Below are 260,301 nucleotides of genomic sequence, written 5' to 3'. Positions count from 1 at the left end.
TCTCTCACACTTGAAGATGCAGACCCTACAAGAAGCACTCAGCAGTACCTTCAGGATCAGTCCCTTCCTGCCTGACGCCAGTGGAAGTTTCACCCTTGATTTCAAAAGGCTCCTGATTAGGCCTGAGGACTGTGGTCCTTTCTTTCCTTCATCCCTTTGCACAGTTAATGCGCTTATACTTACGTAAGGTGTGCCGAGCCTGTGCGAGGGGGGATTCATGCCACACGTGACAGGAGCTTTGTCCCAAAGTGCTGACGCCCTAAGTTTAGATTTGGCTCAGTGAGGGCAAGTAATAAAGAAAATATATAATGGCAGTGAGATCAAGGGTTACTCGGGTTTAGTAGTTGAATGTCCTGATGGCCACGCTGATTGGAGTGACTCACCAGCTGCAAGCTGGAAGGAAGAAGTGGGGCATCAGAAGGATGTGGCTGCATGGAGACCTGGTGAGCAGAGATTAGGAGGACAGTTGATGCCCAGAGAATAGCTTGTCCACTAATTTCATTGTTTTAAGCATTTAAGGCAGACAGGGCTAATCACTAACAAAGATGCCCAAGGGAGCAATGTTGTATCAGTTATCTTCCTGAGAGCTTGACTGTTTTGGTTCTATTTATTCTAGACAAAAGAGCTTATTTGTGATGTTTCATCTTTAGTCTGAATGTCTCTAATTTGGACATCCATTTAATTTGGAAGGTTTCCACCCGACACCAGTGAGACTGATTAAAGTCATGACTTATAACCAAACGTCTTTCTCGCTCCATGTTGCTGACCGCAGCTTTGGTTATGAATTGTGAAAGAATGTTAAAATCCAGTGTATTTTTCTCTTTGTGGGCTCTGTTTATTTTTATTTTTAACATTTTGATTGGGCAATGAAAAATGTCAGTGATGCCAGTTGCAAGTCTTTAGGTACAAATTTGCCTTTCAGCCATTGCATGGGAGTGATTATTTGCTTTTAAAAACTGACATCTGGGGATTTTTAGTTCCTTAAGTCTCTGGAAAAATATGGCATTGCACAAAAGCCTGCAGTTTGAAAGGTAGAAGCAGGGCCAATAAGGGGACAGCAACATTTTTTTTATGTCTCTAACTTCCAGAGAGCAGTAGCAACAAGCTGAGCAGAGGTTGAAGGAAGCAGCATTATTACTGCTATTCCCCCTTGAATTCCTTTCATCAGTCCGGTGACTACATGTGTCCTGATGATACATTTCTGGGTCACATGTCCCCAAAAGATGGTCTATATGGAGACGCATAGCATGGAAAGTATGCTAACTAGAGGCTAGTTATGTTGACAGGTTCCACAAGTGACGTAAATTTCTATATTCCTCACACGGACTTTATTAATAGCACAGGACTGAGTCAGGGAGAGCCAGTTATTATTCTTTATGTAAATAAATCAACAGAAATAAACACTCTCTTGTTCCTTATCGCATTAAACCTGCAAATAGCTTATTACCTTACAAGGCAGCTTAGGCAAGCACACCAGACCACAGGGAAACGCAGAGCAAGTGCAAGTCAGCACTGAGATTTCCCCAAGCCAGGCTGCGTGGCCATAGGAGAGAAGCAAAGGCACAAGGCTGCAGCTCGCAGAGTCCAGAACTGGAGAAAGGAGACCCAGATAATTATTTCAAAAGTCAGTCTCAAGCGTAACCAAACTGAATTCTTGTTTTGTTTTTGGTCCAGTGGAAACTTTGCAATGGAAAAGTTAGATAGATTTTTTTTCCTTGGCTCTGTCATCAGAGATGTCGTTGTTTTTCCCAGTCAACTTTCTCCAGTTTCTCCTAGTCAACTTTTCTCAGTGGGATCTGAATTACCTTTTCTGCAGGATACTGCTCCAGTTAGGAGGTCAGAGGGAGAAAATTCTGTAAGCATAGGGTGTTCGTACTCAGATTCTTTTCAGGCTCATCAGCCACTTCCATGAGGGAGTAATTCTTTCTAGTAGTAGTAGCAAAATGTTGCCCTGGTGTATGAGTTAAATATAGCTGGAGGCACAAAGCAAAGAGTTAGAGATTGCATATCCAGTTCTCTGTGTTCCCACTAACAGGAAAAACAGAAATGCATCTAGAGAGGCTCAATCCAAGTATTAGTGTCTCCTTCCAAACACTGAATAAAAACACCTGGATGGAAAGGGCTTTTATTAGTTGGGGCTCATCTGTATTAATCACAACCAATTCATTTTACCTTCAGCAATGTGGAGAAGTATGGAAAGGCCGTTGCAGTTTGACAGAGAATGAAGGTGTTGCTCACCTGTGATGAGTATGAACTAAACTCAGAATATCCAAATATTCAGAGCCTGGGCCATGCTCTGAGCTCATCTTTGATAAATTTAAAAAGGGGATGCATTTTTACAGGTTCACTCTAAGAAAGAAATATTTATCATGTGTAAAATTCAGAACATTCCTCTGTGCTCTTCCATTCATATGATGGAAATAAATTAGAAAAATGGTGTTTATGTATTAAGCAGGATATGGCAACAGGACTATTACATTTATATCTGCTCTGTCAGCAAGGAATTCATCATAAATGCACCAGGCCAATGTGGTTTTCAACCGTGCTTATGAGGATGATTTACCTCCTGTGCAATCAAAATAAAGACACATTAGTGGCTAGGAATATTTACAAAGTCTTCCAAGCTGACAAGTTTTAGCTGTAAGGGGGGAATGAATTTTAAATTCTACTCATTTCTTTTCCTCTATGTCTCAGTTAAACACTTCACATTAAATTCCTGAAAATTTTCCTGCTGTTGTTACTTGTAATGGTCCAGAAATGTCAGGGTATCCTTGAAGTGGAGCACTCTTCTCCAAGGCACTTTACATGGCTTAATTAGTGCAGCTATTTCTTTCCCCATGCCTCCTCTGAGGGATTTCTTTATGCCAGATGCTTCCTAGGTATTGAGAATCAGAGCCAGAGGTCAACTGATGAGCTGCTGATTGCTCAGGCTGAATGTGATTTAATGCAACAGTTTGTATGAGCAGTTTGCAAAACCCCTCTGGGTAGTGTACGTGCAGGGGTGTTCTTGCATGCATGCATCCAAGTCTCTGTTCAGTGTCACAGATGTGCATTAAAGGACTTGGCGTGGCTGAAGGTCGTCATCACAAGACCTCTGCAGCTATCTTTATAACATTTTCTTCACTCTGCTGTAGCAGGCAAGAAGCTTTAAAACTGATAAAAATTAGCTTTTTTTCTTTTTTCCTTTTTCCTAAGCAGCAATGAAGGATGTCCCTAGTGTTTTCAACCAGCTTTATCGTCTTGAATCCCAAACCTCGGCTGTATAATTGTTATAGTTGGGCAGTGTAGCAAATGTTAATCATTTTAAGGCCTGGAGCCAGTTCATGTCTCAAAGTCACTGGTTGAATGTTTTTTTGTCCTAAGCAGAAGTAGTTCTGATTCTGGCTAGTGATATGTCATTAATGCGAATCCTCTAAAATGTTTACCCATTAAAAGTGAGACTTAACCCTGAGATACCAGAAATCATTCAAACTAGCCTAAAAATAAAAATTCAGTTCAGAATATGGTGATGTCTCTTACCAAATCTCTTCTGAACATAGCCATTATGTGAATGTCAGCTGCAGGATGGCATTTCGTACTGGGATTTTCCACTTGGCCTTTATTCCTTACCAGTCTGATAATGGGATGAAAAGTGGACTTGAGGAATGCGGTTCAAAGGATTTGCACTATTGATCTCATGTCCCAAGCCTGGCTATGTAATGCATAGGAAGGACTTTTGAAGATACCGTAAAATGGAGACAGCCTGTGCAGGCCATGAAACAAGATACAGAGCTTAAATATGGGTCAACTGAGGAGGAGGAGGCAGGCAAAAGGCAGTTAAGAGGTGGAATACAGTCAAAGGATGCTGTAAGAAACAATGACAGTCCTGACAACGCTGCTATGGGCTTTCTTCCTCTGTCTGCCTGTGGTGGTCTTGCCAAGTTAAATTTTTTAATGGGCTTATTTCTGTCCCTGACAAGATGGGGATACATTTTTAAAGTCTGGATAACAATTCTGAACTCTAAAGGAGTAAGAAATCACTCAAGTAAAAAATAAAATAAAATAAAATAAAATAAAATAAAATAAAATAAAATAAAATAAAATAAAATAAAATAAAATAAAATAAAATAAAATAAAAAGCAATGGTAAAAAAAATCTGTCTACATTGCTGCATCTTATTTTATGAGAAAGGATGGGAAGATGTAGATAGTATCTGAGTGCTACTGCAGTAGTGTACACTGAAATTCAGGCTCACGTAGTTGAACAGAAATTGGTCCATGTTTATTGCTGGGTTTGGTGCAGACACTGAAATACAGAAGCTCTGTGAAGAACAGACACGTCTTGGGTGCTGTTAGTTGGTGTATTTTACACTGCACGTAACAATGCAGTAAAACATTGTTACTGGCAAACATCATATTCAAAAAATATCCCCTTTCAAAGAAATTTAATCTTTCTTACATGGGTGCTATAGACTCCCCCTTTTTACCAAAGGAAACCTGATAGCCATGCGTTTCAATTTAGATTCAAGATATCACACAGTCTCTCCATCTGCCTGCATTGTCTGTTCACAGCAGCTTTCCCTTTATCAGATCCCACATATACATGCTGTAGGACCCCAAAAGTTGCAGTGCTTTTGAATCCTTTTTTATTTAGTCTGCTTCCTATCTGTGTTCTACACGTGTTCCTACTGAGCTGCCTCAAACAGCTCATGGCACTTCTCAGCTGCTGTGCATTTAGGGATTTCAAAGTCCTTCCTGGCCCTAGTGAAGGTGAGAGACGTTTTGTGGCTTCGTCATCAGGTCAAACTCTGGAAGAAAAAGCAGGGAAGAACTTGTTCCACTGCCTTCATTGTATATATTGACAAATTGAGGTTTACACATGGCAACGTTTTGACCCAGTAATAAGGAAGTAACCTAGAAAATACCCAGGAAATTCTCCACGTGCAATAAAATAATAAAGTTCAAGTCTGAGTCTTCATCCCATGAGCTGTCTGCAGGACCTCCCTACGCTTCTTGGGTGTACGCAGAGCTGGATTTGTCACATAGTGCTATTTGCAAAGATCGATTTTTAAAACAGCCCTTTGGGTGAGTTTATGAGGAAAGGCAATTGCTCCTGTGCCGGGAGTTTTGTTTCGGACAGGCTCTGGGCTGCTGTCTGACGTGGCACGTGGCGTTACGTGCAGCGCGGGTGAAGGTGGGTGCGGCTGCGGCCTGCGCTGCCTGGGCCCTGCCGCGGCTTGTCGGGAGGCTTGTTGCCATTCCTACCCGCTTCTCTCTGTGGTCTCCTTCTGACACAACACCAGCTGTAAGCCGTGGTTCTGTTATGTAATTCATTTAGGAGCGAAAACTCGCTCGTAAAGTTTATGGTCCCGCTCTCCCTGAGACAACCCAAGTGATGCGGCCGGATGGCGGGGAGAAGGGAAATTTCCCCAGGCAAAGGGAATACTTATCTGCCAGGGCCTGCTATTGAAAAACGGATCTCTGCTCACATAAGCAGGAAAAAGACATTGAGGCTTATTTGTATTTCTGCCCCTGAGCACAAAGGGGCTAGAAAGCAGGCGTCTCCCACCGATTGTGTGTTCCTCCTGTTTGGAGATGTAATCGGAGTCCACACACTGGGCCACAGCCTTTCCTCAGCTCCAGGGGTTGGGGCTGGGAAGAGTGTGCAGGGGCAGAGGACTGGCCCCGGCACAGCATCTCTCCCCCATCTGACATGCAGCTCGGTGCTAGCAGCAATGTTCCTGGGGGGGGGAAGAAAACAGATTCACCCTGTTCACTCAATCCCAACTCACCAACGAGAGAAACAGGCTCTCTGTAAACAGTACAAATGAAACGGATGTTTCGCTCTGCTACTGATAAGTTTATCAGCAAAGCCAACGTGCACTTCAGACCCCTAGGAATATATAGAAGTTGAGGGTCCTCAGCTAACCCCCAGCTTGCCACACCCTGGGTGTCAGTGTTTGTGCTTTGGGACATGCCAGTCATTGCTCCAGTCACGGTGACACCAAGGCTGGGACGTTGGCACTGTGACCACAAGGCACAATCTTACCTGGGCTGGAGCTGTTGTTAAGTGCTATCACAGTGTATGGAAAGGGACTGCAAAGGTGCTAGGGAAGATGAGAACAGTTGCTTGTGGGGAGCATCTTGGCAAGGCCGTGCTGGATTTGGGGTGTGATGTGAGGCAGTGGCCTCTCCAGCTGGTATTGTCCGTGAATAGACCATTGTCCTTTGCAAGGAAGGAAAGAAAACCCTGCCTCGTCTGCAGGGGCACGGAGCCAGTATTGCCTCACCCAGGGCTCAGCCTCCAGCTTGGAGGTCTCACAGCTCCCAAATGCCTCACCCACGTTGCCTCAAACTCCTGCTCTAGCATCCTGTTACACACAGGGCGTTTTGACCAGCTGGATTTTGTTCCCTGCAAGTGAGTGGCTGGGAAGTAGGTGTGTTCCACGGAGCTTATAATAGAAAGCTTGCTTTGACCTCCATGATAGAGAGATTAGCACCATTCCAGAATGATATAGTACATGTTTTTTTAAGGGTCCAAAGGTAATTCCTGTTTACAGAACTACTATCTGCAGAGCTGAAAGAGCCTCGTAGCATTCACGCTAGGGCAGCGGCTGTCAGGTCGCGGAGATTCCTTCCCCATTGCTTCTTTTTCAGGTGGACTCTTGCCCTGCTGAGGGAGAACTTGAAATGCCCTATGGTTGGCTGACCTGGGCTGTTGTGGTTGTGCAAAATCACACTGCTCGTCTCTGCGATGAGAGAATGAGGAAATTCTTACACCTACTCCTGCTCTCCACCACGTGCCATCTCCTCTAGTTTATGAGGATGCCAGTCTTACCAAAGGTCATTTTAAAACCCCAGCAGAGCTTCTCTGAGGTGATTTTTTACATCTTGGAAATTTTGAAGTTTCTTTTAGAAACTCTTTGGCTGAGATCCGCATGAAGTTTGCTAATCCTTATGGAAAAAAAAATGTCATTGACAGTGAAGTTCTGTTTTCAAAAATCTCTGAGTTCCTCTGGTTATTCAGCTCTGCAGATGCAGTCTCAAATGCTTTGATCCACAGTGGTCCAGCTTGCTACTCCTGGTTGTATTCTCATGCCCAGCACTGTTGCCATTATCAGTGTGCAGACACCAAGAACTGGGCCTGTGGTTCTGCTCCCACCAAGCCTGCTTTTTCAAGAAGTATAAAAGACCAAAAGCACACTGAACAAGGACCACGTCCATCTGCTAATCAGCCTTTGCATTTTTAGTCTTTCTGGAAACCAGAAAGTAAATGATCCACCTTTCTGTGTAGATATATTCTTGCATCTATGAGGAGTTTCATGTAAGTCAGTCATCTGAGCCTTGGTGAGCCAGTGGAAAGTCAGAAGTGGCATCAGCCTGGAGTTCCCTGTCCAGCATATTTACTGGTGCGGTCCTGGAGAGAAAACACGCAAAGGTCATAAACCCAGTGAAGTAAATTCATCATTTCACTGATGGTTGGATTTACCCGACTCTGGTGTATTATTACTTGCCTTCCACATGTTCCTCTGAATTTTATTCACCACTTCTTGACCGATACCCTGTTGAAAATGTTTGTTTTTCATCCCTCACAACGGATGAAAATTTAAGGTGAATTTTGGAAAAGTAGCCTTTAATAAACTTTTGTGTTTTCTTTAACAATTACATAGTCTGGCACTCACTGGCCCATGGTTGCCCCTCTATGTTGGCACATATTTAGCTCATTATTAGCTATTACCTTCTAGAAAGATAGTTGCATTCATACATGAGAAGGTATATGAACATAGAAATCCAGCACCTAGTATATTAACAGCAGATAATAATTCTAAGTAATTCTTAATAATTCCTAACTAGTTTCCTTCAGCTCTCCCTGAAGGAAAGAGAAGGACACACTTAGCATACACAAAGCTGTTTTATTTACTCCAGAAAGATCGTGAGATCATGCTGCTAGTTGATGAGGCACCTTCCTTCCCCTCTCTACTTCTTGTTTTCTCTGTGTCTAGGCCCTCTGGTCTCGGAAATGATTTACATGTCCTCTGCAAACTACAACTAACCTTTTCTCTCTGTCATGCTCTTTTTTTGCACAATCCTTCTGCTGCGCTTCATCCCGTTGACTTCAGCACTCTCCCACCAACGCACAAAACTGATGATGGTGCAGATCACCGCTGCTTTTGTTGGTACCTACAATAATACCATACAGCTGCTGCCTGCTGTCCTGGGATTTTCCAAGGGCTCCTGCGGCTGAGCAGGTTGCAGACTGATTGAGACATGTTTGGTGGTTCAGCCAGGTTTGCCACAAGGGGGGGTGAAGAACAGAAACCAGCTGTGGAAATTTACTGACTCTCTGGAGATCTCATGACTTCTTGCTAAATCTGAAAATTCCCAGTAAAACAAGAACAATTTTGTTTCTAAACCTCCTGTGCTGCCTTTCATCATTCTGTGATTACCTGCACATTGCACGGTCAGTGCCATTTTTTGTCAGTTACAGAAAACAGTCCATCATTTGCTGACAGGGCAGCAGGTAAGGAATTCATTGGTAAAGACACTAGTTGCTGGTACAAAGAACTTCCACACAGATGGTGAATTAAATATATATATATTCAACAAATTAGCAAACAGTGTGCCAACTTTTCTGAATATATATGCACATTAGGAGTATGAGTGGGAGCAAATAAGGTTGTGAGGAATCTTTCTGCAGCTTCTGTTTTCAAACAGTGATCTTGCAAAGAAGTCTTTTTCTTGCCTCTTTTTTAAAGGTAAATATGTGCGAATCTCTTTAAATCATCTGAAGTGGATCATGGTTATGACTAAGAGATAAGGAGGGATTTGTCTGTCTGACAAACTTCCCCTCTGTTTTCAGAGTAGACTGGTATTTTCAGAAGCAGCGAAATACCGCTCAGTGCAAAAAGCAGGGCATATTGTAAATTGGAGATCTGCCAGCTCATGGGCTGAGCAAAAACTGTTGAAATGCAAGATGCTTCAAGGCTCTGCTCTGTTTCCTGCACTAGAAAAGCCCCTGGTGATGTCTCTAAGTAAAGCTTTCAGTCTCCAGTCCACAGGAGATCAATGTAATGCCTACTATAAAGTCAATAGGAATTTTCCATTAGTACAGTCAATTGTTCTTAGTCATCTTTATACTAGACCATATCATCTGCTCATCAGAATTAATCGTGTTTATTTAAAAAATTGAGGGAGGGAGAGTGGAAGAAACCAGGAGCATTAAAACCAGAGAAAAATGCCTTGAGTCTGGCTTATGCCTCTAGGCAGGGCATAAAATGAATCTGAAATAATGTGATTTCTAAACAAGCCATGGCTAGAAGTAGAAACAGCAACAGTGACAAGAGATGACCAACACAGTCACTGGCACCACTGGAGCTGACAGCCAGCAGAGCCTGCAAAGCTCATTCTGGGCATGGTGCAAGGCCCTGATACCACCAATAATGCTGCACAGTCCTGCTTTTCTGTAATGTTATTGATAAGGCTTTGTAAAGAAAAGCAACTTGCTCACACAGCCGTACTGAAGACATGCAGACCAGGAGATTTGCCTACTTAGGACTCTTTTAGACTTGGGGATGAAAGGGGAAAGCAGCTGTATGTATTCCATGGGACACCCACTGTAGCAAGACCCTTTTTCTCAGCCTTTATTAAAATACCAACGTATTGGAATACCAAGTCAAATACTAAAAAAACTGTAGCAATTTAAGGTGGGAGCAGGACATTTTCAGGTAGATAATTAGCTAATTAGATAATGATGATCTCTTGCTATGCATAGCCAAAAACTTTGTACAGTACAGCATTTAGGTCAAGATACAATGTATTGAAAACTGACATACTGAAATTTCTCTGGATCTGTCTAGGAAAGGGTAAAGACGATGATCCCAAAGACTCCAAGAAAAATTATTTTAAAAAATTAAGATTAGAAAATGAAACCCATAGAGAATAGCAGACACACTGAAGGCAGCAAGACTGCAGCCCTGTACGTCATATAAAATGAATGCAATTCACCATGCTGAATTGTTCATGCTCAGACCATATATGTTCAGTTCTTGACAAAGTAATCTCTTTGCAAAGCTACATAATGCAGCAGAGTCAGCTATGAATGACTTATAAACAAAGAAGCTATTCAGCTGTCAAAGCAATTTTCAGTTATATTAAAACAGAATAGGATGGGATGGATTCTGCAGAGCTCTCTGCTGCGTGCTGTCCCGTGAAGGCAGCGGCATCGCATGTGTGTAAACCACGCGGGGAGAGGGAGTGCGTGCGTGCATGGGCGGCCGCCCACGCAAACACATGCACACACACGTGCGCGGGATAATCGCCTGTTGCCTTTCTGAGCTCACGTTATACATTGCAAAATGCTTATTTAAATTGCATTTTCACTCTGCACTTAGGGATGTCACTGAGTTCTGGCCATGGCGATGACGTGCTCGGTTTCCATAGAAACCAATGTACTTTGGAGGGGGAAAAGCAGAAGGAGACTGAGAAAAGCAGAAAAATTGAGCAGAAAAATTGAGCAGAATAAGGGAAGTGTGTGGTGTGAACAGATCGTTTGGGTACTGGGGCTGCTAACAAAGTGACTTACCTTGTCAGCAGGGAGACACCTTATTCGTGGGTATGTCACTTCAGAATATTCACAGCAGTTCAAATTTATGCCAATTAAATGAACACACCATCCTATTGCTCCATATATACTAACCACCATTAGGTGGACTGAATCTGGATTAGAGAGGCCAGGCTTCCAGCGTGATTTCTGCTGACACACAACTTTTGCTGTTTGCTCTGTCTCTGGTGTCATTAGCAGGTGTTTCCTATCTTCATCCCCAGACTGGGGAAGGAGGCAGGGCCTGGGAAACTACAGATTTCAACTAAGGTTCAATGAAATACCTGTCAAGTCTCCCATAAAAAAGCTGTGTATGATCTGTACCTCCCAAGGGGTAGGCGGGGCAGGGAGAGGCATGCTGGAGCTATTTTATGATTTTTTCCTTCTCAAAACAGCCAACTTGCCATTGAATCATTTAATCACTAATTAAAAATCCTGGATAAAACAAGCTGTCTACAGCTTTCTGGCAAACATCCCACTGACTTTGGTAGGGCCAAGATTTTACCCTTTCCTTGACTGCAGAGCTTGTTTGTTGTCACTTCTTTTTCTTTAGCTGTTCTATGTGTTTTATGCCAGATTTTTTTCTTTTAGCTACTTAATTTATTTTTCTCAAATGTTATCTCATTTTAGCTCCAGAACATAGGCCTTTAACATGATCACCTCTACAGGTAGTCCATGACCAGGCTAGCTGTGTTTTGCCCACATCCTTTCAGCTGTGGTCTAGGGGAGGACAAGGAGTATATGCAAGGGCAGTAGGAATTCCAGCAGCTAAAGATTTCACCAAGCACCTCAGTGGTCAGGCACCTAGATTTGCAGGTCCTTGTTGCCAGAGCTGTGTGCTGCTCCTGGGAGTCCTTCAGCTGGTATCTGACCTGCTGGAAAAATGATGGACTGCTGCAGCCTGGAGCACCCAGCCATTTCATCTACCAGGGCTGAGTGCTGGGAGTAGAAACAGTCTTATATATAAGAATGCTGTTGGTTACCAAGTGAAATTCCTATTATGTCTGTGAATATACTTTGGTTCATACTTCTCCTGTCTCACCTTTTTGTATTTACCAGTCACATATTCTGTAATTTTGCTTTCAGAGCTTGCATTAGAAGAGACCTATTCCATTTCTGCCTGGGGCTGAATAACTCTAAGATGCACCCATGCTGTCACCCCCGCTGGCTGCTTGCTTTAAGGTAGGGATGTGCCAACAAACCCTGCTTCCAGGAGGCTTTCTGGCAGACTGCAGTTGAGTTTCTGCCGTGTTCTTCATGAGAAGCTACTGTTGGTCACACAGGGCTCATGTACAAGGGACTTGAGCCAACTCAAGTTGCCAGGACCTACTACTGCATTCTTCAAAGCTTAGGGCACCAGAGTACAAAAAGACAGCCAACACCCTAATCCCTTACCAACACATTGGGTGACAAAACCCACAGCAGTTACCTGTTATGTTGACGCGATTCAAGCCCATACTCGTCAATTTATCTTTATTCACCCAAATCCATATCTAACCCCCAGTGCTGACAGGTAAGAGTCTTGTTTGATGGCTCAACAACAAATTATACAAGTAAAACAAAATTAAGTGAAGGGAGATATCACTTGGTGATTAGCTCTTACCTTGCTTGTTTTCCTTAGCTCTAAACTTTGAATTTTACAAGTTATATGTTAAATGCTCTGATTTACTTTCTGGTACACAGACAGAAAGAAGCAGATTGTAATCCACGTGCTTTGTAGGTAATATAGAATTTTTTCCTCTGGGGAATCCATCAGTGTGGATGCTTACTATGTATTTATGAGACCCTTTGCAGATCTTTAGGGTAGGTTCTCACAGGTTCATTGTCTTGGACTTCTTATTGTTAACATTTATTCTTCTTTTAAAATGTCAAGCTCTCATAACTATGCAGAGGGCTTAGTTCAAACTTCAGGCCAACTCTCATACCACTTTATTTGCAATTGGGCTTCATGCAGGACCCAGCAAGAATTCATTCAGCCCTTTCTATAGTGTTGGTTGCAATGCTGTGGAGGTGAAGGTGAACAGGGAAAATTGCTTTTGGCTTGAATGTTCTGTATTAGTTAGTCAGTGTTGTGTTTTGCTTGTTCCAGAGGCTGGTTATTATCTTTGATAGTATGTCACTCTGTGCAGCAATGCTGAGCACAAGAGAGAGCATCTCTTACATGTGCTACCACTGATTCACTGCATGTATTTCCTATGAGAATACCTCAGTCACGTCAAAACTGCTCATTTCTAGATAGCAACCAATATGTAAACACTAGATATCATGTGACAAGTTTGAAGGCCAGATCAAGAAGGTAATGTTCAAGGGTGATGTCTGCACAAAAAAATAAACTTCTGGAAGACATTGTAACTTCATGCATGAATGAGGAGGATTTGCATGACTGTAAGCTCAGGACTGTTTTTTTCCTGTTATTCAAGTACTGGGATGAACAAGCAAGGTTAAAAACAAAGCAAGCAAGCAAACAAACAACCAAAAAAATAATAATGTCTAATAATAAGTCTGTGCAACCCAAGTGTACTGCTTATCATCGTGTTATACCAAAACAAAATTTGTAATGTACTTTGCCTTGAACAATGGGATTTTCCAGAGTTGTCAGTGTAGTGTTGGTTTTCATCCTCTCTAGTATTGCTGTTCCTGACTTACCTTCCCAGCCTCTGGAATTTTCATCCTAATTTTCCTCTTTTGCTTTTAATGAAGTAGCAAACTTAGCTTTATTATCTCAGAGAATTCTCCCACACAAGAGGATTTAAAATTCCTAAATGAAAGTCAGCAGGATAGGATGATAGTTGGTCTAATTTCCTCAGAAATTTTATACCTGACGTATTTATAATAATAAGGCTTTGTTGCTGGAACCTTTGAATACCAAGAGTCTGAAAGAGGTATCTGAACCAGCAGGTTCTGAGAATATTTCCTAGATAGAAACCCAGGAGGAAGAAGAGGAGTAGGGGAACAAAAGCCATGTAATCGTATAACTGAGCATGTAATTTTCAGCAAAAGAATTTCTTTTTGAGCTTAGTATTTTTTCTTTTGATAAATTCTTCCTGTAGAAAGTGAAGTTTTTCAGTCTCTGTACTGTTCCAAAATTTAGGCTTTTAGTTTTCTTGATGTGGTTATTTTTTTTGACATCACTTAGTGGTGATGAGTTTGTGTTCACATCGTGTGATTGGATGGCTTGGTCATGCTTAATGACTTCAGCCTTATAAGCTACATTTGACTCAGAAAAGTATCATTTGCTTGTTGGAAGGAGAGCCTGCCTCATTAATCAGTCAGTGAAATTTACTTCTCATCAAAAGGTTTTGTCATGGTAGGATTCAACAAGACTTAAATGGTACATGATACTTCTTCATGTTTGCTTTACAGGGCTGAATCCCGCACATAGCATGGCTTTTTGGAGTATGACAGCCATGAGCAAATTTTCAGTCACACAGTGATTCTCAAAAATAACTGAAATTGGATGTGAGGGAAGATCTGTCTGATGATGATCCAACATAGTCATAAATATTTTCTCATTTTCTCTTTAGTGTTTGTCAGCCCTTCATACTTTCACTCTATTCTCTTTTATATCTTCTTGGCTTTGTGTTTTGGTTATGCCTGTTCTGGTTCTCAAAACTAATTTTAGAATTTATGGGAGATGGTCTTGAGTATTGATGAATCCATGTAAAATAATGCAGACATATAAAGTGTTAGCTTTTTTTGCAGGGGTTGTTTTCTCTCACTGAGTAAGAGAGAAGATCTGGATAGATTGGAGGTACGCTTTATGATCAGTCAATCTGTATAGTTGAGCCAAGCTACCTTATAGAATGATTCATGCTGTGATGTGCCACTTGAAACTTGGCCTGAGTTCTTGCTAGATGATGGTTGCCTTTACATTATGATGGTGAGATGTTTCCCTACTCCTAAAACAATCTGGGGTATATTCATTGATTGCTTTTTTTTGTTGTTGATAAGTTAGAGTTTTCTACCAGGTAGCTCCTTCTTCAAAATCTTTGTGCCATCTCCCACAGTATTACCTCACAAGTATCTGGCAGTTAGATTAAAATCAGATTGCAGTATAGTTTGTTTTGTATGAACATTTGTAAGTCAGCTGTTTACAGGAGTTTCCCCGAGCATACAAAACCTGTGAGTTACATATCATTTGTCATCAGGAGTTTGTTGTTGTTAAAGAATTGCCAGACAGAGCCTTGTTCTCTTTCCATAATACTAAAATTAATCTTGGTTATAATGGAATCCTGGTACAAAATGCATCCTTTTGCATTGGCAAATCAAGTGCTTGGCATCAGCAATATTTACATTTACATTGTTTTTGAACTGCAGTGTGTGCTGGAAGGTAGGGTGAAATATTTCCTAGATGGCCAGATTATTTCTAAGAAAAGATGTATCCTGGAGCAGAAATTTAGAAACCTTCTGTTTCAGAGGAGGCTTCATGGTCAACACAATTACAGTGGGGTTTTACTAGATGTCCATGGCCCCTCTTGCATTGCCTTCACATGGGTTATACCTTGATTTCAGAGCTTTCCAAACTTCTATTGTACAAGCAGCTGCATGAGCTACCTTTCTTTGTGCTCCTGCTTTGACTTGTTAATATTCATCCAAGTTCTTAAGGGATTTGTTCTCTGTGCAAAAGAAAAAGTGACAGAAGTCTCTTCTGGTTATGTCATTGCACACTGATGCTCACGATCTTATCTCAAATTGCTAAATAAATATAAATAATATTTATATATCATATTTCTTCATAAGTATATGTTGTTTTCACTCTTCCTGCATTCCTGGGGTTTGAGCAAGGGGAGATCAGAAAACACTGAGAGAATGTTAGGATACATGGAAAAACTTGCAGAGACCTTGATTCCAGGAAGGAGATACACACATACTGATAAACAATTCCTTATCTAAGAAATACTCCAGAAAGTGTTTCTTAAATAAGAGTGCTTCTCTGAAACTGAGCATTTGGTTGTGTGGTGGTTTTTCAGTATTTCAACACCCTGCTGATAGTGTTGTGAAATTCTTGCTGGGCCTTAGCCAATTAACTGAATAAACTTTTACTTGCTTAATGATTTTATAACTCTTTTATAGGAGATAAGCTTGCCATTTTTTCATTTGATTTCTCTCCTGCATTTTGTGTAAGAATACTATCTAATCTCACAGAAATTACAAGTCTTTGAGACTTAAATTCTTGCAAAGTTATTAAATACATCAATCAGAACACGTTTGGACACTTAACAAAGTTCTCATGATGTTTTTCTGTGATATTTTTAGTATTATTACAGATAACTACTGTTGTATTATTAAATACATTGAATTCTCTTATATGCTGTAGTGTAATTTTCCACTTCACTTCCCCTATATTTACACATACTCATACACCTTCCAATTAAGGTTGTCTTTCATTGCTCTGCAGTGTCACACTGTAGAGAAGAACTGAGATCTTCCAAATCTGAATCCCATAAACTGTCTGCAGAACAATCCTTCTTTCTAACGGCCATCCAGCCCCTAGAATTCAGTGCAAAGGTTATGATCAGAAGTATGATAATATCACCAAAGACATCAAATTAATGAGTAGGTCTTTGTAGTTACAAAAGGATTGAATGGGAACAAAAATATTCCCTACAAACTGCAGATTTTATCATTCTATTATTGTTGGTAGTATATTTCATATTTTCAAGCATTCAAGTAATGTATACAAAATTAGAAGCATGAGAAAAGGTATAGAAATCATATCTGGAGGCTACCTTAGCGGAGAGAGAATAGGAGAATTCTCATTCAGTACAGATAAAATAAATTTCTGTCCACGGGGCATAGACATTGAGAGGAAAATAACTTATATGAAACCAAGGGCTGTAACAGCCTAATTTTGTTCTCTGGACCCAGGTAAATTTCATCCTAACACAATAAATAAATACATAATATAAAGTGCTGTGCCATTTCCTGATTCATTATCTTGTTAGACTCCAAATAAACATATATCATGCTGGAATTGCAATAACACAGACTTAGTACATATAGAGGGAATTGCATCCAGCTACTAAATATGAAGAAAATGTACCAAAAGCAAATGATTTAGAGGAGAATGAAACTCCCCTTTAGACTCAGTGATGATTCTGTTATGTTCTCCCAGGGAAGATAGCCCTTCTCTTCTGCAAACATTTTTTACAATATTTTCTTTCTTAAGCCAAAAAATTAAAAAAAAAATCTACTTGTGTATATAAACAAATTTATGATATTTTACTACACACTATCATCATTCTATAAGCTGAAAAGCAACAAATCAGAATGTTCAGCAAAATAATTTAGATCACTATGCCATAATATATAATCACATTAGCTACATATGTATGGGTAATAGTATAAAGCTGTTTTCTCTGTTCTTTGTATTCTGCATCACCTGAAAATTTTTCTTGATGCTCAGAAGCTGCCCGGAGCCCATATATGTCAAGTGTTGTAGGAATGGGAGAAGGAATAACAGTAGCAACAAATGATGTAATTATTGATACAATTATCATTGCTGTTATTATTATGAATGTTTGCTGTAACACCTACTGGCTGGTGATTTTTGGACACTTCAGTGCTTTCCCTTCACTCCAGAGAGTCCATAATCCAAGGACAGAAGTTGGGGAAGAAAACATCAATAAGCAATTTATGGAAAACTTACCCCCAAAGCAGCAAGGTCCCTTATAGCAATGGAAGCACGCCCTTAGCAGGGTTTATATGGAGGCGACTTAGAAGATGAGCCATGGGTGACTGGACAGGGTTTAGGGTTTGGACCATGGTGTGGTGGCCTTGCAGCACAGGTGGAGAAGGTTGTGGGCACCAGTGAAACACAAGTCTGGAGGCAGGCGGCTTGAAGCACCTTAGGGCACGACCGTGCCAGCACGGAGCACGTGAGGGCATGGAGAAAGCACCAGGGCTTTGAGGGTGGTGCTGGAAGCCAGAATTTGCTCCATGAAGATTGGGAGGCTGGTTGAGGAATTAAAAAATTTAGCATGGGAAGTTCTTTGTGAGCCTTTGTCAGTAGAGAAATGCTCTGAGGAGACAGTAGGAGGACAACATTGGTGTAAATCCATGTGGTTGTATAGATTTCAGTGCTGCCCAGCTGAGAATTTGGCTAGCAGCTTATAAATCCCCTGCGTTTCACATATTTGAGTACAAACCAACTTTTCTTTCAGACTATAGTGTAATCGTGAGTCATTAGCCTCTGCTTGATGACAATCCAGCTACTTTGTCAAAGCACTGAAATAAAACTGTGCATCTCAGGTGACTTAGCTGTGCAACATGGAAAAACAAATACCCTCTGTGTCATGGACAGTGCCTTGTACATCCATGGGGAGATGTTTGGTGCCACAGCCTGAGCTTCTCCCCAGAAAGGGCAGATCCGTAAAACAGCTTCTCACCTTCAGCTTCAATTCCATTTAAGTCCCCCAGATAGATTCAGGGTGATTTTCACACATGATGGCCACATCTAGAAAGAATGACTGTGACATCCGTGTTGAATTACGGGAGGGCTCACACACTAAAGATGAAGACAAGAAATAAATGGCCAATACCTCTTTAAGAATCCACAAGAGCAAAGCAATAAAAAAAAGAAATACAATAACTCCGATAATAAAAACATTATCTTATAGATTTCATACAAACTTTGCCTTAGGGAGGCCACCTGGTTTGTGCTTTACTGACACAGCTGTTCGGACTTTTTTCCTTTGCTACATAAAAACTAGAGGAATATGAACAGCTGTTGGGTTAATTTTTTTTAATGCCTTCAGTAAGTAAAAATAAGGGCAAGTGACATGAATAAGTGATGTGAGATTGCCCCCAAAGATGCTTTAAAAACTTTCCAGAATATTTCCTGAACCTCATCCACAGTGAATAAAGTTCTGTTGTCCAGAAGGAGCTGAGCCAGAAGGGACATTTCCACTCGTGGCTGACCAGGTGTAGCATTACCTGTCCCGCATCTCTTCATGTAGCAAAGACTCACTTAGACTGGGGCAAATTGGCAAACTTAGTTACACTGAAATCAGCCCAAGGTAACCCCACTGACTTCACTGGAGTCGCTTAGAATTTCTATAAAACTGAAAGACAAAAACTAATTTTGCTTAAAACCATCCATAATTTGTTCAGTTTCCCATCCAGGGGAATTATTCCTCATTTTGAAGGGAGACAGTGAACAGAATTGGTCAGGATGCCTGGACAGACATCATTTCCCAAAGAAAAATGACATTTTTGCTATTTCCAAAATCACAGTGTTGCGGGGGAGAAGAGCTGGTGCCGATTAGTGCTGCCCCTCCTGACACAGAGCACACTAATAATGTCCCAGCAGGTCAAAAATGGGTCCGGTTTAAGTGGGTGATGGAATGAAGTAAGTGGGAGTCGCTTTGCTTTTTGTTGCCCAGTGCTTCACACACCTCTAGCGGCAACCCTCTTTGTTGCCAAGACAACCCTGAAGAAATACGAAATCCAGAACAATACCCTGTGCACGAGAAGCCTCGTATTCTTTAGTGCACACATTCGTTTTGAATGTCAAGAGAAACACTGCCCTCCAGATCATCCCAGGTAAGTCCAGGTAAAGGTATAGGTGATGTCTGTGAGATGATAATGACTTGCATTTATAGATTGTCTTTTGTCCTAACGGCTCCCAAAGCTTGAGGGGACGGCACTGAGAGCCTGATCGATGTTATTTCTGCAGTGCAGCGTTACCTGCAGCTGCCCAGGCAGTACCAGGAGGGTTCCTGAGGGCTGCTGTGAAAATAAGCCAGGGCTGGGGCACTGACTGCTCTCCCCAGCCTGTGCTGCATGTGGAGGTGTCTGCAGTGAGCACTGAACACCAGGCTGTGATGATCTGCCTTTGCAGTGGTTTCTAAAGGTTTCTCAGGCAGCTGAATGCAAGTTAGTGCAGCCATAAAGGTCTTTTCATTACTAATAGGGACTGGACCGAGCTGTGCTTGGTCTCCAGGTCAAAGGAAATATACGCGTGACTTAAGCCTCTTTACTTAAGGTCTTGGCTCAGTGCTGGACAGTGGAAGGTCTAGAGCTTTGGTGTGTTTTTCTTAATGCTTATTTATTTAACCCCAATGAATGTAAATTGGATAAAGGTCCAAGAGGTCACAATAAACACCTCCATAGACTCTTAGGGTATCCTCTTGCAAAGACTAACATCAGAAATTTTTCTAAGAGATATGCTATGTACAGTTTGCAAATATAAGCCTCACCTTTCCAAATTATCTCCAGATCATCTTTGAGCCTCCCATTTTATTCTGGAACACTGTTTTTTCCACATTTGAAGTTCATTTTGACCTCCTCACTAGGAATGGCTGTGCTAGGAGGAAGTAATCTCCAGTCAGTCAAAGCTCTTTGATAAATAGAGCAGCAGCAGTTGGAGCAGGGAGCACTGGATTCTGCATAGACGGAGACTTGGGGTTTTTAAGTTGAGACTGGCACTAGCTTAGTCCTATAGGCTGAGGTCCAAAACTGTGCCATACATGAACCGTAGCACAGTAAGTCAGTGTATCACTTCCAGAGCACGCTCCTGATCCAGGCTAAACCTCAGATGTAAATTAGCATTTTAGGAGGAGAGGATCAAACTACCCAATTCTGAAATGGGAGTGTTGCATCCTTGACCGTCACGGTGAAGAGCTCCAAAGCAGAGCTGGTTCTGCTTTGCTGAGTCCATCAGCATGCCCAGAGCTTCAGCCTTCCTTTATGTCACAGTCTCTCCCTGGCTGTGGGAGGAGTCCTGAAAATGAGATGTGGGGCTGTACTTCAAGCAACAGCCCTGGAAGCAATAGTTCTGCTCTTGTCTGTCTGCGTGAAGTACAAACTCTACAACATACTGAGACCCATCTCACCCTTATCCTACTGGAAGCCACATCCTGTTGGTTTCGGGTGAGGCATCCCTGAGCTCAGGCCACTGCCTGCTCCTGTTTTAACACCTTATAAACAAATTGAAAACTTGCAGCTCAGGAACAAAGGAGGCATGTGAAAGAACTGCAGTTTCACGAACAGTTCAGTGGGAGTTGGAGCTATTATAGAACATCCCGTTCCAAAAGGAAACAAATGACAGTCTGACGCTGCCGGGGAATAGTGACGTATGTGGCTGTGGTGTGAGTCAGTCCGTGCGAGATTCAGATACGGACCTAGGGGGAAAACATTTGTGGCAGCAGGACCAATCACATGCTCATAGATGGAATTACCTCAGCTCATTTTTCATTTGGGTATTAATATATTTGCTGCACTTCTTGAGCAAAAGGCAAATAGCAGCCCAGACAAAAAGGCACGTGTAGGGGCCGTTCTATCTGTCTCTTCTTGCAGCCTCCTGCTTCCCACCCACACTCCTGCACAGACAGAGATAATGTATCATGAGCCTTTTGGTGTATCACTGTTTTGTTCAGTAAAATGGAATGTGTTGTTGTTGTTGTTGTTGTTATTTGTGTTCTCTGGAATCCCAGAGCATTCCCATTGCAAAGGCACAGGCCCATGAATGGAACAACTAAGTGAATTAGTGGGGAAACATTTTGTTTATCTCTAAGTGGTGTCTTGCTTTTTAATAACTTACAGCTCAGTTGAATGCTTGTGTTCATTTAAAAATGAAAACTGAAGCCTAAGGATCCTTTTAAGGCCCTAAAGGAGTCTGTAGAGCTAATTCTCTGGTATGTGGGGGATGTGTAACGATGCATAAATTGTGAAATGAATTGGCTGTTTACTGGAAAGTTACAGTGATCTCGTGGATAATGTCAGTCTGAGATAAGAACCCCTCAAGAAACCTTGAGGACAAGGAGGCTTTAGTAGTAATACTACCTTGAGGTGTTCCCATCCCCGACTTTTTTCCCATCATTTTGCTCCAGCACAGCCTTCTTCCAGTTATGCTCAAATACCTCTTCGTGTGACTCTCCAGCAAACCATATCAGGAACTGATGGGAATTAAAAACCATGACAAAACACTCTGTAAAATAGGAAGGATCTTGTTTTCTTTCTCTCTCTCTCTCTCTTTTTCCCCAAACAATTCATTTCATTTAGCTCAGTTCCTTGATCAGCATGGCCCCAAGGAACAACTGCACAGGCCAACTGCTGAAAGGCCCAAATGTTTTGTGGCAGAGAGAGGGGAAATGCTGGCTGGGGCTGATGGTGGGAACTCCGTGACAGTGCTGCCACCAAAATCTGCAAATCGGTAAACCGTAGCGGGTGAAACGTTACTTCATTCAGCAGCAAAACAGAACAGCTGCTGTGTGTTTCCAGAAAGAACAAATAAGGGGGATGTTGTTTGGCCACAGACTGTGTCTTTGCCATGGTTGGAGGACACAGTGGGGGAAGGATTTGGGTTCAGGCAAGTGAAGTCTTGTGGGCAAAAAAGGCCTCAGAAAGCCATAGCAGCCATCAGGTATTTCCCAGCTCTGATGCTGGAATCTCAAAAACATATTTTACTTTTTCATGGAGGTTCAGTCAAATCTAAAGCAGAACTGCAGGTTGGAGGTGTGTTCTAACCCACAAACAGGACCAAAAAATGGGCCTGGATCAGTGTTTCAGAACAAAAGCAGAAGTCTCAAAGGAACTGAGAAGTTTGGTTTGTGCCTCTCTATCTGTAATTGCCTCATTTCTTTACTTATGTTTTAAAGCAATGTTAGACTGAGGGAGCTCACCCAGCACACTTCATCACCAGACATGGAGAAGGCTTTGCTGGTGTAGCACGAAGCAAGTCTATGGGTATGCAAATCACCACTGATGTCCGGCAGCACTAGCAGAAGCAAATGGGTAAAAAAATGCCTCATTACAAATTTTGCCTGTAGCAAAGATCTGTCAAAGCGGGGTGGCTGCTTCTGCAGCTGAGGCCTGAAGCCTGTGCAGCTCATATCTCCCCGAAACGGCAAGCCCAGAGCCGGCACAGGCTCCCCAGCTCATCATTATCTGCAGCATCCTTCCTTCCCCCTCCTCTGCCCTGGCATGGGCACCCTCCCCTCTTATCACTGAGGTGGCAATATTTTGTTTGCACAGCTGACAGCTCTCGAACTGCCTCTACGTGACCGTCAAGGTCACAAAGTCATTTGATCCCTTGACCGAAATACCTGTAGTGGCCTCTGGTCCGAGCTACACGATGCACTGCTGCCGGCGTAGCTTGCGAGACGCTGAAGGGACAGCTTTCTGGCGGCACTACAAAGCAGCTTTCCTGGAAAAGGCAACGGTTTGCCAGTATTGCAGACTGGTAATTTCATGCCCATAAAGAGCTCTTATTGTAGTCTTGAAATCCAGCCGCACCCTCTCTGTCCTGGCCTCAGGTGTCGTGCCAGCCCCATGGCAGGACGAGGTATCAGCAGCGTGTGCCGGCGCCGCGGGCCGCCTGCCTCAGGCAGCGAGCAAGGCCCTCGCGTGCCACAGCCCTGGGGAGGCCAGGAGAGGGGCTGCCCGCTAGCAGGTGTGAAAAACAGCCCCGCTGCTCCTCCTGCAGCTCGCTTTCCATCAACTCCTCGCCCTCCCTGCCGAGCGATCCCAGCCCTCGTACCCGGCACAAAGCTCCAAACAACCCCCGGCGTGCTGGGCCCCACCGAGGGGCTGATGTCACCGTCCCGCAGCCCGCTGGCATGAGTCATGCCGGGCTGCCGCCAGGCACAGGGAACACAGAGGGCTCTTCATGGGACCCGAGAAGGGCAGGAGCCGCGTGGGAGGGCGTTGCTGCAGGAGGGGATGAGGCCAAGGTGCCGCAATGACCCTGGGTGCTGGGGAAGGGGGTGGGGTGGGGGGGCCACACCTCGGCCTCCAGCACCCAGGGTTGGAAGGAGGTCACCTCCTGTTTGGATTTCTTCCCTTGGGTTGTTTTGGACAATTCTGCACTTGTTTCAAGAAAGGATCGGGGTGGGGTAGGAATGGTTTTATTTTAGAGGAATTCCTGTGACTTGAGCTGCCTGAATTAGTCAGGAGCAGGGGAGGGTGGTACGTGTCCAGAAACAGTGCACAGGCAGGGAGCCCAGGCTCCCTGACAGCACGAACAGCCGTGGCTGAGGCACGTCCCAGCATTTAGGCACCTTCCTGGGGTGTCCCGCTGCCCCTGGCCTGCGGATGGCTGTTCTGTGTCAGCGAAGCGTTGCAGCATTGACGGGCACCAGGGCAGCGTTTTTAGCAAGGGCAAGGTGACGCAAATTACACGAGTGAGCGCGAGTAGAGTCGAAGCTGCTGTCACCAGAGAAGGGAGGCATCTCCCAGTGCCTGCCAGCAGTGCTAAGATGGAGGGGCTGGGGGATGCTCGGGGTCTGTGTGCGGCACTGATACTGCCTTGCTGGGAGGGGGCTCTCGGCACCACTTCTCTGTTTGCAAAGTCCAGTTCCTAAAAGCAATGGCACCTGTGACATGCTGACATGAATAGTAGTTTCTGAGCATTTCCAAAAACCTCTGAGCTTGCCTAAGAAAAAAGCATCAAGTACTGATGATGACAGAGTGTATTATATCTAATTATATGAACCCTGGAATCGGCTATTTCCCCTTTCTTCCATCATTCTGATATAATTGGAAGCAGGAAGACACTCACAAAAGAAAGACTGTTTCTGTGAGCCAATCCAACCCATTTTTGCAGATTTTTGCTGAAGGTTCAGAACCAGCAAATTGAAATAATCCTACAGACTTTGGCTTGCTTACATAAAGTCCTAACCGGCCACTGCAACTGATTTTTCTAAATGGTTCTTTTATGTCCTCAAGGAAACAAACAAAACCTCCAGATTTAAATATCACTGAACTGTGGGACTTTGGAAATCCAGATTCAGCTGTGGATCAGCTGTGGAGCATGAAGTTAAGATTTTATGTGAGCGCACATGCTGGGAATCGGGATGAATAGCAAACATGCAAATGCAGTATTTAATTAGGAGTCACATGGAATCAAAACAGACAGCTAGTTACATTAATAGAGAAGCAGACAGAAGCACTGAGCATGTTTTCCTATAGATGTGAGGTCACACTTGAATAAGTTGATATGGTTGTCAGGATTTTATGAAAATGCTCACAAATTGCCAAGTTTCGTGAATTTTCTCATGCTCAGGGATCCATGCTGTGTTTACTATTTGCTATTCACTACTGTCACTCTCTGCTAATACAGGCAGGAAAACAACGTCAGGTGACTGGTGCGATCGAACACCTCATGAATAGCCAGTGCTGAATAGTGGGAGCAAAGGGACGCTGAAAGCCTTAGAGTTAGAAAGTGATGGGCCATGATTTTTTGCGGATAACAACTGAAGTTTGAAAAATACCAGCTTCGGTATTTGAATGATTTGCTAACTAAGATAGGGATGTGTGCTAAATTTGCAATTAATATTATTTTAAAGAATAGATCAAACAGCTCTAGCAGATTTCCTCTAACTGACAAGTTCCATTAAACAAGAAAGCTCATTCTTAGTAGGAGATTTTAATATAACACTGAGAACAGAGAACAAAACAATGAATGGAAACATATCAGCAGTCAATTTCCTGCGTATTCAAGCCTGCATTATACTTTGTTCTTTGCTACAGCCACAGCTCTGTAATTATCAAGCGTATTCATGGGACTTTTTCCTATTGACACTCAGCATGAGTGTGGCTGGAAAGAGATTAAGCTTTTGTGGCAGCCATTTGAATTTGTCTAACTAAAAACAACCTGCAAGGCTGTAGGGAACCGTGTGTCTCGGAGGATTTGTGATGGTCTGCAGAACCTATGGGTCACAGGTTCAAACCATGCACGTTGGTAGCGCCGGGCTTGTAGCTCCATAACGACTGCTCATCTGCTGGCTGCGGGTGGTGCTTGCTGCCAGACCTGGCACAGTCCCGAAGCTAGCACTGATGATGGAGCAGATGCTTGAGGTTGTTTCTCTGCTGTATGACAGATGGACTTGTTGGGAATGGACGGGATCGCTGGGCAAACCACTGCCCACCACCTTTTCCTTGGAAAAGGAGCTTTGTTGTGCCGGGACATCATCTAGCAGTTCCCATAGACAAAAGAGCTGCTTCTCAACTAATACAGCAAGGTGACAGCAGGCCAGGTTATCCCTTACCCATACAGTCAGTGGAGGTTTTTTTGCTATTAACCATTGGCTTCGTGTTTTTCATGTGCCCGGTGGCTGGGAATCCCCTGCAGCAGGGGAAATGAGCTTTCTGAGAACTGGCCTCTGGACAGCTTTCCATGCAGGCTTGCCTCTCCTCACACACAGTGCAGAGGGAAGGCAATGGGGAGTTGGGAGCAGGGCCTGGGGGCTGCTGGTTATGGCTGCGAGGAAGGCTTAGGGGTGGGCACAGAGTGATCCTGCAGGGCTGCAGGAGAGCGAGCTGGCAGCTGGGAGCACCTCCAGCCTGAGGATGTCCAGAAGGTTCACATTTACTCAGGTAAACAGATTTCATGTGTGCTAACACGGCATTTTGTTTCCATAGCTGGACAGTGCTGTGCCCATGGACGGTTCTGTGCCCATGCACAACTCCACCATTTGGGCAGGAGGCATTTCTGCCAGGCATTTCTGCATCTCTTTGCCATGCAGTGCAAGTATGGGTGGAAATTCAGCTGCTCAGCATGCAGCGCCTGTTCATTCCTCAGAATTGAGCGCACACCATGTCTTTTTACACAGTTCTCTGTTTCTGTGTAAACAACCATTTTAGCCAAAGATGGAAAACCAAAATCCTGTTTACTTAGGCTCTCTCACAGTCCCAAAGAGCAGGAGCGTTAGTGTTGGTGTACTGGCCCCGCTCCAACTCAGGTAATTGCTGTGCATTCTGCCCTACTTACACACCCCCTGTAGTTTCAATTAGAGCAATTGTTTTCATTTTTCTTTCCTGCCCTGTCAAGTATTAATACAGTTGCTGTTAAGCTGCTCGTGTGGTCCCTTGCTTAGGTGTTGTGTTTCCATGGTAAAGGCAGGCATCCTTGTATGCATACCTGGACCGACCCCTCACTGGCAGAGCCTAATGTAATGCTGTAATGGAGCTGTGCTGGTCTGCACTACGTGAAGGTATGGCCTTGCTACCTAGAGACCACATTCTTCTTTCTATGTAAATGCTCTATAAGAACATGTATGATTTATTTATTTTTCTACTCACTCGTCAGCTAGGTTTGCAAATAACCTGAGGTTCGTGGAGTTACTTACACTTACGGTCACGGTGGTAGTGTGTAGAGAATACAGCATGAAACTCGTGTATGTGCTGCTCTCCAGCTGTTCAAGAAATGGATCTATAGGGATATCTGAGCTCTTTCACTTTTGGATGTAGTCTGGTAGAGCTCACAATGTGTGATGCTTTATGTTGTGAATTGCTGGAAAACGTGTTCTCTGGAAAAAAAAAATCCAAGTTTACTAAGAGAATGAAGCACATGGAAGGATGCCTGAAAGCTATGCAGCTACAGGAGATTACATGCTTGTAGCCTAAGCCTCCTGGTATATTGAGTATTAATGTTAAAAGTTGGGGCCTGCAGCACTCACCATGCTGTTTAGCTTATTGAGAGAGTTTTCCTTTCATCTGGTAAAGAACTTGGCTTGAAATGGCATGGATTTGGGTTGGTGAGCTACGTGACACACCGTGGAGTGAGTTCTGCTGTCCGATTCTCCGGTCTGTCATGTGGCCCATCAGATGGGCATCACCATCACATGCACATGCTGAAGGGATTGGTGTTTGGGTGTGTGGAGCCACGTAGCTCATGGCTCAGGCTACTCAGATGCATGAGGTGATGGTAGCTCAGTTCTCAGCAGCAAAAAGAAGCTGGGACCAGATTTTTTGGGGGGAATATCTGGCTAATTCACACACAATGCCTACCCATATGTGTCTGGCACTGTATAAGACACTGTGATGTACTACAGGGCCTCCTTCTGTCCCACATAAGCTCCATCCTCCTGTAGGTCTTGCACTTTACCTGCCATCCACATGCAGGTGTCTCAGGTGGCCACAGTTATTTAAAATATCTCTAGATGTCTGTATATAGACACAACAAGCCCACTCACTGGTGAAGTGATTCAGCTGAACAAATACTGGTAAAGTTTGCCTTTAAAATAAGATGTTGGTAAACTGAAAGATCCTTTGTAAAATGAGTCGTGTTTTCATTCCAAAGTAAAGCTAAGGCTGCACCCCCAGCACTGACAGGAGATGGGCTGGCACCTTTGCTCACAGCTGAGCCTTCTCCTGGCTGGGGAAACCTTTGAATGGGATGGATGGATGCCTGTGTCTGCCAGATGTGGGTCAGCATGTCGTGCAGGTGGCATCATGCTGTAGGCAACACTGAGGCAGATGTGTTTTAGGTTGTTGTACATCCTGCCCTGGATGCTGTTCTCAAAGTGGTACAAGCTACAGTAATGCAATTCCCACCGACCCTCTTAATTAAGGTGGTGAGCCATCTGGTCCAGCATGACCTGGTGGGTGTATGGAAGTGATACATGCTTGTATCCTGTATACCTCCTGGACCCATGGCAAGTGCAGATCAGCTGAGCTCAGGGGTCAGAAACCAACCTGTGCCTCATTTCAGCTGAACTCCAAATTGTCTTGGTTTCAGATAAGCCATCCGGACTTCACCTGTTCTCTCACAATACTGTTTTTTCTTAATAATGCCTTTTTATCCATACGGGGAAACGTTTTGTCTCTTTAACACCTTCCCCAGGTTTGTTTCTGAATTTCTAGAGTGAAGGTGGCACTGTAGGTTCAGAACAGCAGGCAGCCTGACCACGGAGCTGACTGCCGCCCTCCCTTATGCACTAGCTGTTTGCAGAGTCAGTGCAATTCTTTATATACAATTTTACCCCCCTTTATGCTAATCGAAAGGGCTCAGTTGTTTTTCCAAAGCAGTCTGTGTCAGCTGTCACACGCACGCACATGCACGCACACACAAAAGCCCCAGCTTTTATACCCCCAGCCATGAGTGGCAGGTCACAGGTTCCCTGCAGAAGTGACGGGGAAGGTAAACAGCTCCGAGCACGCCGTGTTTACCATTGCCATTCCACAGCACAGCAAAAGCCGTCCCCAGCCTTCCCTGCTCTCATGCAGCAAATCACACACTGCTTTGTAAATAGCAGTTAATAAAAACAAACCAAATGATCATTCCTTACCGGGCTTATATTACAGCCCGCCCAGGGCCTTTCCCTTGCTTGAAAGGCCTGTAGGAATTCACCCACTGTGAGCTAAATCAGGGGTGGTTTTAACTCTTGGGCTCAGTTTGAAAACAGATCAACTCTGAAGGAATACACCTTTAGCACTGTGCTAAAAGAAAAGTTCTGGGGAGACCAACGCACAAAACACCGGAAGGTTTTATTTGTGCTCTTCCGTATGAAGGCAGTTATTATCCTACCAATTGTTTGTGTAGCCACTGTTTACACAAGCAAAAGATGGCACACAGGAGCATGCACCAGCAGTCTGTGTCTTCTGCTGCAGCCCTGCAGTGCTGAAAGCAAGGCTGAGGAGTCCGGGCCCTGCCTGGGTGCCCAGCACTGGCTCATTCTGTGCTCAGAAGGGGTGAGAGGAGCCACCTGCAGTGGAGAAGAGCACTGGGGACATGCCGCATTGAAATGGCTGCCCCTGTGGCATCAGGGACCAGGTGAGGACCACCTTCCACATGGCATTGCCATTTCACCAGCCGTGCTCGGAGGAGGGCCGTGTTTTGCTGCCTGACACGGGAGGCAGCTGCAGGCTCGCAGTGGTTTCTTCAGGCCACAGCACGGGAGCAGTAAGAGCAGCAGCGCCCATCGCTGCCTGACGCGCTCGTCTCATGTTTGCAAAGGGTGTAATTGCTGTATCCCGCCCAGCTTTTGTGCAGGCTGTAGAGGAGAGCAAGCAGATGGAAATCGGGCTTAAGCTACCCTCACCTCCTTGAAATCACTCTACAGAGAATTATTTACCAGGTAGTGGTAACGTGCTCAGGACCATAACGAATTAAAAGATTGCTGACAGAGCCCTGACCCCAGCCGTGCACAGAGGGAAAAGGGACGGTTCTGAAATCCATCTGATGGCTAACCAGTTGCCAAGGTAGAGGTATTAACAGAACGGATGAGACCGTCCCTTCTTAACTCAAATCCTGCCGGCCACATTTCACACCATCTGGAGTTTGTGCAGAGCCTGGTTTGGGAAGCCAGCCAATAAAGAATTACAATAATCTAATCTTGCCACGATAAAAGTGTGAATAACCATTTCAGAGTCTGCCTGGAAAATTACCACAACCTGTCAATGCGCCTTAGGTGGTGGCAAGAGAGGATCTGATGACACACTGAAAAGCGCTTCTTAGAAGATAAACAGGAGTTGGCTCGTACCAGCCCCTGAACTGAAAACAGGCAGGTTTTCATCAGCCCAAACAAAAGGCAGAAGGAGAACATAATTGCTGGGCTTGGGAGAGGTAACAGCCCCCATCTATGCTGAGCCCCACAGACACCGAGGCACTCAGCACTTTTGGGGAGGGCCAGCTGTGTTTTTGCACCAATTGCTCTAGAGCCGCGGGACCAGTTAAGCCTCTGCAGCAGTCTCTGCTGGAAACCTTTGGTTTCACACTTTTAATTGCTCCTCAGATGGGATGAGTGTTGGTCTGGCCAATGTTTTCCAGCCTCGTGGTGTTCCTAGTGGCAGATTTTTTCTCCTGCCATGAAAAAGGATTGCCACATCGTTTTCCCCATATTGTTTGCATTTGGTGAGATGGATGATTTCACTGTGATAGCCACTAAAATTTTATATGACATCTTTGGGGGCTCATTGGCACCTGGGAGGTGAGACATTTGTTTTAGTGTTTTTTGTGGGTTGAATTAAATTTGATTCTTAGCATCACCCTAGAAAGAATCCCACAACTCACTAATGTGAGCATGTGCTTTGCCACCTCTGAATCTCTCCTCATGTCTCCTCTGTCAGTCTGGCTGCTACAAAAAGTCAAGGATAACTGCGGAAACCTGTCTCAAACTGCCTGAATAAGAAATCTGCACTTCACAATGCTTACAGAAAAATTGTACCTCTCTTTCCAAGGGATCTTTCCCAGAATAGACACCATTTGAGGCAAAAAGGAGCGACTCTCACTGACACACAGGAGCCTTTATGCTGCCCTGCAGCACAGAAGAACGATGTTCTGAGGCCCTTTTACACCAACCTACAGGTCAAAAAGTGGTCAGCAACCTGCCCAAACATCCAGTTATCAAAAGCTCCGTTACTAAGAAAGTGTTTCATTTTCTTTGTAATTCCCCAGCAGCCCACAGCTGCTGCTGGATGCTTACTGTAAAAGGGTCCCAAAGCAGGGCTCACCGTTGCTCTCTGTTTAGGTTAAGGGTTTTTCCCTGTTGTTACTGGCATTGAGCTGCATGGATTTTTCCAAGGCAGGTTGCTCTGCACACATGGAGAAATGATGCAAGCTGTGGATTGATGGAGAGACTTAGACCCTCTAAGCGCAGGAAAGGGACCATTTGGGGGTAAATCACTCAGTTTCAGCCCATGTAACCAGAGGCCTGGTTTTTGCTTTCTGCCTGGATTTGGTGTTTCAGCTGCCTGGAAGCTGTGGGGTGAGGTACAAGGACACTGATAGGAGTAAATTACTGACCTTAGTGATTTAAGAATTATTCTGCACCTCTCCCATTTTTACTTCCATTCCCATGGCCTATCAGAGCCGTCTTTTAGGTAGTAAGTTTGCTAGGGCAGGGACTCAACCTTTACAAACCTCACTGTCTGGTTCAAACCAGAACTAACTCCACTTTTTCTAGTTCAGATCAGTGGAATTACATCCCTAAATCACAGGGAATAGGGATGAGAATAGCCCCATAGCATGCACTCTCTGCAGTACCTCGCACAAAAGCAAGAGTTATAAAATAATTCAGCGTCTCATGGTGTTTATCATCGTCATGTACTGAAGGGCTGATCGTTTAAATCCATTTTAAAACATGGCCTTCAGAGGACACAGCCCCAGAATTACTGGCCAAGGCTCTTAAAAAATGTCATCATTTGATACCCAAAAGCCCAGAGGCAAACAGCTTGGCTCCTTTACGTAAGAGTGTGCAGGAGCAAGCACCATCATTTAAATCGCCCATCTTGGATTGCTCAGTGCATCAGAAAAGGGCAGTTTACGTGCATTGCCTGGAGATAGAAGATGAGCCCTGATGTGCCATTCACAGCCATTGGTCTGGCCTTTCTGGACCCAGCTGTAGGCAAGAGCTGGGGTGAAACATGTCGTGGGAAGGCAGATAACACAAACATGAAAGCAGCACAAAATACGAGAGCCTATAAATAGCAGGAAATAAAGAACAATACTGTGATAAAATCCATAAGACAATAAAGACCAATGTGGCAGAGACTGTTTCCCCCCCACCCTTCTCCAGAGTTTCTCTTATTTCCCAAAGCTGCAGCGATCATCTGGCTGCTGTGTGATGAAGTCCTGTCGGCTAAGCACCATCTCAAGGGCTTGAAGCCTTACACAAAATATTTCAAAATGCTGTTTCTTTCTCTTTCTTGATGTCCTGCCATGGCTATTGTGGTATTTTAAACCATTCCCAACTCACCAGCTCGTCAGAGCAAGGAGAAAAGAGGGAAGAGGAAGGGAGAAAAAAAGTCTTATGGAGATTTAGAGTCATTAACAGCCTTTATAGGGTTTCAGACATTTTTGTGGTAATTCTTTGGAAAGGACATGTCCACGATGAGCTGGGGTTTATTTTGCCACTGGCACAAGAAGTGAGACTGTTTCCAAGAAAATGTTTGCTGTTTACCAAGAAGAGGGCAAACCTAACTAGAAAATGGCAATGGATGTGAACTAGGAACCTGGTTTAAAGTTAGGGTAATTACCAGCTCCTAACCTGGTCCCTTTGAACTGGATTGAGAACCAAACAAGTCTCTGGCATCTCCTCTGTGGAGGTAATCTATGGCTGCGCAGTGGTCACTGCAAAGCTCCCTCCCTTCTCTGGCAGCAGCAACTGAGGGCGGTTAATTATCCTGAGAGATATCCATCACAGAGGAACATGTCCTGTCAGGAGGTAACTGCTCTGTGGGCCTAAAATGTCATGAGAACAGCTCACAATTACACATCTTGCTGTTGTGGAGTGTAAACAGCTCTGGGGATGAGATTTTGGTGTGTATTTCTGCAGGACGCTCCAATTTCTGTATTAAATCTTCCAACGGTGTAGCACTACCTTATGTGGAGGGAACTAGGGTGATTCATGGCAGTGGAGTATTGAGGCTTTGTAGTAGGAAACAAGAGGATTATATCGGCCTCTGTTCATCTCAGAGCTGGGACTGGAGCTCTGGAGTTACTGGACAGGCCTCTAAATTGCTTTTGTTAGCTTAAAAGAAGGAGTTGGACTGAGGAAAACCTCCAAGAATATCCGCTTTAATGGCAAATCCCCTCATTTTTTTCCATGACTGGTTATAAGATGCCTGCCTGCTAATGAACACGGCTTTTTGTGCTCAAATAATGGAGTTGCTCCCTCCTGGCCAACCCAATCCTCTTACGGGATCCCACGAGGGAGACGCAAGGACAAGGTCAGGGGTGATGCAAGAAAGACATGCATTATGGAGGCGACTGCTTTGGTTCACAGGGATCAGAAATGACAGCAAGGCCTGAGCAAGTCTATCTGAAAGGTTGACTGGCCATCACCAGGGCTTCATTGCGAGATATGGCTAACAAATGGGGGATCCGTGTCCTTCCATAGCTGGGGGCTGGATTCCTGCAGCCCTGCTGGCACTGGAGGACAGGCAGGAAGGTGTCCATGGGAGTGTGTCCTGTGTTATGCTCTTCAGCTTTGTGTCCCCTCGTGCTCCATCATGTTGTTTTCAACTGTTTTGTAGAGGCAGACAGCCTTGGAAGATCTCCTTTCAATCCCATGGGCTGCTTCTTCCTCCTGAGGCAGTACTTTGATCCTAACTAATATTTACAGTTTTCTCCTGTAGGGTAGTGGGGCAGATATTTCTGTTCCACTTCTTGTTTTTGGGCAGATAAAATTTTGAGCAGGGAAATAAAGCCAATCATCTAATTCATATCTTCTGACTCTGACTCAGTGCTTTAACTCATGACAACCCTCTCTCCAGGACTACTGCAATGTTTGTAAGGGGTCCTGGTGTCTAGACATTTGACTTCATCTGATTTATGAAATTTTGCTTGTTCTGACTTTCCTGATGATTAGCCCATAAAGCAGCTTGAGTGCTTTTCTGTATCCCACACTTCTTTCTGCCTCTTTTTTTTTTTTTTTTTTTTTAATGTTTCCAGAAGGACTTGTTCCTTAGAACAGATGAACCACATACTGAGAAAATGAACAGGCCAGATTGTCTAGTGCTGAGCACCCACCATTGAGGACAGATTTTCCGGAGAGCTCAGTTTCCAAGAGGCATCTAAATAAGTGACAGATAGTAAAAAGTGGAAATGTGCCCACTTATTTTGGTGCTCAACTAGTGCTAGAGCTGCTTCAAAAAACTTGCTCTCCTATGGCTGTTCCCCTTTCTCTTACTCTACTTGACCTCCAAATCTCCTTCTTATGTACCCTGTTTATGTCCTCCTTCCATGCTTACCCTCCTGGCATACTCCATTCCAGAGGTCTGGGCTGTCCTCCTGTTTGTTGCCATGTCCTTCTGCCATCATCAAAAGGTCAGTGTGTTCATACACTCACATTTCCTCCAAGGGGCCCATCAGGGCTAATGCCCCCAAATGCAGAACATATGTGCAACATAAATTAATTGTTAAGACCAATGCTGATTGAAGTTTGGTAATTCAGCCTGCAGGATATAGCATATGTTTGAAGTGTATTGTCCAAGTTTAGATTTTGAACTCCCAAGGGCAGGGACCACTCCTTCTTCTATGTTTACATAGCACCAATAAGACCAACAGTGCTTGTGTCTGAAATACATTAACCTTAGCCAATACATTGTTAAGTTTAATAATGACTAGTTAACATTAAAGCACAATGGATAAAATATATAGACAAAGACATATTTTGGCAGAGATTTTGTCCTGTTTTTGATGCCAGATTCCTACCCAAGTAAATTGTTGCTGGTCATCTGAATCATGGACATTGTCTTGGAAAATTCACCCTTCATATTGCGCCATCCTGGTTTTCCCTTGCTCATCAATTGACAGTAAGCCATGGACCAGTATTCAGGATAACTTAGCCAAAGTCCACCAAAGTGAGAAGTCTGGAATAAGAAGGCACCTAAATGAGATGCCAGGCACTAAGCTCTGGGAATCACAGAGCCAGGGTGTAAATGGGCAAAGGAAAATAAAGATTTTTAATATAGGAACTTAATGTAATTTCTTATTTTTTATCTCATTAATTTGTAGTCCTCAAAAACCACACTCAAAGGTTACTGTGTGCAGGCCCTCCAGCGGGAGGATAAGAGAACTATAGGAATAAATCCAGAGCCTATCTGAGCTGACAGGCTGTTTTTCAGCACGAGTTATGCAACATGTTAGTACCTCTAGGTATAGGACCAGTGGGATTTAAACTTGTACAGCAGATGGTCCGTGCATCATTGCTGGAATGCGCCTGCTGACCCTAGGGCAGAGCCTGAATGGACTTCAAAAGAGAGACTGAGCATGCTTCAAAGTGTTATTGTTTAAATGTTCCACTAAATGGGGACTCCGGAACAACATATCTAGCAGAGGTCAGTCTGAAAAATGTCAACACACATAATGAGAAAACAGCATGTTTTGTGAGAAAGAATATTTCATAGGAGTATTCTGACTATTTTGAGTTGTAAAAACACTTTTATCATGTGTGTCAGCAGGTTGTCATAATCTAAGTGTCTTTCCTCGTGAGCTGGAAGCTGCATTTGCTTTTGTTGGAAAGAGCAGGGCTAGTACACGAAGGTTGTAAAGCGCATTGGAAAGTGGGGTTTGTCAACAGGCAGGTACGCTGGGAGAACCATAAGCAGAAATTATGGCACAGGTGTGTTGCAATTCAGCATTGACTTAGCCTTGACAGCCTCCCACCCACTCATTCCCAAGGTGAAGTTTGTAAGGACCCAGTGTTTGGTTTAAGAGCATGATCCTGTATTTTATAATTGTGTACTGTACTCTGTTCTGTTCCTTCCAAAGCCTGTAATGCCCGCTCATAGCATATTCTTTCACTGCTGTAATCCACAAGTTTTGGCTTCTCTTAGCTCTATTCAGCGGGAATTTCAGTAGGAAAAGGATTGGGCTCGTGCTCAAATCAATAGGACTAATACCATGACGGAAGATTTCTCACATGAGGCAAGCTTAACAAGATCAAGCCTTCAGTGAGAAACTCAAGATTTTGCCTTTGATTTCCTCATTTGGCTGGACTGCATTTTGGGCATTGTAAATAGCAATGGTCCAGTAGCTTTTGTTTGACAAAAGGCTTCTGTGTTGGCCACTTGCAATTCAACATGGGTGGCTGAAAAATAATTTCCTTTGCTGGAAGCTAACAGCAACAACCTGAACTTTCACAGCACCTTGTCCTGCTGGGGCATGTCTCTATCTTGATGGAGACATGTTACAATAACACGCAGATTAAAAGCTAACCCTCCCTGCAGACGTAATACTCGTCCAGTGCCAGGAAGAGCAAACAAGACCCATGTTAAGTAAAGGGAATACTTGTTTGTTTCACATATCGATATTCAATGAGATCAGCTGACTTGGAGGCTGAGGTGAAAAGAATGCCACCAAGCAAGGTAAAAAACTAAACGGCTCTGGAAACATAAGAAAGCGAGGTGTCCTTAAATCAAGAAGATAACTTGGGTCTGTTTGTAGAGTCTCTGTATCATGGTAACGTGTTGTAACTGACACAAAATGTGAATAGCAATCACTTTAAGTGGGTCAAAAATAGCATCCACACCCTCCCTGGAGCCCTGGTTGTTACGCTCAGTATCACTAGTCAGCTGTTAGCTGTGGGCCAGATTAAGAAAACCTGCAGAAACGTACCTAACCAAGTATGAATTCAGCAAAGCATTCAGGCTTATGCTTATCTTCAGTGTATGCTTAGCCTTAGCTAGTATAGAAACTCTTTGTTAAGTAAGACTTTTAGACCTGCAAATAACTGGTAAAAAAAAAAAAAAAATCATTCAGAGTTTCACCTTCTTTATTCTGTTTGCTGAGCACTACAAATAGCTGATACCAACGTGTAAATTGTTGCAAATATTCAGTAGTCGAAATTCAAAGTGTGTCAGTAAGTTAAAGGTAACCTGTTATCTCAGTGTTCCCAAAGCAGGGGAGTTGCACCACATTTCTGATTAACATAATTGATTTTAGGAATCCTGGTTCCCTGGAAATATTGTCTAGATCACTCCAAAGCAGATGCATTCTGCAAACTGTCCAAACTTTAGCTTGTTAAACTGTTCATGGAGAATAAAAAGCATGAGTCAAGACGAAGTGAATTTGTTTAAAAATCTGGACAAAACTTTGCACAACAGGGAAATAAACTCAAGTAAACCAAAGGAAAAGATATTACATCCATTACTCAGTTCGCATTTTTTACTCGAGTATAATAGGACTATAAACATTTTCTGTCAACAGCTTACAAAGAAACTTGTTCTAAAAGTGATGCATGGTGAGAACTTGCATCTAAATTGGGTACATCTAAATTAGACTCTGAATACAGAACATTCCCAAAGGTGGCTTTTGGTTAGAGCTAGTCAAATAACACAGAAAAGAATTCACGAGTATTGAAAGAAAAAACACCCCCAAACCTCATAGGAGTCCTCCCCGCTTATGTTCATTGTGCAGGAGCATTTGGGGGACAGCAGGTTTATTTGGGAGGCTACGGGCAAGTGGCCCCCAGTTCTTACAGAAAACACTTGGTATTCTCCTGTTGGCGTAAAAAATGTGGCCAAGTGCTTTGCTGAACAAGGAAGGACTTATAAATGCACTGGGTGAGGCCTACAACATTGCAGTTCTCGGCTTCAGTAGGTGGCAGAGATTCTTTAAATTCTCTTGCTCATTTACATTAAACAAACAAACAGAATTCCCAAACCACAAAGCCCACAAATTATGTATGTAGCTAGTCTATGTAATCACAAGTTCCCTTTATGGTTACTTTTATCTTCCCCCTCTCTCAAGCTTTCCTCTGCCTGTATTGCTGCTGGTCTTTATGAAGCCCCACATTCTACAAACATTTATGCGCATGATTTACTTTATGCTTTTAAGCAGTTGCAGAGAGTTCAATAGGTGTTAAATAGATAATGAACTAGAACACAATAGAAGTGCATATCTGCACAGATCAGACTGAACCAAGTGAAGTTACAGCTGTACTGAAAGTTCAGCAGATGGGTAAGAGTTTGCAGGGCCTTAGCTCATATGATCTACCACAACTGGCATTGGTGCCTGTGCAGCAACTGGCACAACAGAGCTCCACATCTGACTGGGATCCCTGGATCCCCATCTTCTGTAAGTAATGAACCACTATAAGGGATACGATTAGGCACCAAACATTCCCAAAGTTCAGGAAGACTTTAGCACAAGGTTTTGTGAATACATGTGCTGACGTTTGCATCTGTAGATTGTTCATTCAAACCCTGCCTGTTTTGGGAATGCTAAAAGATTCCCACCACCCATCAGCTGCTACCTGACTTCTTTAAAATAAACTTGTCTTAATGGACATGTGTCTGGATCACCAAAGAGACTATCAAATTTGGCACCGTGCTGCAGTGGGGAAGCCAAGTGCGGGTGGTAGCAATTGCTCTACATTCTTACTCAGATACCCTATCATCAGGTCAAGGTTGTGGCATGGTGATGTAAGGCAATGAGTCCCCCCGTCCGCACGTGGCCCATCCAGTGGCTAAATCATTGTTATTCCAGACATCTGTTGCACACCCAACCTCATTATATGGGGATACACTTAATATCTAATAAAGAAAAGGTGAGTGACTGTAAGCATGTTGTCAAGGCTTTAGCGGATATTCCGCAGCTACAGCAGCAAGCCAGGCTGAGAGGCACAGCCAGCAGCTGGCAAGGCATGTTTTATGTAGCCTTGTGAACACGGACTATGCAAATGTATTCAAAGGATGTTCCAGAGGCAAATTGGTTGCAGCTAAATTTGCCCTCATGCTCTTGAGTCTGCTTATTAAAGCCCTTAGCTTGAAAATTAGCTGGAACTGATTAGTTGAGTTGGAGCTGGCTTAAGCATCTTTGCATATTAAGAAAACCACAACTCGATTTAAATGTGCATACGTCTATGTGGCATGGAAATTCATCTCTCAGTGCCTCTTCCTGCAACTCCAAAAATGAGGGTTTCACAGTGCTTAATCAGTAGAGAGCTCCTGTAGGGGGCTGTGGAACTGAATTTTTGAGCTAAGGAAGGGTGAAAAAATGCATCTTTCATCATTGTTTTTGATTTTTATACCTGCATTTAATTTTTCCTGCAGAGGCATTCCCTGGCAGTGACCTCACACCTTCCCTCACCTGTTACATATTCCATTACCAAAGGTGAATAATCATGACAAATATGAAGAATGAGAGAACTATGTGCTTGCTTATTCAGATAATGAGTGTAAAGGATGAAATCACCTCAGTCCTGAATTAAAAACAACCACTTCAGGATCCTGTTATGGTGGCAAAAGATACTGGAAGAAGGAGGGGTGTGTCGTGTCAGTGGCAGCGATACTTTTGCTTCCTCAGACTTTTTCCCCTTATAAGGGCACCTGGTGAAACCTTTCTTTCCCTTGAGTATTGACTTTACACTCTAGGAAAGAAAACTGTGCCTTGAGCAGTGGTTTAAGCCAGTTTGTCCCAGACAACTGGTGGAGCGGGCCTGCTCCGCCACAGGGCCTGTTCGCTGACTGACCGCACATTTGCCTCATTTGCGGCCTGCCTCTGTCACCCCACGCCAGACATCAGCTTGGATCAGGCTTGCCCTTATGGCAGCTACACTGCCTCTGACCCCTGCATGGGTGTACAAAGGTGGGAAAAGGGTGGGCCGTTTCCTGCTCTTAAACAACTGTGCACTGTGAGCTCAGGGACAATTGAGCCTCTGGTGTTTATACTGTCTTTGTCTGGACAGACTGTAGGGACACAGTCCCAGTGAAGTCACTAGGAGATTTTCTTGCTGATTTTCATGGTACTGGCATTTTCACCCTTGATGTGTATTTTAGGCATCCTCTTCTTGAAGCAGTATCTCAAGCGTCTTAAAACTGTATTGTGGTTATATTTGGCTTTTTTTTTTTTTTCCTGAGGAAACATAAATTGGACAGTCTTTTAAAATGTCCTCTTGGTGCCCTACATAATGGAAAATATCACCTCTCTGTAACACATTAAGTGATCCCTTTCCATAGTCCACTCAAGTATCCTCAAAGAATTTGATACCAAGGATGTCCCAAGGCATTAGCCTCCCTTGCAGGCTTCCAGGATCTGAGCTCTCAGCTCCATGAAAAGCTCAAAATATTGCTGAGACAGTCAGAGATGGTCAGTATCTTGCACTTCAACCCAGCCATGTTTTGCACACACCAGCTATAATATAACCAATTTGTGCCAAATCATAGAATTTCTCTTTTTCACTCTCCAGCTTTTCTAATTGTGTTACAATAATTGATCGCCAGCTGTGATGAAACACAGGAAGCTTCTTATTAAGTAACTTTTCAATAATCCTAAAGAAACAATTTTCTCCCACTGGCAGGGCACAGTTTGTGTGTCTTCAGACACATCTTCATAAATAACACAAGACATTGAAAATGCCTTTCCAGGCCTGTAGTCTAGAATACAGCTCATACTATAGTTGCACTGATATTCTGTCAACATGCTAACTGTTTATAGATTCCTCTTTGCCTTATTGCTGATTGTGTCTTAGATCTGCTAACATAGGAGAAGGTCCTGTAGAGGTGAGACCATCTTGTACTCAAGAGATACTAAGGGATTGACCTATCTGGATATCTTGCTTGACTTTGCATTTAATTTGTACATCATCCTGAGTCTGCTTGCAATTCTTCAGCCTGAAAAACATCCAGGAAAAGTGCTTAGGAAAAACTGCAGATTTAAAATAAAAACAAAAATAAGCCCTACCAAACAAACAAAAGCCTGTATTTGTCCGTAGAGCTTAGTGACTAAAAGATGATGGTGCAGAAGGTTCCTGGGTTTATCCATCCTCAAACATCCTTTTCTTCCTCAGTGGCAATTATACTCCTGAGAAAGAATCAGAACTGGTCAGATCTAGCCCTGGCATCTTTCAGTAGATAATTCCTAAAATAAAGAGGCTTTTCCAAGCCTGGTGGTTTCAGATGTTATGATCAATGTTTATTCATTTGTCCTCTCTTTCCATGGAACTGGCAATAGCTGCTATTTCTGTATCCAATACCGCTGTTATGTCTGTTGCTCTAATCTAGCTACTTATATGGTCTCCACCATCGTAATGTTTGAGCACATCCCAAGAAATAAAAAAAGAAAAGAAGAAAAATCCTAGAACAATAACAAACTCTCTTTCTTCCTTCGTAGCCTGATTTTAAGTCATGAGTCTTCATACTTGCATGTGTGTGAGGAACTCACTGGGTAAAAGCTGAGTTGAAAAAATGGGTTCTACCTTCAGCTGTGAAAATAGTGTGGGAACGGCTGGCTCAGTAGTGTTTTCCATGATTCCTGGAATCTGGCAAGCCATAAAAGTTATGAGGGGCAGAGGGTAGAACTGGATTTTTTCTTTTGACAGGGAAAACTATTATTTCTGCCTGGAGACAAGTTGCCCTGACCGGCTCCTGGTGGAGGTGTTCCTTCTGTTTATTCTGACCACATTTGGATCAAGATCAGAGTTTCTGTGTGTCTCTTCTCCATGTTTGCTCGAGGATTGTTGTCTACTATTCCTGTGGCACTGAAATTACCCAAGATGAAATTTTCCTCAACTTCAGTCTGTTTTAGATAGCTTACTCTCTAGAAAGTTGTGACTAGCTTTTAATGGCTTGTTGGGAGCCCGGTCTTATCTGCTCACCTATTACCCAGTTTCAGTGCTCTGGACTTGCAGATTATGGCAAGGAGAGGCTGCTGAGCCTTCAGGTCCATCAGCTTTGGGCCTGATCTGTGGGGAGGAAAGCAAATCCTTGTTCATTAGATGGGCTAGGTCTGTGGTGAAGATTTAAGAGTGATAAATCCTACCTGAATAAAAACAAGCTAAAGCTCTCGCCATGTGCTTTGAATCCAAGAGCAGCAAATGGAAGAATTACCAATGTATAAAAATACAAGTAAACACATGCCAACATTAATTGGAGGAACATGTCCTTCTCCCTGACCTTAGCCCATGTGACTGTACCTCTGCTGTAAGGGACACGAACACTTGCTTTCCCCTCTGCAAGGAGTAGACAGAAACCTCATTTCCAGCCGTGGCATTATACTGCACGTGAGGAACTGATTGAGTACATTCTTGACACACCTTTTTTAAACCTGGATCAATGAAAAGAAGTATAATTATGTCTCATATTTGGTCTGGAAACTAAGCAATTTGCGTACTTGCAGGAATGAGGTACAGTCGTCTCCAAAGCTTTTGTTGGCAAAGGGACAGGCAGCTGTCAGCGCTTCAGTCTAGAAGTAGATGCAGCTCATTAGGACAGTTGGATATCATCAGATTAGCTGGGCTTGGAGATAGGGTGAGACAGGAAAACTCATGACAAGAACTGGCACCTCAAACCCTCTCCCTCCAGAAATACTACCTCAAAACCAAGGAATGTTGTGGTCGATTGTAGCCAATATCAATAGAGTATATCCTAATTTATGGGCAGACTTGCCAAGTATTTCAGCATGGGTTTCAGTGCCCCTCGTACACATAAAAGTTATGGCATCGGTTCTGGATTAGTTACTGGGACTCTGGTAATGATGTTCCTGGCATAGCACTCCTTGCAAACACATACTTTGGAGGAGTTCCCACACATTTTTTTATTGTCCACTAGAGCTGTGGTAGCAAGCTGTGTGAAATCTATCCAGAAAACTGGAAAGAAATCAAAACTAAAGGGGGAAAAAAAATCAAACCCAGGCAAAGATGGCAAAGCCTTGCTGGTGTAGACCTAAAACAAGGTCAGAAATCAAAAGGATATAGGCTGACAGTATAAAAGTCACAAAGGAGGGAGTTTTAGACTTTCGTTTCATGCCCTTAGACTTCTTGAAGTATTATGTTCAGTTCTGGTACCAGAAATGCTTGCTGACTGGAAACAATTCAAAGGTGAATGGCAACAAAAGCAACAAAAACAACAAAAGAATACCTGAGTTGCAGCAGGGACCAATTTTGAAGAAAAATTAAATTGGTTTGGCTCATTGACAGACAAAGGTAGCCAAGGTCCCTGACAGTACTCCATGTGTATTTGAAAAATATAAACAGCATCAGGCAGATGAAGTGTTTGTCAGCGTGCATTGCCACGGTTTGGTTTTGTGTTCAAAACCTCTTTGTTCTAAGCACACTTCTCTTTTCAGAGCTTGCACTTCACTTTTGCAACCCAAGCAGCAGGAATAGCTTGTGTTTCTGCAGGATTTTTCATCACATGACCCCCAAATGATTAACAAAGTTTAATTAACTGAGCCTCAATTAATATATATATATGTACATACATATATATATATATATATATACTGAAGTATGTAATGCATGTATTCCAAAATGCAGTAAGCTGTAGGGTTAAGTAAAAGAGGACCTGGATTCTCCCTCCACTGGGTGGGATTCTTCTCTCTTTACATTACCACAGAGTTGCAGAGGATGTGGTATCCACGCTCAGTTTATTTTGGGGGACGCTGCGAGCAAAGGAAAGAAAGGTTCCCCAGACATCAAGAGTGCATGGCAACAAGCAGCACTGCAACTAGAAATCTTATCAAACTGGAACACAGGGAGGAATAAAAAAGACAGAATTGCAATTTCTTTTCCTGAAGGGTATTTGGCTTGATTGTCCTAACTGCTGACTTCGTTCTTAACCATTGTGGGGATGTGCAGACAGGAGTTTGATGTTGTTTCTCAGCTGAGCAGCACCTCTGCTTACTCAGTACTGATTTAAGGTTGCTATCGCAACATTAAAACCACTTCCTGTAAAGTCTAGATGTGCTTTGTAGGCCTCCCAGGCCTACATAGTTAGCAGAAGTTATGAAACTTCATGGAGGAAATACAATGTGAAGTACTAAGTGGTGTGGAAATTGTAAATGGGGATGTAACTTCAAAACTTCATAGTTAATACTAAGGGAAAATAGGAGGGTGATGGTTTTAGATTTTAAAAATCTCTTTATTTTTGAGACGGCTTTTATTTTGTTAATAGTCACTGCTGAAAGAGGAGAATGCTGGATAACGAAAAGAAACAATTTTGTTTAAATTTGAACAACTCTGTTAAAAAAAATATTTTTGTGGATGAACCTGTGTGACATTGTTTTAAGCATTATACTTGTACTCACCATTCACTTAGGTTTCATTTGGCTGTCCCTGACAAAATCTCGGATGCCAGAACACATACAAAACCTGCTGGGTGATTTGCAAAATCTTCTGGTATTGGAGGTTTTTCTAGTGATGAAATATTTTATTAATTATTTCTATTTTATCTGAATACTGAGTATTGTCACATGAATCCTGACAGTTTTGCAGCAAGGAAGATCTATACTCCTTAAATTATAATTCCTGGGGTAAAGCTAAAATGCATTGTAAAAAATAGCATTCGTTATTATTCAGACAATTCTCAGTTTCAAACATAACTTCCATGAGAGTTTAGTTGAGAATAGATGAGTAATTCATATCTGGGCTATTTACTAATAAAATCCCCAACCATTTCTGTAAAGTCTGATTTACTACTCAATTGTATTGGTGTGGTCCTGGGAAGGCGAGTTCAAGATTTGACTAATACTTCCTACTGAATTCTGTGAATCAGGGGTTGCTTGAGTAGTATTCCTGCTGAAAAACATTTGTGGTGCTTTTGATGTAGAGCTTTTGCTTCATTGCCTGATCAGTGTCCTTGGCTGTAAAAAATAATACAGCAATTTCTCCTGGTTTCTCATCATATTCTCAGAACAATTCAGATTTTAGTATTTGCCAAGAGAATCATGAAAACCTGGGCCAGGATTTTGTGGTCATGCTTCTGCAAGCAGTGGTAACGAAATTATTCCTGGAGTATTGCATCTAGTTAAGCCATCACCTTGCTAGAAAGTATCAGCAAACTGAAAGAGAAAACATCAGATAGCTTCAGACTCAACCATGATGAAAGATTAGAAGTCTTCTGGCTTTTGAACCAAAAGACAATTGGTTGTTTGTGTGAAGGGTTTTTTTGGTGGTTGTTTTTTGTTTGTTTGTTTTGTTTTGTTTTTTGACATCAGCATAAGCACTAAGGTCAGCATGGACTTTTGTACAGAAACATGTGAAAGATCTCATTCACTTTATAGCCATAGCTGAGTCAGGGGAAGTAGTTACACTACATTTATCCCAAAATCGGGATATAGCATGGCCAAAAAAGGTGTATTTTGTAGCTGGATTTCAGTCAGGTCTGGGTCCCACACAAGCCAGTACCTTAAACCACTTCTTGACACCAACTTTCCCTTGGCACACTTTTTTGTGCAGCACACCGAAGTGGGGCAGCTGTCTTTTCCTGGTGCAACAACAGTTGCATGAAGATGTTGGGCTAATAGTGTGACATTGGTGAAAAGAAATTGTGCTTCTGACTATTAAAACGGAAATTTCAGCAGTGTGACCTATAGGCTGGGATGCAGGTACTCACAACAGCCCCGCTGCTAACAGCTGGGCTACCTTTAAAACTAGATTGTGCAAAATTAGAGCACATGCAGTATGCAGGAGCCCAGCACAGGTAGGGAAACAGCTGACCTGCCAGAGGGTGGAGGTCTGCAGAGAGCTCCACTGGTCCTGTGCTTCTCTTCCATCTCTGATTTCTGCCCTGCCGAAAGTTGGAGTGCGTTGCTGTCCTGTCATGTGATTTGTTTTATAACCCAAAGGGGACAGCTGAGTTCCTTCTACAGCAACAATATTTTTTGTGATGCCAATGCCATGACCTTTATTCATGAAAAACAAAGTACAAATGGGGAAAGCAGGGTGGAGCTCCATCAGAAATGTGATGTAAACAGCTACAAAGATGTGGCTGTGCTCCTCCAAAGCCATTTCCCACCAGGTAAGAATCTGAGCAACAAGGATTGCAAACACAGCAGAGATCCTATCTGACATTTTGTTAAGCTAATTGCCTACACCTAAAAGCAAGGTCTAATAAAAATTGCCAAACTGAACTCTCGGTCTGATTAGACAACAACAACAACAATAGCTTCCAGAGGATTTAATGGAGACAAATTCCCATTCCAGGTACGTGCTGACGTTTGAAAAATGCCAGCCTCTTTTCTAGCATTCAGGAAAGTAACAGGAACAATTCAGCAGGAGAAGAGCTCCCGTTTTGTTGTGGAAACACATTCCCCGCAGTACCCTTGAAATTTCATCCTGAGGCAAGTTTGAAATAATTCATGCTTTTGCTCTTGCAAAAATATCTTCATGTTTGGAGCAAACAGCTGTGGTGCTGGTGGAGAACGGCAGAAATATGACCAGGATTCAAACCTGCATCTTACTGGGAGAAATGGGAGCTTTGTCTCCCAGCCGGGAAGTGAAATTCAGGCAGCAAAATTTGCAAAGCTGCCAGAGCTGTGGGTTGGTGTGAATTCACCTTGCTGAGTTCTCGCTGAACTTAAGCCAGGTGGAGTGGGTGTGTGGCAGCGTCCGCTGCTCCGGCTGGAGGTGGTGTCTGTCCCCTGAGCGTCAGCCTGCCAGCAGACGTCCCTCCATAAACGCCATCCCCCCTGCATGGCTTGGCAGGACCGCCGGGGGAATTGGATGGAAAACCTCCCAGGGACCCACCACACCCTGTGCTGTGTGGCTCCGCTCTGTGATTTATGGGGCTCTGTCATCAGGCAATCCCAGGGCCTCGCTGCTCCGGATGACGCCCGGTCACGCTACAACCCACCCCAGGCCGTGCAGCTCCCCTGCCAGCTCCGCCGTGAGCAGAGGGAGTCCCCAATCCGCCTCAGCTGCTCCTCTGGGATGTGCTCCCCGAGGAAATGTGGGAGCCCAGGGGCAAGTTTCACACTTGCATCCATGAATTTAAGCAGCCCAACAGGCAAACGCATGGGGGTAAAAGTAAGAAAACGTTCGGTCTTTGGCTGACACAGAAGGTAAGGGAAAATTGCTCCATGCTACAGGCATCCTGTGACCGACTGAGCACAAAATATTAACTGTTTGTGGCCCATTTAGCAATCACCAAGTGATAAGATTGGGCTTTGATGCAAATTAGAGCTGCCTAGCATTGGCCAAAGAGGTGCAAATCCATGTTTCTAGTGCATCGTGCTGAGCCCACTTCCCCCCATCCCTACATCCTCCATGTACAAGCACCAGGATGGCTGTGGCATGGGGGAACAGGCAGCAGCCACGCTCTGCCACACTGCAGTGTGGGGCTGGTGGTGCCTGTTGGGCTGCAGCCAGCTCACGCTTTGCTTTCTGGTGTCATGGGACCAGTGCGTGGGCACCCGGCAGGGAAAACGCACCTGGCAGAGCGCACGGTGCTCGTGAGCTGTCAGGCTGCGAGCATCCCGGTGGGATCTCCCGTGTGGGTGGATCCCAGTGAGGCAAACCCCCCGATGTCACTTGTGTGCTGTGTTTGATGTAACAGCTGCGGAGCTAAGTGGGGCGAAAGGGCTGGGGTGCACCCCACAAACCTGAGCCCAAGGTAGCGGAGCCCTGCATCGCACCTGGAGACAGAGGGATGCCTCACAAGCTCGTTTGGTGTATGGCTTCATGCTAATGCAGCCCTGTGATTATGTGCTACTCCGTGTAGATGGGAATTTTGAAGGAACTGTTAGCACATTTTATGAACTGCATCTGAGGTGAAGATCAGACTCTTTTTTTAAGGCACAGTAAGCATCTCACAACTTGCAGAAAGCATAGTGCTTCTAAAACCAGAAAGGAGCCCAATGTAAAAAAGGAGGCTGCTCCCAAATCATGGTTTGTGTCCCTCAGTCCTGTCAGCTGTCCTCATTTCTGGCTGGGTTATACAGAGGAAAGACTTGGTGGGGATATGTGGGGCCTCCAAGGTGAAGGCTGGAACTACAAGGTGTGTATCCATGCATTGGCCAGGCAGGGTGTGAGGCTGATGCTGCTGGTTATTTGGGGAGGATTTTTCTCCCATAGCATTTGTGTTGACTTGCTCTGAGACATATGGCTTGCAGGGGAGCTGCCCCTCACCAGCAGCCCCTTCTCCCTAAGGCTCCACAGCAAAAGCTTGGCAAAGGTCAGAGAACAAGTCCTGCTCACTCCAGTTTCTCTTTCTCCTAACCGGGTCAACCTTTCAGAAGGTGGGAAGGAAATGTCTCATAAATACCATTGTCAAGGCCACTTCTAGACAACACGACACACCATTAGCATATAGGGACATGCAAGAAAACTCCCGAAAATTCTGCCTTTCCTAATAACACTGTGCTGTGAGTCACGCTGGCATTGAGCCAGGGCAGGAGCAATCTGCCCAGGAAGCAGCCAGGGAAAGTTTCCGAAGCCTGAGTCTGCCCAGGTTGGGAGCTAGAGTCAGGTATCCTGAATGAGAAGCGCAGGGACGTCACGGTGAATATTGCTGAATTTATTTTAGGCAGTGGAGATTCTGGCTGAAAGATCACTTGAGAGCATGCCAAAGGCCCAGAAAAGGTAACTGCTTAGGAAGGCTCAAGGTCACCCAAGCCTGTGAGCCACTGGCCCCTCTGCAGTGACACTGCTGCCCTCCGCAGCGGCGTGCTGCCGTGGCAGTGAAAGCCAAGGCATCCTCCTTGGAGCACGCGAGCAATGCTTGAAGTGTCTGTGCCCAGGCTGGGCCAAAGGACGGCGGGCACGAGCGTGCCAGGAGCTGTCTGACACCATAAGTGGGTAGTACAGTGGATGCTGCTGCCTCGCTCTGCTGGTTAAAGGCAGAGCTCCCTAAGCCGGCTCTGCCCCAGCCACCAGATGCAAGCAATTTGTTTTGCATTTGGACTGGTAGTCTGGAAAACCAAAGTGCTGTGTTTTTAAGTTTATATTACATGTTTGCTTTCCAGTTCTGTTAATTAAAATCATGTAACTGAATGAGCAGTTGCTGGATAGCTCGCAGGGTTTATTTTAAATTTTCTCTCTATTTTTTTTCTGTTGATGCTCCAGCATTTGATGCTCTTTCTCTCTCTGCTTGCAGTACATTAATTCACCTAGCTAGAAACTCTATCTGTCTCAACTGGTAAAAGTGTGCATTTGGGAATGGTTTTGTTTCTTACAGTATTTTCTGTTAGTGTTTGCCTACAGCAGCCAATGTAATTTGTTAGAATAAAGTAGGTACTTTAAAATCATTTTTTATACACTCTTTCATAAGTGTTTCACCATCACTTTGAGAGGGAAGGGAGCAGAGGGACCCATAAGCAAAAAAAAAAGAAATACCAGCTTGTATGAGTATACTCCAGTGATCCCACTTCCTCCTCTTTGCTGAGTTTAATCCATCAGCTCGTCTGATCAGTCACGTAAGCAGAGGACTCGGCTGCATCAGCGAGCTCACCACCAGGAATTTCAGGGCTACCTTCCACTGTGATGCCCGCTGTCACCCAGGATGTGGCCAGGCCAACCCTGCCCAGCATGGTGAGGGGCTCCAAGTGGGAATGGAAGTGGTTTTGCAAGGCAGCCTCAGACCCCGCTGACCTTTTACTGCTTTCAGTGTGTCTGCCACAACTTCTTCCCCATCTCCTAGCCTGTGACCTCCAGCTTTTGTATCACCTCCGCAGTGTCACCATCCCAGCTCTGCAGGATCAGTCCTGCACACGAGGCCAAGGAAATCTCTGTGCAGGCAGAATATTTAGCCGGAGCACGACGGGCATGTTATTAGCAGGGAAAGAGGCATGTTCAAAATGTGCTGGGGCATTTGAATGGACGGGGAGCTGAGCACACAGTCGCCGCACCGCTGAGGAAGTGGGGAGGGAAGGCAGCCCAGCACAGCCCTGCTGCACCAGGCAGGCACTCCAGGCCAAGGGGGCCGAGCAGGAGGAGGAAAAGGGAGGCAGCAGAGCCCAAAATGTTGATCAGCTCAATCACTGCAGCCTTGTTCTGTTACAAGGCAAACAGCAGCACCTCTGAGCACACCTTGTGCTGCTGGTGTAGCACTAATAGAGGACTTTCTCCACTGGGGGAATGCTGCTTAAAGTGCCCAGACTCAAGGCTTCGCTCTCAGGACTAAAAACTTGAAGTGTGGACATGTGCAAGGACGTGCCAATGTAAGCATGATTTACTTTGGTCTGCAGACAAAGCTCCGAGGAGCTCAGTGAAGCACCTGCATGCTTCTGTCATGCAAGAGTGAGTATCACCTTAACTCAGCAGTGCCTTTCTATGCAAATCGCTGCCCGTTCTGCATTGTGTGAAGTACTGACTCCAGAATTAGATCCAACAAGATGACATTTTTTTTTTGCAGCAAGTACAAGCTTTAGCCTTTTCAGGGCTTGTATCTTGGTTATTAATAGTATTGTTTGCCTTCTTTTGGAAAATTGAATTCATGTGATAAAGAGGAACTTTATATATCAAATTCTGATGCACAACTTCTGGTATGAGTGCTCTTGTAAAATACAGAAGTGGAAAATGTAGGTTCTCTGGTAGAAGATTTTTCTTTTCTTTTCTTTTCTTTTCTTTTCTTTTCTTTTCTTTTCTTTTCTTTTCTTTTCTTTTCTTTTCTTTTCTTTTCTTTTCTTTTCTTTTCTTTTCTTTTCTTTCTTCTCTACTCTACTCTACTCTACTCTACTCTTCTTTTTTTTGCACATTTTATATGATTAAGCCAGCAGAGAACAATGCCAATATTAAAAAAAATCCATTATCTGTTGATCTTGTCCCATTAAATTAAGTGGCAAATTTAGGTAGGCATTGCAAGGTTTGATAAGAGCTGTTATGCAGCAGTTAGTTCAGAAAAGAAAAAAAAAAAAAAAAAAAAAAAAAGGTAAAAAGATATAAGCAGTACATCTACTAGTATGCATCTAGTACTAGGCAAGTAGATTAAAAAAGAAGAATTTCCTGGGAAGTGCAATAACAGGATTTGCTTATGCTGCATTAAATGAAAAGATGGGCAAAAAATTGGATTTTTGGAAAGCACAAGTGCTACAGTGTTTTTCTCAGGGAACAGTCATCTACTGGAAAAGAATGGACAAACAGGACAAACAAATCTTTTGTGTCCTTAGTTGTGATCCTGTTTAAAAGTTACAAGACCTCAATTTTTAGCATATGGAATGCAGTTGTGAAAGAAAATGGGTTTCCTGAATTTTCGGTGATTGACTAAAATCCACACACGTACTGGTTATTTTAATTTAAGGAAAAAGGATTTTGTTTCTTTATCCTGTTACATAACACTGGATCTATTCTCCCTTGAATACACAAGTATGTTTATCATTAATCTTAAAGGGAAACAGTCATCCTTCAAAATCCTTTCTGAATTTTTATCTGTTTTTTTAAAGTTAGATCCCAAATGACTGGTTATGAATTAAAGATGAAAGCACATTGTTTATTTGTTTTAATTAGATTACTTTAACCTCATTTTATGCATAGCTCTTTGACTGTCTTTCCCCAATGACAACAGCAAAGAAAAAAATTGTTTTTGGCATGACTTAAAAAATACAAAACATACGGTTCATGATGCATCCAGCAGGAGACAGAGTATCTGTTATTGCTTCTTAGCTCATTTTTATGAAACTGGCTGGCTTTCGGTTTGGACACATTCTTTAATAATACCTATAGTTTTTATTCCATACTGTGTTCCTCTAAGGGATTTGAAATTGCTCAGGAGCTCTTGAAAATCCTAGTGTAAACCTTTGGTTACATGAGAGCTTTTTATTTCCAGGTAGCTGACTGTCAGTTAACCTGAGACACTCAACTTCTTCCACAAACACATGTGAGTGCTTCAGTCCAGGCTGTTTCATTCCTCTGGGTCTGCCCCTCACTGGAGGAATCAGCTCCTGTAAAGCAACAGGCATTTCTAAACTATCCCACTGCTCGGAAGGGGCCCACTCTAGCCTTTGAGACGTGCAAAATGCCTCAAATTAATATGTAATTATCTTGATGTAGGGAAACGATCAGCGGAAGCAATCCCATAATGGCTGGGCAGTTTGTAATATAAACAAAATAGGCCACTAGCAGTAGTATTAAAATCACATTTTAAATAGAATTTAAAGCCAATGGGGCTACTTTTCAAGAATTCCTGTGGTTTTTAGCTGTCTTTGGGTTTGACTGATAAACTGGGTGGATTGATTCCATCACCAGCAGGTTCACGTGATGGGAAGTATACCAAAATCGCAGGTCATGTTTTGATTTCTGTTTGGTATTTTATTTGTATATGATTTAAATGGATAAACTAACAAAAAATTAACTGTCCAGGCCATAATTTCATCTAAAATAAACACAGACTAAAACTACAGCAACTTAGTGGATTGCACGGATTAGTGAAATATCCTGGTACGTAATAGCAATAGCAACAGTTCTGTCCCCTGATTTAGTAATGCTTAAAATCTGCAATCCAGAGTCACTGCATGATGTTTAAATCCTTCATAAAATCTGCCTCCTTTTTTCAGGCTCATGGTCCTTTCCCACACAGGGGAACCCCAAAGGCTGCCCCTGTCTAGCTTTATATAGGAAATCTGTGTTTGGAGACGTGTTACTGCAGTCAGCTTATTCAGAGCATCTTTTTGCTATTCTCACCTACGCCCTTCTTTACAGATAGTGCTCTGCACTTGCCCCTTAAATTTCTGCTGGACTTTGCATCTGGAATAAAATTTGATTTTTTATTTTAATATTTATATGCAAAATCTTCCCAATCCCTGCAAAACTGGCTCCTTGTTCTTGCCTTGCTGTGGTCCTGAGTATATTTCCTTTAACAGGCACAGGTTGAGAAGAAACAAGTTTTTGTCCTGAAAAAGCAAGAAATATTAAACCCACTTTGATTTGAAAATGAAGGAGAGTTTGCTGATGAGCATATTTTAGATCCTGGTGGAGCATATTTTAGATGCTGGTGTGATATTCCTCCCTCCAGCTGCCTCACCTGACAGAAATCTGCTCCACCTCTGCTGCAGACTTGTGTTAATACGCATCCATCTGCGAAATTAGGCACTCACATCACTGCCCCTTGAGACCTCCTTTGCAGGGTGCAGATACAGCAAATCTCTTCTGACTTCCGTGCCTTCTCGGTAGATTTCCACACGTTATAGCCAAGCTGGGGATTTGGCCCAGTGTCTTTTTTAAAACCTGTGACCCAGACGTGGAGATTAAAGACGAGTTATGTTATTGGATTAAACAGATACAAGAGGCACTCACGGTATCAGCATCCAACACCTTAAAACTCCAGAAAGCAGATCAGCGTGTGAATGGGGAATATGGGCTCCAGAAAGAGGCAAAACACAAAGGAAGACTAACCTGTGCCTTGGCTAAATGTGCAAAAACCTGCAGCTCTGGCTGATGTGCAAAGCAGTCATGGGAACATTATATTGTGGCTTTCTACTGTATCTTAATACTGGGTACGTTTTGGATCTGCTATACGAGTCATATGAACTACACCTACCTGTAACCACAGCGATTTTGGCCTGTCTTACTTAAGTTTGGGTTAATGCTCTCATGGTGGGTTTTTAAGGGGTTAGGCTTGATTCCGCTATTAATGGCACCACCGCACATCAAAATCAATGGAACTGCAGAACTAAAATTAGTAACAGATTAAAGCCAGACCTACAGTAAAAGGATAACAATTTAAGGCACCACTTATATTCTTAATATTATACACATGCTTCTGCTTTGTAATTTGGGCTCTAACTTGTGATTTTGGTTACATAAGAGCCGGAGGAGCCAGAAGCACTTGAGCTGCTGTACACCGCTGCAGCTGAAGGCAGTGTGCCCCCAAATATTCATCAGGCACATTTTCAGAAGTCGTGCTGTCTCATAATGAAACAGCAGGCAGCGATGCACATATTTATAGCACAAAAGGACTAATTATTATTATTATTCCACTTAGTTCCAGGTACTGTTTACATGCTTCTGATTTCAAAACAGCATTGGCTGTGGTTTTCTTCCCCCAAACACTTTTTTTTTTTTTTTCAAACGCAGAGAGCAACCATGTGCTGTGTGTGGCTGACTTTTCTTTTACAGAGCACGGAACAACAGAACAAGAGAGGGCCAGAGACAGAAAATACAGGCTTTGATTCCTCTAGAGAACTTGAGCAAAATGTTCCGCTGCTGTCAGTGGTACAGCTGTGCTGGCAGGATCCTCAGCAACATGTAGCTCCAGCCACTACTTTTCATTTCACTGGTGTGACTGCCGGTTCCTGGTCAGCCTCGAGGCATCCTCACCGCAACTCAACAAGTGTCTGCGCCGGTGAGAAATGTTTTGCCTTGCTCCCTGGTGCGGCCACAGCCGCCTGTGTTTGTGGTCCCTCGTGCAGCCTCACAAAATGCTAGCTGCCTTCAGCAAACGATGCCTAGGAATCCAGAGCTGCAATACACCAGAAACCTGAATCAGAAGGCGTAGGTGGCAGCATGCGCTACATCGTGTAATTAGTTTAAACCAGTCTGTTTAGAGGAGATAGCTCTTCGATTAGCTGCACATATCAGATACCTGTATCTCTTTTTTTCAGATTAGGGACCTTTTGCAAATCAACTTGGATACTGCACCGGAGTCAGGCAAAATGAGTGGCATGCCTGTGGCACACGGTACCTAGCGTCCTGCACTGCTAGCAATGAGCACTCAGAGGGAATGCAGTTCTCTGTGTTTTTGCATGAGCCAGCCAAGGAAAGAAGCCTTTTCTAGAGACCTCCCTGGAGGCTGCCCTGATGGAATTTGGCCCCTCAGCAGCCTGTGTGTAGGTGGTGGGTTTCACAGCCGCGTCGCTCTGTGACTGCCAGCCTAGTGTGCGGTGTGGGCAGGTGGGGTCTGGTGGCAGGGAAAGCCTTGGGGAGCTGGGATGCGGGAAGTATGGGCTCCTCTGTGAGCAATCCCTGCGGGTCCCAGTGCACACGGTGAGCACCCGGGGACTTCTGCAAAATGCTGACGCCCTCGGATCTCCTTTTTCCAGCTGCTCTGCCCCTGTAACTAACCGGTATTTCACGGTACAGCGTATCTCCCCAAGTCTCCTGCAGGGGCTGAAGGAAAATGCCTAGCGAGCCCACACACTGCTGAATCCTTGTATGAACAGAACTGCGGGAGATGAGGGTAGGGGACACACACCCCAGTCGTGTCCCCGTTCGCCGGCAGGAGCAAGGCACCGGCTTTCGGTGCAGCGAAAGCCAAGGCAGGACAAACCGCAGCCCTGCTCGCCCCCAGGCTCACTCCGTTGTGCTGCCGGGAGCCGGGCTGCCGGGGGCTGCGTTTTTTGGGAGGCGACGGCAGCCGAGAGCCGGGAGCCAGGCACCTGCCGGGCCCCGCCGCTTGCCGCCGCCTCCAGCCCCACCGAGAACCCCCAAACCTGCCGGAGCGGCACCGGGACCGGCGGCCGAGCTCCCCCGCGCTTCATCCCGGAGTATGTGATGTCCAAACCAGCAGCCGGGGAGCCGGGCGAAGGGCCGGCCAGCCCCGGTGACACCTCGGGCGGATGCTTTGTCTGCGAGAAGGGCGCTCTTTGTGCGGCAGCGAGCAGCCCAGCCGGGGGGAGCGGGGCGCGGGGCTGCGGGCGGCTCCCCCAGCCCGAGGCCGGCTCCGGGCGGCCCGGGGAGAAGCGGGGGGACTCCCAGCCGACCCCCCCCCGTCTCGCTGCCCCGCTCCCCCAGCCTCCAAACCCCTCCCCGCGGCCGGTTGCCAGCCCGAGCTCCGCCGCCTGCTCTGCTGCATGGCCCCTCCTTCCCCCACACCCCTTCCTTTAGGCTCCCCCCTCCCCAGCAAAGAAGAGGCCGTGCCGGTGTTTTTCCACTCAGCAGGATGGGTGATGCTCAAAGCTCCCTCATTAGACAACAGACACGAGAGGTCAGGAAGAAAGCGCTTATAAATCACCGGCGCCCCCCGCCCGGCGCTGCTAGTCGCGCCGCACCGTTCCGCCGCACGGCCGCAGGGGCGCAGCGGCGCGCAGGCTCCGCGCCCAGCGGACCGCAGGTACCGGCGCCTCCCGGGCGGGAGGGAGGGCGGTGGGGCCGGAGCCGAGCCGAGGGAACAAAGGGGAGCCGAGCCGAGCCGAGCCGTGCCGAGCCGTGCCGTGCCGAGCCGGGCAGCGCCCAGCCTTTGTCCGCGCCTCCCCTGCCTCCCCGGGCGCGCGTTCCCTTCCCCCTCCATTTATTATTTGCTCCTTTCCAGCTGTCTCCTCACCCGGCTTTTTTTTTTTTTTTTTTTTCCTCTCTTTTTTTTTTCTTTTTTTTTTTTTTTTTCTCTTCCCCTCTCCCCCCTCCTCCTTACGTTAACTTTTTTTCCGAGATAACAGTTCTCAGCCTGCAATTAACCACTTGCTGGCGGCCCTCCAGAACATCCGCGGAGCACGCTCCTCTCATCTCTGCTCTCCTCCCCACTCCCCGGCTATTTTTTGCCCGTTTGCGCTCTCCTTCCCTCCCCCTCCCACCGTATTTTTTCTGGCTGCCTTGCGCTAACCTCGAGTGAAGAGGTTGGTACGGGCACAGCTCCATCTGATGCTCATGGGCCTACCTGGTGGGTAATACAGCTGCTGTGCTTCCTTTGCTTATTTATATATTTTTTTTCGTTGATCCTTGGTGAAGCTGAAATCAAAGTTGTGATGGGCTTTAGGGAAGGGACTGCCTGGGGCGCGTTGGGGAGCTCAGCATGATGCAAAGGGGCAAGAGTGCTGGGGGGACCGGGGTCCACATCTCACCCGCTGGCTTTAAGGTCGTGAATGCCCATCTCCATCTGAGCCTGTACCAGGCAGCGTGTGGGAGGACGTGCAGGGTTTCCATATAAGAACATGGGAGAATTTATTTCACACAGGCGAAGAAATGTGCAGAGTGTGTATTTGTGAAACAGAAGGCGAGCTGTGTTTTCCTCAGGCAGCTCCGATAGTGGCAAAACTTTGTATTTATAAGTTGAAGAAGCTGATTTATACGGTTTAATAAGAGCTATGTTTAAAGGAAATCATTGATGAAAAAGTAGTGGGAGAAGATCCAGGGAAACACGAAGAAACACAACCTCACACATATTCCAGCATGGTTTGTACCAAGGTGTAAAGATGGAGTTTTTGCTTAGTTCCCATTTTTCTAACCGTATTGGGAAAGGCATTAAGAAAATGTTCTGAGAGGAGCTAGTTACGTTGATAGTGCTATTTTGGTAACTGCAATATTTTTTCACTTGCATGTCAAAATGTCTCGAGTTTTGGACGTGCAAAAAAGCAAGGCAGCCCCGTCCATGAGACATGTCAGTGTAATTCAGTGCTTGGATGACAGTTGCTACCGGTTTAGATTTTATGGGTTCAGGAGTAAAACGGTTCATTAAAACCTGCTGCTGTGGAATTTGGAGAGGAGAGGCTTTGGCAAAAAAAAACTGGATGTTTTGGATGGCCGGGTGTTTACTTCTAGGTTTGGATTTGGGTGAGCTGACTGCTTTTTGGCATTGTCTACCCTTGCATGAGTATTACGGAGAGATTGCCCTGAAGGCTGTCCCAGAAGTACGCTGCTGGGATTGTCCAGAGGGTGTTTTTTTTAAGAAAAATGTGTAAGCAGCTGAGCAGCCAGCAACAGGACGGTGTCACTCACCCAGAGCAAGGAGTAAAATTGAGGCTGAAGCACGAGCGTGGCGGGAGGTTGTTTTAGTTGCCCTGGTTAGACCGACACTGGAAACTTTATTTTCGGCACTTTCAGAGATAGCATCTTTGTATTTCCTCTTCAACTGTCTCTTCCTTTTCTCTGCTTTGCATTCGTGTTGTTGGTTTGTTTTTTTTTTTCTCTTCATTTGCGTGCATCTCACCTTCTCTTTTCCTTCCCCTTCTCACCTTTCCCATGCTTTGCGATGCTTTGAGACAGCACCCGCTGGAGGGCGACAGACACCTTTCCTCCCGGTGGGGTCCCCGTGTTGCCCCGCGTGTGGGCAGGGACCCAAGCCCACAGCCCGAGAGACGAAAGGCCGCTTCTCGCTGTCATTTATTAACCTGCATTTTTTTTATTGTGCGGTCCCAGGGTTATTTTCTATCACACCTTGCAAAAAGCAGGAGATTGCAGATGGCACTGTGATATTTGGAGGTACTGGGAAGGTGGTTGCGTGCTTGGGGGTGCTAGATCAATATCCTGGGTCTCATTGTTTGTTTGGGGAGTTTGGGCTAGAGTCCAGTATAAATTTGGAATAATTCAAATGCTACTGATTTTAATTTCATTTTACTTTTCTGTAATTAAGAGCAAAATGTTGTTGGTAGTCACCAAGATGTAGCTCTGGAGGGGTTTGCCTTGATGTTTCTTACATGGCAGAAGTGAAATGATTGGGCAGTGGCAGGAGGCTTCAGTGCATTTGAAATCTTGTGTGAAAAGAGGTACAACAATGCTGGGGAAGATAGGAAGGCACTTTTAGTCGGTGTGTTCTTTCTGCACGGTGCTTCTGAAAGCCCCTGTGCCTGAGCATAGCTCTATTTGTAAAACCTCAGGGATGAACTTGTCTTTCAGCTTATCATTGCAAATATTTCAGTGAGTTTTCCCTTAAATCAATACTCTGCATAGCCAAGACTGAGCAACATCTTGGTGGCTTCCAGCCAAGTCCTGTTGGCTGGCTGTTTCCAAAGAGACTCTCAGGCACAAGCCTTTCAGTTGGTCTCCAGGGCAGTGATGCTCCCAGGATTTTCCTCAATGCACCTCAAGACTCACCAGCAAACCCCTGTTATTTTAATTTTGTCCTTTCTAGCTTTAACCAGTGCCCCAGGGTTTGGATACAAACTGCCAGTTCCACCAGTAAGGGGAGTCTCTCTACACTGGTGCCTTACCCAGGCATTTAATCACGCTGGCAAATGACTGAAAAGATTATGCTAATTTGTTTCTTTTAAATTTAACCGTATTACAACACATAAAAATGGATGGGAAGCCATGGTAGTTAAAGCCTTTTGCAAGTAATGCTTGTTTGATTGGTCATACTAATAAATTGTAGATCGTTTAAGTGCAGCTTTGAATAGATTAACTACTAGGATTAGTGCCTTTAACTTCTCATCACTAACTTCACTTATGTGAAAGGGGGACTGCTTGCAGGACTGGGTCCCTGGCATTTGGAGGAAAAGCATGAGGATGAAAATTCAGTAATTTAACAATTGTTGAATTTCTCCCATAAATGCATACTTACTTGAATCCTCAGCTGTTGTAGTGCCATGGATTTAATTGATTTGTGCTAGCCGAGTATCATCCCAAGGCATGTAAACTCTAGGCAATACTCTTTAAATTACTTACAGAGTAGCTAATATTGATATAAGATAATGTAGTAGGAATTAAATGAGACTGCTGTTGTGCATTATCCTTCCCCTTGTCTGCCACAGCCAGCCATTGGAAGGGCTGCTACCATGCTGCCGGTCTGTGATTCTGAAACTGCAGTGGAGTCAGCATCTGCTGCATTTCTTTCAGTCTCTTTTTTTGGTGTGTCTACATTCACACAAACAAAAAGCAGATTGGTACCAGCCCTAAACCCTGCCCCAAGAGCATCCACAAATCCCTCCAGCTCAGCTGGTGGATGGGGAGTGTGAATCAAGTCCATGTTCTTGCCAGCCAGCTGTGGGTGGGCAGCAGCAGGCGGATGGCATGAGGCTGCACAAGGGTGGTTGGTAAAACCCATGTGCTGCTGGGCAGGCTCGTTCATTTTAGCAGTTACTGGATTTCCTGTTGTGGTTCTTTGTTGCCCAGAATGGTCACAGCCTCAGAGAACGCCTTCACTGCCATGGCTGCAGGACTTGGGTTTGAATGCAGCTGGTGCTAGAGTGCTGGCATGGAAAAATGATTACGCAGTGCCAAAGTACAGCAGAAACACTCTGCTTTAGGGTGTTGGGGTAGGTAGGCTGCCCACAGGTTGGAGGGCAACCCATACGTAGAGCTACAGGGCTATCAGCGAGCTGGAATGCAGTTAAAAGTTCTTCCTTTTTCTTCAGGTCACGTGGCATTTGCATTTTATTTCACTGCTGCAGTTTCCTTACTCTTGAAACATATAGGCTTTTTTTTTTCTGTTTTCACTGAATGAGATAAGAAATAATCTTGTTTGCCTTTGTAGTGCCTTCTGTGTCTTGATGTTCTTCAAAACTATAAGCTCACACAGATGAAATTCAGAAAACACTATGCATGATAATGTTAAAACATGCCTGACTTTTTGTGGACCCATTTTTTTTCTTTAAAATATTTTTTTTGCCTTTTCTTTTTCTTTTTTTTTTCCAAACAGGAAGAGAATATCCACTCAGGAGAGACTCTTCTTCATGTAAGTGTTATTTATGCTTGTTTATGAAATTACAAAAGGGTTATAAAGATGATTAAAACGTTCCAATACTGAACATTTGCCATCTGTTCGTAGAAACCAAGTATAGAGCATGTAAAAATAGGCTGTAGTTATACAGTAATAATGCTCAGCAACTGTTATCTTAAATCTATCTATCTGTGCAGTTCTTCTGTGCATAACACTGCAGAATTTAGAAACCATTGCAAAGCACTTTGCAGACATTTAAGCAGCATGCCTGTAAAGTTGGTGTGTAAATCCTGGAGGGACAGTATTAAAGTGGTTTGCCCACAGCAGAGGGGAACCACGGGTGAGGGCTCGTTTTAGCATCCCAGAGTCCCTGGTCCCCAAACCCCGTGACAAGAACCAGCTTCTCCACCTTGGATTGTACAAAATCCAAGTTCTGTCTGTAGAGCCATTTGTTCGTGTGCACGTGTGCTAGAGCGTGCATGTATATGTGTGGGTAAGAGAGAGCGTGTGTACGCCCATTTGGCCTCAAATAACAGCGAGGTATTTCAGGCCTTTTCTACAACCTGTGGTGATACCCTTTAAAATTAGACTCAATGCCTCTCTCCGTTGGTGAATACTGTTGCAAATGTATTGTGAAAGCATTTGGCTCCAGGCTGAACGCTTGGTCTGCATGAGCCCAGTACAGTATTCCTCATGGGACAAAGAAAGCTGCACGTTGTAAAAATCCAACAGTTTTTCTCCACATCACCTACTGACATGGTTTGCTTGCAGATCTCTGATTTGAAAACTGAGTAGGAGAGTAAGCTCTGCTCTGATTAGGAAATAAATCTGATTAAATGTTTTAAGGGGCTGCATAGATGAAGATTCTCGTTGCCTTAATGCAAACTTAGCTTAGCAAGGAAAATGACTGCATTGTTCCCAATGCAGGGCCCGCTTTGCATAACTCCGAAGCATGTACTGTGTCAAGTGGCATGGCAAGCCCACGAGCGCTCACGTCAGGCTGATTTCCCATAAATCAACATTTTTTTGGAAAAATAACATATATCTCTGAATTGCAGCACTCCATTATGCTTGCGTAGCAACTGCTGGTTAATGAGTAGCAAAACGCCGTGTGGTAACAAATGTTTTTTTGCTATTGTTGAGCTGGAATGTTAGTTCAGCTTCTAGATAAAAGTGGCTTGCGCAAGGCGCCCTGGTAAACCATGATTTCTGTGGCTTGTATGGTAGTTCTGTAGGCAACCGTGGTCTGCTGTTCCCCTGCCCTGTGCTTCCCTTCATTTTCCATGTCAGCCGGGAGGTGGGGTTAGGTAAAGGCAGGGAATTGGCGGCCCTTTGAACCCAGCCAAGCACGAGCGTGAGGCCAGTTGCCAGTCAAGCATCTGCGGCAAACACTCTTTATTCCCGTTGTGTTTCTAGCAGAAACATTGTAAGACACTTCATTTAATAGCTTTAAACTGCAAGTGTTCTTTGGCTGGTTTTATGGATGTCATAGAGCAAGCTCTCTGAAGAACAGACAGTAGTAAGAGAAAGAAACCCCTACAAAGGATTAAAGAGTCATCCTTTCCTCTAGCTGGAATCCTAGCTGAGACTAGATCAGGAGTCCGTAGCCTTGAGAAGGTACATCACCATTATTAAAAGGCAACAGAGAGGGAAAAATTCGAGAAGGCTTTTGATTATTGCAGTTTTCATGATGAGTATTTCATTCCAGTATGGGAAATTCAAAATGTGCTTCCCAGAGATTTTAAATGGGAAACAGTGAGGGGGGAAAAATCACCTTTAAAAGAAGAAGCTCCCAAATAGAGAAGAACCCAAACAGATGAACCCTACAGAAGTGACTGTATGGTGTCTGGAAACCACAGAATAAGCGTGCAGCCCAGTGCAGCACAGGTCTGAAGAGTTTTCTCTGGAGATTTCACTATCACAAGCAAATAATCAGGAGCCTCCTAAGTCTGATATATGTGCTCCAAAACGAATGAATAATGAAAGGTTTGTGGTTCGTAGGCCATTTGCGGTGCAGCCTTCCATCACCTGCTGTGGCTTTTCAACAGCTAACGGCGAGCTTTAAGCATCAGAGCCTCCCTCTTCTGGTTCTGTGCATGAAATATGACAACTTTGACTCGATAACTCTACTTGTGCCTGTCTATGCATTGGCTCCCTTTGGCTTCTTCAACTGTGTGGGTTTCCAAGAGTTAAGCTTCAGGGACGGGGCTAGCGAGGCTGTTGCAAGGCAGCAGGATCCTGAGGCATCAGGACAGGCACCCTGGCCTCTGCCCGCTGAGGTGGCGAATGCTCAGTGGGGATTAACCCCTCGGGCCTGCACATTGGACCGGGCACCGTGACAGGAGGTGGCCGCTGTGAGAAAGGACTCTTTGTGACAATAACCAGCCTTATGTAGTTGTAATGATAAGAAAGGGACCATCTTATTGTAGTCACTTTGCGACAAATACTACCACAATTCATTACTTTCCATCAGTGCCTCATCCTATGGAGGAATCACCACTGCCCATCTACATTGAGGAGGGGACAGAAGTCCCGATTGGTGAGTGCAGTTGGGATGGGTTATTTTTAAGGGGGGGTATATCGTACTTGGGTTTTATATTCCTCACATGTGTATACCCGTTTGTCAATGAACATTCTAAGGCTTGTTGCAAATGTTTGGTTTTTTTTGTTTGTTTATTTGCTTTTTTTTTTTTAATTTTAATTTCTTAATACAAGTGTATTTTAGAGTTCTTGAGAATTGATATATGCTGCTAGTGTTGGTTTCCAGCTAATCATGAAGCAAAGTATGTAATTTATGCAGCAACTTCCGTGCAGGATCTCTTACCAAAGGGCCATGAGTATCAGAAGAGGTAGTTCCCGGTTCAGCCTTTGACCTCGGTGTTGAGATACTCAGAATATTCTGCCAGTTGGGTCAGCAGTTTTTGCCCTGCTGACACTGTCCTGCCCAGCAGCATGACGCTGCATACACGGCTGAATGGCCAGGAGAGAGTTACAGAGGTTTGCTGTTACCTGTGCTGCCCATCCCCAGTTCTGAGCTCTGCTGCAGGTCTGTTGTCACTGCATGGATCTATAGACTCGCTTTTGTTCTTGTTTTATTTTGTGGTGTTGGTGTTTTGTTTTTGTTTTCTTTTAAATAGATAAGCAGTCTTTCAGATTACCCATAAAGAAAGAGACTAACAGATCAGTAAGTGTATCTGTGGTGATCTCTTTGGACTATAGAAGGCTGTGACTGCATCATTTCCAGAGCCACTTATTCAGCCAGTTCTTGGATGCATTCAGTAAGTGTGCCTTGGCTACCACCTGCAGAGTCTGCACAGTTGAGCAGATGTGTCTCTTCAAATAACTTTTTCTTGCTATACATCTTGAATTTTTCCACCCCTGCATTTATGCAATACTCCTTGTCCTACTATCTTTTGAGCTAGATTAATTACCTGCCTCTACACATACTACCTTAAAGGTATTTATAGCTGGATCTCAGCCCAGGAGTTTTCTTATTTATAGACTATATTAATTTATTTCTCTTACTCTCTCCTTAGATTATTTTTATTGTCCTTATTTGTATTTCCTTTATTTTTCTATCTTCTTAGTAATCTCTGGAGACCTGAACAGCTCACACGGTGGTTGTTTTGACATAGCATTATGCTTTAGATTTCCATATCATCCCTTCATATGTACACATCCAAAAATATCTTAGCTTTTGACCCTTTCCTGCATCACTCAGAAGCATCACACATAGAAACTGAATTATGTGGCTAGTCTTACCTGCAGTCACCTTTAGGTCTTTCTTTGGTTCACAGCTTTGCAGCCAGCTGTTATCAGGCAACGTCACTGCTCTCCTGAGATGTAGGGCTTTATACTTCTTAGCAGTAAATCCCCATCCCATTGCATGCCACTTACTGATATTATGTAGGACTGATTTAAGATAGTACGCCTACATGATTTTAATGCCCTGGATTTTTTTCATTTACAGAGAAGTTGTTGCTGTTTTATCATATATAGAGCTAAGAAGTACTTAAAATTTTGTATTTTGATACCTATTACATTTGTTTTCTATATATTACTCCAAACACCTTTCCCAGTTCCATCATTCTTATTTGCATACTTTCCCCTAGTTTTCTTTCCTCTATTTATAATTGTAATGTTAAAACTGACAGGCTTAGCTCTCTCTTTTTCTTCATGTTTTGCCTTTTCTTGTTATGTAGTTAGTATATTGTTGCTGTATTCCTTCTATGCATGGTACAATCTGGTCTATCCCACATTACAGATAATGTGTTCCTTACCTCCTCTAAGTGTTCCTTACCTCCTCTAAGGCTGTAGTCACATGAACATCTGTCCCCCTTGTAGAACCATTAGAGCTAAATTCTGTCCTGGACCCTGGTATTTTCATCTTGTCTCTTCCTGCACTGAGGAAACCTTGACTGCTGAGATGGTGGTATCTACACAAAGAAAAAAACTATACAGTCAATAACAAAAGCAACCAACCAAAATAAATAAATAAATAAATAAATAAAAATAAACCACCATATAACAAAAAAAAAAAAAAGGAAAAAAAATAAAAAAGAAAAAACAGCCGTGATAGTTTTAGAATATATTTTTTTAGTGCTGACATGAAGGAGGTTGGATCAGGCTCTGAGATTCAGCAGTAGCTGTGAAATGCCCAGATTGGGTTGGGAAGGGCATCATGTTCATTTATTTTAAATAAACTTCTTGACTGTCAACACAGCAAGTTGTAGTTGAGGGAGGACGAGTGGAAAAAGTAAACGATACGGAGATGAGAGGAAACCACAAGCTCTAAGTTTGGTATTTGAATGCCCAAAATGGGTCAGGGCTTTTATAACAGTTGGGTGCAGTTATCAATCATCAAGCTGGGAGGTCAGCTGCAAAACTCTGGTCTGCGCCAGAGTCTCAGTTCTGGTCCTACTTTCCATTCAGCTTACCAGAGTGATCCAGAGTGAGGTTATCTGCACCTGCACAGAGCAGAATAGGATCTAAAAGAAATCCTTTCTGAATGTAGGCTGGAGAAACATTAAAATGTTTCCTCATCTAAAACACATTTTGAATGTGTTCTGGATGGTATATGGAGTGCACACGATTCTGTCCCAAGCCTGACTGATAGCAGTAGATCGCTTTGTAGCTTCTGTATCTATGAAAAAAATAGAGAAATCAGTAGGTTCTTTCAGAGTCTAAATTTAACAACCCTAATTATTTCAAGCAATTTAAAAAGGAACATAAATCTCACTTGTTTATTACAGCTGCTTCATGAAAACAGCAGATACAAATAATAGCCTATAATGAAAATCTTGCTAACACTGTCATGAATTAACCAACAAAAGAACTGCTGTATGGGATCTGGCCAAAGGCAGCATTTCCTTCTCTGGAGGAAGGGAATTTGCGTCGAGGAGAAGGTGGTTATTACCTAAATGCTGTTTTTATCTCCTTGGGTGAAATGAAGACATTGACATTTCTGCCTAGATGAATAAGACTTTTGATTGGAAAATAGTCTGAGCTCTACATACTTTCTATGTGCTTTAGCACTTCCTCAAGTACATTCCTAGAGGAAGGTAGGTAAGCTAGATGCAAACAAACATGCAAATAAAAATATTTATGAAGAGAGAGAGAATATTTTCTGAGCAGTAGCAAGGAATATACGGAATAACAATAAAAGGGTGCAGTTCAGTTGCTGGCAGACTGCTCAGACACCGTTTCAGCTGTCTTCCCCACAATTAAGCAGTTCAGGAGGTTCAAGGTGAAGAAATAGGCAGAGCAAGCCACTGTTCACCATCACCAGTCATGCTAAGGTCATGGCTGTATTCCCCAGTCATTGTTTGGAACCTCTTGAGTTAAGCACTGAAGAAAACACCCCAGGCCAGACGGTCCAAAATTACATTTTATAAAACAAAAAAAGCAGGAACACAATATTTGTACTGGCAATCATTGTATTTTGGGCCGTACAGAACATCACTGAGGGAATAATTGCCTCCTCGGGGATCAGGGAGCAATAGAGCTGTAGGTTGAGATGTTTGTTTATGTTATTCCTTCCAAGTCACATTTTGAGATGTTAATGTTGTTTAATACCGCCTGTCAAATTAGCTGCAAAGACATACAAATTCAGGATCTAATTCCCCACTGATTTACTCCAGCGCAGCTTTGTTGAGTCCAGCGGCATTGCTATTGCTGTATCCTTGTGTAAACAGGGTCAGAGCCAGACACCTTGTTCAGGGATCGGTCCTGCTGACCTTGAAGCCTGTGGCACTGCTGCTGTAGATCTGAGGCCCTGCGTAGGCAAAATCCCAGTGGCCTGCTGCTGGTCTTACTGCTCCACTCTTGCTAATGAATAGCACTGCCTTAGTGGACTGTACAAGTGTATACAAGTGTTACACAGAACTTGTCTATATAGGATTGTTTCCTCCATTAAATTTTCTCAGTGTGAAGGAAAACTCCATTAGCACTCTGAAGCCATATTCTTTCTGTGGTAATCACAGGTTGTGCTGTAGCCCAGGCTCATTTGAGTGGCCTTGATAAGGGAAGAAGAATTTTCTTGCACGCAGTTTTCTTCTGCTGCTGCACAGACCCTGCTTTTAAGCATCTCTGATGGCTCATTAATGGTAAAAACTTTCTTGGATTTCCAGTCTACTCCTGCTTTGGGGCAGACTCACTGAAAGACAGATGCTTTGTTAGTTTTGTTTCCTCCCTTAGTAAGAAACTTGGAGCTGCCTTTTAAGCGGAGTAAGCATAGGAAACACAGCTTTCTCAGGCAGGGAGAGCATTCAACACCTTAAAGAGAACTGCCTTTGTGTCCATCTAGGAGGTTGCCTTCCCATGTTAGGGAAGAGAACCATTTCTGTCATACATACTTCTGGGTTTGCTCTTTCATGGGGTGCTGGCAAATGGAAAGCTTGATTTTTGCCAGGTGCTGAGTGCCTTCTGCAAGGTATTGAGTGCCCTCCTATCCTTTGCAGCCAAAAAGGAATTGATTGCTCTTGGCATCAGGCAAATTTGGACCCAGAAGACCACAGGTAGTATTTACCAGTTATTTATGTGCATTTGCATGCCAGAGGTTGTCTGAATTGATTTTCCTAGAATAAAAGAGACTTCAGGATTAATGGTACTTGGCCTGCTGCTAAAATCATTATTTTATATTTTGAAAATAATAATAATACAATAATAAGCATGACTTTTATTGCATTGCCATAGGGAAATTACCCTCTTCCCCCACACCCACCTCCCAAATCCCCAAATTAACTACAGCCCAAGTAACTAGTAGCTCTTTAGAGCCATTGCAAATGTGTGAGTGATATACCCTGAATGAGCACCACACGCCAGTGGCACAGTGAGTCACAGGACACATTGTGGAAAGCAATAATTGCTTGGCATGCATTGTAACATTCATTAGTTTTTTTGTTTGGTTTTCTTTAATGAATATGTTTTTACTCTGACAATAAAATCAGTGTTGTCTGATATGCTGACACCAGAGTTTGTTGCTTATTTTTTACTTAACCAGGAGCCTACCTACTTGTCACTCACTGCACACACCTTCTGAATCTGTTTCTTTCCAGCTACTTGTATTGTATATATGCAGTATCAGAATAAGAAGACTGAGCTTTCCATTCAGTATTGTCTTTTCACTTTGCGTTAATCCTCTTCTCCCCTTAAATCCACATCTTCTTTCTTTGTCTGATAGGGTAATTCAGACTGGTTATAAGGGGAAAAAAGTTCACCCTGAGAGGAGTGAAGCACTGGGACGGGTTGCTCAGAGACTGTACAGTCTCCACTCTTGGAGATTTCAGAGCTTGACCATCAGCAAACCAGTCTGATTTTGATGTTGGCCCTGCTTTGAGCAAGAGGCTGCACTACAGAAGTCCCTTCAACCTAAATTATTTTATGGTTCTGTTTAATGCCCAGTTCCTGTTCTGATTCAGCAAAGGCAATGTGGTATCATTAACTCCTTGCTCCCTGTTGGAGTCCACTGTCATTCATCTCAGCATAGAACAGGAGTGACCTCATGAAGGTCAATGAAGTTACAGAAGTTTTACTCATGGAGGATCAAAATCAAATTGTAAATGGTAACCTCAGATGAGAGGAGTACGTGAAATTTGTGTATCTCTGCATTTAGTTGGAATTTTTATCACCACCTTCAGGAATTGCACTTGAGATCTCTTTAAATCTTCATTAGGTGCCAATTGAAGTTACCAGTTAAAGAGTTTCATACATAATTATATCAGGATGATAGATATTTAAAAAGTAGAGATCATCTTTTTTTCCCTTTCCGCTACAAATCTCTTTCTATAGCAGCGCAGCTTCAAGCAGTCTTGAAGAGAGCTCTGGGGTATTTAGGATTTAGCGAGTCACCAACTGGCCTCGCTGTGCCGTTACGTGCTGCTCTCCTCGTGTGGCTGAAGCCACGTGAGGGACTTAATGCTGCACAAAGCATCTGCTTCTCAGCTGAACACCTTCCTAGCCCTGCAGCTGTCTGCCAAAGAGCTGGGGATGTGCAGAGGGGCGTCTGTGAGCTCTACAGGACAGCAAATTCTCATGTGCTGGTCCATATGCAAGCAAAAAAAATCCTTTTGTCAGAATAACTTTATTTTAATGGTGCTTAAAGAAAGCAAAAGCATGCTGAGATTCACCATATCCGTTCTAGGGAATTTTCAACACTGATCTGCTTCCTACATAAAAAATGTAAGAGACCTCCAATTGCTAGGAAGAAGAAATACGGCAATAGTTTTATGGGGTTGCTCTTTCCATATAATTTACCCAGACAATTTGAATTTCTCTGTATCTTTATAATCAATAAGTATGTTGCTTATGCAAACAACTTATTTCCCCTCAGGCTTTGTCAAAAATGAAGCTGACAAATAAGGTTACCTTAGTGGATGGAAAAAAAGTGAATACAGGCAATCAAAAGAATTTTTTGTCCCTTGTTATGCAAGGCAGGATTTGAAAAGCAAGATTTAACAGGACAGACTTGCTTTCATATACTTTTTCTAGTGACTGCTGCCTTCCCTCCTTTGTGACTACATCAATTCTCTCTCCCTGTACCAATCCTCCTTTAAATGATGTAGCAGGTTGCTCCTTCAAATGTGAAAAAGGTGTTGTGTCATGTAGAGGGACTATAGTAGCATAAGATACTGTTAATTACTCAGTGGGGTTCAGGATTTTTTACTCTTCCACTCTTCCTACAGTAAATACAAACTAGAGATTGCAAGTCCGACTCAATAGACAGGATGATACTCACATGAGGAATATAAAGTGATACATGTGAGTGAATCACTTGCATTTCTGCTTCTACAAAACTATCAGAATTTCACATAGCTCTTACCTGGTAACAAAAATCTAGACAGGTAAACTGAAGGAAGTTCTCTTGCTTTCTGTCATCAGCTTACATATGGAGTGTTTTTATGGCTCTCTCAGCTGTTCGTCACGTACCCATCATTTATGCTGGAACTGCAAACAGTTTTCCACCTGTCTATTTATAGCTCTTTTGCACATGAAAAAAAAAAAAAAAAAGTAATGAAAAACAATTGTAGTCGTGTTGAAAACAGCTTTGGATATTAAAGGTTAACGTGCCACATTCATATCTAGTTGTAAGCATTTTCACTTACATGAAATTGCACTAAGAAAGTATTCATCCTCGATGGTTCGGCTTTATGAACTGTGTCTGAACTGGTAAACAGGAGTAGGGTAAGTTTACAGTAGTCAGGTTAGGACTATAAAAGCAACCTGCAATGAAAGCCATCAGCTGGTATTTGTTTGAAAAGATAAGAGAGAGAGAAAACCGCTCATGATGTTCATATAATGTCATGCTATATTTGGGAATGCTTACCTGCAAAAGCCAGCAGAAAAGCAAGTGCCTGTAGCCCACGGGAGTGACACTGGTGTGAAGGTAGGACTGCAGATATTCATTTTATAGTAGAGTCAGCCTCGCTCTTATGAAATTCCCTGCACGGGCAGCAATGCCAGTGTGAATTCAGTGGGGCTTTTGTCCAAGTAGTGTGTGGGATCAGGATGTTGTTTGTGCTTGGTGTGGGCTCGGCACTTTGCAGCCCATGGTATGCAGAAGTGGTTTATATGTTCCTTTCCTTAGAGAAGTGGAGTATTTGTTCTGGTGCTGTCTGGTTTTCATATCTCTTGACATAAAAACGATCGCAGCTCTCTGTACTGATGTCAAAGGGCATCTGTGGCTAGGCAGAGCTGAAAGTACACCTCAGATTAGAATTCGTTCCGAATCGTGGGATGTTTCCAAGTATATTGGTTCAGTGATCAATACAAAAGTCTTACTTCAAACTGGGACCATCAAAATAGATGGGAAATGATCAAGAATTTGTGATTTTTCATGAAATTATGCCCATGGAGAGGCCTGTAGAAGCTATTGATCTCCCTCCTGATGTGCCCTCCGTGAGCACAGCCGTGGTGTGGGGGCTGCCAGCTGCCTTCAGGAGACAGAGCTATGGCTGGAGCCTGTGCCAAGGCTGTTCTGGGATTCCACAAAAAAAATGCCAGCATCCAGCCTTGCAAGCAAGCACCTGGCACCAGCTGCACAAAAACAAATAAACACCACAATGTCTACACAGCTTTTTTTTTTTTTTTTTTTGTGAAAGTCACCAGTTCACGGACCTGTTTTGCAAATTTATGTTCACTCTCTGAGCTCGTTCATCAGCTTTGTCACTTCTGCTTTTAGCATATCCTCTACAGAAATCCCCCCCCTCTCTGTTAGGTCTGCTGTATCAGTAGTTTCAGATTCGTTTCCTGTGTGAAACTTCATGTGCTTAAAGTTTCTGTTCCATTTTTTTTTTCCTTGAAGAGAAGAAAAACAACAACAATGAATTAAACCTTGGTGTGCTTAGGAAATCTTTCACAGCTGATGTCTGTGTGCAGCGGTGCTCAGGTTGGGCACCACATCCACCTGAGTACCACAGCTCCCCCTCAGCCTGCGTCAAAGTCTTCAGCCTTTTTTTGTCACTGTCTCATATTTTTGCTGATAATTGCTGCCAGCACCGAAATCAAGACCGAAATCAAAAGTAGCTCACTCTTATCATAAAGTTTTAGAGCTCATGGCTCTGTCCTCAGGGCTTTGTAACCTTGTCAGGCTTTATAGGCCTGTGGTGGGCCTAGCACCGTGGATCGCATGCGGGTAATGGCTTTGTTCCTGCTACAAGCTGGCCCGCCATTTTCCACCCACAGCGCTGTGTTGCACACAGCTCTTCCTTTCTTTAATGTGCTCTGTCAAAAATCTGAAAAAGCAGGTATTGTGCAGACGGGTACAGGAGCAAAGAAGAAGGAGGATTATTCTCCCCCACCGATGGTACTGGCACCTAGATTTGTGAGAACAAGGTGCTGTATGACCTGTTTTAACAGCTGCCGCAGGTGGGATAGAGTTCTGCCCTTGGTTTTTGTTTAAATTGAGATGAATGGACAGAAACAATAAAAAGTAGCTCTGTCTTTTTATTAATGTGTCCTATGTAGATATGGCAATAGCCTGGTTACAAAGCAGATCAAAGCCTTTAGTGGGTATGGAAAACTTGGCTTGTTTTTCCAAAAGCATGTACTCCTGTATATATGTCTGTTTTCTTCCTATTTAGAAAGTATACTGGAAAAGCGCAGCAATCTTCAGAAAATTGCTTAAGAAAAATTACTGAGCACTAGCATTGGTATACCCAGTAAATTTAGGACTAAATGTAGTAATTAAAAAAAAAAAAAAAAAAAAAAAAAAGAACAGGTGAGGCTGGAATGATTTATTCCCAAGGGGAAAAAAAAAAAAGAAAAAAACACTTCAAAACAATGAATTCATACAATTAATATCTCATTTGCTTTACTGAATGGCTACTTTATTGTTTCTCTACCATGCACTGAGGCATGGCTCTGTTACGATAGCACAGAGAAGGCTCTCAGACATTAACATGCACTGTAAGTGTCTTGCAGATGTGTCACATAGAATCAATACATTATTAACCACATGCAAAAAATTCAATAGGCGCAGCACACAACACTGACTATTCAAGTTCATAAGCTTTGTGAGCGTTAAGATTTTTGTCTTTTTTTTTTTTTTTTTTTTATAGGAGGATGAGAGATGTCTTTTCATAGTTTCTGATGTGGTTCATTAGGGGCAGTAGAACTGGTTTAATCGACACTGAGACTTGAGAATTGCAGTCCACTGAGCAGCAGACCTTTAGAATAAAAAATAAGATACAAGAATGCTTGTTCCTTTAGTCAAAAGTTAGGTAACTGCAAGATGCAAGCTGGTTGAAAAGGTGAGGATGTGCACAGCTCACTGAGTCACCTTTGACAATGCCCTCACTTGGAAATCCATCACTTTGCCCCACCACTTGAATACACTCCTGCATTTTGTTAAGAGCCCTTTCTTAAAGATGAAGGCTTCGAGAGGTGGTATCATGCAGTGAATTAATGTTTTTTCACTTTGACAACAGGAGAGCTGGTAAAGCAGAGAGAGTACGCAGGGAAAGCAGCAGGGAGCTGGTGCTTCATTGCAGCCTATTGACAGTCAGGAGGCTGTTAGCTGGCACCCAGAGGCATTAAATTAGGTCAGCAGTTGGCTTCATGTGAACAAAACCAAGTGGTAACTGGATGTTCTCCCACACATAATTACCAGTACGGTGTACCAGGGATGAGCACTCCATTCATTCTTTCTCCCTCCACCAACCCTTTCTCTGTGGTCCTTTTTGCAAGAGTTGCCCTTGGGCTTTTGTCTGTGAGGGGAGGACAGAGCAGGAGGACAGCAGCTTTCTGGTGCAGGACACTTGTTTTCTCACTAGGATACAGGAGACACTGTGCCCACTGAAAAATTTTGGTAGGGTGCAACTCTGACCAGCGTGATCCAGTTTGCCTCGCTGCATCCCTTGCTCTTCTTTGCTGACCTCTGCGGAGGCCAGGGCTGACCTGGGACCTCTCCCTGGAGAATCAGGCTCTGTTTTCCATCACTCTGGGGCTGGGAAGCATCACCTCCACCTCAGCCCTACTGTTTAGGAACAGGATCTTGTTCCCACTGAAGTGTGACTACAGTGGATCATCATTCTCCTTTCCACCCCACACAACAGGAGGGGAGTTTTTAATTTCCTCCCATTGGGCACATCTCCTGGGCTGGCTGTAACTGTTTTATTTTTTCAGATGAACAAGTATAACAAAATGAGCATCTAGAGTATTACATGACTGCAAATTTTCTGCTGCTGAAATCTGAGCAAAGATTCAGGATTTCATAACAGTTCAGAGCTGTAACATGGTACCTACTTGAGGCATGTGAAGAACCTGAGTGGAAACACCACAGAGAAAAAAAAATATGTGGGAAAAAAAGATACCTTTTGTCCAGACCACAACTGATGAAAAAGAAATTGCATTAAGCCCTGGGCTTTCCTTTCAGAATAGACTGTAGCTTTATGAAGGAGTGCATTTTCCTGCGAGAACGTTTTCTGCAGCAGATTTTCCAGTCAATCTTAGAAGGCTAAAAAATGGTGAGAAGGGAGATGGCAGAAGTTGGAGGGAAAACTGAGAAAGAAGAAAGGACAAAGAAAGAAGAAAGGACTGAGAAGAAGAATGGATAGATATTTAAATAAATACACACAGGGAAAAACAGAGGGATCCATTAAAGACAAAGAGAATATGGTTAGATGGAGTTCAGGCATTGTTAAGAAGAGAGTTAGAATATGCCATAAAAGCAGGGATATTGTTTTTCAGAAGACTTAGATATTTTGTTCGATGAAGCAGAAGGAACTGAGATACGAGTTAAGGACAATTAAGGAAGTCAGGTGCTCTTTGGATACTGGTGTGGCCTCAAGGGCTGCCAAACATAAGGGGTTTTTCTTCTGCAGATCAGAAAGACTTGCACTAAAGGCATAAGTTTGATCAAGGGGCTGTTTATTTTAATCATGTATTGATTGGCTTAACCACACTGCTCCTTGAGGGAGGGAAAGCTGTCAACATAAAGAATTACAGCTTTCAAAGTTCCAAGTAATCCTAGGAAATGAGCCAAATATAATAAATGCAGTTTTATTTGGGACCCGATCCTACTACTGTTGAAATCAATACCAGCTTTTCCATAGCTTTCAGTGAGAGTTGGGGCTGCTTTTTCGAAAAACAATTCCTCTGATCCAGCGATCAGTGTAGCTGATTTTGAAATAGTCATGAATATGAATATGAAACTCAAAGAAAATAAAAGAAAAAAGGCACCAACCAACAGATCTAGAAAATCTCTGTTTTAAAGGGAGGTTGATTTTGTTTTGCAAGATATGAAAGAAAAAAATGGCAGAAAAATAAAAGAAATTATAATTTTTAAAGAGGTAGCGAGCTTAAGCAGGGTTAGAAAAATTAATTACAATGTGATAAACAGATGTCCTTCAAAAGCCATTGCGATTTTGTGCCAAGGAGAAACCACTGAGGAGCTCAAGATACAGAGTCTTCTGCACAGGCTGAACTTAGTAGAAAAGGATCCTTGAAAGCAAAAGCAGTGTGTGTGCACATCATGGTACAAGAATAGTCCAGAAAATCAGCAGTACAGATGTGCAGTCATTCCTCAGGCAGAATTCCCATGAAGGCCGGAGACACTCTGAGTATGTACTTTGCTTTTAGTTTTGTAATGGAGGAAGAAGGTATACAATAAACATTCGGTTACGATTCTAGTCACAAATTCAGTATATCCAATCCCTATTCAAAGTTTACATGTAGTGACCAAAAAAGAAGTAGCTCATTTTCTGTGGTTTATGATCTTCAGATATGAGACAGGACATGCATTTTAGCATGCACAAATATTTACATATGTCTAACTGTGTGTACAGGCAGACCTTGATTTCTGTGTATCCATCAGGGTTTGGAAAACCACTTTTTTAAGACTTGATTTTTAAAGATTATTGAGTGAGGTAACATTGAGTGAGGTAACATCTGCGATGAGTTTGTCCCTGGGGCTCCTCCTGGAAGGTGTTACCCTACGTTGGTCTCCTGTCTCTGGCTATACGAAGCCTGGAGTGGATCATAACTGTAATTCCAGAGCAGAAATTGAACAGTGTATTTTCAGATGTGTAATCCATGGGTTGTCTATCAAAAAAAAGTCAGCGGTTCAGCAGTAATGTGAGTTATGTCAGTCTGCACAAATGTCCGCACTGGTGGCCTTCCTCCATCTGCATCTCATCATCTCAGGCCTCTGCCCAGTGCCTCCCCTTTCCCCTACCCCTCAGTTTTTGCATGTTATGAAGGATTACATTTCAATGCCAATGTTTTTTAAAGGGTATGGGTTATCTGAGGTGCAGGCTGTACGTGCAAAGATATGATAGTTGTGTCACAGGAGATGACCCAAGCCGGGTTAGCTGCGAAACCTCTCTGCTTATGGCTAATCTTTTGGTATTTTCAGCTCACCACCAGGGAATGTCATGGAGGGCAGCAGTTTGGGTTGTCACAGGGGGTGCTCTGCGTGAGGAAATTCGTGTGCCAGGCACACAGGACAGACACGTGGTTCTCCTGCAGAAGGAGAGGAGCCCTTGTACCACAAGCAGGTGCTTGAGGCATGCAATGCGACCACGCTGGCTCCCTTGTTGTATTTTTCCACATTTTAGCAGCATCAGTTTGACAATCCATAACTTCATCCTCAGTTAAATAGGGTTTGTACCAGGGTAAATGAGAGCAGATTCTGGGCCTGGCTCAATCCGGACCCTTTCTCCCCTTGCTTTTGGGTCAGGCTGAAGCTGTTCAGCTGCACTCAGCCTAGTAGCGTGCAGCAAAGGGCAGGGTTGACTGCTGCTTTTTATTTATCCATATTAAGTTCATCAGATGAAGCCAGAGCTTCCTGGGGCCATCCGAAGCTTCCTGGAGCGGGTACTCTCCCAGGCAGCCGTGTCTCCTGGAGGCAGCCGTGTGTCTCCGGGAGGCAGACATGCGCCCCAGACTTGAATCGCTCCTTTTGGACTATGTGGTTGTAAGAGCATTTTCTTACAATATATTTCCTTGGGGGAATCAGATGGACTTAGATCTCGGATACCATCCCCACTAAGTGATACAGTAAAAATAACCTATTATTCTCTGGTTCTGACCTGGGCGGTGACAACATATTGTTTCAGCATCTCTGTCAGACTATTTCCCTTAAGAGCCATTTTAACCTCACCCAGTGGGACATAACTAAAGGAAATGAAACTCCAACCCCATTAAGGAAAAAAGACAATGCCTTTCACTAAACAAACTTGATTTTCTTGGCTTTTCTTTGCCAAGGAGAATCGCCCGTACCCCCCACCCTTGCAGCCTTTGTAGACAGTTCCTGTAATTGGGAATGTCTGGGTGGACACCAATGGTTGGCAGCAAAGGGGGATAAATCCGACATCCCTTGAACGTGACATGGGCTGGGACTGCAGTCCCAGGTGGCCGCTTAGCGTCAATTCCTATGGTACTGGTCGACGGTACGTGCCTGCCAGCCACAGCTGCTGGCCCTCGAAACACAATCAGGGGTTTAGCAAGACTAGATCAGAGATACACAGCAAAGCTGGGCTGTTGCTAATTTTGTGCAGGTGTTAGATCGCTACTGTACTGTGGCCCACTATCTAGAGCTGGTGACTTGCAACAAAATCATAGTGGTCCGTCTCCTGGCACTCATCGGGTGAAGCACCGACCCCAAAAGCAAGCGTGGGCTTGAGGATGTGCCATTTGCATGCTAAGAGAGGGATCACTTTCTGTCTTTGCATGCCAGCTAAGGTTGGAACAAAATTTACACGCAGTAATTAGGTTTTCAAGCATATCCATTAATTTGGGGTGTCTTAAGACAAATTAGAAATCCCTTTTTAAAATGCAGTCCCACGCAGTTACAAAGTAGGTGTCTGGGGAGGCACCATCTCACACGTGGTGTGCAGGTAATTAGGACAAACCACGGGGTGATCGGCTTGTCCCAGGGAGAATTAGGGTACACAGAATGTGAAAAACTGCACATTCTGGGTAGCACTGAGTAACACCTGGGTCAAAGTCAATCTGCAGTGGAAAAGATTAGAGCCAGCAAAAAATAAATGAACAACTCTGTATTGCAGGATAAAAGTAGACTGCAAATATTGCAGTCCTGGAGCAGGTTTTCATCTTGGAGGCAGCTAATGTCTGTAGTTCCCCTTGTTGTTTTTTTTTGACGTACAGGTTCTCCACATACCCAGTGCTCTGTTTTGGGGTATTTCCAGTAGCAGTCCCCATGGGGAGCAGTTAAGCTCCTCTTTCAAACCTTAATCCTGCAGGGTTCTATAAATGTATGTATCTCTGCGCCCTGATAAGCAAGTTTATGGCTGTCCCAGCAGTTCACCAAATAAATGAAAAACCAGACAGTACCCTAAGCAGTAGATGTGAGTCGTGCCCTCTTTTGCACCCTTCCTTCCCCTGCTGATGAGCGTTTCAGTAACCCTTGTGAAGAACAACTTCCATGAGAGACCGTCCGAATGCCCTCCATTCCTGAGCCCAGAATAGCCTGTTGCCTGATGGTTATGACATTCTCCTGCAAGATGAAAGATAAGGATTTGAGCAGCACAAATAGCAAAAGAAAGTGAAATCAGGCCTTCCCCATGCCAGGTTGACATTGCGTTGGGAGCAGGATGTCAGTCACCTTGTAGGCACCTCTATAAAGAGAAGTACTTACACTTTTTTTTTTTACTTTTTTTTTTTTTTTTTTTTTTTTTTCTCCCACAATCAATGGCTGTGGGAGAAAATGGATGGATGATACAGGGTGGTACCTGTCTGGGGCATGTAGTGAGATGCCAGTGTCCCAGGGAGGATAAAACTGTTGTGAATCCCTCCCAGAGGCACCTGCTATATCTCCATGCACAATACTAGGAGCACAAGTTAGCAGTTGTGGGTTAATTCCCCAAAGCAGGTAGGTACCTAAAGGCTCTCACAGAGCTGCCCTTACCGCTTTCATTCAGTCACTGCACTAGTTGGTTTCATACCGTGTCTCTTAACAGCAGGCAGTAGGAGATCTTTCAGAGGAATAAATGTCCTGCCCCACACCCCTACAGTGGGTGATGGGGACCCACCACCCTCAGATTAATTTTCTCCTTCTGTGAGCTCTCTCTGCTGTTGACTGGGAGGTATTGCAGTTGCCTGTAACACCTCTGTGCAGCCAGCAGTAGCCCTTTTTTTTTTTTTTTTAAAAAAAAAAAAAAAAAGTAGAAAGTCCTAATGATTAGCACCGGGAAGATTAAAGTTCCTTTTTAGATCATGGCCTGATAGCAATTGCTGTCACAGTAACTCCTTTGCAAAGACGACGAGTATATCAGGAGGGAGAATATTAAGCTTCTGTGGTTTGCCAAAATGTTAGCCTTCTGAATCTTTCCATGGTGGATGGAAAGATTTACGGGTACAGTGATGCATATCTATCTCAGAATCATGTTTGGATTAAAAACTTCCTGCAGAGCTAATGTCAACTCAGGTTTCAGGTCACTGCTACAAGCTAAATCAGGTTAGAGATCAAAACCAGCAAGGAGGTAGGAGGCTTGCAGCTATCAACTGGGATAATCTGAGGCATGATTTTTTATGACTGCACCCATAATGACATGTACAAGCTGGGAATGGCTGTGGTCTGGAATAAACTTGTTGGTTTGCCTGGATCTGGTGAAAATTTCACATGCGTTTCAGCATCAAAATACCATGCAAAAATAACCGGTCAGATCCAGCTAAAGTCACTTGAGTTATATGGGGAATTAATTAGCTTTATATGTCTGAATTCTGCTTTAACATAAAGATTACTCACTGTTCCTAAATTGTTTTCATTAAGCAATCCACATAAAAAGACACTTGTTAGATGTAATAATCCTAGCTGTTATTATTTTACACAGTCTATGTTTTTTGTACATTATATATATAAATTATAAAGCAAGTTATGGTTTAATATGGTTTGGGTTTTGCATCAGGTGACTTAAGCCACTGGATTTTTAATTAACTAAGGAGCAATCGTTCATGGCAAACTGTTCAATTGCATAGGTGCAATAATTGAATCTAAAGGTTTATTTTTGTCCATTTATTGATGTCAAGGGAAAACAATACGGTTATGAAAATGGAATAAACTGAAAAGATTCCTTCAGCTGCTGCAGGTTGATTAGGACAAATGACTTTCCATTCCAGTTTTTATGAATGTACAGTTTTCTGAAAGGTTTATAATACCACAGGGAAAGGAAATCGCAGGCAATATATGATGCAGGATGGCTCATAGTTGTTGGGAAATAGACGAAAATGGTTTTATCTGAAAATGTGCGATGTACTGTTCTGCTGTATTTCACTTCAACTCTTGAGAAGGAATCAGACGCAGTGATTTGTACCTTGTTATGGGCATGGAAACAGCCTGAGACATTTACCTGTGTTGCAGATAGAATCTGTAATAGAGTCAGGGCTCAGTAAGCCCTCTCACCGACGCAGCGTGCAGTCTCACTCACCTTTTGCCTGTGGCCAGCAGGTAGGCAGCAGCACCAAGTCCTTGCTGTCCCCTGCATTGCACTGACATCGAGGTGACCACAGAGTCCCGTGGTGGTTTGTCCACCCTGGTCAGCGAAGGCAGCAGATGTATTTTCATATCTCAGTTTGATAAACAGCACTGTCTTTTATGGAACTGAGTTTTGTTAAATGGTTCATGCAGTGTTAGAGAGCTTTACCAGTAAAGACTGTTTAATAAACCCACCTTTTTTTCTTTTTTCTATTTTTTTTTTATATTTTTATGCAGAAAGCAGAAATATGGCAACAAAGGAAAAGCTTCAGTGTTTGAAAGATTTCCACAAGGACATCCTCAAACCTTCCCCTGGCAAGAGCCCGGGGACACGGCCTGAGGACGAGGCAGAAGGAAAGCCGCCCCAGCGGGAGAAGTGGGCGAGCAAGATTGACTTTCTGCTGTCCGTGGCTGGTGGATTTATTGGTTTAGGCAATGTCTGGCGGTTCCCGTATCTCTGCTACAAAAATGGCGGAGGTGAGTCTTTATTTCTTTCTCATGAATCAGTCTCTCTGCCTTGTACTTACTGTTTCCAGTGCCTTCCTTCTGTTTTTTAAAAAAGAAATGAAAAACCTGTTTTCTGCATTTTTCACCAGTATTTGGGAGAGATTATTTTATTACTTAATAGCTTCTGTTAAAACTTAGCTATGGAAAAACAACAACAGCAATTTAAAATTTTATACTACTGAATCTTTTATGTTCTTTTATTCTGGTCTAATTGAGTCTGAGTTTTAACCAAAAGATATGCTGTTATTATAGACCAGTAGCCTAAGTCATGCACTGCAAAACCGGAGTAACTCGAAGTAAGGGAGTTACTCTAAGTTAATAATAAGACAAAACATCAAACAATGGTTTCTGTTAGATTTCAAAATAAAAGCATTCTCAGTCACGTGAAATTATTGTGTGCCTAACCCAATTGTTATTGCAGATTTTCATCTTAAAAAGGTAAGACAATGCCCTTTCATTTGTGTATATCCACTTCACTTACAGTGTTTGAATATGAGAAAAAGTACCTCCAAATTAAGATTATTAAATACTGATATTAAAGTAGCATATATGTTTCTTTGTTTCAGTATGTCTGATAACAAGTTTTTAAAACTATCCTGTGTAGAGCCACTCACTTCATCTCAATTTTCTACTATTATGTTCTCTCAACAGGTGCATTTCTTATACCTTATTTCATTTTCCTGTTTGGGGGAGGTCTTCCCGTGTTTTTCCTGGAGGTGGTGCTAGGACAGTATACCTCTGAAGGTGGAATTACATGCTGGGAAAAGATCTGCCCTATTTTCACTGGTTAGTACCTTTCGTTGTCCCTTACTGCTTAAAGACACCTCTGTAAACCTGATAACAGCAGTGCAATGTCCCTTATATCTATTCATTCAGCTATTTGCTGTAGTAATTGAAAGTATGATATTGTTTCCTGGAAAGGTAGAAGTCAGAGAGTCTGAAGGACAAAGTGAGGTATTGATTTTGATGCTATCATCTTGTTAACTGGCAGAGCTGTCAATAAGCAAGAAAGAAATTGCATTTTATGCCTTAAAAAGGCAACTGCACGTTTGGTTCATAGGTACTGGAGAATCTGTTGTTTTGGAAGGCTAGAGCCTTTTACATGCCTTTTTCAGAAACCGTCTTCAAAATATTATTCTGGTCAGGAAATCAAAATACTTCTGCCATATGAAAGTTTATCACTGACGTCATCCGTTTATGACTGATATAACCAAAACCTGCACAGTATTTTGTGTAGAATTCAGGAACGGGACTTTCCTCATAACTGAGTTGGTCCTGGCAAATGGTTGTGTTTGTCTCCTGTTATTCAAGGGCCTTTGCCAGCAGAAAAATTACACAAAACTCACAGCAGTTATGTGTATGCCACTCTGAAAGTTAACCAGAATGAAACATCACAGACAGGTTAGCAACATTACTGAGGATGCTGCCTTGTGTTTAGATTACCCTCAACAGCCTGATAATACAGACAAAACTATAAGGAATATTTGCATTAAATAGTGGAGCACTCTTCTTTTACAAATCCCATTTGGAAAGGGTGAGGATTTCTTACTGAAATGTCTCTAGCTCTGCCACTGTGGCTGTTACAGATTTCTCTCTCCCCTTACATCACCCCAGGCAGCAGGAGGGGTTTTCTCCAGGGTTCACACTCCCACCTAATACTCAGAACGCTACTGAACTTGATGTAATTATGCTGCTTTAGTTCCATTTTCTTCCTCCTCCTCCCACTTTCGTGAAACCTTTTCTTTGGAGGAGGAGGAAAGAATGTTCCTTGTTTAAATAGCAATCTCCCAGGCATCCGTAAAGAGAAATTGTCACTCTAATAATGTGACTAACTGTATACCCTGAATGAAATGCAGCTGCATAGAATAAATACCACTTGCTCTGGTTGTTTTCACCTGTCATAAAGTTAATCGCTGGTGGTAATGACTCCTGTTACAGTAAGGTTTCAAACTGTAAAATATGAGGCAAGTGCTAGGGTAGCCATCAGAATGATGTTAAAGGGAACCTCATGGGCTTTTCATCCCCTTCAGAGTCTGGTCAATGTTTTTAAAGGAAAACTTTTTTTTTCCCCCCTGTTATTCCTAAATAGCAAACTACATAAACATTTTGGACATTAACATTTTATATACTAAAAGATTTTCAGAAAATGAGACTTTCCAGAGTCCTTTCATTTTGTATTTACAAAAATAGTGACTGTTTCTGACTTAGCTCCATGTGGCATGGATCTGCCAGTGGGGCATAACTGCCTAGGCAGGAGAGATACAGTTGTGGTATTTAATTAAAGCCTCCACCAGAACAGCATTCCACCACCTCCCTAAATTGTATAGGACTCAGACTTATCTGCCCGTAACCCTGCTTTTAAAAACAAACAGGGGACATTTTTTATCGTCAAATATTGATAGCAGAGTTAAACATTGATCTAATTAACCATAACAGCTAAAAATATCATGCTTCCTTTGCACAAGTGAAATTGGGGCAGAAACAGCAGCTTTTATGTTGATAGCTCTGGAATTTTCCTTTTTAACACATTCAAGAGTTGTCCTTTTTTTCACGTACACAGAGCCGAACCTGTCGATAAGCATGAGTGGTGCAGCCAAGCTGCCTCCAGGGAAGCTGCGTGGGGGGACAGTGCGTCGAGAGTGGGGTTGCCCAAGCAGGTACCCAAGGTGTGAGATGGTGTAGCTCCCAAATAAGCAAAGTGTGATGCCTTGACTTCCTTCTAATAAAGCCTGAAATACCGTTGGTAGTGTAATGTTGGGCAGCCCTCCCCTTCAGTCCCAGCAAGCTGAAGCCTGAAGCTCAAAGTTGAGCGCCAGTACTAGTCAAAGGCAGTGGCAGGGCTGTGCTTATGGGTGATGGAATTGAGTTCAGTATCCAACAGATATGTGGTAGAGTGGGATACAAGTCCACAACATGGCAGGAAACAGCAATGGCACCAGATACTTGAAATCACAAGGCATCCTAAGAAGGAGTGGCTGTCACGTCTGTGCATATTTCTTTTTTCTTCCCCTCTCCAGGAATTGGTTATGCTTCCATAGTGATTGTGTCCCTTCTGAACGTGTACTACATTGTGATCCTGGCCTGGGGACTCTACTACCTGTTCCAGTCGTTCCAGAGTGTCCTGCCATGGGCACACTGCCACCAGAAGTGGAACACGCCAACCTGCGTGGAAGACACTCTCAGGAAGAACAAAACACTCTGGATATCACTGAATGCCACTAACTTCACTTCTCCTGTCACGGAGTTCTGGGAGTAAGTACCCCCATCTTCACGGCACCTTTGGGGTGCTTTGGTGGCATGCTGAAGGTCATGCCTGAGATTTTGCAGAAGTCCCATGAGGAATGTTAGATAGGAGATGAAAATTGCTCCAGGTGTCAATTGTTTCACCACCCTTTGCTATCAGTTCTTGCCCATCCTGAGACAGGCATGTAAGTCTGGGAGCAGTGGAGGAAGTCATTAGATGTATAACTGCATTCAGCCTAGAGAGTACAGGGAAACCTAAAAACCCTATGCAGTTTCTGGTTTGGAGGAAATCTTGTTCCTTTTTTAGTAGGGATTTACAATAGAAACAGTGACAAATCACCACTTCTGTGGCTGCCTCTTCCCCAGCTGTTGTCATTTGCAATGCACTTTGTGAAGCTGTTAACATCTCTCTTATCAGTTTGACAAAGATGCAAGGCATTGACCTCATCAATAAAACTGACAGAGGTGTTGAACATTGTCGTGTATTGTAGGTTTCTCAGGTCATCTTTGTTACATCATTTTTCTCTGCAGTCTCAGAGGATATTCTGTTTTACTAGATTGTCTGGATTTTGTCAGGGTTAAGCTTCTTATTTCCGTTTATTTTTCAAGTTTAGAATTATATTGCATAACCTATTTCTGAACAGGCATAACCTCGAATCTCTGTGTGTTTATGTAGTTGTCAAAACATAGCAGGAGAGTAAGGCACCTATAGGAGAACTTAAATCCAAAGGATCTGCATATAGCTTAGGAAGAAAATCTTTTTTATTTCTTGGCTTGAAGCAATGGTCAATTAAGTGTAGAATAAGTTTCTAACCAACCTGACTTTCAATATGTTTAAAGTCCAGTCTGGTTCCCTGATCAACTTGTACCTACTTCTCTATTTTTAAAAAGCAACTTCAGCCAATAGTCCCAGCAGGAATTATGTTCATGCCAAAGATATTTGGCATGTGTTAGGTTTAGAAAAAGTTATTATGAACTGGGCTAAAATTTGTATCACAAGAGCCAAAATACAATGTGCAGAAAGATCTTGGATGAGCTGTTTGTGGAAATGCACTGGTGACCAGTGTGAGTGACGGGGTGCAGGTTGTAAGAGCAGTTGTTTTCACCATGCCACGAGCACTGTGTTTCCATGCTGAGCGACTGATAATTTCCCAGGTGATTTCCTCCCTTGTTAAGTATGGTGTGAGTTGGAAAATATTGGGGTATTTTGGGGAACTTGAAGGCAATTTATAGTAGAGGAGGAAGCAGTTCTCACTCCTTTGGACTCTCCCACAACGACTTTGAGACTGGGGGCCTGAATCCAAATGAGAGCTGCTTTGGTAGGGTGTTTAAAGGTCTGGGTAACCACACAGCAGATACATGATGGAGGGCCTTGTGCCAGGGCAGCCTGTTTGTGGGTTGGGGAGCACATTTGGTGTGGAGTTTTTAGTTAAGTTTCTTCTAACTAAATCAAGTTGCTGTCCTCAAAACTCCTCTGCAAGCTGAACCAAATCCTCCTGTAGGCACAGCCTTATGTGTAGAGTCAGACTGGAGGTGCCTGAGGCTGAAGGAGAAATCCTTGGTCCTCACAACACTTTCCCCTTCCCTTCATCTTCCATAAATTCGTGTCCCCTCACTGTTTCTTTAGTACAGTCAGAGCAAAGGTTGCTCAGCCATTAGCACTCATGGAGGCAGCTCTCCTTGCACTTTGCAGCCACTTTAACTTTTGTCCTCAAATAGCAGTTTTAAACATCGTGAACTTAACTCTTCCCTGGATTCGTGCCAGGGAGGAGTTTGGCTCCATACTACTACTAATACAGACATACTGTCCATAGCTCACTGTTTCATCACGACTGAGCTGTCCTTAACAGACCAAGCTGCCATCAGGACTCATGCCACTTAGAGAAGTATTAAAAATAGCTGTTCTCTCTGCATAAACAACCATTGGTGTCTTAACGTAGGGACAGAGATCATGCAGCAGCGCTGTAATTAAAGTAACGTAGATTTTACATGGCACAAGCAGTTTTTCCCCAGCCATGCTGCTCTTCTTGATGGTCCTGAAATTAAAAATAATCTCAAGAACTTTATGAGTACTTTGCTGTCATAGACAATGCCAGCTGCCAGCCAGCCAGCTACCCGCATCGAAAGGACAGGTCAATAAATAGCCTTTAACTGAAGATATCCATCTGCTTTGTGGCACAATTAATTCCAATTTAATTCAGGGGGTTGAGTATTTGGTTTCTGAAACCCAATGCCATTTTTATTGTGGGAGATTTATGGAGTATCCTCATCACAACTGCTTTGTAAGGCTAACTCTGCAGAGATATAATTGACCACATTGATGCATTAAAACTCTTCGTGTTGAAAAACACGTGTCCTTCTCAGCCTGGCTGGACATATAGTACAGCCTGACATTTCAGTTCATTTGAATTAATGTTCTGTGCAAATCACATGCTTGCCTGAGCAGCAATAAAAGGGGGTTAAGCAAATCTGGCTTTGTATCAGGGACTTACCTCTTGGTATCACATGCTTCAGGTCTTATTTCTGAAGACTTCATTTTAAAGCCCCAAACCTTAAAGGCTTACACACGTATTAATACATAAAGGATAAGTGTTATGGGGTAATTATGGTTGAACAAAACCTCTGATTGTCTGGTGCTGGCCAAGTGTTTATAAATATTGGGTAATCAGCAGACTTTATTCGTCCAAATCCCAAGAAAGACCATCACATGCTAATGGCATGTAATCCTGAAGGGAGCAACACAAAAACTAAACAAAATCTAGGGCAGCTGTCTCTGCCTTTGGGGCAAATTGAGAATTTTAAAAACCGTTTGATATTCTCCCTGCTTCAGCATTAGTTATTCTTGTCTGTCCAGCGTGAAAGGGTGCTTTGCTTTTCCTGGTATGAAAAGTCCTGTCTGCATTCACATAATTAATGAGCTGGAATATCCTTCAAGGATTGCATAACTCTCCTCATTTTATTTTTGTTTATGTTCTAGAGCCAGTTACAGCTCCTATTACATTTCCATATTGCACATCACTAAAACATACTAGTGTATGAACAAGGTTCGAGAATTCATGGCTGCAACGAACTTGGCCCCAGCCTGTTGCCCCATTGATTATACATGACTGACAGTGACAGCATCATAACTATAAATTATAATTGGCAACAACTTCATGCATAAATGGCGTGAAGTTAGTTGAGCGAGCGTGGCTAAATCTGAGCAGCAGTAGGCTGGGTAACAAAATTGAAGAGCTATCAGCACAGCCCAGCTTCTGCTCCTTCCCAAACTTGAATTTTCAGGGTATCACAAATCCAGATTGAACACTTCTACTGCAAAAATATGTCAGTTTAAATTTCATGAAAAAAAAAAATAATTATTCAGGCCCCACTGGTAGTTCTGAACAGATTTCTTAAGGTATTTGGCCTCTGTAAGACAAGATAACCCAAGACAGAGAAAGCCAGCATGCCATTTAGTGCTGCCACGCCACAGAGAAGCACCGTAACTGGCTCTCAGTAACCCACTGGGCTGCCCGCTGGACAGGACTGCTGGCCATACTCTAGGTGAGATGACCTTTTGTTTTTAGTTCCCTAATAAAAAGCAACAAAATCTTATCTGAATGCATTTGTAGATATCCTTATTCCAAAATGTATTTGCAGTTAATTATTCATTGCTTCCTGAGAGCTAGCTCTATAGGCTTCTTTTTACATTTGAATTTGCCTCATAGATTGGAAAATGGCCATTTATTTTTTAAAAAGCCACAGAAGGTTACAGCTGAAGTTTGTCTTACAAGTGTATTTTCTTCTTTTGTATACGCACAGCAGGTTTTTCCCTGATTTCCTTAGGCTCAGGTGAACCAGGACTGCAACTTTATGCCAAATATTCATTACTGAGGGGTTTTTCGTAACTGTTGAATAGCTCTGCTGATTAGGGCAGACTTACCCTGTCTGGTGCCATTAGTCCTTTTCCATAACAAAGTGCACACACGTTCAGAGAGAATAAAGCATTTGATGTGAGAACACATTCACACAGGTAATCTGAGTGAATTTGGCAAACACAGACACAAAAACAGATGGATGAAGGTTTGAGTCCTATTAAACTGGTCAGTTCAGGTTTTTTTCCAAAAACTAATTGCAAATTTTCCAACAGTGATTCCATTCACTATTATTTCCTTGGTAGCTGAAAAAAAAAAAAAAAAAAAAGAAAAAAAAAAACACTTTAATTAATTCAGGGGAAAAACAAACCACAGTGTTTTGTCTAATGCTGGATGCACATATGGAGCTGTGCAGACCACGCTTGTGAGCCTCATCTTGGTACAGTACTGCAGACTGCTGTGTCTTTGGTGAAGGAGAATTGCAGATTTTAATAGTTGTCTGAAAACAATATTTACTTAACAACGTTAGGTAGCAAGTTAATGTATCTAGTCGTGGGCCAAGGAATTTCTGTCATGATTGAGGTCAAGATTCTCCTTGACTGCAAAAACCTTGCAGAAAGACTTCAGATTTGAGTAGGTTTATTTTCAGAGGACTAAGTTTGCTCTTTCATATAAACAAATAAAATAAGTAGCAGGTATGACGAGATCTGTCTGGTGTGTGAGGACAGTTTATGTTGCAGGAAAGTTAAAAAAAAACAAAACAGTTTTAAATCAGACTTTAATGATGACCCATGGCAATGACCAAAAGAGAGAAGCCTTAACAAATTTTCTTCTCAGGAACACATAGCATTTAGATGCTCTCTTGAGACCCGTCTTACGAAAGGAATCACTTTGTATTTATTAACCTAAGTGACAGAATAATTTACCAAATTCCTTGTGCTGGCTTAACAAGACCCTAGTGGCGAGGGTGCTGAACGTGGATGGGCAACGGTTGTGTGCAGGGCCACGGGGAGGTGACAGGGTAACTGCTCCAGCTCCATGCTGCAAAGCTGCTCAGCTTCCCCGTGCTGCTGCTTCTCTGCCCTCTTCGTGGCAGTCACAGTAATGAACTGAAAAGAAGAAGAAACCTGGACACAGACTAATCACACATCTGTGGTGGAGCTGGGGTTCATGGCAATGCCGGGGCAAGTTTATCTCACATCTTTAAAGGGATCAATGCAAAAGCAGCAGCGCTTTGAGTGTTCAGAGGACTGGGATCTACCCACGTGTCTGCTGCCCCTTAGGGTACCGTCGCATACTCTCAGACATCACAGTGAGGCTCAGCATTAACTCTGCTCATGCATCTCTCTCTTGTTTTGTTTTCTTTTGTATACTCAGGCGCAATGTACTGAGCTTGTCCTCAGGAATTGAAGATATTGGTATTATCAAGTGGGATCTAGCACTGTGTCTCCTCCTCGTCTGGGTGATATGCTTCTTCTGCATTTGGAAAGGAGTCAAATCCACTGGGAAAGTAAGTGCTTTTTACCTTTTTTTTTGATCAGTCTAGTTAGCAGATGTCAGGAATACTAAGAATTGCTGTTCTTAAAGATATTCTTAATTTTCTTCCAAAAAATGTGCATTTTTGCTCTGATCATCTCCCTTTGGAAAGTCATTGCCAGTGCCCAAAATGCTTGTGAGTCAAGTAGCCCTTACTGGAATGGCATCAAGAAGCAGATCCTAGCATGTATTGAGTACCACTTTGCCTCTCTGAGGACGAGCATCCCACTGGTGCATGTAATGATCTTGGAAGGGCTTAGGCTAACAAAGTGTAGTGCTCTACACTCTCTGCTCGTGCTCTCACACCAGCCAAGTTCATTCTCAGCGTAACGGGGTGGATGTTAACATAGCTGTGGTAGGGATGTTTAAGTCAGTGGAAGATGCTGGATGCATAGCATTTTTGAAATGCCACTCACTTACTGAAGAGTTCTGCGCAGACTTAGAAGACTAAACTTAGGTACTTGTTTAGAAACTCTGTCCTTAACAGAGATCCTGGATTATTTTTTTTTTTGATTTAGGTTTACCATGTGCTATTTAGAGTCATATTTTTCTCCAAAGGATAACAGTGAAATCATTCCTGAACCTCATCTTACACCACCGCAAGAAACAAATTATAGCACATCTTGGCAAGTCACTAAACAATTTCAAGCATGATGTTATCCCCTTGCATGCAGTAATGCTTTTAAACCTAGCTTCATGAGAAAAGGCTTTTGAAGCCATTGCATATGTGTCCCTCTTAACTTTCAAACCTGTTGGTTGGGGCAGTGTTTCAGGTAAATCTAACAGAGATAGACAGGCCTCAAGATAGGAAGTTCCGCAGTTTCTGGTCGGCTAAGTAGAAGGGAGAAACTTCGTTAGTGTCCCAGCTGAGAGAAAGCCAGAGTGTGAACTCATCTTTTACTAGACCCCAGAGAAGTCAGGAGGAGAGACCAAATGTGAACGCCTCAGTTGGAGAAAAAGCACCATTTAGCGGTTTTACCTTGTTATATGCTGCAGAATCAACCAGGAGACAAAACTCTTCAGGAAACCAGTCCTCATTAGTTCCACTGTTGACTAAACTACTTGTTTTACTGTCGTTCCTATCTTGCTTTCTGTGATTTTATCATGAAGCCTCGTTAAAATCATGCTGGTGCCTTATTCTGGATTCCCGCCAGTTCTGCCCTAAAGAAAAGCTCCCACACCTCTAAAGTATACGTTGACAAAAATGTTTGCTTCTCTGTTCCCACTGATTGATGTGACCCGATGAGGTGGTGGTGTAAGTTGCGTAGGAAAGGTGAACACAATAAATCTCCCGCCAAAGCAGAGTGGAAGCACACATTGCTGCAGTAGCTTTGTGAGCCTGGTTTCTGTTCAGTAAAGGTTAAGGTGCCTCTGACAGATTTTCTAAGTTCCTCATGACACATTTTTTTCAGGTTGCGGTGAATGTAACAGGTTGAAAACAGGTCTGTTAAAAGCAGTTAAAGTCTTTTTGTAAGGCAAGGCGGGCAGTAGGAATTCACTGCCTCCTTTCCACGGGGTCTGAGCTCATAGGGTGTGGAGCCAAAGCCCAGGAAAACCATTGGAAAATCTCTGGTTGACTCCATTAGCTTTGGGGTCAAACAAAAGTAAACTGTAAACTCTAATGGAGGGCTTGAATTATTTGAGAAGTCTAGTTTACTTTAGTAGATCATTGTTTATAGCACTTCCCTGCTTTCGAGTGTGTTAATGGCTTTTTGGAGAGCAGGAAAAAAAAAAAAAAGACAGTTTTTAAATCTCGTAGTAGCATGTTGGACAAATAAACACAGAATCATGAAGAAAAATAATAGTTGTGCTTATGCTTTGAATAATTTGCTTGATCTCAAAAAATTCCTCCGGTGTTACACAAGAATCCTTACCTGGAGGGCAAAGGCCAGTTTGTAAATGCTGCGTACTCTTGTGAATACGTATGGGCATATTTTTCTTGTAAGAAACTCTGATTTATCATAGGCCTGGGTTATATTAAGAAATTAGAAGGCACAGAATACCCCCTTTTATTCATCAGCTTTTGGTGAAACTGGGCTGATGTGTAATGCGTATTATTTGTGAGTGGAAAATATAGAAAGATTTCAAAGGGACGATTAAAAAGGGCCTATATAAAAAGGTTACCTTTCATTTTACAGAATCAGTCTGGCTCCATGAATTATTATGGCAATGCAGGCTTTGAGTTCTCCTGGTTACTCTCAGAGGACACACTTAAAAAGAAAAATGGTGCATCCCGGGAGCTTTGCTGTAGCTAAACAAATTCTGGAAAACAAAAATACATTTTAACTCAAGGCAGCAAACTGTAATTACCTGGGGTGATCATCTGACTCCATAAAAAAAGTCCTTTCTTGGACTGTAGTGGATCCTGACTGTAACACAGCAGTTATATAAAAAATGAGAGAAGCACTGATGAGCAAAGAAAACAAGATGTTAGAGGTCAAAAAGTGTGAGTCTAAAGATAGAACTGTCCAAATGCAAACTAAATCAGCCCTCATGCTAGAGATTAAAGCAAAGAGCTCTTTCATCAAATGAATGAGAAGATAACAAGAAGAAAAGAAGCAGACTGTTATTCAAAGAAAGAGGGAATAGAGGTTAAAGATAATGAAGACATATTCTCAAAACTGGATGAATAGATCCTTAGTTTACAATAATGATGTTGCTGAATAGGCAACAAGAGCAAGAATAAAGTTATGGGACTGGAAATTACCACTGTTGAGGCTGATGCCAACCTGAAGTGCTTAATGTGCTCAAGCTGATGGGAAGGGAGATGCGGGAGCATGGACCAAATTACCTTCATCTCTGAATGAAGTCCCTCATGAAATTGCCTGTAGGGGTGGTAGCAAGGGAGTTAGATGCAGAGTGCCACAGCTGAATTAAAACAGAAGTAGTCCCCACATTGATGACCCCTCCCCATGCAGCAGAATTTCTGGCTGTCCCAGGGTGGGTGCTGGGAAAGTCCCAGCACTGTTTGCAGATAGGCTTACAAACTACTTTGCAGTTTTGAGGTTCAAATAAAGAATGAGGTGATGCTTCAGACACCTTCAGCCAGGGAATCTCTTCAGCTTCACAGGCAAGGTGCACTTGCAGTGTGAGGAGAACAAATAGGGTAAAGACAGAATTTCTAGTGAACGTTGTGAGATATAAAATCCCAGAGGGGGGTCAGGATGAATGAACAAACCTGCATTTTCCCCATGCCTAAAGCAATACACTGCTTTGGCTCAGTAGGAACCAAGGGAAAAACTGCAGGTGGGAGAAGCCATTAAATTCAGCATAGCTCCCAAGGCACAGAAAGTCAGGTCAGGTCCCTTTTAGGAATGAGTGGGCTTTGAATTACTGTCACTGGATCTCTTTTGATTCTGGAGGTGTAGCACTGACTGCCACAGACTAAACGTACAATTTCTTTGTGTTGCCAGGTAGTGTACATCACTGCCACATTCCCATTCGTCATGCTCCTTGTTCTGCTCATCCGTGGTGTGACCCTGCCTGGAGCTGCAGAAGGCATCAAGTTTTATCTTTATCCTGATATGTCACGGTTAGCTGACCCACAGGTACGGAACCAGGAGTGGGGAGCGGGATGATTTCCTGTACAAAGGGGGATGGTGGAGGGTGATGGTGGTGATGTAATGGCAACAGATTTTTTCCACGGTCTTTAGAGGTCCAAATATAGCATGAATATTAATGCTGGGTTATATTTTCCAGAGATCTGCTTGAGAAGGTCACTGTTATATGTGTTAATGCATCTTTTCACGTGTATGTATGTGTGTGTATGCGTGTGTATTTTTTTTTGTGTCAAAGGATTCTGAGGCTGTAGACTCTATCCTGTTATACAATCTCAGCTTTCTTGTTGGTAAGGTAAGGGAGATGCATTTTTTTAATGAGGATAGTCTTTAGTTTCAAAGGAAAGAAACGTGAGCTTCACAGATGGAACAACAAACAACAACTGTGAGTACCAGTGTCACCTAGTTCCCACTCCTCAGTAGAAGGAGATTGGGAAAGAAGTGAATGAAATAATAGAAAAATTACAACCCATGCTAAGGTGGAAACAAATGCTTTTGGAGGGGCAGGAAATAGAGTTTGCTTAGCCTTGGGTAGCGGGAGATGGGCTTACTCTTTCTTTATAGGCTATGATTAGGTAAAGATTCCTGTCCATGTTCACAGAGTGCAAATATGGGACATTTCAGCTGCCTAGCATTGCTTTAGCCAATAATGCTATGTGAGAAATGCAAAGCAACCAACCAACCAAAAAAAAAAAAAAAAAAACAACCAGGGATCCTTGAAAATAATGAAATAATGATCACAGTGAGACAGAATATCTTTTTTTTTTTTTTTTTTTGCAATTTCTTACTACTGAGTATTTGCTTAAAATAAAACTTCATTGGTATCTAAATAACTGAAGTAGGAAAAGTATAATTGAAAGAAACATTGTGGAAGCCTTGTTTATTCTCATCTTGCCCTCTATACATGATACCCTCTTTATAGGAAACATTATATTTTATGAATGCATCATATTTTATGGGACTCTATCACTTTTACGATCTACTATTAGCCCTAAGCCCAGAGTATTAGCTGATAGTATAAAGGAGATTTGTGTGAGCTGGCAGGCCCCCTCCGACAGTCTAGCAAAAGCATCGTCTCCAAGGAGATACCAGTCAGGAAGGTGCTGGAAAGTGATGGTGGGAGGGAGGAGGGTCTACAGTCTTGATTCTTGGTTATTCAGATTCCTTGGTGGTTTCTAATGATGTTAACAAGCTTGCATTAGCAGAAAGAAGTGAACAGGTGGAATTTAGTGGATGCATTTTGCTTTCTTTTCTATGTTTTTACTAAGCTAGAAGTTCATAGTGTAATGTTATTTCATTCTGTATATGTTTTTTTTAAATATAATCAGGAGAAAGAATCATGAGACCAAGGTCAGATACACATCTTATAAAGTGCATTGTATTCTGCTTGTTTTCCCCACACCCCTGTGGCTCTTTATCTTGCATTTAAACAGTTACAAAAACAACCAGAAAGTTAAGAAAATAAACAAACTAAGTAAAAGAAAGTGTTTCTTAGGCTGTTCACATCCTCAGTTTAGTGACTGTTAGCTGATTCCAACTGAAATGAGTAAAAACAGAAATGAACAATTTTATAAATACTTCTGCATTTCCTATTGCACTGAAGCAGTTATTGTTGCGCCAACAGGAAGGATCATCTGAGTGACTAAGAGACTAGAAATACTAAGCATCTCTGGGGAGGGAATACAGGAACTGTTGAAGAATTGATGTTCTCGTGGGCTCTTGATGCTAACAATTCTCTTTTCCCTTCGAAAGCCATATTTGCAAATGTGATGTTCTCTTTCCCTTCCCTCCCTGATCCTGTAGCTATCACCCTCAATGGAAGCAATTGTTTTGTTGATATTGCATAGTTTGAACTCTGTGTTTGTCTTGAGTGCTGGAGTGCAACGATGCTGATAGTAACAGTCTTTCTGTCTTTCCCTTTAGGTCTGGATAGATGCAGGGACACAAATCTTCTTCTCATATGCAATCTGCTTAGGAGCAATGACTTCCCTGGGGAGCTACAACAAATACAAATACAACTGCTATAGGCAAGTTTCCATCCAAGGGGGTTTAGTGTTTTAGCTAAATGATGTAAATAAAGTAGGGACAATGGGTTAATTTTTTTTTAATTAACTTGCTCCATGACATATGTGTGACTTAGGGACTGTTTGCTGCTGGGATGCCTGAACAGTGGTACCAGTTTTGTGTCTGGCTTCGCAATTTTTTCCGTCCTGGGCTTCATGGCACAAGAGCAAGGGGTGAACATTGCTGATGTGGCAGAGTCAGGTACGATGGTATTGGTGGCAGTGGTGGTGGGCACTGCCGCCTAGCGTGTGAGCAAAGTTCTGCAGACTCAATCAGCTAACATCTAAGCAATAAAAACAGAACAAGATTTCCCATAATCTCCAGAAAAATAAGCACATTGTTGATTTGGGCTTTCATCTAGAGCAGTGATGGTTAGCGGGGTTGTATTACTTACTCTCTCTTGATTAACAGGGCAGTGAATACATTTCATAGCGTGCTAATCCATTTGGGTTGAGATCAGAGTTATGATAACCGCACCATTATCTAGGGTCCATTATCTATGACTTGAAAATTTATTCCGCCCTTCTTCTCACACTACCTTTATTTTCATTCAATGCAAATAGCCAGTATTTATGTATTTTTTTATAGCTTAGTTTTGCTTGCTCACAGCAGAGCGCTGCAGTGGGAATATTATTTTGGCCTTTTGAAGGGACATGCATGCATATATTCCTAAATCTCACTGAAAGGTGGAGGAGCTGGAGAACTCCTGGCCTCTGTGGACCATTTCATCCACAGTAACTCTAGCTGTTGCAGTCCTGCACTTGTCCTCTGTAGCTTCAGGATGAGGTTTTTATAATTGTGAGAAGTCCATTTTGAAACTGGATATACACTTTTATTTTTCCCTTATTTCAGAAGTGTTCTTCCCATTAATGTTCAGCTATGCACATGCAGCTGAAAAAGGCTAAATCCCCATAGTATGTGAATGCATCTCAGACAGAATAGATATTTTTCTTTTGTGGATGTCTCGTCCATGAGGGCAAGTGTAGCAATGTATTTTCACATAGAACAGGCAGGTTAGATGGGAATTACCACTCAAAAAAAATTAATCAGGCCTCAAAAGCTGTTAGGCAGTCTTAAGGCTAATGAGATTCAAATAATAATCATGTCATTTGAATGCACTTTTGGCATTTCTTTCTGATTTTTTGAACAATTTTAATTCACCTGCATATTATTTCAAAGCTTTTCTCTGGGAACTTGCTCTTAAAAAGGAAAAGTCTATATATAACTTCTAATCATATGAGTCTTTAAGAAAAATATCTCACTTCACAAAGGCTAATGAAAAACCAATGACATTGGTGGCACCGCTGGATTCTTGGGTGGCTGCAATTGGCATACCTCTCACAAGTGCAATTAGTTAACGCTCTTGGCCACAATGCCTATTTTGATCAGACGTTGATTGCTTTGTTTGAAAACAGGATGCAAGGAATAATCTCATTGAATGAATCATAAATAGCTCCATTTTTTCATATCTAGGTGGATCAATTCCAACAGTAGCATTTTTAAGTATTTACACATTGTGTTGTTTTTTTTTTCTGGTCAATATTTATTCTAATTTTGATTAATTACGTCTCTGATAAACAGTCAACTATGTTCCTGTTGCCTGGCATTTTTAAGAATTAAACAATTTTATAGTAACACTGCATTATTAAGTAGTGTTTAAATGCAAATTAACTAATGATTTAGTGTTTACATAGCATTTTTTCATTAACAGCTGAAAAAGTATTTTTCAAAGGAGGTTGATATCATAATCCCAGTTTCATAGCTGGGACAACGAGGGCACTGATTAGCTTCCATACTTAGCTTTCAGTTTCTTGCATATTTTGTTGTCAATTCCTTCAGATTTTCTAGTTTATTTCAGTTAAGCCCTATTGCTAGTGGCCAGACTTTGCAACCATCTCAGCAGTTCAGTGGGTTGCCCATCATCATTGGCTGGTCTTTGGCTAAATTTTTAGATATTTTTTTAGATTTTTACTTGACAGTAAGCATTACCCAAATTATCCAAACCACTTCCCATGGCCTTCCTCACTGCCTCCCTCAGCAGAGGTCAAGTGCAGAGCCACTGCAGACCACTTGGTCCTGCTGGGACAGGCATCTGAGGAAACCATGTGGGGCCGTGGAGAAAACTCTCAGTGCTGCCCAATCCAGCAGCAGGAGCTGATCGAGCAGGTGTTTGAGCCTCTTTTTTTGGCCTTTTCTTTCTGTTTTCTCATGACGCAAAGTCAAAACCACTCCCCTGGTTCAGAATAAAGGCAAGCAAAAGCACTGCTGCTTGGCCATAGGACTGAGGAGAGGACATTGTCCCCAGGACCAGTGCCTACTGCTTCCCTTTGTCTCTGCCCAGAGAATTAAATCCCCCCTGATCTATGCGTGACACCAGTTATTCCCTTGTGTGCCCTCCTGCAAGCCAGGGGAACATCAATAAATTTGCTAGAAGAATCTCATGGCCACATTTTTTTTAACCTGTGCCAAATTCAGCCTTCTAATAATGTTCCTGGGCCACCCTCCAGTCAGCAAGGGGTAGCTCCTGCTGGCTTCCACTGGCTTTACTAGGCTTACACAAGAGTTAAATTAGATCCCATTTGAATTTCAAGTGAAATCAGATTTCTAATAAATAGCACTTGATTTTTTTCCAAAATAATTTTAAAGGGAGAAAGCAAAGCAGTGTAGGCACAAAAAAAGTCCTAGTGAGTCCAATTTAATCTGCACTGAATTTCTGTTTGACTGGAAGAAATACTTTACCACATGAACAGTGTTAAAACAGCAGAAGATCTGCCTTTTTAAAAATCCCATTCGCAACAACTTTAGATTAAGCAGGCCTGCCTACAGTGCCTTGGCCTTCCTCATACCCTGGCAAGCTTCTGCCTCTGCAGTTTTCAGCTCCTGGGGTGCATCCCCTGCCGTGCCTAGGCAGCAAGTGGGATGGGATTGTGGCAGTCCTAATTGGCTTTTATCAGCAGCCACAAGCGTTCACTTTTGAAAAACATCCTTCAGAGCCACATAGTTTCAAATTAAATATGATTTTAAATTATTTCTGTTCATTCAAGGGGATGTCAGGAACATTTGCTTTCACATAGACTTTTTTCTTTTTATATTTCAACATTTAGTTTCAAAGGAAAGTCAAAGCTAGAACAGGGATTAGGAAGGACACTTGTTACTTGACAGTAGCACAGTGCAAGGACACTTTCAGTGGCCAAAGCATAGAGAATTGCAGCAAGTTTTGAGGAGGGCAGTTTTACATCTGTCTCATCAATTGCACAGATGGCAAGTGCCATCTGGTAGCAGTTCTCCCTGAGGGAGGACCTACTGTACCCACTGAATCAGGGGGAAAAAGCAAACCCCTCACAAATTTGAGACAATCACCAATTTTTGGTATCTTCTGTCATATAAAATCTTAGTTGTGTTTCATTTTAAATAAAATTAGTTGCTCGATTGTTGGCTAATTTGTATTTATTTCTATTCAAATATTTTCAGTGACTTAAAGATTTCTTTAGTTTGAAAAAAAAATCATCTTTTTTTTACTTCTTTCTCTTGCTTCTTTTTCCATATTTCTTGTTGGAAAGGAAAAGTGGGAGGTAGGAAGAGCAGCATTAGAGATTTTTCTGTACAGATCAGAGATGAGATTCTTGGCCCCGCACTGCAGCACTTAAAATAATTCCTCTTCCAATTGAAAATTACTTGAATCCACTTCAAAATCCTGGAAAATGCCGATCCTCAAGGCTCCTTAAAGCAAACAAACAGCTGAGCCAGGCATTCCCGGGTTTAATCTGAATTTAAATCTGCCCTCAAATTCACAAAATTTCTATGGCCACTTTGAGAGCCTGCCGTAAATGCCAGCTTGCCCGTGTTCCTGTCTCCCACTTGGAGAGGGCTCCTTCTCTCTCGCTAGAAGCTCTCAGAAGCGATAGCTGATAGCACTTGGCTCCAGGCACAGCACCTTTGCAGGTCAGCGTGCGAGAGCTCTGCACGTATGCTCGGTGTGTGGGTATGAGTGAGAAGCCATCCGGCCCACAGCGCAGACAGGACCCAGTCTAGCCATGAGCACTCACCCAAAACCTTTTGTTTCCAGAGCAGAAAAGCCAGGCTACAGGTCCCAGCCCACTGGTGGTCCCAGACTGCTGCAGTTGTGGCTGATGTTGGCCACGCTCAGTGTCACTGCGGCAGGTTTAACTAGGCTGGCCGGATAGGGGCATACGATGTGCCAGTGTGGGGAAGAGATTTCACACAGAGAGATTTTACACACCAGCAATTAATTCCTAACAGCAGGAGGCTTTTTTTTTTTTTTAATTATTATTTATTTATTTATTTATTTAATTCAGGGACCACAGCTGATATAACTAGGACTAGCCTTTAGGGCAGCAGTGAGGGTTTGCAGAAGGAAAGGAGCCATCTCCAGGAGTGCAAACATCTCTCTAAAAAAGCCTTGCTGGGTTTGGAGTTTGCACCCAGAGAGAGGCAGTGGTTGCTTTAGTGAAGATCCCAGGGAACTTTTGGAGCAGAGTCCCTTCCTTGCATGCAAAAGGGTTTCATCATCATCATCTTCATTGTGACTGCGTGGGCTAGCAGTGGGATTCTGCCATTCCCCTGGGTCACCCCTTCTCCCCCTACCCCAAAACCATCCTGTATCACATGGGCAGGTGTAGGACCACCTCCATTACTGGCATGTTTGAGACAGATGTTAAAACTGGTGATCAGTTAGCAATGGCCTCGGGGGTTTGCCTGTGGTTTCTGCTGTAGTCATGCGTGCTTCGTTTTCAGATAAAAGAGCCAAACTGTTTCACTTCTGGTATTTCCAGCCGCGTTTGGATTTATCTGAACGGAACCAGGCATTCCTGCATTTGAGGGTGGCTACCTTTACCAAAGAGCTGGTATTTACTATTTCTCTTCCCTTCCCCTCCCCCTTTCCTATTTTCTCTTTCTCTAGGTCCAGGCCTGGCCTTCATTGCTTACCCCAAAGCTGTGTCCATGATGCCGCTGCCCACCTTTTGGGCAATCCTTTTTTTTATTATGCTTCTGTTGCTTGGACTGGATAGCCAGGTTAGTCCGATGGGTAAGAGATGCGGGGCTGGTGGTCTTGGTGCTTGACTGGGCAAATCTGGTTAGGGAGACATGAATCCTAGAAGTGAATACCTCTAACACTCATAAGAGGAATTCATCTGTGTTGCACTTTGATGTGGGGGCTGCATTTCGTGAATGTGTGACTTGACTGATAATCAGCATGATGTTGCTGACCAAGTCTTTGTCATCAGGAGCTAATGGAGTCCAAGGGACTAGAGCAGTTCTCCCTAACCTAAATACCAGTCTCAGTCTGGCCCTCAAATAACACCATTTCAGTTATGGTGCAGTACTTTCCTACTTTGGAGAAAGCCCTGTGCTCAGAGGTGCCAAGGAGCTTGGGATCCTGCTGACTTCCACGTCATCAGTGGGCATTTGGTGCCTCTGAATGGGACAGAAACCATCTCAGAAAGTTTCCACCTGTACTAATTACATAGCACCCACTGCTATTAATTAGTGAATGTGAAAAAATAAGAAAGTTTAGTTCAAGAAGTTATGTGCTTTTTCCCACTGGTTGCTTATAGGAATGTTGGACTAAATTTCACAGAAGAACCTGTAAATCATTTCTAGAAAGGCCACTTACAAGGAAATGCATGTGGCAAAGGATTATGCAGTAACTACACATTCAAAACTGCTGAAGTTTTCAGGGCAACAGGCAGCTTTCTGCACTCAAATGGAAAATAGCTTTGATTATAAACACCCACTTGCTAAAGGTGAAGTTTTTATTTACCCTAAATCCTTTCTTGATCGAAGAGAAATATATAAATGGATTTTTACTCAGTTGTTGTTTCTTACATTTTTGATACTCCATTTGCCCTAAATTGCTTTTTATGTCTTATCTTTGAACTCTGTTGAGCAACTTTCAATCATTCCAAAGTGAATTTAAAAGTTCCCAGTGCTGTGGTTCAACAAGTCTGTGCTTATGCAAATTGGAAGCTGTCTAGTAATTTTAAAAAGCTCAGTGCGTAGAATGATTAAAACTAACCAGAGTACTTAATTTCTCTCCTCCACCCCCCCCCTGTTCTTTTTGGAGTGCAGTTGAGCAGGTTTCTGGAATGCCAGAGAAGGTTAAGATCAAATCAGCCCAAAGGGTTGCATTTAAAAGGAAAACCAGTTTTCAGAAGTCACAATAACAAGACACAAGGCAACAAAGTTTGCTGGAGTTATTTGCTGGACAGTCTGTATCTCCAAAAAGGTGTTTCAGCCTGTGGTCAAAGAGGGTAGAGTTGTTAAAGGGCACTTCTGGGCACTGTAAAAGCAATATAGATACAGGGCAAGAAAAAGTTCTTGAAATAATGCTATTTCATATACTTCCCATGTTAAAAGGTTGTAAGACAGTGGATCCAGTTAGAGTGAAGATCATTTCTACAGAGGCAGCCTAGGTTCTCCATGGTATCCTCATGTCTTCAGTAAACTTAATGCTTTTGTACCTTGCCAGATGGAAAGTGGAGAATAGCTGAATGATATTTTCTTCAGGTTTGATTGCTGGGAGTTCAGCAGACTTTTCTCAGTGGGTTTTCAGTAAACTTTGAACTTTTTTTTCAAATTTGGTTAGTTCAGGTTGTACACCTTACATGAAGTTTTCAAATGGTAAGTTAGCACAAATACAATTATCATGAAGCTAGTTAAAGTAAAATTTTAGTTAACCTATTAAGGGCTTCATTTTTGTTATACCAATGCAAATAGTTTACCAAGGCTTTGTATGGGAACTGTATCAAGAGATCCCTTATTGTTGACGAAGTACCCCAGAGCCTCAGCCAGAGAAACTCCGCTCACCGATTCAGAACAGACAAGTTCAGTCAAGAAGGGCTGCTATTTCACATCAAAGTCTGCTTTCCCTCAGCTGCATTTTCTCTAGCTAACCCAAGAATAGAATTATATCCAATTGTGGAATTAACCTAAATAGTACCTGCGAGGTTTTCTGGCACATCAAAAAAAGACTGAGAGGTACTCTTCTCGCTTGTGCAGCTTAGGCTTTTTGAGTGTTTTCTCTCTGCCTCTTTTCTAGCATACATCAAGTATTCATCTGGAACAGCTACAACATAAAAGCCACATAAGTGCCTTCCTGTCATCAAATTAAGTTCCTTTATCCTTGTGGCTTGCATTTACAAAGCCCTTTTAGTAGTTTGCAAGGATGCTAGGAAATGAACATCAATTCTGAAAGCTTATTCAAAACTGAAAACTACCCCCAGACTTTAACCTTTGGGTTAAAAGGAATAGCTTCTGATTCATTTATTCAGAGCAGCATTTTGCTTCAGAGTACAGTTACAAATGCTGTGCAGCATTTGTTTAATTGCGAGCTAACATAAAATGCTTGGCAGATAATTTTCAATTCATATTTCTTTATTGTTTTCCTCTTTAGTTTGTTGAAGTTGAAGGACAGATCACGTCATTAGTTGATCTGCACCCATCCTTCCTAAGGAAGGGTTACCGACGGGAAATCTTCATCGCTATAGTATGTTTCCTTAGCTATCTTCTGGGACTAACTATGGTGACTGAGGTAAGTAACAGCAATGCTGGAAATTGCCTCCTTTTTTAGCCATTTTTTAGACCTGTTTTAGTTATGAATCAGACTACACAAAATTACCCACTCAGAGGAACTGTGCTCTTCAGATCTACAGAGCATCTTTCATCCCTAGATCTGACAGCATTTTGAAAGGGAGCTACATATCCTCCCCTTTTCAGTCTGAGGAACAGAGAAATGAATTCTCATTAATTTCATTCTGATCTAAGTACTAATCAACATGAGTATGAATATTAACAACTGGCTCTGAATGATGAAACACATATAGGGAACATTCAGTAAAGCAGATTAAGAATCCATCCAGTACAGATTTTGTCTTAGCAACACAGATTTGAATCGAGTAAATATCCCTAGATTTATTCTGGTATAAATCAGACAGGAATGTGTTCTAGAAGCTGCACTGTTATGTTATTTTCAAAATAAAATTAAAGCAACATGTTAAAAACAACTGGAAGAGGATGACTGTAAGTATTGATATAGCACCTTTAACAAAGGTGCCTAACAAACTTATTTTTTCAAGTAAAAATGCCGGTATGCACATTCAATGAAGTGAGAGCAAATTGCCTAGCAGTATAGTGTAATTAAATAGAATTAGAAATATCCCAATGAAATAAGTTCTTCTACTCAGTTCGTAAATGAGGACCCTCCTGATAAGGTGACTGACATTTTTAGTATTTTGGAACTGCTACTGTTAAAAGGCCTGCTGTTTCTTTACATCATTTGTTTCTATAAATGTCTGTCCTAAAATACTTTTAAGAAGGAAAGACTTAAGTGTCTCAGTAGATTATACTAAATGGCTTAATTCTGTTTAATCATCATCTTGTTTAGAATGTTTCCTATAGTAAACAAGCATATTCCCTGGGGAAGGTAATGCCAGGTATTTACTTTACCTACATGCTTGATATTTCTGCTTGTTAGGCAGCATTCACTAAGGTATGCTGGTAGATTTTACTGAGAGCTGGGCCTGAAGCATTCAGGTCTTTTTCCCAATGGATCCTAATAAATTGTGTCTCTTTTACAGGGTGGCATGTATGTTTTTCAACTCTTTGACTACTATGCAGCTAGTGGTGTATGCCTTTTGTGGGTTGCATTCTTTGAATGTATTGCTGTAGCCTGGGTTTATGGTAAGTGAGAACCCTTTCATCTGATACTTTTGGATGAGTTAGTGACAATTTTGCTAGCCAAACGTTTAATCATCAGCCATCCCTGAATCATCTTCCCAGCAGCAGAGACATGCCATTAATTTGCACTGACCACTTGGAGACAAAATTGCATCTGGGACGAAGCCAGCCTCCAGTGTTTTTCCACACAAAAATGAGTGTTTTTCTATTGCTAATTAATAAAAGCACAATTAAGCATTTACATGTGTTAAGTTTAGAGATGAGAGTTGAAAGTCTGGCCAGCCATGAAAATTTGTGCTTGTCTCGGAGAATTTCCTTTCAAAGCTGCCATGTCTGCAAGGGCCAAGCCAACCAAATAGAAAATACAAAAAGAAAGCTGACAGTAGAGTGTATTCTGTCCTGTTGTTTTTAGGTGCTACTGAGTACCAAAGTTTGACAGTAGTTTCCATTGCTGCCTGAGATGGTAGCTTAGAAATGATCAGAAAATGTTTGCTGTTTATCACTGGTCATTTCCCTGACTCTTCCTGTACTCCATCTTCTTAAAAAAGCAAAACCAAACCAAGCCTTCATTTTACATCAGTCAAATTTCTGTAGAAGCAGGATGTCCATTTGCTATTTTGTCCCTCATGTCATGATCCCTCTGGCAAGTTCAGTGAGACTTTGGGGAGAGAAATGTGTGCATGACAGGGGCAGGAGGGATTAGCATTGTGCTCCTGCATCTAAATAATGAGCTTGTGAAAGCACAGGCTCCCCCAGCCTTTGAGCTTCTGAAGGAAAAAATCTTGAATTTCACATCCATGACAATTTGGGCGATACATCTGCCCTTTAAATACTCCTTGGGGTGCCTAGGAAGGCAGCTGTAATTCTGCAGTTCTTATGTGGCTTTTATAAGCTCGACTGATAACTATGCTCACTATCTCTTACAGGCGCTGATAATATTTATGATGCCATTGAGGATATGATTGGATACAGACCTGGTCCCTGGATGAAGTGGAGCTGGATTGTGATCACACCAGTTCTTTGTGTGGTGAGTTTTTGAAACAGGCTGTTTCAAGTCTTCCATGTGGCAGCTTTGAGCCTCTTCTTAATGCTTCCCTTTAAGTGAAGGCTGTTCCATTCAGAGACCAATTTGCAAAGAGCTGCTGGAGGCTTGATATATTCTCAGATGTTAGCTGTTAATGTGACAGCTGTCTGCTGTGCTCACACAAATTGTAGTTATCTACATTTGAGTGGATTTTTCTTAAGATTGACAAAGTATTACATTTGTGACACACAAAACTCACTCCAAAGAGCAGTCTTATTTAAGTAATAGAACCACTAGGCCATTTTAACAAAAAGTCCTGAGGCAGGACTGCCAGTCTGAGGCAAACACTCGCTGTGGAGTATTTCCTGTGCTGGGAAGGACATCTCAGTAATCTCCTTGCAATGTACAGCGTTTGAGCTCTGAAAAAGAACACGCAATGCACTGCAGCTGTTCAGCACCATCATTTAACACCCTATTGTCAAGCAACAGTTTACTTACCTGCAGATGTAGATGCTTTTTTAATAATTTAAATTGAAGAATAATGCCCCTATTGGTTAAAATACATATTGTATCTGTCAGCTCTGTCTTTTGCTGCCTGTCTTCCTTAGGGCCAGTGGTAGCATCAGAGCCATGTTGCTTTGAACGTTTTTCGAGCCTCACTTGATTTTCTTTTCTCATCCACAGGGGTGCTTTATCTTTTCTTTGGCCAAGTACAAGCCACTGACCTACAACAAGGTCTACACATACCCTGACTGGGCAATCGGCCTGGGCTGGGTTCTTGCCCTCTCCTCCATGATCTGCATCCCTATGGTGATGGTCATCCGCATCATACAGTCAGATGGGTCGCTCATTGAGGTAAGAGAAACCAGCAGCCCCTCCTTAAACGCCAGAGGAAGCCTTGCATGTGGGAGAGTGAATTCAGGGCTGAGTCACATTTGGGAGGGCTGGGCAGGCTCTTTGCATTTGATTTCTCCAAGCAATTTCAGAAGATTTAACATAAACTGGGAAAAGAGAAGTAACATGAAGTAGCCCTCACCTCTCCTTACTGCAAGAGGTAGGGCTGCTTGTAGAGAAAACAGACCACGACATTCTGTCCTTCCTCACCAGTTGGATAAGTCAGACTATAACGTAACCAAACATACAGCCTCTGTGCACAGCTGTCTGTGTAGTGGAGAACGGGAGCTTCAGCTTGCTCTGTTTTACGCAAAATAAGCACAGAGCTTGGAGAAATGCCACCTTGTTCAGGTAGGGCAAAGTTGGATGCCTCCCCTGCAGTGCATGCAAATAAGACTGTTAAACATCACCTGTCCCTTTGGCAAAAGGTAGGAACAGAGCAAACGCAGCCTTCTGGCCTCAGACAAACACCAGGTGATTTTACTTGCCTCCTACTTCTGCAGTTTCCAGCTTGGTGAATTGTTGTCTCCATGTGCAGACAAGCACTCAGTCTGAGGTGCTTCCAAGAGCCAGGTCTCTCTTCTCCAGCCCACGGGGAAAAGGAAGCACCATCCCCATAATCACTGAGAAAACAGAGAGCGAGAGACTTGGATCCAACCCAGATGCCTAGGAGCTCACTGAATTTTAGGGAAATTTGGATCCACCTGTGGATTGTGTGGCTCTCAGGCATGGCCTTTGCTTTAGGGCACTGAATTAAAGTCAAACTCTCCTGACAGCATGCTTCACATTTAAACTTATTATTATTATTCCTAATGAGTCAAAGTGAAACACTGAATCTAGATTTTCCTGAGCTTTGGAAAACTTGGGTTCAGATTCAGACTTGTCTGTGCAGATTTTCTTGGGTTCAGCTTTACAGGCAATCTTCCTTTCATATTTCAGCACTGGTTCTCCTGGTTTGTTCTTCCAATGGAAAGTTTTTAGAGACTGTGCAAGCATGAAACTTAGCACTTCTCTTCTAAGTTTTTCAGATTAGTTTTGTTTTTGCTTAATGAGACGGTCTTAAATGCTGCCCCGGGTATTCTTTGAGGAGAAAGTGGGACACTTTGGGTTAGAAAAAAAGAGAGAATAGAGTAAGAAAAGAACATTTCCCAGGGCACAAAAACTTGAATTTGTTTTCCTCCAAGTGCTAATGGTCTTTTTCAGCCGTGCCCAGAGCATTTTCATGAGTGTTTATTTTCCTGCCTACATTGTCACCATCTGTTGAAAGACAAGTCTAAAAGTAGCCAAAACACTTCTCAAAGGCCATGTTAGGAAAGGGAAGAGAGTAAACACTGGTCAGATGCCATTTAGTTCTTTCTTTGTGAACCAAGATGTAAGAACAAAGTTGCCACTTATAATGAGCGGCTGGCCTAAAAGGCAGTTTTTTTCTAAATGAGGAAGGAGAACAGACAAAACTTGAGCAGCAGCTGCAGCACTGAAAGCCCGAAATGCTAGATGATGCCGTGAATGCCCCCTGTCTGACATGCCAAAACTCAAACGTGGTGCTACACAGCCCCGTTCTCCTTGCTCTTGCAGAGCCACGTGGCATCTGCACATCTCCAGCGGCCACCAGCCCCATCCTTCAATTGCCACATCCTCCGTTCTGCACAGGAGTCTTTGGGCACTGCTCGGTCTTTCAACCTTTGCTTTTTCCCCTTTCTTTCAGAGGATAAAAGCAGTGGCTGCCCCCAAGGAAGTGAATCGGTGGTCCAAAGAAACAGAGAGTGGCACCCCCTTCTGCCCCAATGGAACTTCGAATGGCGGATTGATCAAGCCAACTCATATCATTGTGGAAACCATGATGTGAGCTCTCTCTGTGAGAGGATAAACCTGCTTTAACTGCCGTTTACTAACCATAGATTCTCATAGGACCAGGTTTACAGAGCTTTATATTTGCACTAGGATTTATTTTTATTTCTCACAGAGAAAGTTATTTTTTGTGTGTGTTTTTTTTTTAATATTTTGTAAGGTAATCACAGCAGATGTCTCTCTGTAGAGGGAGAGCTTTCATATCAGACTAGACATATTACAGGAATTTACTATTATTGTTTTTTTTAAATATATATATCTTTATCTCTAAATATTATACATCTTACCACTTGAATTGATTGTCTTGCCAGCAATATATTCAAGTCTCAGAAAGCAATTTTAGGTGCTGGTATGGTTGGGAGCAGGGTAACCTACAGAACACACAAAAGGCGCTCTGTTGAGAGAAAAAAAAAAAAAAAAAAGACACTGTTTCAAGAGAATTTTCAAAGGTGTAGTATTTCCACCCTCTGGTTCAATTGTGGTAAACGACAGGCTTCAGGGTCACATGAGGAAAAGGGTACAGTTATGTTTAGCACAGTCCCTGAACAAAGATACAGCCAGGCAGCTGGAGCAGAGAGTTTGAGAGGGAGGCAGAGAAGCTGGGTGTGAAAAGCCTCGCAGCCGTTCCTCCAAGCACGGCGCTGGGACCCTGTCACACAAGCAAGAGGAGGACTTCAGGAAGGTGTTTGCAGGACTTGTCATGGTTCACTTCTTTTTTAGTGTTGGATTTGTTTGTTTTTTTTAAACTTAGGTGAAATGCCTGCTGTTTGTGCATGAGCGAGCAGGTTGAATACTTGCTCCTTTTTTTTCCAGCAAAGCAGATTTTAGCTGAGGTGTCGCTGGTGTAAACTTGAATTCTGCAGCCTGCCCCTGAGCAGCACGGGCGAGTGCCGAGGCACTGAGCAGAGAAAAGCAGCACCTGTGGTTTTGGTGCTTCAGACGTTTGCTTGCCCATTTGTTTGCGTGTTAACTATTGGACTTTGGTTTGGGGCAGAAAAATAAAATAAAAAAATCCCTTGTGGACTCTGACTGTCCAAAGGTGGACGCAAACCAGGTCATCCCCAACACAAGGAACAAAACCGCTCACCTACACCTGGTGTAAGCAGTATTTATAACAGACACGTTGTTAATAATAATAGTAATGAAGATAATAATATTGCTCAGCAAACAGGTGCTTTTCATCCACATATCTCAAAAATGCTTTGCCAAGTTTGGTTAACCAGAATTCACTTTTTATTTATTTTGGGGAGTTGGTTACTGGTGGGTGAACAGACAGAAGGACTGAGTCCCTTGTCCCACGTTACTAAAAAGCAACAGTGGACCTAGGTTACCCAGTCTCCTTGCCCATCATTAGGTTAGGCCATAAGGGTTGCAAACATATTTATGAGGCCTATGAATCTGTCTGCTGAATAATCTGCTTATGGGATATTGAGCTAAAGCAAAGGAAACATATAATACTGAAATGTTTTGTATTTATTTGGTCTGAAGGAACTGCAAACCATTCCAGGTTAGAGTAGGGAATAAAGAGAAACCACTACGAGGAGTGCAGGAATGGGGCTGCAGCCGGGTTGCTGGGTACAGCTTCATGTGGGCCAGGTGGATGTTTCCATGGAGAATCGCTCCATGAAGACTGGAGCATTTTGTCCAAAATGTGGACAAAAGGGTTTTTTTGTTCTTTTTTTTTTTTAAACTTGAGCAGGTTGTGCTGGGAACAGGTTCTCTGGCAAAAGAGTTCTTTTCTTATTATGATGCCACAGTTAAGCTATCCGAAGGTATCTAGAGGAAATGCTTGATGAAAGCAGAGCTTGTATATGCTTATTTTGCTGTCAGCTTAATCTGTCAGGGCAGATTTTGGCATTTAAACAGGAACATATCCAGTTCTTAACATTCCTACACAGTAGTTTTGTTTAACTTTTTCATGTCCCGTGGACTAACTGGCCACAGCAGCACAAACACTTGTTGATTAACACGTTGGCATTACTATAAAAAGAGTGATTGAAAATTAAGAGATGGACCAAAAAAAAAAAAAAATCTTTTTAGTTCGAATTTGTATGTATTTTTACATCACATGGCTGAGTTGCAGCAACAAAACTGGCCATGTCTTTTTTTTTTTGTTTGTTTTCTTTTTCTGGTTGCTGTATTATGAGAGTTATAAATGAACCTTTTCCACAGCTGGAGATGGCAGACATCTAATTTCACCTGCCGGGCCAGTGGCAATTGCCAACTTAAGGCCTTGAGAAAATCCCTGGAGGAATTTTGTGAGCCAGGGGGATTCTGGCTGGAATTTGCCATCAAACGTGCACAAAATAAATAAACATGCACACAGCTGATTTTTTTTAAGCCTTTAACAATCAAAAGCAAGGAGATGGAATCAAAGATAACTCTCTTACTGGGTTTCAACTTGGACCCTTATTTTTGAGTTACAGTTAGTGTCTGCAACAAACAGGCATTCTTGCCTGGGTTAAGATGGGAGCAGCAGGTTGGGGGGGTCTAAATTAATGGTTGCTGTGAGTGCAGATGAAACACTGATGCTTAATTTATATTTTATTTTCTTGATATGTTGTCATAAGACTGTATTTGAGATTTGTTTGCACATCAGTTTCATAACAGAGCTGAGACAAGCTTTAGTTAGGGAAAAAAAAAATGGTTTGGCTACATCAGAACTGTGTGTGGTGAGTCAGCTGGGTGCTTAGCCAACTCCCGCCTTGTGGAGAGCATCTTTGCATTAAAAACCAGAGGGCTAATACTACACCTTTAAAAGTACAACTACCAGAGAACCAGAACCCAGCCCCATTTCGATACAAACTGTGCCATTCAAATCAGTCGCTTCCATGTACCAAGTGACAATGTCTTGCACGTACGCAACAACCTCATCGAAGCGTTCTTGATGTAAACTTCTCTGGCCCTGCTGTGCTCTTCAGCATGACTGCAAGGGAGGGCTGGGGCTCACAAAGAGCCAAGAAATGTTTCTGGAAAATAGTGCCCTTCACCCCTTTTCTTTCCCCTCCAAAAAGAATGATTTTTGTTTTATCTGGGGTTTGAGTTCCAATGAGCACATTTGCATTTTAAAGTGTTTTTTCCTAACATTTTTATCAGATTTCTGAACTTTTCTTGTTGATAAATTTGCATTTCAACATGATCTTCTGCCAAAATTATTAAAAAACAATTTTTAAGAAAGTCTGTGTTTCCTACCTATTTATGATTGCAAATACAACTGATTTCTTTTTCCTAATTTACTTGTTAAACATTTGTGACTTATTTTACCTGTTTTATGTAAATGAGGAACTCTATATTAAAATATCATGACTAGTCAGAGATGAACTGGTTTGGATCTGGGGAAAAATTAGGGCAGTTTTTGGCATGAAATCTTTAGGACCAGATAGCTGAGTTGGAGATCACAGGAAAACAAAACAAAAGCACACCTTTTCCTATTTCATGCACTTTTGTATTAGTCGGTTCTTCTGGGACTGGAAACAGCAGATTTTCAGCAGTATTTATTTCCAGCTGAGCTGAAATCAAGAGAAGTTCAAAAGGCAAAGGGGAAAATTAACCCCACACGATTCTCTGGCCTGTTTCATATCTTCCTCAGTTTTCCAAACTTTGTCACCTGTGACTAGTTATGATCTCACTGAATGGGCATCTATTGTAAGGGACTTTACCAGTAGTCTGTATTTTGGTATTTAAACAGTATGATTTCATAAACAGAACTGGTTTTTATGGATGTTGTTGTTATTGTTCTCATTTTCCTTTTCATCTGTAGCTTTCCTTTTCATCTGGTCCAAACAGATCCACCCACTTAGCAAAGCCCTCTTTAAAGTGTGAGATAGTAGGTCCACAATGGATTTGTTCTTGTGTTGTATCAGAAAATATCAAAGCGTCGCAGCTGTGTTTACCATCTGAAACAATGCTGGTGTTCAGCCTTCAGCAGCAGCATAGCTCGGGAGTGGAGGGAGGTAGGAATGGTCTGCTGAAATAGGTCCCGGAGCAGCAGGACTGATTTTCACTGCTCTTCCTGGGGAGAGGAGGAAAGAGAAAAAGAAGGTGCAGCCTTAGGGTTGCTGTAACGCACACACACACACAAAAAAAAAAACACATCAGCAGAACCTTTTGTGCCACTGTCAGGATAGCAATTTCTGCAGCTATTTTTACTCTACTGTGCATCCTGCCTTCTCAACTGCAGATAGTCCTGGTTCCTCTTCCCTGCCTCGGCGTTAGAACAGTTTGAGTAGATCTGAAGACACCTGGACATTTCCATTCATTAGGCCTTTTACAAGTCTCCTCCCAGGCTGCTTTCATTTGCTAAGGAGACTCAGTTTTGGTGAGGTTGTGCTTGTCACACTTGGGTTCAAAGCTCCCACTTCGCATCAATGGCAAAACTCCATTGGTGGGAGAACAATTTGAATGTTTTGAATACCTGTTTATTAGCTTCCACTTCTTGTGGTCACTGCAGGATCACGTGTGGAGGCATAGTGTATATAAAATGTTAAATAAGCTGTGTATTGAATGGAGTGGACAAGTTAGCTAAGCAGCTCGAGTATACTTGGAAGAAAGATGACCCTGACATCATTTCCAGATGATTCAATGCAAGTTGCTCATTTTCAGTAAAATGAAAAATAAATCTGTGCTTACGCAGACTAGTAGATGAAATCTTCCATCCTTATAAGCACGCACACAGGTGGGGGCATTGCTTTCATTCCTAGGCTGCAAACTATGCACGTAAGTCCTTCAGAGCTGCTGCGACTAAGCACTGAGAAGGTTTAGGCACCACTTTCCTAGGAAGAGCCGACCTGCCAGGGCACCCGAATGGAATCCACTGAATTGGGGTACAAAATCCTGGACCATGGGCCCTCTGAGGAAGCCTTGAGGGCTGGGCTCCAAATCTCTCCTGGCTCCTTGTTAGCACCGCATGGCTCCTCCTGCAGGAGGTCTGGTGTGCTGTTGCCTCAGGCAGCTGCCTTGGACTTGTTTCCTCCAAAATCATCATCCAAAGCTTTGTGGTTAGAATTAACGTGTAGTTGTGTATTTGTATAGTTGCATGAGCAAAGGTCAGGAACTGTCAGACGCTAGTAGCTCCTTTTATTTCTTGTAATCAAAGATAAGCTTAAGAAAGAAAGTATTCAGTCAATTGTGACCCCTGACACCTAAGAAACCAATAACCTAGTGCAAAAGAAGCCCCTCTGCCCCCAAGCTCCATACTTTGGTCACAAAACAAACAAACAAATAAAACAAAAACAAACAGACAAACAAAAAAACTATTGGTATCAACAGTTAATTTGCGCTTACTGAAAAATTTGCTCAAGAAATCCTTCCAGAATAAGCAGCACTAGCCCCAGCTGGAAAACTGCCAGTTCAAACCCTGCCCTTCCACCAGAGCAGGGCTCTTTTCTACCACCTTCCCCCACATCTCCCTCCTCCCATTCCCCCCCCCCCCAAAAAAAAAAAAAAGTTCATTTTTTGTACAATGATTCTCTGATTTAAAAAAAAATAATAATCTGAATTCAAAAAATAAGCAGAAAAAGTCATTTTTGTGTGCTTTTTCCAAAAAAAAAAAAAAAAAAAAAAGAGGGAAGAATTTTGCAGGTTGACAACATTGATAACAAACCATTCCCCCCATCCCCGACAAAGGTGGAAAAGTTTGATTGCAGGATTCACGACTGGAAAAGAGCCTGGCCCTGCTGGTAGTGCTGGGCTATTGAATGACAGCCCAGACACGTCCTTTTTTGTATTGCGGCTTTGCCCTAATTTGAAATAAACTGTAAAACTGTCAGGATATAATTGCTACACACTTTACGCAGTTCTGGGCTTTAGGAGCAAAGCAAATTAAAAACAGTCTAAAAAGGGGTGAGTTTCTGGAGGCTTCCTCCCTGTGTATCAGCTCTGTGCTGCACAGTGGGACGGTGCCGCTTGCTTTCCCATGTGCAGCACAGGGGAGACATTGGCAGCCTTATGCTAAGGAGCTCTCAGTGGCCAGAGTTGAGAAATCAGAGAAAAAAAAAAAAAAAGAAAGAAAAAAAAAAAAAAGAAAAAAAGCAGGGGGAAATATGTATAAAAAGTGAAACTTGATTGTGCTAAGGAGCTGTGCATGTGTCCTTTGTGTGCGTGCATATACAGGGGAAGGCTTCGGGCCTGTAGCATAGTACGTGTTAGCATGATACATACTGGTTCTAAACCTCTTGCATCTGCTTCTGCAGTTGAGATGTTAAAAAGGTTTTATTTCTTTTTTCAATATTTAAAGGAAAAATAAAATTTAAAAAAAAAAAAAAAAGAGAACAGTGGCAAAATCATGTTGAGAGGCTAACAAACCACCTGAGGGGGCACACTGATTTAGTTTGTCATCTGCTCCTGTCCTGGAAGCCAGCGACGGTCTCTCAGCATTGCAGCATCCCAGTACTGTTCCGAAGTGCTCGTTGTTCAATAGGATGTTGTTTTTCTCCAGTGTAATGTTGTGATTGTTACCTGATAACGTTGCCAGGGACTTCACATTGTGAGAGGTGGTCCATCTTGTTTGATGTATTTGGCTAAAAAACAGTGGTGTTTTTTTTATTATTTAAATTCCTAGCAACTGTGACTACAGTAACGTGATGAGTAGCACATAAAGTGAGGAGGAGTCTTTGATGCTGTCCTCCTCAAAAATGTCATCTGAACTTTTTTTAAAAAAATGAAAAATATTTTTAAAACATTTTAAAACATTTTTTTTGTGTTTCAAGACAGAATATTTGTATTAGAAAAAATATCCTGGAGTGTAATTAAATCCTAAAAAAAAACTATCCTTTGTGTATATGGTAAATGTTTGTATTTTGCAGTTTCTGTTTTGCTTTTTAGATAAATGAAATGTATATGGATATTTTTAAGTCATCTTTGCTTTTTTAGATGAGTTTGTAATCACCTTATAACAGAAAATAAAACTTTCCTTTATAAACCAGCCACACTCTCAGGTGTTTTCAATAATTGAATATCTCACCTCATCCTTTAAACCTATTTACTTTTTGTATGCTTGTTTTATTTTGTTTTGGTGTTGTCACAAATATTCCACACATAGCTATGAGGAGGGGAAAAAAATGTGGGTGTGTTTTATGTACATAGATATGAATATATATATATATACATGCACACACCCACCCCTGGACCAACTTCCTAAACTGACGTCATGGCCCATTTTCTCCTCATTCCCCATAGGCGTACTTCAGTCTGGGTTCAAACTTGCACATTTGGCTAGCTAAACCCACCCCCATAGAGGCTGGCTGTTTATTCAGTGTTACTTTTGTCACGCAGCCATGTATCTGGCTGACCATGCCAAAGGGTCCATGCTGTTCCCAGACCACTTTGTTTCACTGTTGCCCACTCCATCTCCTTGTGTCTTCACCAGCATTTTGGTTTCCCAAGCCCAATGTGCCCACAGGGTGTGTGCTGGCTCTCACAAAGCAGTGAGAAGGTAGGGAAATCATGCCTGTTCGCTTCCTTATTTTTTTATTTTTATTTCCTCCAGTTTTCTTCCTTTATTTTGCTGGTCACAAACCACCCCTGCAGCTACCAGGGCACAAGGAGATGACTGCAGCTCTGCTGCTAATGCTGGGGAGCGCCGGCCTTCGGGCAATAGGCTGAGCAGCCTTACCTCAGCCTGTCCCGGGGCATTGCCTGCTGGGCATGTGTCAAGGCACTGCTGCAAGATATTTGGGGGTTCAAATGCAGCAGAAAAGCCCAATGGGAAGCATTTTTTTTTTTAAAGGCATCTATTTATTTATTTATTTGTTTGTTTTCCTGGTGTATGGGACTTGTCATTCAAAGGGCTCTGACAGCTTGTTCAGTCAGGCAGCTGAAAGTTAAACCAGACAGGCCTTTCTCTAAGTCACAGTAAGGAAAAAAAAAAAAAAAAAAATCACTTGGGTACTGTTTTTGAAACATAAAACTGCTCAGCATTTGTTCACCAAGCCCTAACCACTGCTCCACTGAGGCTGCAGCCACCCCGTGCCCCTCATGGGGCAGTGCCAGGCGCTTGTCATGGGCTGAGGGCTGGACCCTGGCCAGCAGAACCCCCCCCAAACCAGGTTTCCCTGGTGTATTTTGAAGCAGAAAGCTTTTTTGGTTGTTTTGAGGGGGACTGTTTATTTGTCTTAGGTTTTGGCTTGGGTTGTTTATTTTGGCTGGGTGAGATCTGAGGACTTGGCCTGGGCCTTCTCCTCCCACCAGCGAAGCCAGCAATGCCTGGGCCGAGCAGCCCGATACCAGCACAGACAGCAACTTCAACACGTCTCAGCTATAAAATATAAAATAAAATAAAACCAATAAAGCCATGCAGCATCGCACACAACTGCTGAAGGGCTTCGTGTACCCGCCACGGGCAGTTGCGACCTGCCCAGGCCTGTGGCAGTTCCCTCGTCCAAGGCCTGCAGGCCGTGGGTGATGGTGGCTGGCAGCAGACACTGTGTGGGCAGCACCGTGCTGACCTTTGGCCTGCTGGAGGCGGTGGCCGGGCGCTGCAGCCCCGCAGGTCACGTTGCACAGGCGCTCGTTCAACCCAACATCACCCCGGCGCCTGGCTTGGCACCGAGCGGCTTTGGCAAGGCCCCGGTGCCAAACATGTGAAGGGCCCTGCTCGGCAGCCCGCGCCCCAGGAGGGCAGCCAGAGATGACCGATAAGGCTTGTTTACGTGGCAATGATTCCCCAGCTCTAACCAGGAGTGTTTCCATGCTCGACCTCCAAAAATTCCTGCGCTACCCACTTGGCGATGAAAGGTTGCAAAACCCAGTGCACCCTTTCCTTGCCAGTGAGCAGCAGTTCCTGATGGCTTTATGTGGGAAGCACCAGAGCCTGCACTGACAACTCTGGACACGTAGCAGTGTCCTTAATCCCCTTGTAAGAGCAAAGGGAAGAAAACCTTACTGTAAGGACACAAGCAATCACATTCTGCCTTTGTGGCAGTCTTCTCTCAGGACGCCAGGTTCCAGAGGCTGGATAATTTGGCTACCACAGTGCAGCACCCCACAGCACCCCGCTGTGCCTGCGGGATCCAAGCACCCACCAGGCCACCTGCCAGCACTGCAGCCTCCAGTAATTTCTCAAACCAACCCCAGGGGTTACCGTAGCTTTGCCAATGCTGCCATAGGCAGTAGGTGCATTGCTGCACCAGTATCTTGCCTTGATGTAGCCAAGGTTTAGCCCAAGGAGGTTTCCAGCGTGGCCAAGTGAAGCTGCAGTCACAGAACCATGCGCGTGGACATCTCCAGCTCTGAATGCAGAGACAAACAGAATGTTGTTCCCTGTGTCCACAGGGAATGAAGTGACTGGTCCCAAGTCCTGCTGCTGAATGGGGGTGAGTGGCAACCCCAAGCCTACACCAGGAGCCCTACAAGCAGTGCCCACCCCTTGCCCTTCCAGGTGTCTCCTAACATGGGGTCTTTGGCAAGTTAAAACAGGGCTGGAGGCAGAGTATTGTCCTGCTTCTGTCCTCTAGCAGAGACAAGAAACAAAAGTAATGCATTTCAGTTGCTTTTATTTAATTAAAAAAAAAAAAAAGTCAAAGTCATTGCAATCCCATTTAAATACAGAGATTTACAAATACGTCCAAAACAGGACTAAAATATTCTTTGAAATGCTGTATTTTTAAATATTGTGCTTTCATAGATACATAAGAAAATTAGCATATAAAAATACTTTACAAGGAATACACTCTAATATATGGATAAAAATACACATTTAAGTAATGCATTTCATCTTCATATCATTCAAAATGCATAGGAAGGGATACAAGGACCAAGTTTTTCTTCCTTTTTTAAAGCCTTTAATAAAAGTCTTCATTAAAAACCTATGAGAAGCCCCAGCGAGCTTCCACTGTTCAGAATATTGCATATAAAAACACTTTCGGCTGCACTGTCAATGCTCCACAGTATCAATTATGGCACATTATCTAGTTGTGGCAGCAATGGTATGGGATATTGCATACTTGAAGAGAAAATGGCTACAACGACAAGTAGCTGGATGGGGCTGGACACGTCTCAAAGAAACACCCCAATACATCGGGCTATCGCGCAGGGACGGAGCGGGGATGGATGCGGGGGTGAGTCCTGGCTCAGCAAAACAAGGAACATGCCGCGTACACCCCGACGGCACCCCGAACACAGCACCAGCACGAAGGTGGTGATGAAGGAACAAAAAGTGTGAGCAGGGAACAGGGGCAGTGGTCACTGGGGCTGTGGGTCCCCAACCACGCGAGCTCCTCATCTCTGCCATGCCTGAGCCTTCCCAAGGAGTGTGATGCCAGGATCACACCCGCGCCGGGACATTAACATCATCATAAAGTGCTAGTACATGAAACACAGAGCGTCTGCCACGGGAGGAGCTCGTGGGGCCGGGAGGGGAGGAAGAAGAGCCCACGGCCGCATTTTGACTCCGTTCTGGCAGGCAGATGAAGAAGCCGATGCAAATATCTCAGCTGCCTCCTCCCCACGGGCTGGGGGCACTCGGCAGGGAGGGACAACCCGCGGGGCACCATGCTTGTGAAGCCACGGAGAAGCCAGCGACAGGCAAAGGGGGCAGACCAAGGGCAAGCAGCCGAACCCACATGGGCACACACACTGCCAGCACAGGTGGGGACACGGATGCACAATCTCCATCTAACAAAGAGCTTCTCATGCCACTGCCTGGCAGAAGACAACAAGGTTTTATTAATTCAGCACATCAGGGGCAGCCCTGGGGTGATTGCTTTTCTGCTATTTACTTGGGGGCACAGTTTGCAAGCAACAGGTCTCCGTAACGCCCATCTGAACAAGGTGGCCAGGGATTTGGGTAGGTATTCAGGGCCTCCAGCCTTGGCACAGCGCTGTGCTCTGTATAACTACTGCAGCACAGGTAACTGCACTGCTCATGGGAAGCGATGGTGAGAGGAGTTGCCTCATTGCAGGGCAGAGGGTGGTGGGGTGAGGGTGGGAGAGGATGGAAGGGGCTAGCAGGAGGCAGCTGCAAATCCTGATTTCTGAACAAGAACCGCACCTGGCCACCAGCAAGCACGTTTTGAAATGTCTTTTAAACAGGGCCCTCCACGGCCCCGCACCAAAGTGAAAGGGGCTGCGGAAATCGATTTATCAGGAGTGTTTAAAGGGTGGAGCTGGGTACAACAGAAAAGGAAAGGCGTTTCAGTCTCGCTGTATGTGATTAACAGAACAAACAAGAAAAATAATAGCACCATGTGTGTTTGTAGGATGGCCAAGGCCTTCAGGGCGACAGCCTGGGCACAGGGGATGCCCTGCCGTGGGGGATGGCGAGGGATGCTCCTTCCTCCCTGCGCTGCCCACGGCCCGAGATGCGCGTCCAGATCCGGCCTTCCCAGCAATTTTTGGCGGTCTACAGGCGACAGCTCACCGAAGACCCACCTCCCCACTTGCAGGTTATGGTACACACAGCGTTTACAAATACCAGTGCAAAAAAAGAGGAAAAACACCCCAAATACCACAACGGCTTGGCAGAGGCCCCCAGCGCCGGCCGCTCAGAGTGTCTGGACGCTCGCCTTGAGCTCGGCGCCGCGGGCTGCCTGTGCCGGCAGCTCTCCATTCCCCTCCAGGGGAGCGTTGGCAGCCAGCGCCAAGGGGTTTCGGCTGATCACCAGGTCCAGCTTGTCTCCAGCCTCTGAGATCAGGGGGACGGCCAGACAGCAGTCAAAGTCTCTCGTTCGGGTGCGGTTTACCTGCCGGGATGGATTTAGGATGTGCCATGGGGAGGAACAACAGAAACACCGTGTTTGTTAGTTAGAAAACGCAAGGCTGGTGTTAAACCCACACCTGTGAACCACACAACGCCCGGGGGGACTCTGAGTGAGGGGTCACAGCAGAGCTGAGCACGGGCCTCCCATCAAGCTGGGCACGTCCTTGCTTAGCTGAGAAATAACTCAGTACCTGGTAGAGGAAGGGGGAAAAAGTCTGGAACAGGAATAAATCCTGAGCCCTGGAGTCTAGGACAGTGTTGTGACTATTAAACTCTACAGGGCTCAAAATCAATTCTCCAATTCAAGTTGGCGAGAGAAATGTTGCAACTTTCCACATTTTTTTTGCCATCGTGGCTTTTACTGGATTTAAATCTGTGATGTGTGGTATTCAGTGCCTAGAAAACAAACACAACACAGACTCCGAGGCTTCAGTCAACCATTTTTCAGCTCAGCCAGCAGCAAATCAGGACTATACTGAACAGTTCCTGCTTCTCCTCTCCCCGTTTACACCCTTCATTTTGGAGGAGTCTGAATGCATTTCACATGGGTTCAGAAGAAGGCTGCCGAGACTGCAAATCCTCTCTGCAGGATTCAGCAGTGAAAGCACTGTTCCTTTTGCCTCTTGCAGATCTTCAAGCACATTTCTAGGCTGGGTCACCTGCAAGAGCCACCCCAGCTGTCCTGCCTACAGCTACTGGAGCGCCTGGGCTTGGTGCCACAACAGCCCCAGGATGGAGGGGGCTGGCAAATGGCACGGGGAGGGGAGGCAGGGAAGGGAGAAAGGAATTTCCCACCCACCTTTGGAGTGAACATAACCCCTGAGGCCAGGCATTGCTTCTCTCTCTGGATAAGGGCTGGATGAGGCCACGCAACCTTTGCATCCAAAACCCTTTCCCAGGATTAATGCGTGCCCACGGAGCTGGGCTCTGTGACGGCAGCAGTGTCCCCTGCCCTATCTGGCATCCACGCAGCTGAACCCAACACCGCTCCTTACGGAGAAGTAAGTGACTAGCAACAGTTTCCAGATCGTGCAGGGACAAGGAGAGAGAAGCCATGAGTTTGCTCTGCCTTTGCTCCATGCTGGCCAGGCGGCTCCAGAGCAAAAATGAAGTTAGTGCAATGCCACGCTCTGGCTAATCCATCCGGCCGAGAGGCAGAGGGTCCTTAGCAGGGAACTGGGTGCTTTGCTGGCCTTCAGAGCTGGAGCTTGCTTGCAGACATCTTCATGCCCATCACCAGCAGCACTGAGGAGCATCCTCAGCAATGCATCTCTGCCACAGGTGTCAACACGACAGCAAATCTTCTCACAGGTGGAAGCCATGCGGCACGGCGTATCAAAGGGGGGGTCTCAAAAAGTCTCCACTCCGCTCTGTTTAGGATTTCGGGCACACCTCCCGGAGCACTTGGCACTCGCAAAGAGCGACACATCCAACATTCAACAGCAAGGCAGCCTAGAGCCTAATTAGCTTCTTGTTCATTCTTGCACCATCTTTTATTTGAAGCCGAGAAGGAATAATTGTATAGCAGCCAACTGGCTGGAGACCATAACAAGCTTAAACAAGGTTCCCCACAGCCCTGCCAGTTCTCCAGTTACCTGCTGTACATAATATATTGGCTCTGACTCTACTGCTAACAGCCCCCGCCTAGAAATTAGTAAAACTAAACATCTTTCTGAGTGTTTCCAAATATGGTCACAATATCTGCATTTCCAAATGGTGGCAACTTTTCCAGCAGGGTTGCACTTTCTCAGTTGCTATCTGAGTTGCCCCAAAACAAAACTTGTGATTTTTCGTCCATATAAAGGTCCTTTCCAAGCTTCAAAACTCACCGTGCTCTTCTTGTCCCTCTGGTAGGCAGATATGCCCAAGTTATGTTAATTACAGACTGTGCTTTTGACCAGAGTTTTTATTCTCTTTCTGCATCGGTTGTTTCAGATCAAATATCTTTTGAAGAAAAATATCCGTGAAAAACAATTTGCTTGAAGGATGGTTTGTTCCTAGAAGGCTGTTAGTTGTCAAAGGCATGCACCGAACTTCATGAACACTGCTCAATTCCACAAGGGGAGATTCACTAGAACACATGTTGGTCAACACAGTCTAGTTCATCCAAAAATCACCCTCTTACACGACAGGAAAAGGACCAAGGGTGAGGAGGGAAAGCAACACAGCTTTTTGGCTGTTTTGGTCGTGAGCTGCCCGAGCTCAAAATGGCCATTGCTGGGACAGGCTCTGTATGGAGGTGCTCCCTGGGATGGGTGTACTCTCGGGGAGCCAGCTTTGCTACCTCGTGGTTTGTTATTGTAAAACACAGGTCTCAGTGAGAGCGTGGTGGTAGGTGCTCACCTAAGTTGGCTAACTATTACCTTTCATTAAAGTTAGTGCTGCCATGGGTGGGTCTCACTTCTCTCTTCCTCTCAGCCACTCATTCACTCCGTCCCAGCCTCCAGAACTGCATTTTGCATTTATTACCTGAAGCACTCTGTCATATGGCTTGAGGCCACACTGATCTGCTGGCCCATCCGGACGGACCATATTTACATAGACACCTTTTTCTAACAGGCCGTCCGACACACTGAATCCGAAGTCTTCGCTCTCTGCGTCTTTGTGGAGTGTCATCTGGAGGGACAGAAGCAGAAAGCACACGTTTTAATGCTGCAGAGGCCAGAGGAGATGTACAGGGTTGGCAGGACAGCAAGAGCACAGGTAACTTGTGTGGGCCTCCAGCAATTCTGCTGCGGGTCTCCTGGGTGGATTTTAAGAAATCAGCTAATGCAGATTGAAGGACAGCTGATTCCCCCCACCATAACTCCCTTTGCTTCCCAAAGCTGGGAACTCATTAGGCTCTGGCTCCATCACCGTGCTATGGGCTGGGGAAGCCTCACAGCTGTGCAGTCCTTGGGAAGGACGGAGCCCAGGCTGATGCACAGGAGCAGCCCACCTGGCCTCCAACTCATCTCCAAGCACAGCCAGCTCCAGATGCTCCAGCAGAAAGAACAGCCACCCCCTGTCACACCTAATTACACAGCTCTCCTCCTTCAGGAATGAAGAAGTTTTATTTAAAGGTGCATTTGCCATGCCCTGAAGGACAAGAGCAGATCAAACGTGAAACAGTTGTTTTTCCTAGCTGCCCTAAGTGCAGGTTTTGCTCTAAAGTCACACTAGGAAAGAAAAAGGCAATCAGATTTTTTGAAACCTCTCCAGATCCCTTCCCTACTTGCGTTCTGCACCAACAGTTTCTACAGTTAATTAATTACTCCTTCTAATTGCCATTGCCTTGCACCACACTTAAACCTGAACTTGACTGAATTCAAACAAGTATCTCATCACTAAAGTCCTACCATTTGCACCACTTTTAGAAAGGCTGGGGGTGAAGAGGAGGGGGAGGGAAAATACATTATTTCTTAGGAAAAGTGGCCTGCGGAGTGGTGCGTGCTACTGGAAAAGTGTCAGCTGGTCTCCATGGGGCCGTACATGGAGCTCTCTCACCTCTATCTGTAGCACCAATTAATGAACCACAGAAAACAGGGACCTGGAAACCTCATAAAATAAAGGCAAACAGCAAAGCACGGGTTTGAACCCCACCAAAGCATGGCAGCTAAGTCCCATTACGCTCCTGAAGAGGCCCCTTCCTCTTAATCTGACTCTCTGAAAACCTTTCTTGCACACCTTGGTCGGGGACAGCTTTGGCAAGGAACATTTACCAACAGTCCCTTTGAACAAAGGATGTTTCCTACAGGGTTGCAAAACACCCAGCAGCTTTTACCATCGAGGGGGGCCAGAGCCAGACCAACCCCTGGCTACACAGACCTTGTGAAACTCGAGGGGGGTAGGGGACATGATTTCCTGCATCTCCTTCTCCATCTTCTTCATGTCCAGGTTCCTCTCGTTCTTCTTGGCAGGGGAGCTGCTGCCCTCGGTCTGTCCGTCATCACAGCCGGTGTTGGCTTTCCTCAACGGGCTGAGTCCCGACGGGTTGACAGAGTCCAGGAGCAGCTTGCTGCCCTCCAGGCCCAGGTTGTGTACGCTCCCCGTCATGATGGACGCCTGCAGGGAAAAGGCACAAAGTCACTCAGCTGAGCTGGCAGCGGGAAGGGATGGACTGTGTGGCAACAGAAATAGCAGAAAGGACTACAGGGGGGCACTCTGGTTCTCGTTAATCAGAAAGGTAAGGACCAAGAAGCTCTTTCATTTGGCTGTAAGAGCCGTTTCCAGATGGAAGGAAGCATCTGTAGAGCATCTCCTATCCAGCCCCCCATGGCAGGGCATCAGAACTAGGTGGTCTTTAAGGTCCCTTCCAACCTGAGCCATTATATGGTCTTTTTGATGTCCCCTTGTATACAAACAGGACCAGGCAGACCTCATCTGGGGATCTTTTGCGATTTGAGATGGATGAACATCCTGATCTTGGGGCTCCCAGAGGGACTGGTGTCAGCCTGGATCTCCAAGCCTATGTCTGAGTGCTGCAGCTCCCCATCAGCATCGCCCCGTGCTGGCGAGGCCCCAGGAAGGCAGAGCTTTGGGCTCCGCAGAGCCCAATTCAGCAGAGAAATGAGGATTTTATCTGTCAGTAAATGGGAGCCTTCACTGAGTAAAACTGAGTTAAAAATATGAAATTAAGTAGTATTTAAGCCTGGTCATCCTTGATAACATCCATTAAATGATGCCCCTAAGTAGATTCTACTCCATTTGGCAATGCTTTTCACTAATGAGATTGCATTGATCAAAGCTAACGAAGGAGTCAAGAATCCAGACTGGAACCTCAGCTGGCTCCAGGTCCCAGAGCCCACTTACACGGCATAATGAAAGCCCTCATCGTTTCAAAGTTCAGGCTCTAAGGGCCTGCAGCCCCATTAAATGTCAAAAGGTAAAAGAAAGAGAAGGAAAGGTAGGGAGCAGATAGCAAAATTCAGCAGCGCTAAGTATGGCAAGTCAAAGAGCAATTGCTCCTGTGCACAGGGGAAATACCATCCAACTAAACCTCTAATCACGGCCCGCTGGCTCTTTGCTCCAAGCTGGAACACAGGCAAATAAAGCAGATTCAGGTGGCAGTAATGAAAATGCCAGCACTACCCTTTTAGCTTATGAATTTCCCAGCACTTGCCAGGTCCTCCTGAAAAAAAATGACTTAATCACCTTGAGTTTGGACAAAACTCAAATACCTGCTACCCACTGGAAGGATGCTGAGTTACCACATAGTTGGATTAACAAACGCTGCGTTGTGCAGCCAGCCAGGGTACATTCGTTCATTGACCTCAGCCAGCCCCAGCTCCCCAGGACAGCGTCCCACACCGACACCGGCACTGCAGGGCCAGGGAGCAGAGCAGAAGGATTCCCACTCTCACTGCTGACTTGGGTCAGGACTTCTTTTACCCAAGACCCTCAGGGTCCCAACCTAACACGGGATGTCTCTAGCAATTCAGCTACACAATCCCATTCTCACTGCAACCATCACCAGCAGGAAAGTTGGTTTGGGCAATTTTGGTAAGAGTCCCACTCTGCAGCAAAATGGCAGCAGCTCAGCACTTGGCAGAGGCAAAACAAATCCCAAATCTACCTTCCCTAACATTTGGGCATCCCTGTCATCCACCCCAAGTGTTCAAAAGGCATCAGGCAGGTATCTCATGAGTGCCAGGCAACTGAATTTTAGCTATCCTGGGCCTTCTTGCATGACTCTTGTTCTTCAAATGTAGAACATGAAGGATCAGATTTACAGAGAGACCTGACATCAAATCACAGAGCTCGGGAGCTGGGGCTTGGAATCCTGCAATACAGCAAGAGCCCAGAGAACACCACACCTCCCACACCACGCCTCGTGGAGGACAGTCAAACGGACAGAGGAGAACAGGTTACTGCTACGATGGATTCAGTAAAAGATGAGCTGAAAGCCATCAGACTTCTGCTACAAACACCGCACTTCTCTTTGTCCCCAGAACTTTCCAAAACACTCTAAAAATGTGCTAAAGACTCCAAATCCCCAGAGCTGTTCATCTTTGTAAAATTTCTTTGCGTTTTTCAAAGCACTGCTATAATTGCCAAAGCTCCAAACAGCATGACTCAAAAGCCCACACATCCCTGCACCACGAATCTCTGGAAAAGGCATGGGCAGAAAGATTATTTTCTCTATCCTGGCATTTCACAGTAGCCAAACAAATCCCTTTTTTTCACATTAAGATCAGCCATTACACAGAAGGGAAACATCTCTGCATCATTTCAGAGCAGTACTTTTCCTTAAGCAGCCACCAGTGGTTCAGAGAGGCTGATAGCAGCTGCCTCAGCTCATTTCTAAATACATCCAGGTCCAGGACATAATTGATCAAGGGAAGAAGTTACAGTTTGTGTGTTTTGTTTTTTTTTTTTCAGGTTTTGTCTTTTTGTGTATTTAAGTCAGCCTTCTTAAACAGTTAAGACTACCAATAATATCACTTCATGCTTCAGCACAACGTATGTCACTGAGATTCCTCCCCCTCTTAAAATTGCTAATGATGAAGCAGGAAAGAAGAATTGGCAAGTCCCTCATCACTTGTATTTTCACAGAGAGACCAAATCAGGACTTTCTTTTTCCACCTCCAAATATTCAGAAGCTGCCTTTTCTCTCTGAAACCTGAGCAATATGCAATTGTGCATAAAAAAGCAGACTGCAGAGACAAAAGAGACCTACCCCATAGGATTCGGGGTTGTACCCCTCTGTAATGGGCATCCTCTGCTGGCTGAAGCAAGTACACAGACCACAGATGCCCAGAGAGCATCTCCAACCCCAAATCTGTGTTATGACACTGGAGCAGCCAACGCAGTCCAGCATCTGGCATCTCTCCAGGCACCTCATCAGACCTTGCATGGGGACGCCGTTCCTGCATGACATGCCAGAGCAGCACCCACCAGTTTCCAGTCTCCTCCCTGCCTTAGGGAACTACGTTGGCCACCGACCACATTTTAGGGCTGATGGAGGACACAGCCTAGTGAGCATTCCCCAGTCTGCTGTACCCAGAAAGCTGAGGGAGAGAGGAGCTCCCTGGGTCCTGCTCCTCCATGCAGGCTGTGGTAGGAGCCAGGGGGCCCGTGGCTGGGTCCTGCTGGGCAGGTTTAGTGCCCGCTGCTCTGCAGTCTCAGGGGAGGTTTTTATTTGCATCCCACAGCTCAGAAATGCAGGCTCCCCGTCCTATAACCGGACACAATAACATGACCTACAAAGCATTTTGGATAAAGAAAAGAGAAAGTGGCTTGTGAAGAGAGGAAACACCTTTATTTCTGCAGGAAGCAATCACTTTCTCAGATTTTTCCAGAGGAAGGCTGGCTGAAAAGCTTCCAATTACCCATTTTACTGAAACAGTTTCCGGCAGAGCAACAGCTGAATGCAAGACGCATGTTGAGCCTGTCTGTACTTGAAGTAAGCCAAGGCTCCAGTCCCAATGGGCTTTTGGGGGCTCATTTTGCTTGGCCTCTGAGTGCGTTTGACAGACACTATCTCCCCAAGTTGAAGGCTTACTGTTTGATAAGGAAGGTTTGCCAACAGTCACGTGCAGATTGTTGGCCAGCAACAGTTTGCAAAAAGAGCGTGGAGTTACTGGTGGGTAATTCCTCAGCTCAGGGGAAAAGTGCACGCAAGTAACTGCCTAATGAGATGTAGTTATCCATTAGCACAGGCCCTGAAATGGATTAAACTTGAACCCTTCCTCACACCACTAGCAGCACAGGGATGCTATGGGCGAGTAACATGTGGGGGAAACAGCTCAGCATTTAAGTCAAGAGCAAAACAGATCAGCAGAAAATTCAGGAAGTGATTTACCTCAATCTCCCTCAAAAGTTCAGACTGGCCGCATGTTTCCAAATCCTCCAAAGCTTCTCCAAAAACACGCCAAAAACTATCCTCGTGAGTGGTCTCAAGGCCATTTTGGCGGTTGGGGTATCTGTTGTAACGTAGGAACCAAACATTGTCAGCACTCTTCTGCAGCGCGATGAAAGCCGCAAGGCTACAGCAAGCGTCTCACCAGTAAAAGCAGAGACTTGAAGAGTCTTCATATACAAAAGCAAACAATATGAACTTTTCAGACAAGAGTCCGAATACGAGACCTCCATGCATTTACTAACGGGGCAAGCGTCCTTCAAAGGAAGAATTAAGTTGGTGTAGTAATGTCAAAGTTCAAAGGGTAAATTAAAAAGTGCCTGTAGGAAGATTGTAGGTTTAGGAAGACGTTTTGGTGAAATAGAGAAGTGAAAGAAAAAAGGATGCGTTATGGGTAAACCAGGAGCCTCAGAGACTGTTAGTACAAAGGCTGATGGGATAGAGCTCAGATCTGAGACACAGAACACCTGAGAAGAGAGAGAAAAACACAGAGGGTAACAGACATGGTGAGAAAATGATAAATACATTAGGTATCTATGAGAGTAATAATGCAAAGGTGTATATAAAAATGATTGCCCTCGGCTGGACAAGTAAACACATACTACAGCAAGCAATATCAACAGTGTCAGAGTATAACCCATCCAAACCGAGGTTCATTTGCTTGGGGATGGCCAAGGAGGTGAGCTCTTACATTCAGGAGGTCTCTGTGCTACACAAGTCATTGAACCCACAGCTGTGGACAGACTGTTACCAGCTCTGTCTACAGCAGAGAACGAGGCAGTGATAACCTCTCAGGCTGGTGCAAACACGTGTTAATGTGCGCACCGCGCGTGTCCCGCTGGGGAGTCAGCGATTTCCCACCCAGTGGTTTCGGTGTCTCTTATCTCTGACCACAAAGTCAGGTTCAATTCTTGGACTTCTAAAGCAAACAGCAATTAAACATGCTGAAGTCCTTCAAACAAACTAGAGAAGGAGGTGACACTCTTGTCCAGCCACTGCTTACTGAACACCAGGCACTGGGAAACCTGGATCATCAGCGTGCAGTGTAATGGGAGCCTCTTAAAGGAAACTCTGTGGTGTTAAATCAAAATCACAATAAATTCACTAATGTATCATAGGGAGATACCCCAGGGAGACAGTGACATTAGAACAGCCTTAATGCATCTTTCATGCATCTTATGCAGAGCTGCACGGACAAGGCTCCACCTCTGCAGCATCTGGCAGCTCCCTGCATGGCACAGCGGGCATCAGAGCTAACAGGAGGGGACACTTACCCACCAGGGCCACTTAGTAAAGTCAAAACATTTTACTTGAGTACAAGTCAAAGTGAGCTTAGCTTCAATTAGACATGTAATAACTCCTTGGGATAGTAACAGAACTCTTTTTCCAGATCTGTATTAATAGCAAAGTCTTCGGCAATGCTTTTCATCCAGTGGTTTCAATGGGATTTTATAGCAGGCAGAACCTCAAACACACATACTTTTGTTCCTTGTGGGATCATGGCCTGCCTGCAGAGTGGTATCTGACACGGCTTATTTTATTTTAAATTAACCCCCTACCTTTCATCAGAATCAGCTTGTAAAGCAGCAGCCTTTAACACCAGGCAGAGAGGTCAAAAAAACACCCAGCAAGACTTTACAAAAACAAACCCAAATTTCCCCCCACAAGGAATTTTCAATTCTTTCCCCTTACTCATTTCCTTCCTCTGCTCCCAGGTTTCCTAAGAGGCAAATGTCCCTTCCAGTTACAAGTTTCTTGCCTCTCAGCTCAGCAATACAACAAACACGCCCAGGACTCGGATGAATCAGGACAGGTTCTCACACCACCAGGTCAGCAAGATTTTCCAGGCTAAAGGCAACTGGGGTTAGAGACATTTTGTTTTTCTCCCTAATAATAAGGGCTCAGCAGCATGAACCGTTTCACTTGCACTTTGATATCAGGGCTCGGAGCCCTCATTAGGGACACGCAGGGCTTCGAGGGCTCAGATTTGCTAACTTCAGCTGCCAGCGGCCTCGCTGGGAAGGCCGAGAGATCAACGACCTCTGTGAGCCGGCTCTCGCTGAGAGGCAAAACAAGAACAAAGTCTCAGCCGCTGCCAGCCTTCCTGCCAGTTTGATCATCTTTAAATAGGTGGAAATGGCCATGAGATGTTCTAAGGGTTTTGTTTTGACAAACAAAAATTAAGGAAAAATAATTAATAACGAAAAAAAGAACCGACAGTAACAACACGAGACACACGACTATGGGGACTCTGGAGGATGTCGAGGGGAGGGTTAGTTACGAAGCAACGAGGCTTGGCTACCGTGTGTGAGTCAGTGGCCAGGGCAGATCCAGCAGAGTTTTCACCCAAAGAGAGGGGCAGCTGCAGCCTCTTCTGTGTGCTTGGGTGGCCCTGCAGGATTTCTGTGGCTGAGGTGGGGGATTAGCTAGATCGTGCTCACTTGGCATGGTTTTGTTTGTGTGTTGGAAGGGCCGAGGTGTGATGGAAAGAGAGCTCCAGCCACACCTTTGGGAGATTTTAACTGGAACATGCAACCTCATACCAGTCCTACAAGAGTTTTGGTTGGTCTTTTTGGCTTTGTGAAGGTATTGTGAAGATGCATCCTCACTCATCGTGTCTGGCCAACACAACGGAGGACAGCCCTGGCCATGACTACTTATTACACCTGAACTATGAAAGTACTGCAGCCTTTACAAGGCAGGAGTAGAAGACATGGTAAGAACCTGTGGTCCATGCAGCTGAGACTGCCCTAACTCCAGATATAAATGGCACCTGGCCATGGCAGATGTGCTGCAGAGCTATGCCCAGGGCAAGCTGGCAACGTGGAGGTGGTTTGACAGAGCAGATCAGCACCCCAGCACCCCGCCCCACAGCTGCCTGACGCCAAGATGGGGGCATCACTGGCCCTCCCCACCTCTGGCTGATCCAATCCATCACATTCAGTGTCCTTGCACCCTCATGTTTGCCCCCCTGCCTCCTCCCTCCCCTCCGCACCTGCTGGGCTTGTCCCAGTCGTCTTCACTGAAGCTTCCATCCATGTAGGGGTAGTTTTTCCTGGGGTCCCCAGGAGGGGTGCTGCTCTTTTGCCTGCTGTGTCTCCATTCGTGTGGATGAAGGGCAATGCCCGCAGCCTGAGGTATGTACGTACCTAGGGAAGGCAAGCAGCAGGGGAAAAAGAGGTTAAAACCTGGTGAGAAAACTGAGGCGGATAAATCACACTGAGCCAGGACAGTTTCCTTCCCCAAAACCCAAACCTGAGGCCATCTGGATTACACTCGGCTTCTAGTTCAGTCTTTCACAAGGGGACATTCTTCCCATCTCTTCTTGCTTTAACCAAACCAACTTCTCATGATCAAATGGACCATTAATATGAAACCAGACAAGTTTCACTAAGTTTGCCCCCAAGGACTTTCCCATACTGCAAATCCCAGATGCAAATCCAACACTTGTCACAAGACCTCCAAGTCTCACGAGGAGCTGCCTGGACAGAAACCTTCCAAAACAGAGCATTCCTCAGCAACGTCAGTGCCATCTGCAATGGAAATAAATCTCCCGAGTCCCCTGCCTACCTCCTCCTGCCCATTCAACATTTCAGAGAAATCCCCACAGCCCTTCCAAGAAACATCATGCACTTCCATCACACGCTGTGCCAAACGAACAGGAAGAGGTAACGGAGAAACACATAATTAAGAGAGACTTGACCTCCCAAACAGCTAGGAGCACTGGAAATACCCGAAGACATTGCCAACAGTTTCTTTGAAAATGCCAAGGCCTGTTATTTCACTTAGCTGAGTGTTTCCTCTGTGTGTTTTTAAAGGTTAGACTGCTCTGGAGAGAGCCCCAGAAAAGGGCCTGCCAACATTTTACAGCAGTCAGGAGCAGTTGCTGTTTGCCAGACAGGAGAACAAGGTCCCTGGGTGCAGGTCCCTGCAGTCGGCAGGCAGGAGGCTGGGGCTGGGCGCAGGGGGCCAGGGACCGCAGGGACATGTGTGTGGAGCTGTCACTTGGGTGCCACCGCTTCCAGTGCCTCCTTCCTGAGAGAAGGGCTGGATCCCTGGGATTCAGAGCCACCTGGTGGCATGTTCCCACCAGGCCCAGCACAGCTGAACACTTCCCTGATTGGTTTCCTAAAGCTGTGGATGAAATTAAAACCCATGAGGCTGCAGAGACTGATCTGGGGGGTTCCATTCAGAAAGTAAAGTCCAATCTCCAGACGCAGTGCTGCCATGCAGCAAAGTGCAGTTACCAGGAGATATCAGACAGCCCCTGAAGCAAAGCTGATGGCTATGGATATGGGGTAACAGCATCAGCCCCACTCCTGGGAACTCTGTGTTCACTCACTCACTCTCAGTTTACAGGTAAAAGCAATTGCTTTGCTAAATCCAGTGTCCGACTTGGGTTAGCATCCAATTAGATGGAGAAGGATGGCAGCATTAGGCAGGCCAGGGGATTCCTTGTTAACAGAGTTTCCTGTCACAAATGCACTGCCAAATTAAGACTTCAGACCAAGGAGGATGCAGGCATGATGGAGGTGAGACGTTGGCACCATGCTGTCCTTTTCTAAGTTAGACTGCACAGGCAGACACCTTGCTCAGTACACTGGAAGCACTTTGCAAGACTGTTCCTGGAGCACTCCTCCTTGTTTTCACATAATATTCAGGACAGCAGTCTTTTCACCAATTTCCTTTTGTGGAGTTGATTCAGGGTTTTGTTTTGTTTCAACATGGGCTAATAGTAGCTTACATCACTAAATCTGAACTGGAATAACTATTTTCCAGTGCTTTCCTCCAAGAGAAAATCTATTCCCACGACTACAGCATCCTCCATCCCAATTCCATATGTCCGCCAGAAACCACAGCTGAATAAACCTGGCCTCCAAGACACATGTTCATCTGATCACTCACTAGAGAATTAGAGATCCTTTCTTGCAGTATTACCTTAATTATTTTGTTAAGTGAGTGCTTCTAGTCACAAGACGTTCTTGTGGATTTTAAAACATCCTGAAGAGGATTAATACATTCTACATGGCCTCTCTGGAGAATTAAATGTTAGATATGGGCCAAATATTTTGTAAGACATATGGACAGCGAATACTTCCCTGGATTACGTGAATTATGAAGTGTTATAATGGTTTTGAAAATGCTGTGAACAGTACAATGTCATATAAGCCAGAAGAAACATGCCAATAAAAACCTAAAATATATATATATAACTCAGAGCACCACAGGAACACATTTTAAAATACATTTTGTTCCTTGCTGAAAGCGAGAAGCTGTGCAAGTGCAGTCAGACCACGGTCTTTGGCTCACATTCAGTCTCTAGACAGGCTTGGATGATCAGTCTGTCTTCGCCTTGGGCCAGAGACCCATGAGAAAAGACACCCTGTCTTACCTTGGCTTCCATACCCAGCATCAATGCCGGAGCCATCCCACGACTCCATAGCACTGTCCACACTAGGAATTGTGGTTGAGTATATCTCAGAGAGCTTGCTAGTTTTTTGGGAGTCCGTCAGTTCATCTTCAGGGTCACTCACTTCGTTTATACTCCCAGACTTCTTGGGATAGGGTTCTGAAATCAGAATAAGCTGCTTTAGTAGGCACAAAGAACAAGCCTCAGGGAAAGGCTTAAGTAGACGTGGGAGCAAGCCCAGGTAGTGTACATGTCTTAAGAACCCTTAAGAACCTCTTCAGCTCTTCAAAAGTAACTGGGAAAGGCTTATGCATCACAGTTAAAAGCTATACTCTTATACGAAGCTGAAGGAAAAAAAAACAAAAAGAAAAAAACTCAGAGTTTTTAGCTCCTTCTATTCCACGGAGCCTCAGTTTTTCTAAGTTTCAGCAAGATTCCCATGACAACACAACCGTGTCCCAAACTACCGCAGCTGAATTTGTAACGCTCTGTCAAAACTGTACAACCTCGGATCAATTCAGGGCTGATCACCACCACCACCCCCAAGAGTCTCCCATGCAGTCTCAAGACAATGGTGGAACTCCTGGATATGATATTTTGAGGCTGAATTTCCCCTGATTAGTGAATGGAAAATTGAAAGCTGAATGCAGATGATGAAAGTCAGGCCTTCCCATTCATTATTTTAGCAATAATAGGCCTTTATTATCATTACACAAATTCCCTTTCAGGCAAAAGCTATACAAGGAATGGTTTCTCAGCACAAGCATTCTTGTACTGAATATTTTAAAGTCCTCATTGATTAGATATCCTGTTAGCCATCCACACCCTGGATCTCCAGCTTGCAGAGCATTAGCTGGGATAAAGAAGCCCTTTGAAAGTCTGCATTTTGTCAATGAGGACAGATTATCTTACCAAACAAAGGCCACTGTTCTAAAAGTCCCAATTTTCCAACCATTCAGAAGATTGCTCATCACGATTAACTCAAGATTACCTTGAAATTTCAATTACACCTGCTTCATTCTCAGAATGATTAACAAGTCTCCAACTGGCACTTGCACGTCAATTATTTCAGCAAGTGGCTGTGACAGTGCTAAGTGTCAGCAGGGGAAAAAAGAGTATTTCAGAGCAAGGATCAAGACATCTGCCTTCAGAAAATGAGTCTGAGGTTTCTTGAAGACGGATCAGTTCCCAAATTCTCCTTCTAATTTGGTAGGTTGCTTCTTCCTGCCTAGGCTTCCTCTATAGCTGCATTGCCATACGTTTACCAACCTGCTTTGAGATCTACAGAAAAGTTATGATTAAGAGTGATACTATTTTTCCAGAAGCAATACAGACATCCCATGGGCCACTAGCATCTCCCCCACCCCAAACCAGGCTCCCCAACTCACTTTCCGTCTGTTTCTTGATCTTCAGAGTTACTGTCTCCCCCGCCATCTGCAGCAGGTGGATGGCTTCGCTCAGCGGTTTGCCCTTGAGGCTCACGTTATTAATTGCTAATATTCGGTCACCGACATGGATGGCTCCAGTTCTGGAGAGAAAGGGTGCTGTTAGAAAGTTCAGAGAGGCAACCTAACTCAGGCCATTATGTTGCTGCTTGAAGCAATAGCAAATTAACTCAGCACTTCAAACATGTCTCGGTCTCCCCCTGGCATGCTGTACACTCCTGATCATCCCCTGTGTATGTACATACATATATGCACATGAACATATGCACACCTTGGGTCCCTGGCCCCTCAGTAGCTGAGATTTCAGGCCAATTTACATTTGAAACTCTTCAAAGCCATGAGAATTTATACAGTAAAAGCACAAGCACTTCCCGTGGGAGATACCTACAGGTCATCACACGTGGAACTGATGGACAGAATTATGAGACAAAGCTAAACAAAACCCCAGCCCAACACAGACTGTGCATGCAAACATGAGCTGAGCCGGCTGTAAATCAGCTTACGATATCTTTTAAGTCTCCCCCCATGCCGCTAGAACACTGTGCCACATCCCAGCACTGAGTTTTGCTCTCAGATAAATAAATCCTTAGGTTCAGCAACAGCCAGGAATGAACTAACAAGTCACAGCAGTTCTCCTCCTCCTCCATCCTTCTCCCAGCGTCTGCCCACAAACATGGGCTCAATTTACCTCTCCCATGTTTGCTGCTCTGCTCGGAAAGAGCAGGCAGGGCAGGACATGCTCATTGCCAGATCTGGCAGCCAACACAGGACCTTTCACTCGCTGCTGGCTGGGCTGTGCTCACCACACACACACACTCCAGCTCCCCAGTGCCAGCACACGAGAGCAGCAATCCTCTGCTCCAGCACTGCTACGAGGTTTAGCTAACAGGGACCTCACATGATCAAGCCAAGAGAAGATGCAAATCTGCATGGTCATATCTTTTTGCCCATGGCAACGTGCCTCTCCCGAAGGTTGTATCTAGTCCAAACTGGACTGCTGCTCCTGCAGAAACAGGATTTGATATACTATCACAGGCAAAACAGCTACTTGTCTTTCCCCCAGATGTGGAACTATAGCAGGAATGCTGCTGCGAAACATCTACTGTATGTAAATCTAACCAGGAAACGTAGCCAAAGAGCAGACAGAACTGATCAGCCTGCTGCTGCTGCTAAGATATTTGGACAGGTTGTCACAATGGTCCTGACCAGCCACTAGATGTCCGTCTTGTCCCATCCAAATCAGCCCTAAAAAGCCCTCAGGGAAAATTTGAGTATTCAAATAAATTATAGATCGCACTGCAACCAGAATACATCTTAAAAGTTTCATCTACATAGTCAGAAAAAATCAAGCTTAACTGCTGACACTTTAAATGTGATCCTTTGCTGGCTGCAGTGGCTTAGATTTGAGGTTCTCCTGCTGCAGCACTGAGGCAGGAGCTGATCTTTCATGGGGATGCATCTCTCCCCCACCGTGCCAGCCCAACCGACCACCTCAGAACAACACAACTGCTCTGCAGAAACTGTGAGACTCCCTCAGCAGGGAAAAGAGAAGCAGTTGAAGGTAAGTACTGTTCAGCCAGGTGTTCTTCTGGGGAGAGAAAGTAAATCAAAGTGCAGTCCCCTGAGCTGCCCACCTCCAGGCACTCCTCTGGGCACAAGCACGCCGAAGCCAAACAGGAGGGACAGAGAAAGCTGTTTCTAGCAGACGACCCCTGTGCCTCTCCATCATCACTCAAACATCCTTAGGAGCTGCACGCCCCATGCCTCTTCTTGCCCGACTGACACCAGAGAAGCAGAATTGAACAACAGTACGTTTGAAGGATTAAATGGGGCTGCAACCGCTCTCCAGAAAGTGCTAGAGGAGAGGTGACTGCATGCACGTGGCAGGGATTTGCCTGGGGCACGGGCAGTTCCAGCATCCCTTTTTCCCCTTGTAAACATGGGCTGGTGCTGAGCGCTCCTGGACGAAACCTTCTTGCAGCCACCCACATCTATTTGACCAGGTGGCAGTAGAGGAGACTGTTAAGCCCTTAAAAGCACTTCAAAACGTCAGCGATTGCTGAAAATTGCTCCCAGAGAACCATTAAACCTCGAGCAGAATTGAACAGTATTAGCCCTTTCCCCAGGAAGGAGGAAAACAAGTCCCACGGTCAAGGGTAGAGCCACAGGCACTGAAGGAGAGGAAACAGAGACTATGTGGGAGCGAGCCATCACTCGCCACTAACCCAATATCCTGAGCTGCCTCTGTATAGTCCTATAGGACGGGACACGTACAAGGGGAAAAATGCTCAAGGTCAAGATAAAACCCAAGTCATCTGCATCTGAGGCTTTTCAGCTTAGATAGCCTGTCACCCGCTGTGACAGACGTGTGACAGCTCCTAGAGGACACCCTGCCTTCCCCAGCACTGAGCAAACCGCCGGAGCTGCAGTGCAGACCTTCATCTGTGCCTCTCCAGGTGCAGCTGGTGTGTGCCCCTTATCAGATGCCAGGACCCAGCCCTCCCCACGCTGCCACTGCTGAAACGTGTGCTTTGCTCCAGGAAAAGCCAGGCGCAGCTTTGGGTTTAACTCCTGACCTTCAGAAACCCATCGCGCCCTTCAGAGCACGGGTAGAAGGGTGCCTGTGGCACAGAGATGGGTAGTGTTGACAGGGAAGGGACTAACTATTATAAAACTAAGAACACCCCTCTTCCCTTGACAAGGTCAAGCCACTCCTTTCTGCTACTCCCAGGAGAAAAATGTGCACCATCTCAGCAGAAAAATATGCACGTTCCTGCAGGCAGGCTTCATCCCAGTGCTCCTCACCCTCCCTGCAAGAAGCCAAGGTTACCTGGAGACATCCCCATGCTGCTTTGTCCCCGCACTGCTCCCCCGTGCAGGCACTGTTATTCCTTAGCCTGCTACAGTGAACGTGCTGAATGGCTCTGTTGCTCTTCTCAAAAGGCTTTTCATTCCTTGCTACGTGCCAGTTCCTGATCAAAATTCAATAGCACCGCAGCACTTGCCTGCACTACTTTTCTCCGCAGAGCAGTCACTGATGTGCATCCAAGTTCGAAGGAGGAACAGCCACAGCACTGCAAAGGGAACTGAGAGCAGCAAGGGTACAAAGCCACCTACTGATGCCTTATATCATCTGGGTTTCTTGTCCTGAACCTCTCTCACGCTGGGCTGCAGGTACAGTGCAGGACTGCTATGCAGAAAAGCCTCAGATACCCCAGGGCTGGTATTTTCTAGTGAAAAAAGACTGAATCCTACAGAGTTGGGCAGTGACACAAAAATCCCTGAAGAACCACTAATGATTGAGCTCATCCCTCTTCTTTACTTCTTACTCGGTTTTCTGTACCAAAGGAAAGCAGTGGAACTGTGCAGCACTGCACTTGCTAAGAGCTCGAGGAACCCGAGGCAGAAAGAGGCACTGAGCTGTGTTACCGTTCAGCTCACAGGGAGCTTGGCCTTGAACCAGAAAGAAGCAAAAGGGCAGATCTGAAGTCAAACTTTGCCAAGGTCTAGCACTTCACACCTATTTGTTCCGAGGATTTTTGCTGCCTGTTAGGCAGCACGGGGTAAAGCAGCCCCATGAGAAGCATGAGTCAGGGCTGCTGAAGTGATCTATTTACACGTCACAGCTACCGTACAGACAGAATAATTAAGATACAGTGCATGACTCAGTTCCACCTTATATTCTCAGCAGTGTCCTGATCCTTTAAATCCCACGCATGCACATACATTCAGACTCAGGCACACACACACAGCCAGCCTCCCCGGCTGCTGAAGGTAAATCTGCACCTACATTTATGCAGTATAAATGTCTGCTGCTCTCAGGCACACCAGCCCTGCACTGAGATACCTCCGTGTGTAACAGAACAAGCAACCAGCAAAGACACGTCGGAAGATCCCCAAAATCTGTGGTTTCAGTAGGACCCAGTGCTGCCATGGCCATAAACAGTGGTTTAGCAGCAGGTGAACCCTGGCCAGAAGGATACGGTGCTTTCCTGGGCAGGCTGGGCATTCCCCACGCAAAATGTAGCATGGGAAATCAGATTAGGAAGCACCTCAGTGGAAGAGAGGCAGATAAACACATTTTCCCAGCTGCTGCATTCAACCAACGCACTGGATCTGACTCTGCCAGAAATGCCCTGCTTTGAGCCTCTCTCACTGCCCTAACAGCACGGTCCTGACCAGCCCACATGTCCTGAACGTGGGTCTGAAAAGCCAGGCCAGCAGGGCTGCTCCTGCTTCACAGTGCGCGGTACCTCCATCGCACCTTTCCTTTTTAGCAGACTAAATGGCTGAAACACCTCAGAAGAGTTGCAGAGAAGGCTTTGTAAGCTTCAAGACCCTTTCCCACATCAGTTCAACCCCTCTGTTCCCAAACCTCACCTTTCTGCCAGCCCTCTTTTTGTCAAGCCTGAAATGACGATGGGATCGAACGGTTCCTCTGTCCCAGAGATGGTTATTCCCAAGGGCCCGCCGTATCGCTTCAGTTCCACCGTGTAGATAATAGCACCGGTCGTCTCCTGCTCATCTGGAAGAGAAAACAGGAACGCTGAGGTTTTTTCATTTGCCATAAGAAAGAGGTCATAAGAAAGACTTGCAGCACTTAGAAGCAAAAGCCTTCAGCCTTCAGCCTTCAGCTATGCTCATACAGAGCAGGGTTTTAACCTTCCAGACTCCATTTAAGGGCAGAATAACAAAAATAAACTATAATCAATTGGAAAGTGGTGACCAGACAGGCAGAAGCCCTTATCTTTGTTGGTTTGCACTACCTATTGGGAAATGTCATTAAAGTGGACAGGCACCAGTTTGCATCAGGATTTCTGTACCAGAGTTATCTTCATCCTTTCTAATCTTCAATTTGACCAGGTCTTCACATTGCCTCAAAATCTGCACAGCATCCTCCATTGAGCAATTGTCGAGTCGGATGTTATCAATGGCTAACAGCTTGTCTCCCGGCTCCAAGGTGCCAGTTCTACGGGGAAAGAAGAAGAAAACTAAAGTACATTTGTATTTGCCTTTCAAATCCAGTAATGCATTCAGTTCTGCAGTGGTGATGACAATATTAGCTTTTTCTTCCCCTTGATCTTTTCTGGGAAACAAGCGTGAACAGAGGCTGGGGCAATTATAACTTACAGAGAGGAAGTTTGTGTAAACGTGCATCAACCAGAACAAGGCAGGAAGATTACTTTGCTGCTCTCACCTACTTAGATATACAGCCTGGGTAACCTACGGCACTCAAAACTGCTTGATGTTTAACTGACAAATATTCCACCTTTTCTTAGAAACCAGCCCTCCAGCAGCACTAAATCCTCCTGAACGCCTTGCTATGAGGCGTTGGGATCAGAGGTGCAGTCAGTGAAGGCTGAGTTATTTGCACAGTTCTCCACCAGCACCCACAATTCAATCACTCCACTCACCTGGGCAGGAGCTGAGACATAGCAAACTACCTGATGAGCCATTGCACCTTATGGGATAGAGATGTATATGTACGGTGCCCTTTAGCACATGGTCTTAGATGCCAAACATTCATCTGCAGGGTCTGCAGACCTCTGAATCTGCCTTGGCCATCTTCTCCATTAGCTCAACTCTATTTGCTTCGGTAAAGACTGTTTTTATTCCAAACCCTACAGTGGTCTAAGAAAACCTCTCAGGCTGACATCTGCTTGAATGCTGGCAAAATCCAGACGCAAGTGCTACTGCTGGGGCATCTTTCTGCCTCTCCTTACTGGAGTGGGTGTTTTGCCTTGGGTTTAGCAGGCAGGAATTTCTGTACTCACCTATGTGCTACACTCCCCTTCTTGATGTCAGAGATGATCAAAGGCTCCCCAGGCTTTCTGCTCGCAGCTGTAAAAGAGACAAATGGGTACAACGCTCAGTCTGCTACCCAGGAGGGGAGTGGTTAATGGGGAAAAGGAGCTCGGAGGAAAGGGGATTTATATTCCTTTGACAAAACGGTGCTTCATACTTGAACTCTGGAAGCCACAACTGGGAAGGAAAAAAAAAAAAAAAAAGAAAAAAGAAAAAAAGAAGCAGCAAATCCCTGCAAATGTTTGTTGGTTGTCCTTTAAGGGGAGGCTGCGAGGTGTCCAGCAGCAGGAGGTGAGACTGCCCAGCACTGCTGACATCCCCTGGCTGTGGCAGGCATTAGCACTGCTGCCTGGCGAGCACCTAGCTCAGAGCTGTGGCTAATATAAGCCCTTCTCTGGTTTTGAAGTAGAGTGGCCCGGGAATTTTCCAGGTGGAAAATAACCGTGGAAAAATTAGGAAAAACAAAACGAAACAAAACAAACGTTTTCCAGTTGTTTCAGCTCCCCAGATAAATTTGGCATACAACTGGGTAACTCAGGGCTGCTCTCAGCTCTGGAGCTCGTGGTGTCCAATCTTTCCCTCCCTCCCCAGCCTGAGAACTTTTTCAGCCCATGCGAGATGTGAGGATGCATCTCTGGGAGCATTTGCATTTTCAAATTTGCTTGCAAGACCTGCTGCTGTCTTGAGAAACCCAAGAGAGATTTCTGACTTGACTCCCTCCTGACCTCCCTGCCATCCGCATGACGAAGAGACACCGAGAGCATCCCCTCCACCCCGCATCACCCCTCCTGCCTCGCTATGGGAATGGCATCATCTCATTTAAAGCTGACGGAGCTGCGGTGCCAAAACTGCGTGGGAAGAAAGAAACCTGCAGCATCTGAATGTATTGGGTGCAGGACAGAGATTACAGCTCCTGAAAGGTGCCTGGCATCAAAAAACAGAGATCTACCTGCCTGAGCAGGAGCCAGAGAGTGCCCCACGAAGTCAGACATAAAGGAACAAGCCCTTTCTCTTACCAACATCTCTGCTCTAGCTTTTTTTGTTGTTTACATTCATTTATGAGATTTAAAAACATACGTGCTTTGACCATCACCTTTAAGGATATCCTCTCGCAGATATAACCAAAACTGCACCGAACAGCACGAAAAGCCAGCCAATTTCAGCTGCAACACGGCTGAGTATAGAAGTCGGGTCAGACAGCGAAGAGCAGACCGTGATGGATTTTATAATAGTCACAGCAATGTGACTGCTGGATGATACAGGGCCTGGAAGAATTATTTTCCCCATGTCTTACCGGAGCGTGGTGCCGGGCAGGCTTCATCTAGAAACTCACGCTCAGCTTGTGGCTGGGGGTCAAAGAGAAGCAGGGGGGCTGTGGAGGTACACCGAGGTTGCCTGTACTCAACCTGTCTGTGGCACAGAGCAGTTACACTGAAGGCAGAGTGAGAGGTGGGAGGGAAGCACAGGGTGCAGACAGAGGCTGATGTGGCAAAAATCAATGCAGAAACACCCGCGCTGACTGAGAAGGGCACACAGCATGGACTAACAGCCCAGGGGATGGAGATGTACGGCCCCCTTATCGCTGCTGCTGTTCTCTCTCTGAACACAGGACGTGTCTTTGCAGCCCAGAGGTGCACACGGTGCTGGTCCAAGTGGCAGCGATGGGAGACCCCGAGAGCTCACCCCTCCACCCTGCCCCAAAGGTGCCGAGCCCTGGCACGCAGCGCCGCGTGCTTAATCGCTGCCTAGCCTGGTTCTGTCAAAGAGATCCAGGTTAGCACAAATGCTTTTCACCGTGAGGCTTGTTTATTAGGTTCAAAGCAGAGGCGGCATGACAGAAGGGGGTTAGGGAGAGAGCCGCAGTCCTGGTGGAGGGCTGGGGGCAGCCACCTCTAAACCCGACCCAGGCACTGCTGGGGTGATGTGTCCAGAGACTGCCAAGACTCACAAGAGCAAAGAGAGGGGGAAGAAGAACAAGGATAGAAAGCAACATGCCTTAAGCTTTGCAACATGCTTTTATCTCAGCACCTGCCTTACAGACCCTGCGACACCCTGGTCCTGGCAAGACCCCGTCCTTCTGCAGCCCTGCAGTAGGTGTCAGCACTGAAGGCAGCACAGCTCTTCCCCTATCCAAAGGGAATGCTTTGTCCATTAGGAAACAAAACAAGTTTTAAGGAAAAATTGTTGTGGGTTTTGGGTTGGTTGGCCTTTTTTTTGTTGTTTTGTTTTTTTTTTGAAGTCATATTTTCCAGACAGATTTTCTCGAGACCTCAGTTAAATGGAAGAGAAGAAGAATGGCATATCCTTGTCCTTACCATCAGAGCATCCAAACTGTGCTTTAATATGTGGCAGCCCTCTCTTTTAAATAACCACTTAGTATGAAATTGAAAGGCTGTATAAAACAGTCATTATTAGTCAGTACCTACAAGGCTGAAGGGTAAGTTAAAGAGTGAATGAATAATCATTCTCTCAAGAGGCGTAAGATACAAAGTTAAGATAATGAAATTTCAAAGCACTGAGCATCACTTGCTGTTCAATTTAAAAACCAGTAGTTACTAACTCCAGTCATTCGCCTTTGGCATCCCACTGCCCTTCCTCATGCCCCAGTGCCCAGCTGGGATTTCTGCTTTCCACCCCTCAGCTGGGAGCAGGCTGGCTCCAGCCACGCTGGGATGCACATTTCCAACAACCCCGGGCTCCTGGAGCAGGGCGACGACCTGCCTGTGCAGCAGCTGCCCTCTCTACATGGGAGAAAGCTGCAATTTCACTGAAGCTGTGACTCACTCTAGGAGCAGAGGCTTTGGGTTTGTAGATTCCTGGTGAGATTCTGGATAAACCCTTTCCAATTCACTTGCAATTAAAAAATAAATAAAAAATCAAAACAAACAAACAAAAACCCCCACAACTTTAAAGTATATTATTACTCAGAGTTGTGGTGTTTGGAGTTAGGACACGTGCACAGGTGAATAAAGCCTCTTTATCCATTCATTTCTGCTGTCCAGGTGGTTATTTCTCTTCAAAGAGCATTGCCTTGGTAATTCTGTTTGCTGGAGGAAGACACGGTTTGGACGTCCAGCCTTGCCTCCAGGTCTTGCTTTCCCATCCGTAAAGCAGAGACAGCAGCACAGGCAGCCGAGGGAAGAGATGGATTGAGAGAGGCAGGAGCTGGAGTACAGAAAGTCACACCTCCTCCTGCAGCCACTCTGGTTGTAGCCTCCATCTGCCTTGTGGTGGAAGCAAGCTCTTTTTCAGATGGATTTGTCTTTTTGGTGGGTTTACCAGTACAGAAGGTAGTTTCAATCTGCTCCAGTGACCCAGAGAAAGCTCCATAAATAAACAGTTGGTGAATGCAGAAGCGTAGGGTGGGGGAGAAACTCACCATGAAAACACTGCCTGGCGGTGGTGACAGGGCAGTGATAAAAAGGTGAATTGATCAATACTGTTATTTACTTTTTATAAATTGCTTTCAGTCTCTCGCCACCTCTGCTGGGATTCTGGCTCACTCGGCATTTACTCTCTGATGGATGACAAGGCCAGAAACACATGTCCTTTCTGTGGTTTTAATAGAATGCATAGTGACTCGCATCGGTAAATTATTCCCCTCCAAGGAGCGCAAGCACATATCTCACACGCATCAGCGCCTCAAACGGTTATGAATGCCCTTCGTTATCGATCATGCTGAAGCAGCACTCTGCCAATGTGTAATTAAAGAACTTGTAATAATGCCATACAAACACATTTAAGAAAGCAAATGCTTATAAAGGGTGGAAAAACAAACAAAATCAGAAACCCAATAATCTCAGGATAGCTACGGAATGAGAAGAGGAATAAAAGCAAATCAGAATCGATCACAAGGAGCAGCAGTGAAAATCCAGTCCCCAGAACCCAACTTTTCCCTTTTCCCGTCATTAGTTTTAGCAGCAGGTGCATAAATTATCAGCATCTCCAGCAGGATATTTACACCACCGCAGATCTATTTCCTTTCAAAATCTCCGGGTAGCAAAGCCTGGGCAGAACATCTCACTTCAGTAACTGCATCACAGTGAATCAGCTGCAAATCTCTTCAGGTTGCTGTGTTAGCGTGGGGTAAGACAGGAGACTCCAGGGATACGCTGCCACTCACAGACGCGCTCTGCCAGGCTGGTGGCAGGTCCTGGGTTAATCCAGCACCAGCAAAGCCGGGTTGGGTCAGCTCACAGATCCATCTTGTCACTAGGACAGTGATTACCCTGCTTAAGAGACTTAATCGAAGTTATCTATCCATCCAAATTCTGGCTTTATCACCCCCAAGCAGATATAGTACCTGCTCCTTATCTACAGCACTTCACTGCAAGGGCACAGGAATTGATTTGTTAAGTTATAGAAAGGTAATTTGATAAACATGCTATATAAAGCATTAATGCATAGCTAAAATGAACGGTAATTTCAATATCTAAGCAGCAACAACAGCCCTGCACCCTGCAGTGAATTTCACAAGTAGCCCTTGAAAAGGATATTTGAGACAAACAAAAAAAAGGAAAACAGAAAAGCAATCTTTTCAACCATCATTCTCGAGAGGCTAATGGCAAATGAGCATCTTATTTTAAGAGGTCAGGTATTGAGCATACAAGAAAACATGACTTTTAGCTTCTCGCTGTCGGAGATTTTAATTTGTAGGAGGTTTACAGAAAAATCTACAAAGGCGTAACTGCATCATTAGAACTGAATGCAACCAGGAAGATCAGAGCACTTATGCCATGTGTTCTGCTAATGGAGACAAGCGGCTCAGGCTAACAAGAGCCAAATCTTCACATCATTGTGTCAAAAATCTCACTTTGCACTTCTTTGCATCCCCAGCACTCAGAGCACCTCCGAGGTCTCTGCAAACAACTGAGCTTCGCCACCCACACGTCCCTTTGAGCCGTGCGGAGGCAGAAAGGAGCGTGCACTTTGCTTTTCAATAAGAGCAGCAGTTTTAAAAACAAACGCAGCCGTCTCCCTGTGACAGACACCAAGGCACTGGAGTTTGGAGAAAATGAGACTGATTTTGCTGGTTTCTTGTCCCTTCACCCCTGCACGAAACACAAGGAAGCGGTGCAAACAAGGCAGCTTTGCTGCTTTGCTTTGCTCATTTTCATTTAGCAAAGGTAGGAGGCCGAAGTAAGGTTTAAGGGCATCAAGGTGGCATTGAAATACAAAGCAGAGTCAGTAAGAGATTCATCCCTTGGATTTCCTATTCATCCCCACCAGGGGCTCACTCAGCCCCAACCCTTCTCTTCCTAGCAAATGGAGACACCCTGAAGAAGACAAGAGGCCTCAGCAAGCACCTACCCCTAACCAGGAGCAAGCACAAAACCTTTCAGCATGTTCATACCAAAAACAGCAGTTCCTGCCCTCTTCATACAGAAACCTCTCGGGTTTCCATCCTTTTTATGAGGTTTTCCAACAGATTTATGATTCCTCGGGCAGCCGGCTCCATTATATGAATTCTTTCACTCCATCCATCAAGACTCCTGCTCACCCCCACCTTTATTTAGCCCATCTCCCGATTAGCTCTGAGAGTCACAGCACAGTAAGAACTTGACCGCTTTTATTCCTGTAGCACTTCTCCGATCAGGTTGTAACACTTTTTGCCCATGTAAGAAGGCAGCCTCAAACCTTCCTAGACAGAGGAACGGTCTACAGATGAGCCCATGGAAGCCAAGACGTAAAACTCAGTGAAAGCAACTCATCTTTCATCTACAGTGTGCCGCAAAGTTTTAGAACAAACCCAAGTCTGAAGCCATGACAGCAAAGGTCTTGTACTGATTCCCCCAGGTTGTCATCTATTTAATCTGGCCCAGTTTCTGCTACTTTCAACAGTAGCTATATGCCTTTCCTTGTCAGAAGGAAGCTATAAAGCTTGGATCTATACAAGCATTCAAATCAGGACTGGGAGGAACTGAGCAAAACAGAGAAGGGTTATTTTTACTTCTTATTTCTTGCTGCTTGCATCACACTCCTGCATGCACATCATGTCTCTGCAGGAGGTACTTACCATATGTCTGCTTGCTTTGGTTTAAATGTTTGAAACTGGTGTATTTATCTGCCTGGTCAGACACAGAGTGACAAAACGATGATATAATTCGCTAAGGGTCTTGTGGAAATAGGCTTATGTGGGCTAATATATGAAAACAGAATTAGGATGCAACTAGCATTTCATCCTTGCCACCACATTTTCTGGATCTCTATCTTTTGCTCTGTTTGTGAATACAATTTGTGTTTTGACTCAGCGAAGGACTGAGATATATCTTAAGTTTATGCATACGCGTTTCTTAACCAATGGCCTCTAAACACGGGCAACAATCAAAAAGATCAAATGTATTATATTATTAAAAAACTGCTTTGCAATTGACAATGGGCATCTAACTATTTAAAATCCAGGGTTCAGTTTCTTTTTATTTAGCAATGATATCCAAAAAGTGTGTGAAATCAATTTTTTAAACACATTTCAAACGAAAACATTTCCAACATTAAAATATGTTTGAAGTGTAAATGCCCATCCAAAGCAGATCCCATTGCAGTGAGACTCCGCAAATAAAAACTAATATTCTTGCTGGCAACCTCCGGGTTCATCTTGCTCTCCAGCCCCAGATCAAATCTAAGCTTTGAAGCTTAAAAGGAGTGAAATCCTGGCCACGCTCAAGCCAGCAGTTTGCTCCCAGATCCATCACCCCGGGTTTCTACCTGAGACTGCAATGCTAACGCAGCAGGCGAGGGACCCAGCGTGAGCTGTGCCTCCCTGGGCTGCTGCCCCATGCCCCTGCTCTCCCACCAGTGAACGGCATTACAGACACCCCACTGCTTTTGGAAGGCACTTTGATGTCTTCAAACGGTAATTGCTAGCAGTCCAAATGTTAGATGTTGTACTGCTGTTTCTCAGCTCATGGCACAAACAAGGGAAACTGGGAAGAGGGAGAAGAAATAACATGGGGTGCAAAGTCATGACCCTGTGGATGTTCAAGTCTCTCCTAAGACACACACCCCTTAGACCAAAGCACCTCGAATTAACTCACAAACTAATGCTGTAAACACCAAGAAGTAATTGCAAATAGTTTATCTATTTCAATGAAGCCTACTTTGAAAGTGTTCTTAGTGACTCCATCCCCCAGACACAGCTGAGTCCACGCTCCTGACAGCTGAGACAAAAGATCCCCTTGCTGCAGTTTCACAAGCTGCTTTGTTTCATCTGAGATGTGGTGGCTGCCTCCGGGCATGGCCAGCCTGAGATGATTCAACTCAGACCAGTTCGCACTTGTATAAAGGAAAAGTTCACTGGTGCAAGGCGTAAGACCACCCCAATATGCCAAAATTTTGGGATGGATCTGCCTGTATCATCTCCTCACAGTGTTCCCTCCAAAGAGGCCCAAAGGTCTTCAAATGCAAAATAAGGTCCAGAACAGAGATGAAGATAATTAATCAAGAGTGAGCAGAAGACAGAGAAGAAAGAAAAAGGTTGATGTCTCGTTTTCTTGGTAGCCACCAAGTCCTGGCAGGCAGGTCTCCCCTCCACAGCTGGGGTTAGTCAATGCAACCACTCCCTGTGTTGCAACAAACCTGTCCCTAAAGTGACCCCCTGTTCTTCTGAGTCCCATCAGCCTCTTCCTCCTCCTCCTCCTCCTTCCTCTCCTGGCAGTTTCCCCTCTCTACCCTCTGGCTGCAAATTCACCTTGCACTTTTTTTCCTCCCTCCACCTCTCCTTGCAAGGCTCCCACCAGACCCAAGCAATTCCGTTTTGCAAGGAACATAACACAACTATGAGCAAGGAAATAAAAATAATATTACTAATAACCTAACATAATATTAGTCTGCAGCGCACACCAACTGCTCAGCTGCTCCTCAGGGATGCATCCTTTGCCCTGACCCTTCAGCAGCTGTTTTTTTTCTGCGGTCTCTAGCTCTTGGAGGCAAGAACTACACATCCAATTTAATTGGGAATAAATCACCAGCCCTGTGAGTGCTACCAGGGAACCCCACATAACCTTTTCTCTCTCTGCTGGGCCTCTCTGATGTGCCAGGTTAGAAAGCAGTGGCTCTTGCAACTGCTAGTGAAAGTCTGAGCAATACTTACAGCTGATTGTAATTCCAAGCTCTACACCTCTTTTCTTGGGCAATTTAACGTGGAAAGTGCCGCTGCTGGGTATGACAGACTCTATAAAGCCAAAAACAGACAAAAAGAAAACAGGAGAAAGGAGAGAGTTTTCATCGGCATGGATGGTTTCTTTGGAACCAAGAAAAACAAGCCCATCAAACTCAGCTTTATTGGTTCAAATAAGGTTGTTCTCTGAGGCCCCAAGGACTTCAGGTTAAGATTTGGATTCTCATTAAAAATGCATGCTCTGAACATCAAGTGAAGTGCTCACATCACATTGTACTTTGGAGTTGAAGCAGCTTTGTAAATGTAAAAGAAAAAGACTTTTTTTTTTCCTTCCAAATACAAAGCTGCACTTTAGCTCCAGCCAATTGCTTCAGCTCTCTCCTTTCCTCAAGACCATAGATTAATACAAATATTACACATATTAATCATCAAATGTTTAAAGAGCAGGTGGCTCCTTCATCTACTCACTAGGCTTACCTCAGCCAAGTGGTGAAAAGAAGGCTTTTATTGAAGGATCAGAGGAAGGACCCTCTGTCTTAATGAGCATTACAGAACAACAAAAAAATGGGAAAGGCCCTCCTCCCAGGGTCTTTTCAGCCTTGCCTGAGCTCTAGCAAAAACCTGATGTATTTTTGTGAACACACTCCCTCCTACAGGGTAGCAAAGGCACCGGCAGAGTCTGGCAGGTGGTAAGGAGCAGCAAGTCCTTTGGCACCTTACCTGCAACATCAAATTCAATTTCCAGCACCACTTTGTTCGTGAGCGCAGCATCCCGCAAAAGCTGATTAGCTTCCTCCATAGTCCCATCCTCAGTCGCAATGCCGTTGATAGAAAGGACTCGGTCTCCTACTTGCAGCAACCCACACCTGCAGTCCGCATTGGGAAAAGAGGGGAAGGGGACAAGGAGGCAGGGAAGAAGGAAAGGAGGAAAGAAACAACCCCACAGCCAGCCATGAGTTACTTTTGACAGACAAATCTGTTAGAAGACACACAGAGTACCGACAGATCCTGCAGAAGTGGCCTCAAAGAGATGATAACTCATTCTGCAATGTGTGTCCCAGGGCCAGGAGCTCCTGAGAGGTCACAAGGCAGCAAACCCTTGTGGTTTGCTCAAGCTCAAACATACTTCACTCTCAAATACAATTTATATATATTTCTTTTATTTCCTGCAACTTGCAGGGAAAAAAAAAGAAACCCGTCCCCTCCTAAAAGTCAATACCATGGCCAAGACATGCGAGTGATGAATTTCAAGGACATGAGCCCTCCTACCCTATTTAACAGTACACATCTCTCTCCGTGTGGCTGCATCCACTGGAAACCAAACTAATGGCACTGAAAATTGCACAGAGTCCTCTGCTTAATACATGGCTAATACTGAAGCTACAATCCAATGAACTCACTGAAACGTCTCGGCAAATTGGATAATCATTTATCCCTTGTAATTGCATTTCTGGAAGCCAAATGTACATTGATACTGTTTAACTGCCCTGAAAGGCCAATATTATTCTGATGTGATAGCCCGCCAATATAACCACAACTGGCACTTTGGGCTTTTTGGTTTAGACCCACTTTCACAAAGAGCATAGATCTGCAGGTTTTTTCACTTTGGAAGTAGAATAATGACAGCAGGGCTATGTTGGAGATGTACTGCTACAGCATGGTTTGCCTCTTGAGACTCTTCTGTATTTATAAGAAATGTTTGTTCACACATGAACCACTACATTCATTACCCATCCTTTGTTCTTCTTTTTTCTTCTTTTTTTTTTTTTTTTTTTTAATGGACTGTGATCCCAGCAAGACAGTCCTGCACATTACCTCCCACAGCTAATCTGCACAAACCCATGGCTCTACAAAGACAAGAGTGTAGTGTTCCACATCACTGGCCGTGGGCAATAGGTTGCCCGTCCTCCTCCTTCTCCACACTCTTCATCAGTTGCTTGCTATAACCACATCTGTTCCATTTCCCACTCAGCACCTGTCTGTAAGGCCATTCACTCGAGCAGAGCATGGGAGAGCGCTCAACCATCACTAACGTAAGCTACGGTGTGGTTTCCAAAACAGACTCAGAGTTATGGAAACAAGTCTAAGGTTCACCTCTATGTTTGGAGTTGTTTTCCCATGAAGGCATCAGCTAGCCTGTTTTAAGCCTCTGCCAATCTTTATTCCCCTGCTGTTAAACGATCAACTACATCCTTTGTCCTGACCTTTCTAGAAGCCAGCTTCCACTGATATTTCATGCAAGACAGCTTTTTTTTTTCTTTACAAAGAAACCCCAGTCTTGCAGGTTTTAAAAGTTTGTGGAGTGAAGCCACAACCTCCTACCTCCAACCATGAGGGTGAGGAGACCTGATGTGCCTCATTAACTCTTCAGAATGATTTCACCATCAGTTTCCTACTGCCATGTGCCCTTGCAATGGGAGCAGGGCCCTGGGAGCCAAGGCTCCTGCAGACCTCTCACTGACGCTGCTATGGGATCCTGCATGAAGTTTTCAGAGAGCTTTCCCAGAGAGTGCATGCATCTCCGAGCTGCACAGTCTAACATTAGAGCTCACAAAGTACCTTGAGATCACGGGAGGAGAAGTGCTTAAAAATCAAAGAACAAGAGTTCAAGCATCTCAAAGAGCGAAAAAGCCCTATGGGTGTGTTGGAGTCCATGACAGGAAGGTTTCCTTCGGGTTGCAGAGATTTGCATTTTGTTGTGACTCATTCCTTGGGCTTAAAGAAGCAGTGGAACAGTGGAGGTGTCTTGCTAGACACAGAGCAGTGCAAACTCAAGCCTTGCACTGGGTATGTGCTGAAGATCTCACTCGTCATCATCAGCATCTGTGCAGTCACTCCAGCTGTGGAGTGAGCAGCAGCAGCTGTGACCGCAGCCACATTGCTGGCTGCAAAACCCAATGTGTCATGCCCTTACACACCTCTGAGTTGACCCGCATGGCTCAAATGCACACAGCTGTGTGTGTACATCGCTGGGTGGGTTGCAGCCCCCAAAAGATCAAAGCTGTGCTGACAACATCACACAGCTGCTGAACTTCCCTCTTGCAAACTCTTCATCCTCAAAAGCCTGAAACATGATGATCTGTGTCTGAGCAGAGCCAGAAAACACGTAACACAGCAGGAAGCATTGATTTTGGATACCGGGATGGAGAAGCCAGATACTCTCCCACTGCTGTCAGTGACAAAAAAGCTGCTTGTTTCAAGGCAGCCAAGAAGGGACGTCAGGCTTCTTCCCATTACACCCTCTCTGCTGATAACAGGGGCTGAAGCACTGTCTCATTTTGAGCCTAAAGGCTTCACCTTGCATCCAGGAGACAAAACAAGGGGTGGGGTGGGAATGTCTGTTAGAGACTATTGTCTGTAAAACAAATCACAAGTCAGGGAGATGTCAGCTTTTGTTTGAAACTGCCTGTTGCAAGCTAAAACGACGCAGATAATAAATGTGAAACAAACTAATTCCTTGAAAAGAGGGTGACACTGTCCTCACCAGTACTGCTCAAATTTGCTAAACACCCGAGAGGCAGCTCCTCCAGGCAAGACAGATGGGCAAAGCAATTGCAGATCATGTCCTGTGCACAGAAAATCGAGATTCACAGGCTTTGCACAAGAGTGTGTGAACGTGCATGACAGATGCAGGTGACCCAGTCCCTCTACCCCTGCTGCTCACCCACATTTGCAAAGACCAGCAACTGCAGCCCAAGAAGGCAGAGTCCAGCAGCCTCAACCAAGAGCCTAACTTGGGAAAGGGGAGAAAAATGGTTCCAATGTCTTGAGCTGTGGTTACAGCAGAACCTGTCAAGGCAGGGAAAAAGGTATCTAGCAAAGATTGAGCAAACAAGCTCCATGGGATAGTAAGAAACAAAAAGTGAAATGGAAACACCAAACTGCCTTTTTCACCTCCCTGTAAACCCAGTACACTTATCACTTCAAGCTAGGGAGCAAAACCAATGTTTCCCTGCCAGCCAGGAAGAGCAGCACAATCTAGGAAAGAAAGAAATACACTGGAGAGATTTAATCCCCAAATCAAATCCACACTGTAGGCACAGAGAGGATTGCTCCCTGCCATCAGAAAGCAGAGGGCGGCAGCCAAGAGAGCGCGAATCCTGCTGGCTGGGAGCAGCAAGGGAGAGCAGCGTGTGTGACATGTTAGAGCCAGGCGAGTCCGCACCACCAGTCTTTGCTTTCACTCCAGGCTTGGCAAGAGGATAAAGCAAAGCCAGGCAGATTTCAGCACATCTCCCTCCTCCCGGGGGACAGCAGGCTTTGTTGCTGCCTGATTTATAAAAGGACGTTGTTGCTTTGCAGTGTGAGCCAAGTTCACCCTGGTAATGGAGGATTGAAAAAGAACAAAATGCCACCACTTTGGTTTCTAAACTTTGTTTGCAAACAAACAAAAGCATAAAAGGCTTTTGAAATCGCTCTTAACCTGCCTCGCTTGGGACAACACATTTTCCTGTTCCAGTCCCTTGCCCTAGTCCTCCCAGCCTGGCCTCGCACACAGCCCAGTGCCAGGCACTCGTGCTCCTCCCTGCCTCTGCATCGGCCACCTGGAGACACACAGAGAGACCAGACGGCACAGCGAGAGCTTGCATTTGCAAAAGGAAACACCAGTCCCATGCTGGGGCTTGATCCGTTCAGCAGAAGAAGCATCATTACAGGGCATCTACTCTGTAGTGCACAGGCACTTGAGCAGACTTTAAACCCAGCCAGCGAAGGTTTTGGAAGAAGTTTAAGCAGAGCTCCCATGCTGAGGCTCGGCCACTGCAGAAGTCATTGCTCTCCGTTTCCCCAGGGGTCACACAGAGCAGTTAATGCTGCTCCTCCATTCTGCTCTTTTCCCAGCATTATTGAGCCGAAAGCAGAAGTGCTTAAATGCACCTCAACCTGCCCCTCAAACAGAGCCCTCCTCAGTGCTTCAAAACTTTTAGGCCAATTTATAGAGCTGGGCTCTGCTACAACGAAACCAGGCAGAAAACACTTTCTGGGGCCCGTTTGTGTATGTTTTTCCCCTTTCTGCAACCAGACAAAAGCTTTATCTTTCAATGAGAAAGAAAAGGAAAAAGAATAAGAAAAAGCAAAAGAAATAAAAGGAATGGGAATGGCGCTCTCACACAGACACACGCTCCCTTCCTCCTCCTCCCAGAACAGCCGTAGCCTGGTGCCAAGACGTTCACCTGGGATGCGAGGGAGGCCGCGGTCAGCCGACGAGTGCAGAAATGGCAGTGACAGTAAACCATGCCCAGTGAAGAATGGGAGATATTACAAGGATGATAGTAAATATCTAAATGAGCCTCTGAGGAGAGAAAACAAACCAAACCATGAAATGGTCAGCAGCAGCACCATCAGCATCCAAGGGCAAGGTCTCTAACCTCTCTGCCGGGCTGTCAGGCTCAATGAAACGGACGAGAGGTGGGGAGGACAGGGTTTCGGTAGCGAAGATGCCTCCCTGGAGCTGAAGTCCGAAGCCATTCAAAGGGTCTCCCCTGAGCACCACCTCCGTCGTCTCCGTGTGGACTATCTGCCCACCAGGACCCACTGTGCTGGAGGCCAGCGACACTGTGAGGAAGAGAGAGGCAGAAGGTCAGGGCAGCCACAGTCAGCATCACAGACCTTGGCCTGGCTGTGAGGCCAGTGACCGAAGCTGAGGGAGGCTGTGGCAGTGATGGGATGAGCTGTCCCGCCCAGCTAACAGCCAGCAAGGGTAGTAAGGACAGCGAGGAGGGCACACGCACCCGTCCATCCCATCCCCAGCCCCTCACCACTCTTACGTGAGCTCTTGTGCTCCTTCTTCTTCTGCCTCCTCCTCAGCATGGTGGTGCGGGGGCTCATGGGGTGGGAGCTGCGAGGTAGCGTGTTGGAGTTCTGGCAGGGGAAGCCCTGCGTGTTCATGGTGGGAGACGAGAAGTTGGCAGCCACCAGAGCTGGGGAAATACAGAGCGTGTTAAAGCAGACACACAGAAATGCAGTTCGGGGTTCACCCAATAGATATTCACCCAACTCCTAATAGTTTTGGATTAGTTCCTTCTTCCCAGGGCTCAAGCTGAGGCGAGCCCACATCCTGGGCTTGTAGCTCCAGGAGAGCTATCAGGGAGGGCTTGGGCTCAAGATGGACATTGCTCTCTGGCTTGCAGACTCCAGTGACTGGCCTTTGAGGCTACCAGGTGAAAAACGTGTCACTGATGCAGGGCAGCCAACAGCTGGTTGGCACAATGGCACTAAAGAACCTTAAATGCATAGGAAGAGAAACCAGAGCTTGAACTTCCTGAGCAACTGGGCTCCCCTGCTTGCTTCCCAATACACAGCACAATGTTTCCTGCCTGCTTCACTGCCCTAAGACCAGAAACCTGGGGCTGAACAGAATCTGCTTCCTGCAAGAGATGTGTTTACAAACAGATTTTGAAGCATCCATAGTCCTTCTTCTATCACGCAGTGCAGCGCCAGGGCCGAGCTGGATGCCTTGGTGTACCACGTTCCTACACATCACCAGGGCTGCCCTCCTTGTCCCACAGCAACTCAGTTTTTTCCCTGGCCCATATGAAAGCAGGACACAGGGGTGTGGGATAAGGGGATGGGAGCACGGGTCTGCCCAGCACACTGCTCTCATTGCAGTTACCAGCTCAGTGCACGCAGAGCAGCAGGCACTGATTTTGCACCAAATACTGATTTTGCACCTCAGCATTGGGCCTGTAGAAAAAGACCCAGGTGACCCTGGAGGAAATAAATGACAGCCCAGGCCACGGAGTTGGAGAGGCACAACACGAACGCATGCAGGAATGGGGACAACACCGTGCTCTGGGCTTACATTTGCAGTAATCCTGTCCAGACGTCTGGTTCCAGGTGGGCGTCTTGCAGTGCCCAGGGTGGTGGGTGTGACAGTAGTTGACGCAGGGGTCCCAGCAGTGGTGGTGGTCGCTCTTCTGCACCTTGACTGATGTCACCCAGGGGAGTAGAAATCAGCACAGGTAGGGAGGAGAAGTGAGAGAAAGAAAAAGTAAGAAGCATAGGGCAGGAGATTGTAGGACAGAGCCTCATACCGGCTCTGAACACGCCAGAGTGCAACCGTGGCGTGTCAAGCACCAGCAGCAAAAACGCATCCCTGTGTAACCTCGTGACACTTGATGCAAAGTGGCAGATATCCACCCATTCCCCTTAAAAAACTCCGTGTCCTGAGCCAACGGCCTGACTAAGCTGTGCTGGCAGCACACAGATGTCATTACCATTTGCAGTCTGTTGTGCAACGTGCAGAAGCTGCCTCCAGCCACGAGTTTCCCACAGAGACCATCAGCGTTATCCGACAGCACTGGGGAAACCTCCTCGTGCTGTTTCCCACCTTGCTGCCCTCCCAGGACAGCACTCGATGCCTTCCACACGTGCCTAGGAGCGCTCTGAGCACTTCTCTTGGCTTCAGCGTTTGGATGCTCAGTGGCTGCTCTTGGCTAGCAATCTGTCGCAGGGTGCACACATGGAAAGGGCGGACTGCAGCTTACCAGAACAAAAGGGATTTTACACGCTGCTGCTTACAGGCAATTACACAGGGCCACCAACACAGGAAGAGATGCCAACGCTATGGCAAACGGCAAATTAAAACATGGCACCAACGTGGCAGGCTCTATTCAAGGCCACACAACAGCTTTAGCTGCAGTGTGGCATCCATCGCCTAGAAATCCCTTGTCCCAGGAACTGTAGCTTTGCAGCATCAGGTCCCGATGCCACAAATCCCCTCTGATGTGCCTCAAACACACCCCCAGGCACAGGTCCCTGTTCTCCTCTCACTGATGCTCCTTTTGCTCCTGGGCAGCACAGGGCAGATTCAGTTGGCCTTGCCCAGCAGCAATGAGTTCTCTCTCCTGAACCCCTGCACCACGCTGTCTGGATCAATTTTCTTCTGTGAGGAATCGCCAGCTAATGAGCAAGACTGCAAGTGTCTCTTTTGTTCAGCTGAGCACGAACAGCATCCCACAGCAGAGCATCACAGCTCTTAACCTTGCAACCACTGGCACTCTCCCAGCTGAGACCTCCTCCGGGCTCTGTGCTCTCCACACAGATGGGACCCCCATCGGAGCTGGCACTACCAGAGCTTTCTGAGCGTGCAATACCTGGGAGAGGGACTCAGTTTATCCAGTGTGTCCACCCAAAGATCTCTTATAAAGGTCAGCTGTTAGCGTCTTTTAACACTGAAAATCCATTTTTCTTATCTGAATCCTTTAGGTCAGGTTTTCTGACCAACATACTTACTATTTCAAAGTATTTGCTAAACATTTACTGAGTTTAGCACCTACTCTATAAAGCTCTTAAAATGTCCATTTCCAGCTCTGGGGTTTCAATTTTGTGGATTCAAAAGGAAATTCAGAGTCAGCAGGCTTTTAAAAACAAAAATCCAAAGAGCAAGTATGGCTGCATCTAGACAAAAACAGAATTCCTAATAAAATAAAATACTTTGAACACAAGTGACAGAGCTTATGGGCGTATATACAAAACCATTTAATCCTTTTATAGTAATTAAACCTCTCCCATTTGTCTCTAAGTTCTTAGCCCACATCTGACACAACAGAAAAAGGCCTACGAAACTCAGATGTCAGTGCAGTGGGGGAAGAAAAGAGGTTTGGGACAATAATGGGATAAAAACCTACAACAGCCTTCCCCAAGCTTTCTGCACATCATCGGTGCCTGAGGAAAGCCACCCATCCCAGCGCTGCTCGCAGGCACCATCCGCTCCCACTGATCTTGTGAGCAGGGCGTAATCCTCCCACAAACTCTCCAAATGCCCCCAGCACTGCAGAGAAAGCAAACTCTGTTTGACAAATCCTGTGCTTCAGCATTAGACCACAAGGACCATAATTTTTCATGGAAGCTGCAGCTTCAGATCTCTCTCCACTTCCTCAGTAACCAGATTTTCATTGCACAAGAAGCTGTATTTAAAAAACATCACAAGCCCCATGCATGCACACGCTGGATGGACTCAGCAATGCAAGTGCCAAGCAGGGACACCTCTGCATCATCTCCTCTCCTCAGCTGCTTTCTCTGGGCTTCACTTTCCTGCCAACCAAGACAGTTTGCTTTTGCCTGGCCCATCTTTCCTTACTGCCCTCATTTGTTTCCCTAAAGTCAGAAAGAGCAGCCTGTGGAGTTGGCTTTCAGTGTCTGGAGCAGAAGGCAGAGTCTCTCCTAGGTCCTAATGCAGATCATCAGCTTTGGTGTGGTTCCTTGGCTCCTCACCATGGGCTGCACAATGCTCTGGCTGGTTACACCCCTGAAGAGCACTGCTTCATGAGCTGCTCCTCTTGTCCAAAGCGCTCTCTTTCCTGTCCCCACTGCCTTTTCCATCCCCATCAGCACTGGTGAAGGTTTAAGCCCATGCACTGGTGCTCATTTCTGCCTCCTGACAGCTATGTCGATGAACTGCATCCTCCCCTTTGATCCCTCATGTGTTAGAGTTGAACAAAAAGCGCAGACGATTGTTACACCCCTTATTTATTCATACTGGTGTGTTGCAATTATTCTCACAAGTTTGCCTGCTGAATTTCTGCCACAGCAAACTGGCCTGATGTGTGGAGGTACAGGTAAAAATGCACTGAGCACACAGATCTGTCCTTCCACAGATCTCCCTCCTCCTGAGCCGCTGCTGAATGCATATATTCATTCTATATTCTGAAAGGAGATTAGGACCAGGGCACTAATGGAAGAAGAAGAATAGTTCATTTTAACAGCCACTGAAAAAAAGATTATAGCTTTCCATTTTTTCTTGGGCACAAAGGTCAAGTCATCTGTCCCCTTTGTTAAATGGCTTTAATTCTGCACAAATTGGACTGGACGTGTAAGAGATTTATTTCTAGACATGAAGATGTTATTAGAGTTTATGTTTCACTGTATCACGTTAAAGAAGACAACAGAGATAATTTTTTCCTTTCACCAAACCTTCTTTTCCCCAGAAGAGAATAGAGAAACGAATTGGGCCTGGGGCTCCTGTGCACCAAGATTATTAAAATGCACATTCCTAAGAGAGAAGTGACTCAAAATGGATGCAAAAGGGGCTGGTACTGAACCAGCTGGAACAGCTGAGTTATGAGAGGCCCAATGTAGATTCTAACAAAACTGCAGGCAGCAGTTGCAACAAATCTTATAGTGAGTCTGATTTCACAAATATGTATATATGAGAGCCTGACTCAGCCTCCCACATGGAAGAAAAAACTAGAGGTAAGCAACAAGAATGCTCATAGGACTCCTAACATTTGAAATTTACAGGTATTTACAGTTTGATGAGCAAGATTTTTTTCTAGTATTTCTTTAGAGAGAAAAAAATAACAAACAGCAGCCACTCTGGATGCCTTTGCTTTGCCCCTGGCTGCTCGCACACAGCTGTCATTCAAACAGGCTGGGACAAAAAATGAACACTTGTGCTTCAGCTTTATTTCCTAAGGAAGTCCAGCAGAACCCTGCCTAGCTGCTGACATGTCCTGTACAAAGCCTTACCAGGCACCTGTCAATGAAAGCTGGGTTTGGAAATACATTTGCCAGCACCAAAGTTGTCTTCCTCCCTCTCCACTAAAGTCTCTTTATCCAAAGTACTAAGAGGCAGCACTGCAAAACCTTGGGATTCCCAACTCCCATTTTTCCGTTCAAGCATAGATGTTATCTTTTTTTTTCTTATTCAAATCCTTGAGGAACGTCATCTAATCATGTGCATTTCATCAAAACAGTCTGTTGTGAGCATTCAAAAGCAGTGAGAACCACAGTGGGAACTTCAAGTGAGTTTTGAGGGCAACCAACAATGTCTGCCAAGAGGACATACCTGTTTCTAGAGGCTTCAAAGGCAGCCTGCTTTGGTGAACAGGTAATATCTCCAGCTTGACATTTTCTGAAGTGGCAGCTAAAAGCTGAGTTGCCTCTAATAAGGAGCAGTGCTCTGTGCTCGTGCCATCAATGGAGAGAATATGGTCACCAACATGCAACGCGCCACATCTGCAAAGGAAACAGCAAGAGAGGTAATTATATATGTGGCCAAAATCCATGTCCTTGTGGCTAGAAGCAGAAACATACAAAATCCAGCTGTTCTGCTTCAAATGATTTATTTCCATATCTCATTTTTGACTTTCAATTTGAACATTAGGTTCAAGCGTTGACAAAAACATCAACTTAGATGGTCAAGTCAGGCTGCTGGTGTCTTGGGAAAGATGTTTCAAGCTTTTACTAGTGCACAGTCGCAGCCGCTCTGGATGGCTGGGTGTTCACCCAGCAGTGCGGTGGGTGCTACCAGCCAGCAGTTCAGTGATGTGACTACTAGGGTGATAAGCTGACTTACACATCAAGAAAGGGCTCTAGCCAGAAATTTCCTGCCATTCCACAGCTCCAGAGCATTAGTCCTGAGGTTTTTAAAACAGAGCTCAGCTTTCACATGCACTGAATTACATTTGTTCCTGGTGAGGAGTGTCCACTGGTCAGATATTTTTAGCATGCTTGGTGATAAGAACATGTGGGCATGGCCATTTCAAGGAGAGGCAGGGAAGTATGGTAAGTAACTAACAAGATGACAAAAAAAATCAGTGGAGAAGGGAAAAGAAGCAGAGCAGCCTGTTCAGATCTTTACCTGTCCACCACACTGGCTGGCTTGATCTTATCAATGACAATGACCTGCTTGTTCCGATGCGTGGTTGTCGTCAGCGTGATTCCCAATGTAGATCCTGGAGTCTTTGCTATTTCAACCAGTAGAGGACCCGAAGCATTTGCTACAGTATCTGCAAAACAAGAGGGTATCTGAAGACACTTCTCCTACAGACTTTTCCTGCACTAAATGCAGAAGCAGACAGGAGATTGGACAATTGTGCTGACCTGACCTGAGCATAAGTAAATCTGTAGTTGGGACTTCCTACAACCCCACAACTTAGCATCGCATGGTTAATTAGCAAAGAAAGCCTTCCAGTACCTAAAGAGGACCTACAGGAAATCTGGGCAGGGACTCTTTGTCAGGGAGTGTAGTGATAGGGCAAGGATTAATGGTTTTAAACTATAAGGGTAGATTTAGATTAGATATTAGGAAGAAATTCTTTACTATGAGGGTGGTGAGGCACCAAAGAAGCTGTGGATTCCCCATCCCTGGAAGCATTTAAAGCCAGGCTGGATGGGGCTTTAAGCAACCTGGTCTGGTGGAAGGTGTCCCTGCCCATAGCAGGGTGGTTGGAATCTGATGATCCCTGGGGTCCCTTCCAACCAAAACCATTCTACGATTCTGTGATTCTAGGATATTACAACAATTCACACATGGAAACAACTCTCCTGCCTCTCTTTTTTTGGGTTAAATAACAAGACCAAGGAAGACAATGCTCAAAGTCTATGCAGCAGTCACATCAACTTAAAAGAAAAGCACAAAAGAAAATCAGAAGGACATCACCGTTTAAGGTTTCTTCCCAAACAAACCCAAAAAAAGGCACAAAGAAATAGGATTATGCTTTCTGAGGTATTCAGAAGTCTTGCATGCTGCTGACCACCAACACAAGCCAGCAACTCTAGCAGCAGCTCAGGAATATCGCTGCAGCTGCTTGTTTCATTTCCACAAGTGTGGCTCTGGGAGCAGAGACACAGAGCTCCCTACCCACATGCTTACAAAAGCCTTCTCTCCCCCATCAGACAATACAAGGGCAGCTCATGTTTAAACGATTCATTTCTGCAATAAGCTTAATGCATGCTGTAAATGAGACTATGAAACTCCTACAAAATTGCACCTGTTAGCATCTGCTTCCAAGGAGTGGCTGGTAGAGCCCTCGGAGAGCCTGATGCCTCCTCAGCCCTTAATTATTCATGGGTAGGCTTTCCTCTTCCAAATCTATGCTCCACTGAAAATGCTGATGCTACTCGGCTCCAAAATGTGATGCATGGCCCATTCTTGTTCTTTGATAAATGGGAACATTGATGCAGATCTTGGGAGCTAAGCTGCAGGAAGGTCCTTCGTGAGATTTGTTAAGATGCTACGTCCCTGGAGACTTATTTTTCCCTTGTGTAGGGATCAGCCAGGGGATGTTCAGGCTCTGATCTACTCACAGCACCCTTTTTCCTGGGGGAGGAAGGAGCAGGACCAAGCCACATTTAAGGTTATGCAAGGCTTCAAATAAAACACTGCTTATTCTCTGCTGGAAAGGACCATCAGAGAGACCTGCGGGCCCTGGAAAAAAGCACAGCCCCAGCTCAATCCCAGGTGCACAGAGAACCCGGGTAAAGCCTGTGGAAGGTGCACTTAAGCTTCGTTAGCAAATGAAGCACCAAGAGACCAAGGATCTCCTCCAACAGCATCAGCTATACGTTAGTTTTTCAGCCCATGAGTGTCCAGCACATATGCTCCAAAAAGGGATTTAGTCATCACATGTATATATTCCTCCAGCCAAAGGGGAGATAGTAAAAATGGCCACGGAAACAGCTTATTGGGGTGCTAGATCTCTGTTTCTTCACAAGAAAAACACCTGCTCCTCTCGGTTTCACCATTGTCCAAGCTTTTCATCTTTGCCAAGTGTTTCCCAGGAAAGTCTCAGCACAGTGGTGAGAGGAAAGGGCCATGGGCACCTTCTCGCATGGCAGGACCCAGCTTTCAGTAACACTCCAGGAAATCACAGTCATTCCTCCAGCCCATGGTCTTTCCTACCCCTGTGCACTACGGCCACCCTGCTGCCCCTTTAACTCCCACCTCCAGTGGCATAGACCAGGATTGTTCCAAATACATTTTACAGAGGTATTCGTCGAGGAAATACCAACCAAGCCTCTATTAATTATTGCAGGGAAAGATTTGGCTCAAATCAAAGGTCAGGAGTCTGCAGTTTAGCAATATTTGTGAGGCATGATTAACACCCAAGCTAATTTGAACAGAAATGCTGAGAGGACAGGGCAGGCCCCGCAGCAACCTTCCTGCAGGGAGGCAATTCCCTTGCTGCTTCGGCACCACGAGGTGTGCCTGCTCCACCAGGCACATCCACAGCCTCCCCCTGCATCTGTGGATGCTGTTTTGCATGCCTGTGCTCACTGTCATGGAAGGGTTTGAAGGTGTTTGGCGAGCCATGATCTGCGCCGTTTTACAGATTGGGAAACTGAGGCACAACTGTCATGCAACTTTTCGTAAACATATGGTTTTTAGTGGATAGCCAGAAAGCTTGTTCAATGGGAAACAGAAAGGGATCCCACCTAATTCCTCTTTGCTGGATAAAGACCTACACCTCCTGACACTGCAGAGGTGAAAGCATGTACCCGATCCTCATCCACCTTCAGAAAAACGTTTTTAGTAATCAAGTAAACCTTTGTCCTCCACCTTTTTGAAGACATTTTCCTTTTAGGTGGCGTTGATTAAATGAATAGGATAAATAAATTGCATAGGACCCTGTTAAAATTCAGTATCAGCAGCTCTGGTCCAAAGTCAGTCCCAGAAGCCCAGCTAACATCTGCCCCCAAATCCTGCCTGCATCTCTCCTTCTGAACCCAAATTCCACCCATTTCAAAACGCTCAGGGGGAAATTCAGCACCCACCAGGTGACTTACTGCAGACGTAGTGAACCCTAACCCTTTCCAACAAAACAGAAAGAGGAAAGATGATCAAAACTTGCTCAAGTACAGCAAATCCCATTGCCCTGTCCACTTGGCTGACCCCTGGTCCCTGGAGGACACAAAGGGCTGTGCAAAACCCACTCACACCCATACGCTTGAGGAGTCCTCATCCTTATCATGGTGGACACAAGGGAGGCAGAGCCTGCTCCAGGCAGTCAGACACCCCAGTGCTGAAGGTACAGGAGAGCTGGTTTCTCCACCGATTAAAGGCTGGGGATCAGCAGCTGTTTTCTTAGTGCTCGTTCTCTCAAAAGCTTATTTTTAAGGAAATAATTAGAGAGGAAGGAGAGGACCCAGCAAATCTCTGCTCGTTCATCATCTCTAGCAGAGAGCTTCCCCCTCCATGACTCAACCCTCCCGGCTTGCAGCCCAGTGCCTCGTGTCACGGCACACACAGCTTATTTACAGAATAACTATTCAAATGCCACCAGTTTCTGGCTGATCAGTTTATTTGTTGGATTTTTTGTGCGTGTTATTTTTACCCTTTTTTAAAAAGGCCCACAAGATAGAGCGTCGCCACAGGAAAGCATCTGTTTATTGCAATGTTTATCTGGCATCAGCAAAAGGCAGAGACTTTCCCCATGCCCAAGGGAGGTGCGTGCCCAGTTTGCGCTCCTTTTAAATGGAAATTAATTTAATTCCTTCAGTGGCCTTGAGAAATCTCAGCCAATTTGACTGCAAGCCTGCTGCAGCCCTGTCCTACGCTGGCCTCCCTGGTGGAAGCCAGCAGCCGGGGGATGCTTGGCGGCGGTGGCGAGCAGCTGCTGCAGCCCTCACACCGAGAGCTCCACGCAGCTCATCCTCAGCACACAATTTGGGCTGGGAAACTGCATGGCCGGCTGGGGACTGCCGTGATTCAACACTCCCCTGCAGCAGCTTTGGTCTCTCACCAAGGACAGATGTGGCAAAACAACTTTCCCTCCTCTAGGGTCTGCCCACACCTCTCCACTGGTGGCATCCCCGGCTCTTTCAATGAATCAAGCAAACGGCGTGGCCACATGCTCCCCAAGCCCCTTCAGCAAGAGCTAGTTTTCAAAATGGGAACAGGGCTGCCAAGGGGGAAGCCTCGCCCTACCACCACATTTTAAAAAACTGCCAGCAGAGTTGTTACTTTTCTCCCCAAATCACGGAGCACACCTTGGGAGGCGGTGGGCTGGGTGAGGGAGGGATGCCAAAAACCATTAGTACGACTAAGGGCTTGGTTGGCACTCCCTGGGCAGAGGATCTGTTTTACTGTGTGGTCTCTTTATCCCATTTAACTGCAAGTCCCCAGCATCCTCACGGCCTCCCTTAGCATGCACAGATCCAGGTACTGCTTTCCCTCAGCTCTCCTCAAAGCTCAGGTCCCAGACACCTGCTGCACCCACCACATCTTGTTCACCTGTTCAGCTAAATGCGGTGCTCCCTCCAGGCTCCTAGTGTCCCCACACTGCTTCCAGCACCTGCTTTTCCCTTCTCTCATCATCTTCCCTTGGTTGCTAAAGAGAATGTCTGTAATATTTGTGATTTGGGGATGAGGCACTCATCCTGCTGCAGTTATTAGCCGTTGCCTTGGCAAAACTGTCTGCAGAGATTGTTTTAAGCTACATGTTCTGCATCATCTTGCCTTTAAAGAAAGCATCCCCTTTATGGGGATGGGGAGGAGCAGTCTATGAAGAAATTAACTGAAAAGGGGCTTGTTTGATACCTTCTTGGGATGTACCTACTGATGGCCCACTGTATAGCAACACAAGAGGGAGAAGCACTGCACAGAACCTGATATTGCTTGTGTTCAGCTTCAGGTGCGAGAGTTTCTCAAGAAATACTGAACACTTTCATGACTATCTTTTGCTCCAAGGCAGGATCTAAAACAGTCAACTTGCTGCAACATTTGCACCAGGAGACCATACAAACAAGCAAACCTACCAAAGCCCATTTCCTACATACCACTAAATGTTTGCTGCTGTTCAGACTGCAAAGCTCTGTGCAAAATCCCTCCCCAGCTCTGCCTGTCCCACATCCTGGGCAGGACAGCCCTTACTGACCTCTGCAAAGCTTCCACAATCAAAATCTTTGAAAAAGGTAGACAATGCGGTTTGGGTAGTTTCTGATTTCCGTAATTTAAGAGTTCCCTCTTTTTCTTGAATGCCAGCCAACTTCTAAAGAGCAGCTGCTACTGTAACATGGCAGAAGCCAGGCAGCAGGCAGGTAACTGCAGAGCCATCCAGTTTTCCTTCCAGCTGTCCCAGCAGGGTGCGTGTCTGTGTGACACAGCTGCCCAGCTCCTGGCAGCCTCTCTCCCCAGGGGACACAGCTCCATACGCCCATGCCTGTGGAGTTTGTACTGAATGGAAGGGTAGTTTGTGGGAAGGAGACAGAGAAGGAAGCAGAAAGTCCTCAGGGGTTGCAGAAGGAGTTCGCTTATTCTGGAGCAACCCTCTTGCAACAAGTTCTGGTGTTCTCAGCTCTCTTTTTTTGGCAGTGGGGTGGCATTAAACTCTCTCAGCTACAGATCCTTTTGATTTCCTTCCTCACTGATAAATCAGGAAATAACTTGATCTGACTCCTATTTCTCGCTGGATCCCAGGCTCAGATGTGCTGGACTGGTTTGTGGGATTTGCAGAAGAGACTTCAAACTGGTCCAGCTTGTGGCTCCTGTGCAAGCAGAAGCCCCTCTGGAGACACATATACAACACCAAAATCAAACGCACAGCTCAGTGAGCTTCCAGAGCCAGCACAGCTTCAGATTCTGTAGTAACCTTAAACTCATTAACAACACTCCCTGCAGTAACAGCTGTGTGTCACAAAGCCAGCTCAAAATGACTTTACAGTAGCTAATAATAAATACTTTCCCTGAGCTTCAAACTGAAAATCAAATGGAAAGGAAAAAAAAAAAAAAACAAAAAAAAACCACTCAAAGTTGGTATCTACTGTGTAGATCATTTTTAGAAATACCCATCCTCTGCCCTCCAGTAAGTTCTGTCTTTTGGGGGTCAATCAGTTGGACACTCCTCGTTTATTGCAGAAGCAGATCTGAACTGAAAGTTCTAAGAAAGGGAATAGCTCTAGAGTTAAACAGGGTCAAAATTCAGAACCAAAGCCACTGCCACTTCAAGTCAATGCCTGCTTGCAGCTCATTGCCCTGCTCACATTTAATACCGGTATTTGCAAGGCTGGCAGAGTACCAACATTCCAATCCCCTTCAACCCTGACTTCTCCCATGTCCTCTTTGTCTACATTAGAAATTCCTCCTTTTCCCCTTCTAAAATCAGTCGACACTCCCGTCGAGACATGTCACTGGATAAGGACATTTCAAATACCTCCAACTAAGCCGCCTTTGAACTCTATCCCCTAGCCCATGCTGGCAGCACAGTGCTCAGCAACTTTTGCGCTGAAACTGAGTATCCCAGTTGCTGCCCCCAGTCTTGCATACTTTCCAGGCTGTCAGAGAAAATGCCACCCCAGCCATTTTGGCCTTACCCATGATGGTCACATCATACTCTATCTGGAAGAGTGCCTCCTGGCTGCACTGCCGCAGGATATTGAGGGCGTCAGCGTGGGTCATGCTGTGCAGAGGAATCCCATCAACGCTCAGCAGCCTGTCCCCAATTTTCAAAGACCCTTCCCTGTAGGAACCAACAGGCAAAAATTACTTTTTTTTTATTATTTATATATTTTTATATGTGTGTGTGGTTATATATAAAGTAAATTACTTTGATCCTGTAAGAGTTGAACACTCCCTGGGACAATAGCTTGGGTTATTTATAGTGTCAGGCCCATCACATTAAATTAGCAGCCTGAGAATAGATAGGCTGCCTCCTGCTTTCTAATATAGCAGCAGCTCTTCATCTGCACAGGGTTAATTAGGTGGCTGCCTCTGAAAGAGGAGTTTCTGGTGTTTAGGTCATAAACCTCACTGTATCTGGTGCTCATAGGCCATGCTATGAGTACCAGATCCAATCTGCCTGCACACCACAGACCCCACACCACCTCTGTAGCACCACAGCAACAGCAAGAGAGAACTTGGGGTGTCACCAGCAAGGAGGACAAGAAGGACACATGTCCAAAAATGTGGTGAAAGCTGCCCGTCTGTCTTGTGAAAGCAGATATTGGAGGAGCATTACCTGTCTGCTGGGCCACCTGGCCTCACGTAAGTGAGCACCAGCGGTCTGGACTTGTGCCAGTCTTCATGGGCTCCCCCTGTAAGCAAATCGGGAAAGCCGTCAGTCACTGGAGGTTTCGAAGTCTGAATTAGAGTGCTGCGAAAGTAGAGACGTTTATCACACAACAGCTGACACAGCTTGAAAGCAATGCAAAGAGTGCCCTAGATTAGGCAGCCGGCAGTCCTTGAAGGCTGCACGAGATGCTCTCCAGGGCACACTTTTGTTTCTCATCTGAGGTTTATGACATTCACTACCTTTCTTTTCTCTTCCTGCTTCCCATGTCACCTCTGCCAGTGCTTGTCCCCACATCATTTCTCACCGAAGAAGCCACTAACCTCGTAGCACAAAGCCAAAGCTGTTGCCTTCCTTGTAGAGGGACACCTCGATGGTCTTGGGAATAATGCCAGCACTACTCTCCGGCACTAAGGGAAGAGAGAGAAGCTTGGTTATCCCACACAAGTCTTTTCCATGCCACTCTATAAAATAATATCACATAACACCATTAAAACAAAAATCCCTGTCTCCAGATTGTATTGTGCCTGTTTGGAGGCAAAAAAAGTACGAGCCAGACACATGTACCTTCACTAGAGCCAAGCATCATGTTTTGGGATGACTGGACCAGTTCAGTGTTGTACATCTCACCTCAAATTTGTCTTGGATAATACTCTGACATTCAAGTAAAACCCTCTCGTTTATCAACCAGCTTTAATGTGTTCAGCATTACTCAAAAGCCAGAAGCTTCTGCTGCAGATGGAAACTTATTTTAAAAAAAAAAAAAAAAAAAAGAGCAGCAGCAGCAGTGTAAGGACAGCCACTGGCTGACCTTAAAGAAAATGAAAATCCCAAATCCTCAGCGCAAAAGGTTGAGTGTTTTTTTCCCTTTCCTCCCACATTTTGACTTTAAAAAAAGATTAAGTGAATCCCTTAAACTGATCCTAGGGCAATTCAGTAATGTTATGTTAAATACACAGTACTGTTTAATGTACAAAAGTAAAGAGAAAAAGAAAGAAAACTGTTGCTGTCTCTTGCCGTCCCCTGTTATTTAATGATTTATTGAAGTACTGCTGTGAATATGAGACAATTTCCCAGCCTTCTCTGATGGTACAAGGCATTTTAGCTTAGTCTGCTCCAAAAAGATCAATTCCTAATCTTCAAAAGAGAGAAAAGACCAGGAGCTCGACTTCAGCCTGGCAAGTTGGAGTGAAAGACACCCCGAGCACATCCAGCCAGCCTTTCCCTTTGGCTCGGAAGGGATTTTTGAAACCACTTTCCCCTCTGTCCTCACAAACCACACCGATTCTCACTGCCAAGCTCCCCAAGGACTTGCAACATGCCCCAGTTAGGGTTAAACTAATCCAGAAGATGCAGAGCTGAGGCATGGTACCCCCTCGCAGGCAGGCAGCCCTGGGGACAAGGCCAAATAAACCCCCAAAGCAGCCCCCGCACATCCTGCACAGGATGCTGACAGGGATGCAGCCTCAAAATACTTCAGAAGGGAAAAGCTTGGGGCACAGGCAGATGGGTGATACATACCAAGAAAAGAGCATAAAGCGTCCCCAAATGAGTTAGGAAGCTGTCCAATTTCTGTCCTAAGCAGCCAAGCATGAAGTTCTGCAGCAGCCTTTGGTAAGAGCAGTGGGAGCAGGGAAACCTAAGCTGGTGCTAATGCAGGGCTCGCTTTATTCATGAAAGCGATGATGTGACACAGTGGCCTGAAAACTAGACTTAGACTCGCAAGGTCTCTTCCAAAGCAGGAAATTACAAACTGGGGAGAAAAACTGAAAGCCACAAGCGCAAGCTATTGAATTGCACTATCCTTCTGGTTTTTGCCTGGGGAGAGAGAGGCGAGTGCACACAGCAAGAGCAAACCTTCAGCACAGATAAAAGCACACGAGCAACCAACAATGAACCGGAGCAAGGCAGTAACGGACGAGTCCCTGTACTCTGCAGTGCTTCTTTGTTTGGATGAGTCATAAACAACATCAATAATCTCATCTGTCAGAAGTCACTATTTCAGTGGGTTCTTCCTGCTCATTCAGAACTGGAGACATTTTGCGTCGCTGCTATTGATTGAGCCATGCGGTATTGGCACTGCTCCTTAGCTGCTAAGGACAGCTTATCAGATTCCTAATAGCCAGCCTCACAGCTACGCAGAAAGGTTATTAAGAGTTGCCATCTCTGCATGGAAAAACTGAGCCATAGGGTTCTGTGGTTTGGGTAAATTTATGTATTTATTTATTTAATTTATCTGTGGTTTGGGTTTGGGTAAATTTATTTATTTATTTACTTTTACCAGGGCTGTATGCAAAAGCTAACTAACGTTTCCAGCAAAACAGAGGGGATGAAGAAGAGATTCAAATAATTCAGATTTGTTTTTTACTTCTTAGGGCTTTATATGGTCATCTATATATTCAGTATCTTTCATGTAAAGGCAGCAGCTACAGCAAAGCTATAAAGTTTAAGATGGGTTGCTACCTGGGGTAAAATGTTTCGATTTCATTAGTTGTGCTTTTGCCTTTTTTATTTTTAGTTTTTCTATTTCTTCTGCCCAGTCATACTCTGATTGACCCTCTGAGTAACTGAGTGAGTAATAACCAGGGAGATCATTTTCACAGTGATGACTGTGATGAAAAATTGTACTGAGGTATTTATTTGTTACAATCAGACCAAAGAAACCAGGGCAAAAGCACAGTCTCCCACATCAGGTCACAAGCCCTGTTTATGAGATCTGGGCCTGCCAGCCTCTGCCAGGGGCCCCTTAGCTCGAAGGCAGATTGCTTCAGCTTCCCTTCTGAGAACACCAAACATTTCAAAGCATCTTGAGGAGTAACTGCACTTGCTGCAGTTCAGAAAAGAGGATCTGGCAATATATGCTTAAAACTGAGTAAAATCTCCCGTAGCCACGCTCCAAAAGGGAAAAAGAAAAACAAGCTGAAGGAGCATCAGGAGGCAGATTGGCCTGTGCTACCAAGTCACTCGGAGGCAAGACAGATCTAATCAGCCATCTCCCGCCGGTGTGCATGAACGGGCACCCACTGTGCTGGAAAAAGCACTCTGCTCTGACCGCACGCAGCTCTGCAACATCCACCGCGAGCAGATGAAGGCAGAACATCACAGTGCCCCCGGACATCGCCTCAGCCACGATGGCTCAAGCACGAGCAAGCCCATCTGCACCCCGGGACAAAGCGTGGCCAAGAAAAGGGAGCAGCATCGTCAGAGGCACCCACCGGCTGGCGGCAGCTCATACTCTACTTCTAGCACTACCCTTTCGCCCACGTTTTTCAGCAGGCTGATGATCTCGTCGTGCCGCAGCTTGGTCAGGTTAATGCCGTTCACCGACTTGATGTAATCCCCGACGTTCAGCTGGTCACTTCTGCCAAAAAGGAAAGAGAAAGCAGTGGTAGGACACACAGTGTTACGCTCAGGCTGAACGTGCCTGGTGAACCTTTGGTAACTGCCAAGATTTTGTGAACAAGCCACCAGCATCGGGCTGATCTTAGCTGTCTTATTGCATGTGCCTGCTCCCAGAGAGAAATGCTAAAATCCAAGCGATCTATCTTTCCCACTGGCAAGCGTTCAGAGCTGTACATACAGTAACAATCGCTGTACATGCATTCACAACCTCTCTTTTTGTTGCTCAATTCCCGTTCACATAGAGCAATCGGTCAAAGAGAAGCCTACCAAGAGCTGTCTGAAATAAAAATCCAACAGGAGAAAAGAAAACATCTTGCCTTTTGCCTGTTTTCTACAAAATTGTTCAATTACCCTTTCCCTTCATCTGCTTCTTGGAGCCTTTCTTCTCCCCTTCCTTTTCTGAGCCAGTCATGTTACTTACACACTCAGTATTCAGAACAGATACAATATTAAACCACTTGGCTTGATCAAGATGTATTGTACCATGCAGCTCTCCTGACAAGGCTGCCTAATTTCACAGAATCCCAAATATCCCTACAGAAAATTTCAGAGCATAATTGCACAGAGCATGGGAAATAACTCAAAATAGAAGACATTCGACTTACTGAAGCAACAACTTTGCATTCTGAGATGTGAAAAAAAAAAAAGAAGCCGGGTGCCAATTATTTTAATTATAACCATACTCGTTCAGGAGCTAGAACATGCAACTACTCCCCTCCAGCTTTCCCATGCTCTCTGTGCCCCATTTCTGTTTCTCACCTTGCTGCCAGTCCTCCTGGCCTCAGATTGGAGACCCTTGGCTTTCCATCTTTGTCCGTGCCACCCGAAATGGTTAACCCAAGGGTGCTTCCTTCCTTCTTAATCAGCTCCACGATGGTGACCCCTCTGAACTCTTCTGAAAGATCAGGAATAAAGGCAAGCCCCTCAGTGGAAGGCACATTCCTCCCAGTCCCAAGGAAAGCCTTTTCCTACAGGTGGTGGGAGAGCAGACCTGCGATGATTTATACCGTTAGCAGGAAGAGGAAACTTTTCTTTGAATTGGAATTGTGAAAGAGAAGTGTGCCTGGTGGACCTGCAGGAGTGGTGGGAAAGCATTGCATGCGGGTCTGGCAGGCAACACCAGGCAGGGCAAGGCAGGGGAGTGAGGGCTTGTGAGAGGACGAAAACGCTGTGTTTCCAGGGTGCTGGGAGCCGGGCAGAGCCCCAGGGAGATTACCTCAGGAGCTATGTTTTATACGGACCGGGGTGGGTGTTTGGAGGGCTGTGTGGCAGTCACAGTTCCCAGGCAGGAGGATGCTGTGGAGCTGCAGTAGCTGCCTGGATGGACAGAATAGGGTGGATCTTAAATACTGTGATTTAAAAAACATCCTGAGATATCAATGAAGTTGGGAGGTAAAGAACATAACGTAGGGAGGGGTGGGATCCTGCCGTCAGCAGGGGAAGGAGTGGGAGGCACAAACTTCAGTCATTCACAGCAGCGTCTGCACGATCTGCATCTGGTCCATGTCAAACTTCTTCCATGCCAACCACATCTACATCTGCAACTGAAGCCACGAGACACACACAAACATAGCGTATGGGCAGGGTTAGGTTTAGGGGATGCACACCCCATGCCTGCTGCACCAGCAGCACTCCTCCATTTGCTGCAGGCAGTGTGTTTTACCTCCCTTTAGTCCAACAAGACACGCTTGCTTCTCCAACACCTAGAATCAAGCCTGACCTGATGCCAGCTTTGATCCCATTACAGCTCACCTCTGGGCTTTACAAAAACAGTGTCCCTAAACTATTTGAATTTAAGGAATTAACGTGAAGGAGGGGAATGAGCTCGTGGGAGAGCCAGCAGCAGCCCAAGGAGAGACCAAGAGCTCGGCTGACTTGGCAGAAGGCAGCTCCACGTTAATCCACACGACGGCACTCGCACTCTGCTCAGAGGCCGACTAGCCCCGGGACAAATGAGATGACTTTCATGCCTTGCCAGAGCCTCCTCTAAGAAGCTTTTGCAGAATTTGTCTACAACATGATCCGTCCACCTCCACTCTCGCTGGGTACTGAAAACCCTCACAGATTTACAGCAGAACGCCAGCCTCCCTCACGCAGGGCAACCTTCTCCAAAGCCATGCAGGAGGAGGCGGTGATGGGCACTGGCAGCAAGTGGACACAAGCAGTGCCATGGCTGTGGAACAAAACTCATGCTGCAAATGACCCACGAGCGCTCATTCACACAGCAAGCCCCACAAGGCTTAAAGGGAATGCAGAGCAAGGCAGGTTGTCTTAAATAACACACTGACATAGCAGATCTGTGCTCATGCTTCCCCTCTCTGTCCTCTTTCACTGGGAGAAAACACGTGTCGTTTGGCACCACGGTGCCTCACCATTAGCACACTGTTCCTTGTGTAATGCCATAGTGCCTCAAGAAATTGCACCTCACTACATCCTGCCATGTGCTACCTGGTTTGTGCAGCACTTCCAAGAACAACCCGTGCACTTGATTAACACAAGTGGAGAACCTCTTTGCAATCTAGCACCGGTCTGGAAGGCTTTCAGGCACTGCTGGGTCCCTTTTTAACTGGTAACGGCAGCTTGTTGCGGAACAACAGGTCCATAATGTTCCTGCTCTTTAAGCTCAACCAGCTTTGACCCCTTGCCAACTCAGTAACTTAGTTCTCCATTCACCAGCCCAGGATCCCAGGGGTTGCCAGAAACTTTGTGGGGCTCCCCACCGTGCTGGAAGGAACGCCATCCGGCACCATCCTGCAGATTTCCTCTCAACTGCAGACGTGACTGATCAACACAGATGGTGCCGCGAGGGGAGATTATTAGCTCTTCAATGGGGTTTAATTTTGATCCTTGAAAAGTGTTTAAAATGAGAACTCCCAGAGTGCAATTACCCATTGTTGTGGGTTCAAGGAGAAATCACTGCTCTGGAAAAAAGCAGGTTCCTGGGATCAATTTATCAAGGTAAGCAATAAGGGACGTCAGCCAAAGCCTCCATAAATCTTCTGCTGCTATTGAAGACTCACACAGATGTGAAAGTGAGCTGGTTAAGCTGGATCTGGTGCTTCAAGACATGGCCTTTAAGTGCCATATGAGTAATCTTGGGTTTCTTCTATTGGCATTTATGCCTAGATTTTGCTGTTCAAATGGCAAAAGGGCCCTGTTGCCTCCCCAGGCTCTGCAACATGCAAAACCAAACCTGAGTCATTAATGGTCAGAAGACAAAATCAAGCCCTGAGCTTTATTAGGAAGGAGACGAGCTGCCAGCCTCCCCTTGCCCTGCAAGCCTGATGTGGCAGCACTTCCTCCCTCTCTCCTTTGCCATTATTTTCCTCTTTGCAGGTGTCAGCTGAGGGCAGGAACTGATCCTTCCCCAGCTCACTGTGACCACCATTAACAGCTCCTCAGTGGACCACAGTTGCACCAGGCCCGTACCACTCACTGCACTGGCTACTGCCATCCGTTTCTGCCCTCCAGCAAAAGCCTTGCTGTTAGATACACCAAAAAAGGGGGGTTACTCTTTTGGGGTAAAGCCAGGTAAAGCGTAATGCATGCCCCGAAGTGTTGGAAGGGTCGGTCCCCTCCTTTACCTGGGATGCTTTGCCTCCTGGAGACCAGGGCTGCGTCCATCCCACCGGAGTCCTTGCTCCCCTTCGAGTAAGGGCCATCATCTGGGGGCAGAGCAAACACAGAAGCTGAAATTAGTGTCAAAAGCAACAGACAACAGCAAAACCACAGCACTGCAAAACGTTCGTCCTTGTTGACACTGGAAGTAGGATCAGGACCTCATCACAGACTGTGGAGGAGAAAAATCACTGCCAGCCCTGGCTTCTCGCTGCGTCACGGGGGCTCTCCAGCCTTTTAGAGAGGGAGGCAAAGAAACGAGGCAGCAGTGGTGCAATAACATTATCTGATTTATTCCTCTGGGAGCTAATCCGTTAGGAGAGAACGAAATTTCCTTGCTCCTGTAATTATGTGGAACAGCTGAGGACAGGGAGAGCCGTGGCATTAGTCTCACAAGTTTTAAGCCTGTCATTATGCTTGTGAAGAAACTTATGGTCTCTGGAAATGGAGTTATACATCTGGACACTAACAGGGCTCTAAATCACTACACTTGAACGAAATTGCCTATTCTTATAGATCCCATTATTTCAAAGTCACATTTTCCTGCTGCTGTTCCAGCCTCTGTACAGTACAGAGAGCACCTTCTCTTAAGTGACTTAAAAAAAAAAAAAAAAGGCAGAAGAAGCAGAAAATAGCGTTATACACTGCAAATGCAGTGTGGCATGATTTGAAATTTAAATGTAAAATATTTCAATATCTCTGTATTCTCCTGTTGGAAGACACCTATCTTGCAGAGAGGTTATTTGCAGAGAGGGGAGCATGCCTCTCCACATTTAATTGGTATATATCTAAAACGTCAGTTTTTCTGGCATTTCCTAAAAAGCTGGGACTTCGTCAAGCAATAATTTCCAGTAACTACACAGTATCAGATAATTCCCGTTCTCAGTGCCCACATTCCTGGATTGCCCTTCCCAATCCTCCAGTAGCTGTGCAGGTTTACAAATTGTCCGTGGCAGTTTAAATACAGATTACCAAAAAACCCAGCCACATGCTCCTGTCCACAGCCCTCCAGTAACTCCTATTTCAGTTACTGAGGAGTTTTTGTCTCGCTGTGTACAAGGGGAATAACAACTTCTGTTCCTTGGTCTGTACACAGACCAAACAGAACAGCCCTCTGTCCCCACAAACAGACAAATGATGGCGTAAACTGAAGCATGTGGGTTACACTGAAACGCCAAGAGCTGGAGTTTACTCAAGGGTTTGAGCATTTTTAAGAAGTGAAATGAAACAAATTTCCATGTAAGGTAGTTTCCAAAAAGGCAAAAAACACACACATGTATTTTAATTCTTGATGCCCCAGCCGAAGGAACTTCACAAGTTGACAAAACTCAGTGAAACATTCTGGCTGACCCAAACCCGTATTTCTAAGCACAAAAAACTTCAGCTGAAAAATAAGCACCCTTCAGTTTTTCAACCCAAGTTGAGCAGCCCATAGGGGGATAACATGGATGTTCAGACCTTAGATTTTTCTCCCGTGTCAGTTTGAAGGCTTTTCCACCAGCATTAAACTGAAGATTTTTAATAAAGCAAGAATCAGCACTTGGCACTAAACCATCACCAAGCAGTGCCAAGTCCAACAAACACAACCGTGGTACCCAAGCAGCCAGGACCTCTGCAAAACGAGGGGAGAACAAGGCTCTGCCTTTCAAAAGGAGGAGAAAACACTGTCCTGACCGTGGAGATCTCTCAGCATGACACAGTGCTGACAGCGAAACCAACAGCTATGGCTTGGCTGTAACAGCAAGAGCCAAGTCAAGGCACTGACTTCAGATGGGTGCTGGTGCAGCCTGGCATCAGCTCTAGGAGCAGAAAGCCTGAAAATTAAATTTGCATTGTAACGGCAATGGCCTTTTGGGTGATGTGGAAGTCAGGGACAAGGTTAATCTGGGCTTAATGACTCTGGAAAGTTTAATTTACTCATGGCAGCTTGGCTCCAGCATGCGAGTTTTTAAAATAAAGCGAAGCCACCTGCCATCTCCTCTTCTGTAGATGTTCAATAACAATAAAGATTCAGAGCTTTTACTCTCTACCTGTGTTGGCCATGTTCATTTTAATTTCTCTCTCCAGCAGGTTTTCCTAATGTCCTGCCTTACCCTTGCTGTCACCCCATGCCTTGCACAACTGCAGAGTCAGAAAAGCGGGATGCTTTGGGAGTACACAGCAGGCATCCCCCAGAGGAGCAGCAGGACGCCGATCCCACTGCTGCCTGCACACTCCGCTCAGCCCAGCAGCCATCACCTCCCTTCACCCCTCTCCCAAGTGCAGGAGCATGTTGGAGGAGGAACCTCAAAACAGCAGCTCGGAACACCCAGCACGAGGCTGCTTTTTCAGCACCGGAGCTGGGTCTGCAAAAGGCACCTGTAAAATTCCCTGGGACCCTCGCTTTCCATGCAAGAGTGCTGCCCTGGGTAGCACACCTGAGGCAGCAATGCTCCGAGGATGATGGGAACCCAGCGCTCCCGGGGAGCCACGCAAGATGGTTCAGAGCCAGCTGCATAATCTGTTGGCAGAGGGAAGCAGTCAACCATCTGCTTCGCATAAACACACCGCCCTGGACCAGACAGCCACCAGCGCTCCTCTGCGCTTCGCTTCCCCATCTCAACCCCAATCCCTATCGATACGAAACCCCGTTTTGCTGCCTCCCTCTCGGCCCAGGCACAGGCAGGCAGACGTGGCTGCCACTTCAGCAAGCCAGCAGCTCGCCCATGAGCCACCCGTTCCCGCTGACAGCCCAGAGCTGGGACCCACGCTGCCGGCAATTTGCACCGAGCCCCCCGCGTCCTCAGCCGCCGGCTGGGCTGGCGGATAATTAGCACCACGGCTCCCCTTCCCTTATCGCTTCTCCCTTCCAAATCCAGTTGATTATGCTAAAAATATTTGTGGTTTTTTTTCACTCATTATCTGGCTAAAATGTTTGAAGAGGAGAGGAAGCTGCCACATGCCACCTGCCGAAGTGCGAATTGGCATTTGCTCGCATTAGCATCCCCGCCGCGCGGCTCTTTGTTCATTTTCAGCCCATTTCCTGCTCTGCCACTCAAGCTGGTATTAACGGGGACACTTTGGGGGGGATTACTTTGGGTTTTAAAAGAAGGAATTCCAGCTCCTTTTGCTCTCTCCCTGTCATTTCCCCTGCCTAGCACAGAACCGCCTTGGAGGGAAGGCAGCAGCCTCTCCGCTCAGCCGGCCCAAAGGCAGCGCCAACCAAAGCACTGAAAATTCATGAATCTCTCCAATCCCTAAAATCAGAAAATAATGTATTTTTTTTAAGCCTGTGCAGATTCTTTTTTTTTTTTTTTTTTTTTTTTTTTTTTTTTTAAGCAATCCATGCTGGAGCCATTAGAGGTACATTTTTCAAGCTTTTTCTCTCCCACCACGCAGGCCAAGTTTTTTCCAAAGAAAATATTCTGTAATGAGTGTTTTCAAGCAGCGGTGTTGGTGCCAGCCCTACACCTGCAAGAAAAGCTCACCAGGTACATAAGACTCTCAATAAAACTGAGTGCACAACACTTTCCATGCACTGATCCCATAAGGGTCTGTGTCAATACGGGAAAGTTCCCCTAAGTTCTTTTTTTGTCATTTCAGTGACCTCCTACCAGCAGGGAGAGGAGAGCTCCTTGCCCCTGGCCCTACACACACAGCCCTGAGATTTCCTTCCCTGCAGCAAGTGTTGTGGAGTTGGAACATATCTCATACAGTGCCAAAAAAAAAATGAGGAGATAATCCCACCTCGTTCCCTCAAAAACAAACTTGACAGGTGAAGAAGAGAAGGAGAAACATCCCCTGGCTTTTGCTGAAGTTGCAGCTTTCCCTAGTTGAATTCCCAGTGAGACGTGAGCGCAGGCACCAGGATCCTCTGTCATCAGACACATCTTAAGCCAACCTCTGCAAAAAAATAAGCTTCCTCGGAAAGAGCACTGATTTAGGAGTTCATTATCCCTGCCTGTGGGGGGAAAAAGGAAGGGTTTTTCATTTAGAAGAGTTATTAGTCTGTGTTATTAACACAGATCACTTCTTAATGAATATCGTCACCGGCTAAACAAGGCTCTGGGACAATTAGGCTTCCTGTCTGCCACTTGTTCGGATTCCTCGATCGTATGAAGACAGTTCCCGCAGAGAAAGTGCATTAATCTTGTGGGAAGACCAAGAGGTAAAACTTCCCATTTGTTTAATGGAAAAAAGACAGTTGGAGACAGTTATTTCACCATAAGGTAATTGCACTCCTTGTTTAGAGAAATGAACACTAAAACAGCGTTCAGAACCAAGTGCTATTCATGCTGACGCAAGCCAGTATTTTTTGCTAGAATAAAAGCCCAGGGCTGGAAGCAGGAACCCAAATGACCAAAACTAAGTGGGATTTGATCCATTTTGAGGAGTTATTTCTGCAAGTCAGAGGAGGAATTCAGCTGCAGACAGATAAGGAGCAGTGAGGGGTGTGTGAGAGGGGGTCAGGTAGCTGGTGACACCTCCAGCTGCAGCCTCCTGGCTGCTGCTCTCCAAGGCACGGGGTTTTTAAGTTAGCTGAGTGCCTGAAGATGCAGACATGGGCTTGAAAAATAATTAGAATCGTCTATCCGTACCTTTAGGCACCTTTGGGTTTGGTTTTAAGGCTCTATGCAACCAAAGCTCCCTCTCAGGGGACGTTGGGTTCTTTCAGCATCACCGTGCGGGTGGGGATGGCTGCGCTAGGTCTGTGTGAGAGCAGCACGGCGGTGGCTGCCCATCTCCCACATGCTTAGCACTTACCACAAGAGGAAAGCAGGCACAAAGAGGCAAGGTCTTGAAAATAAAAAGCCCATTTTCAATGCTGTTACAAATAGGTTGCACAAAGGTAGTTAATTATAGTGTCCAAGGCAGCCCAAGAGCTCCCACCATGCCTCTGCTTCAGCCAGGAGTCTGATTCCACAACAGATCCCATCCTCCTTGGAGGGTGACTGGGATTTTCTTCTGCTCAATTAAGTCCAAAACTCCTTAGGCCCTTGGAAAAGTCTTACATGAGTTCATGTAAACAGAACCCAAGCAAATGTTAGAAAAAAAAAAGAAAATAAAAAGAAAAACCAAACCTGCTAGGGATCTCCAGACTGCGTTTCATAGAATACTGCAAGAGTTGAACTAGAGTTCATGCTTCTGCCCTAGATAAAACCAGCCCAAGCATCCAGCAACAAATATTCTCAATCCTTAGGCAAGGCAGCTCATGCTCCTGCAATGTGCTTAAAAACAAGAGAGAAGTCACTAAAGCTTTGGGATTCCGCAGCACAAATTTATTTTGATGACAATGACTGTAGTGCTGACTGCTTCCAAAAGACAAATAATAAATAAACGCAACCTTTTAAAAGACACGCTATTTTCTTCCCCTTTATTCTCCAGGATTTGGGAGTACAGCAGCTGAAAAACCCAGTGCCCGTCACAGATCTCATCTCCACCTCCATCACAGAGCATCTGCAACGCAGCTCAGCCCCAGGTGGGGGTTTGAAATGCTTCTTCCCTTCTCTGCACCAGGCAGATTATCCAAGAAGTGTCCCCTGCTCGGTGAGCTCAGACTGAAATAAGCGGAGCTATTTTGGGAGCTGCCCCTCCCTAATTTCATAAATCTACGCACCGCCGCACCTGTGGCACACGTGGCAGGGGCTGCCTGGTGCTGAGAATTGCCTCGTAATTTTCCCTTCAGTGGCAATAAAGCCCCTTACGGCACGCATTCGTGAGTTATGCAGAAGACAAACGAGGGCTCGGGGAAACGTTTCCTCTTTGACTTTTCTTACCACAAATTATCCGAGAGCACAGCCAAAGAGGACGGTCGCACCATATACAATACCTGTGCTTGCTGGAACTAAGTCCTTGCCCCAAATAAGACAACTGACCTTCCTCCCGTTTACCCAGCCATTCTGGTGAAGAAAAAGAAAATGTTCCAAGAGTGTCACCAAAAGGCTACCGGTACCTGTGCCAGCCCCACTGCAGTGACGCTTTGCTCCCTTCCCCGGGGTGGGAGCATTCCTGCAAGCAGAGGCTGCTGTGGCATCTCCTCCTCCTGCTTGTGCAGCCTTTGCTCCTGGCATCAGAGCCAGGAGAAGCTGTCCAAACTCTGAGGTTATTCCAGGAGGAAGCCGTAAGTCTGAATTCCCCCTCCCTGATACACACAGCACGAATTCCATCTCCCCACGCCCTCTGCGTCTCCCCTTCTTTTCTTCTGAAGGCTGCATTCATTTATCTACCAGCCCTTCTAAGGCACGTATAATTTCATAACCACCTGCTGCTTTATTCTCAGGAAACGGATCTGTAAAAGATACAATAGCCTATTGTTCAACAAACTCCGTGCTTTGTTCCTCTTTTTTTTTTTTTTTTTCTTTTTAATAAGAAACCTAAATTACTTTTAAAGGAACAATTTGTTTCAAGCAACCATTTCCAAGCAGAAGTGATGTCGATAATTATTTGCATAGCAGTAGCCGTTATGAGACCAGGCTATGGGCCACAACATGCCTCTGTTACCAAGCAGGTTGGCTTCCAGGAGATATCAGGGCGTGCTTCTTCCCCCTTGCAAGCCCTCAGCATGTTCCTAACCCTGATGGATGAAGCCTCCTGTGTCCCATAAGGAAGTGAGAACAGAATTTTAACATTTAATAAATCAGGAGATCTAATTTGTGTGTGTGTGTGTGTGTGTGCACAAAGCCCGTTTCAGTTGGGTCTGCAGTGAAGCCAGGCTTTGGAAAAATTTAACTCAACTTTCACAGGGTATCAGATACTTCCCAAGGGCTGATCCGAGCCCCATCTGATAAGAACAAATGCTGGACCCAGCTGGCAACACCAAGACGAAGTACTCCTCCTGCTTTCTTTAAATACACGGCATTCCATAAAAAAGCATAAAAAGGGGAGAAATGGGAAAGATGTGATTTAAGAACCTGCAGCCAACCTGCCATTACAGCCTTGTTTTCATACAGCAGAGACATTGCACAGTGCACTGTCTGCCACCCGTTAGGCTTTGGAAGCCATCACAGAGCAACTTGGTCGAATCAGTGTATCGGAAGGAGGGTGCAGTAGAGGACCTGGAAGCAGCTGGTAATTTCCACTCGAGCTATACTGAAAGAAAAAGGAAAATACTTGAAAAAGTGACTCAAAAAATTTTGTTAAACACATATCCTTTTTCTTTTTTTTACTTGATATTCTATGAAAATTAACTTTGCAGGCTGTCTGTCCCTCCATCCATCTACTGTCCTTTTGCACCTTTGGAAGCCAGTGGCCAATATCCTTCAACCTGGTAGGGAGGGAGGGAGAGCCGTCTGAATGGGGATTATAGTTCAGTAACTTTCATTACAACTGTGTAGAGTAGGAAAGTCCCAAAAAAGCAAAGCAAAGAGAGCTGCTGCGCAAATAGCTCTAGACCAGCCTCACCACCCACCTTCTTTTATGTGGTAAGGATAAGAATAAGGGATATTGGATGCAGAACTGCTGAAAATTAGGGTTCATTTGTTCTTCTGCTCGCAGAGATTATATTATTGTTCTGCCGTAGGCTGGGGTTTCTTTTCTTTCTCTAATTTAAAAATATCAAGGACAACTCTTCCCCCATCCTGGTGAGGATACGCTCCGTGCATTATTCAGGTTCACTAACAGCTCCTTGAAGGACTGCATGGGCTGGGTCCTTAGCACAAACAGCTTTCCCCATACGAACCCAAAACATCTTCACCTTCATCCATCTCTTCCAAAACATCCTAGAAAAAGTCCATACGAAAAAGGTCCCTTTCGAAAAAGGTCTCTTTTCACCCAGTGAGCCTCTTCACTTCCATTTTCTTAAGCACTCCCCAGCAAGATTTGCATTTCTAACGTACAAGAACTGAAATAGAGAAAGGGAGAGAGAGACTTCCCAAAATCCCTCTCACCCTCCCAGGTAAATTATAGGCAGCTTCATCCCTTTATGTTTATGAATAAGGTGCTGGCAGGGGAAACTACGCACCTCCTCACCCCTTGCAGGTCCCATCCACATGTGCGCACTCAGTATGTGCAATAATTTTGTGCAAGAGGGATAAGAATAGTGCAGAAACCAACTCGATGAGATTATTATTTCTCAATGGTTCTACTGCCTGAAATGATGTTATTAAAGTTACATTTTCCAGTCAATTTTGCAATTTCTTTTGTTAAGCAGTATAGACTGTACTGGGGAGAGCCCAACAATAAGCTAGGAAGATGAAATATTGCTGATCTCCTGATTGTGTTATCTGAAGAAACTACCTTTCCAAAGTAAAAAATTAAAGAGGAATAAGGTACATTTTCAGACTGATCTTTTGTGAAAGTTATCCAAGTGAGCAATTGTAATAGGGTGAGAAATGACCAATAAAGGCTGAAGCCGTTCCCAAGGAAGAATGCCTCTCTAGACACAACTGGGTTTATTAATCCAGGCAGCAGGCAGCAGTAAATCCTAGCTGGCAAGGGAATACAATTCTCCCTATTAACTCCAAGCAAGCTTCCAAACTTCTTCTTGAATATGGAGATGGATAAGAAACGCAGCCGGCTGAATCCAAACCCTGGGGAGTTCCCTTCTTTCGAGCAACAAATACCCTACTAAATGACTGTGGAGAGAAATCAAATAAAAAAAGACAGCTCTATTGTGGCTTTTCAAGCAGATGGAATTAAATACTGTCAGTTTATTAGACCATAGCACTCAAATAATTGGTGCCATCTAAACCTAGCGGCCACTACTACCTGCTTGTTTAAAAGCCCTGGAGTTCGTCAAAAAGCAGAACCAGGCTTTGTTTTAATGAAAAACATCACACAGCTGCTTTCACTGCATAGGGTTTGGCACTGAGCTGCCTCCCAGCTGGGAACGTTTGTCTAAAGGCACACGCAGGCAGGTAAGCTTTTATTTTAAAGACATCAATAGTTAAAACTTATAAATGTCCATAGGGCAAAATGTTCTGTTTTCTGAGCAACAAATATTTACTCTTTAGGAAGAAAACCAAACCAACCAACCCTAAAACCTGGCTAGGCCAGATCTGGCTTACCTAACGCTGGGTGTGCACGCTGGGAGGTGCAGGGAGGAGATGGGGAGGCAGGATCCGGGTGCCACCAGCAGCGCTGAGCACGCAGCACCCTCGTGTCATGGCCAGGGTGTGAGAGCATGGCACAAGTCAGCAGCGTGGGGAGGGCAGGACGGGGGAGTCAGGACTTCTACCTTTTGAAATGGAGATCAACTTGCTGCAGTGATGGCGATAAGAAATTCTTTGACCTGTTTTGCTTTGCCAAGCTCTGTTTTGGTCCCTGTGATCTCTGCATTAAAAGCGGTACCTGTTGTCTTCCATCCTCCAAGGTCTCATCAAAGACCAGTTGAATCATGAGGTTAACTTCCTGGTGGAAAGAAAACTGTTTCTAGCTCCTGTCTCCCACATCTTTCTGGCCCCAAAGTCTCCCAGGAAGGGCGGGAGGGAGCTTCAGGACCACAAAGTAATGCTGCACTGAAGAGAAGAGGGAAAAGGAGTCTGACCTCTGTGCCCACTCATGGGGTAAGAGCACATAACTCCTTAATGGAGAGACAGGAGAGCCAAAAATTGGGAAAGAAAGCTGTAGAAATTCAGCCTAGATGAGGGAATGTGTGTGTGTGTCCTCCCTTTGCACCCCATGAAAAAAATTAACCTCCTGGACATTGTGTTACTGAGCGCCTTATGACGGATGGGCATCTATCTAAAAATCATTCGGCACCCCTGTGACAAGGGATTTGGAGCATGATTCACAGTAACTAGCCTAAGCTCTTTGACCTGTACAATGCAGGGGTGAGACTGGGCTGTGAATGGCTCATTTGGGCTGAGAACAATCTGGTCTTAAAAAAAAAAAAAAAGAAAATAGAAGATGGCCATTTGGGCTGAGGCTAGCTGAAAAGAGAAAACACAGTTCAGTAAAAGGTCATTTTCATCCACAGCTCTTATCCGTGATTCTGGCCAGCTCGGATCTTGAGATCCCACCCCCACCTGAAGAAGGAGGATACGTCAGTGTTTCTCCAGCAGAGCCAAAAATCAGTGAGTGCCCAGGTTCCCTGTGCTACCTTTCTCTGCTCTGAGAGGAAAACCACAATACCCCTCCCCAACAGATACACAGAGAAGAAGGAAAGAGACAGCATGAGCTTTGAAAGAGGAAAACCCCTTCTTACTAGGGAAAAAGCTCCTTCTGTGCTAATCTCCAGGAGCAACATCAGTTGGACATCAGCAGCCCATGCACCAGCAAGATTTAACAAGGGGTGTGCAAGGATAGCCCCTCGTGCCGGCTGTGAGGAAGGTCACCCTGCCCCTGTCCAGGCTGCCCCCAGCTACAAACCTGCACTTGTGCAAGGAAAGGACCAGGAGATGAAACGAAGAACCAGATCTAAGAGACTTGCTGTGCCAGGTCAAGAGGTGGTGGAGACTGCTGCAGGTTTGAATCAATCTCAGGGACAACAGCAAGTAGAAAATTTGTGCAAATCCCAAGAAAACAAAATAAAGCAAAAACAGAACATCAGAACATCAGAAAAAACAAACAGGCAAATGAGGCAACAGAAGAGATGCACTTCAATGCAGCAACATTTAATAAAAGCTTGTGCAAGGGGTCTAGGGGTGAACTGAGAAAACAGATTTATTTAAGACCTAAAGGATGCCATCGGCACTAGCATGAAAAAGTCAAATAAACTATGAGAAGCAGGTATCAAAGCTGCCCATAACCTTATTTGCTACTGCCCTGATCTCACTACCTCAGCAAGGCTATGGCTTCAAAAGCAGCAGTGAAAAATCAGAACGGTCTGGTGAACCAGGACAACCCTGGTTCTTTCTGAGGACCCCAAAGACAGCCAGGACCGCTGGCAGATTGCATCCTAAGAGAAGGCACGCAATGCAGTAGGCTGCAAATCAGGTGCTTCATCCTGTATTTGCACAGCATTCTGATGCAAAGTGTTTAAAAACCAGTGGGAGTCAAGAAGTAAGCAGCAGCAGCAGGCAGTGTTAACTGTTTGAAAGGAAAGATTTCCGGCAGACTCATTTCAGACTCGTTTCCAGCTTATCCCTAAAGCTCTGCTAAACCTTACTAAGACTTAAGTCCCGTAAATGTGATTCTCCCCTCAGTGTTTAGCCGAGTAGCAATGTTTCAGAAAAGGTAAATAGCAAGTCGTCGGAGTTGGATTATTCATTCATGTGGTGAGAGCCGTTATATATGAACATATACAGATGTTCCCACTTCAGGACTGATCTAAACATATGTAGATTTCAGACCCTGACACACAAACCATCCATTATGCAGTGGCCCATGTGCATGCCTGGGCTGCTTTTATCTTCAGCTGAGTCAGGAGGCTTCACAGGAGCTGTGCAAGAGATGGAAGAAGCTTACAGTTAAAAGACTAAAGGAAGTTTAAGGAAGAGCCTTGCTTAAAATGAAAGGAGGGAAGGAGAAAGCGAGAAATCAAAGAGCCAGAGACTATCAGATTTAGCAGGACAACAAGATGAAATAAGGAAATTTCAAAGCTCAAAGATATTTGATGTTGGAAATGGTGTGGTCTGACCCCATCAACCCAGCTGTTAAAAATTTACCTGAAGAGCCCATTAAATCTTGCATCCAGCAAGCCCTGCTCCTGCTTTTACCCCTCTTCTTGCTCCCCCTGCCTTGCCCTGGCTCACTTCCCATCCTCCAAACAGGCGGATGTCCAGAGAGCAGCACAGCACCACCGCGACGAAAGCGAGCATCTGCTTAGTATGAAAAATGGACAAGACCCCGCTCCAGAGGAGTTATTAATGCACTCCAGCTGTTTTATAGCTGCCTTCATCCAAATGGTTGTCTGCTTTCCAGTTGCTTCACATCGTACGGGTAGCACAAAGCAGGGGGAGGACATAGACTCAACTACAGCCAGCACAGAAATTCCCAAAAGGCATGGAAAATCCTGCTGGAAATCAGAACACATTGCTGCAAGCCGGGCTCCGCCACCCTCTGAAAGGCTCACAAGAGATACTCTCGTGAGCACCATTCTGAGCAAACGGGGACAGCCTCGGGATTTTCACGCTGAAATCCTGCTCTTCGCAGAATCTGAGCCACACAGTCCTGCGCATTAATTTTCCCTTTGGGTTTTTTGGATGTTTAAAATCCCAAACTGCCCCAGCCAAAGGGGCTGGAGGAGCACAGATCCGAGAAGATGTCAGTAAGACGTCTCTGAAAAGGCACAGCTGGGAGTTGTGCAGCTCACGGAGGGTAGGAAGTGGCAAGGAGATCAGGGAAAACGTAGGTGTAACTGAAAACCGCAGAGTATCGAGGAGAGAGGAGACTCATGTCAGGAGCACAGCCCATTAAGTGTAATGCTTCACATTATGCTTCCCAAATATGCACTTAATTTTGATTCAACAATCCACTTGTGCTAATAAAAATTAAAACCAGCAGGTTCTGTCGAGTGTGTAATAGATGTGTGGAAGAGCAGCGTGCTCAGGTATTCCTAAAATTAACTACAAGTACAAAGCCCAACTACTTTCCTAACCCCAGGGAAGCCTGGGCAAGCTGCATAAATCACCACCCATCACTGGAAGCCAGCACAGCCCCTCACCGCGGGGTCAGGCGTCTCCCCTTCCCTCTGTGCTGACCTCCAGATGGGGCCTGGATGTCTCCAGGAGCAGATATTGCCAAGTGCTTACCTCCTGCCACCGCCTGCTGCAACCAAAGGCAGCTGCCCAGAAGTATTCATGCCCTGCAGGTGGATCAGTGCCAGCAGGTCTGTACGGGTGTAAAAACGGTGTGAGAGGGCTGAGTGGGTGTGCAGGGAGACAAAAGACGGGGCTCCGTGAACATTAGGCACAGCAGCTCCATTTAATGATTAAACACACGCGATTGTTTGCTTATAAAATGCAGTGGCACATAAATCTGCTAGGAGCTAATTGCCTATTATAGCTCATGGTACTGCTCGAGCTGGCTGCTGAATGATAAAGGGACTCAGACGGCAGAGGAAGCCAGCAGAGCTTTGCAGCTCACTGTATCCACGGCCTGAGAAGTGCTTGGTTCTCCAGCCTCTGCAGGGCGAGCACTCGTCCCCCTGCCAAGCCAGGGTGGACAGGAGGTCGGGGGTATTGAAGCACAAGGAGTAAGGGGGGCTGCTCTGATTTCTTTTTTTGAAGTTGTTATTGTTCATAATAAAGCTTCTTTCCCTCATTTTATGTCTCTTTGCCAGCCTCTCCAGCAGCTACCCAGACCTGGAGCTGGCCGACATTCACCTCCACCCTGCAGCAGCCCTGAGGAGTGGGGAAACACAGAAGAAAAGAGCCACGTGCGGCACAGCGAGGGCAGGCGAGGAAGCAACAGACCATGGGGCGAAACCTGGGTTTGAAGCAAACCCAGATGTGCCTCCTGGCTCAGAGCCCTTCCACCTTCACTTTAATTTTAACTCCCCAGGTGCAAGGCCTACAGGTGACCTCGGTCCAGATCTACACATACCTCAGCAACTCCCCACCTGGATTCCTGGATGCCTGGATTTCAGGCATATCCCTGTGGCTCTGCCCCAGGACCACCACCTCGTCCATTGCTACCCCCATACACATGCTTTGTCCCTCTGCTTGGCTTTGCTGGGTGCTGTGGGGTAGTCAGCAGAGGCTGGACCTGCAGGGAATCTGCCCCGAGCCCCCCTGCCCCCTGGGCTGCAGGGTTGAGATACACGAGCAGCACAGCGCAGCGTTTCATGGCAGGAAGGAACACGATCTGTTTACACAGCAGGTTATACGGGAAATGCATTACATTATTAAAAAAAATAATCTTGCAAAATGTGTACATGCTTCTTATGCCAAGAGTTTACTCCCACCCAAACAGCAGTGCGTTCCACAGACATTACCCCCTATAAATCACCAGGGCAGGAGCTGGCCACGTCCCTCAGATTTCGGGCTGAACCACCCACTGCGGATGTTACCCCGAACAGATCAGGCACTGCAGGGACAGCAGGAACAGAGGAGATCTCCACTGAGACCCAGTGGTGGAGCAGATTTATTGCTGGGACAGCTGTGCCATCACACCTCGCCATAGCGAGAGGTCCTGCAGGGCAGGGGATGGTGCCTGCTGGAGCTGTCGGCTCACAGGGCATCGAGAGGGCATGGGAGGGGGAGCAGGACTGGGACTGGGACTGCTCAGGCGCTGGGAACGCCACAGCACGACCCCCAAAACAGCAGCAGATGCAGGATCAGGGACCCACATCCCTCCTTTGGGAAGGAGGAGGGTGCAATGAGGCAGGCTGATGCACGAAATCCCATTTGCATCCATACACCAGGGCAGCATGGAGCCAGATCTCACTCTTAGTGGCACCCGTTCCTGTCTGCCAGCACAAAAGCACTCAGGTTCTTTTTGCACGCCACCTCTGCTCTCCCCAGCATCACCAGCTCTTAGCTTATAGCTTCGTTGGGCTATACCAAGAGAGCAATCATTACATACCAAGATTGGAAGCTGGAGAGTAGCTGGGACAAAACCCACAGCTCCTTCCACCTCTCTGACGTGATTTCCTGAACTTGCACAGTAAGGAGCAGATCAGTCAGAGGATGACTAAGTGGGCTCATCTCCTCGTACCCCGGCTATGCTAAACAACTTACAAGGCCGTTTTGGGACTGCTCTGCGGAGCAGTTTAACAATGATCTAACAAAAAAAAAATAAGATATTCCATCCTTTCATGGCTTCCAGGTGTTGGGACCAATTTACTTCACAGTAATTTTAATTTCTGGGCTTTTTTTCCCTCCTCCCCACAAAGACCTGCAGCTGCCAAACGGTGCTGGCAACTCCAGCAGCTAGGAAACGAATTTCCCTGTGAAGCAAATTCTTCCAGGATGAATTGAATGAAGGCAGAGCTCATAATTGCACATTACTGAAAACATTTCTGATAAAAAAACTGGGGAGATATTTTTATCTGCATCTCCAGTTGAAAATTGCTGGGAAAGATGCTTTTGAAAAGCCATCATCCTCAAGCATGTAATTATCAGATCCTTGAACAAAAACACATGGCCAAAGAAAAAAAATTATTTCATTGAAATAAAGAATTGGAGACGGCGATTGTTGGGAATGGAAGGAGAGAAAATCATGTAACATCCTGTGTGCTCCTGCATGTCTCTGAAGTTACCAGACTGATTTGAAAATCCACAGATTAATAAATGTGACAGCTGAGAACATCAAGCTCGGTTAGTAATTTCTCTTGTTACGAACAGAATAATAATACTATCAAAAAGCCCTCAGAAGCAGGCTGGCAGTCGGGCTGTCACAGCAGCAGCATTTCCCGACTCCCACGTAAGCACGCCTGTCTCGAAGCAGCACCCTGCCACCGCGAGCAGACAGCCACACAATGACCCGGGGCTCCTGTCCCAGCGAGGCTTAAGACCATGCACACCCTGATGGGATTACTCACACGCTAAAAATTATGCAGTATCCAAACTGACAGCTGGAAAGAGCCTTAAATGTTCTTATGCCTGCTGGCACTCAATCGCCAATTGATGAACATCGCTAAATATTTATTTGTGCTCTACTTTCCGGTTCTGCAGCAGCACCTCTTCCTGGTTGTTATTACTTCTTTGTTCCTTTTGTTTGCGACACCAACCCAAGGTTAGACGTGAAACACAGGCACCTTTCCCTCCCACCTGCCTGGTGCCGCCTTCTGATCCTCCACGTAAAACTGCACATCACCTACTTCAGGAAGCAAATCGTATCACCAGCAGTAGACACTGGCATCCACGAGCAAATAGGAATTTTAACAGTCCATTTTCAAAAGAAATCGAATCCTCCATGCCCTGACACATACGAACACTTCAACACTGTGGATATCCTTGACATACACGGATTAAATAAGCGTAACAAACATCATAAAGAGTAACGAACCTGGCCAGAAAACCCAAAGGCAGACATAACGCAGCACAGGGGGTCGGTCCCTTACCACGGGTCACTCGAAGCCGGAGCACACCTCCTCCAGCTGCAATGAGACCTCCTTCAGCAGGCTGGCAGGGAGCTAAGCGTGGACTCCAAGTCAGGGCTGGAGAGAAAAGCTCAAGAGCAGTTGCTCAGCTGACACCAAGGGCTGACATTTTTATTAGATCTGTCCGGCTTTTGCATTAAAAACATCCTTCTGCCTACAAGTGTGTGCTAATGAGCTGTGCCTGAGCACAATCTTTTAAGAGTGAAACCTCTGTGACCTCCGTACACAGAAGGGAGGGAACTGAAAGAAAAAAATAGATAACTCATTTCTACAGGTCAGGAGAAGTTTTAGGACATCACTTTTGCCTACTGTCTTCCACAAAAAGCAATTTGGTGGAATGGCCCATCTCTAGAAAAGAGCAAGAACCCCCTTTTCACTGCATAGATCAGTTCATTTACATTTAATATAGTTTAAAAAAAAAAAAAAAGACTTGAGAGAGCTGGCCACCGAGTCCTAAAGCCATCAGCAGATATTCTTAAGCCTCTGTGGAGGATGGGTAAGGTATCACAGGACTGTGTAAGAGCAAAATGCAATGTTGAACTCAAACAAAACTAAACAGAAGTAATATCAGTGTAAGGGCAAGAGAATGACAAATCCATCTCCTTATCCTCAGTTCCTGGAATTGCCCATTGATGTGCGAGCTGCTAAAAGAGAACGGGGAGGACTAACTGCAAACCCGGAGCTACCACAGATAAGTCAACAAGAAGCCCACGCAACTTCTTTCTGTGGCAGAGCAGCATTTCTGGGTAGACAGAAAAGGCAAGTTGTTCTATCTCAAGTTCAGAAACGCTCCTGACACCATTTCATGTGCTATTTTTATAGGCATGTTTGGGAAGCAGGATACAGATGATTATGAAGTGTATGCAAAACTGATTGGGGAACCACACACTGAGAAAATTCATCAGTTGTGCACAATCAGAAGGGACGGATGTATTGAGTGAAGGTCTGTGGGGGCGCACCCCCACTCTGGTAAGGCTCCAGATATTCATAAAAAAAACTTGGCTGACTGCTGAGAGATAGCTCCTAGTAAGTTCATTGACAGGCACCAGCTATGAGGGACTGGAATTAGGCTGGAAAACAAAATTTGAAACCAGAATGATTCATAAATGTTTGAGAAAACAAACATACAAATCAGCAGAGGTGCACACAAGTTACCAGAACTGGGCAGGAATAAGCAAATGAACAAAGGATGGGGGAAAACATCTGAGTGACAGTTCTGCAGGTGGACTCCTCAGATACTGTGGATCACAAATGAAAGAAAATTCCACACTGCCATGCCACAGACAAGAAAAAAATGGACCCAGGTGGTACACAGAGATGGGCATAGCCTGCAAGCTCTGTAAAATCCTTTCATTTCACCCAGCACTGATAAAAAGCCTCAGCCTGAATGAAGTACCAAGATTTGGGTACCACTGTTCAAGACAGACATGGTCCAGCTGGAGTTCCTTCAGACTGAGGCAGGGCAGTGGGGTCTGACATGGAGAAGACCACAGCCTCTGAGAGCTGGGGAGGAAGGAGTTGTCTACCCTAAGGAGAAGCAAGGAGGGAGCTTTGAGAAGAGTGATGCACAGAGGGAAGGAGCAATCTGTCACCTGTGTTAGGAGAAGAAGCAGCAGCACCAAAACTGCAGATAAGGCAGAAAAGAAAATTGCAGAAATGCAGAAAGCCTTTCCTTAGTATTTAAGTCTAGTGAAAGAATTGGAGCTGTCAGATTGTTTCCAGCATGGATTCACTCACACACAAGGTGGATGGATGATAACGTAGGTATGGCTACATAATAGTTCAGTGCAGAAGGGCCCAGACAAACTCAGTGACTTTTCAAACCTTCTGTCCAGTTTTGGCTCAAGGAAATTAAGATCACTGCGATTCAGCTCCAGACCCCAGGACGTCTGTCTTGGTACGTGCACACCAGCTTCCTTTTCTCGTAATCTTTAATTTTGCTGCCACTGAGGCAAAGCTGACAGGGGATGTAAGCAGCTTGATGAGCAGGAGTTTTATTAAATAGCACTATTGCGATAAATTCTTTAATAAGAAAGATAAAATCTTCCCTCCTCGAAGGTTTATAGATAAAGATTACCTCCTGTCTTATTCTAGTGCCTCACATCAGTTCTCTGTCCCTTTCAGATATTGTTTCTCTGTTTCTCCCCCTGCCTATTTGGGAAGTTGGGAAGATCTGGGGCTATTGCAGAGAAAGCACAGCACTGAACAGGGGAGCTGATTCCCTGAAAATCAGCAGGCAGAAGGAGGCAAAGACCTATTAACAAGGCATTTTTCCTGGCCATTCCCACCCTGTAAATAAAGAATGAAGCTCAAGAAGAAGGCATGGGAAACTCTCACTGCTCTGCTTCCATCTCAATTACACTAAAAGCACAGCTTCGAACAGAAGGAAAAAAAAATACACTGAAGGGAAAAGCACAGAAGAACATACTGATCTGCTGACTTCCTTTCTTTTGCCTTCTATACAAACTGGGTTTTAAAATTTAAAAAAAGGGGGGGAGGGGAGGTGTTCTGAAATTGCCTGTGCTGCAGTCAGTTGAGCATTTAACGTGGGCTGGTTTGTGCTGGGATCCTCAGCTGGTCACCTGCAGCAGCAGCAGGAAGAGACTCAGTGAGCTCTGTCACTCTGCCCACTCCTGCAGTGATCCTGCAGCAAGGACTCATTGAACATGAAGTTTACTAGAGCAAAACACAGAGCATCTTCCCGGACTTCAGAAAAGCCATAAAGCACTTCGGGGAAGTGATTGCAAGAAGGATTTCATTGCCACATCTCTGTTGGAAACACGCTATTGCAGAGCCACACACGAGCTTACTCTAACCAGAAAATTCACCCCACCTTTCCACGACCCCTTGCATTTTCTGACTCTTCCCCTCTGAGAGACAGACAAAAGATCTGTGTTATGAAAACGTCCCACCAGAGAATGCTTGAGAATGGCTGGTGGAGAGCTAAGAAATAAGAACCCCAATAATGGTGGGCCCAAGTCTGGAAGCACTCCTGAACTCCTGGATGCCTCTGTCAAAAAATCCATCCAGTTTCTGATCTTGCCCATCACACTTCAAATCCTAACCTAAGTGATAGGAAACCAGCTCACTTTATTGCTTCCATCTCAGATGATTTCTAGATGAGGAGTATCATGGAAAAGCCAGGGGAAAAAAAAAAAACACCACAACCTTGAGAACCCAGCTGAGTGACCAAGAGAGCCCATTAAGCCTCAGCAAAATCAACCCCAATGCATTGCAATCAGTCCCCCTCAAAGCTTTTCTCTGGGCACTGAAATGACATAGAAAAGGAGGAAGGGCAGACACCAGACAAGGTGGGCACCCTGCCCTCCATCCCTCTTTGCTCTGTGGCAGGTGCAAAGGACGGCCTCATCTGCGGGATGCTGAGGGAACCAGCACCTACTGGCTGCTGAAAGCATGGGCTTAGTCCTCAGGAGTGCCACCAGCTCAAGCTGCAAGGCTCTGAAGAAGGCTTCCCCACCAGCTCAGTGACCACACCATCTCCTTATTGGTGGCAGAACTACACACAAAATTGACACAAGGTCCTACAACAAAGGTTTGGGGCTGAGCGCAAGAATATTTCTCACTCCATCATCCACCACCCAGACAACATCACAATTTGCAGCAACACAGCGACCACTGGGACTTGCATGAATGAAGCACCAGACGGCTCTGGTGACAAGGAACTGGACAAAAGATTCCACTCCATGGCTGGAGGCGTCCAGGGGATTCCTCCAGTGCAGTCGGTGCCAGCCACCTCTGAGCTTGGGGCCCATTTTATGGCTCAGCCCCAAGAGTAATAGGAGCTCCTGCCAAGCTGTTTTTTGATCCTTCCACGAAACGGCTGCATTCCTGCCCCGTTAAATCACGTGCCTGGACTTCTGCTGCCTACTGGGGCTCATCGCCAGGTCTCAGGCAGCTTTGAAACAAGCCCCAGCCCCCAGACAACTCATTGCCATGCCGCTTTGGTGAGTGGACACTGCATCTAGTCAACACCCATGGAATTAGGCAACACAGCCAGGTTAAGCTGCTTTGCACCTGGTTGACTTCTCAGATTTAGGGAAAAAAAATTCTGAAGTTAGGTTCATGCTTCAGGGCATCTAGTATTTGTACACCAAGGAGAGTACAAAGTCAGCCCTACACTGCTTCAGGCAATGTAAAATGATTATAAAATGCCACTGTACTTCCAGCTCCAGTATCTTTGCTTGCAGAAGGGAAACGCTTGCATCAGAGCAGAAGAGCATGCTCCATGCAGTACATTTAGCTGCAACAAGCTGAGCTACAGCATGCAACAAAGTACTGGAACACTGCACCCAGCTGGAAATACCGAGCCCGTCCATCTGGAGAGCCTGGGGCCAGGCTGTGGTGGCTGTGCCCTCTGCAGAGGTGCCTTTCTACACTTACATACCCACTCCTGCACAGAGATGAAAGAGATTTCTGACACTCCACTGTAGTACAGTAACTCACTCCAGGTTTCTAAGACAGGGGTTAGCGTCTTGTTGCAATGGCAGATTTCTGGCAAACGCTGCAACACCTGATAGCACAGCAGTACATGACTGGAGGTAGGGGTGCCGGCAGTGATCCAGCCATGTCAGCAGAGCCCCTCAGCCCTCTCCCCCCCAGTAGCCCTCCTCTCATCACTGCTGGATGCTCAGCTTGCTCACACGCTCATCTCCTAGATCAGGCGAGCCACCTTTAGCTTTTGGTAAAGAAAAAATAAAGGCAGCTGCACGGGCTCCGCAGCGCTGCCCTGAGAACAGACCCGTGGGGGCTGCCAGCTCCCAGCCCCAGGGTGGGTGGCCTGGAGGGGGCTCTCAGGACAAAAATCCTTTCCGGAGAAGCAGGGACAGGTTTTCAAAATTCAAGCAATTTATTCCCAGCTTGTATGCAAAGCTTTGGATTGGTAACGCGCACACACACACCCTGCCGAAAGGAGCGCGTGGAATTGTTAGCGATATTTAAGGTGGTAAAAGGAAACCAGAGCAAACAAAAGTAAACTGTTGGAAGAGGAGGAAAAGCAAATAACATATATATATGTGGGTTCACTCACCAAAGTCTGACTGCAAGTCCTTTTTCAGCCCACACAGCATGCCTGCTGTCGCCTAGGAAATCATCCAGCGCCCCCCGGCCCGGGAACCAAAGGAAGAAAAAGAAAGAAACCGTCCTGGCCGCTCCAGTTTGCAGGCACCCGAAGCCGCTGCGATCCTTTAGAAAGAAACGTCTTGAGGGGGGCTCTCCGGTCGTTTCGATAGGAAAATGAAGGCGGTGGAGCTGGAAATCCCGGCTCAGAGCGACCGGCCGGCGAGGCTGCAGCTGGAGAGGAGGCGACTGAGAGGGACGGGGGCGGCAGGAGGGCGACCCCTCACGGCTCCCCAGGACCCTTCACGGCTCCTCACGGCTCCTCTCGGCTCCCCACGACCCCTCACGGTCCCTCAAGACCGCTCACGGCTCCTCACGGCCCCTCAAGGCCGGCGACCCCTCACGGTCCCTCACGGCCCCTCACGCCCGGGGCGGGGACGGCCCCCGGGGAAGCTGCCGGCCCGCCTCTGTCCTTCATGGGGATTTCAGGCAGCGGGAGGATTTCACAAGGGGGAAATCGGACGAATTCAGCTGAAGCACAAGGGGAAATCAGGCAGCCGGTGTTGGGGGGAGCAGTGCTGGGAGCCCCCGGGCTGCGGCAGCGGGGCTGAACGCAAGGAGAGGCTGCGGCTGCCGCGCTGCCTGACACACTTTCCCCCACCCCCTCTCGGCAAGTGCAGGCAGAGCCTCCAGCACCTCTCAAGGCAATGTCAGGCTGCTCCCGGTGCCCGAGCTGCCTCCCCGAGCTGCAGCCTTGTGGCTTGCTTACAGGGCTTTAAATCTTTCTTGGGAACCGCCACCGGCCAAAGGCACCCGAGGCTGCTGCAGGGGCTGGGTGGTGGTGTGGTGGGACATGGGGCTGGTGTCCTGGGTGCGATGCTTCCCACGTCACCCCAAGGAGTTCTGCTCCTCCTGGTCCTGCACTGAGGTGGAGACAGGGTGCTGGACCAGAGAGAAATTGCTGCTATCAGCCTGCACTCGCTGCTTTTGCTGCTGAAATTAAAAGTGAAGCAGGCTGACCTGCAAGCCCTGTTCTGGTGTGCTGCGAGGTACAACGCCCTGGGTACTGACCAGCCCACACCTCATGTCCAAAAGGCAGCTTTCACCATAGTTGCTGGATCCCCTTGGGAACCAGCATCACCTACAGCAGCAGGATTATATCCACAAACAGTGAAGAGTGAGCAAAGCTTGGGGTTTGTGAAGAGCCCATGCAAAGCTCAGCGTGGGTTGAGGCACGGCAGCACAAAGGCTATCTACAGTTTCATAGGAGGGTCCAGTTGTTTGGGGCTGCTATGATGTTTGGTTAAAAGTGGCAAAGAGCTTACAAGTTTTGAGGGAAGCTCCCAGACAGGCAGCAAGCTGAAGTCTTGTTCCCTTAGGAAACAAAATCGGGATAACTCAAGGACCCGAACACATCCAGCAGAAAGTTTTGCAGACCTGGGAACCCCAACTAACTCTGGGTGGCCCACATGGAGGAGGGAACTGGGTGCTAGCCTAATACCAGAGTTTTTGCCTGGATTAAAATGCAGCAACATCTTTATTTTGCGCCAAACTCAGCTGTTTCATGCGCAGACAACTTATACAAAAGCAATAAAATTACTAAGTAAGAAAAACCTACTTACAAAAGAGATATTTTGGTCCATAATTTGTTTTTAAGAAGTTGTTCAGTCTGACAATAGATTTAATTAGTAATTGAGCTGAAATTTGTAATTAGAAGTCTTTTCACACGGCTATTAATGCTTTTGCTGCAAAGAAATCTCATCTTAAAGGAAAAAAAAGAATCTCCAGTTGCACCACAAATACAAGAAGCTGCTGCTAATTTGGGAACAGCACATTGCTTGGGATGCCATGAAATGGACGTCTCCAATAGGATGTTTTAAAGAAAAGCTAAAAACAATCATTTATGCTCATGCCGCCATAAAGGTTTTCCCAGAATATCTGCTGCATTGAGAAGGGGCAGGAGAGGACAGGGCTGCTACACAGTTGGAGCTGCTTGGCTTCGTGGGAGAGAACTGGACGGAGCTGCCCCACTCCTCTGCTGCCAGGGGAGGATGAAGAGGCATTTTGGCACTTCAGACCCAGAACTGTTTGTAGCATTTGCTGAGCTGGCTGGCAAGAGCACAGCCTGCCAGAGGCCTGGAGAGGAGAGGATAAAGATGTTTACTCTATGGTTTCTGGCCAAAACCCATCAACATGATGCTTGCTTCATGTTTCAGGTGGCAGTATATTAAAACCAGTTGAAGCGAATAGCTTGAGTCTCTCATGGGAGGGAAAAGGGCACACCGTACACACTGACAAAATTAGGCAGCCAGAAAAGACACATTATGACATCAAAATATATAGGTGTCATAAAAGTGTGAGGCATCAACCTAAATCATGGCTTGACAAACCTGAGTAACCATAAGTAGAGCTTTGACTTTTCATGAACACTCTGTACACTCTCCTCTACCTCCTGTGTGCCTGGAACTAGCAGCTGCTTAAAAATGTTCTTGCAATATCAACTGCTAAACAAACCTCATCTAAAAAAATGATGTCTATTTACCCACACACTGAGCCCACTGGAAATAGTGGATTTGGTGGGTAGAGGGGTGTTAAAAAAATAATAATTTTTTTTAAGGACCTTTCCACATTACACACACATACCAGCACCTGGTTTATCGTTTCTTGTACCCAACGCATACTGCACTGCTCTTGGACTTAATATCCATCCCCAGAGCAAACTTTCAAATCCTCCCAGAACCACAGCGGGAGTGAAGCCGCAAATCTCACGTGGTCTAAATTGGTTGGGATGACATTTGCAAAACTGACTTTTATGCAAACAAGATAGAGAGGACAGCAGAGGAAAGATCACAGGCTATTCAGAATATTAATTATTTAGTCTGCTGCTCGATGGATACTTGTTCCTGCGACTTAAACCATTACTTATTTAATCACTTCCAAAAGCATCTTTGTCGGAAGTCACAGGACTGGGGAACACTACAGCAAGATCCCGAAATGGATCATTTAGCACTGAACATGCTCTGAGCCCAGGAGAACACGGAGAGGATCTTACATCACTCCACATTAGGAAGTCTCAGGAGATTCTCTGAAGACAGCTGAATGAACGTAATGAACAGTCAGCCACAGAGAAACGAGGAGGCAAAACACCCAACCACGCACACTTACGGCACGCAGAGAAATGCCGAAGTTCTAACCACACACAAAAATCACATTAATAGCAACAGAAATTGCTTTGGATTAGGGAAGGTTCATAACAGACTGACGCAGATGCTTTCTATTTCTTTTAAATTCAGATCTTAAATTGAGATTTTTGCATTGCCAGCTCTTTCTCCCCAGCTACTTCTTCCATTTAGGAATACACCCCTGCACATCAGGGGCTGCCTGGGGCTGCACACCCCCCTGCCTGCTCAGCTCCTCCTCAAGGTTTGGTTCTGGTGCAGCAGACCCAGTGCTCCCAGATGGCTTTCCAGGAAAGCTGTTTTTTTACTGGGAACTCCAACCTGGCTCTGCACAAAACCAGGAGGTCTGGGGAGCCTACACCCCTCCTCGACTGAACTGGGGTTTCAGCTGATGTGGAAGAGGAGGAGGAGGGACAAGAGGAAGGCCAATTACTCTCTTGCTGGAAGAGGTTTTACTGATGATAACCCAGCTTTCCACTGGCCCCACATTTGCTCCATTTCATCCTCTCCAGGTTTCCTTAGCTGTACTTATTCAGAAACCCCGGACAACTGCATGCCAACCTGAGGCTTGCAGCAGGGCTTTGGCCTAAGCAGATGCCCTGTTTTTAGCACACAGACCCAAAATGCAACGCACTCCTTTATTTACATATTTTTATGAGAATGCGAGAATGGAGTTTATAAAAAAATCTTTGAAGAAATCTCCTATGTAAACCATTTAATAATGGAGCCAGAGGAAGAACTCTTTGATTATCCTTTCCTTTAAGTGCAAATTCCAGCAGCCAGTCCTAAACATTAACTTATTAGAGGTAATGAACACCGCAAGATAAATTTACCCATCCGGTAGGCAATTAGAGCTCCTGCTGCATGTACACACAGAGCACCAAGACGGAGAACGTTGCTAAAGGTACTTCCAAGGCCCTCATCCATCCCGTCCACCTCTAGAGCGCACTAAAACCGTCACCGCACATTTTTCTGCTTAACCATTTCAGGAGACATCTGCATCTATCATTGCCTGGCTGCACCGAGGGGAATTGGGGGAGAAGCTGGTGGTGAGTGCAGGACGCCTCCCGGAGCTCTGTAATGGGCAGAAGGCAGTGCTGCAGTGACCTTTCCTTGTGATGCTGTCAATTTGGTGCTCCCCAATTACGCATTTTGCCTGTGCACCAGCATCTGTAACCGGACTGAAATGTGTGTTAAAGCAGCAGGCTTCTAGGTCAGGAAGTTTCAAGATGTAATTACTGGGTTTTCCAGTCTTAAAAACTGAAACTCTTCCCAATGACCAATGTCCCCAAGCAACCTCAGCAGATCTCCCTCCCTCCTAATAGAGCAGGGGAATATTTCCTTCCATACCCCGTGCAGATGCAAGCCTAGGCACTTGAATTTCTACTTGCTAAAATTACAAAGTGTTTTCTTAGGGGAAAACATCCCATCCTCAGTGAGTCTGTGCATAGGACACTGATCATCTACCTCCAAATCAGTCTGTTCTTCTCCTTTGGACGCCCAGAAATAAGTTGTAACCCACAATGGCTCAGCCCTTTCCTTTTGCAAGCGTCTACCAGAAAACTGACTTACCTAGAAGATTTTTAGCCTAAAAGGAGGAGAGAAAACATCTTGAGTTAATGGGAGTCACGAGCCCTTGCCAGAACCACACCCCCACCAAGGCATGGCCTCACACCACCCAAAGCATTTTCCAGCTTTGTGGGTTTAACCTTAACGGCTCACCTGCCTCCTCTGGGCAATTCCTGCTTACCCCCTCCTTTAGCTAACACTTCAGTCGGTGAGCTGAAGTTGTACACGCAGGTCCAAAACCCAGTAAAAGAAGCTCAGACTTGTACTGCTCAGTCTGGGTGGGGAGCAGGCAGTGCTCTGAGCTCTGGGGAGCGACCGCATTTATGGCTCCTTCCCATAAAGCCTTACTTCTTGCTAGGCAAAAGTGCTGCCCTGCTTCTTTCTCCCGCTTCTTTCTCCTTTTACACTGTATATATGCCATGCAATTTTTTTCTTATGTCACCGAGCATTAGAGGAAATCCCACCATTTACCCCAACCTGTGGTTTTCTGGATTTGAGTAATCAGAATAGGAACAATTCAGGGTTGGAGACTCCAGTGCTGCTAAGAGAAACAGCAGAAGACAAATAGGCTGCAGCAAAATGCAAGATCCCCTATTCCTCAGCCAGCCCTAATGATGCCGAAGAGCTCATTCAGGGACCTTGTTAGCAGAGGTCAGCCCAACTAAAGTGAATGTCAGCTTTCTGACATTTTTTAAGCTAAATGGAGATCAGCTGGAGAACACGCAGCAATAAGCAGGAGGGTAATGACCCATCGGCAGCCCCCAGCAAGGTGGGATTTTATGACCTGGCAGGTCTGAGGGTTCTCTGAAAGCAGCACCACTCTGGATGCTGCACGTACAGCATCCAGAAGCAGATTTTTTTGCTTTCACCCAGCCAGAGCATCTCTCTCCACCTCTGTGGCTGTCCTGGACAGAACAAGCACTTTCGCAGGGCAAAACAAACACGTCCATATAGCAATGGTCCTAATTAGCTTTACTTTTCTTGTGCTTTTTTTTTTTTTTCCAAATCGTTCATAGCAATGTAGCTAGCAGATATAAAACAGCCTTGGGACACGAGTCAAATCCTCTTGAGCACATGTTGAACCAGCTCAGCAGAGAACTGGGTGTGAATGGAGGAACCACACAGAAACAGAGACCCAAAGCAGCATCACGTTGCAGAAGGAAACCAAAATGCTTAGCAGCTCCCACCTTCTGGGCTAGTAGTGATCAGTGCTCCAGCATGGTAGCAACTCGTTTACAGCTACAAATCCAGAGGGAAAATAAGTGTCCAGGTTCTTCAGTGATAGGACTGGTTCTCAATTTTAAGGCCATTAAATCACTCCAATTTACAGTGGATGCATGGCAGCTGCACTTGGCATCTCAGTATTAGCACCAGCACTCACCTGGCAGGGCCTCTTCACGACTGCTCCTCTTAGGCAGAAATGCTGCTTCGTTTTCATATTTGGGTAATATTGCCAAAAATTTGAATAGCAGCGGGCCTGTGTTAGCAGCAGCCAGCATCCACCCTCCTTCCCCAGCCTAAGCAGGCAGTTCAGATTAAAAAGCTCCATCACACAGACAATAATCATTAGAAGGAGAGGGGAAGCATATCCCACTATGGAGTTCTGTTCTCCCCTCTCCTCATTCATCCCCAAAATTCAGGACAGCAAGTTTTCCGTCCTTCCAGCAGCAGTAATATGGGCCCTGGCACATCTCACCCTAAAGAAGAGATGCAGCGCTGTAGCTTACTGTGGCCTGAAGGACAGGTCTGGACGTTTAGTCACATCCAGCTCCACTCCTCTCTTGAGGGAAGGAAAACTTCTGCATCTTCCCTTAAGAGATTTATCTTGGAATCCGTATTTTCAGACAACACTGCCAACGCAGATGGAAAAATAAGCAAGTGGGTCATCAGTCTTCACAGTTGTCACCCAGTTTCTTTTCAATGAGTAGCAGTGTAACAATGCATTAACAATAAATGAAATGCCGTGTTAACACTAATTTGCATAGTACAGAGCCACAGTATTTTGCTTCCTCTATTCTCCTTCCAAACTCTCCTGACCTGCATATGAATCAAGATGAAATTTAATTGCTGGGGCATTCAGCAGAATCACTGAATTCCTGCTTAATGAGGCTTCATTTGTACTCTGTAGCATCAGATACCTTCTCTCCAAGGTGCTGTGTTAACTAGTTCAGATGTAAAATATTTTTCAAGGCACATTTTCATATTCATTTTGACAGTCAAAGAAACAGCAGGAAAAGCATCAACTGCAAAAAGCCGATGTTAGTATCAGTAGCATGATAAGGCTAGCAAGATCCAAAGAGCACCAAGCCGTATTCCTTACACACACACACAAAAACAACTAATGGCTTTTATATCTGCTGCTATGCACCACCTTACAGTATCTACGCTGAGCAACTCTTCTAGAAAAGACAAGGTAAAGCTAGGTGGGACGTGGCCAAGGTCTGCCTGGGAGCCAGCCAACAACCAGGAGCAACACCAATCATTTTGGTGACTCACAAAAAGCGCAGCCCACAGCGCACCCAGAAGCCAGAGCCTCCGGGTGGCTCTGCATTCAGACAGCTCATTGAGCTTACCTCATTCAAAAGTCCTTGGCTGTGGTCAGAGGGCTCATTTCCTCGTCAGGTGCCTCAGCCTACGTAGCTGAACGGTTGCCTGAAAAAACAGCTTTCTTCTCTTTTTTTTTTTTTGCTTCTGCGTAGCACAGCCACCAGCAGCAGCGCAGGCAGGGCTGCCCTGCAGTTGTGCATAGGGACCAAAGCCTCAGCCCCCTGAATTGCGGCTGACCACATTTCATTGAGAAGACCCAAAAGGCCCTACAGTGATGTGCAGCATCCCGACACAGGGTGAAAGCAGGCCAGGCTCCCTTGGTGCTGCAGGAAGGCTCCCGGCTCCAGCCAGGTGCCCCAGCAGCAATGCAGCTTGCAGAAGACGCCTTCGGACAGTGTCAATGAGCAGCATATTTTGGGGTGAGGCTGGTTTGTCTCCAGCACCAAATTATGAAGTTTTACCTCCCAAACTGGGACAAAGCGGAGCCACACACAGCCACAGGTAACCCCCAAGTGCTGGGACCACTTATATAGAAGGAGGTATTTGGGCTTTGGAGCACGTGGAGCTCCCCAAGGGACTGCAAATTGTTTATTATTGCAGGCTTGCGAGATGGGATCGGCCTCCCTTCTCCCATCCTGACTCCACAGAACAGTTACAGCATGCTGGTAGCAGTAGGTGAAGGTTTATCCTTTTTCTTAGGAGTTACAGAAACCTATAAAAGTCCTGTTTACAGCTCACCACCCTCACAGGTCCGAGCAACAACTGTGAATTTGTGCTGGCTGCAATAGGCAGAAGAGGGACCACAGTCAGTCTGCCATTTGCATCATAAGGGAAAAGAGTGGGGAATAGGGTACGGCGCAAAGTCGGCCCTAATTATCCCAGGGTAGCTAATTATAAAGGATGTAAATTGACAGAAATAAAACCACATGGTCAATAATAGTGTTTTTTAAAAGCTGGAAATTTTAGCCCATTATCTTTCCAGCTGAAAAGCTTTAATTGAAAATGGCTAATCTTCCAGTGGGTTCAGGAAGGGTTTACAAGCTAATTGCTCTCTTTTCTTTAGGATTAACACTGCGTTCTGTGAATAGGGGTGGAGGGCAGCAGATGTGCAGCCTTTACTCCCTTTAATCCAAATGCCCCCACTGCCACAGATGCTCCCAATGCTGTGCAGTGGCATAATGGAATCGCTTTCTCGCACATAAAGTGGTTGTTCTGAAATGAAATTACAGCCATCTATTAGGAAGGGAACAATAAATTTCCTCCACCACACATCCCCATCACGAAAGACAGAGCATTAGCCTATAAAATCCCTGATGGAAGTAAATCTTGTGGGAGAGAGAGCGGCGAACAGATGAATTTACCATTCTCTTCTCATAACTGGTGCCTGGTGTCATTTGGACGTGGGCAGAAAAGGCATTAGATGGCAGAAATCGGTCTGTGCTCCCACAAACTTCTGGGTGGCCAGGACCTGGCTGCTGCTCCCTAGGCATGGAGATTTACATCAGCAGGGGGGGAAGAACAACTGCCTTCCATTGAAGCTGGAGGAGAGAAATTACTTTTGTTTTGTTGACCGCAATGGCAGCTACAACCTATTGGTCCCATAGGCTGCAAGCAAAGTTGGTTGGTGATCTGAGCTCCCTGGGGCAGGTGGGATTTGAGTTAGTTGAGAAAAAGGGATTGGGTGATCTCTGGGAGAGATGCACAGGAGGAAGGAGGGAGTGGAGGATCCCTAAGAGTGAAGGCAGAGTGACCCCTAATTCTCAGAAAGAGTAGGGAAGGAGAAATGGATTCAAAGACATCTGAAAATGAATTAAATCAGGTTGTGGCCATTCAGCTCCTGTTGTTACAAGGTAAGGAGAACTCAGCTCTCCCTCTGCACCCACCCTGCACAGAAAATGAGGCACACGATGCCTCCCTGAAACATCCTGACTCCCAGCTGAAAAGGGCCAACACCCCTGTAAGCAAAGCATTTTTCCCTTTCCCGTTATCAGATGGCAGGAAAGCCGCACGGTGCCTCCCAGCAGCCTGCCAGCCCGCCCCACCCTGACTGCGCCTCCGAAAACCAACGGAGCACCTGGGGTCAAAAGCAACGGGGAGAAAGACGAAGCACCTGGTGTTTGGATTGGAAGGAAAGCAAAGCCGATGTCTTGCAACACGAAAGCTCAGCAGCGCTGTCCAGAACCAGAGCAGCACCTTCCAGGGAGGTGCTACAGGAGGGACCCATCCCCTCCGGGATGAGCTGTGTCACAAACAGGAGAGCATCGCCTGGGCTTCCTCGGGATGGCCAGGAAAGGCATCTCTCCCTAGGGAACAATTCATCTCAATTCCTCTGAATCAAGTTCCTAACTTCAGCAATCTGTGAACTACCGAGGAGATTCGTCTCTTGAGAGAACAGCAAATACGGCTCATTAATTGCTTCCCCTGTTCCTCCTCCTCCTCCTCAAACCTACAATTTCCTGCTGACTCACCATCAAAGGGAACACCCCAAAACCCAGCAAGAAAGCCCTGCAAACGCCACCCGTACCACAGCGTATCAATCAAACCCACGGCAGCAGAAGACACGAGAGCTGGTGGAACAGATACCAGACACAGAAACATCAAAAGCTCAACAAGTTTTAAAAATACAATATATGTAAAGTTCTGCTGAATAGACGCCTTTTCAAACCCTTGCTGGAACAGTCACTAAGCTGCTGTCCTAAATCAAGTCTTTTATTAGCTGGAGAAATTGAATATTTAGTACTCAAGCAAAGATGAATTGTTGCCAGTCAAGGCACGATACTGCATTCAGCAGCGATCTCTATCTGTCATGCAGAATATTTCCCAACTGCGGGAGGAAACCTCCACGGCAAGCAGACGGCAGACACGCAGATGACGGACACATGACGGGATCAAAATTGAGATGGATGCTGAGATAGCAAAGGCCTGGGTTAGGAGGAGATATCTGCAAAACTCCATTAACACAGTGACCCAGTTTAACAAGGATGCCTCCTTGCTTGTATCTTTTGATGACACAGGAGAAGAGGCAGCAAGCGCGCACTCTGCTACCTCGACAGCTGTTTGCACGCTGAAACACAGCAGTCACCTGTGGCAGCAAGGCATAAAAGTTAGCTGATCATTCATTACTGCCATAAGGTTCAGAGCAATATTTAGAGTGGGGCTGTTCCCTCGATATGTTATTTCCCTGTGCTTTCCTGGACCATTGCTTCTGCTGCTCGAGGGAACTGCTGCAGCAGTTCATGCTCCGGAGCTGCAGCTCCTGCTCCAGCGGCGCGGTTCTGCGCCAAGACCACTGGCAACAACGCCGAGAGCCCCCTTATTACTCTGCGCAGACAAACACCAGAACCCAGGCCAGAATCAACACTCTGTGAATTGCTGCCAAGAGGCTACGTTTTGTACGCTTGGCAAAAAGAAGGTTTGACTGCCCCCTTTGTATTCGTCTTTGAAAAAAAAAAAAAAAATAGAGAGAGAAGAGAGAGACACAGAGAGAAAATTATTTTCTGAGAGCTTTGGGAAGAGCTCTGAAGACCTGGTTTTGCTGTCTCCCACCTTATACTTGCTGACATCCCTGACACGCAGTAATAACCAGACCTGCTGCAGAACAGGAACGAGCAATACAAGTTTAAAAGGGCTCCCTAGAAAGTTTTTTGTAACTGCAATATTTTCTCCAATTACTTACAGAATGGTAATTTAAGAATATTTATTCTCCAAAATATATTGTGCTGTAAAGCCCTTTCACTCGGCTATTAATTCGTTGCTAAGGAGCAGCGCAGGGCTTAATAGGACGTGGAGGTTTGAGTGAAAATTATGGGCTTGCTCTCTCCGTAGCTGTGAACTGATGCATGTACGTTGAAGGGCAGGGGGAGACAAAAAGAAAATAGGCTCGAGAGAAATGATCAGACAGAGCAGTGGGGCTTACAGGTGTTCGGAACCAACAAGAAGCCCCTGAGGTTGGTGAAGGGGATGTTAATGCCTCCTTGCAAGATTTCAGGAGCACCCCAGCAGTAACCACACACCCCTGGAGAGCATCATGTGGGAGGTAGACAGGGGGCCAGGCATAACTGGGGAACAATTACCTGGATTTTCTGTGATTTCCAGGGGTAATTAAGAACTGAATTCCTTTAGAAACAGCATTTATCTGAAGCCTGCAGGCTTGTTTTTTTAGGCAGCGGTTGTGCCATTGCAGGGGATATTTGTGATGTGAATTGCAGCCACGTTAAAGACGCTGCTAATACACAAAGCACACCATAGCCTCTGTTATCCCTGGAGCAACTCGTTCCGCATGTGAAGCTCCTGGGCCAGAGGAAAATGGGGCTGGAGGAGGAGGAGGAGGAGGGTGCAAGTGCTCTTCACAGGTTGGTCTTGTTGCTGCCACCCCAGCGCTCTCCCAGGGCCTCTCTCACCTCTCCCAGTGTTGCCACGAAGAAGCCCCACACTGACAAAGGCCCAAATCCTCCCCTTGCTCAGGAGGCCGCTGACAACACAAGCATTCGGTGGGACCCCAAGGGCTGGGGAGGCCGGTGGGTGCCCCGTGGCAGGACGGACAGACGGACAGACAGACAGCTTGGCCAGGATTCGCCTCTCTGCAGAGGGCAACCCAAACACGCCAGCCGCCCTTGCTCCGTGGAAGAAGGCATTTGGCAGGATTTGACAGTTGAGTGAGAGAGCATAATTCCAGATGAAACAGGCCAGATTGGAGGATTTCTGCATAATTAGGAGCATAATGCTGGATAAGAGCCTCCTAAATACCCGCAGTTAACAGAGGGCAGCGTGCTCGGAGGAAGCCTGTCTCATCATAAGGGACTAAAGCTGGTGCTAAGTGGATGCAGATCTTCATTTTCCTTAATACCCGAGCAGCCCCACGGCAGTGAGGTCCTTCCCAGGACGTGCCAAGCCCTCAGCAGATCTCCTCGACCAGATGCCCTGGCTCGGAGGCACCCAATGTTCCCAGAGCAGCACCGCAGCTGTGCACGGACCCAGGCTCCGGGGAAGTTTCTATAGAAACAGGAATCAGATATAATTTAGGTGTTTATGTGGCACAGCTGACTTACACCAGCTCAGCCACTTTTAAGCCACTGAAGCTGAGGAAAAGAGCCTATAAAAGTAAGGTGGGATTTCCTCTTGCTCGTCCTACAAGGAGAAAACAATTCCCTTCCCAAGCAAAAAAAAAAAACAGGACAGGGGTCTAGCAGAAACCCCTAGCAGAAACCCCAGGGCTTGTGACTTTCCCAAGCCCTTCCCTCCACTAAGACAATATTGCCACCCATTTGCTGTCTCAGCTTCCCTCAGCACCCCTTTGCCTTCCTTAAAATAAAAAAGGGACTGCCTAAGGGCTAAACTTTGGCTTTTTGCAGATGAGGAGTTTCACGTTCTCTGGTTTTGAAGCAGCAAATTCTCAAAGCAAGTTGCAGATGACAGCTCCTAAGGGACGGAGCCACCAAACTTTCCTGCCCCCTCCCTGGAAACGCTCGCTGGAAGGCAGCTGAAACTTTGAACGGAACAAAATAAAAAATGTTGAAAGGGATGGGCAAGGAAGGGAAAGCATAGGGATCGAGGAGACAGCAGATTAATAGCCTGGCATTTATGGCAGTTTAATAATAGAGCTGTCACAATAGGAGAGATTTACTAATTGCAGAGTCATTTGCTATGGATTCCCATCAAGCTGCCATTTAAATCGCTGTGTGGTTTTAAGATGCCTTTCGAAACAGGGGGAGTGGGGAGAAGAGACAACGCCCACAGTACTTATGCAGCTAAATTTAGGAAAGTATTGTGCTCTCGTGCAGATGAACGAGCAGACGAGGACAGCAAGGAGGGAGCCAGAGTTACCACGAGCCCAGAGGGGCCGGAGGCAGGTGCAGGCCTGTGTCTTCTTGCAGAATTCGTCAGCCCCAGCTTTAGGAGCAAAGAGTCACATTAAAACACTGATCTGAGAGTCCCCATCACTTGGGGTTGTCAGCAGGGAGAAGCGAGTGGGTGCTCCTTCTAACTGAGTTCACAGTGAGCTGCAGGCTTGTCATTCATGATTTCTCAGCACGCAAACCGTGCATTACGCAGTGCCTCAACCTGGCTTTGCTGCAGGAGCCTGGTGAGGGCACGAGGCAGCGAAGGAGAGCCCTGAGTGTCCCCTCCACCCTGCATCTCCTCCTCATCACGTCCCCAAGGCCACCGGTGCCAGCCCAGGAGGGATTCACAGAGCTCCTGGACCCAGGGCACCGGGGCTGTTTGAGAACTGAGCAGGGTGAGAGAGGTTTCTAACTAAATCCTCATGGGACAGCTGGTACCTGGTAGAAATGCCTTGTTCCAGTTCAATCTGATGTTCCTCAGCCTTGACTAGAAAAGAAGAGGGCGCAACCATCCTTTGCAGCACGGCTCTTGCTCCTGGGGAAGAGGCAGCAGCTGGCAGGGGCTGCCAGCACCCACCCCCAAGGTGCTGTGAGAGCTGCAGGAGGCAGGGGAGATGTGCCCCCCCCTCAGCCCAGCGCTGCCAGCCCACCCAGCCGGCAGCCCCAGGGGAGGCCGTGCCTTCTGCACCACGTACGCTCTCACGGCTCAGCCGAGACACTGGTGAAAAAGATGTTTTAATCCTCTTTTTCATTAGGGAACAAGGAAGTTAGGCCAGGGCTTTGCCTTTGCAGATGATCAACAATTAGCAGCCTACACGAGTGCACGGCTGGGGCTTTCTAGGCATTGCAGTTCTGCTGTCATTTAATAACCAGCGGTGACTCAGAGCTGCTCGCCTCCCACATGCTGTGGCCCAGAACTCTGGATCTTTTTCATCCCTTTTCACCCCAGTGGTACAGAAGATAAGAGTCTATTAAACGAGGCTGCTTTAGCAGTGCATCTGCAGCCAATCTGACCCGCCAAGAGCATGATTTGATCAGGTGTTATGTTCAAAAGGCTGTTGTTCAAATGCATTTGCGAAGAGGATGCTGTACGTGGGACTTCCCATATCAGCGCTGAGGACAGGAGGCAGCACCAGGTCCCATCCAGCCTCAGCACCTTACTCTTGTACAGCTGCTCTTAAGTGGGTTTGGTCTACCAGGAGCACGTTCAGATATAGACGAGGTGTGTTACATGGCATTTTCTTCCCAGAGGCACAATCAATCCCTGCTTTTAGTGGGGTAAGACAGCAGAAGCATAAGTGATTGTATTTTAGGGGATGCTCTACCACGAGCATGCTCAAGCATTACATTCAGGTGTAATGAACATACACTACAAGAAGAGTCTTCACTGAGGCAAATATTGTGCTAGGGACAAGTTCAGGTCTAAACAACTTCAGAAATGTTACTCTACATCTTAGATGAGGCTCTTCAGTCATGTTAAGCCCAGCCAAGCCTGCCAATATATATGTTCCCTACACATTCCCATCGAGATGAAGGTGAAGTTTATCCCCAGCTCCCTTGCTAGCTGAATACCTCCCAAGAGAAGTGTCTATTTCTCTTGAGAAGACACAGAAGGAAAAGGATTCCCTGGTCACTTCATTCGTGGTACCTTGGGGAAATCTCTCTTCAGAGACCACCAGAACTGAGCACCATTTGTTGTTGCTTCTGCACAGCATCCCGAAGAGCTACCCCAGCACTCAGGGCTTGGGGTCCTTCTCATAACACTCAGCTTGCAGTCCCTTCACCAGTCCCTCCTGCATTGCCAAAAGCCCCGCTGCCACCCACCAGTGACAGAGATGAGTGCCTGCTTGTTTCGGCAAGCACACACCGTCACCCCTGGCCCTGGCTGGCACTGCTGGGAGCTGGCTCTGCTCCAGGAGCTATTGAGGCAGCCCTGCGTGCCTGCACTAGCACGTCCCACTCTGAGCACCGTCTTTGTGTGCTACCAGGCACCCCCTCTGCACGGATTGCAAAGCCCAAGGAGTTAGTCACCCCGTCAGCAAACCCCAAAACAAACACCACTAACCAGTGAAATCAGCTTTTTTTGCCTGGGAAAATGCTGGGCTGAGGCAGGGCCGGAAGAGGATTAAAGCAGTGCTTGAATTAAACAAGTGAGAGGGTGAGAGGGGAAACCCATTTCAAAGCAACTCTGAAGACTGATAAGAGAAGCATGGGGGAAATACAAAGGCTGACAAGAAAGATACAGAAAATGGCTGCACTCGGAGATGCACAGTCTGGGAGGCTCTGGCAGTTCACTTTTACTCTATTGTTTGGTTTTGGCCTGGATTCTCTCCCTTCATCCCTTTGTCTTACCTTCCTTGGACACAGAAGAAGCCTGTCCTGCCTGTGCCCAAAGCTGGCGGCCTTGGCTCCTCTGCCTGCTGCCCTTCACCATGCAGGGGACAGCTCTGTCTGCCCTCGAAGGCAAAGCAGAAATAGCCTCAGGCTATTTCAGATCTTTTATTTTAAATTATTTCGTCACTCTGAAGAACTGACTTCAACACCTAGGCCATGTTTGCAGCTCGGTACCCAGCTCTGGGTTTGCCTGTAGCCCAGGAGTTGAGCAGCCATGGCTTGGGGACCTCAATGCCTCGCATGTGGCCACCCACATGTATTAGCAGGTTGTGATCTGCTGGAATTAGAGTAGGAGTCTGTCCCATGCCAGGACAGTCTGCAGGGAGCCAGAGCACCTCCGAGAGAGGTAGCACCACGAGCAACCATCAGCAGACCAGGAGGCAGTCTCCCACCATGATCCTTCTAGCTCCTTCCATGCAATTCATAGAATCATAGAATCATAGAATATCCTGAGTTGGAAGGGACCCTTAAGGATCATCAAGTCCAACTCTCGACAACGCACAGGTCTACCCAAAAGTTCAGACCATGTGCCTAAGTTCACAGTCCAATCTCTTCTTAAATTCAGACAGGCTCGGTGCAGTGACCACTTCCCTGGGGAGCCTGTTCCAGTGTGCAACCACCCTCTCTGTGAAGAACCCCCTCCTGACGTCCAGCCTAAATTTCCCCTGCCTCAGCTTAACCCCGTTCCCGCGGGTCCTGTCACTAGTGTTAATTCAGCGATGGATCCTTCCAAAACATGCCAGTACCAGCAGCCTGCTGAGCATCTGCTAGGACGACGTGTTCATTAGCAGTGACATCTCCCCTATTCTAAATCCAAACGGGACCTGTGATCTGCATTTATGCCATTTACCATGTTTAGAGCAGACGCTGCTTGAGAAGCCTGCCCCCATGCATCATTATCAGCGCTGCTCGAGCCGCCGTTCAGCTGCTAATTAGAGCTGAAAGCACCAAGTGATTGTTAACATCAATATTAATATGAAGCCTTTACTAATGCCACGGTGGGATGCCCACAAGTGCAGCACGGGTGCAGCCGACCTTTCAAAGCACTTGGAGAAGGGTCCCAAGCCGTGTTCTTGCCTTATTTTTATATTCCCCAGGGTACCCGTGGTGCTAAAGGCCAGGCTGAGGGCTGGGAGCAGCCCGGGCACTGCCACGTCTCAGACTGCTCCCAGCACCAGGGGACAGGACGGCTCCTGCTGCCCCTCGGTGGTCCATGGGCTGGAGGAGCTCAGGAGCCACGAGCCAGCTCTGCCCTCTTACAGCCTGGCTTCAGACCTCTCCCCGCTCCGCATCCATCAGCAAGGAGCGGGGCTTTTCTCCCAAACGGTCCCAGCCTTTAGCAGATGTGATAAGCACCATTTATTTATTGCGCCCTCACTTCATCACCTATAAAATCCCATTTTCCCTTCCCAGAAGGGAGCAGCAGTTGTTTCAGAGGCTGCTGGACCAAAACCTTAATGCACAGCAATTCTGCTAAGGCAGCAGGGCGCAGAGGCACAGAGCTCAGCTCTCCTGCGAGCTGCGCTTTGCCTGCAGTGCGCGGAGCTCCAGCAGGGAGCAGCATGTACCTGCGATTGAGGGCCCTCCAGCTCCTTGTAAAATGGCTAACGCAGGGCTGGGGGAGGAGAAGAGGGATGGAGAGGGATGCAGATTAATATTTTCCTTCTCTCTCACACACACAGGGTCACAGCATCGCCCTGCAAGACAGAGGGCGCTGCTGCAGTGCCAGCAGATTGTTTCTTCTTGCCCCTGTGGGCTGACCTGCAGAGCAAACAGCTGCTGGGCAATCAGAAACACAGACAGGAAACCCAGGGAGAGCCAGGCTCCTGAGATGACTTCAGCCTGGTTGCACCAAGCTCTCCAAGAGTCTCACGTTGGGTATTTAAGCCAGGAGGGCCTGGCTTGCCCGTCGCAATAATTGGTTCCTATTCCCAACGGGTCCAACACAAGCACAGGAGAGCCCTTATCCTCCTCAGCCTTGTGACAGCCTGACCCTGGCTTGACATTTGTCCTTGCTGCTCCCCTCATGCAAAGTCAGGAGTCACAAAATTCATATCCTAATTTAAGTCTTATAAAGCCTAAATCAAGAAAAAAATGCTATACATCAGCCCCTGAAGTCAGGCCTTTTGGAAGACACAGAGCATCCTGGAAAGGGATGGGGAAAGGGTTAAGACAGTTTGCACAAGAGCTTCCTGCACCATGTTATTGATGATATTGGGATTAAGATTACACTGCAGTACTTGCAGCTGAGCCTCACGCCCAGGTCTGCCTGGCCAAATGCCCACTAGATCTCTACGCATTCGTGTTCTGGTGATGGACACACAAAATGCCCTCACGCAGTGGCAGCAGAAAAGCTTTACAGCTGGTTGGGACCGCAGCAGAAAGCCCCGTGGTGGGCTTGTGCACGTGGATGTGTGCATGGTGCAGCGGGGGTAAGAGAACAACACCGTGCAAAGCTTATTTATCATCAGGACAATGCTATCAAGAATATTTCGTTGTTAGATGATGGGAAATGAAAAATGACCATTACCTTGTAAAGGCCCTTGTAGCTCCAGCTGAGCGTGGAAAGGAGAATATAGAAGAAAGCTGCAACACGCCTGTCCACCAGCTTGGGGACGGCCCACGAAATCCCCACCGTAGGCACAGGAATGTGGGGAAAACTGCTAACACATTTAAGCACTAGTAAAATACACACACACACACACATATACACTGCTATCAACAGAAGTTGGGCACACACCGTCTCTGTCGCATTATGGCACAATGCATGTTACGGTTTGGACAAAATGGTAAAGACTTGAGCGAGGGTTTTAAAGTTCTGCTGGGGATGAGGACAGTGCGGATGCCCTCTCCAACGTGAAGAAGATAAAACAAGGAAGCAGAAATATCTCAGGGGAAAAAATAAATAAATAAATACAAGGGCCACCACGTCTGCAGGGATGGTTTCTAGGTGGGATGCTTCCAGGGGCTAATCCTGAGGGCTCGACGGAGAGCTCAGGCATCTTCAGGCTTTGTTCAGCTAAGAACAAAAGAGGAGCTCCATGCCAAACAATTTTTCTCAGCTCTGCTGTTTTCACAGCTAATGCATAGGCTTTTTCTGTTCTATTCACTCATCCTACAGAGTTCTGTAAACTCCCCCTTGCCCCTTTCCTTCCACCCAGATACACTGGGGGGAGATGGAGCAAGAACTCCACCTGGCAGTTTATTCACACACACACACACACTATTAGCATCGAGTCTCAGGTCTGTCAGTCTCAATGAGCAGTGATTGATGGAGCCTTCTAAGCAATGGGTTTTGTCAGGAGAAAAAAAGAAGGAAAGCTGTAACGCTGCCCAAACTACTGCAGTGGCTGATGTGGACTGGAGAGTCCTCCGTCTTCCTCAGTCCCCCTCCTCCCAAAGCCAGCCTCATACAAAGTCTTTCCTCTACATTTTCTGATTTCAGGTACTGGATTAAAACAAAACAAAACAAAACAAAAAACTAACTGTGAACTACCTGTGCCATCTCACTCCATCAAAACCTCCCTCCTGCAGCAATCAATGGACAGGCCAGCTAGCGTTTACGGGAGCGCCTTCCAGATCAAAGCACGCAAAGACTGCTTTGACAGGCCTGCTTTCTGGAAGGCTTGTCTCTGTGTTTGTCTCTGTATCTCTCCATTAACTCCAAGCCCAATGCAGGTCAACAGCAGATGAAAGCCAGATGCTTAGCAAACACACCGAACTGCCACGAGTCTTCATTCCCAGCCTCTCACCCAGCCCTTACCACAGATACCTCACGCCAAGCCTCTTTCTCTTGCACCTCAAGAGCTGGGATGCCAACGGGTCAAGGGCAACGGTGCCAGCTCCTGTTGGGCCTCCCCCACGTTATATGTCCTGAATCCTTCCTCCTGTGGCACACAAGGTCAGCGAGTTGTACAAGGCACTTCAGCTCACACACAGAGGCCGTATGGTTATTATTTACGTGAACGCACCCAGCAGCAGCTCACAGGATGGAGCACCAAGGGGACAAGCTGCTGCTGGCAGCCCCGTCACCTCCCTCTGTGGGGCACAGCGATGAGTTACCCATCGCAGGGGGACAGCTTAGCCCCTGTCCGTCCCGAGCCAGCATTAACCCGTGCCAACTGAGACATTTTGAGTGCAGGGTCTGATGGTGCTTTTAATTATCCCCTACCAGCAGCAGCCTAATGGGAAAATCGAATCAGATTTATCCTCCACCTACATTGGGTAACTCTGGCCTCAAAGCAGAAACAGGGGGGGGGGATGAAAATCCATCAAGGAATCCCTTTATGGCTTGAAAAGGACACGACCCATGGAGATTTTCAAAATCAATTCTGCTTCTGTGGAGCCCCATAAAGGGGGGATTTCAATCAGAGCTCTGTGTTTCTTGCTGTCGGTCATTCCCCCATGGAGGGATGTGTTTCCTTCGTGTCTCACATCCACCCAGAAAGCTTCCCCTCTCCCAGGGGCTCTGTGTGTCCCCAGAACATCGCTCTTCTCCTCGATGGCGCTAGCTGCCAGCACTTTAAACCCTCTTAAGCCAAGATCAGGTCTGCAGCTCAATGATTTCAGACCTCCAGGGGCAATTTGCACGAGGAGTTGAGCTGCTGAGCGACACGGGTGCAGGAAGGTCAGTGCTCAGGTGGATCCCTGCAACCCCACCGCGAGGAGTGAACCACGGGCAGGTAGGAAGCAAGCAAGCACTGCTGGAGCTTGCTACAGGAGGTTATAGGCACAAGGAGGTTATAATGTTCTGCCACAACGTTATTCGGGAGCTGTTCAGGACATCTAACGGCCACAAAAAAGCAGGAGGAAGCAATTAGCTGGGTAACGTGCGTCTGCATACAGCTTGGGAGAGGAACAGCAAAGGGGGAGGTGGCGATTTTCAGAAGATACAGAGGGAGGAAAATAATTTTCGAAAAGAACAAAGAAGACACACACACACACACACACACACACAATGACTTTGGCCAGGTTCCCTAGGAAGTACGTAGGCTCTTAAATCCCACACACTTCAAGAGAAGTAGAAAATTTGCTATCTTTAGGGGATCTAAATTTGGACAAGCTGTGGTGGGTTTCCAAAGGCTATTAGAAAGGCTGTTTCTATCGTACCACCACTCTAAATTTGGATTCTTTGTCTTTTTGGAGGTGTCTGCCGTTCCTAACAAGATTAGGCAAAACGCTTAGAAGACTTCATGCAAATCTTCAGCTCAGGTTCAGCAACAAGATGCCTGTGAGAACGGTGATCCCAGCCTCTGAGCTCTTTGCAAACCCAAAATTCCCTGATACTGGCAAGGGACCATCTCCTGTCCCTGTCCCTGTCCCTGGAGGAAGGCGCTGGCCACAGCAGTCCTTGGGCTCAGGCTCGCTGCCCTTGAGCCAGCTGCCCTGTCAGGAGGAGGGTATGAGCATGGAAAGCCCGTGTAATTTAAGTTAGCAGTAAAACATCCAGCTGAAGATTACTCAGTACATTGAAACATAATTATGGCAAGTCGTTCTGTGTTTGGAAGTAAAAGCACAAGGATAATAATTGAAGATCTCCAGAAGAGAGGTCTGGTTTGGCTTCCTGCACAGCATGTGGATGCTGTCCATAAGGACGAGGGCAGAAAAAAGAAATGCCAAAGGATAGACGGATGTTAAGAAGTATCTAGCAAGGGGCAGCACTTTCCAGTTATTTTGTTAAAACCTGTGTATTTCACATCACCTGTAATGTGATTCTCAAGGCTGTTTTTCCTCAGCCTTAAGACCTACAGGAACCAAAGGCTCACAGCAGAAGAGCCAACAACACCCAACCCACGCCACGGCGGACACTCAGCGTCGCATTGACTCACGCACAGACTAAATACCAGGAGCAGTTCGCGACCCCAGTCCAGTGGGACACACGGTCCTGCTGTTCCAGGAAAAAAACAAAAGTACAGTAATCTCATTATGTTTTAGGGATGATTCAAGACCTCACAACAGTCTCCAGCTCCCCAGCAATGTGATGACTTCAGAAGAAGACATCGGGTGCCACTGTGCCTGTGGCACAGCTCCATCCCCAGCCCATGCCACGGAGGCAGGCTTCAGACTTAAATTTTTTGCTTGTAACAGGCAAACCCAAGACCTGCTTATAGGAATGAGCCTCCAAAAGGAAACCAGCCTTTTTATTAAAAGTACGTAACTAGGAGAGAGAAACCCACCGCCTCCTGTTCCCCTTCCCAGCCTGCCTGAGCAGCACACCGACACGGATGGGGGACACAGAAGTTTCTGTTCGGTTAATGAAATAACCAGCTGCAGACCTCCAACACGCATCTCACAGCCCACCCCGGTCCCTTATGGGGAGCTTTAAAACCAAAGGAAAAAAAAAATAAAGAGTGAGAGAAAGGTTAATTAAGCCACAACGCAAACGAAGCCTCCCACCAGGCGTACAATTACCTCGGAGTGCCCTCCACCGGAGGAAGGTCTGCAAGAAGTGCATGCTCTTTTTTCTCAGTCCCAGCGGAGGTGGCAGCATCACAAAGGCCAGGTCCGCTCTGCTGCTCGCTCACAACTGCTCGGGCATCACCGACCTCCTTCCAGCCAAGGATCTCCTTCCAGCCAAGGATCTTCTTCCAGCCAGGGACCTCCTTCCAGCCCAGGACCTGCCCCCAGCCCCCAGCACTACCTGGCTGCAGCCCTAGGGCAGTGCCCCTGGTCCGCTCCGCTCATCCCCGCTGCGGAGTCTGGGGCTTCTCTCTCGCACTCCCACTCCCTCTCCAAATAAGCAATTAGCATGAATAATTACAGCTCTGCTGATAATACCCAGCCACCTTTGAGCAAGAGGGAAAGACTGTAATTAACTCTTTCTTAGGGATCAGAGGAGGCTGAAATAGCACAAGCCTAATTATCTTCTTCTGGGACACCTCCTGGCTGCCGAGGAGCTTTGGAAAGAGCAGGCGCCAGAAGTTGGGCACCATCCTTTCAGAAACCTCCCCACCAACCCCATTTTACACCAATTTTAAGAGGTGTGCCAATTCACACGGAGGGCAGGATGATCCCCCATGGACATTCCCCATGATGTCCTTAGCTGGCAATGAGCCCCCCAACCGCCTGCAGCATGACCCCGTGATGAATCCCTGGTCTCTGAGCACTATTTAGCCGTTCCTCCTTGGGGAACATGCTGTGGTCATCTGTGAATGCCCCCGTGTGCAACACAGAGCCGTGCCAGCAGGGAGATGTCACCACCAACCCTGCCCAGGACTCAGGAGACCTGGAGCAGGCACCGATGTCCCCCCTGCTACGGGCTCCTGCCTTAAACCCAGCATGAAGGCGCTCCCACCCCAGAGCCTTCTTCCAGCCCCAGTCCCCAAGCCACAAAAATCCATAAATAACGCAAGTGATGACTCAAGATCAAATCGGATGCTGGAGTGAACCAGTTTAACGTGCCTTTGCACTGAACTGGCTTTGTCCCCTTCCCAGAGCCAGCAGATGGGACAGACACAGGGGCACGTCTTGGTGCCAGCCCCTCCCGAGAAGACCCCCCAGCTGCACCACCCAAAAAAAAGGGTTACGGTGAGCTCAGAGCCTGAGCCAAGGGACGGGGGTCCCCTGCAATCATCGCTCCGCTTTTCTAGAGACACCGCAAGGGGGGAGGGCGTGCTACATGGCTGCTCCAACATGCTCTCTTCTCTTTATCAGAAATAGTGATTAACAGAGTTATTATCCAGTCCTGTCATGCTTTATTGCCACGGCGGTGGCTGGAGATGCTCTTAGGGCGCTGCAGCGTAACAGTCGGGTGCGCTGCCCTCCCAGCACTCCGGTCTCTTATTAAAAGAGCAGGGGGGTTGTGAACGTCTCCTCTTGTACTCTATTGACCTGAAATGTTTAAGAGTGGAAAAAAAAATCGTGTGTTTATGAACCCCTTATCACTCGCCTTAGAAAACCCGCTGAAATTTTTATAAGTCTTCAAGCACTTCAGCATTAATTTTCATATTGCAATGACTCCACACGATAATTCTTTTATTTATGAAGCCAAGGTGCTCAGGGCACTGTACAGTGTAATAAAGCAAATTAAAATGCAATAAAATATTTATTTAGATAATAATTTGAAAGATCTAACAATTTTGTAAGTAGGACTTGACCAAGATGTTGTACATCACGCGTATTTAAAATTTCCCCATTTCATATGCTCTTTTGTTGCAGAACTATCTTTTTTTTTTTTTGCTAATTCCTTGAAAAACGAGAAGGTAAACATCCTCATATACAGACTGAATCCCACTGATTATTACATTCATTAATTTCCCTGCAATATGAATTGTTCCATGGGCATTAACTGTATTAGGCGACGGTAATAGGCAAAGCCAGTATGTCAAGACCCAAATGGTAGCTGTTAATAACTAATATGGCCAATACTGCTCAGTGGTTATGGTAACGAAGTCTTAAAATGCTGTTTTGCTGCGAAAAAACTACACCTGTGGTACCTATACCAGCTGTGTGGGCCAGTGTAATTTCAAGAGTGGGGTGAGTTTGGAAATGGCAAGCAAGGATTTTGCACAGATTTGCACCAAAATGAAGCCACGGAGATCAAGCAAAACATCCCCAGTGGATGTGGCTGGGATGAGCCATCTGAAAACTTACAGCTTATGGGGAAACTGCAGCACAGAGAGCACTGGGGGAGTAAATCGGTCTGCAGGCAGGGCCCGAGCTTTAGAAACAAAGACTCAGGGCTCAGGACTGGGGCTCCACGGCTCTGTCACCCTGCTCAGATGGATGCCGTTTGATCAGCACTTAGGGTTACTGCTGCACAGCGAGTTGTGAGCCATGCAGCCTGTTGTAGTCTGCTCCACGCTCAGTACTGGCTGCCTTGGGGTATTATTTGCTAAAACTTCCAATGCTTTCAATTAACACGTAGCAAAACCATTAGTCACGATGTCTTCATGACAAATAATTGCTCTCCCTGGCTCCTTTCCTCACCACCGTGAGTTTCTGTTTAATTTACGGACGCCAAGAAAACAGAGAGAAATCCAGCCTAAGACTTCACCGGCTTCCTAAGCATAAATTAATCGGCTTTTCCAACACCTCTGGTGGTGAGTTGGCACTTTGCTATTTCACGGACTTGAAGGAGGGGTCCAGAGGCAGACAGAGTTGCAGTGGGGTGCAGGAGGGACCCAGGCCCTTTGAGGCACATCTGTGGGGTCAAAGCATGAACATTGGCCCCGCTGCGTGGGGCTGCTCCTCGGCACAGCCTCTGTGCTGCCCCCAGCTGTGTGGGGCACCCGCAGCGGGCATGAGATGAAAGGAGGAGGATGCAAACATCAGAGGAACTGAGGAGACCATGTTTTAAAGAAAACACGGCTAATTCCTTGCTAATTATTCAGACCTCAGGCTTTGCCTTATCCAACAGCAGGGGCTTTGTGCAGGAAGCGCAGCTGAGGATGCTCGGGGAGGGAGGAAGGACCTGCAAACCCCCCGGCCCTGGCTGCACGTGGGGAAGGTGATGGTTTGGGGGCTGCCAGCACTCAGCTCACCCCTTTGGAAATGGTCTCTGAGAGCAACACCCCCAAAACCAAAGGGCTGAGGGAGCTGCGCCCGGGTGATTGCAGAAACGTGAGCTGAAAGCTGTTCAAAGGCATCCGAAAGGGAAAGGCAAGAGGGCTGCCAAGCCTGACTCCTGAGATAACGTCTCCGCGCTGACAAGTTCGCCTCGGATTTGGGATTCTTGTGTCTGATGGCATCTGGAGCCGAAGCCAGCCCCATCTGATGCCTCCCCACCACCGGCCTCGGAGCGAGTGGCCGCGGTGGCGTGACGGGGTGCTCGGGGCCGGCTGTCCTCATGTCCCCTTACTGTCACCACCCCGTGCCTCAGCCAGGGGTGACAGCCAGCCGTGGGGACAGCCCTGTCCCTGCCAGGCCACCGCAGCGGGGCCAGCAGCACCGGCCGGGCTCTCCCCGTGCCGCAGCCCCGACCTCCTCGCTCTGCGCTTCGAGGAGCTCGCAGGGAAAAGTGTGAATCTCAGCAGAAATGGGGGTTGCGCTATTATAGCCCGGTGCCGAGGGAGAGGATTAAATAATTAATCACAAAAGCAACTGAATGTTAACAAGGCGAGCGGGATCAAACCGCATGCAAGATGCACAGCCCGCCCCCAGCCCTCTTCGGGGTGCTGACGAGCCTCATTTTAATAACGCAGCTAGGAGGGCTGAGGGGATGTGGCACAAATACCCGGATCCCAGCCCTCAACGACTGGTGCTGGGGATCAGCCTGACATCTCCTTCGCCAGCAGGCAGGGCTGGGATCAGCTCAGAGCCGTGTTTCACTGGGAGAGCCGAGTGTGCCGGGCTTTGGGTGGGCTTTGCAAGCCCAAGCACGTAGGCAGGGGGCTTCTACATGAAGCCCCTGTCAGACTCCACGATTTAGGGTGTCAATCCTAAATCACAGAGCCTGACTGTGCAGTGTCCAGTGAATGGGAGCCAGCAGGGATAACAGCCTGTGCACAGGACAGGAAGAAAACACATGGACGTGTCTCTCCTGGGTGCTCCATCCAGCCAGGATGCTGCATCCACCCCCCTGTTACAGAGCTCTTAAGTGCTCACGTTTACATCACAGTCCCTTGACCTGTTTTTCATCAGGCTTTTTCCATCCTATGGTGAGAAATGGTTGTGCCTACTAGGGTGAGTAAGACCATTTAGACTCCATTGTTCCAATAACTACAAAAAAACAAACACATCTCTAATCATTTTTTACAGCATCCTGGCTTCCAAAAGGGCTCTGCATTTTTAAACCGATAGGAACAGCATCTCTCCCGTGCTGCAATTTGAATTTGAAGGGACATAAAGACCTTAATGCTTAATGGAACACAGGAATATTTAAGATTTAAGGGTACCTGCCCACTCAGTGCAGTGCACCACACACAGGGATCCATCCTCTCCAGGAGTTTGTTTTGGCTCTGGTATTTTTACCCTGTGAAGTCTCAATAGGCTAACTCCCATGCAGCTGAATGTGGGAAGATGATTCAAATAAGACCATGGGATGAGCTTTTCTAAAGCATCTGCATGATTGTAGGGCAGCAGCCTCACAAAAAAACCCATGGGCTGAAGTCTGTGTGATGCTTCTGAAAACTCCCTGTATAAAACACAAAGCCCTCACTCTTCCACCATGGACGTTATCATCACAAAACTTGGTTCAATTAAGGAAAGCCATAACCTAAAACAATGCTCACGCTATTGCATTTACAGTCTCCAAGCATTATTTTGTAATACTAAGGGTACCTGCACACCTGCACCATCTCCAATCCACGAACCTTCAATTCTGTGTGTTTTGTCAAGAAAAAACAGTCCATGAAATCACCTCCTCCGTCTGCCTCTCTGCCTAAGACTGGAGGAGAGCAAAGTGAATTCTGAAGGCTTCCTCATCGAGGTACGAAAGCCACAAGACACCCACAGGGTCAAGATTTTCCTGGGATGAGAATGCTGCAAACAACAGGACGCTGCAGGACGTGGCTGCAGTCCCAACAGCGGGTATCAGAGCATGGGTTGGGGCAGGGAGCTGGGGCACAGTCAGCAATTCGGCAATCCAGAATTGACTCAAGCACTCGCTGGCTTCGAGAGGCTTTGCTGCAACACTTTAATGACACATGGGCTGAATATTTTGCATTTCTGTGCATAAAACCTCACTCAGCTGGAATGAGGTTGCGTCCCCTGTGGTACATCATTTACATTAAAATCCCCCCCCCTGCTTCTCAGCATGACTTTCATGTCCCCCCACCATTTAAGATAGCAGAGGAATATATATGTGGGAGGACAGACGGGAGGGGGAAACATCTTTTTTTAACATTCATTGAGCTGGAAGTGGGGAAGATGCCAGCATACGAAGGGTTCAACTGATGTGGAAATGCAGATCCTTTGAAAAGAAGGAATTGAACACCAAAACTGGTTCAGTGCAGCTAAATTGGTCCCCTAAGGGCCAGTGGTAAGAGAAACCTTCAGTCCAAATAAGAACAAGTGAAATATTCAGCAAACAGCACTTGATGCTTACGTGCGAGGGAAAAAAAGGGGTGAAAATGTTGGAAAATGAAAGCATTGCGCTACCGAGCTCAAAGAGAAGAGACAAATAAAGTGGGTTTTGGGCGACTTCTCTAGGTGGTGCGAGGATCTGGTAACCCAGCAGTGGTAACTCCGACATCCCCCAAGAACGTGGCTAAAACCTAAAGGCAGTGCTGGAGGTTGCCCCACCTCACGCCATCCCACTGGTCGTGTTGGGCTCCCTCCAGGCTCTGAGCCACTGAGCCAAGTGACACCACCTCAGCCAGACACACAGACAAAGCCTGAACTTACTCAGCTAAAGCTCAGTTCTTAACTATTTTCCAAGAAAAATAGATAAAAAATATGACAATCTTTTAAATTTACCCTGTGAGGGGTGCTAGAGTTGATTTTTGTTGCTCAAATCCATCAGGTTTGTCCCCTTTCAATATTTCTTCGGGCTTTGTTCTTCCCAGAAATAATTGTGTAAACGCAGGTTCTCTAGTACCTGAATTTCTTGAGTCATTTTAATATCTATTATTACAATTGTTGCTTGAAGACAAAACTGTAAGCAATAGCTGCTTCCAGGGCACGGAGGGAGTTCATCAGAAAATACAAGAATAGATTCAAAGAAAGAAAACGCATAAGAAATGAACTGCTCGGGGAAGCAGTGCTTGTTTTATGGGAGGAACACAGACACCGTAACGCTGTTTAAATGCCTTGCTTTCTGAAAATGCCTCGTTTTTATGAATGTTCAGCTACGTATCGTAGAAACAAAAAGGAGTTATTTCTTCCTGCTTTACCAACCTGGGATGAGTTTGTCAAAGAGAAAACCTTGCCAGTATCCCTGGGATATAAGAACATAGCTGTTGCTGATACACGGGGACAGTAGCTGAGAAGTCTGGTATTTTATTTTCCAGCTGGGATCACTGAGCAGACAGTGGAGGAACCAGCGCTCAGCCTTGGAGCCCTCACTTGCAGGCAGAGGAAGAATTACTCGAAGGGAGACCTGTGCTATTGGATTTGTATCTCTCTGAGCAGCTCTTGTTGCACTGGCAGCAGATCTGAGTGGGAAAGTATTTTTTTTGTCTTGCAAAAATCAAACTATTTGTCTGGTGATACAGAGGTTATACATATCACAGCAGAAAACGTGAAAGAACTGAGAGGTCAGTTCCAGCCCCGGGTCTAAATCAGGCACCAGGGATCTGAGCTGGGAGCTCTGGTTGTGTGAACGTCCTGACCACCCGGTCACTGCCTATGTCTCAGGAAAACATCCTTCTCCTCAGTCTGACTGTGGTTAGAAAGCTCAAACCGGACTCGAGAAAAGTCTGTGGGAGAAGACCACATCTTCTCATAGGAAAAGCTGTGCCCCTGGTAACTTCATGTATAGGTCGAGGCACCTTGGTCAAACCCCCACACAGAAATGCCTCAGCAAGTGGTTTTTAATTGCTTTCACTCCCTTACAATGTGTTTTTTGCAGGGGATGCTGATCTACCAGAGGCAGTAGCAGTAGTACGGAGCACACCGCTGCAAAATCCTGGCCAAATGTCCAAAGCACTGGTTTTCTGCTCAGGCATGTCATCTGGGCGGAAAAAAAGAAGTGTGCATGAGGAGAAAACATTATCTCATGCTGATCCCTTACCGTTCACTGCACTCGGATGAGAAGGGACATACTGGTCACGAACACAGACAATTTATTTGAAAAGGCAGTTGGTTTCCTCTTGCTTTTGCATTTCCTGAAATAGATTGTAAAGAAGGGGATGCAGGCAAATGTGTGGCCATTTCCTAAGAAGCACAACGCTTCCCTGTGCCTTCCCACTCTGTTATCAGCCCTGAATTACACATTGCTGTTGATTTCCATGGCTTTGTGTGATTAATCTGGCTATACTCTGTAAAGCAAAGAGAGCAAGAGGGAGAGTGAGAAAAGGAAATCACTCACAAAAAACTAGGTTACAATAACCCTCGGGGTCTGAGTGAAACCAAGAAGAGGAGAAAAGTTCAGCACTGGGCTGCAGCCTGGCAAGGACACAACCCTGGCTCCAGCACACAACACAGCGTGTTTAGAAACAAGTTTTTATGAAGCCTTATTAAAAGAAAACAATGGAAATTAGGTGGTTTTGGGGGATGTAGACCCAAGGATAAGGATATCTTACCTCCTTGCAGCTGGCAGGATGCAGCTAGCTCATACAACAGAGAAGAAAGCAGAAGGAACCTGCCCCAATCCTGTCCCATCCCGTTCTGCAAGGAGATGGGTCGCTCCTCCTGCCATGAGCCCAGATACCACAGCAGGGAGGGAGAGGGAAGCTGGAGAAGCACCTCTCGTCAGCAGCTAATTGCTGCAGGAGTGCAACTGCTAAGCACCAAATTCCTTGGAAATAATTAGAAAATGCTGGAGGCTAATTTTAGCCTACAGCAAGAGCCAGTCTTGCTTAGCTTTGCTATTTGTATCTGCAACTCATAAAAGCATCTTTTTCAGTCCAGATCACAAAAAATATCAATTAAAATCCAGCCCTCTGTACCTAGCTAACACGTAGCCTTGGTATAACCTCAGGACCCCACCAGAGCCAGAAAGATGAAACCACAGTTCACGTTATTGTTGTCTTCTTATTCTTCTGCAGTGCACTGTTAAAATATTTTGTTAGTTAATAAAAGCACTTCATTTTATCCACCAGCACTCACAGTAACTCCACTGAAGGATGAAATGGAAACCTCGTTCCTTGCCAAGTATTTACATCGAGATAGGACAAGATGCCCAGATCTGCCAGCAAGGACACGAAATGTCTCCTACTCACATCAGTCCGCAGGTCCTTTCCTAGCACCTGATTTTGAATATAAGAAAAAAATGTATATTTTTGTAGGTGACTATATCAGAAAGAGGTGAAGAAAGAAAATTCATTTTTAGCGATGCGAGGTTCTGATTTTGTCTAGTTGCTTCCGACAACGTCACACTGGAGGGCAGCCTGGTGGGCGCCCTGACTTGGGAGGCTTTCACCGGCAGGGAGAACAGCACTATGCAAAATTTACCAGGTGCTCATGTGGCAACTTGAGACTTCCAATTGTCAAATTTGGGGAGATTCTCATGATTAAAGCAGAAGTACTCCCTGCCACACGTATGTCCCATCAACTCCAAAATAAATGCAGAGGTGTGATTTGGCACATCCCCGTGAGCACACAACGTCAGATGCCTGTGCAGGAGGGAAGCAGTGACACAGACAAAAAGCTCTGCTCCAGCAGGGGAATAAAAGATGAAGGTGTTTCCTCACCTGTTTCAAGTGTTTTTTGCTGACTTAGAAGTAGGCAGAAGTCTCACAGCTGTATGTAAGGAACGGAGTCAGTAGCAAAGTAGCTCAATCACTAAACAAGGAGAAACACCTTTCTTTAGAGCTACATCTTTAACATTCAAACCCACTCTGATTATACGTCTACAATGGAGTGAGAGCAACCTCAGTCAGTCTGTAAGCAGAAAAAAACAGCATCCCCTCACTGATCCCATCCCAGGGCCCTCTGCATTAGCTCTGCCATGCCCCAGCACCCATTCTGCCCTTCCTGGGCTTTTCCTGGGCAGAGCCACAGCTGGGGCAGATGCTGCAGAGTAATATGGGTCCATTAAAACTCCCAGCAGGCACCAATTGTTAAATCTTGATAACAGAAATGGATGGCACAGGACTAAGGGTCCCCAACCAATGGTTCTAGGTTTAATAACCCTTGTGGGGAAAAAAATGGTTTTATAAGCAGAAAAGGATGAAGCTTTTGTTACCATTTGTGTCATGCAGCCACGCAGCATACCCCAAGTGTGTGGCTGTGAAAGGGCAGAGTGCTCGGCACATGCTCTTCACTGGTGTGCTTCAATTTGTGTGCTCAAAATCCCTGCACGCAGCTGTTGACATCCAGTTTTAGGACAATTTGGCATTGCTATAAGACAAAGACTACTGAAAGGGGGAGTAAAAGCTGGTGACTTCGGCAGTGACAAAGCAAAGCTACCAAAAGCAAAGCCACCGACGGAGCCTGGGACTTGCTGTCCTGCACAGAAGCTCTGCTGCAGGGATTCATTGCCTGCCTCTGGGCTGCGAGGGGGCTTTTTCATTCAATTACCCCCCCTAAGAGACCAATATCCTCCCTGCCACCAGAGCCTGGGGAAAGATGAGGGGTGAGCTGAGGCCAAAGGAGCCACGTGGAGCTCAGAGCAGGTGACGGTCACCTGGGATGCTGCAATGCTGGGCGGAAAAATGGGCTTCATTGGGAGACATAAATAAACCATGCCTGATCAGGAGTTACTCATGAATTATGGAGAGGCTGAAGCGTAGCCACGCTGACAGAAGAGGAATCACAGCCTTCCCCAGCTCGGCAGCTTGGGCTCGGGGAGCTTTCCTGTGCTTACCACTGCCCGGCTTTCATTGCTGCACAAGGAATGAGCCCATAAATATTCACCACGGCAGCCTCTGAGATGTCTTCCACTGGGAAACACGCAGAGGAGGATAAATCCCAGGAGGCAGCGACCATCCTGAAGAGCAGGTGGCCAAGCAACAGCTACAGCGGGGCGTACACCTTGGGTTTCTGAGCCCACAGCCTCAACCTCTGCATCGTGACTGCATTTTGGGCAGAAGTCTGGCTTTTTGTGTGCTGTTTGCGTATCTGATAAATAAAAACAGTGTTTTTGGTGTTTTTTTTTCACTGGTTACTGCAGGTCTGGAGGATGGATGCAGCAATAAGGATTCCTACCTGCTCCACCAAGGGTTGCTCTGCAGGACTTTTCACTCAACACCTTGCTGTGCTCTGGACTTGGCACCACACCACAAACTGGAAACAGCATCTGCACGTTTGCCCATTTTTCACCCATCCCTCCCCCTTTTTTTCTGTTCAACAAGAGATCCCAACATTTCTTGGTTTTCAGCAGTAAGCAAATCTTGTGGTGACAGAAACCCAGCCACAGAAACGCCCCCTGCTAGGAAGCACAGCCAGGATGCTTTATGGCGCGGCACTGCCGCACGGCAAAAATGGGGAAATAAAACCTAAAATCCTCCTATGCTGAACAGGACACGGTCACTTTTGTCCAAAGGACACGTCAGGATGCCCACAAGCACAAATATGGTGTCTTGGGGAACCTGGATCTCAGTATAAAAGCTGCTTTGCCAACCCCCGATTTTACTGCAAGTCTCGTGTTGACAGTTTTTCCGAACACCTTCTTCTTATTTGTTCATGGGGTTTGGGGGTGGATTTTCTTTGCTTACCCATCTTGCAGCTCCCATTCAAACACAAGAAAAGGAAGAACAATAAGAAAAGGAAGAACAAATAGTAAAAGGAAGAATCTAATCCAAACAGCAAAGAAAAAGGGTAGTAAACTTCCCTTGTTGAAGCTTCAAAGGCTGAAAAATGCAGAAGTCAGTAAAAAGAAAGCAGAACATAATATTTTCTTTTACAAATCTGGATGTCTGGCACATTCCAAATGACAGCTTTTCACAAAGTAACAGCAAAATGACTTCTGTTTCTCCAACGTCATTCACACCACACACCGGGAGGAATTACAGTGGGCAAATACAAACACATTTTAAGCTCAAGGATCTCAAGCCAAGCTTCTCCTTCTCCTGCAGCAGCCAGCCCCAAGCCCCTCGGCATGTGCTGCAGGGCAGGCAGCTCCCAGTCCCACCACAGGAAGCAGAAGGAACAGTGAAGGCACCACTGAATTACTCTCATTTGCTGCTTTCCAGGCTGACACGTGTATCTGGTTAAAGATTTAGGATCCCCACCAGTTCCGTTTACTTATTTATAACATACAGCTGATTTGCTGCAGTAACTGGGGACGATGAGGGAGCCAAATCCACTCTCCAAAGGGCCCAGTCTGAGCTGAACGCCAGGCAGGGCTGTACAGAAACAGGAGCAGGACGCGTGGTGGTAACACAGCTCTGGGACAAACAGCCCTGCTGACAGATGTTTGTGTTGTGGCCCCCAATGGCATTTGCTCATGCCACTTGGCTTTTCCCAAGGGAAAATCCCACAAACACCAAGGAGAGTTTAATTCTTGTAGCGGACAAGTGGCTGTTTGTTCCCTGGGGGCTGCTGGGACCTTCTGCAGGGGATGAAGGGCCCCTGAAGGACTGCAGGGAAGTTTCGTTTTGAGCAATTAAGGATAAGAAATTAAGCAGAGTTTGTTACTTGCTAGCACAACTCCCACCAGCTCCCATCCTTGCTTGCTCCCCAGTCGTGATGGGCTCATCCTGGCAGCACAGTGCCCAGGCATCATTGAGTCCTGCTCGAGCTTCTGGGGCTGTTCTGTAAGCAGCTGTCCCAAAATATACAAGACAAGTAACAACCTCGCTCTCTGGCTGTTCATTTCAAAGCCCTAGTCCCAAAAGCCAGTTCCAGCTCAGCTTAATCCTTGATCAAAGCAGTACAATTTAGCATTGGATTAGTGATTCTCTTACTTAAATCTGCCACCAAGAAACGCAGGTGAGCTAAGCTAATTCTAAATATTGCAACGAAAGCCACTAAAACTTCATCAGGTAGCGGAGGGATAACGCCTTTTTCACCTTCTTTACAATGTCAGGCTACATTTCCACAGCGGTGTGCAGCCAGAAATGAACGTGCTCCACTCATGGCTTGAGTCAGAGCAGGCAGAGCTGTCTTTCCTAACTTCCCTTGAAAGCTGCATAAGAAAAAAAAAGAAAAAAAAAAAAACCTCTTTGCCAAGCACTTTAGGATGCTTGAGCAAAAAAGAGTGCCAGGGGAAAAGAACTGGAAAAAAATAAGGAGGAACCAGCTCTTCTCCTGGCACCCCACCACTGAAAAGGACCCGAGGGCTGCGTTTGATCCAAGCCCTTCCAGGCAGCTCTGGGAGGTGGGAATCCCGCCCGTGCCAGCCTGTTTGAGTGGGAATATCAAACTCCTGCCCGTGCAGCGAGACGCCGACAAATCAGTCACTCTGCTCCAAAACAGGGACGAGGAGAATCATCAGCGTACACCACCCAAAGCAGACGATGCCAAAGACAAATCCACACGCTTGAAATAAGCTGAGCTCCGAGGCTGACACAGCAGGGAGGGACCCCAGGGTGCACGCACCCTTGGGAGCAGCAGGACACGCGACAGGCCCCCTGCTGATGCCCACAGCCGTTCCCTTTGCCACCCCAAGCCACGTGCACGGCCGTCCCCACGCTCGTGCTCTCAGGTCTGCCCCTGATCTGAGCAAACACCTTTTCTGCCCCAGAAATGCACACGCTGTGTTCGGGCCCTTGCCTTTCTGCCTAAGTTTTGTACCTGCCGCTGTCCCGATGGAGCTCCCGAGTGTCAGCGCACAGATCCCTGTGCCAGAAACCGGGTGTGAGGCAAACAGCCACGCTTATAGCATCAGTGAAGCCTGAAATCAATCGCACCCGAGTTACGCCGAGCCTCTAAAAACTGCTGATCTTCAGCGGTCCCTATAAAGCTGCTGGTCGTCCTCCTTCACACCCCAGGGCTTTGATCTGCTGCAGGAGTGCCCCAGAGCACCAGCGGGGGCTCACTCTGTGCCCCAGGAAAATGCAAACCTTTCCAAAACAAGAAGCAAAACGAGGGGACTGCACACCAGCCACCCAGTGCCACATGAGCAGCAGCTCTGCAGCCGCAGCAGCCTCCGGTGGGAGGCTGGCAGACTCGGATAGTGCTCACCGAGCGGGGCCGAGGGGTTGGTGTCCGGCACAGGAGACCTCTCCACTTCTCACTGCATGCAAGGTTTGGAGCAGAGAAACTCTGCCCTGCCTCAGGCTGACTCATGCAGAGATCTACTTAACATATCGCTGCTTCTTGCTTCCCAAATCAGCTTGAACTCAATTCTTGGGCACCACCATGCCCCGTTATCCACCCCGTTTTCTCGTCCTTCCAACCCGCTCCCTGCTGGAAGGGGCACATGGGGACAGACCCCAGGACTGACGGACGGTGCCGTGGGGTCCACAAGCACCCCACCACCTCTCCCAGGCAAGGAACAGCTCCGCACGTGCACCTACACCTGCTTTACTGCAGCAACAACCGTGGCAGATGGGTAGAATAAAAATCTAGAGAATACCTCTGAAAAATACACGACATGCAAGAAAAGTAAAATAATCCTATTTCCCCCCAGCCCCTGCCAATGCACGCTGAGGGTGAGCAAGCAAACACAGACCGTGGAGTTTTTTTTTTCCTCCTGTCCAGCTAAGGCAAAGCAAGCATTGCAGTGGGGCCCCTCCGAGCTCCCTGCTCTCACCCTACCTTTGTTCCTCCGTCTCAGCACCCCGAGCCGGCACTTGAGCGAGACAGCGAACATCTTCCCCGACCGCAGCCGCCAGCGCTCGCTCACATGGCTCTGTGCAGCTTCTCCCCCCGCACCTCTGCCTGGCTCTGCGAGGGGCTGCCGGCTCTAAATTAATTTCTGATTACTGTGAAATGGAGCCGTACTTTCTGTAGTTGCAGAGGGACTGCGAGGGAAGAGGATTTGGGGGGAGGGTGGCACAGACGGAGCTGAAGGGGGCACAGACCCCTTCCGACATGACCTTGAGCGTGGGGCTGCTTTGTCTTGTTATCTTGTCTAGATCAATAAAATCACCAATTAATGTATATAAATCTATCTCCAGCCTCCTGCTGTTAAGGGCTGGGAATCCGGCACTCCATTAACATATTAATTTGCAAAATAACATTACTCCTTAATACGTATGGGTGCGTGCTTGCTCTGCACCAGGAAGCTAATCCAGAGCTTACGGAGGACACAAAAGCCCCGACTGCCCAGGGACCAGACCACCAGAAACCCAGCTCCAGTGCACGTGCTGCTGGGCCATATGCCAGCAATGGCCCCAGCGGCACAAGAAAACTTTTCTGCAGAAGTTTTTGTGCCTGCAGCAACCCCAAAGCAATGCCTCGCAGGCCTGAGAGCGAAGCCCTGGCCTTGGGGACACAGAAACCACCTGGTGAGCATCACCTCCCTGGACAATGTGCCTGATGTGTCCCCAGTGCCACCTCCTGCCTGCAGAAGGGGACATGAAGAAACAAAGCTGTGGATCAGGAGGTGACAAGACATTCCTCGCCCTCTCTCTGGGGATTTGGACGACAGCAGAAGTGGTTCCCCACAGCTTCTTACCAGTCAGAGTGAGCCAAAAGGTCCCTTCCAGGAACTCATGGGGAAACTCTGGGTTTACAGAAGAAATCCCCATTACCAAACCAGCTCCTGAGGGTTAAAGGGTGCCCGCAATAGATGGAAATTTGGGAATTTACTGTCACATCTCTGAGCACTTCATCTGACAAGCATTTCTGCTGATCCCACAGTTGACTTAGGAGATCACAATTTCTTCCTGTAGACCAACTGCTGCAGGCAACAAGACAGCGCATCTTTGTAGGAGTCCCTTTAGAGACACGACACAGAACATTTCACCTCCAGCACTTGATCTTAGCTGTGCTCTGCCTCTGAGCCTTTGCACCTAATTACCAAGGTCACCATCCCACTGTAGGACACACAGTTTGGTAAATTCAAACTCAAACAAGTCTGGAACCCAAAGCAAAGCGTAACACAGGCTGACCCAGAAAGTTTTGTGGCAAGCAGAGAGCTAAGAGGGAGCTGCTCGGAAGGCATGGCAGCGTTAGTGGCACAGCACAACCAGCGGTCCCAGAGGAGCTCACGCTGAATTTCAAATCCAAGAATTCCAATTACAGAGCCTCTAAACTCAATCAGCCTTCAGTGCTTCAGAGATCAATCTTTATGTAACAGCACGAGAGATTTTCTTCTCGACTCGATCTTGTTTTCTTTAAAATAACAGAGTCGAGAGCATTGACGGGTGTGTACGTATATATTAAGTATAGATCAATTTAGATGTAATGTATATGTCTGAAGCCTCGTAGAGAAGACGAACAGCCTGAGCACGTTCGCAGCGCACAAGAAGCACGCTGCTCGCACTGCTCTCCCTGGGAGCATTGCCACGCCAGGCACGAGGGGGTGATGACGGGGCCAGGCTGATCGCCCTGCCTCTGCCACAGCTGCAAGAGCAAGCTCAATAAGATGCACACGAGATTTTCTCCCCCCTTAAAACAACAACCAGACTGGGGTCTAAAAGTGCTGGCTTCTTATCCCAAAACACCCCAATGCCCTGTCTTGCCCCTTTCCCTTCCCAATCTCTGCTCTTCTCCGCTGATGTGGGTCCATCGTTTCTGCCACCATCTCCTCTTTGTGCAGAGAAGCCACCTGCACTGATTTCAGCCAAGCAGTGAAGGACTTTAAGCCCTGCTGGGTTTCTTGTACAGGCCTGGAAATAGGGTGTTACTGGCTAACGCCAACCCACAAGGAGCCCCAGATGTTCTATTTCTTAGGCAGACTGAGAGCTAACCCCCAGGTCTCTGCCCACTGCTGCTTGCTCATCTCAAGATGCTTTTCCTTCCCTCACCTCCGTGAAGCAGATGTGTCTCCAATGAACTTTGCTGGAGCCGTGACAGAGGAATTTATGAGGTTTCCCCAACCAAAATATCATTTTGCACAAGACTTCACCTTCTTTAATGCTGCTGAAGTACCAGTCTACGAACAAGACGAGGCGAACTGTGCCATTCCTTCCTCTCTCTGGGGTCACTGCTGGAATTTAAGCACATTCAGACACAAACCTGAATATTGAGGTTTGCCCTCCCCTGAGAGGCTCGGAGAACTTGGTTAGCCAAGAATTACACCTGCATGTCCCAAGCCAATTGGTTTCACCTCAGAGGAAATCCCAGTCCCAAAAGGAAGGCAGCTGCTCCTCTTTGATACCCAAACAAGCCCGCTTCCAGCTCCACCGCACATAAATCCCAGCCTCAGTTCAGCTAAGGAAATGGCTGCGGGGACACTGGTCATCAAAAGCAAACAATAAAGGGAGTGAGAAATGCAGCAATTAAACCAAGAGGATAAAAAAGCATGTGTATAATGGGAAATCTATTACCATTTATCAAGTCTGGTATTTGAAGTGGCTCTGCCAAGCCTTAGAACCCATTGCAAATAATGCAAGAGGATAATGAAAATAGATATACACTGAGCATCACAAAAATAAAGCAAAATGCAGCATGATTAATGAATATACAGCATTCAGAAGGTATGTAGGCACTTCTCTGCTTATCTGGCAATTATTACCTTTTTTTTTTATAGTGGTAAATTGTGGAGGAATGGTGAGGACAAAAGCAGTCTTCCCTTCATGCAAACATTTAAAAAATATCTTTCAGAACAAAATTAAAAGCGCAGTAACTATTCTAAGTAGAGCTTACATTACACTAGTTCATTCCCTCCTTGAAGTTGCTATACAGCTTGTTTCCTTCCTCAGGAATAACAATGCAAAATCCTGTGTGTCTAATCCATATCCTGAAAATTACACACTGCGCTTACGCATTTTAAGAGGCAGTATTTCTCCTGCAAACAGGTACGTTTATGGATGAATGCATTAACATTACAAATACTGATAGCACTGCCATTGTGAATTTCTTCACATTATGTTCCAACCTTATTTTTATTTTGATTCTGTATGACTACAGGTGCTGTCAATGGGAAGACCCATGAACCCATGAAACTGGGGTTGGGGAGAAACCTGAAGATTTCTGTGAAAAGCAGCTTTTTTTTTTTTCTTTTTTCTTTTTTTTTTTTTTTCCTTTTCATTAGATATTCGCACAGTGTCTGCAAAAAGGAAAAACAGACATTACCAGATAGTGGGCTACCAGCCATTTTGTCATCACTACAGATAGACAGGATTGAGCTGGTTCACCAGCGTACACCTGCCATTAAGAAAAGAGAGCAAAATAAAGACAGTTCACTGCAGGTGGGTGAGCTCAATAAATTGCACGCCAGTAATTCCTGCTTGGAATAACTTCAGGTATCACCAGAAACAGGTAAGAAGCAACCTGCCTTCTTCTCGTACAGCACTTTGTTAAAATCTTGCCCTTGGTACACAGATTTTGTCGTATAGCTCTGCCTGGTAAAAACACATCAAACGCTGCCCAACGACAGACTGAAGCTATCTCGCCCAACTACTCATTCAACAGGACACGTTAAGATAAGCCACTGCAATTAGCAGGCAGCAGACCTCCCCTAAGAGGCTGGGAGCTCTTTGGGAAGCAAACACCGGCCGAAGGCAGCACGGAAGCATTTGGAGACAAACAGTCTGCCTTCGATGGGTCAATGCGGAGACACCGGATCCGATACAGCAATGTCTTGAACCAAACGCAGGGCGAGGCAATCAATGAAAATCAGATATCCCGTGGACTCCTGGCGATGACTGAGCCGTGTGTGGGCGATGAAGCTCTCCTGCCTGCTGTAGGATTACCTCCAACCCAGATATTAAGCAGCAGCACCAGGGCAGCCAGCAGCCACCTACATCCCCCCCCAGAGCCACTGAGCAGACCCCAGGCTCCCCTCTTCTCGCTGCCTCTTAAATCAAATGTGCTGGGGGGGCACAGGGACAGCTCGCCAAAGCTGAACTCGCTTCTCCTCGCGGGCTGACACCGTCAGCACCAAAGGTCTGGGAGAAGACAGTGACACGCTGACACCTGTACTGCTTTAACTGATGATCCTTAATAAATGGACCCGGTGACAGCATGAATGATGAACAGTTTCGCTGAAATCACGCTGGATTAGTAGACAATTCCCAAGAGGAAATGGTCTAAATTACGCTTTATGAGTACATCGCCTGGTCCTAATTAGCGTGGCTGTAGCCTTCCCTGTGCAGTGCCACAGCCTCCAACGGAGCACCAACGGGGGGGACGTCTGACACGGTGCTATTAGGTTTAATTACCCTGACAATAACTTAGGGAAGTGACAGTCTGTCATGAAACGGATTTCAGCTAGGCAGACAAACAGGTTTCAGTCATTAACCTTCACCCCCAGGATTTCCAAAGCCTGTCTTATTTTCTGCATCCGCAGGTGACTTCTCTGACACATGCTCTGAACACCCCGTGCAGCTTTTTACAAATTCTCCAGCTTCACAGCAGGACTCTCCGTGAGAAATGATGCTGTTAACTCTCAGCTATGTGCAGTCATTTCCCCAAATTTGACCAGGCCCTTGACCTCTGCAGCATCAGCTGCAAGGAGCCAGCAAGGGGCTCTTCGGAGAAGTGTCCAGTCCTCACCACGCTCCCACAGTTTCAAAAGTAGCACTCAAGGGGACTGCACCTCCAACCCAAACCACCGAGACACCAATGCTTTGTATCTAGATTAAACTGAGACTAGAATTCAGTGAGGATCATTTAAAGAGCAGTGAAGACCAGGGGTGAAAGCTACGTGCTGCCGCTGCCTTCCTAGTTGTCCTCTCCATAAATCACACCCCGGACGGCAGGAAGGCTGAATGTGTACAATTTTACGGGCACTTTTCAGCAATTCAAGTGGGAGAACAGGATTATGTCCCAAGGCTAAGAGGAAAGCTAATTTAAACATTTACATCTATGTTCCTTTTCTGAGCTTCTAACTTGAGCCCTGTTAGTATTACCCAGACAGCTCCTCCTACTATCATTAATTTATCAGCTGACAAGTTCTCAACAACCCACCTGTAAAAGCATTCTCATATCCTTCCCGAGCAGTGTTTCAGTGGTGATGTGCAGTGTTAGCAGCATCCACAGCAAACCAAAAGCTCAGGTGCTTGCTGCTCGGTCCATCTTTTCTTTTTTCCTGCTTCCACACAACACAGAGCGTGAGAGAAGCCAGGTACCTACTTGGAAATGCTACTGGTAAATAACAGCAGCTATTTAACTGCAAGAAAAAGCTTCATACATTTGGCAACAGATACAAATGGGGCTCGGAGAGTTGTATTGTCCCAGAGAGTGGCAAACAAAGCAGCACGGCCTGTTTCCCATGGCAAGAAGCGTGGCCTTGCAGGTGGAACACCGCTGCCAGGATTCAGCCAAAGACCATATTCTGTTTTTTTCCTGGAAACGTTGAAAACGTTCTTTAATAATTAAACGCTACAGTATGCTTGTTCATTCTGCATACCCACGGACAAGGCATCAGTCTTTCCAAGGAGACAGCTGAGTCTCCTGAAGCAAGAAATTAAAACAGCCTTATCTCCTGTGCTGTACAGCCACTCGCTCTGACTGCCAATTTAGTCAGAAGAGCAAAAGCCTCTCGCAAAAGCCAGCTGCAGATGCCAGCCCAGACGGGGGTCAGGCTGCCTCCATCTATGTGCTCCCACCAGCCTCCTCGCTGCATTTTCCACCGCTGCCGTGCTAATGAAGCAATTAGTTAGTAACAGCTCGAGACAAGTTAGCATGCCAAAGGCCAGAAGTCGTTTCCCTTTTAAGCAGGTGCTCATTACCCAGTTTAAGTGCCAGCTGCACTTTTGCTGTGAGAGCTGTTAGAGGAAAACACACAAATCTAAGCGTTACTTACAGAGCATCACTGCTCTTCCTCACCCCAGAAAAGAGGTTAGGAAGGCTCTCTGCTGTCTGCAACTTGCAGCTGAGCTTTGAAATTAAACAGCAGCACTTCAGGCACATTGTGCTGGGGAACTTAAAACGATCACGCAGAATCAGTACTGTTCCCACGAGGAAATTCACGTAGTGCGTTTGTGCTGGAAGACTTGCTGTTGCTGGTATTTACCACCTAGTAAATCACTACTTTGTTTTTTTAAGCAAAAGGTTGAGAGTTCCAGGTTAAACTATTATTAATCAACGGCAGAGTGCTCAAGAGGTCATAAAGACCCATGAAATTGGAAGTTATTGGTATGATTAAACACCAGTATATCATGGTTGCTTACTGAGACCCCACCTGGGGGCTCTCTTTGCCCACACCGTACCAACAGTCCCGTGTCACGGCAAGTGTGGTTTGAGTAGAGGAGACAGAGGCCAAAATTAAATTAAATCCTAATTAAATGCGTACATCCATTTGAAAGCTCATCATTATTTTTTCCTCCTTTAGGCATTTTTCCATTCTTGAAAGGCCTGAGTCTCTTACCCTGTCTGCCAGTAGGCGCAGGTCTGCCAGCGCCTGTGGTTAGCAGGCCCTGAGCCGCACGACTGCAGAGGTGACCCCGCGCTCACTCTTCCAAGAATTGACAGCACCCATAATTAACTAGAGACTTGTTTGGCAATACCTAAATTGCAGTAATTACCATCGTGATGGGGTAATTAAAAATGGATGAAATCTCACTGACAGGTGGTAGTTGGAAAAGCACTTACCATCACTTGCATGCTTTCCACGGAGGGGGTTACTTTACTTTTGCCATCCGAGGGATATTTCAAGAACTCCAGCTCCCACCTCCACCATCTACAGACCTCATTTATCATCCCTCCTGCTGAAGTACCTTCCTACCCCAAATACCTTAGGTCTCCTTCACCCAGGGATGGTTACATTCATTTCTTTAATTAGCAATGTCAAACTCACTCCCTGCCCACTGCAACAGCCGCAATTTCACTCTACACGTTATGTTGACCTCTAAAAACTGCCTCAAAGCCACATTTTATAGCCAGGGACCCTGAAGCTCTCACTCCCTGTTTGCATTTCCTTTTTAATGGGTTGGTCCCTTCATTTCACTCCATGGTCAGTGTTGATGCACCACACAGGTGGGGCTTCAGACTGCTCAGAGGAAAGATGGAACTTGGAGACGTATAAAACTCCCATCCTGCCTGAATTCACTTACTCATTTCTATTATTTAACGGCAAAGTGGTGCCAAAACGGGTGCTGCAGAGTGTTTTGAGAATCTGCGCTTCCCTAAGGAATCAGGTGTTCGGCCTCCAGGTTTACCTGTGCTTGTTTCAACTCAAAATCCCACTGGAAAAAGGACGAAACTACCCAGCTCCGACAACGTGATGAGCAAGCAGGGTTTGGCCATCATCTCTAACCACACGAGCACTCACGTACACGCTCTTGAAGAAAAAAGCCGTCTGTCCCATTATATATTTTCACTCTTATCCGCTTCCTTGGCATTTTTCATAGGTGACCCTGAGCTGGAAGAAGCAGATTTAATCTGAGCACTTCAGTCCTCTGAAAGCCCAAAGCTGTTTCTGAGGCTGTGATTTAGCCTCTCCCTGGAACTTTGCATAATATGATAGGTGATCAAGAGGCACGCGGAAATTTATGGAAAGCTTAATGGTGTGGAAGTATATTTATCAGGGCAAGATTACTGAGATTTAAGGAATTCATCTACTTTTCTTCTTCTTTTTGCAAATATTAGCCCTCAGCAAAGACATGAAAACATTTGTCTTTATTCTAAAGAGGGTATTATCAGCTAATTAATTTCTAGCACCAAACAGTCCAGATGAAGAAGGGTTTAATTGCTGAAAATGTTGAAACAGAGTGTTTTCACAGCGAAAGTTATGTTTGGTTACAATGGTTTGATTCTGTTTGATCAAAAGCTTTCTCTGTACGATTTGCTGGAAGTCAGACATCCCATAACCAGCCGGGAGCTCTCCGTCACCTCTGAATCTCCTGTGTATGCCCGAAATCCCCTTCCACAGCCAGTGCAGGACGTGCAAGCGGGGTGCCCAGGAGGAGCTATAAATAATGCAGCTCCCTGACCCCTTTAGCAAAGAGGGAGATGGGGGGTGCTGGGGCTCGGAAAGGGCAGGGGGCTGCACTCAGGAAATACGGCTTTCCTCTTCTGCCGGTCACCACAAGGGAAATCACTTAGAAAGGTTGAAAAAGGGCAAATCTTTTTAGCTCAATAGACTGGTTTATGTCCTGCGATATGAGCATAACTGCTAATAATTGCTTCATTTACAGTACGCTGACTACCATCGGGCACAGGCGTAAAGACAATGCTGAGGGTCTCCAGCCTGCTGCCTTCCTCGGGAGCCTTTGCCTCCAGCTACGTGCGTCCCTTTCCCTGTGCTATTAACCCCGACTTCTTCAGAGCCCCATGTGAATTCCTGCTCCTAGCTTCTCCCCTTCCCACCAGCAACAATCCTGCTCCCATTAAGCAGAGCACGCCCTGGTGCCAAGTCCCAGGGCTGGGGCAGGACCCGCAGCAGGTCCAACCTCAGCATGGCCAGGACCAGGCAGCACACGCACACAGCCCGGTGCCGATGCCCAAAGGCTCTTTCTCCCCTCTCCCACCTCTGCCCCTTCCCTCACATCCAGCCCGATCCAAATCACCTCCTGCATTCCCATATAAACACGGCAAGCGTTTATTTAGAGGTTCCACATGACGCTATTTCAGCTACCATCACTTTTACCAAGCAGCATCCTCACACTCGGGGGTACACGGAGCTCTGCGAACGGCTGCATTTGAGGAAGGGAAGCGGGGATGCACAAATCTCTTCTTCTAGCATCTGAATTTATTGCTGGAAACGAAGCTATCAGCTTTGCAGTGATTTACCGCTGTACAACGAGACCCATGAGATATAAACAGAGGAGACAACCCTGCAGGACAATAAATTGCCACAAACCAAACTGTCATCATGAAATGCAGAAAAGCCATGTGAAAACAACCCCACTGACGGGACACAGAGGGCCTTTTGGCAGCTGCTCTTCCTCTGGCATGAAGCACAGGTGCCTCTTCCAGAGCAGGCAAAGGGGAGATGCCTAGGCCTGGCCTCCACATCACCAGGACGAGGGGCTGGGACACCTCCCCTCGTCCCATGGTAGCCAGAGCTCCAACCCCAAATCCTGAAGCCGGGACACTTTCCAAAGGCTATCAAGGTTCATCAGCCTCAAAAGCACCTCCAGCACCCAGACCCTTCACAGAGCCCAACCGTGTAGTTTCATACACGTTGGTATGGTCCCACAGCAGGACAGGGACCTGTGAAGATGTTCACTTCACCCCAAAGATCAAATGGGGCAGGACTGGCTTTGAGAGGAGCCCATCAGCAATCAGCACAGCTCCTCATCTCCACTGCCTGCCAGGGCTGGGTCCCTGCAGGTCGTCACGTCCCTCCAAGCCCTACTTCTGAACTTCAAAGCCACAAGAAACGCGGGAGCAGTGCTGGGGAGCTCAGCCAGTGGCTGTATGAGGACGGCTCGGTTTTAATTACGTGCCTGGGGGATTTCTGGTGGGAGGATGAAGCAACTACAACTGGCATCACTTAGCAATGGAAGGGTGGGATTCAACACACGGATCTGAAAAGCTGAGCAACGTCCCTTTGGATGTGTTTATTTAACTTACAAATGGAGTAACTCTTTATTTCTAAGGCAAATGGTTCTGGGTGGAACCTCAGAAGAATAAATGTACCTCAGCTTTTGGAGTGACCAGAGCACAAATAAATAAATAGAAAATCTGCTCCAGTATAGATTTTAATTCCCCACAGCAGTATGCTTTACTGGGATGTGGATTTATATGCAGAACCCTAGGCTGGCACAAAGCTATGATGGATGCACACACACCTGGGTCCCCAACAGTTCCCCCTCCCATCCCAAATTTCTGTCTCTGCTGAGGGTAACGTGAGACTTCCCAAACAGCCCCTTTGCTGAAGCTGCCTTTCTGCTCAGACACAACGCCAGGCAACGCAGCGCTCGCTTTGAAACGGGGGGAACAAAACCAAGAAACCCTGAGAGCCTGTCCGTGGGGAAATCCAGGGAGAGAAATTGAGAGGCAAAGAGGGATCCTTATGAAAATGCATGAGATGTGCAAAACTGACAGGCCAATTAAAGGAGCCTAAAGACGATCAGAGATTACCCCAACGCCACTGCCACGTCCCACTGTTCTCCGCGCTCCCTTTGTTCCCCCCATCCCTCCTGCTCACCCCTCCGACCAGCGACAACCACACGAGTTACAGGCTCCTTGCCTGTCGGCGCTGGGCACGCTGCTTTCTTGCCACTCGTGGGCCAGCTGGTGACATTTCTGCTTTCTGTGCTCCGCTCCTGAAGATCGCACACCAGTGCCGAGAGCCTGCGGGGAGCGGGGGCTGGCTGACGCGTCTGTAAACACCGTGCTAATCTGTTTAAGATATTAGCCTCCCATCTATGTGTTTTTAATAATAAAGGCAACATTTAGATGCTGCCAAGGTATCAGAGAGACAGCAGCAGACGCAGCAGAGCCACCTCTGCCATATAAACAATGGGAAATGTTCTCTTATCTTTCCATACCACTGGGCCTCCAGGCTGCAAAATAAATGATTGCATTCATTTACATTTTATTGTGGAGATATAACGGGCTGGAATAACTGCCGGCAGAGAACCTGACTGCAGGAATGCACTATTTTTCTCCCTGTTTGCCTTAACAGATTTTTTTTTTCTGGCAATCCATCTCTATCGCTGTTATCTAGGTGGCAGAAGGGACATCAGCCCACTGCCTGCCTTGCATTTAGGTAAAAACAAAGCCATCAGCTCCGCTTCTTGCAAGGCCTCGCACTAATGAGCCATTAGAGAAGAGACTGTGAAGGTGGGTCTGTCCGCCTGAATCGTATCCAGGCAGTAGAGCTGGGGCATTCACTTCCCCAAAACCCTAAACCCTTCCCCAAAACCATCCTTTGGGACAGTCAGGACAGGAGTCAGCCCACCTGGGACACCTTAGCCGGTCACCTCTACTTCCCTCACAGTCAACAGAGAGGAACAAGCTCTTTGGACAATCACACATCCCTCAGGTTAGAGATGTCTATTTTGGGTTGAGAAGCACTGATTTCTCTCCTTTCCCTGCTCAGCAGCCTTGACATAAAGCTCGGAGGGAGAGGCCTACCTGATACCGAGACAGACCCAGGCCACCCAAATGGCGTTGCCCATGCAGGTTGCCCATTAACCACGGGTTCAAAAGAGCGCTGCCATTCTTTTGATAAACAAGAAAGAACTAAAGCACACTTCATCTTTCAGGTCAGCACCCAAACACTGAGCAGCTGGTTAGAAGGATGTGGATTGAACGTAAACCTCAATGCTGCTGCTCCCCGTCAGCAGGAGAGCTGCTCAGTGAGAATTTCTGCAGCTGACATCTGTCTATTAAAAAGAGAAACTAAAATACACATGGGGTTAAACACAGTAATAACTTAATTTAGGCCTAGCTAGTGATTTCCACTGTTTGCTTGTTTTCTGATACTTACATATTTTCATTTTTTTAATTTCTCTTCTCATCTGTTGATTGATTACAACTAAAGATGATGTGAAAAATGTCACGACAAGCTTAAGCAAAAATGACTGCTAATAATAGTTCACTGGAAGAAACGGAGGCAAACACACATCTCAGACTCTTGAACTACCTGATGAGGTTAGACAGGAGAAAGTCTGGGCAACTGGAAACAAAATGAGTAAATGAAATCTGATCAAATCACATCCTGCTACAAGCAAAAATGACCCGGTCAAGGACAGTTACACTATTCTGTCCTTGTTTACCCTGCAAAAAGCAGGGAGACCTCAGAGACACCAAAGGAGGAGATGACTTGACCCCACTGGGATAACGTGCAGCCAATGCAACCCTGAGCAAGTGCCCTGGTTTTCTCCAGCCGTCAGCGAAGGCAGCCAGCTGCCCGGGATGCTGGCACAACGGGGCCACCAGGCACTCCAGGCCAGGCTCCATTAAAGCAGCTCAAAGAATTTGGTGGATGAGAATGAAAAAGAACAAGCCTGTAAAATGTTCAAATTCTGTAACACCACTACAGCAAACAAACCATCAAATGTGACAATGAAAGAACAGTGACCTACATTAGGCGTGAGTGTAGCTTCCTCTTAAGGGTGGTTTCGTAAGCGCTCCCTGTCCCTTTGATGCCAGCAGCGCAGAGCAAAGGCGGCAGAGCCTGGTGACCAAGGGCACAGCTCTTTACATTTTCCTCTGCTGGGTCACAGCCACATGCAGGGAGTTCAAGCACGCTGTGCCATGCCACTGAATGCTGGAAATGCCCCTTCTCCAGGTTCTGGGCTCCTCTTGTTTGGCTTTTGTCCAGATAGGCTAAAACCAGAATCGTTTTCAGTGATATTGCAGCCAAACTATAGTTTGCTTGGAAGGTAAGGAGTGATATAACAGGACCTGAGTCCAGACCAGCTTTGCCTGTAGCACACTTTTGCAGACACAAACGTCCCTCTGAGAAACAGCAACCCAAATGTGCCCATTCCCCACTGCTTTTCTATTGCACAAATACATAGAGCAAACATCCACATTTTCTATAACAAACATAAATCTCAACGAGCTGCACGCTTTCCCTGCACTTTTAGGAACACCATCCCTCCAGAGAAGACTCTTTGCTGTCCCCACTGTGTGGCTGCACCAAGTGCCACCCTGGCAGCCAAGGGAAGGTTTATGAAAGGGACCCAGCCACCCCAACTCCCTGTCCTCACCGCTTCTCCCACCAATATTTTTAAGCCCTTGAAAAGTGTGACAGCTATGGCTGGCTGTAGGAAGCTCTCCTGTCATGTAAGCAATGGATATCAAACACAGGCACGTTATCTCCGGGCGAGCAGGAGCATTCGTTTCCTTACCACCAGTACAGAGGTGCAGGCGGCACAAACCACCTGGGGCACAGAGCTCCTGGCTTTCCCCTTCCTCCTCCACCCTCAGCTCCTCTCTCCATCTCCTCCTCCTCCTCGATGACTTCTTGATGATCTTCAAGACCTTGTTCACTTGATTCATTTGGTCGTGCGGCCGCAGAGAGGGGAAGGGATTCCTCCTCTCCTGTGTCTCAGCAGCTCCGGCTCCTCGGGAAGGAGGGACAGCCAGAAAGCAGGCAGGTCACTGGGAGGCAAAAAGCGCTCCTGTGTGTGCGTGCCTCTGTGTCAAAGCTTCTTTCCGCCCAAAGAGAGAGTTTTGGGTGGCGACGGGAGGGGGGAAGGAGGGAGAAGGATTTCTTTTGCCTCTGTCCATCCAGAGCTCTGCGGATGAGAGCAGGCATTTCTTCTCCCTGATGATTGGGAAAGCTCATAACTCACAGGGGCAGCAGATCCTGTACAGGGTTTTCAATTTCTGCTTTTGACAATACATGCATTCTGGCAGATTTCAAATGCTCCTCAGGCAAGAGTCAGCATCAGCTCAGAAGCAGCAGTGACTCTTAAAGAAAAAAAAAAGAAGAATTCTGGCTTCGTTTCAAAGATTAGAAATAGCGAATGCAGACAGCAAATAGGAGCTGCATGTATAGGAACTGCTAAAGATCCGTACGCTCTGTAGGAAAGAAACTTGACCTTCCCGGTCCTCAATAATTACTCACATTTATCCAGCACCTTTCAGCAATCACTTTCTCACTGATGTCTTTGCAAAGAAGCTAGTCATTTCCCCAGTTTGCAGACACAGAGGTGAAGCTGCTTCATTTCTGCACAACTTCTGAATACATCCCTGCAAACGGCCTCTCTCCCTGCTGTGAAAGTTCAGTCTCTCTAAACTTCTGAAACAGTTTACAGTCTCTAAAGATTTTAAATGATCCCGTGATGTTTTTAAACAGACTTTAATGGACAGTAACATGTGTGTCCATCCAGGACACACCTCCAGGAAAGGAGGTCTCTGGGGGCAGTAACCGTCAGCTCTGGAGGAGCCCCCTCCAGGGTGGGCAGTGGGGTTAAGGGAACAGAGAGACAATTCTGGTTTAAGGGGTAAAAATCCTTCAAAGCCACGTTTGGGATGGACGTGGCTCTGGCAGGCAGCAGGCCCGGGAGCCCGTTAATGTGCCTGAAGCTCCATTTAGAGCGATACAATTGAGAACAAACCCTGCGGTAGGCTAGTAATGGATGTACAAATTAAATTATCACGCACTTCATTTAAGGCATTATAAATAGAGCTATCACTCCCGCCACAGAACAAGACGCAGCCCATGCCCACCACCCCACAGAAAGGTGCTGTGGGGCAGTGTGTGACCCCCTGCCAGGCCCCTGCCAGCCCCTTGGGCCTCAGCTCCCGCACCCACACGCGGCCATGTCAGCGCTGCCACAGAGCAGGCCCCAATGGCGAGCTTTGGTGGATGTCATCTCCTCAGCTCATTAGGGCGTGGATTTTAATGAGACACAGCCCCAGACAAGCAGTTCTGTGCAAACTGCAGCACCCTACGAAATCGTGCTGCTCCCACACGTCCTGCTGGGGTAGGATACTCCTTGATCATTGAACATGGAGCTCGGACCTCCCTGGTGGGGCCAGGCAGCCTCGCCGCATCCCTTCATTTTTGCCCTGTGCCCACGGGGGAACCCATCCTTATCCACACAGGGCAGGGGGAAGAATTTACCCCCAGTGCTGCCCCCCTTTGCTCACACAACCCTGGGCACAGCAGGAGGGGAGGCACAACAGCACAATGCTGCCGCCCCCAGGCCTCCCCCCTCCACCTCAGTCCCGCCTCAGCCTCTCTCCATTTGCTCTCCTTCCCTTTGGCGGGTGGCTGCAATCTTTCATGTATTCCTCATCAGTGAGATTTATGAGCACAATTCCATTTTATTTTGATGGTTAATACTAGCGCTAATGCCGCTGTCATGTCTACATAATTAATAATGAGACTAATAATGCCAAACCAATCTAAGAGTCACTTTATTGGTCTTCAATGTCATTAGTTAGAGCTGACATAACCAATTCAAGTTGTTGTCTGTACTGAGCCACCACTACCACCTCCATAAAACCTGGATTGGGGGCTGCACAGCAGCCTGAGCTCTCAACAGAGTACGCAGTGCTAGAAAGGGTCAGCTGGGGGTGATTTCCTTCTGATGCTTTAATTAATATTTCCGAGAGCTGCAGCAATACAGGAAAGCAAGATGGCATTGAGCAACTTAAGGATTTTGCCGGGATGAGCTCTTGGGGACCGAGAAGACCTCAAAGCCACAGCTTGCACGTGCCCCATGGCTGCAGAAGCTACTTGCACTCAGGCCAGTCCACATTTTCCTCCCTGCTGCAGCATTGTGCAGGACAAACAGAGAAGGAAAATCGTCTTAGACACGATGTCGCTGTCTGCCCTACTGTACAAACACCTACAGAGCTGCTGCTCTCTGCAGCAGCAAGGTTGGTCCACGTTATCAACACAGGGTCTGGCTGGGCACTATAGATTTCTGCTTTATGGCCAGCCCGATAGCTAATCCTGTAGATTGCACTCCTACTGCTTTCAAATTTTATTCTACAGTCAGGGCAGCAAGTTGTTCCCGTTTAATCTGAAGGCTGAAACCACCGCCTCCAAATGCTGAGGATTTAAGGGGTGAAAATCCTTCAAAGCCAGGCAGTACTGTCAGGATGGAAGCACTTTGGTTAGCATTCAGGTAATAAGGCGCTCTTTCATGTCCTATTCCCACTTTGCTTCACCTTCTGCTTCTCACAAACGAGCTGAAGCTGTTTGATTTCAGCCAAGATTTGGGTGGGATTTAGCAAAGTTCAATACTAACAGTTTAATTTTGGTAAATTAATCCAAACTATTTACTTTTCCCTCCTTTCCCAATCACAGCCCTAGAGTTGAAGTATAGCAGCCATTAAGCGCTTTCCAAAGCAAGCCACGCAAGTTTCAAATTGGTCTCAATTTAGCAGTTTTATTTTTGTGCTAAATGATAGGGAACGGCATTAGCACAAGGGTCATTACGTGAGTCAGCGGCACGCAGCGCCTGCCTCTCGCCCAGCAAGAAGTGAGAACAGCCTCGTGCTCTGCTTCAGCCTGGGCAATCCTTCTCTCTCCAGGCTCCTGGTTGATCCTACCCGGGTTGCAGAGCCATCCTACGTGCCATGGAAGAGGCTGGTCCCCAGCCAGCAGCATCACTGGGTGTTTCTCAGCGTTGGAGCACCCTATGTGATCTCAAACAGGAAAGCAGACAGCGCCGTTATCCTTCATTGGATCGGCCACAGGCACGCTGACCCTCTGCCACAAACCCAAATGTGTGGTAGGCTTTCAGCAGGATGACCCTAAGGACTGAAGGATGCAGAAAGATATAGAAAGATATCCCCATCTGCCTCTGCCAGCCCCCCCGAGTCAAAGCTGCCAGCCATAAGTGTGCCCAAAGTTCCTAGCCTGTGTTTTATGGGCAGCCTTTGGGCAAGCCTTTAGGCATCGTCCTCCGGAGGTAATGCCAGGAGGCAAGTTCCCGTGCCCAACAAGTCGACCTGGGTATCACTGACTGCCGTAGCTCTGTTCCCAACAAGCACGTGCAACACGTGGGGCTGCTGGGGCACAGGGAGACGCCGCACACACACCGTGCCCTTGGGCACCACTGAGCAAACTCCCCCAAAGCAAGGGGACGCAGCCTCCTCCAGGCACTACTTCCCGAGTACGCCCTTGCCTGATCCTGCCCTACCACCGTATATTCTGCTGGTTGCGTAAGTCCAGGTTTCTGCTGGACACAGTGAGGCTAGAGACAGCACCAAATGCCATCTCGCTTGCTGCAGTTATTAATCACACCCTGCAGGACTGCAGCAGGCTTCATGTTAGAAAGTTTTCTAATGTTTTAACACCAGTCTGGGGCACTGCTCCCTCTGCAGGTTTCTACTGGCTCCCTGGCATTTAACTCCCTCCCCTTTGGTATTTTCTCGCTGTTTCAAAGACCATGAGAACCTTTTGAGACAACAACCACTTGGTGTCTTGAACTGCTGCATTTCAAGAGAATCGGTTTGGGCTTTTGGTGCTATTACGAAATAAAAAACTTGACAGTAAATCCAAGGCAGCACAGAGAGCAGATCGCGTTGGAGATCTGCCACCTGGAGATCTTCCTCCTACAGAAGGGGAAGTTGGGGATTTCAAAAGCTTCGAGCAATGGAAGAGCACAGGCCTGGCAGAGCAGTTAAGGATTCGGGCAGCTACTTTCAGCCACTCACGCTAAGCTCGTGCTTATTTCTAGGGAAGGTGGTCGCAGAATTAAAAGTGCCCCCAAAAAAGGTGCAGACGGCTCTAAAATATTTGAAAGCAACACACGCAGATTTGTGGCATGATGGGCCATGCCACACAACACTGAGCCAACCCCTTGCAGGGGCTGTGGGGTTCCTGCCTCACCCACCCAGCAGAAAACAGGGAGAGGAGCACATTCCCCCACCAGCAATCCCGAGAGACCAAATGCATTCAAGACCACAAAGCAGCCGGAGGTCACAGTGATGAGCTGCAACACAAGAAACTAAGCTTTTTGGGAGGGAAAGCAATTTCATTCTCTCCTTTGAATTACGGATTCCTGCAGCCAGAGCTCAGCACTGATGAGAGCTGCAAGATGCAGGCTGTCCCCAAGTTTCTTGCTGCCTTTCCCCTCTCCCACTAATTTCCACCCAGGCTCTTGGCTTGTGTGCCAGAGCTTCCCAGCTGGTTTGTGACTCCCCATTAATCAGGGGGGCTCCTGAGCCCTGAAGCTGCCATCCCCAGGGAGATGCAGCCAGCCACTGCTCCTGAACACCCCCACCTTTTTAATGTTCTCACGAGACATCACTTGGAAATGAAGTCATGGGCTTACTTCAGCTGTTCAGAAGCTCCGCTCTTCTTGTCTGGTACTAAGGGAAACAAAAGACTCTTTCAGAGATGGAACTGCAAAGCAAAACACAACCAGTGCTTCTGGGTGAAGAAGCTGAGTTACCTCCCCAGCATCCTGGACAGATAAGAAGCAGAAGGAACAACATTTCTGGAGCAAACTTCCCTCTTTCCTCTATTTCTTTCTGCGGTACCTACCCCAGGTCAAACCCAAACCCCAGTGTGATTTTGACTTGCTCTCAGTCATCAACCTGCTTTTGCTTCCACGTAGAAGCCATGTGTCAGCAGGCTGGGTAAGGAAGAACACTTCCTACCATGCACTGTCAGTACAGATTATTTCATTCCCTTAAGCTCCTTGGGGCTGTAATTTGCAGATAGCCCACACGAAGCAGGTGCCTGAGCCCTTAGGCTCGCAGAGGTAAGTATTACTGAGTCCTGTCACCAGCGATGGTGAAGGTTAGCATATTCTCTCCAGACATGTAGGTTCACTCCCATAATCACCAGAGATATACCCAGGTGAAGTTGGAGCTCTTACTGAAAAACCAGTGCATGGCAGCCCTGAACAAATGACAGTTCTTGCCAAAGAACTTAATCACAGTAAGAGCTCCCTAGATTTTATCAGGACTAGGTTTTAGCACTGAGGTTTCCTCTGTGCCCCCAGAGAAGTGTTCACATTTCCATGCTGTCTCCTGGGCTTGCATTTTCCCAAAACATGCCAGCTCTGAAAGCCCAATATCAGCCCCTGGTGGATATAAAGAAAGGGGCAAAGAGAAGAGGGGGAATAGGAATAATGAATTGGATGAGTAGAGAGGAGGGACAGCAATAAAGGAGTTTCCTGATGAAATATATTCTGTTCCAAAGCACTTGCAGGTCCTAATAAAACTCAATAGGAGCAGCTCCATTTTTATGGGCACCCAGTGGAGCCTTGCCTGTGTCCTGGCCATCCTGCCCGGCTCTGCTGCGTTTCTCCAAGGTTTCCGAGTCCACAGAAGTCACAGCACAGAGGCTGCTCAGAAACAAACTGGTTTCAGGGTCAGTCAGAGCAATCTCAAACAGGGAAGAGAGAGATAAGGAGGGATGGGTCAGCTGTCTCACGGATCAGGCAGCACAGGATCCGATGGGGGCTGCAGGCTGAATCAGGAGGGTGTGCAGTTGTGTCTCCACTTCATATGCTGCGAGCACAAGGACATCTCACAGTGGCCAAGCTAATTGTGGGGCTAAAGAGCCTGCTCAGCCTTGTGTGGCACTTACAAATTCATTCCTGGCCTGGAAGCACGGGGATCCATGGAGCCACAGAGGCTGCAAGCCCCCAAAACAGCAAATTGAGCCCAATGTGAATTTTCTCAGTCTTGTACCACCTCCTGCCAAGGAGCTAGAGAGAAGCTGACAAGAATAATGCCAAGTTCATCCCAAATCTCACAGAATAGCAAGCAATCTACTACCCTGGAAACATGCTTCTGTGTTTTCATGATGGATTCTGTGAAATTTTGCTTCTTTGGATCATTTTTAAGTTCAGGTGTGCTCTGATTCAGAATTCATTTTGCTCCCACAAACCTCAAAAGTGATTATGGAAATCAACCTCTCGGTGTTCTTCAATGCAAATACACTTCTTTCCAAACGTTTCCTAAATGTCACTTATTTTCCTCACAAGTACCCACAGCAGTGACCGTCGCAGGAGAACAGGCAGCGCTGCATCCATTTCGAGACAATCTGAAGAACGCACTTGTCCTGACGAAGGAGAAAGCTTTCAACTTTTGAAAAAAAAGAATAGAGCCTGTGGCAGTTTAGACTCATTATCACCAACAAACAGCCCCAAATGGCATATTTCAAGGTTTCTGTCTGACTCAGCTGTCAAAACCTGTCATCCTAATCAAGGCTTGTAAGAGCATTTACACATAGCGGAGCTTCATCCGAGTCAATGGTCCAGCTCTCGGTAATTAAGTAGAACCACTCACGCTGTAAAAAACACCAGCATCATCTTATTTAAGGAAAGATGTGCAGGGTGAGTCAGACCTGTGCATGGAAATATCGTTGCCAAAAACTTCATTCATTATAAATTGTTCTGCAAAAGGATGGGGAGAAAAAAAGGGATAAGTGAACAGGGACAAAGAAATCTGAAGCTTGAGCTGAACCCAGAAGTTAATTTAACAACTGGGAGAGTCTAAGGAAGAGAGTCTAAGGAAGAAATGGAAAAGACAAAAGGAACTGTATTTTAAATTATTATTTTCTTTTTCACATGCTTTGGAAAACAAATGCAGTATAATGACTTAATCAAGGCTGCTTTTTTCTTTCTTTCTTTCTTGTTTGAAGAAAAATATCTAAGGTATTTTGAGCTTTTGGGTGGCCAAAAGACTTATTTAAACAGTTTCAGACCTACAACATTCTCCTACCATGGAAAGAGGAGGATGTTCTCGTATCTCTCCATTGCACAAGCACCAACACAAGCCAGGAAATGAGACAGGGCTCCTGTTCCCTTGGGGCTGGTGTGGCAAAACCAGCCCCAGCTGCCGAGCACTTTTCCTTGGACACGACACCTCCATTTGCTACACCCCTCTCTGCACCAGAGCTGCACTGTGACAGGCTGTGGAGGGGCTTATTCAAGCCATGTTTACTAAATGCTCATCAAAGAATTAAAAATATCTCCGTTATCCTCAGCTGAAAAGTAACCTGTGGGTTGCAGGGAACGGCTGTGCTGTTATCAGCTGTGACCCCGGCTAACATCTGATGGACAGAGCCCTGGAAGGCACTGGCAGAAATCCCCGAGGCCCACACGCGCCCCATCACACCACGGCACCACACGCCTGTGCTACCAGCGAGGCATTAATTCCTGGTGGAACAACAAGCCTGGCAAGTAATTGTGACAAAAAGCATTAATGGCCTTGCCTTTTCTCATGCCAAAGCGATCTTAATGCATATAACCACCGCGAGTGATCGACACGGCTGTACACAAGCAAAAACCCCAGTCAAGTGAATATCGCTCGGCTGTTCCAGAACTTCTGACAGCATCCCATTATGTCAGATTGCATCGGGTAAGGTCATATAATCCATCAAAACTTGACTTAATGAGGCAATTAAAAACAAATGCATTGCATGGACAAACTCCTGGCTATGTAGTCCTTCCCTGATTCCACTTGGCTTCACATTTTCTTAGGGGTGAGGAGTTTGAGACGAACTAAAAGGAGTTGTTTATTTAACTCCCCTTCAAGCACATGAAGTGGAAACCCAAAGGGGCTGATGTTAGTGATACTCTCCTCCCAACAACAGCTTCATAGCTACGTACCTGAGCAAGGCTGATACAGTTCTGAACAGACAGATGCCCACAAGAAAATGAAAGGCGTTTTGACCTTTTTGGGGGTGGGGGGAAGTAACGTTAAGAGCAGGATGACAGCAAAAGGGCTGAAATAAAGCAATAAACTCCTGGAGCATCACCACGGGCTGGTAACTGCGAACCCACATGGCTCCCTGCCACAGCAGGTCTGCAAAACCAGGGCTTTGCCATTTCTTCCAGTACAGACAGTGCACGGCTCTCCTCAGTCGGAAGGATCCTCCTGCACTTGTAGAGGGGACAAAGCTGCATGTTAGAGGCAGTTTGGCTGCTTGGAGAAAGAGAGAGAACCTCTCCCCCTCACATAACAGCCCCTATGAGTCAGTACCTCGGCAGGCAATTTCGTTTTGCTGTAAAGCACGGGTTATTAGTCACTGCGAGAGACAAGACATCAAGCTGGTTGGGCTGACCACCCGGGATTCATTGTGCTTTTTCACATTTAAAAAAAAAAAAAAAGGTAGATCTGGCTCGGGTGCCTCAGCAGGACGTGGCACACCCAAGTGCAAGCAGCCCTCACTGCGGGGCCGTTCGCAGCCACGAGCAGCACCAGGGCTCAGCGTGACACCCAACTCACCACAAGCAATTGTTCAGGCAATTACCATGGGATGATTAATTTGGTGCAGAGATGCCTCCGGGTTTATCCATCACTTCAGTGGGGCACTGGAGCAGGGGAGCCTGCCGGGGCACACGTTCCTCTTGCAGCTGCATTGGCCATTTCTGCACTGCCAGATAATTGTCAGCGAGAGCTCCTGTGCTCTGATTTTCCTAGGCCATGCGCTGGTATCAGAAGTGACACCAACACACTGCTCTTCTGGGGATACCCGAGAGCAAAACTCATCGAGAGATCCCCAGCTCCTTCCTCATCTTCAGCAGCTTGAAAGCAGCAAACCCAGCACTTCCAGCAGGCAGAGCAACCCAGACACAGGCTGCAGAGTGAGCCCAGGGCACGCACAGCGTGAATACAGCACTGACAACTCCGTGCCAGCAGGTTCTGTACAAAGCTATAATGGACATCCCCTCCCTGAAATATGAGTCAGGCAATTCTGTGCTGATACAGGCCTGGAACAAAGCACTTCCCCATTTTTATGGCTGAGGCATCTTCTAATGTTTGCAGCTAGCACCGATCATTGATCATTCCCCTTTCTGAACCCGAGGCCACACAGGTGGCCACCAGGAGGTCAGCGCGAGCGGTTGCTTTGGCAAAAAAAATGACCAGGGAGGTGGAGCACATCGCTTCATCCCAAACAAAGCACTTCAAGATGGGGCAGTGATGGCTTTATTAAGCCTGTGGACAGCACAGGAAGATTTGCACGAGGCAGGAGGAGCTGAGACACCACGCACTCAGTCAGACGCACACAAATTAGGCCAGGGCAGCTGCAACGCAGCGTGCAGGGGCTGCCAGCAGGACAAGCAGTGGAAGAAACGCATTACTTTCACAGCAATGAGTTGCTGGCTTCCAAGCAAAGCAGTTGTTGCATTTAATTTGCCCAAGCAAATGAAAACTCCAGAACTTCAAATGAGCAAGAATCCCTGAGTCCTCAAATATCTTCCCAGCTATTGAATTGGGTGACCTGAAAACTACCGCTCGCTCAACGGAGAAATGGGATTTTTATAAATACGTGTATCAGCAAATGAATATTTAATGCTTTCTGTACGTATCAGTGTTTGGGGCTTGCAATATTTAAGCAATAAGACTTGTCAGAGATTGTAGTAGCCATGAGATAATTACATCCCTGGGGTATTTCGATGCACAAAGAGCAGACAAGTGCTTGTGCTAGCTCAAGAGCGCGATTATGTCATGATTATAATATCATATGGAAATAGGTTATTGAGAATAATAAAAAAAAAAATCCCTACGTGATGACCACTCCATAGCTTTCGTGGCTCAAAATGAGATAATACTTTGTTCTTTCACTATCAAAATAATAATTACACCCCTGTGCTAGCAACGTTGTCATCATGACTGACAGGATATTTTCATCAGCTGCTGCTTTCTGCAGCTACTATTTAGCACACAAGAAATTCTCAGCCTAAAAGGTGTTTTCTTGTATTTGTCCCTGCATCTAGGGACAGCGGTGCTCCTATCGGAAGGCAGCCATTTCAGAAGTGTTCCTTTTAGTCCTTTTGGAGATTTCTGCATAAAAATAAACATCCCCTGTCAGCGAAATGCTAACATATGGGCTTTAGGAAGAATTCAGCCATGCTTAAATACTTTGATGAATCAAGACCTAAGACATTTCTTAGATACTGTAAGCCTAATTCTGCCCTCCTTTTATACCGGTGTCAATCTAGACTAACCTCATTCCCTTCAACACGCTTAAATCCAGACTGACATCAGCTCGGCCAGCCCAGCCTCCTGCTGCCGACGCAGCTCCCACTCTCTCTTCCAAAGGCTCACTGCAAAACCCAGCTGGAATTTGTAGCTAGGGCAAGCATCTCCCTTGAAACTCCCAGTGTGGCAAAGTCCCACATTGCAGGTGTAGGGGCTGACCAGGGCTGCACGTGGAAAATAGAAACTATCACCTGTGTGCAGATTTGCCAACGCCATGGTTTATTGGGAAACATTCCACATTTTTAGGACCAGCATCTAGGCAAATCAGGAGGAGGCTTATTTTATGCAAAGGGGAAGCACCAGCAGAGGTACTGATGCCAAAGTTTTGCCCGTTTTCACAGTGGATCTGGAGGGAAGGGTCCTTGCACGGGTGGTAACACAGCCTCTGCTCCTCCTTTTGCTAGCCCAGGTCTTTCAGGAATGCAATCGGCCGTCCCATGCTGGAGGGAACAATACGACCAGCACCACTGCCGTGCCACAAGCAGCAGGGAAGGCTGTTAAGAGGAACAGAGCTGTGATTTTTCCCAGAGTGTTTCTCCCTGCCCTTATAAATAAATGACTTATTGGCTGTTTGACCAGGAAATTGGTACTCCCCATCCCTTTCTGGGTGATTTTTGCCAACCCTCTGACGAGACATAAGTCACACCCTGAGCAGGGGAGGAAAGATTTATGCAAGCTGTGCAGAAAAAAAGCAAACAAACAAACCATTTACAGCTTCCTAGAGCAGCAAAACAGATTGCAAGTAGCCAAAGAGAACAGCCAGTGTCACCCCTGAGATGATTTTGAGACTACAGTACTGTTTTTCAAAAGCAAGAGACTGGGACAAGTCATGCTAGAAGATGAGGCTGTAATCTCAATGGGTTTCCACCCAAATAAATAAAGCCAATGCAAAGGACCAGGCAGAATCCAGGAAATTTTGCAAATGGACAAAGACAGACTGCTTTGCTCCTCTCAGGTTTGCCCTGCTCCTTTACCTTTGATTAAGCATCAATCTTCCAAGAGCATCTTGTGCACAGAATAATAATTAAAAAAAAAAAAAAAAAAAACCCTGCCACAACGCTGAGCAGGAGCAATGCATTTTGTCCACAGCTTAAGAAAGCACCGCTGAAAAAACATCAATGCTACTGCAGAAAAGTGTTCTCTCTCTCTGAAAGCTGGTTCGTATGGGGAAGGCAAAAGAAGACCCCGTTTTTCAGAAAAAAAAAAAAAAAAAAAAAAAACCATAAAACCTTCCAATTCCCCCCAACATTTGCTGTTTGCTGATGTCAGAGCAAACGAGTTGGGGGGCTAATCCTGCAAGATGCTGCAGCATACCAAGCACTGCGTGTTAAGACCTCGTGCCCCTAATTTATGATTAATTAGGACAGCGAAGTATTCTGCTCTCTCCAGTGAAGTGAAGAGAGTCCAGATGAGATTCGGCTGAACAACTGATATGCTCAACGCACTGGAAAAATGTGCCTTGTGTGGAGTGGGCTCAGATCAGAATTTAGCAAGGCACCACGGTGCCAGGACCCGGGGAATTTGATCCGCAGGCAGACACGCTGGCCCCGAGCAGCTCGGCGGCTGCCAGCAACCACTTCTCTATGCTCAGAAAGCCGTGTGGAAGTACTGTCACTGCCTGCACCCTGTCCCTGGCCGCTCCAGACAGATTGCACAATAAAATAAAAACAAAAAAAAAAGTAGAAAAAAAAGAACTGAGTGCAAGAATATTAAAGCTATAAACTGCACGATGATAGCGTTATGAAGTGTGCATTGAAGAGTGTTTGTAGTACATTAATTCACCCTGAGTGCATAAAAACGAAGGTAGAGATTTTAATTATATGATACATACTATTTTTAACTCAGGGTCACTTCTCCCTTCCCTTCAGTGGTTTAATGATGATAACCGAACAGGCAGCCCTTCCGCGTGCTGCTGAAACCACACTGTCACGGGTCTCAGCGCCCGGCTCACTGCACCCCAATCTAAGCCTTCTCTGAGTACAAAGTCCCTTGTTCCTCCTCATAGGCATACCTTTCCTACAGGATTAATCACTGCAGCATCAGAGTGCTTCACAAATATTAAGGAATTTATCTCCACAACCCTCCTCTCCTCTCCTGCACCGGGGTCCTGCTGCACACAGCAACAAATGGCCAGAGGAGAGGCTTCGCTCCAGCATCCTGCTCCAACTGGCAAAGAAAGAAATTAATGGGAGTGTTTAACCTTGCCCTTGCAGCCCTGGGAGGAGAAACGTTCTTGTTCTGGTCAGCAGCTTATAAATCAGCAAAAAGCTGCCACCCAGGGAACGGAGCAGGTTCAGAGACCAGGCAGCGCAGAGCCCACACACTCTAAGAAACCTCGGCTCGGCACGTGCAGCTCCCTGCGTTTTTTCCTCCGATGAAATATAGGCCAGCATGCTCCCCTTCCTCCCTTCCTCAAGAGGCACAAAACATTAATTCAGTCACTTCATTAATTCAGACTTTACACATCAAAGTGAATTGCTCTGGGTTGGTTTCTGGATGGGATGAAGCTGCTCCAAACACCAGAGCCCGGTGGGAGAGGACATCTGAGCCCCGGTGCGAGCGCCAACACCCACGCGGGCAGCGCCTGCTCGAAGATGGCAAAGGCTGCTCAGCTGCAGGCCAGCATCTCGGGGATGCTGAGCAGGGGGGACATTAAAGAGAACTACCCACTAAAAAGAGAGCAAATACAAGTTTATTTCATTCTCTTCTCTGTTTTATGGCTCATTTTTTTATAATGCCGAGTAATAACATGCTACAGGCTGCTCGTGCCCTGCCATACAGAGAAGGAGTATCTGTGAGGTCCTGCAGATGTCCACCACGCTACCTAGCTTCCCACATCTGTGGAAATAATGGAACAAATGCACACACACCATTATCCTTTCCCCTTCACAAGTCACACCTCCCCACATGCTGGGAGATCCAAGGAAAAGCTTGACTGCTGCCGAGCTGGCCCTGTGGGACGGGGGAGACAAATGCAAATGAAAATATTAGAGAAGGCACGCAGGCAGATCTGGAAATCGGTGATATTCAAGCACAGGAGATTCATTTATCACAGAAGGAATTTCAAACATGAACAAATGCAGCTCATTCATCACACCTCTGTACCATCACCAGGCTCCTTGGCCATGCGCCGCAGTGCTCTGCACTCCTAAGGAGCAGGACTGCATGAGCTGTTTCCCCCAGGACCACTTGTGTTTCCAAAAGGCCTCTTGAATTTTGTAGCTCTCCTTCCCCTGCTTTCTGTCACCTGGGATATGCAAAGCTTCTGTTGGCAACGTGGCACTCGGGCTCTCTGAGCACAAAGCTTTCCAATAACTAAAATCCAGCTCCTGGAAACCGCTCTAGCCTAAGGCCAGAGATCCAAATCCAAACATATATTCAAATCCCCACTTCTGTCCGGAATGCTGTGCCATGTGAGGAAGAAAATGGGACCACTTCATAACCATATATTGTCCCACCTAAAGACGAAATCCTCCTGAATTCATGATTAGACCAACAGCAAAAAGCAGTAGGGGACCAAACAGAGGTACTCCCGGAATAATCTCATGGACCATGCGCTTACCTGTGCCCTGGCCAGTTCAGTACAGTGAAATGAACCTGGATTTCACGCACATAAATACACAACTCTTACGACAAGTTTTCAGGCTTTTCAGCCTCCCCCTCCGTCTTACTTTGACCAGGAATTTCTCCCAGGATCATAGAAACACTCCTGAGCAGCTTCCTCCCAGGTTTTATCACATCACCACTGTGCACTCTGCAATTCACTCTCACTGAATATACTCAGTGGTAAAATTAGAAGTGATATGGTGCAAAAATCCATTGGAAATAAGAGCTGAGGTACAGAAAGCAGAAAGAAAACTGTAAAACACAAAAATGACCCTATTGAGGAAAGCTGACCATGAAACTGGAAATAAAAATAAGCTACAAAGACTATGTTGAAATGATCTCTTTCTTCCAAGCTCCCTCATATCAGGATTTCCCAACTGCTTGCAGGGAACAAGAAGCCCTAGGCTGGAGAGCTGAGCTGAGGCTTGAAAGAGAGAGAGCATCTTACATGGCAAGGGAGGAATTAAAAAAAATAAAAATAAATAAATAAATAAATAAATAAATAAGGAAGGGGAAAAAACTAGGTTGGAAAGAAGTAATTAAGCATTTCCCATCAAATCTGACATTTGGCATCTGCTCAGGTGCCTGCCTTGTTTCCACTTATTATGTGCAGCATCGTGTGATTTAGCCTTTAGCTAAATAACTCCCAGAGCCCAAGCTCGGCGAGGTGGGGAGGATGGGGGTGGGCCAGAGTCAGACAGCAATTTACTCAGTTTACTTTTAGAAGCAATGCAGGGTGTCCGGCTGCATATCCCCACGTGTCACACTTTGGTGCCAAACAAGCAGAACAAACACAACTGAACTGGATTAAGCCCTGGCTAAACAGCACGGCTAGAAGTAACCACCAGTGGGTGTTCCATGGCACTGCTGAGGTTATTCTGCAATGCAAGGCTCAAAAAGGTCCTTCTGTTACAGGAGGTGGTTGTGCTTCTATGAAATGGGAAGACAACAGGTGTTTTAGGTGCAAAAGCCACATCATGACCTCCTAAGGCACTCAGATGAAGAACAGCTAGCAGTTAAACAAAAGATGGCAATTAAGGCTCTTGGCACGAGGAATGGCGCTGAGCCCTTGGGAGTCACCTTCCCCAGCAGTTCTGCAGGAGACACGTCCAGAGCCCGGAGCCCAGGTGTAAATTGGCTGGCGGTCCCTGTGCTCCTGATTTGTGTCACGGAGGTGTGGGACCGTGCAGCCCTTTCCCACCTTAGCCATGCCTGTGGCTCCTTTCTCTGCTTCTGCTGCCTGGGCACTGCGTGGGGGCAATGAGGCACCCTACAGCCCGCAGCCCTCTTCCCAGGCAGCCGACACGCGGGGTGGATGCCCCCCAGCACAGGGAGACTGCCAATTAAAGCAGTTTGCCTTCATCTTTGCCTCCTTCCCTGCTCACGCTGACAGATTTCTGCCATCCATATTTATGACTCCATTTATCCACAAACACTCGGGACTGGCACTAAAGCATTTTCTTCTGTGGCCCACGACTACATAAAAGGGGCCAGCTGCACAGCCAAGGTAGATCCGAGGCACAAGTGCCCAAAACAAAGATGCATCTCACAACAACAGTATTCACCAGTGACTGCGATGTGAAAGAGAAAGGCATAAACCCTGATGAAAGGGAGAAGTGCAGGATTTGCTCTGAGGTGCTTGCTGCAGGCTAACTGACAACGTCTGCCCCGAGCCCTCCTGAAAGTGTCTTTCATCTGGGTTTCTCTTAAATGTGCCTCTCTATTTACATACATCCAACCAATTCAATCAAAACTGAACTTCAAATTGGTCCTCGAGGGAATCCTTGAAAACACTTCTTATGCAGAAATGAATATTAGAAGGAAAACCGGGCTGGAGAACTCTCTCCTAGCAGCTCTCACAAGTATTACATAAATGGCATGCAACAAGACCCACCTTGGCTTCGGGCAGGACCGTAGCTCAGCACTCAGCGAAGGAAAGGCAAGGGCTTTGATTTCCCGGAGATCCACTGAGGTGACAAGTGGAAATGCCCACCTTCATTACTAGTGAGTGCCTTGTCCAGAAGGGTCCGTACAAGACACTTCTCCTGGTTCTCAAGATAACTCTCTCACTTCACAGAGAGCGTCAGGAAAGAAGTTTTGAAAGGCCACAGAAGTACTGAGAGAGGAGACCCAGCAGTGAGTTAAAAGCCACCTCTTTTCTTCACCAAACTCTGCTCTTCCCAAGTAGCACCAAGCATCCCCAATCTTCTCAAAGCCAAATCATGGCATTTTCTCTCCATCCATGGGATGCTAAGTTACACAAGAGTCATCCTCTCTTGACTGCTCCTTTTTCTTCCTTTGAACACTGAACACCCTGCATTTACAACATCCTCCAGAAAGGAATTCTACAAGTTTACTGCAAACCACTTCTTGTTTGTAGATTTTGGCCCATTACCCTCACAAAACACATATGGGTGGAAGTAGGATATTCTGAACTGGCCTTAAACAGGACTGGTTAGGAAACAACAGTCAGAGTCAAGTGAAAGTCTGAAATGTTGAAATTGTAAAGTAAAGCAACTGCATTTAATGAAGTTTCTTTCTCTTTCACTGTTACCATTAAAGAGTTATTACATTTCTTTAAAATTTAGGCTGACACAAATCAGCTGACTGCTGCATAAAAACCATATCAGATGATGGAATTTGGGGACTGAAACCTTATAATGCAAAATTTCTGGTCATTAGCTAAATGGAAGCATATTGAACTCCTTAATCACCAAGGATAAGTGCAACAAAGCCAACAAATTGAAACAGATCTCATCAGTTGGATCCAAACAAAATACAATCAAACTAACCCAGTACATCTGTAATGACAGCTGCTATGGGGATCTAAGCAAATAATATTAGAATGGCAAAATGTTTGGAGCTACACATCACTGAGAATTCCTGCTCCCTTTAACAGGCATTAAAAATAAATAAATCGAAAAGTGCTCTCAGAATTTCCTTACAGCATCCCTACCCCAATCTTAGCCACATATTTGCTACCAAGTACTCCAGACAGAGCCACCCCTCTGCTTATTCCCAATCACACGTACCTAGATCTTCTTGGTACACTGCTTATGCCAATAGATATTCAAGCCATATTTTTATCTTCTCCTGTATTAGTTCAGAATTCAAAGGGAAACCAGCAACTTAGCAGGATCAGGGCAGGAATAAAGCCCTTCACTGCTGCATGGAAGAGGCTGAATCACCCCCAATACCTGCATTTATCAGAACAGTATCTTTTCAAGTCAGCACAAAGCAAATGTCTTGTTCCCTTCATTTTCAGGAGTGTATCAGCTGCTGAAGTAGAATAGGAAGCACGTGCACAGCCCCACTGCACTGCTGCCAGGGTGCATGAGCGCAGAGCACCGCTCTCACACTGCTGAATCAGAGAGGGGCACTCGCCTCATGAGTGCCAGAACCCATGCGAGGCAGGCAATGGTTTTATTAATTTTCTATCTGTGCTCAAGGAAAAGCTGACAAAAGTCCGTCTACTGATCACAGCAGTGCCAGCATAATTTCCCCAGCAGTATGACACCAGTTTGCCTTTGTAACCCTACAAGAAAGGAAATTATGTTCCACGTACAGTCCCTCATGCTCTACTAGGTCTGTTGATAAAAGCACTAGTGGCTGTCCCAATCTACTTACAAGTGAGTTGAGATTGTTGGGTAAGCTGCCAAGACACCACCACAATTTGACAGCAACCTGTGAGCTGTAGGTAAAGACACCAGTCTTGGTATAACCACAAGAAACAGACTTGGCAGTGCCATCAGTTGTTGGCCATCAATAACCCAATGATCACACGGGGCTCATTGGCAAGCAGGATGTATTTGGGCTGTAACAAAAAGAGGCTCTTGGGCCTACAGAGTTCAATTATATAATTACACTTGCTAAAAGAAGCATCTACCCTTTCACTTGTTCTCCTTTTGTGTTCACGCTTTCTTCAGGTTCAGTTCTTCTGTTTCCATTATGGACTGATCCCCCCCTCAACTTTC

General features: G+C 45.9%; 2 protein-coding genes across 12 annotated transcripts; one reads left to right on the top strand and one right to left on the bottom strand.

Annotated features, from left to right (window-relative positions):
* Positions 1-55,262: 55,262 nt before the first annotated feature.
* On the top strand, positions 55,263-112,624 carry SLC6A6 (solute carrier family 6 member 6). Of its 10 annotated transcripts, none has more exons than XM_082768248.1 (17): positions 55,263-55,446; positions 59,683-59,718; positions 62,177-62,242; positions 66,663-66,719; positions 79,373-79,612; positions 80,294-80,428; positions 82,660-82,894; positions 88,117-88,249; positions 91,689-91,823; positions 93,756-93,859; positions 93,973-94,097; positions 98,818-98,930; positions 101,311-101,448; positions 102,494-102,596; positions 103,520-103,620; positions 104,302-104,472; positions 106,217-112,624. In XM_082768248.1, exons 3-17 carry the CDS (start codon positions 62,188-62,190, stop codon positions 106,355-106,357), a joined length of 1,986 nt encoding a protein of 661 aa, XP_082624374.1. In that variant the 5' UTR covers positions 55,263-55,446; positions 59,683-59,718; positions 62,177-62,187; the 3' UTR covers positions 106,358-112,624. The 10 variants fall into 10 exon arrangements, with proteins under 10 accessions (XP_082624374.1, XP_082624378.1, XP_082624375.1 ...); XM_082768245.1 differs by lacking the exon at positions 55,263-55,446 and adding an exon at positions 55,825-55,989; XM_082768252.1 differs by lacking the exon at positions 62,177-62,242.
* Positions 112,625-115,839: 3,215 nt separating this feature from the next.
* On the bottom strand, positions 115,840-193,658 carry GRIP2 (glutamate receptor interacting protein 2). 2 transcript variants are annotated; one of them, XM_082768241.1, is made up of 24 exons: positions 193,370-193,658; positions 172,385-172,465; positions 169,560-169,695; positions 168,614-168,759; positions 165,722-165,808; positions 165,348-165,423; positions 164,704-164,849; positions 158,252-158,399; positions 157,457-157,626; positions 153,470-153,595; positions 152,436-152,588; positions 152,037-152,223; positions 147,391-147,536; positions 146,644-146,724; positions 138,524-138,590; positions 137,573-137,718; positions 137,130-137,274; positions 132,693-132,832; positions 131,287-131,463; positions 128,890-129,043; positions 125,838-125,958; positions 121,862-122,098; positions 120,524-120,670; positions 115,840-118,037 (listed from the first exon to the last, which is right to left on the bottom strand). In XM_082768241.1, the coding sequence occupies exons 1-24, from the start codon at positions 193,407-193,409 to the stop codon at positions 117,840-117,842; spliced, it is 3,255 nt and encodes a 1,084-aa protein (XP_082624367.1). In that variant the 5' UTR covers positions 193,410-193,658; the 3' UTR covers positions 115,840-117,839. The 2 variants fall into 2 exon arrangements, with proteins under 2 accessions (XP_082624367.1, XP_082624368.1); XM_082768242.1 differs by lacking the exons at positions 120,524-120,670; positions 121,862-122,098.
* Positions 193,659-260,301: the final 66,643 nt, after the last annotated feature.

This window comes from Aythya marila (assembly GCF_965140915.1).
Source record: "Aythya marila genome assembly, chromosome: 10".
NCBI lineage: Eukaryota > Metazoa > Chordata > Aves > Anseriformes > Anatidae > Aythya > Aythya marila.
The sequence above is the reverse complement of the archived record's forward strand: the minus strand, read 5'-3'. Positions and strand labels throughout refer to the sequence as shown.

Coding starts and splice junctions, on each gene's coding strand:
- GRIP2 (XM_082768241.1), bottom strand. CDS start 193,409: ATGCTGTGTGGGCTGAAAAAGGACTTGCAGTCAGACTTTG. Junction 172,466..193,369: donor GGACTTGCAGTCAGACTTTG/GTGAGTGAACCC, acceptor CTCTGCCCCCAG/ATGATGGCCCTTACTCGAAG. Junction 118,038..120,523: donor CATATGACAGAGTGCTTCAG/GTAATAAATGCA, acceptor CCATCCCGGCAG/GTAAACCGCACCCGAACGAG.
- SLC6A6 (XM_082768245.1), top strand. Junction 82,895..88,116: donor CCTGTCACGGAGTTCTGGGA/GTAAGTACCCCC, acceptor TTGTATACTCAG/GCGCAATGTACTGAGCTTGT. Junction 91,824..93,755: donor CACGGTTAGCTGACCCACAG/GTACGGAACCAG, acceptor CTTTCCCTTTAG/GTCTGGATAGATGCAGGGAC.